The 288,358-nt window shown below is 36.1% G+C and overlaps 14 protein-coding genes across 30 annotated transcripts; 6 read left to right on the forward strand and 8 right to left on the reverse strand.

Annotated features, from left to right (window-relative positions):
- Positions 1–46,557: 46,557 nt before the first annotated feature.
- Positions 46,558–99,889, reverse strand: LOC140664102 (uncharacterized). The gene is made up of 6 exons (XM_072888858.1): positions 98,841–99,889; positions 88,068–88,458; positions 76,567–76,840; positions 65,286–65,453; positions 64,849–64,925; positions 46,558–47,950 (listed from the first exon to the last, which is right to left on the reverse strand). Exons 1-6 carry the CDS (start codon positions 99,019–99,021, stop codon positions 47,500–47,502), a joined length of 1,542 nt encoding a protein of 513 aa, XP_072744959.1. The 5' UTR covers positions 99,022–99,889; the 3' UTR covers positions 46,558–47,499.
- On the forward strand, positions 69,660–79,449 carry LOC140664104 (uncharacterized). The gene is made up of 2 exons (XM_072888867.1): positions 69,660–69,834; positions 78,357–79,449. Exon 2 carries the CDS (start codon positions 78,388–78,390, stop codon positions 79,126–79,128), a length of 741 nt encoding a protein of 246 aa, XP_072744968.1. The 5' UTR covers positions 69,660–69,834; positions 78,357–78,387; the 3' UTR covers positions 79,129–79,449.
- Positions 99,890–119,378: 19,489 nt separating the features above from the next.
- Positions 119,379–131,547, reverse strand: Tg (transglutaminase). Of its 2 annotated transcripts, XM_072888856.1 has the most exons (11): positions 131,016–131,547; positions 130,061–130,245; positions 122,992–123,341; positions 122,760–122,892; positions 122,257–122,486; positions 121,794–122,107; positions 121,348–121,617; positions 121,159–121,238; positions 120,798–120,942; positions 120,299–120,605; positions 119,380–120,170 (listed from the first exon to the last, which is right to left on the reverse strand). In XM_072888856.1, the coding sequence occupies exons 2-11, from the start codon at positions 130,173–130,175 to the stop codon at positions 119,862–119,864; spliced, it is 2,253 nt and encodes a 750-aa protein (XP_072744957.1). In that variant the 5' UTR covers positions 130,176–130,245; positions 131,016–131,547; the 3' UTR covers positions 119,380–119,861. The 2 variants fall into 2 exon arrangements, with proteins under 2 accessions (XP_072744956.1, XP_072744957.1); XM_072888855.1 differs by lacking the exons at positions 130,061–130,245; positions 131,016–131,547 and adding an exon at positions 123,771–123,971 and having other exon boundaries at positions 119,379–120,170.
- A 648-nt stretch (positions 131,548–132,195) lies between these two features.
- LOC140664105 (mitochondrial import inner membrane translocase subunit Tim21) lies at positions 132,196–134,246 on the reverse strand. Its single transcript, XM_072888868.1, has 5 exons — positions 134,090–134,246; positions 133,555–133,741; positions 133,246–133,480; positions 132,937–133,036; positions 132,196–132,854 (listed from the first exon to the last, which is right to left on the reverse strand). The coding sequence occupies exons 2-5, from the start codon at positions 133,736–133,738 to the stop codon at positions 132,759–132,761; spliced, it is 615 nt and encodes a 204-aa protein (XP_072744969.1). The 5' UTR covers positions 133,739–133,741; positions 134,090–134,246; the 3' UTR covers positions 132,196–132,758.
- A 470-nt stretch (positions 134,247–134,716) lies between these two features.
- E(y)2 (enhancer of yellow 2) lies at positions 134,717–135,580 on the forward strand. The gene is made up of 2 exons (XM_072888869.1): positions 134,717–134,904; positions 135,133–135,580. Exons 1-2 carry the CDS (start codon positions 134,855–134,857, stop codon positions 135,371–135,373), a joined length of 291 nt encoding a protein of 96 aa, XP_072744970.1. The 5' UTR covers positions 134,717–134,854; the 3' UTR covers positions 135,374–135,580.
- Positions 135,581–135,708: 128 nt separating this feature from the next.
- Positions 135,709–137,642, forward strand: Nedd8 (Nedd8 ubiquitin like modifier). The gene is made up of 4 exons (XM_072888870.1): positions 135,709–135,971; positions 136,043–136,060; positions 136,631–136,743; positions 137,286–137,642. Exons 1-4 carry the CDS (start codon positions 135,954–135,956, stop codon positions 137,386–137,388), a joined length of 252 nt encoding a protein of 83 aa, XP_072744971.1. The 5' UTR covers positions 135,709–135,953; the 3' UTR covers positions 137,389–137,642.
- A 728-nt stretch (positions 137,643–138,370) lies between these two features.
- LOC140664103 (uncharacterized) lies at positions 138,371–172,485 on the reverse strand. 8 transcript variants are annotated; one of them, XR_012046396.1, is made up of 7 exons: positions 171,900–172,480; positions 171,281–171,475; positions 170,999–171,196; positions 170,414–170,915; positions 170,260–170,319; positions 141,392–145,152; positions 139,670–141,009 (listed from the first exon to the last, which is right to left on the reverse strand). XR_012046396.1 is itself a non-coding variant. In XM_072888865.1 (6 exons), the coding sequence occupies exons 2-6, from the start codon at positions 171,464–171,466 to the stop codon at positions 138,525–138,527; spliced, it is 1,164 nt and encodes a 387-aa protein (XP_072744966.1). In that variant the 5' UTR covers positions 171,467–171,475; positions 171,900–172,477; the 3' UTR covers positions 138,371–138,524. The 8 variants fall into 8 exon arrangements, 6 of the variants coding, with proteins under 6 accessions (XP_072744966.1, XP_072744964.1, XP_072744960.1 ...); XR_012046397.1 differs by lacking the exons at positions 139,670–141,009; positions 141,392–145,152 and adding exons at positions 162,837–163,836; positions 163,912–164,955 and having other exon boundaries at positions 171,900–172,479; XM_072888865.1 differs by lacking the exons at positions 139,670–141,009; positions 141,392–145,152 and adding an exon at positions 138,371–138,742 and having other exon boundaries at positions 171,900–172,477.
- A 229-nt stretch (positions 172,486–172,714) lies between these two features.
- Positions 172,715–176,292, forward strand: Cog4 (conserved oligomeric Golgi complex subunit 4). The gene is made up of 10 exons (XM_072888857.1): positions 172,715–173,011; positions 173,236–173,433; positions 173,525–173,899; positions 174,003–174,211; positions 174,289–174,484; positions 174,581–174,828; positions 174,900–175,122; positions 175,234–175,500; positions 175,574–175,759; positions 175,928–176,292. The coding sequence occupies exons 1-10, from the start codon at positions 172,949–172,951 to the stop codon at positions 176,183–176,185; spliced, it is 2,223 nt and encodes a 740-aa protein (XP_072744958.1). The 5' UTR covers positions 172,715–172,948; the 3' UTR covers positions 176,186–176,292.
- A 768-nt stretch (positions 176,293–177,060) lies between these two features.
- On the forward strand, positions 177,061–183,164 carry Prp39 (pre-mRNA processing factor 39). 2 transcript variants are annotated; one of them, XM_072889274.1, is made up of 13 exons: positions 177,061–177,212; positions 177,393–177,520; positions 177,750–177,953; positions 178,139–178,612; positions 178,686–178,860; positions 178,951–179,198; positions 179,389–179,514; positions 180,325–180,473; positions 180,653–181,058; positions 181,409–181,573; positions 181,672–182,058; positions 182,171–182,457; positions 182,704–183,164. In XM_072889274.1, the coding sequence occupies exons 1-13, from the start codon at positions 177,164–177,166 to the stop codon at positions 182,993–182,995; spliced, it is 3,090 nt and encodes a 1,029-aa protein (XP_072745375.1). In that variant the 5' UTR covers positions 177,061–177,163; the 3' UTR covers positions 182,996–183,164. The 2 variants fall into 2 exon arrangements, with proteins under 2 accessions (XP_072745375.1, XP_072745376.1); XM_072889275.1 differs by having other exon boundaries at positions 177,072–177,296.
- A 1,313-nt stretch (positions 183,165–184,477) lies between these two features.
- On the reverse strand, positions 184,478–190,121 carry LOC140664277 (uncharacterized). Its single transcript, XM_072889276.1, has 3 exons — positions 189,720–190,121; positions 186,069–188,412; positions 184,478–185,560 (listed from the first exon to the last, which is right to left on the reverse strand). The coding sequence occupies exons 1-3, from the start codon at positions 189,930–189,932 to the stop codon at positions 185,412–185,414; spliced, it is 2,706 nt and encodes a 901-aa protein (XP_072745377.1). The 5' UTR covers positions 189,933–190,121; the 3' UTR covers positions 184,478–185,411.
- An 84-nt stretch (positions 190,122–190,205) lies between these two features.
- LOC140664280 (RRP15-like protein) lies at positions 190,206–192,296 on the forward strand. Of its 2 annotated transcripts, none has more exons than XM_072889281.1 (4): positions 190,206–190,427; positions 190,968–191,510; positions 191,600–191,807; positions 192,040–192,296. In XM_072889281.1, the coding sequence occupies exons 2-4, from the start codon at positions 191,074–191,076 to the stop codon at positions 192,160–192,162; spliced, it is 768 nt and encodes a 255-aa protein (XP_072745382.1). In that variant the 5' UTR covers positions 190,206–190,427; positions 190,968–191,073; the 3' UTR covers positions 192,163–192,296. The 2 variants fall into 2 exon arrangements, with proteins under 2 accessions (XP_072745382.1, XP_072745384.1); XM_072889283.1 differs by having other exon boundaries at positions 191,014–191,510.
- Positions 192,297–193,021: 725 nt separating this feature from the next.
- On the reverse strand, positions 193,022–200,064 carry LOC140664278 (uncharacterized). 4 transcript variants are annotated; one of them, XM_072889278.1, is made up of 6 exons: positions 199,908–200,064; positions 199,541–199,685; positions 198,466–199,473; positions 196,448–196,783; positions 195,885–196,119; positions 193,022–195,801 (listed from the first exon to the last, which is right to left on the reverse strand). In XM_072889278.1, the coding sequence occupies exons 3-6, from the start codon at positions 198,539–198,541 to the stop codon at positions 194,982–194,984; spliced, it is 1,467 nt and encodes a 488-aa protein (XP_072745379.1). In that variant the 5' UTR covers positions 198,542–199,473; positions 199,541–199,685; positions 199,908–200,064; the 3' UTR covers positions 193,022–194,981. The 4 variants fall into 4 exon arrangements, with proteins under 4 accessions (XP_072745379.1, XP_072745378.1, XP_072745381.1 ...); XM_072889277.1 differs by having other exon boundaries at positions 198,466–199,685; XM_072889280.1 differs by lacking the exons at positions 198,466–199,473; positions 199,541–199,685; positions 199,908–200,064 and adding an exon at positions 197,247–197,571.
- A 114-nt stretch (positions 200,065–200,178) lies between these two features.
- LOC140664281 (lysophospholipase-like protein 1) lies at positions 200,179–205,637 on the reverse strand. 3 transcript variants are annotated; one of them, XM_072889286.1, is made up of 6 exons: positions 205,411–205,637; positions 205,074–205,202; positions 204,791–204,915; positions 204,349–204,609; positions 203,886–204,111; positions 200,179–202,415 (listed from the first exon to the last, which is right to left on the reverse strand). In XM_072889286.1, the coding sequence occupies exons 2-5, from the start codon at positions 205,159–205,161 to the stop codon at positions 203,887–203,889; spliced, it is 699 nt and encodes a 232-aa protein (XP_072745387.1). In that variant the 5' UTR covers positions 205,162–205,202; positions 205,411–205,637; the 3' UTR covers positions 200,179–202,415; position 203,886. The 3 variants fall into 3 exon arrangements, with proteins under 3 accessions (XP_072745387.1, XP_072745385.1, XP_072745386.1); XM_072889284.1 differs by having other exon boundaries at positions 205,074–205,213; XM_072889285.1 differs by lacking the exon at positions 205,411–205,637 and having other exon boundaries at positions 205,074–205,314.
- A 16,494-nt stretch (positions 205,638–222,131) lies between these two features.
- LOC140663828 (uncharacterized) lies at positions 222,132–225,295 on the reverse strand. 2 transcript variants are annotated; one of them, XM_072888331.1, is made up of 4 exons: positions 225,140–225,295; positions 224,813–225,014; positions 224,636–224,725; positions 222,132–223,829 (listed from the first exon to the last, which is right to left on the reverse strand). In XM_072888331.1, the coding sequence occupies exons 1-4, from the start codon at positions 225,259–225,261 to the stop codon at positions 223,497–223,499; spliced, it is 747 nt and encodes a 248-aa protein (XP_072744432.1). In that variant the 5' UTR covers positions 225,262–225,295; the 3' UTR covers positions 222,132–223,496. The 2 variants fall into 2 exon arrangements, with proteins under 2 accessions (XP_072744432.1, XP_072744433.1); XM_072888332.1 differs by having other exon boundaries at positions 223,697–224,261.
- Positions 225,296–288,358: the final 63,063 nt, after the last annotated feature.

The raw sequence follows: 288,358 nt of genomic DNA on the forward strand, positions 1-288,358 counted from the left end.
GCTTAACCGACTCACGGCATCGCTCATCCAGCGTGTCTGTTAAATCGTTAATTACCCCCGCGAGAAGGTGAGATCAGAGAAACAACGAGTGGAAGGACAAGGGAGTAAGAAGAGCCAGACCTAAAAGAGTAAATGCAGAGAAAGAAAGAGCCAGTTGGTGAACGAAGGAAAGCAACGTCGAGGATCCAGGATGAAAAACCGCGACGATCGAGTCGTTCCGTCGTGCCCTTTTTTTCTCATCTCTCCCCCCCCCCCTCTCCCTCAACCCTCTTCTCCCCTTGCCCTCCGTACCTTCTGGAAGCTGCACCACGGTGAAACGCCCACTTCCTGGCTGATGCACGGCCACTTTATTCCGCGTTTGAGAGCGAAAGGGGCACAAAAAGGTAGGAAGGAAAGGAGAAAGAGAGTGGAAAAAGGGAGAAGGAATAAATAGTCGTTTTGCCTAATCTCTTTGGTAATGTCCCGCCGAGAATTAACGAGTCGAGACGAGAGACGAAGAGAAGAAGAGAGGAATAAGGAGAAGAATGAGGGAAGGGGGCGGAGAGAAGAGGGTTGCTAGCACCCAGGATCGGCATTAATTATGTTGGTTGCCGCAGGTGCCAACAACTTGATTATTAGATCTCGATCGAATCCAAATCATCCGTATGATTATGTCAGCTTCTCAAACGCGAATTGAGCAGCAACTATCTGGCTACCGATATGTGCGACAAAGCGTATTCTCTTGTAACAAAGCGGGTTTTCTTTTAGAAAGTGCAATTAAAAAAAAAATATACACACATAAATTTTCTGAACCAAGACTATCTTCTGGGATTTTTCCTTTTTGAAAATATGGTTACACAAGAATCGCATAAATATAAATTCTTTTCTAGAAGGAATATAAAAGTGTGCGCCCCGTAGTGTAAGAGAAAGCAGCCAATCGCTGTGAAATAAAATGGCGTCCCGCGATGCTACGAAGTATCGATTTGGTTCCCAACGGCACTCACATCGTCATACATGTACATGTGTACAGTCACCGTTCACCCCCGCAATCGCGTAGGTGCGAACCGCAGGGCACGAGGGCGCCGTTTCGCGTGCGCGCGGAAGAGAGGGGGAGAGGGGATGATGGCAGGCGAGATGGCACCCGATCGGCTGGTCGGCTATTAACCAACGCGTGTCGCGTCTCGCATTTGCGCGTTCCCTTAAGCACGTATTAATTGATCGAATTAATTCGCCGACACTCGCGACGCCGTCGAGAGACTCCCAAATTTGACAAGGCAGTTGTCGTCGACCGGAGGAATATCTCGCGAACGTCGCGAACGTCGCGTATCGCGTGGCATCCTCGTGAAAAATTATACACAATCACGCGTGTCGAATAAATCGATAGACGTGTCTGGCCCTTGTAAAATAAATGGAATAAAAAAATGATGGTAGCTTTAATCTATGGTTTTCGCATTAGCAATAGGATACAATGAGCATGATAACATTATCACTTTTGCTAAAAGCGTGTCACTCATGCGAGAACAATATGAGTTTACTACTTCATAATAGATTAGTTTAAATTAATAGACAGTACATTACGAATATATAGATCTTTTTTACATACATATATGATTTTACAATAATAATTTACAATAATAAGTTAAATGTAAATAAGTTATGTTAAAGCGATAGTTGATGTCGTTGATGTTGTAATTGTCATGTTATAATTTTGCTGCAATTAATTTTTGATATTTTATTTTTTATAATATTTCATTAAATGCCCACGCAAGTGTTAAAATTATTGTAAATAACACTAAAGAATTCATAGAGATTGTGCAGACGTCTGGCTAATTAAAACTTAAACTACTTATTAAATCGTACAGTTTAAAAACGTCGGTGTTGAAATACGTATCGGCAATTTCATGACGAAGGACAAAGTTTATTAATTAGACTTTCACTCTGAAAAACAGCGAATCGCGCGATTGTCTCTTTTTAATGAGGCCCGTTTCGGCGACCGAGAGTCTGGTCCTCGTTAGATTGGACTTAAGCGACATCCGAGCTAGGTAAGTTAAGAAGCGAGAACCGGGTAGTCTGGATGTACGACCACCGAGAGGTCAGGAGAGAGAGAGAGAGAGAGAGAGAGAGAGGAAAAGGACAGGAAAAAAAAGAGGTCCTCGAAGGGTGAAACTTGAGCTAACTCCCCCTTTTTTCCCTCTCGCTCGGATAGAGGCACTACTATTCATTCATTCGCTCGTTCTCGACCTACCGCGCGTCACCGCTAATCTCGATTTACAATTGAAAGAAAAATCGACCGTACTCGACATTTAATCGGGTATCGCAAATATTCGTCGATGGCTTTTTCTTCTTCGCTCTTAGGTAAAATTCGGAAAAGTTCCCGTTAATCTTTCTTAATATGTTGCATTATTCAAAGAAATTGGACAATAGACCTTTAAAATATCACAATTAATATATTCTATAGTTTGATCCTTTTTTTCTATAGTTAATCCTATATAATTTTCTATTTAAAATTCCAATTCTTAATTATAATTTTATATTTAATTTGTTAATATATATATATTTAATCTTATATAATTTTCAAATTAATTAAGATATAGAAATGAAGCAGTAGATTATTGTATCTTAAAAATAATGTTCTAATAAAATTAGAAAGTATTTAATAGTATATATATATCTTCTAAAAATTTTAATTATTTATTTTTTGATATTTAAAAAAATCAGCTTTAAAATTTTATTTACGTGAAAATATTATTTTTCTATATCCTTCTTGCCAGAAGGAAATTCTGTATGGCCGCCTATTTTGCGATCTAAAAGTACGTAATGTTCTTTTTTCATTGGTGCGCCATTTACCGGCACAAACGGCGCAGTCGTTAAAATTCGGTCGGCTTGGTGAATGATTTACATCTGTTTGACACGCGGAAAGTTTGCGATGGCGGTGGAGACTAAATAAACGCTCAGAAATCCGCGACGGATTCGACGCTTCGGCTCTTTCGCGCGCGCGCATAAGCGGCCTCTTGAAAAATTCAAACAGCCCTGACGGTGGATTTTGCGTCGGACAGGGAGCGCCATTAGGGTCGTAAATGTCGATAAGCGGAACACACGATAAATTAGGGACAACGGATCTGCGGATAAATAATAAATCTCGACTACTTGCGATTAAGCGGATCGCTTTTAGCTGCGGCGACTTACGGCGCGGAAAACGCGAGCTGGTATCCTTGTTAAATTCTATATTTTCACGGGCTAGTCGATTCATGTCCTGCGGGCTCGCTACCTGCTGAGATTATATCCTGTGATACATTCTTTTGAATAGAACGTAATCCGAATGTCGTGATGATCGATCATACTCTTGACTTGAAAAGGGAGTTAGTTATAACGATAGTCTATCATTGTACGTTTCAATACAACCACCAAAGTGGTTTCACACATTTTTATGAACACTGCATTTGCTTTATTATATTTAAGAAATTTTAATTTTTTTTAGCTAAAAAAATAGGAGAAAATAGACTTGGAATTAAAGTACATAGAAATTCAAGTCAAGGTAGCTTGAATTAATAAGTGCAACTTTGGGAAGCACTATGAAAATTTTTCATTTTAGAAATTATCAAATTTTATAGAATTTTATTTTATATACATTAAGATTTTATTTTATGTACATACTGATTCTCAAATTTTATATAAAAAAATACATTGGTTATAGAACAAAAGAAGTTTAAAAATGACAATTTATATTTTATTACATCATTTTTATAATCGTGGTTTTAAATTATATAGATTACGCTTTTTGTTAATTTTAATTTGTATACAATTTGTGAATTGTAAAAGTTTGATTGCATTGCAAGTTACGGCTGAGTTTTTTGTAAAACGAAATCAAAGATGCCACGTCACGCTCTTCAAGATAATCCCGGAATTGACAATAGCTTGGCGTGGCTGTGAAAATATTTCGAATCCTGTGACAGATTCTTGGATTGTGATTCAACCAATGTGACGTTCTTCGCCCTTTTCAGAAAGATTACGAGGCGACGGAAAGAAAAGCAACAACGAAGAATAAACGAAGTTCTTGTGGTCCTTGACTTGCCGCGTAATCCTGTGTTTGAATCTGTCACCGGGCGGCCTCATGATCGATCGAGCTCAGGGATACTCCTCTTGATTTTTGGGAATAATAATATCTCGTCGATCATGGACGATCGCGTTCGAGTTAAATTCGCCTGTCAAAATTAACCGACCTTTGCGAATTGACACAAAGACCGTGATACAGCAAACGGACAATAAGATATCCATCGAAATATACAGGAGAGAAAAAAATATATAAAATATTAATTTTAATCATAATCTTCAAGTTTTCGATATTTTCTTGACGGATTAGTGAAGAAAAAGAGTTGTCAAGTATTGAAAAATTTAAGGATCCAATGACTTACGGGATTACAAAGTCGCGAAGTCAGGATTATCGAACCGCTAAAAAAAGCTTCGAGAACAGATGGATTACGAAAAAAAATCTCCGGGTCGATCGACAATAGAGCTCGCCGACATCTTGTCCAAATATTTGGAATCACCTAACACGGACGGTTGACACTGTGGAAACGCACGACCAACCCGTGACGAACTACGGTTAACACGCTAAACTGCAGGTGGTCCACAGATGCTGGGGGATTATGGGGTTTATTCCCCAGCGGGATATTGATCCCATTGTGCCTCGACTATATGAAACGGGCGACACTCGTCCAATTGCTCTCGTTGCTCTCAGTTTCCTTCGAGATGGATCCGAAGACGGGTGAAGCTTGTTCATCTCTACGATGAATTCAGTATAATTTATGAATGTAATGGTAGCCTACATCTTTTATAAAGAAAACAACAAATTTATATTTATATTTATTATATATAATTTATTTAGCGTTTTTTCACATTTTAATTCATTTTTATGGCACGCAATTTGAGTATATTTTTCATTATATTAAAAATATAACGAATGGAATGTCGCGAGCTCGGAAAGTTATGTGTAACGAGCGAGACGTTAAATCTACGTCGCCCCATTACGCAGGCAACGCGATACTTTATTTATTCCGTAGAAAAAAACACGATACTTTATTTATGCATATGTATTAGATTACATCTTTCATTTCTGTGACGCTGCAACATTATTCACTAAAATAGTTTGTTGGCTACGTTCGGTTTTATGATTATCCATCAATTTCTATGCGACAGATTGGATCAAGGAAGAATATTCGTCAAAGCGATTGTCCATATTGCACGACAATCGACAATCTCCAAGGATCTTCGCCAATTTATTTACACAGCAATCCATGGAGATTGCAAGATTGCTATTTGAAATACCGCGCTCGTTGTTTAACAATGCAATAGACTCCAGTCGAGAGATTCCCGAGCGGCATGAATCGCGTGAGCTTGATTCGCCCGTAAATCGGAGCCGAGGAGATCCGTGATCGTGCGAGGTAATCGCTCGCGATTTCGATCTCTGGACGCTCGAGCGATTTCGATGGTGGCGAATCAAGCGTCGGCAGGAAGGAAGCTGCCAATTTGCACCGCGCACGCCACGTCAGGACACGGCTAACGGGGATGTCCTTCAGCTCCTCCTACTTCACGCTCCTTCGAGCAACGATGATTGGCCTGAACGCGCAGACTCCCTTCGCAAGTAAAAGAATTGCAACCGCAATCGTCGATGCGAATCCGAAGTCACACACAGACGATTCTCTGCATTTCTGGTTATCGCACTCCGCAGTCGCGGAAAAAAAAAGGCAAAGAGAAAAAAAATTTGTTGAAACAAGAGTTATATTTTCATTAATATTTTAGCGTATTCGATTGAAAATTATTACATTATTAATTCTAATTTTTTTTATAAGTTTAATGTAGTTAATGTTTATATATATTTTTTATTATTTAATTTACATTTAATGCACAAATTTGTGAACAATTTACATTTTAATTTCAGCAATCGTAGAATGTGGTTTTATTCAATCAAATGTGAAACAGGCGAATTTATATTTGTGAACAACATTGACGTAAAGTCATTCCGCTATGCAAATTTATTTGAAAGATTAACGCGAGAAGAATTGAGATAAACTGTGATTGTTTGATTATATTTGTGAAGCGTAATGATCCTATTAGGAATTGTTGGGGGGACTTTTAGAAAATAAGCTGTCACATATCGTCACTAAGCGCGAGGGGAGCGTAGAATAGAAATAAAGGGGAATCGTGGATTAGATTCTAGTTATTCTCTGCGTATCGAGATGTTATTTCCCCATGATATCCTTTGTATTACTGTGTCTACCGCGTGTATTTGGGGAAGTGGCATATATTTAGCATTCGCTCATTTTTCACGTCCTGTCTATATGTTGCTCTTCAATTTTTGTCATCTCTCATGTCTATTTACTTTTTTATTCACCGCTTCCCTAGCTTATGTAGTTACATTCGATTACACAATACATATTTAAGTATTGCTGCATATACAGCTTGAAATTTTAATTTTAATTGTTAATTTATTTATACATATATATCGCGCGATTCTGAGCGCGAAAACAAATTAAAATTAAAATTTAAATTCCTTGCATAAAACAAGAAAAATTATGTTAACTAATTAAACGTTTCGTGTATTGCTCTATTAAATTGTGACACTGACGGTAACATATTCCAAGATAAACGGTTCTTTTTTATCATAATACAAGACCGTCGACGTCTCATCGATTAGGCGAATTATGGGACTGCGAAATTATCGGGATTGCACAAGGATCGCAAGAGAAAATCTTGCGACGCAGGCACTCTTCGCGGAAGAGCGATGTCCAATCGTGGCGGACTTTCCGTCCGTTACACTTGGAAGGGCGCAAACTATATCAGGAAACGCGGCAATTGTCCTGTCGTGAGGAGAAGAGCTGTTCGGCCAAGGCGCGCAACACTCGACACGCAACTAACAGGAACCCGATAATTCGTGCGATCCGCCACGATCGGCTCGCGAAATCGCCCGGAATCACTTTTGCGCGAGGCCTCTCCTGCGAATTCAGTTCATCGGACGAAAACGATCAACCACCGATCGTTTCGTAGAAAGGAATATTGCAGATATCTAGAATATCCCCCCAAAAAAATCATTGAAAAAATTTTTGGAAACTTGGAAAATATTCATCTTTATGTCCGAATGTCGATATAGAAATTGGACATATTGGATTATTTCACATTATTATGTTAAAATGAAGTATAAAAATATAGATCTCAAGATGATAAATTTATCTATAGATTTAAAAAATTTTAAACTCTGACAATGAGTGACTTGGAATTTACATGTGTATTAATTTTTAAGATCAAATGACTATATGTTTAAATCTGATAAATGATTAAGACATTTGATTCATTGTTTTAAATTTAATGAACGATTATATCATCACATTTTAAGCTATTTAGGTAAAGATTTGTACGTGAAAAGATCTTTTTACATTTAAAGTATTCTCGGATATGTTTTTTCGAATCCTTCCGCGAAGTTGAATGACTTCCATCTGTCGCTTTTCGTGCTTGAAAATACTTATAAAGAAACCGCCTTAATTCGTAACAACTGGAGCGTGGATGCTCGTTGATTGTTTGTCGCGGGCGATACACGCGATGCGAAATCCTGTTATCCGGCCGGCTGATTTTCAGCCGGCGCGAGGAGCATCCTCGCGTCTCAGCAGCTACACGCGGAGTTTAATTAAGCGTTGTACCTGAAGTGAAATGCACGGCGTTGTAACAACAACGGCGGATATCTAAAGCCCGGCACGTAAATTACAGGTAAAGACGCAAGACGCCCTCGAGAGTGGTTCGAGTTCACGCCGACACGCTGCTAGTAATTAACTCGAAGGGACGCTATAGTTCCTTCCGCCAAACGCGTCCGTTTACTCGGAATTGTTTAACCGCCACTATACCCGCCCATGTTTCACCATATCGATCGTTGGCTTTGCATTGCAATTACATTTCTTTCATCTCGCCAATTTTTCGCGCTCAAAATTTGGAAACTCTCGAAACTGTAGAATTCCGATATTCTAGAAAAAGTCTGTGAAATTTTTTAAATAATTATTCGAATATGACATTCTTTTAATTTTTAATTTTCACAATTGGAATACCAAAACAACACATGAAAAATTGAGTAAGTAATAACAAATATAAATAATTATGTACGCAACGTGCTTCATTTAGGATCTTTTCAGTACGAAAACGAAAGACTGCTTTTATCAAAGCGTTATGCCAACTGGCTGTCAGCTGTCTCTCTACGACACATATACGCTTCTGTTGAGCGCATTGCCTGCAAAGTGACAAGCTGGGATCGCCGGAGGAGAAATTACCTGTCGAACAGGTGCGCGAAAATGCAAAAAAAGGAAGCGTGCAAGTGCAATTCCGCGGAAACAGGGTTCCTAATATCATTCGATCGACACGCGAAACGTGCTTAAATACAAATTTATTCAGTCATTTTCGAAGTATATTAATTCTAATCTTGCATCCAATTTTTTCTAAGAACTTTCAGTAAAATAGAATATTTATGTTTTTATTTTCTGATATAAAAAAATTTAGATATTAACAACACATGTGTGTGACACTATTTTCAGAAATATTAATGATTGAAAGAATTATTTGATAAAATAAACTAATGAAAATATATGATATTTCAGTTGCTTTTCTTTTCGACTAGAAATCAAATTAGAAGCAAATTCATTAAGAAAAACTTGATTGAGAACTATTCTTTTATCGTTTATTGATATTTAAATCTTTTTGTAATTAGAGTTTAAATATAAATAAATTATGTTAACATTTTTATGTTGAAATTAAACACTAGCATGCTTTGAAGCGCGTCGTATCCTAAGGATACGTTCTCGACATTGTGCGCGAACACGCGTTCACGGACAAGTGTCCCGCGGCTGTGTATTGTCGATCGAATATATACGTAACCGTTGTTCCGCTATCGAAGAGAATCAACGCGCATCACGCAACGCTAATTTGTCTTCGATTGCTCGAGCCTTCGTAGCGTGGGAGATTTTATTTGTCCCTCGCTCCCATCACGAATCTCGTTGTCATCTTCGGAAACAACGAGCATTCTTTTTCACAGATTATCTTGTAAATGTTCTAATTCCCTATAAAAAAAATCGAAAATGAAGCAATTTAGAAATTTAGAAATTACAAAACAGATTAAAAATGTTTCACCTTCTCCACAATTAATTTTATTTTATTTTTTTTTTTTATTTTAGCAGTTTTTTGTGTGGATGCAGTTAATATTAGAGATACCGGATGCATCGAGTTCATCCGAGTATCTTCCGACCAGAGGACCGGCGTTTCCTCATCTTTCGACCCCCTTCGAGGTTTCTCATTCCTTCCCGCCCCCTGCTCCCACTCGCGAGGAGAAAGCGCGAAGCCGGCGGGGCTCGATGCGAGCGGCACGATGTCGGCGTGGAATATCGTGGGTCATCACACCGGGGCCCGTTTCGCAATGATACCGCGCGTCATAAATAACGTTTGTTTCAATGTTAATCTGCGGCTCGGATCAAATCTAATAAGTACAGAGGCGACGCGCAGCAATGCCGATGGCGATTGGCTCGGCGGTATCGGAACGCAGAGGCGAACGTTGGAGAACGGCGTCAAGAGGAGAGGAGAGATAGGCCCTCGGGGATAGAGAAAAGGGAAGAAGGAGCGAGAAAGGAGAGAGATAGAGAGAGAGAGAGAGAGAGAGGAGAAAGAGAGGGAGAGAGAACGGGTGAGGAAGAGGTGGTGGAAGAAGACGAACAAGAAGGGCCGCTCGGCATTGTTCGCGGCCGCTCGCTCGTGACTCGTGACTCTTGCGACCCGGATGACCCCTAGCCTCAATTACCTCAGACACATCCGCCCGCTCGTTCTCTTCCCCTGCCTCATCTCCCGCGCCCTCATCCTCCCTCCGGCGAACCTTGCCTCCCCCCCTGCCCTTCGACGTCCATTCGCGGCCCATGACTTCGTATCGACACGGGCGTCGATATTGGACTCTTCTTCTCGAATCGATATAGCTCACCCGGTATATCGTATGATGAACTTACCCTCGTGATAAATTCAAACGATCACATTTACTTATGAACCGGTTTAGCGGACAGTTTTCTTTCTTCTTTCATTGAACATGTGATTTGAATTCATTATTGGATAGAGCGATGCTCTTTCGATGTTTATAAAGAATAAATAATTTTTTTTGAAGTTCTAAAGCAATCAAAGGAAAAGTTGACGAGAACAAAGTGCATATAATTATAACAAACTTGTTTCAGAGATTGCCAATAGAATGAGTGGATAAAATGAGAGGCGATAGCTCCGGAACACCCTATATGAAAATATCGAAATATCAGATATGCGCAATTACAAGGGAAACGCCGACAAGCGTGTCCAAATCTTCAATCAGTAAACGTTGAATCGATGCCGGATTCGCGAAATGTATGTATCAAGCATTCAGATGCGAGTGGCTCGTCTTCGCTCGCCTAAGGAAATTAAATGGCAACCGGTCAAAACTTGACTGTAGATTCTGTCGCGATAAAACTCGGGAGATTCGAACGTCTCAGTTAGCCGTTTCGGTGCTTAAGGGAATTGGTGGATACGTCCAGACCGTGTCAGCTGTTTCCCCGACTTCCGGTAGTCTCGATTCCGAAATTGGCCAGCCCTTTCGACAAAGCACGTATGCTTTCTTTCCGAAACATTAAAGAGAGAAATATAATATATAAAGAAAATAAATTTCATTAATTTTATCTTTCTCTTAAGCTTCTTTAAAAAAAAATTTAATTTAAATCCTCCCGCAAAATTGCGAAAAAAGTTCGTTGTATATAAAAAATTAAAATAAAAGATTAAACAAGTTTGAAATGCAATATATCGGAAATTATTTGGAAAAAAAGGTTTCTGATCGAACATTTCAGAAAATGAGAAACGAAAAGAAAAAGCGAGAGGCGCCGGTGTCGAAGGGAATTTAAAGGGCCAAATTGCCTAGATCGGCGCGCGCGTCGATTCCTATCGCGGAAGGATTTACAAACACATTTCAAAAGGTCCGTAGTTAATCTCTCTCAGAAAGAGACAAGGAGGAGATGTCCAGTAAACGGAGAAAAGGAAAGAGAAAGGGGATGATATTCTCGCGGCTAATAAATTGTTGCGCCTTCGTGTAAAAGTATCTCTACCGAAATTCCAACGCGCGTTCATCTCGACACCGTACCAGGCGACTTCCAGCCGATGTCTCGATAATTAGTTGGGTTATCGTCCGGGCTGACACTATCCCAGGTCGATCTACAAGTGTTCGGAATCCGAACGGTTCGTATACCGGTCGGTTCCGTCGTAAAAATTCGGCCCTCGCGCGCGTTGACTAATGAAATCGCGTACGCGTGTCCTTTATCACTCCTTTAGCCTCCCTTCTCTCCTTTTCTCTCCCGATAACGATCTCGAAGAGTCTGTACACGGATTCAGAGACGAACGTTGCGTTAAATAATCCGAGATATCGGCGCCGAAACGGTGCGAATTTACAAACCTGTGACCAGTCCGCGATCGTTAGCGGCGCCCAGGAATGTTAATCGCCACCGAAAAATGCGATCTTTAGACGACTGAATCCAGCTAAAATCAACGTAACCATTCCTGATTCTCTTATCAGTTAATTTATCGATAATTTAAAATTTGTAAATAAATAATTTACAAGAAATAATATTGTTGTTTGCGAACGATGTAACGTCTTATGTCTACTTTCAAGTTTGTAAATTTCATAAATATGGTTAGCAAATGTGTCATAAGATTAAAATGGAAAAGCAACTTAAGAATTGTAATATCAATTTGTAATTTTGCATATTGAAAATTGATAGCTTCACGAAATGAAAGAAAATTTCCGAGCGGCTCGGTTAATTTTAAATTATTTTTATCACTCAAAATTATGTCGACGCGATCTTTGCAGCGTCGAGTCTCTCGATAAAAGCGAGAAAGAGACGTAGACTCTCTTGATGATAATTATGGATAATGGTAACGGCGGGTCTATCATTGCACGCGATTGGAGCTCCGGTAAACTCAAAGACAAGATCGACAAAGAAGAAAAGAAGAGATCCGGACTGATCTCTCGACATCGCACGGACCCGCCCACAACAGAACCGAGGAATCAATGTGTCCAACGAGAAGGAGTTAGGGTAACAAGGCATCTCTGGAATCTCGAGGTCAGAAGGTAAAGATGCTCAAGTCTTGAGATCTCACTGAAATTAGTGTCTCGAGAATAATTATTTCGAGTAGTATAATTTCTATATTATAAGTATTAATTTCTACGCGTTATTTTGCAACCTGTTAAATCTTTAAACATTGAAACGTTTTTAGAAATGTGCTTTAAACTTTCTATTTCATATAGCCCTCTTTATTTAATTAATGTGATCATAAAAGATATTTAATTATTATTTATTATTTCTATGCATTGGGTGATTTTATGAGTTATTACAATTAAATTTTTGCAAAATTAATTAAAACCTATTAAACGCGCGTTTAAGTTTTTTCGGATGTAATGTGAAACCAGACAATGAAAAATTGATTTTACTTCCGGATCAACTAAATTGAGATTGAATTATATGATGAGTGCATTTAGAGAATACTGTCATAAATGTCGATTGTGCTTCCGTTTAACGGGATCGAGATACATGATGACGTTCCGATCGACATTACATGCCATGACAGGAATTTGTGTATTCGGCATTTATAAACCGTCACCACCACCGCCGTAGATCCTATCTGAATAATTATACGAGCCGATCACGAAGATTCGAGATCAAAGCGCGTTTTTACAAGCATCGTAATTGAGCCATGAAAGCGTGACGAAATCGCCTCGCAACTCGACTTCATCCAACATGAATTCAACGTCGCGTTCGCTCCGGCGACTCTCTTTGCAGCTCGTTTAAAAACTATAGCACATCACAGGATGGCGAGCACAATTCGCTCGCGGGCAGCGCACGCGACCGTCACGTTATAAAACGTAGGAGCGACGTTGATGGATTTCACGCGGACCGTGCGTTATGAAGACATTAGGGGGACGGAAAGGTGCATGAAATTGCGAACGTGAAAATGATCGTTAAATTGCGTCTCGACTACAACAACATGTTAACGACGACGATCAGTCCGGGCGTTTCCTCCGTGTCGAAAAGAGAGAAAGACAGAGGGGGACAGACTGATCGGTAGAGAGAGAGAAAGAGAGAAAGCAGAGAGCGGTTTGAACTTTCGACTGAGTCTCCAGAAGCCCTAATTCGTACTTCGTCCCCGTCGCGATCATCGACTCTGCGGATCACCCTAAGCGAAGTATAATTGGCCTCGTTAAGACCAGGAGGCATCCACGGTAATGGTAGAATTTGTGCGACGCCAGGCAGACAGGCAAGACAGGCAGATTGCACCTGCTCGCGCAGTCAACTCGGTCGACTTCTTAATCCGACAATGAGCTTTCATGATTTCATCGGATCGCGTCATAAATATTCGAATTAAATTCAGTTCTGTATGACGATGATAGTACTTTAAATTTCCTTTCGAGTCGGCCGCACGACGATAGAATCCGATCGTATAATTTCGCCATCGCTGAATCGCGACAAGTGACGCGGCGATTCATTCAAGCGACATGATAACAATGTCTTTTAAACTTTCTCGTTTTAGCGCACCTCGTATCATCTTTCGTTTGCCACGTGTGTATGACTGAGATTTTCTCAGCTTTATAATTGGACGAAATGATTGAAGATAAATTATTTTAGCCTCGTGTTTAGGACAGTTAATTTTAAACATTAAAAATAATTAAATTATTTTGAAAAGTGAATTAAACAATTAATTAATGATTTATGAAAATGTATTTCTAGGAGGTGATTCTTACCCAAGTTAAACGAGAAAAGTCTTTGAAAAATTATATCCCAATTATACTTCCAAAATAGCAAGAAGCTGGTTACAAGGTAGTAATTATAAAATTGATTTCAAACACGATCGAAAATTATGAGTGAATAAAAAATATACGATTTTATCTTCAGTCATTATGACGACACTAAGCTGATATTAAGCATCCTTCAAGATATATCTACTCGTCGAAGCTGGGTTTCTCTGGTGCAATTTAAGCAACAGTCGTGTCACATCAATCGGGTGTCCCCGCAGCGTTTGATTAATGCTCGTTATTTTATACATTATAAAAGATGTCTAGAAGGCGTATTTTCTTCTCCTAATAGATAATAAAATACTAGGAATATTATACACTACATAGATAATACTAGAAATCAAAGTACAAGAATACCTTATAATTGTAGCTCGAGACTGTTTAACTGTTTTCGGATCTGTAAGTGAGACTTTAAAACATTTTAAAATGAATAGAGCAATTAAAAAAACATTTTTGGTTAATATTAAATAAATACTTTGATCTAGAATTAGTTATCAAGATATTGATACTTAAAATAAAAAAGAAAAACATAAAGGGGGTAAATGTAATTTTAAACTTTCCGGGTCGAAGGGACAGCGACTCAATAGTTTTCAAAAAAAATCTCTCAAAGGAGAAGAGCGCACGACTTTTGCGACATCTTGTACACATTCTCCGGATTCAAACGCGTCACCGTGAGACGCGCTCGAGAAAAAAAAAATGTAACACCAAGAGTGATCGAATCACGGCACCTGCCTAAGCGGTCCACTGTGGAAGCGACGGCGGCGGCGGCGGCGGCCGCGGGCAATCTAAAAGCCGCGCGAATTACAGGGTCCGCCATCATTACTCGCGAAGAAAGGCAGCAGTTCCGACAAGAAAAAGAGAGAAAGAGAGAGCGAGAGAGAGAGAGAGAGAGAGAGAGAGAGAGAGAGAGATCGCCGTCCGGAGGGATAAAGAGATGGAAGGGGATGAGCGGAGGGGCCCTTATGAAATAATTGCGGATTTCGCTATCTGATCGCGACATAGATGGCCGTATAGAGAGCGCCAATAGAAGAAAGCTATCTACGTCACGTACGCTCTACGCGTTTGCGGGGAGAAGTACGTGACCCCGAAACTTTTGACCTGCGACCTTCGAAAGGTGCTCGGAAAAGGCGCCCGCGATGATAAAACGACGTGGTCCGAAAGATAATTTGCGATCCCCTTCTTGTTACCTTTTCCTTTTAATCGAGAAAACGGGGCCACGTCGCCGCAGTTATTTTCAGAGCGACGACTTATCGCGCAGAATCTTAATATATTGATATTTAATATGAAAAAGAAGAGAACATCGCGGATAAGTGAGAATGCTTTGCACGATAAATTTCTATCGTTATTCATTATAACTCGGAATAAAAAAACAAACTTGGTTATTTTTTATAAAATTTTTATTATTATAAAAAGTATAAAAATTTATACAGTATCCCTTAAAAAAGTAAGAGGAACAAAGACACATTTTGTAGATAAGTAAAATTGTGTACTTTCAAAACTACATAGTATATGTAATATTTTTATCCAGAGAAAGTTTTCACAATAATTAAATTAAATAAGTCATGAGAGATGTATAAATTTATCTTTTAAAAAAGAAATTTAAGCGGAAAGGTATAAAAATTTTTTCTTTTCTTTATCACCTGAAAAAAGGTATTTTTAATCTAATTGAACATTTTATGATTAGAAATGAGAAATTTTTATTAATGAAAAACTAATAAAATATTTCGAGATTGGAAATTTCTTTTATTTTTATTTATTCCTTTTATTTTTATTTCAATTTTTTTGCCTTAATGGATTTCGAGTCTTTATCATAAGCGTTAAGATTATTCAACAATAATCGATGTGGCGATGTAATCATATAATCGTGTATCCGTAAGATCCGCAATGAACCAACTACCCAACGACCACCCATGACGAAAGATATCCGCAGTAGCAGTACCCTATCATCGGCGTTGCGAATGCGTGTCGTGTGGCTCACGCAGGTTCGTTTTTTCCTCTACGGGGAACATTTTGGCATTTTCAGAAGAAAAGGTTGAACCATTCACGTTCCCGGTCACGTGCCGTGTCGTGTTGCCACGACGACGAAATTTACTGGTCGTTTTCTCGCTCCCTCTCGATATTACAGGAAAATACCTGCAAAGGGATCCGAAGATGAAGGTAAAAGCCTGCCGAGTGGACACAACAAAATACTCGAGTAAAAGAGAGACTCGTCATCGTTGATCAAGTCACGATCGAAATTTCGAATAGCTCGAAGTTCAGCACGAGTGAGAGGTATACAATACATGTAAAATGCGTTAAATGAAAAGGATTTAAATTTGTATAAATATATTTGATTGAAAGTTCGATGGATTAGTTAATTTTTTAATATTTTGCTAAATAAAAAATGAACTAACTTTTACATTTATGTTATTACGATAGAAGTTAACAAATATATGTATATATGTGTCTGTACATTTCCAAATTTGTCAAACAATTTGAAATTCTGTTTTAATAATAAGAGAGATATATATTATATATAAATTGGAATCAATTTATATCAATTATTTCGATCAATGTTAATCACTCTCTAGCCAACGGTTATTTAATTGGGTCTTAGGCCCCCAACACGTCGGCGCCAGCGCGGCGTCAGCTGGAAGCTAACGTCTACCCACGCATCTAATCACCTTTTGAAAAATGTGATTCATTAAGGAACTAATCAATGAATCAAAGCGAAGGAAAACTTTGAAAGATCTAACGCCTTCTTCGAGTCCGCGTGTTGCCATGGCGATGCAGTTGCTTGACGTTGCGTCGGGTTCTTGACGCCAGAGGAGGAGGCAGAGGGGGAGAGGGCGGCCGCAGACGCAGAGACAACGGGGGATGCAGGGCACGGATGAGAGATAAATGTAATGCGTTGTAACGAGGGGGGTGGCACTGGCAAAGCGATTGTAGGGATCCTGCCGAGTACCACTCCATTGTGTGGCGCGACTAACTGACTCGGCCCAAACAATTTGTCGGCGTGTGCAAGACGCGCGCTCTCTCGACACCCTCCCCTGGTCCTACGCACTATTCGCAACGAGCCATCTCTTTTACGGGGTTGTTTGCGAATCCGATAGGCGGATATATGTATATGTATGTACATGTCGGCGTGAAAGAAAAAGAGAGACAGTCACGTGTGCGCGTGTTATCTCTAATTTGTAAGAGGGGGAGAGGAGAGAGAGAGATATTTATAGGGGTTTATATCGAGGGAGATTCTTGTCGGCTTCTCTCAATACGTTTATAATTAAAAATTTTGCTTAGAATAATTCGATGTTACTTAGATCGAAAATTGATTTAATCGAAGAAATTTCTAAAAATAATTTATATTTTTTTTATTCAATAAAATAATATTTTATGTGTTCTCGTGTAATTTAAATATTCTACAAAATCCTCTCTCTCTCTCTCTCTCTCTCTCTTTGACGTTAAGCATGATGCTAAAAATTTAATGCTACGAATTTCAATTTCTTTTGATACGGCTTTAAATTTTTCTTGATGTAAACGATCTAGCTTGATGTAAAGCCCCTAGATTCGCTTAGACTTACTCTCTTTGCTGTTCTTATTTTTTGTTAAATTTATAGTGAAAGGCAACGAGAAGAGCAGGGAGAGAAATCAGACTCAACGTTAGGGAAGCCGTGCGTCTCGTGTCCTGGGATTAATGCTGTTACAGGAGCGTCGCGGTGCCACGCGTCGGATGGTGTCGAGCGCAGTTGCCCCGATCTAAATCGTCATGCTCCATTCTCATGGGACAAAGGAGACTGCTAGTCTCGAGAACGTGTATCATCCTTAGAGCGCGCCGTGGATATCGTGAAAATTTAATTAACGCGCGTGTTTTTCTAGAACGATACCCGTTGTTCAATTGCAAATTGCGAGCGTAAACGAAACTCGTTTCGTGTTGCGCGGAGAGACGTTGATAGATGCCGTCGCAATAAAATCGCCGAATCACTGACGTTGAATTGCGCCGTCGTTTTAAAATTCCGCTCACGAAAGAAATTTCAAGTTATTGGTATCAGCATAGGAGAATCCGGGTATATCAGTTTGGTAACTTTCGGGTCAAGATCGGACGCGGAGCATTCGCGGAGGGCAGACAGGACGAACAGATGCGAACTATTGGCAATCGGACATCGGGTTTGGTCCAATAATACTCGGAAGCCCCGTCCGTCCCTTTGTTTCTTTTTACATCACCGGTGTGCCGGGTGCTTGCCGTATCTTTCGGCTTCCAACAGCGTTTTACCGCGATTCCATGTAAAACTTTTACAAATACACGGTCAGGTATGAGTTCTGCGAAAAAAAATATGTCGCGCGTCGTGGGAATTTAAATCGCTCGTGTTTGATAAATGCCCAACCTTCCAAGAATTTCCTTCCGTCTCCTTGCGTGATAGAAATCTTTGATTCTCTCTCTCTCTCTCTCTCTCTCTCTCTCTCTCTCTCTCTCTCTTTCTCTCTGGGAGCTCCAAATTTCTGAATTCGCAAATTTTTAATTGTTGCGTGTTAAGTTTGAAGATTTTTTCCTACATTTGTCAAAAATTGTAAGACTATGATTCTACAGAATTTTGCAAATTTTAGATTCTTGTAAATCTTCTCAGAATTTGTAAAATTTTATTATTTTTTAAAAATATCCAGTTCTCTAAAATCTAGCTTAAATTGAGCAAATATTCTTGTTACTTTCCGATAAATCATTTGCAAACGATTGTTATAAATCGTGATTGCGAGAAAAACGGCGGAGTAGCCGCGGCGCATCGTGGAGCGGCCACGCTTGATTATCAGCGGAAATGGCATAATCGACGCTCCTCGTCCCGCGAGCCGAGGTGCGTGCACGCACGTAAAGAGGATGCGGAGAAAGATACGACGGCGCGGCACAAAACGGCATTGCAATACAATTAGCCTGATTGGAGGCAATGAAGCTTCGGCACGGCCGAATGGCGCACCATGTCCAAACGTTAATTAGTACGTAACGATTTTGTGCGTGTGGACAGTGAGACGCGCCGAGGCCTTCTCCTCGGCGTGTGATTATACACGCGGGATATAATGTCGGAGTGCCGCGGAAAAGGTGGGCAGGGGAGGAGGAGGGAAAGGGGAAGGGGGAGAGGTACGGATGACTATGCAACACGGGTTGTTATACGCCCTGGCCGCGCGACCATGACTCTGCTCTTCGCGCGTCCGGAGTCCGGACCCGTGCTCGAGCCACTCGGTGTGTGTAATACGAGATGTTTATGCGTCGTGAATGATTCCACTGCGATATCAATGGGCCGTGGCTCTCTTGAATGCGAGCGTTTAGGCAGCGGCTCCGCGGAGAGCAGACGCCACCCAGTGTGCAACTATATGTTTCAGAAATGCGTACGAAGGCGTTTTGTATGCGATCGTTGACCCTGTCATTTTTAGACCATCCAACAGTTTGTACTTTGACGTTTAAGGGTTCTGTCAAGATCAATTGTCGGAATACGAAGTAGGCTTCAACTCTTTATTTTATTATTAGTATTTAATTCTTACATTATTATTTTTCTCAGATACTTTAAAACTAAAATTTTCTTTAATGTTATTATTATTTAATATTTATTTAATATATTAAATTTTTTTAAAGATATATATGTATTTAACTTATAATTTACTTTATATAGTGCTGTTAAAAAATTCTTATATAAGAATTGAACTTTCAAGAACAGATATTTTCTTGCATAATTACAGACTGTCTTATGGGAAATTACTGAAATTAATCGTGTCATTTTTAAATACACGAAAAATAAAATAATAGAAGATATTTGACAGTTCCACACATTTATATATGGACTAAAGATAATCAGAGATATTTTTAATAAACGTTTATAAAAGGTGTAATGATATATTTTTGAACAACTCAAAATAAAATTGACCAGAGCTTGAGCCAAAGCTGTGAATAACATCTCAAAAGTTTCATGTAAAATTGTTTAGTTTCTGAAAAAAATTGGAGACTTCTGTTTTAATTTTTTATTAAAATTGCCGTTCTATCATTTTCTATAAACGTTTATAAATAATACAAATATTTTCGATTGTCTGCAGTCCATATATAAATAAAATTGTCAAATATCCTTTATTAGAAAATATTTCCTGCTTACTATATGCATTCATAAATGACAGCTGATTAGTGTCAGCGACTTTATGGGACATCCTGCAGTATTTTACATGATAAACACAGAATCTCCGTAAATTTAAAGACTAAAAGAAATTATGATGTGTGTTGGAAGATAAAATCAAATTGTATTCTTCGTCTTCGTCGAGGCGATTTGCGGTGACCGCGAAATAAGCGCCGATCATCTTCGGCCGGAAACGAACCGTTACGGATCGATCTCGCGGCTTCTCGCGTGCCGCATTGTCGCACAGCACACGCGTGTATGTACACACGCGTGTGCGCGGTTTACCGCTCTCCTCCCGCGAGTGCAAAATACCTATGCGGCTGTTGCAGCGTGGCGGGCGCTTATTATTTCGGCCGTTAAGAAAATAAACAGAAGGCAGGAAAAAACACGCGAGCGAGCGAGCGGCCAACGGCGGAAATTATAGGCGGCCCCGGCCAAATGGCTTGAAAAATGCTCGACCACAAATCAAGGTGCCTCTCTCGCTTCGGCGTGGGAGCCATCTGTCTGTTCGTCGCGGCTCTCCTCCGCCCTTTTAACACGACATACGCTCGTGTAGACACGTATACGTGCTCATTTTCCCGTATTTTCCAAGGGCGGAATTTTTCAAACCTTCCTTCCTCCCATTTGCCAACCAGAATGCCTACGATCATCTGTTATACTTGTACGATTGATGAGTGAGTTGTAAACTTTCGCACTTATCTGACGTAATCGAAATCTAGTTTCTTGAAGACCATTACGTTGATTAGAATAGCAAAATCTGATATTAGGATTTTTCAGCAATTCAATCCGATTTCTACATCATCGAATTAAAAAAAAACGATTACCTATTTTTATTCAATAATAATTACTGAAATAATGCAACACGCATAAGAAATAGAACTAGTACTTGCATGATATCAATAAACTCAGATTATTAATATTATGTTTGCAGTAATGCAATGGCAAATATAATTATTTGCTTGTGCAAAGCGAGTTTACGTAAGAGATGTCGAGGACGTATCGTCAAAGCAACATACATATGTACTGCGCGTAATCACGATTACGTTAACGAACACCCAGGGAACGCGACACGATGCAATTACACGATCGGACGCTCAGGTTGCATGCATCCTGATCGCGACACACGGTCGTGATAGAGAGAAGCTCCGCGTCAAATATTCCGCTTCGCGAGAGAGCTCTTGACTTCTGGCCGTACACGACCTCATTTTCGTGTCACGATAAATGTCAGTGAGCGAGACGCGCAACCCTCTCTTCCTGTCACGACAGTTGCAGCGCGCTCGGCGAGGCCGCGACCGCGTATAAGTGGATTTACGTGGGATATTCCTGTCCTCTGACAGGAAATCATCGCTTGCGAGTGTGTACAGAATCGACCGGGCACATCGACAGATGCGCATTTCGTAACGTTCGCTTCACTTTGCACGATGTACACTTTTCCACGCCTGTCTTCACGCGACCGCATCGTCGTCGTCGTCGCGATAAAGTATCAAAAATGTGGTATACATATTCGTTGAATTCTTCAGAAACTTGCTTCCACGCATTTATTGTTTAGAAAAAAATAGCTTTTTTTCCAAGTAGAATTTTAACTATTTTTAGTATTAAATGTTTTATAAGAGATAATGCAGGAATACCAGTTTATTATTATATTATGTCACAGCTAGAAATTTATTTTTCACTAGACTTTTCATTTAGCTTGAACTTTAAGGCATATAAGCAATAAAAATGTTATTGCTACATTATAAATATTAAAAAAATTTTAATTAATATAAAATTTAGCCATCATCACGTAAATTACACGGCTATTCTATAAAATAAAAATTACAGATGGAGCAGCTTAATTTTTATCGGTTGCATGAAACACCCTATGTAATCCGAGAACGGACTCACGTGACTCGAGTGCGGTTAATCACTTAGATCGGAGCATTTTCCGGGATACGATTCCGGCCAAGTGGAGTCAAATGTCAACGGATCTGCGTTGTCACCCTCGTTTCATTGGCCTGACTCGTGCCATTGACAATTGTCAATTTTCTGCCACGTGTGTTTCAATCCTAGATTACAAGTGTATAAGGTTGAAGTCATCGATCAGCAAAGTTTGATAATGGAAGCGAGAATTCATTATAGCAGAGAAATTATACATATAGTTGCTGTTGAATTTAGAAATATCAGTTTTAATTGTCTTTATTATGTCGATTGATAACTCTCAACACGATCCTAAATCCTTTACAAAACAACAATAAATTTTTTAATTTTATTTTATATATATTTTTTATGGTTTAAATTTAAATTTTTTTCCAAGCAGTTCGATGAATTCGAGAATTATTTACAATTCTCGATTATAATTTATATATTTATTTAGAATGTAATAGAATCTTTATTGTCTTAAGATGTAGTGTAAAAAGTTGAAAAGTAGGATGATTATAAACTTATAATGTAGAGTAGAGTAACAATGACAAAAGGTTGGACGCTAAAGTCGCTAAACACACGCTTACATATCGTCTGGGTGTTTCCAAAGCGACTTGTAGAGAAGTTACAAGCGGGACAATAAAAGATACATTTACTTTCAATACAATGTGCGCGTGCAAGTTTGCAAACGGTGTGAGAGCCATTTCCGCTGTCTCGCACGCGTTAAAGTTGTGACAAGTAAATGATCGCGGGGTTCAATTTTAGTTTCTCTTATAGTACACGGCGATCATCGTTTCAGGGCAAAGAGCCAGCAACTTATTGTCACCTTCGCCTCCTTTCCGCCCTTGTTCCCCTTTCCGTTGCCCCGTGACTGCCGTACATAAAGCCCGTGCTAAATTCGAATTAGTTGCGCGCCCGCGCGCGGACAAAAGCGGCGATCGATCCGCCTCTCGATGGCGACGATTACGCGCTCTGATCGCACCTGCCGTGGCTCGTGACGGCATGTAAAATCGTTATTTACGTGCCGCCGATTCAAAGAGGACATGGAGGATAGGCGATTATCGCCGATTTGCTCAGCGCCGAATTAAGATGCGGCACCAGACACTTTGCATTATCCTTTTGCGGATCGTTGCTGCGCCAAGTAATTAAAGACATTGAAGCGGAAACGGATAAATGCTTTAAATGCGGATGATCTTTATATAAACGATATGCTATGCAGCTTTTATAGATTCTGGAATGAATAAATACATTTATTTGTTAATATGATATTGATTTACTAATATATTATTTTAAGCGCAATACAAATAATTTAAGTATATTGAAGCTTACATTATACTAAATTATTATTTTACATTGTAAATGTATAATATTATGCATAGGTAAGCCATGCGTATATTATATGAATTGTAACTAAATATTAATATTTATATGCAATATATTTCAAAGAGGAAGAAAAAGAAAGTCTCTAGATATAATTGAAAATAAATTTATAATTAAAAAGTAAATTTATTATTAATTGTAAAACATGTAAATTTTGAAATAAGCATATTCAATTTACTAGAAGCATATTACTGATTAGAGAATTAGCTCACAATGATGACGACCATATATGCATTAAATTGGCATTAAAAATAAGTAACTAATTAGCAGATGGTAACGCAATTTATAATTTGTGTCGTATATTATTTATGGGTGGCTTATAGTCACTTATAGGCACTCGCACTCTCGCGCTCACAGCTAATAAATAATTTCTATCGTTGTCCTCCGTCCAGGAAAACCAAGGAGAACACATCACGTTCCATTGTGGACGTCACACTGACGTATCCGGTCAGTAATTCAGTTTGTGGGATTGCACATATTGCACCGTCACGTGTGGCGCGTTAGATTAATTTTTTATAAACCGACCGCTGTCACTCTTGAACTCAAAACATCGAATGAGAAAGATTATCTTTAAATGCATGTAAATATCTAAACTAACGCACCGATTTTCAATCGTTTTTTTTTCCATTAATAGTACGGTCATACAAATTACTATGTAATTTTAATAATTTGTAGAATAAACGTATTTTATATCTCTTGTAAGTAATTAATCTGGCAAACATTTAACATTGTGAAAAAAATCATTAATTAGAAAATTATTATCGTCATTACCTCGCATATTAATTTATCACAGAATCTGAATCTCAGCCGAAGATCTCGGGTTCTGGAACAATACAGATCACAAAGTGACATTTCCTTGATTCAACGGATTCCATGTGATACCCGAAATTTGACCAATATTCTCGAAGACGGGTAACTAATCGCGGTAACACGGCGTCGTTATCTACGGGTCATGATTGCTACAAACGCAGGGCGAGCATCGCCACCAATAAAAACGGTGTCATCTGGGACGGGACGCGATGCACGTGTCGATGTCGTCCGCGGAGTGAGAAACTCGGGGGCAAGTGTATCCCGACTGATATTTATTAGCCGTCTAGCTATACTCTGAGAGGGTGGAGCGGGTGGAAGTGGCGGGCCGAGGGATGAATGCGAATTTAACGAGGGGCACTAACAAATTTGATGGCACCCTAATTCGGAATTCGCCGTATCTGTCGATGGCGATAGGTTTGATACGCGAAAATATCCTACGCTATTGCTCACACACAAAACATGTGGTGGTATGTTAAAAGTATTAAAATCAAGTGATGCCTTCTAATCGTTTGATTAAGATTTTATCATCATTGTAACAAGTTCTTTGGTAAAGAGAGTAAATTTATACATGTGTAGTAAACATTTTAGAAAAAAATATCAAACTCTCTAATATAATTTTTAGGGAATTTTTCAAAGAAATATTAATGTAAAGTTATATGAATAAGGTTTTAAAGATTAGATAACCTTCTTTTGCATAATGTGATTTTATAAAAGACTGTTGAACTACACGGAAATTTTTTCATCAAGGCAGAAAGCCATCCTCAAAAAGTACCACGTCCCGAAAAATCTACCCCGATAATCGCATCGCGCGTGGCATACACACTATCGATTGCGCCATAACCGCAGCCGATCCAATATAACTGAAAGGTGGAAAAAGTGACGTACGTTCGATTGATGGCGACAGCGTACGAGAATCGACGTCGACGTCGACGAGTACGACGCGTCGAGGGGGTGGCTCGCCCCCACCCTTTCCGTTTCTGCCGTGCAATATATCTTGATTTCACGACCCTTCGCAGGGGTATCAGGTTCCACACAAATCGGGAAACTCGGTTCGATGCGGCTCAGGCGACGTAATCCAAAGCCATGGGAACGCAACACCGGTCGCGTCGAGTCGTCCCACCCTCGTATCCACCCTCTCCCCCTCAAGGGAGAGAAACCACCCCCCGGGATCAGGACCGGGCCGATAATCATTGTAAATTACCACGCATCTGTAGCTCGTTTCGGTCGTTAACGTAAACCGACTGGCTCGTTCCATCGACGAGCATTCTATATGACTATATTCCCTTTCATGAGAAGTTTCTTTGTCGATCGCGTCTCCAGATGCGTTCCTGATATAATATGAAGTGCTATGATTTTTTCCACCAGTAATGACTGATGATAAATTCATTAAGAAGTTCATTTATATTGGATCTTGACGGTTGTGAGAACAGCTTTGTTTTCACATTGTGTTATACAAAGTTTCTTCTCGTTTTTATATTCTTTAACTAATTTTCTTTAGTCGAGGAAGAACCATATCAATTTAAGAAACTAAATTGAGATTAATATATTCCATTAGATAATATTTATTTGTGTAACTAATTGCAATATTTGTCTAAATGTTATATCAAATTTTCCTTGCAAATTAACATTTTATTATAATTAATACAGACTTATTGTTAGTATATTTACAATAAAATTCTCCGTTATAAAAGTGCAAAGGTCTTAGTTAAATTAAGATTCTCTTAACTAAGATTTTTCATAGAAATTTCCAGGATCAGAGAACATTATGTGACGACAATGGAAACCCAATGCACGTCGAAAGTCTCCTTCATAGTGAAAAGCAGGAAGGAGAGGAAGGCGAAGCCTTCGAATGTGCCGTCAATCGCGTCAATTTTGGAGGTCTCATTTCTCCGCATGGTTCCTACGCGATTTAATTCTCGTTTCACGGTGAGAGCAGGAAACGGGACGGCCGAACGGAACCGACCGACAAACCGTTCGATGAGTTTAATACAGCCGTTTCTCTTAACGGCGGTACTTCATCCCCCGAAAGCGTGCACTTTTGACCTGGCGCTGGTCGAATGACAAGACGCGCACGGACACAATTCCGATCGGAGTTATCCAGGAGGCATGGCGGGCAAGGCCACACACACAGGCGTGGACACGCCTCGGTTTTCGAGAGCGTGCTGCTATTTAGCAGCCCTTAGCAGTGATTTACTGGCTGGCGCGCCTCGGGGTGAAGTTATGTTAGCAGGGCTTGTCGCAGACAAGCGTGTAGCAGCCCACACTTTGAAGGGTAGAAAAGAGACGGAGAGAGAGAGAGAGATGCGTGTGGGTGCGTGTGTGGCTGGGGCTGCATGTACCTATTTAGGCTCATCGTCGTGATACATGGCTCGAAAGGGGCCACCCGTGGCTAGTCGAGGGTAGACCACCCTTAGCCATACTAGCGCGCCTATCTGCAACCTCGCATTAATGATTATTTTATTCCCTGCTTTGACAGAGTACTATACGAGAGGACCCTCGATTGAGGATGCGTATGTTGTTCAAACTGGTTCAGAACGAGCTTTTGTGGCTACCATCCTTTGAGTTTTAAGAAATAACCGCAGGGCGCTTTGAGAAATCGGTCGGAGGGGGGGCTTGGAAAGGCCCCTTTGTCTTCATAGAAGACTTCGTAAGGTCACTGTAAGGTATTTAATGTCTTTCGTAACGTATATTTTGCATTACAATAAACGTGTTTGGTTATATATATATATATATATATATATATATATATATATATATAGTCGTTTATTAGACGAGTCGTTGTGTGAATTGATATTTTAAAAAGTGGTTTTCACGTGCACGCAAGGCGACAATAAAGATCATTATTTTCGACACGCTCAATTTCTGAACAAACTTCTGTGTAAGATTCGTCAAAAGAAATTTAGTTGCAATTAAAAAAAAATTATCGCGTATTATATTCTTTGAATAAATATTAACGTGCGCGCGACGAAATTGTCTAGGGAGCGACGTTAAGATGCGCAAGATGACTGCCAGTGTCTTTTAAGAGGCCCGAATGCGCGCAAGCCTTAAAGGGACGCCTCCTCACCTTTTGCCGCGCGGAAATCAATTTACGAGCGTAATACACGGGTACACGACTAATTCCATGGCGGGCCGTTCGAGTTCCGCATAAAAAGCGCGCGCGCGCGCGCCTCCCGCGAGTCTCGTGTGCGAATGGGCCCTACGGCACATACGCACGTACGCAGTCGCACGCACACACATCCGAATGTATGTATCGTACGTATACACAGCGGATCGTATATTATTATTATTACATTCGCTTGCGCACACACACATATATAAGTGTATATTTATATATATACATATATATATATATATATTTATCGCGCGCGCGATATGTGTGTGCGTGTACGTGTGTGTGTATACACGTGCATTTGTATGTGTATGCAGGAGTTCTTACCGGCCAGGCGGGTCTCGGGTATCGGTCAGAAGAGGATCTTGCCGACAAAGCCGAAGATTTCCCGGCTAATTACTAGGAGACTAATTGAATGCCGCTCCTTTCGCGCTCTCTCCGCTCCCTCTCCCTCTTCTCCCTTGCCCCCGATAACTTCTCTCTCTCTCTCTCTCTCTCTCTTTCTTCTTCCTCCCCGTTCTTCGCCGTCCCACCCCTCTGTCGCACAGTCTTTCTCTCGGATTCGCCCTCTCTGCCACCAGCAATGTTCTCTGTCGGGCTCATGTCAGTTGCGCTCTCATGCGAACGTCCTTCCGCCGCCTCCGCTCGCGGTCCTCTTTCTCCTCCGCCACCATCGTCCTTCTCAACCTCGCGTCCTCCTCCTCGTCTCATTCATATTCATGCAGTGGTAATAGTCTGCCGCCTGCCCGCCGGCGGACATTACTACACTTCTTGCGCGCGTTCTCGCCACCGCGAGGCAACGACGCCAGCAACGCTCCTGCTCCTTCCCCCTTTCTTTCCCCCACGCTTCTTCTCATCCTGCTGCTGCTGCTGCTGCTGCTGCTGCAGCATCGTCCTTTGGCTCCACGCCGCGCTTCTCAACAACGACACACACACACACACACACACAACTCCCGTGTCTTTTACTATCGCGTCGCTTAGAATAATTCGCGGACGTATCATGCAATTCTCCCGCAGGAGTTCTTTATCTGTTGCTTGAGCACGCAGAAGTTTGCAAATAATTGGGCGCAAACTTTTCTTCAAAATACCCCGCAAGGAGACGTAAGCGAGCGTCGAAGGATTGTAAAACCGGCTCGGGATAGTTGTCACCAAGTTCCATGGACGTTGTTGGATTTCTGTAAAGTTATGTGTGATGATAGTCGAATCAGCATTACTGTCGACGAGAATTTAAGTTCTAGCTCTAAAAATTTCAATTCATGGTGTTTTCTAGTAGGATATATTTGATGCAAAAAAGAAAATATACTAAAGAAAGAAAAAATAATGGATTAAAGATAATATATTAATACATATAATATATTACAGCTATATAGAAATAAACATAGGTTTTTGACACATTGGTTTTGGCCATCTTCAGTTCATCAAATCGTTACATTTCAGTTTTGAGGTAAAACAATAATAATTTGAACTATTGTTTAATATGTTACATAAATCGTTGTCATGAAAAGGAAAATGCGACACAAATTGTCAATTTATGTCGATTGAGTAAAAAATGTGAAGTATCCTTATTGTCTTTCGACTTTTAGACAAGATCTCTGATAAAATGTGCCTCATTTTTCTCAAGAATGGCAAAACTATAAATAACGTATTGGACTTAAATATAAATAAAAAAACATTAAAGTTCAAAGGGTAATTAAAAGATATTTGATAATATTGTTTATTATTATACAAGAAATATACACGAGATGTTATTATTATGTCAAAGCTCACAAGTCAAAAAATTAAGAATTTTACATCTTTGTATACGCATAGCAGCTACTTTTTTGGCTATGAAGAAAAATTATCATCGGCAAAATATCTTTCAACAAAGACGATAAGAATAACCACTGTTTGTGTTCTTTCGGAAAATGATATTCCAACGATAGAGCTGCTATAGACTCCTCTTCAAATCGATTTCTCAAATGGACGATCAAAGTTTTCACACCGACAAATTCGCAGTTTCCCCTTCACGAACGCGCGCTTATCTTCACGTACAGGGATCCTATCCTTTCGCAAAGTCCCGTTTCGCGAAATTGGCTAGCTTCGCCGAGACGAAACGGTGGATAAGCTTCGTCCCAAATTCACAGCGAAAGTTAGAGAGCCGTTCTATTACTCGCGTAGAGTTTTCTCACGATGTGCGTCTTTCTCAGATGGAATTTTATACATTTATAAATAAACGGAATCGAGATATATACTTATATAGGTGTACGCGATATGTGTGTTCCGGAAAATATACGCCCGACGTAGTTGTGGTACCGGCGAATACAAAAGAACGAGTTTCCTACGATCTACCCTTATGACGATTCCTCGAACGCGGGGAGATCTCCGCCCCCGCGCCTTTTCTTGAATCCTTGCTTGCACGAAATTGGACGGCTTTCGAAGGACGACAGGGTAATCTCGAATTCTCAACGGTAGCTCGCAACGCGCGGGCGTTATTTCCAGGCAAAATAAACTTTTCTCTCTATCTCTTCCTCTCTTTCTTTCTTCTTCTTCTCTCTCTCTCTCTCTCTCTTTCTCTCTTTCACTCTTTCTCTCTTTGCTTCGTTTTTATTCTATTCTATTAGAGTTACGTTTGTGGCAAATTTCTCGGTTCTTTGCCTGATATTAACAAATAATGTTGAAAACATTAAAGTAAGATATTCGAGTAAAATATAATAAAATAAAATTAATATACTATGAATAAAATTTAGATGCATATAATTTATTTATATACATTGTGAATGTTATAATATATATATATATATATATATATATAATATATATAATATATATAATTTATTCGAAATCTGAAAATTATGAAAACTAAGAATTAATTAACATTATTTTATAATTTAAAGATTAATAAAAAATATCGGAAAGACTTCTATAGAATAAAGTAATTAAGATAAAAATTAAGAACACATAAATGATAATAATTACCGACATACTAATATTATTAGGTTTCCTTGGTGTAACTTCTTTCAGAAATCTTTCAAGAAAGATTTTCTCATTCAGTACTCAGTACTCAAATTTCAAATGTTATGAATGACTATAGCCAGTTTTCACATTGTAGCTAGTATGAATTTAACTTGACACGCTATTTTAAAATTTTGAAAAGTTACTTAGCATACACTCAGCTTGATTATTAATATAATATGTTCCGTGAATTTTTTCCGCCTTTAAAAGACTAAAATATATCGTTTTTTCAAAGATTCTTTTGTTATTTTTCTAGTATTTTTTCAAAGTTTTTTGTTTCGAAGATAACACAATCTAGTCCAAAAAAGATTTAATATACATATATATAATATTCAATAATATTTTAAATTATAATTGTATTAACCTTGAATCTGCTAAACAATTTGTCATTAGCAAAAATTAGGATAAAATGTTATTTATAATTATTTAAAATTTATTTACAATATATATATAAATATATATGTGTGTGTATATGTGAAATATATATTAAATATCTGAAGAAATAAAATACGTTCACAAAATGCATATCAGGACATACATGTGTGTGTGTATTCTGATATACATTTTGTAAATGTAATTATTTCTTCCAATATTTTTTGTATTACACGATACATAAAATTATAAATAGAATTCCGCCCTGAATTTTGTCGCAAATCGTAACTTATCTAAAATGAGCGTAATAAAATTAATTATATTTATATTTGGAAAATTTTTTACAAAAGCTAATTTTTCAAAATTTAATTCATGAAGACAGAGAGAGAGAGAGAGAGAGAGAGAGAGAGAGAGAGAGAGAGAGAGAGAGAGAGAGAGAACAAATTTAATTAACGTTAGTTTTATTATATTTAATAGAATACATTATTAAGACTAATTTTTAAAAAATTTTATAACGTTTGTTGACAGAAGCTTTTGTTTATATAGCTACTATTCTCGCATATCTATTATAGATGTATTTTATGTTTTATATTTCCTGAATATTATATTCAGGAAGCACGAGGATAAAATCTCGATGCAATGATTTGAATGAAAGTTTGCAAAGTATCGATCACAAAGTTTCCAACCAGTTTATCGAAAAGAATCATCCGCTTGACATACAGCTTCATTCTTTTGGCTTTACAATGACGATTGAATTCGGAGTTGTGGGCCATGAATTTATAGAGTTGGTAGGTTATGCATTTATAGAGTTGGGACTTCCCTCGAGGGATAAAATCGCGAAAAGTCCAACCGTGCCTTTTGCATTGCCTAGATGTTATATTCTTCGTGCAACGAATGTCACAAAGGAAAGAAAAGAACCTTTCGAAAAATACATAGGAGTTCTCGACAGACTCATGCTCATGAATTTCTCCAATAATATTGCTCTTCGGGTAAAATTGCGCAAAATTTTGCAATTAAATTTTTCGAGAGACCTACTTAAGCCCAAACAGATTCTTTCTCATGTCATCCGTCACACTACTTATACACACATTTGCACAAAATATTATTTCTTAATAATTTACAATTCTGCCTATTTTACAGCTACACATCTGCGTATTTTATAACTATACAGAGTGTTTCAAAGTCATAGAATATTCTTTTAATTTTAAATATTGAATTAATTATTTAATAAATTACATTGATAAAATGTAATGTTATTAAATATCATTTAGTAATTAATTTTAATTCGATTTTGTTTGGTCAAAAGTTTAATTTAAGATTTTATTAATAAAATATTTTATGTAAATAAAATTCTTTAACAAATAACGGTCTCTTAATGAAAGTTTAAAATAAAAGGAAGTCGAACAAAAACCTTAGTCGAACGAATTTTCGAATATTCTCCATTTATAGGTTTAAATCAATTGTGCATGTATATCGAGAAAAGCAAAGAACAGTTTTTTCCGTTATAACAATGACAAGCAAACGAGGACCTGTGTTGTTGACGTAAAATATTTGCGAAGATAGGCATGACAAATTATTTTTAGTGTCTAGATCCTTGAATAAAGATTCCGCCATGCAACAACCATTAGATGCGACCCTTAACAAGATTGTTTATGGACAACAATTTTGCGCTTTAAATGTGAATAAAAAGGTGGCCTCCAAATCTAAAAATACTTGGTCAGGGACGTCAACACACCGCCAAAGTTTGAGCATTGTCACGTAAATTTACACTTACTATAACTATAGCCGCCGCAATGTCCTCCCATATATCAGACGGATTTCAAGAAGTTTTTGGATCTCATTCTATGAAACTTGATTTAAATTTCTTTCTTATTTTATGTTTACTTTTATAATTATTTTTATGGATATTTTTCTTACATAATATTATATGTAAATTATCCACAAATAAAGACGGAGAAAAATAATTATGTGTAGTAGATCAATATTGGCAACTTATATTTTAAAGTCAAATTACTTAATTTTTCATTTATATTTTATACATTTTTAGTTCTGTAATAATCACTTAACATATTAGTTAACCCTCAGTTCCTATAGGAATCTATAGATATATTCTATATGATATCATATATGATTTTATTTAATTATCATATTATCATATATAACTATATTTGGCAAGATATGCTCAGATATTGACAAAATCTATATATGGCCAATTTTATATTGACTTTTTATATATATATATATATATATATTATTTATTACAGAGTGAAACATTTTAATGAACAAAATAATCATTTCAAGCAATAGATACTTGCATTTTAATTTTCGGCACACTACACTTTTTGCAACGTTCTTCCTAGACTGGGTCCATGGGACCCGTAACTCTTTTTTCTATACACACTGCTCAACAGCTGGGGATGGACCGAGTCGGCTTGAGTCAGAGTGGTATAGGGTATGCCAAAGTTTTTTCCCCCCTTAGCCCCTACCCGCCCCCCATCCCTCTTAGTACAGAGTTACAGGTAGGAGAAAAAAGGCGCCGGATCTGTCAGATTCAGTCTAGGAACTGAAAGTTAATTAAATAAATATGACACCCACCCACTCACATATATATATATATATATATATATATATATATATATATATAAGTGATATTTATATATCAGTCACATATACAGTTTTTTTGAATAAGTAAACTTGATCGAGTAAAATTTGAAACGTACTACTGTTTATGCTTGGTGATATTACGACCGTTAGTGCTAAACTCGTACTGTTGACCAGCCTTATATTTTATGTACGCAGAGATGTGCAAAATAGGTGTCCAAATTTATTTGAAATAGAAAATGCAAAATAGTCGCAACATTTCCATTTAAAAATGCAAAATACAAAATTATTTTTAAACATTCATTTAAAGTAGGAAATGAAAAATAGACATTTTTAAAATGGTTTTTTAAAATAAAAATGACTTTTTTTAAATATTTATCATTTCGAATATATATATATATATATATATATATATATATAAGGCTCTTTAATGTTTATATACAAGTAACTATCAAGTTAGGTAATAAGAGCCATACGCGGATGTTAATGCGTAAATTTCTTTTTCAGAAATTAATTCTAAATTGAAACGTGCACAAGGCACATATTTTTACTTGGTGTACTTACCAAGAAATAGATTCTCATTTTTGAGAATTCTATAACCTCTCTTTACACCTCTAAAGAGATGTAGGCTAGAAAAAATATCGGGGCGAAGTCGCTGAATCGGGAATTGAACCCGAGTTTCGCTTGCCGGGCGACTGCTCTTATCACTGAGCTACATATTTATATTCTTATATTTATTTATATTTAAATTCTTATTCTTATTCTTATTCTTATTAACTATTTATTAGATTAGATCAGATCTTATACCACGTTCTTATTTTTTACGTGAAAATAGATCTGTATTCTAACATCACTGCATAATATACGATTGTATGAATGGGTGATAATAGCTTGATTATACACACAATGACTAAATTATTAAATATTTAATCTAGGATTTATTTTACAATAAACAAGAGCAATGCAATGTTACATAAATATCCATTTATTGATATTAAGAACTAATATTATTAATATCTCGATTAATTTTTTAATTTGCAAAACAAATTTATTTGAAATAGAAAATGGATAATGAAAACTATTGAAATGGAAATGTAAAATGGCTTTTGAAAACATATATTTTAAATGCAAAATACAAAATAGACATTTTACATTTTACATTTCCATTTTAAATGCATTTATTTCAAATAATACACACCTCTGTATGTACGTAAGTACTTTTCAAGAAAAATTAACTTTATTTTGCTTTTATTTTTATATAGCTTATATTTACTTATATTTTTATATATTTTTTTTATTTTCATATATCGCAGTTTCTAAAATCTGAAAGTTTAAGTTAAAGAAAATTTCGTGTAAAGATAAAATGCTTCGAATGTGCTTTAAAGTTTTAAGAAAAAAAGTCTTAGAGACTACAATAAGAGACTGAACCTCCGTTTCTCTAAAACTTTAAATATACGAGAAACATTCTAAACTTTAATGTGTAGTGCAATAAAATATCCAGAATTAAATCGAGAAATAGAAATTTTCCAATAGGTAAAAACGTTAGCATCGACATAAGACACCAACTCTGCCTTGTCATTGTTCTTTCAAGGATCCTTTATAAGAACGAACAATATAGCTCTTTTTTTTTTTAACTTTTATGTCAATCTTTTGTTTTCGCCTCTATAGTAGAGTATAATAATTGTGTATAGCACAGTAGCACAACAATAAATATTTTGAACATAAAACCTAACCACTGTACTACTTAAAAGTTAACACATCATTTATCAATTTGCCAAAAGAAACTATATTGCCATGTACCATCAAAGACATATAGGAGTTAAAATTTTAAACGTTTATTTCATTTTCTTTTGTTAGTATTTAGCTTCCAGCTTCCAGCTATGTATCGTCTGACCACTTAACCTTATTGTTCAAAATGTAAAATATTCTATTGATGCATGGAAGATTAATGATTGACAGACCTGAATGTAGAGTAAAAAAAAACGGAAAAAATATATCGCATGAGACTTTTGCCGCATATGTCTTTTGAAGTATGAGATAAGTTTTAAATGTTTTATTCTACATTCTTTTGACATGACAGTTATCATATATCATTCAAAAGTTTGGAAACAGTTGGGAATTGTTAAATATTAATTACAATTATTAGAAATATGATTTAAAAAATACTATTTTTTACAAAGTAGTCAAAATATATAATAAACTTTTATTATAGACGGTTCAATATATTTATTATTATTGAACATATTAATAAAAGACTTTTTGTTCAACTAAAAAATATGACTGCCTCCAAGTTTTTTTAGCGGTAAATATTCAGAAGCATTGTAAACAGTCATCATCACCATTTTAAAGATAAATGATTGACAAATGCGACAATAGAGTACGGTTTCAAATCATTTTTCTGACACTTGTCTTTTATGGGTTCTTTTAAATAGAGAATAGAAAGAGCATCGAGAACGAGATACAGAGAAAACAAAACGTGCTGCAATCGAGCGTCTGGTATCTATCTCGCTGATATCTATCTTTCCCACCGAATGACGGAAGAGAGCGCCGCGCGAAAGAGAGCCGCGAAAAGATACCGATCGTGAACGCGAATCTAAAACATCGATCTAAATTACGTTGCGCAACCTCCGCGATCCTGGCCGGAAATCGACGAGGCTTTTGCTTCGGTCCGTCGATCCGACTGAGATTAGGCGCAAAATCCCACGTAAAGGAGAATCGCTTCTTCCGGTTCGCCGAAGCGAGTTAATCGCAAATACTAACGATCGTCCCGAATTATTCGACCGCCATCGGGACGGTGGTTAAGTGTCACTGTTTGCTGGATCGTTCGCGAAGAGAGTGTGATTATCTTTGGAAAAAGAGATAGCCTTTGCTAATTCCTAATTAGCCACTTTCCAAATTGTAGGGCAAAATCGGCCAACAAATACTAATTCTCGGTTTGGCGTTTTTAATGAAAGAATAGAATCTTTTGTTTTCTTTATTCTTATCTGGTCTTATTTTAATGTGAAGCTAAAAAATTAAAAGATGTTGAATTTCATATCTCTCTTATATTTGAATATAACTTTATTCTCTTTATTACTATTGCAAGTTTAATTAACAACTGTATTTACAAATATAAAAAATTTGTAATTATCGCCATTTCAGCTAAAGGGCAATTATCTTCAAGTTTTCAACAGTCGCGTTACATTGTTTTGCAATTTCCGCTTTCCAGGGCGAGAAGAAGACATGTTAGAAACGGTAGTAGAAACAAAAGTTAAGAAACGAGATATATGGATATGGGGGGCAGGTTTAGGCAGGTAGAGAAGGTATAATGATTAGGATTTGCCGCTTGTTGGGGACGGATTAGGTCAAAGAGATTGTAAATAAAATCCAGAAACCAGCCTCAGATAAAAAGCGGGATTTATGGTGAAAATATTTGTGTGCGCGCGCGCGTGCATTCATGGCGTGGGTAAACCGGGCGTGTAGGTGGGAATGTGTATGGGTTTACATTGACGTTCCGCGTTGAAAGTTTCTGCCGTAAATCCTGTACACATTGTTGGACTTTCAAGAGGAACCCGCAATGCTTTTGTGACTCGCCACACGGACTGTTGTAAATAATAAACCCCTAACTTCCCTCGTCACATCCCTTTGCGCCTGCTCTGATCTACAAAACTAGTCGTTCCTTTCAACCAGTTATTTCTTTTCGTTTTTATACTCTTTAGACCGCTGTGTGTATTGTTACAAAGTCACGAATTTTTAGTATATGCGAATTCTCGTAGATTTCAATTTTTTAGTAAAATAAAAAAATATGAAACAACATGGACAAAAACCTAAGAAACTCTTTTAAAAAGTTTCCCGTTTTTTACATATATGTCTAACAGTATTTCGTATTTTTTGTAACTTACTGTCTATTTTTTAAAAATCCTTATTTTTACGCTTCGATTTCTTTTACGCTTCAATTTCTTTTATACAACAAAAAAAAACAGTTGGTAACCAGAGGGATAATTTCGATGTTCATGCAAAGATAATTTTTAAAAGACTCATGGTAATCTGTCAAGAACAGAACGTTACAGAGAAATTTTTTTTCGATATCTCGTGTCTTTTAATTTTCTAAAATATAATAGTGAATTTTATAAAGAAAAATCTTTTTTTAAGCAAATAATTTATTATTTGAATTTACGCGAAAGACATTACGCATTACATTAAGTTTACTTATTCTTTAATTTAAATGCAATTTTAAGTCAATTCATTTCCATCTTGAAATCAAGCGCTAGAATTATTATCGAGCAATGCGATAGCATCTTGACATCAAGTACATAAAAAGTGATTGACCATATAATTCAAGGCGTACTTAAAGCATTAAATATTTGGCAAATGTAAAATTTTTGCACGATAATATGATCTGGCGTTGTTTCTTCTCTGCATACACATGCTGTAGTATTGACGCGACGGATCTCAGCAGGTAAAAAGCAAGGTAATAGCAATCCGTTTTGTGTGCCATTTTTCGTGCGAAATATAATTATTTTTTACAAACATTTGTACGATTAATTAACTCTACAATTAAAAGATTTTATAAAAAATATATATAATATATATTTATAATTTATATTTTGTAATTAAAAGGTATAATTTGTATAGCGGTGAGACAATTTGGCGGGTATTTGTGCATTTTGGAGCATATTTGTATTTGTGTGCATCGTCGGATTTTCCGACGAAACCCTTTCAAGTACAGCTTAACATTGGTAGGAAAATTCAATAGCTGAAAGATTCCTTCTAAAAGGGAAGTTAAATATCCCAATAAGTTTGTAATTATTTATAAAGCTTTTGAAACTTTATCGATATTCCTTTTTGTTTTCTTATTGATTGTCGGACTTTCGTTTTAATTTTAATTTTGTCTTGTTAGTATGTTTTAATTTTTTTTTTAATTTTTATTTCGTATACATATATTTGACATGTTTTTTATCTTCTCTTAGAAAGTTAACGAAAATAATTTGTTATCTAAATATGCAATTATGCGTTTCCATACCAAGTATAAACGTGCGAATTTGCCGAGGAAGTATCGAACGGAAGTGGGATGCGCGAGCGCACTCAAAACCGCCCGGATCTGTTGAGTTTAAATCCCATAAGCGGCCATAAATCTGGTCCCGCTAAGCGCATTATTGTCACATAGTTGCATCATAGAAAATCTGCGTTTACGGCACGGTCTGCAGCAGCTCGTTGATCCTGACAGATGGTCGTCGAAGAGCGAAAGAAAAAGAGAGAGGGAGAGAGAGAGAGAGAGAGAGAGAGAGAGAGAGAGAGAGAGAGAGACACATTCTTATCGTTAACCATATAACTAATGCAAATCTAGATGGAGTATTCGTAATTGACCATTAGATATATTTTAGTGCGTCTACTTAGCACTCTGTTTTTCAGTGACTAGCGCGAACAGGTATTCACTCTTTACACTTATATATGAAAATTTCATCAAACTCCATGAAAAGAGAAATATTTTTCGTATTTATATATCTAAGAAAAAACTTATATACAATATATGTGTATACGATTATTTAATTAATTAAATAAATTTATTTAATTATTATATTTATTAGTAAATAAACAATAGAAAAAAAAACAAGATTATCTGTTTTGTAAAACTTAACAAAATATTTATTTTTCGCTTGCTTTCGAGTTTGTGTAATATTGCATATACGCATACATACTTTTGCGGATCGATTTTTCAAAATCTTATTAAAAATAGGCGTACGATCATCTATTGCTATTGACAAAAATTATTATAGCCATTGCTATAATATTCTTTTATTGAAAATTAATTTTTTACGATATATTGTGTCGCTCGGTAAATCTGTAAAATTGGATTTATAGTAAACATCAATTAAGATGCAATTATTTAACCAGAATAACACTTTATATTCGCTCTTGTGATCATAATCGGTTGACTTGGAGGATAGTTAATTCTTCTCCGTCTCGTATGAACAGGTGCGAAGAACGACCCAGCTGACGACGAGGTTAATCGTCGCTCTCGTTATTCTCTCGTCTACATCTTCCATCGGTCCTCCAAAGTTGCCCATCGGGTTCAACCTTTTAAGCAAGCTCGGATATAATTAATAATTCGCCAGCAAACTTTATCAAATCGCACGTACATTCTCTCCAAAATTTTGTCTCTTTAATAATTTTGTATGAAATTATTATGTTCCACTCCAAAGAGGTTTAAAATTGAATTATTTTCTATTACAAAAATCAAATTATATTCTGTCATATATGTCATAATGTTTTTGGCGATCTTACATAAATCTTACATAAATCAGGCACTCGAATTTATATCGATTTCGCGTAATCGCGATCGACGATCGCGATGAGTTTCTGCGGCTAGAGCATGACCAGCTTGTAATTGATCGTATTTCACGGTCACTTTTATAGTGTGAAAGAATGCATCGTAACCACCTGACGATGACGATGAGAATAAATCCGGTATCGTGGCTCGTAAAACGTATAATAATACAGAAGTAATAAAGTCTTTTTGAAACGTCGCTAGTTTATATTTATGATTGCGGCGTTGAATTCGCGCCTCCCCAATAACAATTCTTAAGCATTGCGTATTGCAAAAAATTGCAGAAAATTCTCTTTCTACGACGTAATTATGCTGTAAAAGAGAATCATTAGGAAAGATGGAACATTTTTATAATAAATAGAACACTTTTAGAAAGACATTTAACCAATCAAGACTCATAAAAACTAAAATAACACGAACTGTTATTTTATCATATCATTCCTTTATTACAAATTAAATTTTTATTGCGGATAGAATATACATAATGTACAATAATAGATAAAATATAGATTTAATAAAAATGTATGTATATGCATACTTTGCGTTGTATCACAATAATGTTCATCCGTGTTCGCCTCGTTCCTGTCGCAGCTGCATTTGGTTCGTATTTAAAAAAAAAAAATAAAAGAAACAAAAAAAAGTACAGAAATATCGAGGTGCAGGAGCGTCACCTACCGTAGTAACAGGATACGTTAAGAGAAACGTCGCCGACCGCCGAGCGAATGTGTGTGTGCATATGTGCGTGCATGCGTGCGTACGAAAGGAAGGAAGGGAAAAGAAATGAGAGATTTCACACAGCATCACAGCAGCCACCCACGGAGACTAAGGCGGTCCTTATCCTTGTGTCCTACCGTTCCGTTTTCGTGTTTCATCTCTGCTCTTGCGTGTTTTTTGTCATTCATTCCTTATCTTTATTTCACCAGTGGTCGACGGTTAGTCGAACTAAAGCGATTAAACGCAACAGTTGTCAAAGCTGCTTTCAATACGTCAAAAGTTTTATCCACTAACGTCTTTTTAATTGCTGGTTTATTACAGAGATATAACTTAATTTATTGCTTACTTAATTTGTTTGCAAGTGTCAAATTGGGTTAGACAAAGTTTTTTATCCGATTTATATTATAAAGATACAAACACAGGCGAACCCTCTTCAAATTTTAATCGCATGTCACTTGCTTTTCAACATTAAATATTTGTACGCCTTAAATTATGCCGGAAAGATTAATAATTGTTGTCTCTTAAGAATGCATTCAAGCGAGAAGGACAGGCGGTTGAAGTATAATTTTAGGAATTCCATTCCGAGTGTCTCCAACGCGAGATCTCGTGATCGACCGTAATCATTTTTTTCGACATTTCTCCTGTGATATTGTGCATACACCGGGTGAACCGCGGTTGGTGGCGGCATTAGCGATGCGCTGGTATCAGTGATACGTATGTGCATGCATCCATACAGAGGAACGTCGAGGACCCGATCCGGACGCGGTCCCGTGCGTCGCTACTTACTGATATTTATTGCGTCCAGAAATGTGTATGGACCGCCATAAATCTCCGCATTCACACGGAGTTTCTAATTTACATATTCTCCACCGAATGCTCCGCTCTCCCTTTCTTTCTCTCTCTTTACTGTCATTTTTCCTCTCTCTCTCTCTCTCTTTCTCTCTGCGAGTGCCATTCCTCCCGTCTTCTCCTCTCTCTCTCTCTCTCTCTCTCTCTCTCTCTCTACGTGCATCGTTTTCTTATGACTCTCTCCTTGAATTTTCTCCTTTTTCTGCCCACGCGACACAGCTACCGAGCTATTTCGCGTGAAATAAAGGACTGGTTTACAAGATAAAGAACGGGCTGAAATGTTGTCGAAGCTCGAGCGAATAAGACGGAGGAATATCTTATCTCGGAGTTTTCGTTATCTCGACTCTCTTCCTTTTCCTTGGCAATTTATCAAAATGCATTTGTCTAAATCTCAATTTCAATTAATTAGCGGAAGTGATGAATAGCAAGATTTACCGCAAAACAATCGAACGATTGTGTGAGAAAGAACTTGAAAGCACATTTGGAGGGATAGAAAACAATAATCATGGACACCGTCGTCTTTTGTAACGCGTTTCTTAATGGTACATTAACCTTTGCCAGCCCTCGAAATAGCTCATTCGATTGCAATTAAGGTATCGATCGTAAATTCGTCCGCCCCCAAAGTACAACTTGTAGCGACGTGAAACGAGCAAGAACTCGTAAGAACTCGCCCCCATCGCACTTTCTCCGTCTCGAAGCTGTCAGAAGCGGCGAGAGTCATTTTTACAAACCGCTAATTCGTTACCAACTTTTATCACTGCGCTTGTAATTGCACGTCGTTCCGTTGTACCTTCGTTACGACCCTGAACGCTTTCAATGTTCATCGATCAACCTCGTGGCTTGTAATCTTTTTCGCGTTAACGCATGCGCTTTTATTTTGCGTTGGGGTGTGATCCTAACTTTCATCAAACTAAAACTCATTTTTTCTTCTAATATCTACATAAAAGATTATTCTATTTCATATTTAATTTGATAAGAAATATATAAAATCTGAATAATATTTAGCGCTATAAATGCTTACAATGTTTAATACTTGTATATATATTTTTTTTAATTAATAAAACTTCTACTAGCGTAAATAAGAATCAAGGAATATTTCTATTAGCGGCTGTTAACTTTTGTCGGCTGCACCGACTTGATCGCGATTTTATCGCAGTTAATCACCGGCAATCTCGACGATTAACCCTTCCGTACTTGCATTGCGCGGGAGGATGAAAACGCATCTCTCCCGCGCAAAGTACATCCGAGACGGCGAGGTGGGCAAGGGTTAATACCTCACCACCATCGTTCCCGCCGAAATCATCGCGGAACGAGGCGTGAGAAAACGATTAGGCCCGGCAAGGCCGCTCTCTTGTCGAGGGCACCCGCCGATACATTATAATGCGTATTTATGCGTTCGATGCGCGCGCGCACGTATGCGTCGCACGCGTGTGCGGCTGGTGTGAAAAAAGAGAAAAAAAAAATACATGGAGCGAGAGGAACGGAGATACAGCCGAAAGGTAGGAGATATAGAGAGATAGAGATACATAGAGAGAGAAGGAGGAAGAGGTGCGGATGCAGGACAGACTGCAACCGCTCGAGGGTGGGGGTGGATGCAGCGTGGCGGGTGGAGGAACGTCTTCCCCGAGAGCCTCGTAAAATGGAAATCAATTACATCTACACTTAACCACTTAAACTGGTTTCGCCACGGTCCTAAAGCTCGATCCGCTGTATCTCTCTCTCTCTCTCTCTCTCTCTCTCTCTCTCTCTCTCTCTCTCTCTTTTTCTTTCTTTTTCTTTCTCTTCCTCTTGCTCATCGCGAGGAGATGAGCAATACGCACGGATGGATGCACGAAAAGAACGTATACGCGGGAGAGGACGGAAGAGGAGAGGACAAAACGAGGGGAGAAAAGTATCGATGAGGAAGAAAGGCAAAAGGAGAGAGAGAAGGAGAGAAAAGAAATGTGAGAAGCACGTATAGAGCAGCCGGTGAGCATCGCTAGAGGCTTCACTCTCTCCTCCTCCTCCTCCTTCTGCTCGTACTCTTCTTCTTCTTCTTCTCTTCCTCCTGTTGCTCTTCGTCGGTCTGCGGCGAGCCGCAGATCATTCGTATCAACATAATTACAAGCTCGGGAGCCGCCTCTCTGTTTCTCTCACCTCGCTCCACCCATCACGACGTAACACACGATCGCTTTCGCGCCCCGGTGAAACGGGCTTCTTCGTCGTCGTCGTCTTCTTCTTCTTCTTCTCCGTCGTCTTCTGCTTCTTTCGTGTTTCTTCTAACCGTGGATTCCTGGTCATCGCTGCCGCCGCGATCTTTGTCGCGGATTCAACAAGTTCTTAAACTCTCGAGTAATCGCTGAATGTCTTTAGTATAATCGATAAGCAAGATAACTTACAATTAGATATTTTGGAAAATAAAACAAAAATTATTCATTTAACAAATTCTAAGAAAAATATGTCGAAAATTATTCTTCATCTCAAATTTAAAAGGTTTGAGAAAAGTCTTTTTTGTGGATAATAAATTTATTAAACATGTTATTGATTTTATCTATTGTGATCAAATGTCATGCATTATGAAACATTCCGTACTTTCGTGTGTATTGGTTTGAAGCTTTATATCTCGTTTTACTCAAAGGACTAAAGGGCGTCGCGTGTTGTCGCGGTTGTTGCGCTCGATCGCGCGCAACAGTTGCAATGCAAGTGACCTGGTACAGTGAGTCTAACGATGCGAAGCAGCCATCGCGATGATGAAAAGGACCGGCAACAGAGCAGAGTATGGCAATAGCAACATGCTGCTCCTGTTGGATCAAAAGAGAAAGAAAAAAGAGAGAAAGAGAGAGCGAAAGTGTTAGTCATGGAATGAACCAAGGTTTTAAAGTGGCCGCATCTGAGAATAATTGCTCGCTGACAGGCCGTGAAATGAATTTATTTAATTTCAGATAGAGGTATAACAGAATTACACGGCAGTTGGAGGTGCGATGAAGCCTGGGTGGCGTGTATCGGGTTAAGAAAAGGGGTGATGAGAGTGGGCGCGCGATTGTTGGACTACGAAGAGTCGCCCGCGAAACAGATGTAAAAGGTACGGAACTCTTCAAACTTGCATTTTCGATCGCATAAAAGACGATACTGAGAATATTCGCGTGCCTTCTTCCGGTGATCGCCAAAAGGAAAAGTCTTGCTATTAATAATTTTTCAATTTCAACATGTTTGCTCTTCAAATAAACTTATAAAAAATCTTTCTCACATTACATTGGCATGCATTATTAAATTTTGCTTGTATTAATTTAAAAAAAAAAACTTCTATTAATTATGTTTATCTAATTACAATTATTTTCATTGATATTTATATCGATTATAGTCTGTAATTATTTAGATTCTGCATGCGTATAAAATTATAGTTTATTGCAGACATAGTCTATATATTATGTATACATTGATATAAATATTAATAAATTTAAACACACAAGTTGTATCATGATAAATATTCTTTATATCAATTTTTTTTATAATAATTCTTCAAAATAATATTCATTGGGGTTTACATCTAGAATTATACTCTCAATTAAACAATTCCTCGATAACGACAAATAATTTATTTATGAGATACAAAGAATATATAAATAATATGAAGTAGATTGCGGAAATGATAGGACGCGAAGATAGAAGAAACGCAGATGAGTGATCTCGGAGCCGTTTGAAAATTCATTTTTTTTTTTTCATCGTGCTACATCGAGAAATACGGCGTTCAACTACTCACTACCATTAAAAGGTTTCTTATATACATCGTCTTGGTAAAGACGTATTAATACTATCACGGTATATGATACAAATATGTCGAATCTTTCCACCACACTCTCATGCTCACATTTACAACATATACACATACATTCGGAATTGTCACGTCACGACACAGATTCTTGTTCGTTCTAATAGAATTATTATTTACAAATTGACCGAGATCGGAATAGAAAGATTCGCGTACTCGCAGTTCCTCTTTCCTTTGATACTCACAAACAATCTCTACGAATGATATTACGCGACCATACTGTATGGAACACACACATCCTGCCGCTAAACTATGTATTTACGGCGGGAGAACAAAATTTTTATAATATTGACAGCACGCGGATAAATCCCTTCTTCGCATCGTCGGCTACTCGAATTTTCACATTCTGTATTCTCTAGATCTTTGGATTATTCTACTTCAATTCTCGATATATTTACAATTTGCAAGAATCTTAAAATCTCTTGCAAATCTTACATACATAATTTTGAATGGCGTTTTACAGGTTTTCAAAATCTCTTATCGCCGAGATACACATACGTTCGCCCTGCACGTAATATTAATAAAACGACATGTGTGTACACAGAAAATTACATTTATATATATATATGTCATAAATATCCAATATGTTATACACGATCCTCTCTCCATTAATGCTGAGTGCTAGGGATAGTTCTTTGGTTGCGTCTGAATGTTAAGGGAAAATACGAACATTAAGGTAGAACGGATCAGCAAAGTTAATATATCTAATACATTTTAAGATTCATGAATTTGATATTGCATAAAAAGCTTTTAGTTTTTTAAAATATAAAATAAATAATTTAAGATAAAGTAAAGATTTGCCATGTAGAATACAATTTAACCTCAAAATCGTAAATATTATATGAAATTAACTTTTTCATAAGGACTATACCACGAAATTTTATGATTTTGTGATTATACATAAAAATTTTAATCTTAGGGAAAATCTTTAACTCGCAAATTAATTATTAATTTTATACTTTAAAAGACTAAAAATACTTTGCGCAATATCAAATTCATGAATTTCGAAATATATTAAATGTGATATTAAATATTAACTTTTGATATAGATAATGATCCGTATAATTCCTTTTTAAGAACGCTAGACACACTTTACTCACCGTCGCAAACACATTGCGACGCGTCACTCTCCTTTGCGCATATTTCGCGATATAGAACTAAATGACACTCATCACGAACTTAAAGATATAACAAATAAAATATTTCTGGCACTTTACAAAAATTTGATTTGTAAAAACATATACAACAGATTGGTTATCTTAAAATTAGCCTAAAATAAATAATAATTATCGATAAAACAAAATATTTAAATCATAGCAATTAGATTATGTATAATAAATAAAACGAATAGATGACATGTCTAAATATACATAAGAAGGATAGTTTGAAACGTAAAAATGCAAAATAAAAGGAATGAATAAAATTTGAAAAAATATGACAATAAACCGATTGCAATGTAAAGTAATATCTGTTGAAAAAAATCTGTTACAATTTTCTTCTACATTAAAAAACCTGTATGATTATAACAAAAAATTAGTTACATATATTAAATAATATTTTTATTCTACTATATAATATATATAATAGATTGTATACATAATATTATATATCAATATTATATATATAATCAATATTATATTATATATGTATATATATAATAGAATATACACATCTATATAAATGATTAATAATTATTAACAGAATGTATAAAAGGTATTTATATATTCCAAACATTGTACTTTAGAAATAGAGATTGTCTATATAATACGAGTGTATTAAAAAAGATATAAAAAATATAAGTATAAAAGATAAAATAATTTTCTCTTTAAGTTAACATAATTATTATATAACAAAATAATTAACATATAAATCAAAGGGAATCTGAAGCATTTGCTTCATTAACTTACCATCACTAGATCCAGCACCGGTCAAATTAAAGGATCATTTATATGTATGTTATATAATCATTAAGATTAAAAATCATGTCCTGGAGGAAATAAAATATAATATTTGAAAGATTTTTTTATGTGTAATTATTACTAAGCAACTAATAAGTTCAATTTATCTAATAAGGATGAAAGAAAAGAGAGAAGAATATTAAAATTATGTATTATAATTAATTCATAATACTTTATTTAATATTCGCTGCACAAAATTTAGTGTTATTTTTAATTGTGTTATATCTTACATATTATATTAAAATGACGATATCAATATTTTAAGAAGACTCTCGACTAAAAACTGTATATAATACAATTTTATAACAATTATATTGTGTTACTGTATATAATAAAATTATATAGTGTTGTTATATAACAAAATTATATTATGTTATTATATGTGCGTGACTTTTTAGCTGCGTGTGACTTGATACAAGACATACTATCGCGTTTCTCGATAACACAATTATATTGTGTTTTCAAGTTATCATATATAATTGTATTATATATAGTTTAATCGCGTTTAAAATATTGATGTCATCATTTTAATCCTCAACTTCCACTACTGGTATAAGCATCTAACACCTGTGTGTTAAAGAGGTGTCATTCAACAAAGTGTCACTTTACTTCCACATCGCGTTATCCGAATCGTTTACAACGATCAAACGCGCGCTCGATGAAATAGTTTCCGGTTCCACGATCACAGACAAATGGAGGAGGAACGATGCCGACGAGTCGGCGGGAATCGCTAATTGGGGGAGGTCCGCAGCGGCGGGGGTGTACTGGCCGTCGGATAGGGCGCGTACCTGATTGTTGCGTGAGCGGTGGGAGAGGATCGTCGTGAGATCATCGCGACTGGGGGTGGTTGCCAGGGCCACGGCAGCCCCGCCGGGTACGGGAAGCCGGCGGCGACGGCGGCGGTGGAATAGGGCGAGGGTGAGCCGGCGGCACCCCTGGCGCCGTATAAAAGCGCCGCCGACGGCGACAGCCAGGGCGATAACGCGTTCTCGTTTAATTGTTGCTGCTGTTGCTGCTGCTGCGCGGACGGCTGATGTTGCGACTGCTGCTGCTGTGGCTGTTGGACACCAAGCGCTGCGACCACCGCCGCCGGTGACGACGACATGGCCAGGTGCTCGTAGAGTCTCATCGGGGCTACACCGCATCTCACTAACTGCTGTTCCATCAGTTCCATAGGGTCTCTGGAATAGTCAAGAGAAAGGAGATCGTTATACTCGTGCAGATAGATTAAAGCGGATGAGAAATTTGTCTGTACAAATCTCCCTCAGTCTCAATTTTTATGACACGTACATAAATGCTAAGTATTTTATATATTGCAAGGGAAAGATTTGTTGCTTAAGTATACAGATGAGATTCACTGTATTTATGATATATACACTCTGCTTTCTCGCTTTCTCTATGAAAATATTTTTTCTTTTAAAAATGTATTATAAATTGCAGTACACTTATTTATTTAGAATCTGGGGAGGGGAAAGTACAAATCTTCTGAGAATCAGTGCTCGCTCGGCACGAGGATTAGACGAGGAATCGAACGAGCGTCACGCTATTGTGTCGAGAGGTCGCAATTCTACGCGAGATCGCACGGGGCGAGCAAATAAATCCTCTAAAGCCGCGGGAACAGCGAGACAGCGAGATAAAATCGTCCGTCCATCCTTAAGGCGAGAGAGGCGGCTCTCGCCGGTCGGCTGATTAATCGATCGACGTTATCGGCATTAATAGCACTTAAAAGGGAGTAAATCAATGAGATTCCTTTACGAACAGAGTCGCGATAGACAAAGAGAGAATGGCGGATAATTAAGACGGGCTTTTCTCTCATAGAGACGTACGAATAAAGCGGGAGGGAGGGAGGGGGGGGGGAGATGATGATCGCAAGAACCTTCTTCTTCTCTCCCTCTCCCTCTCCCTCTCTAACAACAAACGTGATGGATGATTTCGTGCGTTAGGCACGGGCTTAATTAGGGTTAATTACGGGCGATTGTGCGCGGACGCGCCTTCGTTGCTTCGTTACTATCGCGGCGGAGACGCTAACGAGCGGATTATTGGCCGATCGCGAATGAAAACGCGTCGCGAATGACGAGAGGATCATTCTGCGTTTATCTCCTTTTTCACGCCGATGATAATTAACGACGAAGTCTCATTGCGCGCGCAGATTCACGACGAGTCACTTCCTACTTTCGTGATTACGCGCGGGAGCGGCGTTTAAGGATACGCGAATTATCGGCCGGTCTATCTCAATTATTAAGACTTCATTACGATATCGCGAACCCGTGACGAGATAGAGACTTCTTAATTACTTTCGATTTCAAGCTTGCCGAGGTAAGGCCGATTGCGCAAAGCGAGACCGAACAAGCGAAACAGAATGCTTGATGGACTCTTGACCCGGCCTGAAGAGATCATTTTCCGCCATTTAAAGTCAACGAGAGTCAAATCATTTTAACGTTAGGAAGATCGAAGATTCTACATTTATGGGCATTATGGGAATTTCACATCTCAAAAGCATATATTTTGGTTGAGATAGCAGAAACAGAAATATTATATTTTGAAACCTGCACGGTTCAATAATCATAATTTTAATAGTCACATTAGAAATCAACTGACATCGTATTCCGTTGAACACTGGCATCATTACTCGCACGAAACCTGACTTGAGATTCAAGAGATTAAAGCAATGATATGCGCTTTGGTTTGAAATTAAGTTTTTTCAATCGATATATGCATGACAGTGCATTGTGCTGATATATTGCTTGTACATTATACGAGAGAAAATACCATTTTACTTTAAAACAATTTTTTTAATAAAAATTATATATGGTTCTATAAATATAAAAATATTATATAAAATAAAAGTATATATTAAAAGAAATGAAAGCAATCTTTAATGTTTGTAATAAAAAGATAATATTATAAATATAAAATATAATAAATATAATAAAATATTGAACAATGTGTGTGTATGTGTGATGAATAGAAAATAATTCAATAATACATCTTGATAACATACATATTTTATAAAAGAATCTAAACAAATTCTGTGAATGTAATAACTTAGAATAATTATGGTAATAATTTTAAAGCAATTTATAACAAAATCTTATATTATCTGACAAAATAGACGTTCAATTTATGAAAGATTTAGAAGATATAGAAAAACATATCGTTCTCTCGTCTATTTAAAATTAAAACTGTGCAGCAAAAAAAAATTTACGTACTTATCTTTAGGCATCGTTCCAGGTTTGAAAGTTTTTATGTATTGTAAGCCTCGTTGTCTGTTTCGTTTTAAATCTTAAGACGAAGGCAGCATCGATAGATGACTGCCAGTTCTTCGCGCTTCTCGGAAGCCAAGTGGTTGTGAGAGATAACTTGATACACTAGTATCCTAACCGGATAATTTGAGCATGGGCCGCCCACGAATGATACCTCCTATCGATCATCCAGTTCCGCGAACCAGCATCGTGATATCCGAAGACGCCTTTCGCAACCGCCGTTCAATAACTCAGCATTTCGTGCATGAAATAATTTAGGGGCGTACATAATAAAAAGATTCCGGATATATCTGTTCCCACCCACATTTCAGATCATGTCTTTCATTCGAAATAGATTCTTATACGAGTAATAAATGTTTAAAATTTTGTAATCTAATAATAATAATAAAAGGTTTATTCGATATACAGTTTAATTTATTAATAAATAAAAATGCTAAAACGAAGAATATTTAAAATGATCTTGTATAATATCGAACAACTTCTCATTAAGATATAAATCACTTGTACGCGATAAGAAAGTCGATGATAAACAAGTTATTTTACACTTTCGGTGTGACACCTAACAATTAAAAGTTGTGAAAAAAGAGTACCAATACATTTTATTTTAGTTTTTATTTGCGTATTCCGAATATAACCGAATTCGGGCAATGCTCGCTCGAACGTGCCTTTTTAGGAGTTAGAGATAAAATAAGGCAAGACGAATGCACACGAAGAAAGTCCAGAACGTTAATAAGACGCGAAATGTTTCGAGAGTCGATCAAAATTTTTCTATTGGCTCAAGAATCGAGTGACTACGGTTATCGAAATATCTCTCGATGACTCCGAGCATTAAGTCTGAAAATTCGAATGTCATCGATAGACCGTGAGACGTGTGACGCGGTGTAATGACCCTTTTAATGATTTTCTATTGAACTATAAGAATTGAACTATTATTGACTATCAATCAATGAATCCATTATTTAATTCAGAAAATTCGGAGAGCTGTCACAAAATAAATTATGAAACATTCACAATCTCCAATTTTTCGATTGAATCGCGAAAATAGAACAATTATGATTATTAATCATCGATTGATCTCTCCGCGCGGATTAATTATTATACATTAATATACATATATTAAGAATCTTTGCTTGCTGTCTCAATCGAATAATCAAAATTAGAGAATTCGAGAATAATCGCAACTTTGCGCATCATGTACGATTGACAAGTGACAGAACTGCTTTCATTCTCTAAGCGGACTGCATAATGTATCATACTCGTTAGCAATTAAACAGATTGTGTTCTTATATGTAATATCGATCATAACATTTATCATTTAATTAAATCGGTAAGATTGACGTTATGTTGCAATATTTATGATACTCGGCAAGGACTTTCGGATTGTGAATGCTTATATGTCTTTGCATGTATGTCTTCCACACAAAATTTTAGGGAGTATTTATTTTAAACATTAATGTATGTATATTATAATATATTTATCTTAAAAATTAATTAACTAAATCTGTGAAAACGTCACTGATTATAGCAGCAACATAGGATTTTATAAGAAAATTAGTGAATATTTCAGTGAAAATTCTCACACTTGTTTCTATTTTATGTTCCAGTAATTGTGACAGATTAATAAAAATCTGTCAAATTAGTAATAATCGTACATATTGAGAAGATGTGGTTTTGAAGTTTTTTCTATTTATTTTGCATTGTTATTTTTTGGGAAAAATCCTTATATATACACACATGAAGAAAGAAAGAAGAAAATATAGCTATTTAAATGCGAATTATTTCAAAATTTAGAATTATATAAATATTACACTTTTTTACTTTTAAGGTGTGATAAACTTACAAAAAAAGAACAAGACTCTTACAATTAGTCAGAAACTCAGATATTTCTTTAAAAAGTATTTGTTATAAATTTATCTTATATGTAAAAGATGTATTTGAAATTATTTCTAATTAAAACAACTATTATCACTAATTAAATTATTATTGCTATTAATACTTTCGGTAAGATTTTACTAATTTGTAGTGATATACTTATAATTAACTATCAGTGACTATTCAGTACTGCTTTTCAGTAATAATATACTGATTCTATTTAAGAGAATAGAAAATGATTAAAGTTAATTAGCTTGTATAGGGCAATCTTCGTTTATGGGACATTCAGCGCGAGAATAAAGCGCTTCATCATCTCGCGCGACCAATGTCATCGGGCCCGTACAATTCAATCTCGACCAGGCTCGTAATGATTCTGTCCCCGCGGACCGAAGTCGGGGGACTGACTCTCGCGGGTCTAGTTACCCTTGGGGTCACCGGGACAGGCGACACCAAGCCAAGGAGAGAAGGGTCAGCCTTTCGCTCGGTAGTTGCGAGCTGGCACGTCGACGACGAAAGCCCTGACTCGTAAAGTCGTAAAATCATGGTGCGAAGGGCGAGACAAAATCACCGTGACTGCGCACAAAAAATAAGAGAGCTGCGAGATCTGATTCACGAAAGATTTTCAATCGCGCTTGATTTCCAACAAAATCTTCGATTATCTTACACTGGGATTCTGAGATATATATAAGCAAAAAGTTATATAGGAAAATAAAATAAAATTTCAAACGGAATTTTTTGACGACATTAGATGTGATAACTAACAGAACTAATGCAAAAATGCTTCTATTTTAACGCCATAAAAACTTAATTTAAAATCGTCGTATTTTCTGTAAAATAGATACAAGGTATTCATATATGTTCGTATCTGATGTAACATTTTGTGATGTTACATATCGAGTGAGATATTGATACCCAATCGAATCGAAAGACGGTGAAGGCATATCGACTCGCATCGAGTGACTCACGATCAGTCGCGAATAAGTCCCAAGAAGCGGAGCGGGGGAGGATGAAAGAGAAGACGGTGGCTGTAGAAGCACGAGTGAGGGAGGCCCAGGAACAATGGGTCCGGTGTACAGTTTGCGCGTCTCGGTTACCGCTCGGCCGTACCGCTTAGCACGTAACACGACACCCGAGGAGGCGCACGAGCACCACGTACACACGTACGCAGGGTAACACGGATGTGTGAGAGAGCGAGCTTGAAGTGGGAAAGAGGAAGAGAGGCCGGGAAACAGGCCGGAGGGTGAAACCAGCGACGGGGAAGAAAGGGCGGGAGGGATTAGGGGGCCTGGGGCTAATCGCCGTCCACTTAGACGTGCTGGACCACACACCAGCGCGTCCGTCCGCGTTCATTTCTCTTCTCGTTCTCGTGAAATATCGCTGTCAAGGGCCCGAACTCTATTAGCCGAGTTGCGCGAATGCCCTGGTATCGATTCGTCCGCATCGATCGTGATTCGAGATCTCGCGGATAGGACGATCTCTCGTAGGAGAGGAAACGGGCAGAGCGAGTGAACCGGTGTTTTTAGGCGGATCTCCGACGTAAATCTTGATCGCGATTACACGAGCGCAATTTGAAAAGTGTAGAAAAGTTTGGAGCAGAGTCTATGAAACAATCTTTGCATTCTTGCTGTAATTTAAATATAATAATAAAATTATATTATTTTATATTATAATTTATATATAGTATTGTATTGTGTTATAATTTATTATATTTATATTATATTATATAATTATATTTAATTATTTTTTTTATACTTCCTAGTAAAATGCATAAGTTTATTCATTTCAGAGTTACATTCTGAGTATCCATTCATTGCTATGTAATATCGCACAATACCTGCGATAATAAAAAAAATTACACATATCTGCGTTTCATCAGAATAATGAAGCTAATTTGCGTTATTTCTCAAAAATCAATGAAGATAGGAATGTAAATACAAGATGCGGAAGATGTTACATTCGCGCTACCGTCTGCTGGTAGCGTGCTATCTCTCTCTCTCCCTCTCTCTCTCTCTCTCTCTTTCTCCTTCTCTCTGTCTCGAAAATAGCTTAATCACGTGGCTCACTGAAAAATCCAGAAATCAAATTACACACCGTTGGTTCGCCGAGGAGAACAGGTAGGCAGTTCCGTCGCACAGAGGGGATGGGCTCACGCTATCGTTATATATGTGCGTGTGTACGCGCAAAACGGAAATGACGCAGCGTGCCAGCGACGCAAGGATCTCCTGTGCATTAAGGCCCCGGCTGCAATTCACGGCGCGCGTAACCCTCCGCCGGCCTTGAATTATATCCTTAATGTTTTCATAAAGCTTCTTTATGTACAGACAATAAAAGCCCTAATTACAGTCATTCGCCGGGCGAGAGAGAGAGAGAGAGAGCAGCCGCCTCTCGGGGGCCGGTTGCCCTATTACTATTCGCGCTATGCCGTAGCTCGCCGTAATTGTTACACCGCGATAAATATTCCTCATCGATCTGACGAGTCTGCGTTTTCCACCGTAATGGCGCGGTTACGGTCGAAACGTTCTAATTAGAGACCACCGCCGTTACCCCATTAAAATGTCCATGACGCTCTCGCGGCTACACCTCTCGAGTACCGCCGTCCAGAAGAAAGAAAAGAGAGAGAGAGAGAAAGAGACTAGTCTATAAATAAGAAAGAAACAGCCGACGCACGGTCGATTCGAATTTTTGCCCAGTCCGTTAGCTCGGTTCGTGTTGGAACAAATTAAATCTATTAAAAGAGTGATCGCGCACGAGCTGCCGCGAGAGCTCGTCGACTCGCTCGAGAGGCGCCGTCAAGTCGATGACAGAACGAGCGTTAAACGAATCTCGAATTATTCCTTGGGAAACGCGCCGAGATAGATGTTCGTAATCGCTTGGCTTGAAAGACATAAAATTCTTATTCGTCGTAATAATTTAATAACTTTATACGACCACCTTCGCAGCTTGCTACCAAATAAATTCTGTTAGAGATGAGTTAGACACACATACACACACACACACACACACATATACATCCACATATACATACATTCTTAAATAACTTTACTTTGAAAAGTATAAAATTCTCCCTCTCGAATATGTAGACTTCAAATTATGTATTCATAAGTTAATATGTCTAATATATTTCCATTTTTAATTGACTCGTAAAGTCGCATTAAACGCGCTCGAAATAAAATAAGTCACCCGACACCTATCATCGAGAAAGAAAAAAAAACATATTTCCTGGACGTAGCGCCTCGCAGCAACAAGGAGCACTTTTTATGCGTGATCGCGCATACGTTGCATGCGCTTTTAGAGAAAAGGAAAGAATTGATCCGTGGAGGGTTAATTGGAGCAAAACTGACGGCATCGTGACGGCTTTTAGCGGTTAATGGCCGCGTCCCGTAATTTTCAAACGTATCTGTTCCTCGTTCCTCGAAGCCGCTCTGACAAGGAAATATGGTATTCTCGCATGGCTTAATGTCTCGTAATTTCTCGGGGGTTCTTTTCTCGGCACCGTCCGAGAGTGCCAGTCAGGTGCTATGTGTGCGGGGCCTTTTTCGGGAAACGAAATCCGCCGTTCTTTCTCACGCGAGCCTCCTTAGTCCCTAATCGTCGCGAAGGACGGCGTCTCTTGCGAAGACGAAGCCGCCCTTGCTCCCTTTCTCTCTTTTTGTCTTCAACTCGCTCTATCGCGTGATAGTCCCAACGTAATTTAATTAGTGATACAATTACACGCGGACCGCACCTCGACCGCGAGAATCATGCATATTTACGCGAATAATTCACACATAATGTCCGCACACCTGCACCGCGTAAGCGTACAAGTAATAAAATTACACCCGCTCGGTAAAGAATGCAATTACTTGTACACGCTAGCGTTCGCCGCCGAGCCGATGTTAATTGCCAGGAATTGCTACCGCTAATTATCGCACACAAAGATTATCCTCGGTTAGTTACGCAGGTGGAAGCTTCGGAGCTAAAACGTGATCTCGATTTTCAACGGATACTGACGGACATACTCGTGTGTATGTGAGTGCAATAAAATTTAATTCTTGATGCTGCCTATATAATAGATGCATTCTGTTTCGCACAGACAAGCTAAATCGATATATCTCATCGTCAAACGTTCGTCTTATCATAACGCAATAATATATTGTGGCAAATATATAAAGTATTAAAAACGTATACGAAAAATACGAAAATATGAATGTAATTGTCATATTGGACATCTGAGCTTAATTTAATGCAGCATAATAATTAACTTATACATGGTTTCGTATGTTTCCATATATCCTCTACATTTTCTCTTAATTAAACATTTTTTTGACACCTAATCGATAAACTTCTAAGAATCTTGCAACGCGATTGGGCGACGCAAGACAACTCGCGATATTAAAGCGCGAGGGAATTCCGTCGAATGGAGAGAGCCTGTTATTCTCTGCGTTTACCCTGGGGCTGACACAGGGCATTAGGTAAGTGGTAGATAATAATAGGTTACACTCTCCGCTGATGGCCCAAGGTAGTTCATCGAATGCTGCGGTTTTGCTCATCTCTCGATTCATCTTGCACGCATCCCACGGGAATTATCAAACTCTCGGGGAATGCCTTAGCGATACTATACTAATATGATTCTAAAAAACAACGAATCAAATAGATAACGTTCATTTTAATTTGACAATTGCGGAAATTTAATAATATTAGTGAAATCTGCTAAAAAAGGGAGTATTTTTTAAAAGCGCTATTCTCTCAACTTACAATTAATATAATAATGATTAAATTTATATTTTATAAGAGAATTTGAAAAAGTTAATTTAATTTTTAATTTCTCAATAATAAAATTAATTTAAGTATACGTATTTCTCTTAAAGAAAAAATGTGAAATCATCAAGATAAAGCCTATTAGGTATGATAAAGGAATTTTCAAAGATAATTTCCTACGTGTAAAAGATATATATACAGAAAAAATCGAATTAATCCAGAATAAAAGGAAACTACTTTAAAATCATTGAAAGATTTACGACTAACAACGGTACCTCCCTTTTCTCTTCAACAACGAGCGAGCTGTCGTCGCTCTACGAATCTCGAAATGAGATTTCGTGATGGTGGAACGAGAAAAGAGCAAGACAGAGAGAGAAAGAGGGAGAGAAAGTTTTGAAATTCACGAAGAAAAAAGAAAGACAGCTTCTGGGCACACCGACTGTCTTTCAAAGAGGTATATCGCGTGAAAATTTCAACACAAAAGGAACGACGCGACGGAAGAGAGAGAAAGAAATTCGAGGCTAAAAAGTTCCGCGGATTCTTCCTTCGACGTGGAATGCTGTTAAGGAAAGATATTAGACGATAGATGAAAAAGAGAGAAAGGAGCAAAAGTCGAGAGAAAAAGACGCTAAAAGGATAGAGAGAGGGATGGCGTGAATCGGGGCGAGCGGAAAAGAAAAGAATCGCAGAAAAGGAGAACGAGTAGGGGGTGGGGGGGGGGGGGAAGAGAGAAGAAGTTAAGCGAGAGAGATACAACGGTAGAGAGCGAGACGAAGGGTGATGAGGAGCGGCGAGGAAGGGCGCTGGCAGGGAAAGAGGGGGAGGAGCGAGAGAGGGGGGGGAGGACAGGGAGTGTAACAGCGAAGAAATTAATAGCCATAAAATATGAATAGAAATTAGCAGGTTCGGGGTGGCGTGACGCGTTTGCTCGCTCATTTCCTTTCGGCGCGTTGAAAAACAACAAGACAACACAAAATACGGTCGAGCCTGTAATTTACCCGGCTGCCGCCGAGCGGGCCGACCGACGCGCGATCGCCGCCGCTAGCTTCGGCTTAGTGTGTAATATACACGAACATACGCGTGTACACAACACATACGCATACGAGAGTGTGTACTCACACAAAGGCACGAGACGTTAACGCCGAGAAACGGAGCTCTAGATATAAGTAGAAGTGCGAGCGTATTATTATACACGCGCGAAATGCGTATGTGTGTGTGTGTGTGTGTGTGTGTATACGAAGAAAGAGAGAGCCTGTGATGCTTGCAAGTCGAGCCATCATCGTCGTCGCACGGTAGGTATGGTAGGTAATGATCCGGTAATGACCCTGACGCCTCGGATAGTCGACCGATACATAGAGAGATGTGTGTGCGTATACGTATGTGTGTATATGTGTCGGGGCCTTCTTCTCCCCGCTCTCACTCTGCTCTTTCTTCTTCCCGCGGGTATCCTCTCCGCGCGAACCCCCGGCCAGGCCTAAAAGTCCCGATGATGCACGGCGAGACCTTTGTTTTTGCGTTTTAAACGGCGGTTATTAGCTCCGTAGCAGCCACGGCCACTGATGCTGCCTCTCCACTTCTCGTGTCTCCTCCCCTCCAGCTCTTTTCTCTTCTTCTTCTTCTTCTTCTATGGAGTCTTCTTCATCCTTGTCCGTCGCCAAGCTTCATCTCCCTCTGGCACTTTGATAATGCGGCCCGCTAATGGACTGGCAAGAGGAGGACTGGCGGTATCGGTCGGAGGTGTCTGCGTTGATGCTGGTAGTTGTGTCGAGAAGAAGGGGAGAGAGAAAGAGAGAAGCAGACAGAAGGAGCATGCTGTGAAGAGAAGACTGAGCGAGATGGAATAGAGAGACTTTGCGAGGGATGGAGTAGAAGAGGAGGAGAAAGAGGGCCAGAGCGGCAGCGGTAATGACAGGCCGTCCGCTCTCGAAGCTAATATAGATGAATGCCCTGCCCTCCTTGCCCTCCGGAACCGGGGAACGTGGAATCGCTCTCTTTCTCCGCCGTTACCACCCGTTTCTTTCTGCGAGAAGTGCTTCCACGTGAGAGGCTCGAACGATCGCAGGCCGAAACCGAACGCGAATAGCGACGAGAATATGTAAGGAATGTAGATGTTTGCCTGTACATACATCTCTAAAATGCAGCGAGTAAGATGTAACAAGCAGTTGAACATTAAAGATATCACAGCTTGTCTACGTTTACATTAAGAATCGCTTTTCATACGTTTAATCTCAGAGATTCCACAATATTCCCCGTTCAATAAATCACGAATTTCGCAATAGAATATTTTGCAATATTTTATTCTTGATAGAATGAGATCTTGAGGAATTGAAAGTTGAAAAGAATCCTATTAATGTCCAATAACAGTTTAAATACGATTCGTGCGCAAGTATAACATGTACAACATCCCACAATTTCGCCATAGGTCTTAACGACTTCACCTAAACCATCAATCTGTACATCGCGAAACAGCGTGTACAATCCTCTCAGCCGCCATCGCGCCGGGTTTCGCGATTCTCTCATGCTGATGCCCGGTTGATGTTTTCGCGACGTTGACGGCGGTTCTCCTCGCGAACACGTACGCGAGGAGGGCCGTACCGAGAGAGAAGGAAAGAAAGGAAGAGAAAGAGGGCCGGAGGGGCATCTATCTATCAGCGCCGGCGTGAAGTGGGCGGGTGCATGCGCTGTATTGCTCCGTACGGCCGCTCTCTCATTAACTCCGGACGCCGCCGGAGCGGAGCATCCGTGCGCGGCCAACGTGGAGGCGACTGCCGGCGTTCCTCGTTCCTCGTCCGACCACGAGAGACGACGAGCTTATCGTCCTTTCGCGGCCGTACGTGCTTATCTAGAGCGAGCGCGGCAACGACCGGTGTCATCGGCTGATGGAGAACGTGCGTGCGCGAGATCCCCGGTTCAATTCAGCCAGACATCTTCCTACCTTTTTCTCTTCTTATGATATCGTCGGCTAGTTAAAATTATTTTCTATCAAATATATATGTTGTCTTGTAGATGATGAAGTTTAACAACAGATACGTAAAATGACAGCGAATAATCTGAGTTGCTAGATTCAAAGATGTATTGAGAAATGTAAACTTGAATTATTGATTGCTTTATATAAAATTGATACATCTGCTATATATATGTGTATATTTATAAACAATATTTCAATTAAATCATAGATTCTTAGATAGATAATTAATGTATACGCTGACTGCCCATAAATTTATAACTTGAATCTCAATTATTTTTTATCTAAAAATTGCTGAAACGATGCGTATAAAAATAATTGTTTTAACATAGTTGTTGGACATTTATCTAAAACAGTAATTGGCTAGATGGTTGCAAATTTCTGTATCTTCGTGAAAATGTGAATGTTTACCAACAAGCGTGGGCAAACACAACTGGATGCAGTGCGGGAAACTGATAAAGGACCGGTTCCAAATTAGTTCCACGATAACACGACTGCGTTTTGAAGTGATCTTCGTCTATCGATAATTTCTGATCAGAGCTATACGAGCATAGTTGAACTAACAAAGTTAGGATCCCAAGCGGGCACTCCCAAGCGCCAAGAGCGACAGCCTTATCGCCAAAGTGTTACTGACCCTGGGAGATTTTATCGACAGTCTCATGCGGTAGTCTATCTTGAACGAGCTTTACGGGGACGTTTTCACGTGTAGCAATTTCGGAAAACGAGGGGGGCGTTCTCGATGGGAAGGTATCGATAGTGATGAAGAAACTCCATAATGCGACGCGATGTTCTTTCTTTCTTTCTTTACACGACATCGGAATGCAAAGCCGAACCGATCGACTTTCCAAGAGCACGAGATAGCGGACGAGTCTTAGAATGACGTTGCGAGATTTTAGGCAGCCTGCCTGTTAGGCAGGTGCTGATTTGGGGAGGATCTTGGTGTGGCAGTGATTCCGGGGTGAGATCACGCTCGCGCAATCCGAAATGCAAAGTCATTAAAATGCACGCACACATATGCACACTTCGTGTTATCGTTTGACTAGCCATGAAATTGCTCTGTTGAAACAAAGCTAAATGCATGTGCAAACATGTCGATTGCGAATCATGACGAAATTGCGTAATTGTTGAAGAATTCGTGATCATATATATGGATGAAAGAAATTTCTTACCTAATTATTACTATTTTCTTAAATAATAAATTGTTGAATTTCGAATCCAAGAATAAATATTACAATAGCCACGAGTAGCCACAAATCTTACAATCCAAAAATTGAAGGATACCACATAAAAGAATACATATTCTTTCAGCTGGAAAGTTAAGATATACAGAGACGTTAAAATATGAGCATTAATATTCAAACGCTCAAGAGTCTTGAAAACAGATAAATTCATCGCATTCAGTATTTACATCCTACGATGCTCGGAGCCGCGTTTTCCGTCGCTAGATTACTTACGCACGTCTCCTTTTAATAGACAAGTAGCATAAATTCACTCTGATATATGTCCAGAGCGATAGCGCTCGTACATGAAAATATCGCGCGAGCGGCTCGATCCATCACAGAACTGCCTTCTTCTGCGCCATGCGCGATCGTTCGAGCGTATTCGCGAGTGGGAGAGGAGATGGCGCGCTTCGGCTATTAATAATCATAAACGAGAAGTTCGCGTGTTTTTGCCGCTCTCCCGAGATTTAATTTTTTAACAACTGGTCTTGCAAAGAAACTAAAAGAGGGAGGAAGGGAGAGTCGGAGAAACACGGGCGAGCAAAAAGGACGCGCGAATCCGAGGCGATAATCCGATATGCGCATACTTGACAATAAACGCGGCCACCGAGAGTCGCTTCAATAACATCGGCACCAGGACAAGGGCGCGGGCGCAGCGGGATTGCACTGGAAATCAGCCCGTAATTAAAAGCCGCCTTTATCGTCGTCTCTCGGCGACGATGGTTTTTCACGGCCGACGCCAGCCGGGTGCCGGGTCCAACTTCTCTCGTCGCCGCCGCCGGACTTGACTTCTCCTCGTCGAGGGACGAGACGGTTATCGCGCCGTTCTCGGCCTCATTTAATAAGTAAGAACGACACACCGGTAGCCAGGCGCGAGTACGCCCATTAAATTGTTAACGGCGACGACTCGCGGCGATCTCTCGGGATCGCGATTCAAGGTTTTATGCAAATCGATCCGTGTACACGCTGTGTTCGCGAATCGATAACGGGCACTCAATAAAGTCGTCGTCCCTCCCTAATGCCAACTCTTCATTCCTTGCCGCGTTTCACAGACCCCATCTTTATTCTTTTCCTCTTCTTTTCTGAGCTTTCTATTTTTTTTTTTTTTTTTCTTCATCTCTTTATTGCGCAACATTTTGGGGGAATTATTGCGCATTTGGAGTACGTTATTCATAACAAGAGATAAAAGTTTGGACCTGAAAGTTGCATAAATTCGAATTTCAATGTTTATAATTTACGATTCGGAATTAAGCGTTCAAGATTTAGTATTCAAGTTTTTCAGAGTACGCAGAGGAGAAATTAATTCTTGAGAATTAATAACTGAGAATTAAGATTTTATGTATGGACAAATTTTTCCATTCGAAATTATTCTATTTAAATCATCGATGTTATCTGAAATATATTGTGCGTGTTCTTCGAAGAATTAAGTTGTGGGTCTTAGGTGTTAATAAATTACATCTTTCTCCATCTCTTTTACCTTCTTTATCCTTCCTTTCTCGATTGCTTTCATTTTTTTTCTGTTTGCTCTTCTCGTCGCTTTAGCGTGGCCGATCGCGAGACCATCGGCGTACCTGTCGTGAGACACCTGCTTCGCGAGAAGTGCAATTAAATAATTTATCCGATCGTAATGAGGCAGTAATCGTGACACTTAAATGGGCCATTAAAGTATCGCGGTTAGCGATACCATAACCCGGTCGTGTCCGACGAATTTCGAGTCGCGGATTTTTCGGAATCCACATAAAAAAGAAAAAAAAAAACAGAAAAATACGCGTAGCTTTAATTGCGCGAGTTACGAGCGGCGATGTTCTGAAATATGAGCTAATTAATCGCGAACGATCCCGAGGGCGAGACGGAGGTATCGCTCCGCGACCGGGAGTTTTCGTGAAAGTGGCATCCACGCTGGCCCACAGCTGCGATCACGTGCAAATTGGAAGAGGCGTGACGAGAGTCCTGCCTCGCTTAACGCGCGCCCGTGTTCTTTTAATATATTTCTGAGGATCGGTGGGCGGTGCGAGAGCACCAGACGGTTTTTCGTAAAATATGGTACCGAATCTCCAAGACCCCCGCGCGCACAGACCGCAGTCTCTACCCTTCTCTTAGAGAGCGAGCTAATCAATTTTTAAACGTAAAGCTGCGGCTGGAAGTCGAACGTAAAACTTTCGATCTTGATATGGTGACGTAGTTTATAACAGTACGAGGAGATGTGTCTTATCTTTGTAGTATTCTTTGCAACTTGTCGAGTTGTTAACGTAAAATTAATCGAGTGTCCAATGTTAATTTTTATTATTATATTATTATATTTTTACATTTTTATATGTATTTCTATAATATATGTTTATATTTTAAAGTTTTTTTACCCTAAAAAAATTTTCTAAGATTTTCGCTCTGCTTTAAACGATTACAATTTATTAACTATTATATAGGCACTATTATACAACTATAATGGCTATAGTTTCAAAATTTTTTGCATTAAGTGTAAGACTCTAAGTTGATTATACTCTTCAAGAATTATAAATAATTTTCTACATCCGTTTAAAGAAAGATTCTAAGATTCAAAAGTCTGGATATTCTACTGGATATTATACCAACAAACGATACCAGGTGGAAAAAATGTACTTTTTTTATGCAAAGTAGCTCGATGACGAGAGACAAGCAAAGATAATCGATTAATCGCAGCCACCGGTTAATATCATGATATCGCCGGGCATTAACGTTGATCCCGGGATGACGGCAACATTGTGAACGAAAAGAATATATACGCATATATATACATAAATATATTTTTCTGTCACGCGTGCATCCGCCTCAACCATAAACGCGGAGAGAAAAGAGAGAAAGAGAGACTGAATGCATGACTAGGGCAGGTGCATCGTCATTCATGCAGATAGATGATCGAGGATAACTCGAAATCAGCCGCGTGCGCGCGGTCATTTTGACGTCAAATAAGCGCTCGATCTCCAACATTTGACGTTTAACATTATTGTAAATTTCCGCCCCAAACGAAAGAGATCTAAGCGATAATTCAGTCAGCGCGATTAAGGTGCCGACGTTCTAATGAGATGTAATAACCGTCCGTGACTCTAAAATTGAGAAGAGTCGCGTGTCGATAGGTCAAACTTTCGCAAGACGCGAGACAAAAAAGCGAGCTAGAAGGCCGAATAAAAACCTGTCACGCAAATGTCAAAATAACAGTCCAAATACGCTACGTATACATATCGATCGCTGTTGAAAGTGTTGTTTAATTATAAAGAAGAATTCACTGCGTATTTTTTACTAGTATTCTCTCTCTCTCTCTCTCTCTCTCTATATATATATATATATATATATATATATATATATATATATATATATGTAGTTTCAATAAGAAATATAAAAAGTGAGCTCTTCCTTATAATTAAACAGCAATTTGAACAGCGGTCAATAATTAGCCTTTATCGCGTGTCAGACCTTTTTCCGTTCAATCTCGCAATTTCGTTCAGTGTTTTCGAGAGCAATTAGAGATCTGGGATAATTCGCGCAAGGAAAAAATCGAGGAAATGGTCGGTCCGGATGACGTATGCGCTGACACTCTAATCGCGTTTTAATTAACCCCTTCCAGTAAGGACGTCGACGCCGTGCCGACACGGGAGTTATAGATATTTCATTCGAAAATATAGGTTTTAATTTAGCGGCCGCTCGATCAACGTCCGGGCGTTATAAATGGGCGCTATGATTGCTCGTTACACCACTATGCAGAAAAGCGTTTGCCAGGGATTGGACGGTTCGAAATACTTGTGAATGAAAGAGAAAAGGAGAACAGCGCAGACAGATTAGCTTACTAGCTGAAGAACATATTTTAATCAAGTTTTGTAAGTTATTATTCGATCGGCTACCGATACGGTGTCGACGCGAATAATTACGAGTCTCGAAGTCGGAAATACTTATAATCCAATTCCCTTTCAGCCGCGATTTAAATCTAGATATCCTAGAAAATATTGTCGTGTTTCTTAGAAAAATTGAGTATCGAGAGTATCTATACATACCGTTCAAAGTCGGTGAGTCTCGACGAATCCCTAAATCCCTTGGCGAACGGATTACTATCGATCTTCAGTCTCGTTATCTGCAAATTTAACAGACACATGTTAAAGTCATATAAAATCCAACATTCTTCTCAAATTCTTGTAATAATATAAACGCGGGTCTGCGTGAAAAGAATGAAATTAAAAAAGAAAAGAAAGTTAAATTAAAATAAAACTCGATGTTGCACAACGTTATTTTATGCTAAAATTAATTAAAAGATGAAAGATATTCATTCATTCAACCCGACGAATTGAAAATCTTTCTTTCGCGAGAGGAAATAAAAAATTCAAAGTTTTTCAAGACTTCTGAATCTTCAGGATATTATGGTTTCAATTCCGCAAGATTCGTTTACCGTCTTGAATTAACGTTATATATAAATCGACTATTATTCCGCACTCACCAGCTGATTCTGATACGCCGTGACGGCGGTGAAAATGGCCTCCGGGAAGATAAACGTCTTGTGCTCCTCCTTCTGGAGGTCGCTGATGTGCAGGCTGCTGTCGTCGGTGTGTCGACAGCGGACCAAGTGTATCCTCGGCTGATACCTGTGCATCGAGTTGAGCACGATCTGCAACAACGCGAGATTCACCGCTCGATTATTTCACGAGTGAGAAATTAAACGCGAAAAAGTGATTCCGCTCTGCCTAATGAATTCCGCGCATATGTATAGTCGCGCGCCTAATAATAATAAAGTATGATTATCGTCCCGATCGGCGACGATGTTTCGCGCGAAACGCGCGCCTTAAGTCGCCGATTATCGCAAGTTATCGCGCGATTATTTAGCGCATGTGTCTCTGTATCTAATTGCGAGTTAACATATTTCGTTTCCGAGATTGGATACTGGCTTCAGTTATTGCAGGCAGATTATCAACAAAGTAGCTCACTGCTACCTTATTTTCTTGACTTTTATGTTTTTACGAATGAGTCCACAATGGTCCACAGTGTATAATTTTTCGAGTATATGAGAGATAATAAATATAAAAGCCGAGTGAAATGCTATAACGATATAGCAATCTCTATCGAATCTTATCCTTGATAAAAATTTATTTTAAATCAGATTCTGATAGCACTGAAGAAAAGATCAGCTTAAAATTAAACGAAGAGAACTCAATTTCCTCGTGAAACTTCATTCGAAATTCCTCGATTTTTAGTATTAAAAAATTTGCAAATAAATTCCAGAGAGAGAGATTCAACATTTGTGACAGAAGCGAGATCGACCTCACGTTGCACAGGTTTTTCCAGGATACTATATATACCTATATATATATATATATATATATATATATATATATATATATAAAACTATGTATCGCTCGGAAGTCGCGTAGATGGGCGGGTTAAAGTTTCAAGCGGGAATCCCACTTTTGCAGAGAGAAGCCCTCTGTCGCAGGTAGATACTGCGGATAGCGCGGGGCGCGAGGGCCGGCAACCCCCCCCCCCCCTCTCGTCCCTCGACCGGGGCGAAGTCCCGCGTATCGATTTCCTGTCCGAAACAATGTGCCGCGACGAAACAAATTCCCCGCGACGGTATCATCATGTAACGCGCGAGCAGCCGCGCGCGCATCCCATGCCGGCTCCCATTCTCTCAACCTTGCCGTCTTCGGAGGCAATCTGCGCGACAAGACGTACAGGGTGATCAAGATCGGGAGATAGAATTTCGGATTAGAATTAATTCCGTAAGAGAGAATAATCGAGCATTGACGATAAAACGCAATACTCACGTCTCACGAAGAATATAATATCAAAATTAGATTATAAAATAAATCTACAATATCTACAAAAAAAAAAAAAATTGTATTCTCAAAATGTATACTTTATAAGCCTTCTCTTAATAGATATTCTTAATGAATATTTTTTTCTTTATGTGATATTTTTTGAAATATCTTATTATTTATAAATTAAATAAATAATCCTAAATATTAAATAATGTAATGATAAGAAAATATCTCATTCAGTACAACATACACGTATAACGTATTTACTTTACTTTTTAGAGGACTTGTTGCTTAAACCAAAAGGATCCTTTTAGCGCTTATTTTAGGGGAAGATATTATAAAGATAAGTGAAATATTCTTAAGATAAAAGTATAATTCATAAAAAATTAGAAAATGGTATTCTTTTATTTACACTCTTATGCACATGAAGCAGATGCATACTTAATGGACCATCAAAGATGATAAAGACTGGACTACTGATTACTGAAATCAGACAGAACGGTCGGACAGGCTCGTTAGCATACGCCGGGAATGATCCTAGAATGAAATGCGTGAAGCTTCGCGAAGAGACGACGCGAGAGCGAGAGAGAAATAAAGGGAATGTGACGCGGTAGCCGGACTTATATATTATCGCTAATATGAAATATAGAGGCGGCTGCGCGCGGCGCAACTGTTGAGACTTAACGGTTGCAGGTGGCCCGAGAGAGGAGAAGTCTTTGGGCATTTCGGGGCCCTTCTCCGTCAGAGACCTGACTTTTAAGTCCCGTTCCCGTGACTGGCTTTGCCGCTACACGCATATACGAATGTTTATACGATTGACTGCGTTTATATTCATACACATGTATACACACGCGTACAAATATATCTCCATGACACGACCGTCTGATAAATTTGTCATGCATACATCCGATTGGATAACTTAGTTCAATGAGCGGCCAACTTGAAAACACTCAATTATCTTGATTTTCCGGCGCGATATGCGTGCGAACGATGACTTTTCATATGAAATATCGTTATGTCAACGAGTAATGAAAAAAATGTTGATTTTATTTGCGATTTGTGATTTCCTGTTGTCGACGAATTATACTAAAAAGAAAGCCAACTGATTCCGTGTTTGACTTTATCATCCTTTTACACTTGCAATCTTATATAATCTACGATCGATTATTAAGTTTTATTATGTTTTTATTATAACACGTTGTGCCTTCCATGTATTTATTTCGTCCATCGTAGGAGAATGCGGGAAGAATGACGTCCCATGCGGGCACACATTTTATTCCAGTAAATTGTGTTCAAGGAGTTTATGGCACATTGTAGATTACGATCGTAAGGATCGTATATGTGCCTTGTTGATGGGGCATGTCCTCACCGCGATCATCCGCGCTCGAGATACAAATGCATAAACAGCCACGATTACATTGAACTGGCATCAAACACGGGAGATGATTTACGATGCGTAACCGATACACAGCTGGATAAAAGTGTCTTTCCACCGATTAAAGTTAATTTTCCCATAAAGAAGTGAGAAACACACCTGGAACGTATATAACGATAATTATGCTATATTTTAAAGTATTTTACGAGCTAAAGGACGGAATTTCGTTTCCGCAAAGCGACGTTTGAGCATCGAGGATGCAGAAATGCAATAGAATATAGTAAGCTTAAAAAAAAGTTAAGATTAGATTCCAAAATTAAAAATATATTCAAAATAGTGCGATTCACATTTTTCAAAAAATGTCGGTTTTGTTTAAAAAAATTCTAGACTAAATCTACAAATTCTGAAAGACTATATATTGTTAAAAAATAAAAAGATTAAAGAGATACACAAGATATTTATTTAATATTAAAAATATAAAAGATATAATGTGAATCTTAGATGTCTAACTGAACTTAATATAATATTCCATCAAGAAGGAATGTTACTCAACAAGGAAAGTTCTAGTTTTTCGCTTCACGAATTTTACATAAAAACGTTTCCCAGAAAAAAAAAGATATTGCTCTTTGCGTGCATCATACAACGTAAACACTTTTTTCCGTTCAATCGATTAGAGTCCATTTGTAATAATTAGCTGCGAAAGGCTACCGAGAAACCGATCTACTCTCGGACGTGATTTGCATGTGACGATTTATCAAACATTGCGTCATCCAAGTAATACATGTTGATAGCGGCATTACACGCACAATTTATTGGTATTTTTTTTGCTACGCTCAGTAGATAGCAATCAAAGTGGAATGCCAAGTCGAATATTAATCCGAGTCTCAATTAACACAAACATGTTTCTACTAGATATGGTATAGATATGATAGATAACGAAATATCTGACAGCGAGACTTTTGTAGCGAAAGTCGAAATTTAAATATTCTTACAGATAAAAAAGAAGAGATTACTCACAGCGGGGATTCGATGATTTAAAGAAAACTATAAATACCACAGGATATCTCCAATAAAAATCAAAGATAATGAAAAGTCCGAAGATCTGACAAATTGAGATTTTGACGATTCAAATATGTACGCGAAAAGCATCCAAAGACCAAGAGTATTTAAAATCCAAGTACTTGACATATAAATTTGTAAAGACACTCACTGGAAATTCTAGAAGCGTGGAATTTAATGTCAGAAATTCGATTTCGAAAATGATTCTACGATTACGGTTACACATATTTAATTATAATCCGGATTATCACGAAAAATTCAAAGCGCCGAAAAGTGTTACGGTTGGAGACGAAAATTTTCGATCATTTCGTACGGAATAAATGAGGGACGAAGTCCCACAAATGCGCGTTTTATATTTAATACGCTTGGAATCTCTTCCAAGAGTACTTACTTTATCGGTAATTTTGCATTTAATATCACAATCGTGCAAATCACCCAATCGCGGATACTCCGGTAGAGAGAAACAAACTCGCGCTCTTATATTTCTCTCTTTCTTTCTTTTTTTTCTCTCTCTTTCTCTCTTTCTGTCGCGAGTATTAAACCAGTTTCAAAAATATCGCCAGCAATCTCGCGGCCGAAAAACAAACGTCACATCGCGATATGTTTGGAAGGAATATCCACACACATTCATGTTCTGAATGTTCGCAAAAGCGAGTTCAGTTATGTCGGAAATCTTTTATTTTTCTTTTTCGTCTCTTTCTCTTTCTCTCTCTTTCTCGCGTTTTCTCGCCCGCTCCCTCGTCCTTTTTCGAACGCGACGAGCATCCGGAGCAGACCACGGATTATCCGGATCTACGCAGGTATTTACAATGTGAGCGTATATAATTACGCAAAGGCCGCGAATTATAGGCGTATTAATTAAACGACCCAGGGGCGTAATTGAGCGGAGCCTGAGAGGTGTCCGGTGCCACTTCATTGATTATAACGCACGTTAAATTCGCGCGATTTCGCAAATCGCAACCTATCGCGCGTTTCAGAATTCTCCATCGATGATTTTCTCTTTGCCATATGTATGTGCAACAATGTGCAACGCAATACTTCTTTTTTTATTTAAGATTTAAGCTAAAACATTAATTGTAAGAATATCACGCAAAGAGACATTTCCTCTTTGCATACATGTAAAATTTGAAAGAAGCTACATTAATTAAAACTTAAAAAAAAATCTAATCAGAGAGATCAACGGAAGAAACTCTCGGCAGTCTTTCCGGATGTTGTTAGATAAACGATGATAAGAAGAAAAAAAAGACGAACGAATAATGCGGGCGAGCGTAATGAAGCCTGAGAGAAACGACGTGTATCGTTCGCGAATATCGTTCGCATCGCAAGGCGTTGGATGGAATAATGTTTCCGGCGAATTAAGATCCGAATTTAATTCCACTACCGCGCGCGCGCACGCGTGCAACTGGCTTCCAGCGAGGATGCCGAGAAGTCGTTTCCAAGGTAGCAGCTTTATGGCGAGGCGAGGCGATCGCCTCGTTGTGGGATCCCCGGGTGTTCCTATTCGTTCTCTTTCGCGCGCTGCTGCGTATGCGGGACAACCCGCTGCAACCTGTCAGAACTACAATCCTCACTGCTCTCTCTCTCTGTTGCTATACAATGCACACATGTATATGTGTCACGCACGTATACGTATGCGTGGGCCGCGTGTGTAGACGCGTACGAGTAGCGAGACACATGTTAGAACGCGCGATGTGCATTCATATAACTTTTCGTTTAATTTATCAACCCCGCCGTTTGCTCAGGAATTCTGCCGCGGGAAGCCGAGACACGAAACCTAATACTTCGCCTTAAGCGAGAGGACATATTCGCGTCGCGAGATCGTGAGAACGTTTTCCTCGGGCTAGAATACCGACCAAGTCGATCACGTTTTTCTTCGAGTCGAGCAAGAAATCAATTGATGCATTTCTACTATGTTTTTTTTTACTTTATTGCTACATTAATAATGATTAGATTTCATCAGTTCTGTAACTCAGATAAGAGAAAAAAAATGTAAAACAATTATCTTATATTAACAAATTATACGATGTTCATTGAAAATTTTATATTGGCGATTATATTCGCAATAAATTAGTTCACTATATGGAGAATAAGTAACTGCATTTGTCATTCCATAAATAAATGCACTGAATTATAAAATTATAAATTATTCCATATATTGATCTATATACTTATCATTTATCAATCTATAAGACTAAACATATAGACGTTGCAAAAATATACAATTCTGCATATATTAAAATAATATAAAATGATATAAAATAATTATAATATAAAGATAAAAAAAAATTAATATAATTTAATATAAAATCTTAAAGTCGCGCGGAGTCATAAATATTTTAAATCTGATAAATATGTAGATATTGATTCATTGATTCGTCATTACCAAATCAATTTTCTCTGCAGTAGCCAACTATCCAAATATGTATAACATGATAAGTACATATCGTTGATACTTATTTATTGGTTGTTATTTATGTACTGCGGATTTAAATACGCGCGTATCATGCTCGCTCTCCACAGCTGGATCGTAAAAATTCCATCGCACGGAAATGACTTTCTCTCCGTGGCAAAACTTACGTACTGCAAAAAGGAGCGCGAAAAAAAGGCGGGAAAGGGGGGAAAAGAAGGGAAAAAAGAAGACAAAAGCAGAGAGATACCTAGTAACGCGAATGTGTGCGTGTGTCGAGAAACACACAAGTATAGGACAATCGTGCTGATACTTTTTCCCACCTGTCGATCAGCGTTGCACCTTATCCGCGTGTTTACCAAGCAACCGGTAATTATGGCAAATCCTTCTCGTCCGCGATATTTCAAGGAGATTAACTTTACATCTTTCCCGCGGTAACTTTTTTTTCCGTGCTCGAACAAGTACCGTTCACTTCAAAATTAAATAATCATTATCGATAAAACTTCCAACGCCTTTCACGTGTAATTAATAAGATTTATATATCTTGTTAATAGTATTGTCTTTTTTCGAAATCATTAAACATACGCACATACATATGATGCTCGTCATCGCGTCTTATCGCAATGTTGGTGCAAACACCAGGAAGAATTAGAATGCATCCTTTTTCACATTTTTTTACCTGAAAGCAATATTCTAATAAATATACTTTAAATTTTGTTTTTTTTTTTTTTTTCATATATAAGTAATATCAAAAAAGTATGCTATATAATAAAATATATTTATTTCTCTTTGTATATCTGTATAAAGAAATATACATTCTGATCTTTATTTATTTTTCCCGTTATAAAACATGCGTGTAATATTACGAACATCACGCGCGTAATCGAGAAGCAACGATGACCGGAGGCCGAGAATTAATATTCATATACTTACAAGATATACAAAAACACGTGTCAAAGTCACAGTCGTACAAATAAATTTCTAGATGAAAGAATATAATGGCAGTGATAAATAGTAGAGGTAATTCTAATAGAGTAAACGATGGAAAGTTGAAATATAACCAGTGGTAAGAAAAATATATTTCATAAGCAGACTTTATATGCGGGCTCGCCGATTACGAATTCCGACGTGGAGAAAAAGATCGGAAGGAACGCTCGGCGCGAGAGAACTCGCGCGCAGGTGGAGATGGCCGCTTTTGGACCACCGTGTAGTAGCCGGAGTCGCAGGCGGGGGTCTTATAATATCGCGTCATACGAAACGATGAAATAGTGGCCGTAGCGAAGGAATGTTCCCTACCACTCGAGTCGTCGAGTTAAGTTGACTGGCATTGCGTGGTTCGCCCGGCTCGACCGACCGCTTTCAACCGGTGTGTCTGTTCGCGCGCGTTCCTCGCCAGTGTTTCTCTCTGCGCGTGTACAGGGTGTTTGGCAATTGCCGGTACAGCCGGAAAGGAATAAGAGTTCCTCGTCACGAAACCCGACTCGATCCCCCAGGAGCAATCTTTTTTCCTTCCTTCTTCTTTTTTTTTTTTTCTCCCTCATCGAAACCGACTTATGAATTATTTCCGATCGCAGGTTAACACAAATCGACCGTGACGGGGAATCAAAAGTTATAAAAGGAAAAAGAATAATTTTGTTACGAAAGAAGGACCAGAGCTCAAACATTTTGAAGAACATCGGTCGTCGGAAGTGATACTCGTCGGTTTCTTAACGCTCGGATCTACTTGTTATTTTATGCTTATTAACAGTTTATATTTGCGTATCCGCCTACTCGAGGTATATAGAGAATTCATACACTGACACATGTATCATAACCACTTTTATGAGCAGTATCAATGGGCGAATATTGCAATAAACATCAGGAATACTGACAGGAATATTGCCATTAAAGATAATGCATGTGTAAAGTATTAAAATGAGATCGCAATATCCAGGCAAAAACTATTAATATTGTCGACTAAAAATTCACTGTCGTTAATAATTCGGACATTTTTCAACACTTCCGGCGAATAATATATGTTTCAAAAATTTTCATATGTTTATAAAGTATCCTTTTTTTGTAACATTTATTTCTTTCATAGGAAATAACTTGAATACCGTAATAAGAATATAATATTATAAAGATTATGTGTGCGTGAAGAACTATAAAGCTATAGCAGAGAAAATCTATTGAGAATGTTAAAACGTTTTTTTTTTTCTTTACATTTCTACATATATATTTATGAAAAGTACTAGATGTTTCAAAAACTTTTGCAAAGTTAATAAAAGATTACACAGCATCAAATACATTAGTACAAGTGCTCTCGCCAACACTTATTTCACGATAGTACTGAAGTACCGTGATCGAAACGATTACCATTCATCCAAGTCAATCGGCGTAAAAGGAGATAAACGAAAACATTTACAACGATGAGACGGGAACTCACCCATCACGATTATCATTTCTACGATTTATCCTCCTCTCGGATAAAGCCCCGAAAAGTATTCACGCATGCGTGCGTGCGTTTACACGCGTTCTCTCATCGTCGTCGTCGTCGCGGCGGTACGGCGGGAGAAACATGCTGAGGTGAGGTAGGAAGAGCGAGTCGTCTTAAGAGAGAGAGAAAGAGATTCAAAAGGTGCTCGACGGGATCCAGGCGCAGGCTACCCGTGATCATCATGACAAAAGCTCGGGGCAAACATCCGTTCAATTTATTAGCTTATAGGCAACGCCGTCTTCTCGCACTACCTACTATACACCACCTACGACACCGCTTACAGACCGCCTATAATGTCCGCAACATTATGAGCATGTTCCCAAGCTAGCAGCCCTCTTCCTCCCCCTCTCCCTCTTTCCAATGGATCCGCTCCACCCTTCCGAAGTGTTCGTTCTCCCCAATAGAGTCCCAATTTTTACGATTTCCCGTGATATTTTCTGGTCCCCGGGGGTGGGAGATCATCGCGATGTATTCAAGGATTAAACCCCTTAATACGATATATGTACTATATGTGTAGTATCCAAGGTAGTTTGACATATCTCGTTAAAAAAAGAATTCTTTTTTTAATAAAATTAAAATATTAAAGTAATTGTCAAGTTATAAGCGATTAAAAATGAATCAATTATCAAAGCACATATACCATATTGATACCGTCTAATGTATGCGCAAAAATAATTAAAAAATTTAAATTTTAATATATAAATAAGTTATACTTATATTTAACAAATTTTCCATCGACTCTTTAGTGACGGTCTTTAAATCATAAAAATTTACATGCCTATCTCTTAAATAATATTTTGTCATTTTATTAGCATTATATTCACCTTAAATATCTTTATTGTTTTCGAAAAAATCAACATCTTCTATAAGTAAGTTAAAATAATCTTTTAATTAATCCTTATTCATACCTTGCCATACGGGACGCGCGTGCTTCCAATTAAGGACTAAAAGAGATATTTCAGAGACCGAGAATTAACTTTTGTCGAGCGTTTACAACGGAATGTCAGAGATAGCGGAATATTAAGTTTCGCACGGTTTACTGCCAATCTCGCGATAAAGGTGAAACTTGCACCGTAAATTTACGCGATTATTCTCGGCGATTTTGACTTCTCACGTTAATAAGCAAGAAGATGCATCACTAAAATTAATTGTAAAGATAAAATTTTCTCAAACATTGCCGTCACCTTCGTGACGCGGGAGGGACATGTTTTCGCGGACGGCGAGAGACCGGTTTATCATCGATCGGCCAGCAACGACGGCGACGACGACGACGACAATGGCGAGAACGGAATATTACATTCCTGGCAACATGAACGCCCACGATTAACGACTCGCGCCGATGATAACCAGGCCCACGCTTCCACCCTGATGGGGTGATGTCCCGTCGCATTCGTTTTACGAGGCCATTTTCGGCGCGCGCGATCGCTCGAGAACTCGTCAACGATCACGCGAGCGAGAACGAGAGGAGACCGAAGGAATTGATATGAGGGCGTGAAAAACGACAATGTGAGCATCGCCAACGTCGTTGGCACTAGCCGTTCGTTAAACTGACCCGTGTATCGCTTATTCAGTGGTCGAATTTACAAAGTTTTCTTTTTCGAGAGTTTTTACATCAATAAATTTTTATTTTTTACTATATTATTTTAATATATTTCATGTATTATTTTTAATATATTAAAAATATTTATATACTATATATATATATATATATATATATATATATATATGTATAATATAAATATTATAAATTATATATACATAATTTTTATACATTATTAAAAATATTATAATTATTTTTTAATATTCTAAATATAAGACTTCTAATAATCCAAGGTATTTAAAACTGATCCAAAAATATTGAAAAAGTAGTATTTAATAATTTCTTTAAGCAAATATCGAATCTGGAATCTCCCTTCATTTTTGAAACCAGAAATTTCTGCAAAATCCGAATATAATCACCGAGAGAGAGTTATATCTACCACAGGGATTATATCTTCGGGGCATAATCGAACGCGAAGAGGGAAGAAGGTTCTCTCGCGCCACGTAATAGCGGTAGCATGTCCAACGGGCTCGACATTTCGCGTCCTGCGGCTATTGTGCGCTAAACTCCGAAATAAAGGGGGAGATACGCCGCACGGCCCAGGAATTACGCATCCGCTGAAAGGCAGGCGCAAATTACAGAACGACGTAATGGCCGGGGTGCATGGAGCGCCTTATCGTCGACAATTTCTGCGCGCGGGTCGCCCGAGGAGGAAAATCCTGTACGCGCGAAATTATCCTCCAGAACGGAGATTATACGGAGATCAGTGGTCGCGACTTACATGTTTCTCCCGCGACGCGTAAACGTTTAACCATTTTAATGCCGAATTAAACTCTCTAATTGCATGAGTGCGATAGAGAGATTTGAAAGTCAATCATTAAATAATCGTAGAATAAGATAACTAATTTTTTTAATACAGTTACATCGTAATGTGTTATTCCTTGATAAAATCTTAGTCCTGGCCTATGATACACATACACATTGCAGGAATGAATATAAATAAAAATCCGATTTTTTTGCAATTAATTTTTATCGAATTAAATCCCTCCAAGGATACCTATTAATTTTTACATTAAATTTTCTGCAAGCACATGTAACGGTTCTCTTACCTGACCATGTTTGTCCATGTCATTATTGGTAAGCTTCACTTTCTCGAAAGAAACGATCTGCTTCAGCAACTGATCGCCGGTGAAAGCAGAATCAGGATGAACATAAAGTCTCGCAGGCGCCGGCGGATCTGCTTTGCCAGCCTCTAGCCAGCAACTACGATGATAGGCGTATCGATATCTCTTATTGTCAACTGGCACGATATCCATCAACACTGCGTAACGACCTTCAGGTTTCAATCCACGGAAGGCTACTCGGCAAGTTGGAAACATTCGTCTGCGAAAAGACACATAATCAATATATTAATATATACAATAAACAATCAATAATCATGATATTACTTAAGTATGTGAATAACTGATGAAAATTATTTTCCAAAAAAAAAAAAAGAAACCAGAGTTATATATTTGCGAGATGAACATTTTTATAATTAATCTTTATAATTAATCTTAAACTCTAATTTGTTAAAAAAAATCTTAAATCACTAAAAATAAAAATTAAATAATTAAAAATTATTGTGCAATATACCTGTCGAGGACGGTCACATGAAATTGCAATTACTTAATTATATATATTATTTTGTCAAACAATTGCACGATCGCATTATAAACATGAAAATAGACAAAAACAAATTTCGATTTTTCTCGTAATGAAGTGAATGTAACCTCTTCTAGTAAATATAAAATGACTTAACAAAATAAAGGTAAATATTTGTACTTTCTGGCTTATATTCTACTTTTGCGATGATTATAATCGCAAACGATAGAATTTGTTAATTATAGAACAATATTTACAAGAATATTCTCTCAGCAACGTAAACATCTTAACATGTATATAATTCCTTATTGATAATCCAAAGTTTTTCAATTTTTAGATATATATATATATATATATATATATTACTAATATAAATTAAACGCACATATTTATATTATATTATATTATTTTCGGAGTATTGTAATCTTATTCCGTTTTTTCTAAATAATAATGTTCCCCCTACAGTTCTACAAGATCACTCATAAAAAATTAAAAGATTTTATATTTTTTGTCAGACTTGTCATTTTCATCATATATATATCTCTCTATTTTCGTTTCAATAAAATTTCAAATTCATTCATCTTGCTGAATTTATCAAATAGATTTGATCGAAAGAAACGCCCGTTCGATCCTCGGGTTTCGCTAAAAACCGGGACCTAGTCTTGAATCCCGGCCGTGTATGAGTCGACTTTTCAACACCTCGAGAGAAAATACGTCAGGGCGCACGCGCCGCCCGGACGCGCCTTCGTCGCGCGACAACGTCGATGCAAGAGCACCGCTGGATATATCCCGCTGGCGTAGCGACACGGAAAGCCTGACCTTCCTTCGTCCCCGGGTACCCGGTCGGGGAGAGCTTTTACCCGGCTCCCGCAATGTACGTTCTCGTGCGATCGCATGCGATAGACTCGCGCGCACGTGATTTACGCGCCGCGAGAAAGAACGTCGGGCGGAATTCTACGGTCAGATGGCAGATACGTCAATAGCGATTTTTTCACGGTGAAAAACTGGGTTCCAGTTAATTTATCGTGAAAAACGGCTGCGCGAGGGGACGGACGTAACAGGGAATACCTATTTTAAAACGCAATCGCGCCATTTCGCTCCGTAATATTTATTGCATAATTGCAAACTGTGTGAAATACAACGGATATATCTGATAAATAGAAAATTTGCTTATATATTAAAGAATACGTTACGTCAAAATTACATTTCTGAATATTTTCATGTAAGAGTTCTAATTTAATTATTTCTATTCCAGATGTTTAATAGATACAACAAAAAAATCGAAGATGACGGATTCACCGCGACATACCTGTCGAGGACGATCAATGGTATGCCCAGGATCATGCAATCCGCTAAGGGCTCATCAACACCACCATCATCATCATCATCGTCATCATCGTCAGAAGCACGACGTGACTAGCGTTATCACGTCAAGAAAAAATATGCCCTTTTTACCGGATGAGTTTACCCCGATACTATTAAAAGCTTTAAACCCGGATGCTCCCGTTACACGTGCAATCTCGACGGATGACGAAACGATTTCCAGAACATCATCTTTCGCCAGGATCGCTCTGATCAAAGTTTCGTCCGGCCCGAAAATTCCTCGGCCCAAAGAGACTGACATTCCCGCAATCGTGCAAAAAGTCTTGTCGCAGAGAAATGTAGAAATGTTCGAAGAACCGTCAACGAGCAAATCGCCGCCTTTGAAAAAAATCGATACGACAGTTCCGACGAGAACGATATCCCATCCGAAGGATTCGATTGTGAGAATAGCAGCGACCTATCAAGCACCGAGGAATCTGGGGGACGTGAAATGTATAGTTACGAAGAGACTAAACGGATTAACACAGAAAACAGTAGCCTCTGTTTTTACGTATCTGATGATTTTCATAATTTATGTAGGAATTCACGTGTTATTGGCCGTAACCACGTGGCAAACATCTGTTTATCAATTTTTCGCGTCCAGTCAAATTTGTGGGATTCTCGCGTTTCTTATGTGGAGAATAACCGGTACGATATTAATCTGACAAGAGCTACTTCGAATCGCGCACGAGAAGATATTATGAGATAATGCGTTGTAAAACGAATCTCGAAATTGTTTTATACTGATTTATCACAATTATATATATATAGAGACAACACCTTTACACCATGTTTGTTGAAGCGAGCATTGATTAATCGATGATCGCTACAAAATTTATGAGTCCTACAATTTAAAAAGAGTGATGAATATTAAAGATTCCAAAAATTATACAGACGCTAACACTTAAAAAACCGGAGATCAATTTTTAACTTGTCTCGATTTATAATGTTGGATGATCATTAATGATCTTTTACTACTAAAATAACCGCTACTAAAATAATGCTATTTTTATAATTTATTATTTAGTATCTACGTCCAAAAAGCTCGATGAGTGCTGGAATATACGCATAAATATGTATATGCAAATTTTTTTTTTAAATATGTATACATGTATACGTATATATTTTGAAAAATTAATATATCACTGTTTTTGAATGATGTAAAATAAATGTTTATATATTGAAATCTCAAGCATATATATATATATATATATATATATATATATATATATATCTTTATCAAAAAAAATTGCAATTGTGTTTATGTCCATTTTCATCTAAATATTTATTATTACTTTTATGCTAAAGAGTTGAGGGCACACACACACACACACACACACACACACACACACACACACATACAAATATATGCGCGCGTGCTTTTTTTCCTTCGGATCCTTGTTTCGCGCGAAAGCTTCCATCGTCCCTGTCACTTTTTTTCACAGGACCGCAAGGGTAATCGTCGCGGTTTTCTAGATCTATTTATCCGATGACAGGGATCCTTTTCCTTCGCGGGAGCGAAGCCCGAAGCCACAGGACTCGTTCACAAGGAGTTGAATGAAACAAGGCCGGGGAAGAGGAGAGGGTTTTAAACGAATGCAGATAAGAGAAGGGTGTCACGCGAGTGGCCTGCGAGTGCCGTCGTCTATTCGCAAAGCCCCCGAGAAGACGGAGCCCGCGAAGAGGATGGGGTCGGTCCCCCGCGACGCAAACCTCACCACCTCGGAGTGGTTTTGCGGTTTCGAGCTCCTCGAAAACGATCCTCCTTCTCCCTCGGCACGTACGCGTTCGGTTAGGTTCGTGCGGTTTTTAACAAGGGCATTGTCCAACCACGTTGAATAGTATCGTCGTTACGTCGCCCCGGGGCCCGGCGCGCCTTAACGACACGATTGTCGGTCCTCGAGCGAGGAGTTTTAACCGTACGGTGCATTCGAAATTCGCACGCGTATTTTGCAAGCACGAGACGCAACCGAGGTCTTTATTCGCGACTGCTCGCCGCGTTTTTCGCCAGGCTTGTAATTCGATTCCAGAAGCAGCGTCGTACTCGAGATTTGGATGCTCGTTTCGATTTCACGTCTCGACGGCAATATATTTGATAAACCTCTAAATTGTTATCGTTATTAATTGATAAGGTTCTCGTAAAGTTTAATTTCTTCATATATGAAATATTAATTCTATAACCATGTGAATTATTATAATTCTACAAATATTAATTCCTTAACTATATATATATATATATATATATATATATATATGCAATATTTAAAATTGTAATATGCGAATTACTAGAGAGTTAAAGATTATTAGAGTCAATTTTAGAGAATAACAAAATAAATGTCACTACCGCGTCAGATATTACATGTTTATATATTTCATATATATTTGAGGCTTTGTGTACTTCTGCATAAAATTATTATGAAATGTATAGTAATTACATGTTTGCTTCACACATGAATTTCTAATACGAATACTAATTTCATCGAAAAAAAATTACGCTAGTATCTCAAGTGTTTCGGATTGACATTCTATAAAATTATCAGGGTCGTTTACACCTCTTTTAGTCCACAGCACCCCGAGGCAGCTGCAGCTATACTCGCTTATCGCCCGAGGCTAGCCTTGACGTGGATGACGACGTTTCTTCCGAAGAACTTGGTGGTGCCCGACTTTCACCTGCTGTTATGCGCGTACATTATGCTAAGAATAAATTTCGCGTTCGCGCACGCGCGTTTTCATCGGTATTTTTAGCATTGTATATTAGACGGGCACACATACATACATAGGCGGGCGGGTGTCAACTTTCGTAAACATTAGGCGCGCGATGCGATAAATCATCCGGAAAATTACCACGGTGGGGTTCGATCGCCCTCCCGGATAAGCGCGCCGACTATTTAAGTATCGATGGCGAAGCTATCGACGCTCTCCCTCGAGATCCGCCACCCTTGCGATCTCTATCGCGCATTACACTTGTACCCTATGAATCCCGTGTTCAGTGACTCATGTTTTTACGAGGATCGCGCGGCGAACGAGTCAATTTGTGTGACGTGTGCCACTTTTGAACACGATACGCGTATCGCTATCAAAATTGTCGACTGTATCCGAGTAGCTTTATTTTCTTTCATATCTTCGCAAAACAAGGTTTTGTACAAGTAGCACATTTAGTCACGTTTACAAAATAATATTAAATTATGAAATATATTGAAATTATATTAAAATGTCTCAATGTGAACTTTATTCAGAATTGTGGTGCAATAAAGTTTTACAGATCGACCGGAATCTTAATTCATTCTCCCTGTCAATTTTTAATATATTCTCAAAATAATTTTTCCAAAATAACTTTACAATTAATTCACAATGTTTAATTTGGTGAAAATATATTCATTCTTTTCACAATTTGTTCTTCTACATAAATTCTTCCGACAATCAATTAACAAATGTCATCTTGTGTAGACTCTCTTTCTCCGTCTCCCTCTTAATTATTATTATAAAAAACTTGCATAATTAACAGAATAACTTCGCTTACCACATGACTCTATGTGACTTAATTGCTCCTAAAAAAGAATTATCGCGGCTAATCCCGACCCAAACGTTTTTCACCATCACCCTACGATCGCGATAACAAACTTCCTAATTTCACCTGCGGCTAATTTACCTCCAATTCCAATTCCAACGGATCGCTCCTAATTCGTCGCGTCCGACATTACGACGCGTTTCCCCGTCAAATTAGGCGGAAACAAACAAGCAGTCCTCGATGGCCCGTGGCTAACGAGGCCGTAATCGCAAAAATACCTCGACCCCCGAGTAACCCCGAGAATTGCCTTGAACCACTCGTATATCTTTCTCACTTCGCGAGGGGGACGTAACGGAGGGCCCGACTGCCCCCGAGGAAGGACCCGTCGCGCCGCGCACCGGTGGAGTTCGTACAAATGGATTACGGAAGCGGGCTGGATATTATACCACCGATCCGACCGCCTGAGTTAAGCCTAAAATGTTTGCCGAGCTAACGACTCCGCCAGGCTACGCCAGGTGGGAGAGATCGCCGCTATTGTAATTATACTGCGGCTGTCGCGCATTTCATGTCCCGGCGATTGTGACACCGTCCGGCAGGATATTTCTACCCCTGCGTGGAAAAAAATAATAAAGAGAAAGCGCGACGATATAATGCACTGTTTAAACAGCCAGTACAAGAGTGTCGAAACGTGTCTTTTTTCAGTTGGAGATAGTACAAGTAAAATATTATAATTTGCACATTTTATACATACAAAATTTTTATATATAGATACAAATTTTAAAAGTATCTAAAATATAGAATCGAAGGATGTTACTGAATTGATGATCTTTTGTTAATTCGCTCTCTTATACATACTCTTATATATCAATTTTCTACAATTATCTTAAATATAATTTTGACGCAAAATATAATTAATGTGCTTTAATAATAATATAATACTAACAATAAATCTGTAAAGATCGTGCTTATCAATTATGTTTCAATGAGCCATGTTAAATATATCATTCATCAACATTTTTCACCGTTACTTTGATAATGCGAGACGTAAAGTCCATCTTTAATCCGCAAGTTCCTCTTTATCTCTCATCTGTCTCGCATTACGTTTTACCTCGTATTTATTCATTAATATATTTAGTTCACTCGGAGGCCTTCTAAGACTATTACCCTGTGTATTTATTATGTGCAGTTCGTATAACCGCGCGAAAATGGGGTCTAAAATGAAGAGATGTCTATCTACCCCTACCCCTATCTCCACCTTCTTTCGATCTCTCTCTCTCTTTCTCTCTTTCTCTTTCTCTTACGTCCATTCTCTCTTTTCTCGACACGTTGTTCTCTGTGCATGTTCTCCGCGATGTAACGTGCACACGATCGTCCCAGGGTCGCGTGTGAGTGTATAATGTAGGTTGCTGGCACCTTGATGAAGGGTTCGCGTGACGAGTACCCTCTATCCGCCAGTATCCTGTCTCTCTCCTGACCTGCTCGTCCGCACCTCCTATTCCGTGCGAGGCTCGCAGTCCACGGTTACCCACTTAAACGCTGAAAAAAACGCACCAGCCGCAACGACAACGACGGCGACGGCGATAGCGTTCTTCTCGGAGAGCAAGCTCGGCGACCATTTTGCTTTCCATCGCGCAGTTCTCTGGAAGACTTACTGATAAATTCTTCGCAAAGGCTAACAAAAATGGTTCTAACAAACAAACGTTAAATATTAATTAAAAGCATTATCTCTCTGCCGAAATAAAATTAAATGTTTAAGAGACTATACTGTAAAAATGCATTGTTTATATTGTGTCTCAAATTTTTTCATAAATACGCTATTCGAATTTTCAGACAGAATTTTCAAAAGAATACATTTTTAGAAATTTTTCTAAATTAAGAAAAAATGACTCTGATGATTAAGATAGGAATTACTTTCTAATATCCGTGAAAAGTCAAAGAAAAATGTGTCCGAATTCTTAGACAATTTCTTACAATGTAGGCAGCAAAATTGTTGCTTTTATTTATATTTTTATTACATTTTACTTTATTATATTATATTATATTTTATTTATTTATATTTTATTATATTTTAATAGTACTTCAACTACACTTCAACCACATTCAACTAAAAATTCAACAATCTATAATCTAGTCCTTTTTTCCGTTCTCACCTGTGGTTGTTTAAATTTGTAATATCCGTTACAAGTATTTTCTTTGGTCAGAAGGTTTTTTCCTTTTTTTGTCAACGATCTCGCCATAATGTTTACCACAATAAGTAAAGTTTATACGGTTTTTAAAAATTTCCTTTCTTATCCGTGAATCACTGACACTATAAAGGAAACGACAAAGAAAGAAAAAATGAGAAAGAGAAAGAGAAAGAGAGAGAGAGAGAGAGAGAGAGAGAGAGAGAGAGAGAGAGAGAGATTTTGAAAAGTGGCGAGTGCCAACGTGGGAAAAGGAACTCCAGAACGTTCGAGGAGGAACCGGAGGAGTTTACGGTCTTGGCACCCCGTAGGGCCAGACAATTCCACCTGATTGGTCCGAATTCGTATTGTCACTCTGTAGACTGATGTTTAGAGCACGCTCAGCTGGGATTTCGTGCCAAGTTGTTGCTAACGACGCTATTCGTGCATCAGCGTCGTTTCCTTGATATATCGATCGTCGTTGCCCGACCGAGTAGCGATATACGCTGGGATTATTTCAAAATTTTTAAATGCACTTAGCAGCTCATTGTGCCACGCCAGGGACTCTTGGAGAAACACACCTCTCTCATTTAAAAGTAACGTTAATTAATTCAAGAATCTGATTTCTCTTACATCATCTCAATTCTGATTAAAAATCTTGTTCAGACGTATTGTCAGACATTCTTTCCTTATCAATTATAAAATATAATCGTATACTTTTAATTCTGTGCAACGTTGCGAATGGTTTGCAACTTTCATATCGCTTTCCGTTCATTCTCCGTGACGACGTCTCAAGGTTGCACGGATTGCGGCATGGATTATTCTCAGACGATCATCGGCTCTTCTGCCTACTCGTGGCTCTCTCGCGGCGTTTTGTAATTACGCGCCGTCCGTCTTATCCGAAATCGGTTCGTACGCACATGGCTTATCCAATTATCATCTGCTTTCCGCGTGGTGGCGTAAACACACATGTACGTTTCGCTATAGTGTAGCAGGACTGATCGCGTTCTTAAGCCTGCCTGCTGGAAGGTGGCCTCCGACACCTTACGTTCGTAGATAATTACTCAAGAGAGCCGCTAAGTATTCTGTAATTAGAGGCCCTACCGGCTTATCAGAAATCACGTTCTCGATTACGTGGCTTATCGATTATCATCTCTCTATATCTCACATCACGCGCGCAAAAGCCCTTAATTTTATTCCTTCTATTTCGTTCTGACTCAAATTGTGTGCTTCTCTTCCAAGGGGCAGGGGGGACACGTCATTCCAATCTATCCTATTCTAAGTTGTCATTCAAGAATCATTCGTTACTTCTCAACGGTGATAGGATTCAGAGATTCGTGAAAGGTTGAAATTTCTTACACGGATAACAAAACACATCGTAAATTGTTGGTACTCGCGCGAGTGTTTCTGGGCGCAGAACTATCGTCGAGATCACAATCTCCGAGCAAATGACGAAGTCAACCGAGTCAGCGCACGATTTATCTAACACGTGACTTTCTCCTCGTTCAGCGAACAAGATAGCAACGTAATAGCACCGCGTGTCATATGTCACACATTGTTGCACATATACGAGGAGGAATCGTGGGCGTTAATGGCCGAGTCGCGGAGCTTATCCGGAGTACATCTAATATCCAAGCGAGCTGGACAAACACATATGGCGTACCCGACATTGATCACCACGGTAACACTTCAAGGTTGCGCTTTATACTAACAGCTACATTTCCACCGACAAACAGCCCGAGGCCTGGCGAACCGCAGCCTGGCCGGAGGAGGAGCAAGAAAATACATACATCCAGAAAGAATTAACTCGTATAATACGTCAATCTCTGGGAGTCGCTTAAGTCTGTGAAAGCTTCGGGCTTTTAATTTTGTAATTTTTGTTGCTTGATTAATAATTCAAATAAATATGAACTTATAGAAAAAAATGAAAACGAATTTGACCTCATTGACAAAACTCCTTCTCAAATATGTATTTTGAGAAACACTGATCTATAATGTAACGTAAATAAGATTACACGTAGATGTCTAATTACAAACACTCAAATCGGAAATACCAAAATTTTCGAAGCGGGTTTCATTTAATTAAACCATGGCGTAGCTTATCCGTAATCACATTCACAATTACAATCGCGTGGCTTATCGGATTATCATCTACTTTCTGCACCACATAAAATATGCTAGCGCCGCGCTTACATCGTTTTACAAACGCGCTACGTGCGGGCAGAATGCTGACTGAGTAAAATAAAACCAGCAGAGCGAGTGATTAATACGCCTTTGATTGCAAATAAGGTGCACGGTTTAAGTGAATTACCTACGACGGAATGCTTTGTGAGAGAAATTAAATTACAGAAACATTGTAATTAGCGCAGAATTTTATCAGTAGTCTCAATTCATCTACAATTATATGTAATAACTATCCCGAGATTAAAACAAATAAAATTAGACATAGACAAAAATACTAGGAACATATAACATTAAAAATGTTATAATAAAAAATGATTTTAAAAAATTTATTTTATTTTGCAAAAGTAATTTTTTAAAATAAATTTGTTTACTAATTTAAAAATAATCTTTTCAACCTATTTAATTAATAAACGATGCTTCTCTACATAAAGTTATTACATTAATAATATATTTTGTCGTAACTGAAAATATGTTCTCAATTAATATTTAATCTCAATCCTTTGATTATACGTATAAGATTGATTTATCGTACTAGCATTAAACAAATTTCTGCTTTTTCTTGATATATCTCCAACTAATAATATCAAAACATATATCTGAATCGCAAGCACTTCACGGCCGACGAAAGATACATTCCGACTGTACTCGGTGCACGCGGTATTTCGCAATTAGCCTGGAAGCTTATCTCGATTGCAGCATCTCCGAGAATTCCCAGAGATGAAGTCCCGCCTTTCGCGGATCGCGATCGCGAACTTCAAGCGATAATGGGGCGCATCGATCATCGGAGGTAACGCTTCAAGGTTGTATACACGTACACGCGCATTTAAGATAACCGATGGTAGTTCTCGAGTAGCCCTATGCGTACACGAATATATCTCATAATTCTGACGTGGTCACGCATCTCGACTCGCAGCTGCGGGGCCGGCCAAACTTTATTAGCATACCTATAAAAATGCACGCGTTCGCGCGTAAACGCGCGCGATAAATTACGTCTAAAAGTCCCTTAAATATCTCGTAAAACGTCAGTCAATGAAATCCATTAGTTCAAGCCGACGTCGCTACCGATAACGTTTGCGTCAGGGGTTCTTTCCACCGGGGAGCTTTTCCGGCTATTTGTTCGTGAATTAAAGACACTCGTCTCGGTGTCGCACTCTCTTTACATACGACCGTTTAACGTGCGCGTGAACATGAATGCTCGCGCAGTCATATTACAATATCGTAAAGATAATTGCCAAGCACCTTGTCGGCGATGTTGAAAGAGGGAAACAAAATGTCATGTCTGCCGTTAAAAGAGCAGTCTCTCTCCAAGACTTATTGCGTTATTGTTAGAAGAAAAATTACATATTTTTATATTGCTGAGAGAATATCGCTATATATTTGCATAAATAAAATTAAGATTTGTTTACGTTTAAAAGAGTAGGAATTTTTATGGAGAATAAATTATATGTGGCTATATATACATTTCCGAGTTCCTGTGAAACATACTGCGAGTTAAAAAATGTTTATAGAATTTTAGAATGTTTTTAATTATAGAATTCTATTCGCGAAAAAATTAAGAAAATATTTTTAAAAATTATAATTTCCCTGAGAAATTTTTAGATATATTGTAAAGGATTTGTTACGCCTTTCCAACAAACAGTCATTGAATTTGCTCTGCGTGACTTAGCGCGTTCTTGGCATCGAGTGTTCCGCATATCGAAACCTTTCCCCGATATCCTCGCGTCTCTCCTGATCGACACGCGTCACTTACCGGCCGGTCTTCGTGATGATCATCTCTGTACCGAGGTCGTTGAACTTGTCCCAGAGCTCCTTGGTCTCGAGTCGACACTCGACTTCACGTAGCTCGTCAGAGTTGCAGCTGGTCCTCAGACGCTGCTGCTTCTTCTCGTCCGCGCCATCCGCGCTGTACTTTCGCGAAGATGTCTTTTTGATGCTCACAATATCGTCAGCTAGCACCCCATGGACTGGCTCGTCGTCGACGCTGCTGCACTCTTCCACGTCGACGTCCACCTCCTCATCCTCTTCGTTTCCGGACTTGGCGGACTCGCTTTCGCAATTCTCGGTCTCCTCGTCGTTGAGAAGAGTTTCATCCGTTACAACCGTCGCCGTCGCGACAATGTTTACCGGCGATGCTCCAACACCTGAGAAAATCAATTCTTCAGTTACTATATCTGACATATTTCCAATGCACATTTCGAACCTGATAACAAAAAAAATGTACATTTGACGATAAAATAAACGTTAATTTAAGAAAATTACTTAATCCATATCAAAGTATAATTATCATAAGTAGTTTCATGTTCCATCATAATTAATAATGAGCCCTCTATCTTCCCGGTTGAGATTTTTGTTTCACGGGTGATTTCAGCAAGATTATGACCCGTCGATCGGGCCACTTATTGGATCGAGATTTATCGCGAAACGACCGGCCATGGTAAAGATGCGGAAACGAAATCCCCGGCGCAAACGCACGATTATCGCGGACCGCGTCGATTTAAATGAGCGAGATGAGCCCGAACGATACCGGGGGCCGCCGCCTGTTAATTAATCGACCGGGCTCCGCATCTGCCACAAGGTGGTGGCCCGGGCGCCTAATTAAACCGTCAGATTTTCAAGAAAGCCGATCCGCGCCGCCGTGCCGGTGTGTACACAATGTTAATTGCGCCAGCTCCGCGATATCGATCTGTTAATTTGTACTATTCCGCGCGAACAATGCGTCTTCCGGTGCGCGTTTATCTCAAATTGGATCCGTGGCAGCGTTGCTCGCGAACTCACGCACGTGCGTAGTAGGTAGGTATACGCACGGGAAAATTTATCGACGTGTTGTCGTCGACAAGAAACGTATCGTCAAACTGCAGTTTTCTCCTTTCGAGCAAACTGCCCCTCTGCACGAAAAACACTGTTACCGGAGTTATTCTTTTTTTATTTCCATTTCGCTCTACAGGTATCACACTAGTACCGGATACGGTTATCTGCTACTAGAATTTATTCGCTTAATGTGAAAATTAATACATACAAATATCTGGTAAAAAGTTAAGAAGATCCAACAGTATTTATTACGCCAAACGTACGTCAAGACCACAAGTCTAGCAATAAGTTATTATTCATTTAGTATTGAGAAAGCATTCAGTGTGACGTAAAATATTTTTCAAAAATTGTAAGGACTAATTATTCCCCTTATACATAGTGTATGCATTATTTCGTAAAATATACTTCTAGAAGCATATTTCATATACTTCTAGATCTTCCGATAAAAAAGGCGAATCCTTTTCATTTCCGTGATAAACAATGTCGTGCGCTAACGACTTGATAAGTCACCGCGCACGCTTCTTTCCGCTTCGCTGAAACGGGATGCGAGTTTCTGACCGGGTGATCGAACACCTTCTGACCGGAGGAGGATACGAGACACGACTCGCCGAGCCAGAAAACTGGCGATCATCAGTCGCTACGACTATCCTTCATGGCGATCGTTCGTTGATCGCGGGAGAAGGAACTACATAATTTGATGTGTATGCTGCTTCCCGTTTTCTTTCTGGCTTCTGATTACTACATTGACTTCGTTGTTTCTCCCCCTTCTGCCTCGTCGCGCTACTCGGACACTACACGTGCTCAAACCGGTTTTTTTAAATTTTCTATGACGACGGGTAACGATAAGCGTAACACGATTACTTTCACCATTTCGTGTATGTCGCATTTAGCAATTTGCATTTCGTTTCAGCGAAATGAGAGGCCTTTTACAAGCGATTATGGGATTTTTAATCGCCTCGAAACGATATCTTTCTTTGTTACTTAAAATCCGTCAATCATATATTTTTTGATAAAAAAATATCTCTATATCAATTTAATTAAAAAATATTAGAGTTTAAAAAAGTCTGAATTAATTTTAGAACGACTTCTGAAAGTCAAATGAACGAATATATATATATTTTCAACTTGAAATAAACATAAACGAAAAATATTTCAATGTGCTTTAACTTAAGAAACGTTTAATAAAAGCAACAGTTAATCACATTTTAGAAAGTATTTTAAATAAGGTGTGTGTGTGTGCGTGTGCGTGTGCGTGCGTGTGTGTGTGTGTGTTTATTGTACTATAAAAAAATTTCCTCATCTTCGAAATATTTTTGTTCAAAATTTCAAGTAAAAGAAATATTTTAAAGATTGTTAGTGTAAATTTCTAAAATAAGTTTATTGTATGTGTTTTCTAGTATTTTTCATTCATACGAAGGAAAAAACATGGAGCTTCTTAAGTTTCAAGTGCTAGATTTCTAAAAAAACATACTGAAAAAAATTGAATAACTTTTATAAGATAAGCATTTTTCACTTGCATAAAATTTTTATTTTCTTTTATTATTAAAAATTACAATAAAGAATATATACTGCATATTCAATATTTTGTTAAGATTAAACATGTAAACAAACATGATATATATGTATATTTATAATATATTTTAAACACATTTACTTGGCTTGTCGATTGTTTATAATACAAGAGCAAAATTATCAAAGACTTTTTTTAAAAAATACTCTGAGCCGCAATAACATTCTACGAGAATTCTCTGATTTTTCTACAGGTACAAAAAAATTTCAGATTTCCAGGAAGTAGATAATCCGATTTAAAAACAGAGAAAAACAATTAAACAAACAGAATATCCGGTTTGCGAGTCGACACCAATTTTGCGAAAACAACAAGAACCGCTGGTACCACCAAAAGGTGCGCACCATAGTCGTGCGCATCGCGTGCTGCTCGCGCGTTGCGTGCGCGCACATCTGCGTGCACGCATCTCCACGCACACACGCGGCCGGCTAATAATAATACAGCGCGGAGGCCACGTCCGTAGTTCGCGTTGCGGCACGCGTGTCACGTCGCTCTCGCGAGTTACATGTGAAGAGGCGCGCGGCAATCTTTCATTTTATTTTTTCCCTTTCGCGAAGTTGCGAAATCGCTCGAATTTCCTTATTGAGCCATCGCGCGCCATTCGAGGACGAGGGTAAAAAGTACGCGCGCGAGAACAGCCGTATAGCTTCGATGAAAGCAAAAAAAAAAAAAAAAAAAAAAAAAACCAGCTCGGTGTGTTGTGTTAAAATTAACACCTCGACGCGCGCGTTTCTCGCGTGAGTCGCAAACGCGCCATCGTCATCATCGTCGTCCTCGTCGGTCTTCCGCGACGTCACGCACGGCAAAATTACACGGGCGTACATCGTGCCCTGGCATCGCTCGTTAATTTGCGAACAATCGACTTCCCGGCTGAAAATCTAACTCTTACATCGACGACGCGCTCTTCTGCGTTCCAAAGTGTGACTCTGTACGACTTAAAAAGTACGTGGAATCATATAACAACGCGGTTAGTGGTAATCAATTAAAACAAAGGCTATAAGAGAATGCAGTTTTTTTACCTAAGAAGATAATTTTTTCTATTGTTAAATTATTTAAAAATATGTTCTCTTTCTCTCCATATATGTATATATATATATATAAACAGTCTTGTGGTCGCATAATATGCGTCTCTAAATGTAGTTGAAATGATCTTTCTTGCTTCTTTTCTCATAATGACTTTGTCATTTCTTCAGCGTTAACAAGAATAAACGACAAATAATACTTCGGGCGCAATTTTCAAAGTCGCATGAGCTATAGAAAACGGGCACGGGTCTGGTGGTGACTTAAAGAGCCTAGATTTCGTATATAGGCACACGTGCCTATAAAGCAACACAACAGTGTAGGCTGAATGCTTCACCGGAAGCTTTCCGGGCACAGAAGGAGGTAGAAAGAAAAAAAGAGAGAGAGAGAGAGAGAGAGAGAGAGAGAGAGAGAGAGAGAGAGAGAGAGAGAGAGAGAGAGAGAGAGAGTGCGGTCCCAGAGTGTATACGTTCGCGCGCGCGGAGAAGGTGGTCCCGTGTTCCACGTGATCTTTTAAGGCCAGAAGAAATATGACCGAGAGCTACTGACGTCAGCTTCCTTTTGCTGCGACCGACGGCCGACCACCCAGAATCCTGTCACCACTCGGGCCCCGCTTTCGAAGGACGTCGCTCGAGAGGATCGACTCAGGCGCAATCCGAATAACGATCGCGTTACCGGAATCGCCGTTTTATCCTGTCGAAAAAAAAAAAAAAAAAGAAAAAGAAACGTGCGCCGTCGGCAGGTATAGAGTCTAATTCTAATTCCTCACAGGAGGAGGGATACCGGGATATCGTTTCATTCAAGATCGAATACCTCCCGCGAATCACAGGTGGATTTCATCACCGCTACTTTAGGCGAGCTACAATCTGCTCTAATTTTGATAGCTTTCAAATATATGGTGAATTTTATTACATAACTTTCTGAAAATTTGTATCTATGTAACTGGAGCAATAATCTAATTATCATAATTATTTATAGATTATCGCTATTTGAAGGAAAAATAATTTTCCAAGTGTGTGTACGTGTGATGCTATGATTATACTGTGGAAAGTATATAAAATTACTATGATAATTACAGTTTAATCGAGAGAGTGAGACAGATCGCAGTACGAACGTATCATTTTGCACTCGCGCGTTTAATGCCGATATGATCCGATGGCAAAGTATGATGGCTATTAATTAGGGTAGATACTTCGAGAGAAATAATCGACACGCGTCGACGACGGAAAGGCGTCACAAAAAATGCAGCGTGATATAAAATCGATGTTACCCCGTTTCTCAACATGACGCCATTACAATTATTCTCAACGGATTAGGAGCGCGTTAAGAATGAATCGCATTTCATTTTAGATCGCGTAACACACCGCTACTCGATCACGCAAACAGAATTCCGTCTCGCGGCTAATTACTTCACCGCATTGAGATGGAGTTTAGACCAAGTATGTGACACTCCTCTGTCAAGATTAGATTAGTTTAAGAGATTTCGCACGACGATTAAATTATGTGCGAGTTATTCTTGGGACTGACAATGAGTTATTTTCGCGTCACGTTATTTTCGCACAAACTTTATTCGATTTCCGACTAACTGAGAATGTATTTTACGCCAATCTAGATCTTATATAAAAAAACAGTTGCCGCATTTTAAAAAGTTTGAGAGGAACTAAGTTTCAATAATCCCCCTTCTTTTCTACTTCATAAATTCTGTAGATATTTAAACTTGTAAAACAAATACAAAAATTTGTAAAACAAATTTGTGAATTCTCTCCAGATAATTAAATATAAGCGTGATGAACAAAAAAAAAAAACTTGAATTTTTATCTGATCTACATACTATGCCTTCTGTCTTAAAATTATGACAGTATAGTTTGGTCTCTCGTATATATGAAAGGCGACGTTATATCGCGACACTTTGTTTAATTGGGTAATAAGCCAGTCTTATCGGAGATTCGTACGAATTTTTACATAATTCCTTAATCCGACACTCTTCTTCAAATACGTGGCCACACATACTTCCAAGGCGGGAGAGGGTTTAAACCGGTTTTGTAACGGATCCACTAATTTCGCGCATGCAAGAGACGCGAGAGAGACGTACGAGCGAATCCGATTTCGCTAGCTGGAAAATTAGATGAGGAAGCGCGCGAGAAGATATCGAGTATAACGCGAACCGGTTTTGCATCTCGCGCGCGCACGCAGGAAACGCGTACTCGATCTCGAAAATAACGCAAAAACAGCACGATCCACGAGGATGTCCGAGAAGCAGAGAACAAGAAAGAGGAGTAAGAAAAAAAAAAGGAGCAAGGAGCCTCGAAATCAATTTAAATCTGGGTTAAACCGACAATCAACGAATACTACGCGTCTTTTACTGTGTGTATATTCACCAAAGACAATGATCATGATCGTTCTCTCCATATTATACGGATCTCATAAATCTCTAATCGCGTGCAGCTAGTTATTTAATGCACCACCACTTCTCGAGAAATTACGAGAAAAAAGAGCTTCCGAGTGCGCAGCGAGCTTAAGAATCCTTCGGCGAACGTAATGGCATCATTAAATGCGCTAATGTTATTACTGACTGAAAGGCGAATGAATCTTTACCCGACGACAAAAACACATCGGGCAATTAAATTTATGCGAGCGCAGGTCACACGGAAAAATGCAGCTTGCATCTTTTTCATCTCTCTCTCTCTTTCTCTCTCTCTCTCTCTCTCTCTCTCTCTCTCTCTCTCTTTCCCTTTCTCTCTATGGTTCGCTTTCTTTATCATGCTTTTTAACGCTTTTTTCAGCGGTATTATACTTCTCCTGATGCGAGTAGGGCAAGAGATCTTATCGTAAGATCTTATCGACTTGTAGAGATGCTATTATCGAACACGCGGGCAACATAAAAAAAGAAACACGTTAAAAATAATTGAATACCAGCAAATTTCGTTAATAATAATATATATCTACATATCTTTGAATGCCTTCTTGAATATATAATATCTCTTTGCAGTTTTTTTGAAATGTGTTTGTATCAAATTAATATAAATCATATTTATGTAATTCTCTTAAGTGTTGCATAAGCTAAATTGTAAATGTTTTTTTACAAAAAAATCTTCACTGCAAAAACAAATTAAATGCATGTATACCAATTGTTGCGATCTTTATTCGAATACATTAACACGTGTTATCTCGCAATTTTGTAATTGCCTTATCGCGCGTAGTTTTATATAATTACACGACACACATACACACACGTTGATTGTACGCGTTACTACGACCACGATGGAATTTCACACGCGATAATAATTTTGCAATGCTAATATATATATATATATACATATAATAGCTACGGTGAAAAATATACGTATGCGACGACAGTCTCGGAATGGCGGATAGCACATGCTACGTCTGTCGGCAATTTCCATATTCGTGCGTGCGCGCGTCTTCCGATCGACGACCGATTATTTTCTACAGCTTATAATCGGTAATCCGGAGGTTTTTATAATTAAATGCACAGTTTTCATCAACCGTGATCTTTATGGCTTATGATCTTTAGAGCGTAAGTTTTCTAATGTATATACTTAATACATTTAATTAAGATTTCCGAATTTTAATGTTCACGAAGAAACAAAACAAATTAATTGCATATCTACAATGTATGACATATAACTATTCCTTTTTTCACATTTATTTAGTAACTACGTGGAATTGAATAAGCAACGCGCATAAAAGACTAATTGCTTTTTAATCTATTTGTGTATGTGTTTAAGCGGGAAGAAGGTATAATATTTACATTTATCGATATTTTATTGTAAAATAAACTTAAAAATTTTAAACTATTATATTTCTGTATTTACTTCTATTTATAATGATCTCCATTTTAAAATATCTTCTGGCTTTCTCCTCTCCCCTTTTTCCTATGTCCCTATGTTATATAAAAAACATATCTATTAATTATATAAAAAATAAATAATAATCACATTTTTTAACTCAAAACTCCAACATTTCCCTTTAGAAATAATAAATCCATTCTACAACTCCATTCTCCGACTCAACTCATTTGGAGATAAAATCTTCCATTGAATTCTGCCATTTTTATGTGTATTAGGAATAACAAAGCGTTGCTTACATAATTTTATAGTTCTGCATATGTACATTTCTTGGCTAATATCCAATTTGCACTGAGCTTTTTTCGTCACGGAAAAGTGCCATAAATTTGCGGATTCGCGCGAAGACTCGAGAATTTGATCTCTGTAGATCACCATCTACTTAGCGAGCGTCTAATACACGCTCGTTAATTTTGGTGCGAACAGGTAAAATTTACGTGCAATTTGTTGGCAGCGATTCGCCGGTAGCGGTGGCGGCCCGGCGTTCCTGCTGCATGAGTACGAATTGCTATTTCGGACGTTAATTATCGCTCGGTTTGCCAAGCGATGCATTTTTTCCGACGCGCTCGTTTGATAAATCGCACATTCCTAATTAACGCGACAGCGCGATCAGCACTCTGGTCCTAGACCGATATACCGGTATACCGGGATAAAATTGGGCTCTAACGTAGGATGAGAGTCTTATTGTTATACGAGTGAGGCTCGACAAGATCTCTACATCTCGCGAAAATTACGCTAAAGTTAATTTAACGATGTAATTTAAGTTAGAAAAAAAACTTGAAAAGTAAAAAGGGCTATGTATGTGTATGTAAAGAAGTAATTTCTATTTTGCATTTTAAACTATTGTAATATACGCTCTTATAAAAAAAATTTTCTAATTTTCATTTATAGCTCGTGCTGCTTATGTAGTTCTAACTGTTGTCCAACTGTTACTTGATTGAAGATAAGTTTAATTAATAATAATAATTAATAATGGATGCTTTTCGGAAAACGTTTAAAAGCATTTTTAGTAATTAAAAAAAAAACCTAATGAAAGCTTAAAGAATCAAAGATCCAAGATTTCGAAAATGCTAATATTTATTATACATTTTTATATTTAAATTTGTTTTATTCAAGATATCAATAATATAAAAAATTTAATATTAAAAATTTGAATTATATACACAAGTTGATGCTTCCAATAATATTTGCCTGGTTTTTTTAATTATCAGCAAAGATACTAAAAATATGTCGACTGCATTTTGAAAAACGTAAAGGCAGATACATTATTGGAGATGAACACAATTAAAGATTTGAATATATTTGCTCATTTAACTACAGTACACTAGAAACTACTAATATTTCAATATTTAGGTTAATAACTAAAACGTTGAAGTTAACAGATGCAAATAGCTAGTTCCTTCGGACGAACCACAAGCCGTCGGATAGAAAAGCGCGTCATGTGGACAGACCGAAGAAACACTCTTCAGCAACAAACTCTAAATAAGCTCGTTAAGTCGTAAACCGAGTTACCCCTAAGATGAACTCATAATTTAACCTTTTGCAACCCGAACAGGCTTTTATTACAGCGCTAACTACTGCTAGTAATTTGATTCACTAAATTAAATTTTCCGTGATGACATATAACGATATACGATACATGAGTCATTTCTCAAAATATCAAAAGTATAAAATAATGATTAGAACTAAAAAATTAGAATTAAGAGGCGTGTAGTAAGAATGTAATAAAAGCTTTTAGACAAATTCTTAAAAAGTAGAGTCAAGAAGAAAATTTTATAAATTTTTGGGTTTACATAAATAATTCGCACTGATTTATTTATTAGAAAACGTTTTAACTCAGATCAGTTGAATCTCAAGATAAGATAAACACTTCAATAATAAAAAGAAAATAATAGGTTTTTAACTGATTGTCATTATATCATTTACGCCAAAAAAAATAATATATTTGAAGAGAAAAATGTAAGCTGTATTATATAAAAGTTAACATATTGCACGCACATTGCATGATGAGAAGCTAATTTTCTATAGAGTAAAACTATTCGTCTCGGTAACATGAATGATAATGTTCTAATGCGAGCAAAAATTTATTTGCAAGTGTCAATAGCACAATTTTCTTTTATATATTTTTGTTATTCGAGAAAAAATCGAAAGCTTCAAATTTCAAAGCTTTGATTTTAACGATAATAAATATTTACACTTTCAAGCAAAAGATTTTTTTATAAAATTATTATTAATGTCTTTAAAATGTAATCTATTAAACACAGATGAGAGAGAATATTATCTCTTATTCTGAAGGAGACGGTAGTTAAAAGGTATTAGAGATTAAATTTTCTTGAACACGATCTTCGATTGCATGAAATTAAGACCGATTTCAGATACGATCAAATTGTTTTTATAATAATCTTGTAAAGCGTTTTTTATTGTTACGACCATCACTGTCAGTAGTGATACACAAAACAAGTTGTATCGCATTTATCTACTTAAATGTGTATTTGACATTTCTAGCTCAACTTTATTTCTTTTTGTATTCACATTATATTTACGATCTTTTTCGCTCTTTCCATTGTTGCGATACTTCCATTTGTCTCTCGCGTTAAATGTCAAAACATAAATATCGCTTTACGTCTCAAAGAAAAAAAGAAAACAATTGGTTTCAAAGTTTGGAAGCTATTGTCTTCTCTTATATTACGACTCCATTTTCGAGCTAAAAATCAAATTATAAAAATATATACGAGCCATGTTGATTAATGACAAAGGACCGCCTCAATTTCTGATGAAATGATATTTGAAACAATATATAATATCTTCAAAATGCCTTTAATACTAATACAATTAACGACTTTTTGTTTGTCAACTCTTTAAGATTGGAATATCAAAATATACTAATATTATTTAGGTAATTATTATCGATAAGCAAATGGAGAGTAACGCTACATGCAAAGTTGCTTCGAAATAATTATTACTTTTGTTTTTTAAAGATTATTTTTACCTGTCATAAACATTTATTTTATTGAAATAGTTTTATCTTTTCATGTGATATAAGATAAAAAACAATATGTGTCATGTGTCATATAATTCAATTAAAAATCATATCACATATGCCTAATTTTTCATGTATCTATAATCTGTTTTTGTTTCCATGAATGACACGTAAATATTACAGAAAGTATATTTGACATGTATAGTCGACGCCCATGTTAAACTAGAAAAGGACGATTTTCGAAAAAGGACGTTTCTTATTCATTCATACAAATGTACTTACGATGATCCAATGTCGAATCATCCACGAATCTCTTGTTTGGGCATTCCAGGCTGGTGTCAGCGGTGGCAGCAGCGTTGCCGAGGCCCTGCAGGTGGTAATGCCCGAAGGATGGACCCCCGGGCGCCATGATGGCCGCGATGCTGAAGTCCGTCGCTTTTCCCCTCTCCCCCTTCGTAGGCATCCCTTCTCGCGTGCCAGACAACACTCTTACTCGTTTTGTCTCTTCTCGTTCTCGACCTATTTACGGTCCTCGCCACCGTTTACCTCACCGTCAAGATTGTCCACCTTTTCTCTCCTCTTGAAAAAGTGGAGAAAATCAACACCTTCACTCGCGACAAGGCATATATCAGACTTCCGTCGGCACTCCTAGTCCCTTTCGCTTGTCCTCTTCTCACCACTTCGCCCTCTTTCTATCATCAGGCGTTCAGTCATGTCAACATAACGATTTGCTGCAACGAGAGAGGAGAGAGGAGGTGCCTTCACCTCCCGCCGGGATTTTTCGCAAGCAGTCGCGAACGCGCAATTACCTCTGTTATCGCGAGACTTTCCCACCGATTTCACTATCCACGCCACAGGTGACTGCGATCGCCAACGTCACCACGTTTGAAAGATTGTCGCCGTCGTAATTGTCTCTCTCGTCGCTAATTATTACTGTTATTAGATTACGAGAAACGGCGCAACGCACAACGCGTCTACGCTCCTCGACTACCCGGACTTCACTGGACCGTCATTCTTCCTCCCACGCGCACCGACTGCCCCACTACTGTACCACGCAGGCGCCTCGGTAGCATCGCGCAGCGTGAATGCAGCTTACAATAAGCGGTTGATGTTTGCGCGCGCAGTATCGACCGGCTGTCTAGGCGGGGCTTTTCGGTGCCGCTCGAACCGAGCTGCTTGGGCCTCTGTCTCTCTTTATGCCCCCGCCGAGACACCTGGGTCACGTGATGTGCGTGAGCGCACCACATCCATGCGGTGAAGGCGGCGCGTGCAGAAAGGACCCTCACTTCGCACGCCACACCCCGAGAACCAGCCACATCCGTCGCCGCCACACCACCATCGTAGACTGACACCGTCGCTTTCCCCACCACCGCCGGAGTCTATATCTCGACGGCGACGTGGGTATCGTGAAGTGGCGTGGCAGCGACACGGTGGCCGCGCAAACGACGAAAGAGAGATCGATCGACCTCTCGCGCCGGATGGCCGGCGTTCGTACGTATCTACGTATGTACCCTCGCAGTGGCGTAGGATGAAACTGCAAGCTGTAACCAAAATCATTATTATATCATTCATTATTGATTAATGCGAAAAGATAATATTCTTCTGTGCTCTCGGCTTATATACAGGGTGTCTGTCCCATGGGAAGTTGTTGAAACTAATCGGCTGTCATTTTTAGATGCACATTTTTAGGGAGCAAGAAAAATAAAATATTTCTTAATACAGGATAATTGTGTGACAGTTTTATTTACATATAAATTAAAGATGCTAAAAGATGTTATCGACAATCTTAATGATATAGATTTTTGAGCAGTCCAAAACAATAAGAGAAATAACCAGAGTTGTGAGAAAAATAATGAATGGCGTCATAAAAGAAATGTTATACATATAGTTTTTTATCATTTTCAAAAGAGATTTGATTTCTGTTTTCAATTTTGATAGTGCGCTTTAAATCAATATCATAAAAATTATTTTGGCATTTTCATAAACGTTTAATAAATGATGAAAATATCTCCGGTTATCTTTAATCTATATGTAAATAAAAATTATCTTACACACACACACAAATATCCTCTATTTATATATATTTTACTTTTCCGGCTCTCTAATACATGCATTTAAAAATGACAGTTGATTAGTTTCAGCAACTTCTCATCCCGTATATACATAAACATGCAAATATTTTCAAACAATTTATCTTATGTAAGAAAAACACCAAACAAATGTTTAAATTAATGATTATGCAATCAAGCATCCATTATTATCAATGCAAATTTAAGCGCTTCATCTAGTTATTCGATCGAACGTGAAAATTGAGAAATTGTGGAAAACTAATCGAGCTTTCAAACAACATTGTGTACACGATTATATTCTCTGACAAAGAAAGGTTGTACTCTACGCCACGTTGATTTTCCCGGAGAAGAGGCAACGATAGCACGTGGAGAATTTATTTAACAGACGTCTCGAGACGGTGGTGAGATGCACCGGCACGTAATACGTGGCTAAAAGCTCGCTTCCGCGAGCCGAAAACCGAAGAGACGAACGAGGGTCGCTTGTGCTGGGAATAATCATGAGAATTCGCTATCGATGACTGTTACAAGGTAACAATCGTCGACAGTTTATATAATCCGTTTATGCCAGTTGTACACTGCAATTTATACGCGAAAAAGATTGTATCTCCGGGAACAATGTTAAAGTTAGACTGTATGTATTATATATATCTCTCTTCCGTATAGAGTTTCCGTTTGACGCTGACTCACGTGCTCCGTCGTTACGCCAGGATTATGCCAACCTTTCCATCACTTGCGATATGATTGATAGTCCCCTCATCGCGATTTCCATCTTCTAGAAGTTATGACTTGTCTCTTTGCTTCCACAGTGTAAACCTACTCACTCTCTCCTCTATTTAACCCTTCTTACCGCAAGTGGTTATACTTGTCATACTGTATAATAAATTTCTACGATATATTGTTTACGAAATTATATATGCAAAGATGAAAATCTTTTTGTTCTCTAGGAAATAGATATGCATTCTAGAAATGTTTTAGACAAATTTATTTTATAGAAAATAGATATATCTTTCCATTTTCTTAAAACTTTCTTCGTTGCACCTGAGCTTTTATCTAAAATTCTATATATTCACCACAGTAGGATTTATATATTTCTTGTTACTAAAGATATGATTGATAGTCATATTACTAACTACATTGTCGACATTCTGCCGCGTCTCATCAACATTCCAGAAGTTCATGTCTCCGCTGCAGTAGGTAGGTACATATCTCGCAGTGAATTTTCATTCTGGACACGTATCGCGGATATTCGCCACGGTAAAACGGAAAGCGGTAAAACGCAATCGAATTCCGCGAGCATTATCGTCAAAAGCGAACGACGAGAGATATGCGGTATGGAAGAAGGAAAAGGTGAATAGACGTTACGGCGAGCGGCAATAAAATCACCAAAGAGAACATACAAAGACTCGCAACACGCGAGGACCGTTAGAAAGAGCGTCCGAGAGAAACGCATCTCGATCGATCAAATGCCACAAAGTGGATCTCGACGAGACAATTTCGATCTGAACGACGTGTGCGTGCGCGGATGTCTCGGTGACAGTACCGGGGGGCAAATAGGAGAAGCGAGAGAGAGAGAGAGAGAGAGAGAGAGGGGAGAAGATTTACGGCGTGTGTTTAGGCACTCAGGGGCGCTTTACCTCTCTCTAGCCCCCCTTTATTATACTAATTTCTCGGGCATGTCAAAATACCTATCGTATGTAACCCAGCCTTCCAAATTCTATTCGACACGCTGGGTGCTCCCGTAGTCGAGCGCATAAAAGGCTCCCTAAAACATAAAATATGAAGCCCGGACGGTCTTTCTCTCTCCGCGCCTTTCCTCCTTTCATCTCTCGAATCGCCTTCAGGTAGCTGGAAAGAGGAGCTAGCTCGCGCGCGAGTCGTCAAGTCGTTTCTCTCGTGAACCGCAGGAACGAGAGCCGGTTCCCCGGAACAATTCGCTCTCTCCTCTCCCTTCCAGTCTCGCGCCGACTACCCTTGGTGCTTTTTAAGACGGCTGCCGGGACGTGTCACCGTCGCCTTTCACAGTCGTTACTCGCTGTAAAGTTTGCCATTTAACGGACTACGACTGTATCCACTTAACTGCGTGCGCGCGGTCGCGTTTCAAAGTCGTCTGGGTCTACTTAAAACGCGCTGTTAAACGGATATTATGACTGTGTGGCCGCAATGTGGATTCGGGAGGATGCTTTCGTAGGGCGATCATCACGCGTGAACGAGTTTTGTCACGCGTGAATATCAATGTCCTGCACGTTAGTCAGAGAACTTGCGTGAATGCATCTTGAAATTCGAATGACATTACTATATTGTAATCTATCTGAAAGGGAGAGAGAGAGAGAGAAAGAGATGCTACTGCTCAAAGAAATAAATTAACTATTAATGCACAACGCATTTATAATAAATATCGATTTAAATCATTATAGCGAATTTACAATCGCAATAATGACTGTTTGTCGGCAAAATTTATGGCGAATATCGTAGTATTCCTTTTCTTGTGCTTGGTATAACAAAAGATCAATTCGTATCAATTGTTTGCAGCCTTGATCAAAATTAATAAAATTTTCTTCCCGCTGACAACAATTTTCCCTGGTGAGTCGCAGGCCTCTACGCCGATTGTTGCTCGCAGCAACCGGCTGGGACGGCGGCAACAGCAGCAGCAGCTCGGATGCAAATTGCATCTCGACGGTTCGCGGGTGGGAAAAATAAACGAGAAATAAAACGAGCGAGCTAGCGGAAGGAGAGGAAGAGCGAACACGTCGTGTTGCGAGGCTGCTCGATGACGAAGGAGGGGAGGGAAAGACCAGGGAAATGCGGGAGGGGAAGGAAATATCAAGGTGGAGTGGAGTGAAAAGAGGGGAGGAGAGAGGGCCGACGAATGCGTTGGTCGTAGGTAGACGCGGAGAGCCGGTAGGGCCACGACAGGGTGCGAACCATAAGAGAGGGGGGTACGCGAGGGTCATTCATCATCCGAGGAGAAGAGAGGCCTGCGCGAACACACCACCGTACCACGCCACCACACAGACCATGGTGGTGGAAGGGCACCGGCTTCAGAAGGAGGAGGTGGAAGGCCACCCACGCGGAACGATCGGGTTCGCCTTCGGTGGCGATTCTGAGGCCAAGTATACCGACACCAGTGAGACTGATTCTATCGCAGGTCTCTCTCTCTTTCTCTCTTTCTCTCTCTCTCTTTCTACGTACTGGCGCCGTGGCCAAGTGATTAGCATGTTACGCGACGCGTTAGGCTTCTGATGTATTATTTAATTTACATATATTATTTCAAAATATACTAAATATAATTTAAATGTAATTTAAGATGGATAACCATAACTCTATTAATTATGCCGCTGAAGTTGATGAGTGAGACTAATGTAAAAATGCTAATAAAGTGACAGGAAATCGATCGTATAATTAATATTGAAAATATACGCAATGAGAAAAAAAAATCAGGCAAGATTATTTTTTTCTGTATCTTAAAAATAATTTTACTATTAAAATTAAGATTGAAGTTTACTGTCTGTATACTAAGCAATAAAGAGACATTATTTTAACACTCGCTTTTGTGATTTAATTTACCTACATGCATTAAAACCTCTCCTTCGAAAAGGAAAGGACCGCTCGTTAGAAACCAGTCAAGCAGAGTTACAAACTCCGAGCTCTCATGGCACGAGCTTCTCGGCTGTTCTAGAGTGGTTTCTGGAGAGGGTAAACACACGGTTCCTTTCCACGGTCACCCCCGCTCAGCTTCGAGCAGGCCTAATAATAACGACGAAATTGCCGTTCGTGGCGGCGATAACGAGGAGACGATGTCGGGCAAAGACACCGAGTACTTTAGTTAGAAGAGAGAAAGAGACGAGGATGCGTGCGGGGAAGGTAGTAAAGGGACAACATCGACGACTCGTGGAAAGACACGGGCTTCCGACGACTCGAGGGCCGCCAAGAGATCGAGGACTCAATTCTGCTCAAGAGTGTCGCGGCGCCAGCCCTTTTCAGAGCCTACAGAAAGTAAAACATAACGCTGATGTAAAATGAGAACTCGTATACATATTTCTTGGGAAATGCGTCCCCCGTGAGAAAACCATGAGGTTCGAAATAAAACTTGAAATTTTAATCTTCAAAAAGTTTCTAAACAAATATTATTATAACAGGAACACAACAATATTTCTTTGGATCGAAAATAAAAAATTAAATTCTATTTTTATATAAATTCTAATTAAATCGCATCTTGAATTTATATTATTAAGGAAATTTTTATTGACGCATTGTTTATACAATATTTCTAAAGTTTGATTTAAAGTTTGAGTCAAAATATTTGATTTAAATCAAATCGAAAAAAATACTGCGTCAATTAAGTGGATTAAATTTTACAAAAGAATCTACTTGAATATATGTTTTTTTTTTATTAGCGATATTCTTATTTTTTATAGAGTATGCCTGTATATCGCGAGAAAGTGTTCTCTCACATCGAAAGAGTCGATAACTGCACATATAAAATACGTGCTTCTCGATTGCTCTTTCTTTGCAGATCGTACTGTGTGGGCGGAAAAATGGTTGTGCGTTTAAGAGAAGCGAGCAAGAAGAGAAGCAAAAGTACGAAGAAGGAGAAAGTAAACCATTTGGACAGTGGGACGGGAAAGGTAGAAAAGGACAAGAAGATAGAGAAGGACAGGACAGAAAGGCGTATGAGAACACATGTAGGAAGTACCGAGCTATATATCCCATGAATAACCCATGGCGGGGTTATGCAGCACGCTCGCTTTCGTATGTATAGCCGCAACCATAATCATATCGGAATGGTGGCACTGTGTGCATTTGCTCGCACTGACACCGATACAGATATAACCATACGGATGGGAACATCATCGGGGTGTACGCCCATAACTTAGCCTAGGTAGGTGAAAGGTTCGCCACGTGTGAAGACGGAATCGATCCCCAAGTATGAGCGAATTCCTTCCGACGTGTCGTGAATCAATAAAACTTCGAACGTTGAGATTCTATTGAAAATTTAAATAAAGAAATAGATTTTATGCAATTATATTTTAATATATTTTCAGACGTGTTATAATATTTCGAGCTGAATAAATGTTTTGCGACTTTATGACTTTTTCCCCTCCGTTTGGAATTCGGAAATGCAGCAGCTTTACGGAGTCACTGGACTTAAGGAGGGTTAAATAGCTGCTTAAATTTGCGGTGGACCGCGTCGTATACTATGACCTACCTGCTGTTGTGTTGCTGGTATACATAAACGCGACACACCGGTAGGTATATCGTTTTGGGCCCGCTCCGAATCATCTACCTGCCACTGTGATCGCTGTGGTACTAAATGTCGCGCGATGCTTATCTAATTGTAAGTCCGCACACGATGGACGCCGAATGACATTGCACGGGGTCACACTCGTACGAATCTACCACACAAACACACGCGCATGTAAATATATACGGATAAATATATACGAGTAATAGGATTTTTTTCGAAAAGATAGCGCAATTAATTGCTTCATTAATTCGATTGCCTTTTATCAGCTGATTGCATAATTCTGTTATCGATGGTTTGATATTACGTGCCTATAGTAAAATACACGCTAAAAAGATACAATACGTTAAATAGCATTAGCTTATTTTGCAAATTATATTACTCAATGCGTAATAATTAAACTAACAGAACGATAACGTTTAATCAATGTTCAATTGAGATACTATCTATAAGGTCCTTAATTATATGGAAAATATGTATTTTTATCCAAAGGATATTCTTATCACATTTCTAGCTAAAAACCGATCGCTGCAAAGAATACGCAATAAGAACGAGTTAAAGTTTTACGACAACGTCGGAAATGATACTGTAACTATCATATCATCTCCATCATTGTCGAATAGTTAGCAGCGAACCGGCAAAAATTGTATGACAATGATCTCAAAAATATCGCGACGTTGAATTTTGCACTCGGTGCGTATTTATGAGCGAGCCAAAAATAAAATCTCACATTGCGGCAGGCTGGTCCATTTTCACGGTATTTCTGCGACACCTGATGGGCGGACTAATGAGAATCGACGATGATGACGCGAAAGTCGATATATGGTCATCGAGCGAAGAAATAATATGTTGAAATAGTTATAAATGATGAAAAAAGACTACAATAAATTTTCTTCATGTTATAAAATCAATTTAATGAGACAGAGAGAGAGAGAGAGAGAGAGAGAGAGAGAGAGAGAGAGAGAAGATATACAATTATGATAATTAAGTATTTTATATGGAATATATATTGATGCTCTCTAATAACACTTTGTACGTAGAAATTTTAAAAATTGCAGATTAAAATACTAACTTACATGCATGAAATCTGAAAGAAGAAACGAATATTAAAACAGAATTTATTATTACATTCATCAGCTTGAAAACATTTAGAACTAAAAAAAAATAAATTATAAATGCGTTATAATTTTCAGAGAATGGTAGGAGCAAAGATAAATCCGTTTCTTTATTGAAAAGATAGAAAGAGGAGGAAAAAGCGAAACACGCGCTGAACGAATAGATATACCACCGAATCGAAGGAAATCTTTTCAATGGGCACAAAGCCCCATAGTCACGTGGGTGAGCCTCACGGGAGGATGGAATTCCAGGAGGATCGGCGTTGTACAACGTGTTTCACACTTCGGGTTTCACCCGCCCACGCCCAAACAAATATATAATGCGACATTAGAATAACAAATAGTGGCTGAAGCGTCTACGCCTGAGAACCGCGGGGTGCCGTAGGTGTGCACCTAACATAAATACTAATACTGACATAAATAAGTGCGTGCTTATAAAGCCTGAAGAAAATTCTGCGTAAAGTATTCTTAAGGGGAATGCAATATAAAGAAAACCATGGAGAAAAATTGTGAAATATTGTCTCGCGTTCAGAGGATTAAGTTCTTAAGTCAAAAATTTTTTCCTGAAAAAGAATTGAAGAGAAATAACTAGAAACGTGTAAACTTGGATACACGGATTAGGTTCTCTCCTGTGTATTATTTAACATCTAAATAACAATTCGAACCGTGAATAATCTTGGCCTCGATCATTCAATAATATGATTGTATATAACATTTTTTTATTTGATAAAAAAGTTTAAAAAATTTAACAATTTACTTTATAATTGATAATATATTCTAATAATTATGTTATTTTAAAAATAACATTAGTTTTACAAAAACTTCTATAATTAATTTTTGTTTCTTTATAGATATTTTGAGTTTTATACTTTTTTATACAAAAAAGAAAATATATATATATATATATTTTTTTTACATTAAAACAAAATTCTCCTGAAGGTGAATAAAATTCTATTGTCTTTATTTTTCATTTGAATAATACAGTAAAATATTCTCCAAGATGCCAAATTATGTCCCTACTGTCAGAATGCTACTAATGCGCGCTACCACAGTGAATGACATACAACGCAACAATGATGGATAGAAGTAGCGGCGTAAAAAAAATAGCACCGATTATTTTCCTCCCTTCGTCGCCCCGGGTATATCGCGCTCAGTGACTTTCATCCCTTCCAACCCTTCGCCTTTGCTATTCTGCGGGATGTAGTTACACGATGCCAAATGGCCGCCCGGGGACTCTAATCGAAATTAGTTTTTTAATTGAGGGGACTTATTTAGTCGTTAAGGTCTGAAGGGTGAGGCAAGGGAACGGAGGAGAGCGCAGGTCGACGCGAACGACTTTTCCTCCGGTCATTTTCCTTCAGCCGCTCAATCTGCTTTTTATAAGCGGCCGTTCTCTTTTTACGCGCGATACCTCGCTGCCCGCTACTCTACTGTAATTATTGTGGCATCGTTATGGTTGCTTATCGAGGCAAGGAACATATCCTGCGGTTGCGTAATTATCAAATTGAGTTTCTGAGTGAGACATATAAACTAGTAGAATATATAAATATATACACGCATGTACAGAATGTACAGAATATGAAAAATATAAGTGAATTGGAAAATAAAAATTGAAAACGCATCATCTTGCAAATATAAAAATTTTGAAATATTTTGAAATTTTTTTTCATTCGATTTATCACTTTCTATATTTGATTTATTTTTGAGAGCGACTAAAGTAATGTATTCAATATTTTATCAACAGATATATATATGTATATATATATATATATATATATATATATATATATATATATATATATATATAATATATTGAATTTATTTTATGGAAATAAAATATAATATTTTATTACTATTCAAAATGTTAATTTAATATATAACCTCTGAGAGAGAGAGAGAGAGAGAGAGAGATGGTAATACTTTATTTCAAATATTAATTACTCTTAAACTCAGATTTTCTAAAACTTCTCCATTAAAATATTATCTCAGTTAAGTATTTAATTATTTATTTCCAATGTGATTTGTTTACGACTTAAATTGCAAATCAATTAGCATAATTCGCCTGGTGGTAGCCAAAATAGCCTGTGAATTTCACGAATGTTACGGAACAAGGCTGGGCCATTAACCGGATAAGTTTCTTGATGCCACAACGACAAGGAGAGAAAGGTCACGAAGGATGAGGTCGGTCTTGAGGATGACAAGGAGAGAAGGACAAGGAAAGAAGGACAAGGAGAGAAATAATGAGGAGGATGAAGAGAATATCAAGCATAATTCGCGCTCAAATATCGCTCCAGAAGATGGAAAAGGAGAACGAGCGAGGAGCTCGGTAGTGCGGAACGTATTCTTGGGTAATTTCATAATTAGCAAGAGGCAAAAAGCATGCGGGACTCAGCGAATTCCATCAAGCGATCTCCAGCCTCGATTGGACTGGGGCTATTAAGACCGAAGAATCTCGAAAATTAATAATGCGATCGTTACGTGTGACATTTTGACTGGACGTGTAAAAATATCAGCAAAATGAGTTGAAAGACTACATTTTTTTCTTAAAAAAAAAGAGAACGGTTTCCCCTTTTTCATTTTTACTAATTTAACGACATCGAAAAAAATTATCTTATTATGCAATATAAAAGAAAATAAGAAATATTGAAGATATTGAAAAAAAAAAATAATGAAAAAGAATCATTCACTATCTAAAAAGAAATGCGATACACGAGGCGATTGCCTGAGAAAAACTTCTATAATGATAATTTTATTTATCGTCAATTTAAAAGCAGCTCCGTTCTCAATTTTATGTAAATATACGTTAAACGATGCACGCCACGTTTCAGAAGCGCTGTCGATTGTGCATTCTTTTACTCCCACTTTCCACTTCCTCCATAATAAACTTGTAAAATTCGCGCATCCCTCGATCCTTTTTGAATGCTACCGCTCTCAAACGAAGTTACTACGCCTTCGATTTCTCACTTTTCCCCGAGCTTTTTTCGAACCAACGAGAAAACAAGCGAAATTTACTTTACGAGTCCTCGCCAGCCCTCGTTTAGAATCACTCGTAAATCTGTGCCACGGCTCATTCGAGGGGAAAGAAGCGGCAACCAACTCCCTCAACCCTGCCTCCAATTTTCCCCGTAGATTTCTCCTCGAACGGGACAGTCCGGTCGATAAAACAATTGCCGGGGGGATAATCGGCATTATTTACGCCGGATTCGCTGTAGGATACACAACGGGGAAGCGGCCAGGGATGTTCCAGGGGAGAGGAGACACTTTGTGTGTGTGTGTGTGTGTGTATGTGTGTATAACCACCGAGGGTAGAGGCTCGCAGGAGATCTCCCTGGCGGTTATAAGCCTGGAGGGTGATCTCCCAGCGGTGGTGGATGGCTCACGGCTTATCCTACCCTACCCGCCCTCGCGGTTAAAGTGGCTCCAATTAGACACGTCGCTGGATCTCGATGTCAACCGAGTGTGCAAACCGTCCCTCTCTCCTGCTCCCCCTACCGCCGTTTTGATTCGTCCCCCGGAGACGAAACGACGCGCGGATGCGATCCTGAAAGCTGTCCTTTCCCCCGACTTCCAGCGCGCTTCTGAAAGCCTCGATCCTGAACTTCGCGAGGATTTAGCGGCCACGCGTGTCTATTACTGCCGCGCGTCGATCAATTCACCGCTAATGGGTCTCTCTGTAATCACGCGCGAAGGGGTTGTAATTAGCTCCGAGTGTCGTCTGAGTGCGTAGAAGAGAAATGACGAACGGAGAGATCATCGGCAGATCCTTTCGCGTTAATAATACGTATCTGGCGTACACTTCATTAATTTATAATTCTTCGTTTTTAGTAAAAGCGTTAGAATTTAAATATTTTAAATTAAAAATTTTTTAAAGATATTTCGTTGATTTGTTTAATTTTAATCAAATTAAAAATCTAACAAGTCTTCATTTTTCGCATTAATACAGAATACGTTGATAAATTAAAAATTTTAGTTAACACTAAGAATTGAAAGTTCATAAATTATAAAAATCCAGAATTCTTTGAAGATGTAAAGTATAAAAACCTTGAAGCTATACATATTACGAATTCAAGATTCAATCTCTGTGGTATTCCAATATATGTTATGTTGGCGTCGCGTCTTTAGCGCGGTTCGGAGTTTCGGAATGTTTTGTCGTCGACAAAGAAGGATTTTTCTAGTCATTGGGTATCATGAGAGACGGTCGACAGATGCCACGCAATCGCGTGTCGGTGTTTAGCAGGCAAGCCGATCTTCGTTTAAGGCGGCTAAACGGCCAGGTATGAAAGGCCACACGGCCGGTTATTCGCGGCCATTGTGTCAGCCATTTCTGTCGATCGGGGCCCTATTACGACCAGACCGAGCCGGTTAGGTTCGCGAACGCGAAATGACAGGTTTTGACAGCTTGCCAGCACATTCGGGCGACACGCAAAAAAATCCCCCGATTTCTTCTTTTCTATGCCCGGCGACAATGGCACTTTGCGGCTCGTTTGAAAATAGGAGGTATAATTGGCGTGACGTGATGGCTGCTTCCGTTATAGATCGCGTGTCCTAATCGCTTGTCGCCCAAATTACTGCCAATTTCGGATCGCGCACAGTGTGTCGCCATTATGCATCGTAATTGGACCGTAATTGTAGACATCTAGTCAGGAAGTAGTAAGCCTCTTTCGAAATTCAAACGCCGACGGAGAAACGTTTGGCGGTCCATCAGCTAACAATAAGTTGTGTTTAGGGCCTGTTAATTTTCTCGTCGACGCGCTTGCCAGACAATCTATTATTATTGTCGCATAATATTACAGTATCACTATTGCCATCTTAGACACTATTATAGTTGCTAACATACATACCTCTAATATACCCCACTATATCTTTATTTTTTTCTATCAATCTGTATCAGCCAATAATTTTAAATACTATAAAGTGTGCTAATATAAAACATCTAAGATTGAAAGAGAATTAATATTAATTTTATCGAAAAAAAAAAAAAAAAAAATAAAGAAAAATTTAACTTATGAAAAAAGATTCAAAAAAACCTGAAATAAAATTCAAGAATAATAATAGAAGTGCAGACATTCAATTTATAAGAATAGTAGATAGAAAAGACAAAAGTTTTATTGCGCGACTTGTTAAGCTGAAAAAAAGTCGCCTTAATTTCTATTCTCATGAAGTAAGAAAACGTCTCTTAACATGCGTAATTGGCGTTAAGAAAAAGCTGCGTTGCTTGTCCGCAACTTTTATTCTCGGGGTAGAAAAAGCGGTAGAGCAATTTCCGCGAGAATCTGCCGGAGCCGACAAAGAGCGAGTCTTCGATCGCGACACAACCCCGTACGCTCGCGCGAGGGATTGTCGAGAGGGTGCTCGCGCTCGCGCACACCGGGACCCCATTACCCAGGAGATTATGGTAAAGTGACTAGCTGCCAGGAGGGGGAAAGGGAGAGTTTGGCGCAATTAGGGCGTCAGGAGGGTAGAGATGGAAACTGTGAGGAAGGTTGTCGAGGGTTGAAGGAGAGACAGAAAGATAGAGAAGAGAGAGAAGAGAGGAGGCTGGTTTACACAGAGGGCGGATCGCGACGCGCCTTAATGCGGTTTCGTCAGAATTGTTGTGTACATACACACCCTATTCGTATTTTTGTGTATCAAGATTTATATATTCGTATATTGATTTTTATAGAGACTTTTATAATTTTTCGCTTGGATGTAATATAATTTCGACGATTTCATAAATGAAAGTTTCGTCTTCGTCTGAGATATTTTTTTGTATAAAGATAAAAATATTAAAAAATTTTAAACAATTAATGTATAACAATATTAAATATAATATGATAAAATATAATAAAAAATATTAAATCATTTAAATACCTTACAAAGAATACTCCAAGATTTTAGTAAGATTGAAGATCCTGAAATTCAAAAGTACAAAAATGTTAGAATTTGAAAAATGTATAAGAACAAAAAAATAAATATGAAAAGAGAAAAGAGTAAAAATTCAAAGGAAATTAATAGCTAAACTTTCATTATTCATTAACAAAAACATTTCAACACTATTCGTTAAATAAAGATGTAGAAAATATCTAATAAATAAGGCTAATAAATCTTTGCAAAGTAAATCTTCCAGATACCAAAGCATAACTTCATTTTAACAGCGCGATGTTTGATATACAAATAAAACGTACTTTTTAGCTTGTCCGACATTTCTGACAAATTTTACATATTTAAAACCTTTCTAACTTACGTATTCAATTATTATAAGGTATCTAGAACGCTGTCCGACGCCTCCACCGCCAGATTTTTTTCTCTTCGTACCAGGACCTTTTCCCTCAACGCAGCGTCGCGCGGGAATAAAAACCGACGACGCGACGTTCGCCACAAACTACACCGCGTGTACGATCACAAAACGTACACATGTATTGTATATGCAAAGCTCCACACACTCGACAAAATAGGCGTGTCTGCGCACGTGGACGTGCGTTCACGTGCACACCGTAAGCGTATGCGTGACGAGGAGGTAACGTCAGTCAGTCACTCGCTCACTCACTCACGTCCCTCCGCCGGGGTGCATGCGTAATGAGGCATCCGCGCCATTTCTCGCCCCCTTTTTATTCGTTTCCCTCCCTCCTCGCCACCATACCGTCGAGGACGACGGAGAAGATCCCTCCTACGACCCTTATCCAGACCCGCCGCTACCCTTCGTCGACGATATGGACGAGACGACGGAGTTGGTATCCAATTCGCCCTGCGGCTCGATTTGCCGCAGGGAAATCCTCGTGTAAATACGCTCGCAACTGCCGGCTTTACCTATGTAAACATCCTCCTTTTCCCCGGACGCGCCTATGGAAATTGGACCTCCGAATTCGATGCCGCGAATCTGCATATGAGAAATTATTTCCGTTTTGTGTTATGAATTTTTAATCCTTCACAGTCGGAACAGTTTCAAGAGTCGTAGAAAATATCAAAAAATCTCGGATAGTTGAATAACTGTTTAGTAAAATATACAATGTAGATTTATAAACTAATTTCTATTCTTGAAACCAAGAATCTTTATTATATTAAGTTTATCTCGCATTTCAAAGTCAAAGGATATTATTTTCTAATTCATCGAATTACTACGCCCTTCTTCATCATTATGCAGTCGATTCGCTGTCACCCTTTGTTTGAACAAGCCTGGCGGCAGGATGTCACCGTGCAAACGCAGAAGTGCAAATAATAAAGTGTCAGACGGCATTACAAGCTGATCGAGGTAGTGAAGGTAGATTGACGGGAAACGAACGTGAACTAGAATCAATCTCGCAAACCCATCATTTCAAATTGGTCAAAATACTCGGTACATGTTTATCTATTTAGATATAATTGTACACAAGATTGTACCTATAAATTATTTCATATTTATAGAAAAAGGAAATTTAAAAATATAAGAAATAAAACTTTTTGCTATGTAAAGTTACTGCTATATTAATTATTATGATTACTTAAAATATATTATAGATATCTAATTTTATTATACATATTACTCTTTCTATTTTATTATGGTCTATGTACAATTTTATTTCGATAAATATTTTATTTGTTAATTATATTATATTCTCTTTTCCTATTTAGATTAAAAATATTGTCAAGATTAAATAATTTTCATCAAATCGTTAATATCATTACATTTTTAATTTAATTTTCAATTGTTTTATCTCCTTTCTCTTTAAAATAAATATATTTCATTCATATTCCAATAAAGAAACATAATAAACATTGCAATTATTATGCAATCTAGAATAAATCTGTGCGTGGTAACAATCTAAATAAAGAAACGAAAGGAATGTAAATGTATGAAAGATTCTCCTTTCACTATTCATTTCAGTATTCATTTTATAAGAGTTTCATCATTGTAAAGGGTTTTTCTGACGACAAAAAAGAAAGTAGCAATCATATGTGGCATTTCGTGTGCGGTAATCATTTTGTCGCAAAATATATCGCATACAAAGTATATGCGTTTAATATTATAATTAATTTAAAAAATTAAAATAGATAAAATGCTTTTTTTTGATAGCGATCATCGTGTAGTAAATAGATTGAAAAAAAACGATGACAATCTCAGCTGACGCACGTATTACTTTTGTCCTGATTTTTGTTTAAAACTATCGTAGATGTACTTAATTTCAACGTTGCTTATTGAAACACATACTTTTCTACAATATCGATATATCACAAATTATATTACAGAAAAGAAAAATTTTTCTCACAAAAGTAACTTTAAAATTAGATAAAATATCTGCAAAATATGGTAGCAAAATAAAATAATTTTTTTTAATATGGTCTTTTGATATTAAATCAGAATCTTACGATATCTCGTTACGTTTTTATTACATCACACGTGTAATATATAATTTAAGTTAGTCTACTATAAATAAAAGATATCTTTACTTAATAGCCAGGTGAAAATTTTGTTACGCGGAAAAACTTTGCGATGCAAAATGTCTAATTGTCTAATAAATGATGGAAGAAGGATATATGACCAAGATATGCACTCAGATTGACATGTCAACCATAACGAGTGAGCTATTATGGATTATTGAGGTCACACGCGTTTGATGCCATCCTTGATTACTGTTATATATGATTGGCAATAAACTGTCAGCCGCTCTTGATACAGCCGAACCTCGTAGTTGATCGATCGAATCTGTTCGAACAATTTCAGACATTCTTTTCTTTCTCTCACAAGAGAGAAAACAAGAAAGAAAGAGTGTAAAATCCCAGTTATCTACTTTTAAAATGAAAATTGTCTTTATCTCAGATCACAAATTTCAGCCATCATACATTATAAATCAATATCAAAAAAGAAAGATATCGAATCTATTTTAATTTTTGAAAAATAGGTAAGTTTATATATACTAGACTTACTCGTAATATGATTGCAGCGTTAAGTTTGTATAGTAATTAATCAATTAGATAGATACTATTAAAACTAACTATCAAAATAAAGTTCTCAAATATCAGGTTGCAATCGTTACTGCAAGTATTACGTGCTGCCATCTAAGAACGATTCGCGGTACTAAAATACGTCAATGTCATGTGAGCATCTGTCACATGATATAAATACTGCACACACAAGTTTTTATTTTCATAAATCAATATATATCGCATATTAAAATTAATAAATGTCTGTATATTGTTTTATATTCGTGTCTTATTAAAAATTAATTGACACCATATCCTTGTAACTCATTTTATTATATGCCGTTTGCTCCCGGAATGGCATAAAGTTCTTTATCTCTACAAATTGAAATATGACTGAACGGGTTTCGTTCCGACGAATAACTCACCCGAGAAATTCCAGAGTCTTAATTTTCCCAAACCGCTTCTATCCCGCGGTAGGAGCTCGCAGGCTCTTCTTATTCGCCGAAGCAGTCGGATTATTTATATCGCAGCATGTGCTTTTCGACCAGGAGAATCAACGTCTTTCGTCGTTCGTTCATTGCGAGACGAGACGAAGACAGGTACAAATCTACAGGACGACGTTTCCCGAGCGTGCTTATCCCTCTGACCCCGCGGCATTAATAACATTTCACAAGAGATCTCCTCGAATTCCTCCCTTTCTTTCCCTCCCACCTTAGAGACCCCCCGTCGAAGAGATCGCGTCACTGACGTGCATCCTTCGCGCGGCGATCCTGATGGATACGCGGGATTCGATGGGAACAAAAGGATGTTGGTTTAGCGTGGAAGGCGTGTTTGTTGTTTTGATGAGGTATAATGGGATGGATCCTGGGTGTTGATGCATAGCGCGTAGCGGGGTGCCGCGGGTTCGGGGCCGCGCGCGAGGCCCCGGACCAGGCCCCCGGTCATCCAGACCCCCGTAGACAGGGGCCGCAACACGTCCATCACGTGTCACGGTTATATATTTAGACATATCTCACTATCATCCTGCGCATCTCTCCTTTTTCCCTCACTCCCTTTCTTTCTCTATATCCTACATCCTTAAGTTCTCCCCCACCATTCACTCTTCATATTTCGCTTGATTCTTCGTCATACAGTCTGTCGCATGTTAATCGAAATTGTAGTCTGCGTAGAAGAAAAAAATTTGTTAACACTTAAAGAATTGATTTTACCGGAAAGTAAATTTATTTTAAAACAAGAAAGTGTTTGAATATACAGAATTTTGAAATTATGTGATAATTTTAATTGCAAAAGTTTATTGTGCTTTTTTATATCTTTGATTCACTAAAAGAGGTTCCGCTGAAAATAAATAAAGCGATTATTGTGTAAAATAAAAAATATAAAAATGTAACCTGTATTTAAATTTGCTTTCTAATTACTCCTTTTTTATGTGTATCCTATATCCTTAAATTCTGCCTCATGATTTATCATTTTTCTTTTACACTCCGCTTGATTTTTTTCTTCTAAATTGTTCTGTCACATATTAATTGAGATTGTAAGATTCTGCAAAAGAAAAAAAATCTATTGACACTTAAAGGATTGATTTTGTCAGAAAATAAGTCCATTTTTTAAATAAGAAGCTTCTAAAAATGAACGATAGTTTCATAAATTACGACAAAAAGTTTACTATGTTTTTTTACGTCTTATTTGATTCAATAAAAGAGGCTCTGAAGAAAATAAATAAAGCAATTATGTAAAACACAAAAATTTAGTACACACATTTGTATTTGCTTTTCAATCCAATTCCTTTCAAGCTACTCCCTTTCATCACTCATCCCTTCAACTTACTGTCCAATTTGTTGCACCGATATTCTCGCCACTTTACTATTTCGACCGACGATTCATTAATCGATCCCGTAACAACCTTGTCTCCCGTGCAATTCTCTTCTTCGCCACTGCACATTTCCTCGTTGGTCCCTATCGGTCCCGCCTGGGCGCCGCGTATCGTTCATCCAGGACCATATTTCAACATTAATTTCCCGGATGGTGATACATCGTTCGCATCATCCTGGCCTCCTATCAGCCCGGAGCTCATCATCATCCGCGTCCTTTTTTTGCTCCCTCCCGCTGTCGCGCGCGCGTAAAGTCCTGCTCTTCCTCTTCTTCTTCTTCTTCAGGGGCGAATGGTGACTTTTCTGAAAGTCTAAAGTTAATAATTTTTTAAGGTTTCTCTGACAAAAGCATAATCAATATAATTAAAATAGAGTTGAATGGAACATTTCTCTTTGCATATTCTGTAAAATATATATAAAATGTTTTGCCTCTTTCAAGTCTTCAGATTAAGAGCCGTAAAATTTATTCGCGGCAAAAACAAAATATAGCATAATGAAAGATATCTTACGTTAGTTTTGTGTACAAAATATATTGCGTATAAAATTTAAACATTACAATGCAATTAATTTTTTTTTCCTTATTTCTTTTTTGTAAGCTCTTTTAGTAAGATGGAGAGTCTTGAAGCAAACTGCGTTGCATATTTCTGAATAAGATTATTCCTGGTGAACTCGAAATCGAAGTTTCATTAATTTAAGTCCATCCCTGTCCTTTTCCTTTTCATCCTCTTCTTTGAATAATCACGCACTCGCCACAGCGACCCTCTCGATTGCCGGTCGTTAATATCGACCGCCAGGTAGTCTCTGTCGATTGAATTTTTTACCGCGATACCCACCGCGGAAGCCGCGGCTCGAACCGGTACCCCATTCGTGCTGTTGCTCCTTGAGAGTAACTGACATTCACCTTAAACGTCCACCATTCGTCATCAGGTCCGCGATGCCGATACAAGTCGGTAGGAAATGGGACAGTATGGTCATGGTGAGATTTCCTTCTCTCCTTTTTTGTATTCGATTATTTTACTTTTAATTTTTTAGCTTCAATTTTTTTAAATTAAATTTTATGTATTTTGTATTATCTTTTCTTGATTAAATCTTTTGATTAAACTCTACAAGCTAAAATAAAGACACTTTCTTTATATAATATTCCTTACATAATTGAGACTCAAACTATTGATTATGTTTCTTAAGAATTTAATTGGCTCAGCTGTTACTAAAAGATTCAATTATCTAAAATTTAAGATAATTGCAACTGAGTAGCTTGCACAAAGATATAATATAATACAATTCGCCTCGCTGTTGTTGCGTATGAAACTACGGCGTTTATCTCGTCACTATTTCAATAATATCTTCATTCAGTAATTCGGGACTTTAATAAAGATAGATGCAGTAAACGATATCTGACATTGATCGTAGACATCAACTATTCTGAGAATTGGTAACACTATAACATAAATGTGATAAAATATATATCATAGATTATTTTATTAACATAAATATATAATACGTGTATATAAATGCATGTTATGTTTTCTTAAATACACTCCTATGAACACGTAGTATAAATAATAGCAATAAAACCATTTATGAGAAAAGATAATAAATTAAAAATAGTTTTGATTATGCATTTTAACTTATCTAATTTGATATCTTTATCTACAATTCTACAGTCGAGTTACAATCGATAAATGAACACACTTTATGTTTTTCTCAATTTGATTTTTTATGATTCGAGATAAATGTTTGACCTAAATAATATTATATTTGTTTAGTTAAGAGAAAAATTGTAAAACGGTATACTTTTAGTTTTACGATTTTTTTCTTTTTTTTAAATAAAATTCGAATATATATTTACACAATAAAAAGATCTAATTTTCACTTGCATTACTACTCTGCATAAGCTTATACATCACAACTTTGTATATTATTGCACTCGGTTATAATCTTTCTGGAGCAGTTCTTTTTCAAGCAGTTATGATTATAATTTTATAACAATTACTTTTTTCATTACATTCACTAAAATAATAATTATTGCACAATTAATACATATATGAATTATGTAAAAATATAAGAATATGCTAAATTATTATCCACAAAATAAAATATTCTTGAAAATATCGCGCGCGCGCGCGCGATTACTCAGAATTATTAATTGTTTTTGCCGATTTGACTATAAAATTGTACGAATGTCCATCAACATCCTCCAATTCCTTTGAATAAAATTTTGCCGCTATCCTGGCACGTCCTTCTAACTTGGGTATCATGGAGAAAGTACATTCTGCATCCGCATCTACGTCAACGGACTCTGATAATTTCAGCTTCAACTGCTCGTCCAAACCAGGCCCTTCGATAAGGAAGCTACCCTTCTTCAAAGGAATTGGTAGTGGATTACGAAACTTGGCCGAAGCGTGTAAAGTTTGACCGACGATTGCATCGTTATGCAACTATAAATAATAAAATTTATTTTTATATAAAGTAATATGTATACATGTCACTTGTCATATCCATTTTCTATCCTTACTTATATATTACTTATTGAGTTTTGATAATATATAGATAGTTTAATAGTTACCGTGATTTTAATGTCAGGTTTCCTAACGCGGAAGTCATCCTGTGCAAAGTACTCGAAGTTCGTGTCCTTAACGGTAGCGAGACAGGCGATGTTAAACGCACATTGATCTAACAATCTCGGACCGTATTCCTCCCAAGAAACATCCATGCGAATTTCCTCAAGCATTCCTGGTCGAACTAATCTGTCGACGTGCAATCTTTTCACCGGATCTCCCACTCGACCAGTATACAAGACAGTCTCCACTCTCAGAATTACGGTCACGCGATACTCCATTAGCGAATTCCGATTTTTAATTAACAGTACCACACTATCAGAAAATAAAACAATGATTCAGAATAGGTGTTATACTCAATAAAATAAAACGTTAAAAAAACGATAATCTTATAAAATAAATTGTGAAAAAAAGCGAAGTTTGAAGAATTTTACAATTCAATTTGTGCTATGTTATTTAGATAATATTGCGAATATAATAAAATAGTTTTATTAATAAATTAAATACCTAAAAGGCTGTCCAATTATGATATCATCACGCAGTTCAAAAGTGAACATGACGTCGTTGAACTCCTCATTGAGATAATAACGGCTAAATAAAGACTCGCTTTGACGCAGCGCCTTCAGCATGGCAGCACGTTCTTCATCAGATTCTATTATATGAGACATGATTCTTATGCAATTTATATTAGTAGTCAACTAGATGTCATATTAATATATTAATATTTTATAATTAGAAATCAATATATATATATATATATATATATTTAAAATCGATATATTTTTTGAATTGTAACATCATAAAAAAATTATTTCTTGATTAATAACACTCCTTTTAATTGCATAATTTTCTGTTAAGAATTTCTTACCCTCTGGATATTTGTAAGTGTGCGTGATGTCTTCCCTCGTCCATTTTCCAACCGCTTTCGTGCTAATCAATCGGCCGATGCTGTAACAAAATTACCATTGCCTGATTATTCAATTATTTTCAGTTTAGTTAACCAAAGACGAGTAACATACATTGAAAATTAAAAAAAATATATATATTCCGTACGTACCCGTACATATCTTTGCGAACTAGTTTCAAGGGCTGCGTAGGTCCATTGTAACGCCAGAAAACCTTGTCGGCATTCACCTCGGCAAAGAGGAATGCGTTATCGTAAGGACGTAGGACTTCACCCTTCTTCACGGCGACCACGGAAGCTGGCCCACAACGATACGCGCCTTCGCTTAATTCCTGAGGAGTAGCATCGATCGCTTGCCATCCTGAACAATCCGGCGATAAGTCCAATCGTTTCATCCACACCTCATTCCAGACGTGGAAATTCCTTTAACGATAAAAAGAAGAAATTTGGACTTCTAATAAATTTAATTCCTTAATTTCATTAAGTTTCTAAATTTTAAATTAATATCATCATAATCATTACACTGATAAATATTTAATGATAATATTTCACTCTTGTTTGTAATTAAAAGGTGATCGTCTTCTTTTTCTTTAAATTACCATATCGAATCGCTGTTAAGCTCTTCCATGATCTTGCCCTCAGCATTCACAAAATAGTCCACGGTCAGACTGCTCTGAGTATCATGCGCGCTCGAGTAGTTGGTTATCACTCGACAAGGTATACCCAGAGTGCGACAAACTGTCGCCAACACACCGGAGAAGACCCAACATTGTCCGTACTTGACCGGTTTTTTCGTTTTGTAATATTCCTGGAGTATTTTCTGCGAGCCCATCCATCTTGTAGGTGGTGTACCACCCTCGTAATCATCCGACCAATTTCCCATCACTGCCCCGTTGTCATCGGGGGAATTCACCTAGACCAACCAATGGCACTTACAAAAGACAATCTAAAAATTCTTCAAGTTTCACAATTTTGCTTGTATTTTCGAAAGAGAGAAAGTATTTAAAAAATTATACTTTAAAAATTATTTCAAAATACGGCTCAACAATAAAAATAACTTACCGCGGCGGATAAACAACGCGTTATGATGACGGGATCGTTTCTCCCGGAAACTCGAACTTTGCCGACTTGGATCATTAGGTGTAAGGCACTATCCAAAATGTCTCGCTCGAATTGCGCGTACTTCCACACTGTGGGTCGCAAACGATTATGACTTCCGCGCCAAATTAAACCATCCTCCGCCAGCACGTATTCCTGACGTTCAAGCTCATTTTCCAGATAAACCACGTCGTCTAAAAAAATTTTTTTTTGCAAAATTCGAGAACGTTAATATTTTGAAATTTTTTAAACCTGTAGCTTCTTGATATAGTCGAAACTTTTTTTCTTTTTTCGATAATCTCTAATTTTCTATAGAAGAGAATCTCTATTTCTTAAAAGAGATTCTTCATTATTGTTTATTATAAAGCAATAATATGATATAAAACTTTGAAAACTTGCGTGATGTGCACATGATGTTCAACATTCTGTTGAAAAAGAAAAGAGATTAAAATATTGCGAATATATACCTTCGCACCATGGATTACAAATTAAATAAAACGGATAATCCATCGTGTAACTGACAGCTCCTTCAGTTTCCTTGTTCTTGGTATCGATCTCTATTTTCCATTTGCCTATAATTGCATTTGCGGATGGTACAACCTAAAACCAATAATGAGATATAATGTTCAATCAAAATCTTAATAATAATAAAAAATCTGTCAAAATCTGCATATCAATATCGTAAGCCCTCGGACTTGCCTTTATCCTTAAGAAATTTTGTCCTCTAGCGTCAATGGTGGTCTGCCAAGCAGCTTCGGAAATCTCTCCAGGATTGAGCAGAGCGGTTGCCACCAGTGTCCCGTGTCCATATTGCGGCCTTTCGATGCCATCTAGAGTGAAGACGATAGAAATCCCGTCGATGGAAGAAATATAGTCTCGAGATAGGCTTAGATGCAGATAAAATTCCTGACCACGTCTGACAACGAGTCTCGCTCTGTCATCGTGACGGGTCATCAGCTCGTATCTAGATGTCCGATGATTCTCACCGTTCTCTTCAATACAAGGATCTACATTGTGAACCGTCAATACTGGAACGCCAAAATCTTCCCCTATGAACAACAGCATTTTTTAAAAAATTACGTAAAAGTTATAATACAATATGTAGGAAGAAAGAAGAATTCTACGGAAATAGTAATATTAAATAATAATTAAATAATAAATATTTGTAAAAATTTTGGAATAAAATTATGTCTTTAGTAAAAAAGCATCTTCAGTGATTAATCTTTTTACTTTTCACTTTTTTCGATTGATGTGATGACGATTTATGATACTGATGAATTTATTTATATATTTTAATTTAGATGTTGATAATTTATTTATTTAATACTTATTATGATGCTGATAATTTAATTCTTTTCTAAACTAAAAACAAATGTAGATACTAGATATATAACAAAACTGACGAATATGCTTTTTAATTTAGATGTCATTTTTCTTTACATAATTACATTGTTTCTAATTCTTCGCGCAGGACTCACAATAAAATCTAAACGGAAACGGTCGGATACGCCGATCGTTGAATATCCGGTAGCGATCGTAGAATCTATAAAACATCCCTCGACGGTCCGGAACCGCCGGCTGCACTGGTTGCACCGGTTGCACCGGTCGCGGATACGAACGAAAAGCTGGATACATGGTTGGAGAACGCACCGAACGCGAGTTCGCCGAATGACTGAAGAGCTTTGCCGACGACAAAGAGGAAGGAAAAATATGTAGCCTAGGCTGATGTGTTCTAGGAACGATTTCAAGGACTAATGTGCTGCAACACTGAGTGCAACCATACATGGCGTCATCGGTGACACCCGCGTCAATAAAAGAGTGAGTGAGAGATCGAAAGAAAGAGAGAGAGAGAGAGAGATAGAAAGAAAATTACCCATTTTTCATTCTTATAAATTAATCGGCAATATATAATTGTAGTTGAGATTATTCTAAATTTCGAAAGTCTCCTTTGAATTCTTTACTAAACTGATTAATATTTAGTTCAAAAATTTTTGAAAAGCTTCGAAAATCTAAATTGTTTCAACAAATTCAATTTTTATTGAACATTTTTGTATACTTTAATGAAATATTAAAATTGAGAATAACAGACACAAGCATTTTATATAACAAATTAAAAATTTTGAAATTATTGCAATCAGGTTTAGTGTAATCGAATTTTTGTAATCAAGAAAAAAGAAAATTGTTATCAAAATACAAGGCATTGCTATCGTATATCAAGTAACAAACAATTATTTAATAACAAATAATTATTTTACTTAAAACTGATATATTATTTCGTATGAAACTCGTAATATAATATAACTATACTTTAAGAATTGTAATAAATAGAATATTAATTCAACACTTTATTATTACAATGACAGTTGTCTCATAATGTATTTAAAAAATAATAATGCGTCATTCTTAACATTGTTCTTTCATTGTTCTCATAAGTAGTTCAGGGATACATATATTTGTAACTTGTGCAAATTGCAAATGCCAAAGTAATGATATCCTTTTATAATGTAACGATGCAACCATTAAATATAGCACTATATAACTTTAAATCTTAGATATAATAATTAACAATTCAATTTAAGTTTTCTCTTATTTTATAATTCAGAATTATAATATGATTTAAATTCTACAAATATTTATAATTATTTTATTTAAAATTTTTACAAATGTTTCCATGAATCAAAATTTTTAAAATGTCGACAAATAAGATTACGAAAATTAGTTACGCCTACATTAGAAACGTGAATAATGTTTTGTAATTTAATTTAAAAATTGCGCACCTACACGCGATCAATTTACTAACACAAGCCTATAATCATGCTTATTAAAAGAGTCATTGCAACCAATTAGAATTCAAAAAAGATTAACTACAAATCATAAATACTATTTACTATTGGGAAAGATCTGCACAATCTCCTATATTACAAATCAGAACGACATTAATGATCATAAAAAGATGGATTATTACCCTGTATTGCATGCAGATTTTTCAATAGTGACAAACCCGCTTCCTTTACCCCGCACTCTAATTGATTATTATGAAATGCAGTCGCGCAAGTTGATTTTGCATGCGCAATTAAATTGTTGCAATACATAAAATAGAAATTAAATCTTATACACATAATATCCTATAAATATATCATATATAAAATATAAAATATATAATAAAAAGTTATAAATATATTAAACATGAAAATATCTTAAAATTTAGCTAACATTAATATTAATCCAATAATGAAATATTACAAAAGATATAATATATAAGACTAAAATAATATTTAAATAATCCATAAACATAAGTTTTTTTATGTATATTTTATGTTAATAACTAAAGAATTTTTCGTAGCGCTGTTGTGACTAATTGTTCAAAAATATTATAAATCACTAAAATTGCACATTATTTTTCATATTTTTATCGATTTTTTTCATTTTAATCGATTCGTCTTTTAGTCAATTGATTTATTTTAATATAACGGGGTTTATTTTTATTATCGTTTTTATACCGGTTTATTTATTTAGGAACACATTTAAAAAGAAATCACTTATCGTGGACTTGTAATTACCATTTCTGGTTAATAAGATACAATTTAATACAGTGAAATCGACAGCCAATTGATCGGGATTTCAGGTCAGGAACATAGGTTGTACCATTTACGGAAAGACAAGGTGTGCTCTGTATTAGTCAGAAAGCAATCTGCGGCAATTACATACAATTTGAAGAAGTACTCTTCTCATTATGCATGCTTTCAATACATATCTATTATTTCTCGCGCCGACACATTGTCATTGTAAGCGATTAATCGGCGTCACTCACTTTTATTTGCATAAATTGATTTGTAAATGTGACTTAAGACATGAATTTACAATTATTATTTAAAGAAAAATGAGAGACTAATTAAACGATAAATGTAGTAAAATGCATTCTAATAAAGTTTATATAGTTAAAGATTATAAATTACATTTTTTATAAAATGTTATATCCTGAAAACTAAAATATGCGCTGCGTAGAGATTATAGTTTTTTATGAAACGATACATAATTAATCTAGAATAAATTAAGATAAGTAATTAAGATCGATTCGTATAAACTATTTCTTATGTTTGTTAAAATCAAAATGTTATCACTGCTCTGTAATTAATCATCGATTCACCGACAACAATTACCATGTTGTTACATGAAACTCTATTTACCGTACTTATTTAAGATGCGAAATAACAAGACAGATTATGCGAATTACTCGTCTTATTATTAAATTCGCATATAATAATACACTCCAATTGTCAATTGTAATTCGCTTATTTCATCAGTCTTAATACGAAAATGATGATATTCAAATGACTCAGTGGACTCAGATTCATATCACAGACGTATGCGTAAGTATTGTGTTTACGAACGAAAATAACGACGAGAACTCGGCCAAGTATAAAAGTGTTCTGCACTTACATCACTCGCGCTTGCTCGCCATCGATCGATCTTTTTATTGATCAATTTAAAATTGATAAAATTGATCTCTTTTCAGAAAAAAAATTAATAAGATCTTATTTCGTTTCATTTTCAATATCGTGTAGCTCTATTAACGTGAAATTCATTTAAAACTAAATGAAAAATATAAAGTTCTCTATATTTAAATTAACTACTACTTATATTTTTTCAACACAATATACGTAGAATGGTTTAATAATTAAGACTTAAGGAAACGCGTTTGATATAGTTTTTATAACGTATTTATCATTGTATGTCGATATACATATGTATGTCATTCAATTGATGCAATTATAATTCTTATTCACCTAAAGCATGCGCGAACGATCTTCGTCTACGAACAACTTGTTGATGCTCTCATAGATACATATCTAGATATCTTAATTATCTGGCATCAGAGAAGCGCCGCCTTCTCCTGGTATAATAAATCCGCGTCAAGAGCAAAAGTCCAGTAGCTTATATACACGTCGTGCTATTTATATAAAAGAGAATGAGTCAATGGAATAAGTTATCTGGAAGAAAATGATTTAATGAGGAGAATCCCCGATTGAAAGTCTCAAACGAAAGCACGAGCCTACGCAAAACTTTCTGTGACTAATCTGTCGTTTAGTTTGTGAGCCACGATAGAGCTTCTTAGATTTTTGTTAGAATAATATAAGTCATATTTACTGAAAAATTATTTTTAACTATTGATTGAAAAAGCAGATTCAGATTAATTTAAATATGTTGAGTAAAAGTGCTGATAGTAACATGACACTCCAACGAAATGACGTCACCATTTAGCAATTACGGCATCGCGCCGCTTGCGTAATTTCATTCATACGCGAGAAAATTTCATTAATATTAATTCAAGACTTTAAAAATCAAAGTGTCCGGAATTATAAAAAATTTCTCTCTCTTTAATAAAAGATGCGAAAACATTGTTTTTTTAATACGTCATTAATACATAAACACGCATCTTTTTTTAAAAAAGTAACATATTAATTCCGTAATACTCCGTATATATCTACGGTGAATAATAAATGATACTTGCAAGTTAAAACAACGGATACAATTGCATACACAAATGTAAGATATACCCAATAAATAATACGACTATTTCAAATAGGTATGCATAATCTGCAAGGTGATGCTGTTTAATGAAGGTCGACGTCTCGAGAGAGGCGGAAGCTGACTTCCCATTTGCTTGAGTATATATTTTCTTAACCAGAGAATGATAAATCGCGCGAGTGTACTTGAACGAGGAACAAATCGCGCATTACATCGATAGAATCTGCGTTTATTTATACAAATTATTCAGCCGCTTGTCAAAGTACAAGAACTCTCTGTCAAGAAAGTGAGAGAGAGAGAGAGAGAGAGAGAGAAGAAAGAATACAATCCTTCCAAGTGCTTCTTACGTTCTTTGCAAAATTTATATTATTGAATTGCTCACGTTTGCTATATATATATATATATATATATATCTAATTCAAACATAAACAAATAGTTGTACAAGCCTTAGACAATGAAAATATACACAATGTATATCTTCCTTTACTACATTTTATTTTGCACTGTTATATTTGACTAATTTAAAATCAGTATTACATAACAGAATGTCATCACTAAATTAACGATATTTGATTCGAGGCAACGAAATGACAGATAAAAATCTTCACGCCTACGCTTATGTTAATACTTATCTCAATCATTTACAATTTTTAATTTTATATCGCGATAGTAAAATCATCACCGACGTATCGAATTCAAAACGTGTTGCAATTTTTTCCAAATGATGATAATGACATCATATGAAATACATACAAAATATCAGATGTTACATTTTTCATCATACTAAAAATTGTTAATTAAATGCGTGTTTTCTTAGCATGTGTTATATCGCAAAACCTATGGAACGCAACATCTTTTCCTTGACCGATATTCTGAAAATAGGCTTTAAGTGTACCGGAAAAGCTTTGCTTCTTTGCTAACTGAATATTTAATGCTTTACATCGTATTCAAACAGTCAAATCTTGTTGATATAATTTATATTTATTTATAATTAACAGATAATCCTCTAATATCTAGCATATTTATTGTGCAGATATAAAACATAATTTCAAATCTCGTTTGAAAATCTGTTTGATAAAATATATATACATTAAACGTGCAAGATATATTAATAAATAATATCTTTGAATTTTTAAAATAAAATCACAGAAAAATTAAAATCGTGTTTGTGCGCCTTCTGATAATTTATCATATGATCATCCAATCTAGATGAGAAAACCAGAAGCTTTCACTAAATATTACTCGCTATATTATCTTGATAAGGCACGTGCCTCCGATTTACTTTTAGGCGCGCAATACGGGCCGCATTATTTTACGCGCTCGTGACTCATGCCGCGTAGACGTTTCCCTCTTATCTCCCCGTTTTATATTAATTGATTTTTGCCTCGCCTATACCCTCCGTCCTCAAAGGGGTCAATTGACTACGTGTCAGGGCAAATATGTCTTGGAATCTTGGTTCTTCTCTTTATCGAGATTCACTCAATCGGACTTTGAAATTGATATCGGGTCATGAAAACTCTTATCTTATTCGGTGATCTCTAATGATGTAACAATGATTACTTTTGTGTTTTAATAATTTTCACAAATTATGTGTACAATGAGAACATATATATATTAATGAGGTATAAATAAATATACTTAGCTTTTAATAATTACAAAAATTATACACACACATATGTAGTAAATATGTAATTATTTGTTTTTAATATCGGCGAATGTCTCAGTTTTGATAATGTGAGATGAAAGGTTGGAGAGAGATTGAAACTTTACAAAAATTTATTAACTCGTAGCAAGACGTAGAAATAAGCATGCAAGAACCATTTCAAACAGGCAAACAAAAGTAAGACAATATTCTTATCTCTCTTGCAATTTTTAATTCTTCTCTTAATGCAACCCAAACTTTTGGTAGATGTGCAGATAATCGTAATGTCGTAAGAATATTCAGCTGCGCTTGCCTCGGGAAAACATTAAGGGAACATAATCTATTCGAAAAGTTCTCCTCTTTCAAACTTTTAATCAACATTAATAATAGCGTTATAATTAGAATTTCTTCAATATGAATATAATGCAATAAGTGCAACAATATTATGCCGTTTGCTTTAACACAAAAATATTTATTATATCCTGTATACATATTGCATTATTAGTTTTTTAAATACTATATAATTTTTACATTTTTATTTAATTTTAAGTATATTAAATTAACAATTAGCAATCATTTAGCATAGGATTAACTTACCAGGGGCAGTGGTTGTAGGCGGTCGTGGTGTCTGTGGTCTGATATGTTGGGGCCTAAACACGGCCCTGAATCCAGAAAGACAGGTACATGGGCATGGGCAACACTTTTTTATCATTGTAACAAAATCAAGAGAAATGATAGACGTTGTCCATATAAGAGTTATGTATTTTGTGTCGTCCTTCGATCTATATGCATATATGAATCATAAAATGTATGTGTATTATCCCTTTCTAATTTTTCGACTTTTTTTGTCAAACTTAACAATTAATATAAAAGATAGTTAAATGTATCGCCTGAACAAGAATTACTATCAAAATTAATTAAACATTTCTAGACCGGAACAACCAAAGAAAGATATAATAAATCTCAATACAATAATTAATTCTATGTCTCAAAAATACAGTTATTCAAGAACAGTGAAAATTGTTTAAAATGAGATGAGTTTTCATAATTGGATCATGAATAAAGGATCCATTGATTAAAAAATCAATATAACGAAAATAATATTTTATAAAGAATCTACATTTAGTTAATCATGAAATTTTATCGTTTTAATAATGATATTTTCATCGAAAAAATTAAAATCAAAAGATATTTCTATACCTATTACATTATAATTTTATGTTAATAATTTTTAATAAGGAATTTTTAAACAGATTTTATTTGCATTAATGTAATAAAATATGTGATAAATAAGTGTGGTATATATTTTTAATTGATAGCTTACAATTTAATTGAAAATTTATATACATAAAATTTATAAAGATTATTCGCGCAATACTTTCAAATTTAAATATATCACTGATAATGTATATTCGCAACAAATAAATATATAAAATTTTCAATTATTGTTAAATTGCAAATATTAGATTTTAAATACTTTTATAGAATAAGTATAAATATAACTTTTCTATAATTACATAATATTTTTAAAATAAAATTGACAGCTGCATACCTGCAAAAACAACCTGAAAATCTGAAGTATTTTTCTTTCACAAACAACTTTGCACGTATCACGTCACTATGTACATCTCAAACATGTGTGAGCAAGATGATTGGAATAACGTGTCATAGTCTTCGTGCCGGTTGTCGGACGACTGTCAGTAAGAATCAACTGTAGTGAAGCAAACGATAGTGTATCTCCCGCCAACCTTCGGTTAACTTTTAGGAAAGACGGCTAATAGCATATGTAATGATATGCGAATACACTAACGTGGGCATTGTATAACACCTTGGTATGTATTTACCACATGCAATTTTCAGGACACGCCTCTCTGCAGTGGATGCTGCGCTCATTAATGACTTATCGATAGCTTTTACTTGACTTGATTGCTACATTTTTTATTTTTCGTGTTCTAATCGTTTATAAAGCATTACACATAAATATCTCCTTCCCAGAAGTGTAATACTCAAACAGACAAACTGAGGGAATTTTTTTGTAGAAAGTTTTATTTTTAATAAAAAATCAATATTATTATATCCTACAAAATAAAACAATTTAGATATATTGCTTATCATTGATATTAAAAATAATGATAAATGAAATCAAATAATCGCAGATTTCTTTTCTTTAGAGACATTTTCACGCGTGCATATGCAGTATTATATATGCGTAAGTAATGATTTAATTGTATAATAGTGAGGAAGGAATAAGTAGTATTATTATAAAATGTGTCATGCGTATTATCAATAATAATTATTGACGTCTGATAACACGCACATATACGTTGTTGCTATATGCACGTAGACTCGTGCAATAGCATAAGTAGATGATAGTAGAATAGAATAATGCATATTTTTAGCGTCCACGTAACACGCTACCCAAGAATTTGTTCTTCGAATTTCATAACTCTCAGTTCCGTTTCCGTAGCGCCGCGATATGCTTATGAGTTTTTTTTTCTCATCATCATCGAGTATAAGATTAGGGTGAAAATATAAAATGACGTAAACTCTAAAAATAAAGTTTTACACACACCAACGAAAAGAAAGTATATATAACACGTGTTATAACTATATAAGAATATAAAATTTTGAAAAAGGATCAATATTTAAAATATATCACACACAATTGCAGCTTTATTTATAAATGCAGCTTATTAAATAAAGTTAGTTAATTTTTATATTTTGAAAAACAATAATTAATCAATATTTAGCAATTTTCTATTATTTTGTCAACAAAATAAATTAAAATTAAAATTAAAAGTACAAAGTAAATAGATTGAGCAATTTAAGTAAAAAAGAATATTTATGTATTTAAGTTACACTTCTATAGAAAATTATATTATATGTAATTATATGTAATATTAAATGTAAAATATTATTTACATCTCACGATACATTATACAATTATCAATTATCTTTTTCTCGTGTATTAATAAATTGGTTAGGTTGCATTAGTACACACCGATACACAAAGATTATCGTACATAAATTTACATTGGCATAAGTAAAAAAAGATATTTAAAACTATTATTATTGTTCTATGCAAATAATGATAAAATTCATAATAAAAATTATAATATTATAATAAAATATATCATAATAAAAATTATATTATATTATTATAATTTTCTTAATATTTTATTTACTAATGTTTATATTGTAAGTATAACTTTTAAGGTGCACTAGTGTGTACTAGTACACCAATTGAATTCCTTCTATATCAATTAAAATCCAGTACAAAGTCTTAATCTTGTTGCTATATATCTACATTCTGTTCAGGTTCTAATACGATTATTCCAAAAACATTCACATTAACATATAAATATGAATATTCAAATTTATCAGATTCATTCTGTAATTAAAATTGAATATATATGTGAGTGCATAAATATATTTATTATTATTAATTATGCAAATGTTATTAGCAAACTTACTTTCTTCACTTCTAAAAATGCTGTTCCACGTCGTCTTGTTCCTTCTAAATAAAACTTCAGCCTCATATATTTGACACCATTCTTCCTGTAATACATATGACTGAAAAAAATAAATATAAAAAAATATATTATTCCAAATATTCCAAATATATTGTTTAGATTCTTAAAAAAAATAATTAAATTTTTATATGTATCTATAGAATGATAAATATTTATGAATAATCAAAATTCGTTTTTATACGAGAATTTACATACACAAAATAGTTACCGATATTTCATATATATTTTAGAAAAGTTACTTAAACATACTTGATATGTCTCCTGCGTCTACGATTTGTTTCATCTACATAAGCTTTTATAGGAGCTCCAAGCAAATCTATAAGTTTTGGATGTTCCATGCAACGTTTTCGAGCTTTACTATAAATGGCATCTGGACTTTCACTAGAGAATAATTCCAAAAATAAGGTATACAATATAAAAGCAGTCATTCCAATGCCACTTATTATAATTCCTAGATGTCCAGCAAATTTAAAATTTTCTTTGACTGAAAAAAAGAAAAAAAGTATATGCAATATATATAATAATGTAGATAAGATAGATTATATGAAATTTACTTACCTACTTCTGCTATACTAATCTGTTTCTTATTGTCAGTTTCACTGAGTTCAACATTAGTTGTAGATTTCTTCGTTGAATACCAAACATTGTATTTAGTATTAGGGATAACACTAAAACAATGTGATGTGCTGGGTATAATTAAATATCTTTTTTTGAGAATACGACTTAATATTGTTGATGCCATATCCTAAAATATTAATATATAAATTAATATTAATAATTAATACAAATTAAAATATGCAAATATATATATATATATATATACATTTATATATATCAATAATTACTGTACAGTAATTAGTTTGTATTCAGCTTAAAAAAGAATTTTAAACAATGTAAGCTTTTGAAAAAGTTAATCTAAATTTTATATATGTATATATACGCGAATGTATAAAATTTTAAAAGATTTATATTAAATTTTTCAGAAGCCTATATTATTTAATAAACTTTCTTTTTTACTGAATACAAACTAGTTAATGTATAGGAATTACTGATTACATTATATATTATATTATATAATATCTAATTGTATTACTTGTATTATCACTCTCAGGTAACACTTTTTTAATAAGATAAAATTTAGTATAATACGTACTATAATACACAAGAAATAATACTAAAAATAAAATCTAATAGCACTCGTGTTGTACAAATAGCGGACAATTCGTGTTGATATTTTTTTAATTATAACCTTTTAATAAAAACATCTTGAATATATTTATTTATCATTTATATACACACATGTAAAAAAAGATAATATTTACATTTTATCAGTCGGTACAAAGTAAAGGTTATCTAAGGTCAATTAGCATTTTGGTAAATTTTAAGAGTAAAATACTGGCTTAAGCCGCTTGTTTACTAATTTTCTAGAGAGGTTGCATTCAAAAATCCTACCCGTAGCGTTGACTAATCAGAACAGAGAACCAAATATTTCTCTGACCTGATTGGTCTATTAAAAGCTACTCTATTCAATAGGTAGGATTTCTGAACGCATCCAAATAATGGCATCGAAATAGTAAAGATAAAGGGTCATCTACAATGCAGTAGTAAACCTTAAGCCGTAAGAAATTAACCAATCATATTTGATTTTTCTTCTCACATTTAACTGTCATTGGTCAACTTTTAACGGCTTAAGGCTTCCTATCTTCATTGTAGAATGCCCTTAAAATGATGGAATAAAATTGTCCCTTAACAGATTGCTTGGAATTGTTGACTGTTGACTTGATAGGTTAATAAGAAATAAATAATTCACAGAATAAAGAAACGAAAATTGAGATTATATAATTAATTTCATATATTGATGAAGACTGCACTACATCAGAGATTAGTGATGGTTGGCGACCGCGATGGGTAGGTATAAGTTAATTGTTTATATTGTTTTTTCATTGATTACACAATTAAAGTTAGTTATTTAAGTAATTTTAGAAAAATAAGCCTTCTTTTAGCTGTATAAATTTTGTTTTATGATATACATAACTAAAGTTTTTATTTAAACAATTTCTGAACAGATTCAATTAAACAAATACAATCAAATTGTCTAACTTAATCTAATATTGTATGTTTAAATGTTATTTTTAGGCTAAAAGAATTATTAAGACGTAGATTGGTCGAATGTGGATGGCGAGATCAAGTAAAGTTAATCTCGAAGGAATTGATAAAGGAACATGGACACGATATTACTTATGACACACTGCTATCTGCAGTGACAACCAGAGCTCGCACACTTGTACCAGATTCTGTAAAGAAGGAACTGTTACAGAAAATAAAAAATCAGTTGATGGCTCAAGAGGAAAAACTCAAGATTGTGACAGATCGTTAAGAACTTATCCAATTCATTATTAAACTTAATGCAGTTGTTTATTATAATCACACTGTCGTGCAGTTGCAAGAGTTACGATAAATATCTTTTCACAAACTGCATAATTATAATTTCTTGACGAGAAACTCATAATACTTATTACATATAATATATTACATTAAGAGAGAGATAACTACAAAAAGCCCAAAAAATGTGATATGTATTTAAGAATTAATATTTAATTTATACTTTTAATGAAATATAAAAATAAAATAAAATAAGATTTTCTTCTACCAAAGTGTATATAAAAATAAACTTGCGATAAGTTAACATTAAGACATAGAATTATGAGCAAAGGAAATGTATAAACTTTAAAAATATATATACAAAATTTTATCAGTTAGTAACATTCGTTGCCAACAGACGGCGACACGCGCGACAACCGACAACTTAGAATTTGGTTAGGCCGGTTTGGATTATTCCTTCAGTAATCATTGCTTTGCTGTTCAATTTTACGCTGATCTTTCTGTAGTGTTGGCAAATTTCAGCCGGTGATAGCTGAAAATTGCGATAATTTAGCATAAACAGTGATAGCTGAAAAATGTTGATAAAAGTAAAGGTAATTATGCTGATTCGCTACGTCGTATAATTCACGCCGGTTTATCATATTAATTTTTAATTTTGTTTTAGACCCTCACTGGAAAAGAGGCAAGTATCTCAAAATCAAAGGATTTTATAAAATCAAGTGATCGCAGTTTCTGCACGATCGGGAGTTATAATTATATTAATCTTATTATTACAAGAGTCATTGATACTTTTTGTTGTGTTGATCGAAAGAAAATAATGTGATATCTAAGTTTATTTTTTGAAATTATTATATTTTGAGAAGATGAAACTTGAAAGTCATATTTTTAATGAGAAGACACCTTTCGTAAATTTGTATGTGCATAAATATACATATATATGAAATCTGAATCTTGTAAATTTTAAATCAAAACATTGATTTAATTACAATATCACTAGTATTACAAAATATAACAATGTTGTTTTATAAAAATAGATAATTTAAATATTTTATCATTGAGACAATACTGATCTATATTAACCGACAAGAAAATTACAGTTGCTATATTCAAATCATTGAGAGTTTCATCTTGTTTTAATTATTTTTTTCTAAATATAATTTTTAAGAGAAATATCTTATATGCAAATTTAATTTTAATAAATAATTATGCTAAATGAATATGTGTATAAATAATAATGACATTATTCTTTTAGATTGAAATAGATATAGAACCTACTGACAAAGTAGAGAGAATTAAAGAAAGAGTAGAAGAGAAGGAAGGAATACCACCACAGCAACAACGATTAATATTCTCTGGCAAACAAATGTATGTATAAATATTACAATTGTATATATATATATATATATATATATGTATACACACACACATAAAATTTTATATATAAGTTTTATTATACATGAAATTCCTGCAACTTGTAATGCATAGAAATTACAATGGATACAATAGTAACGTCACTTCTAAGTCCTTTGACATACACTTTACCTCTCTTCATAGCGTTGAGTTACTTACAATATGTCAAGAAGTAATATATCTTTCTATTTCCATTTTTTCTGTTCTTTTAACAATAATGTGTTACTGTTAATATACTGTAGATTTGCGCAGGATTTTTAAATGAAATATATATAATATATATATATATATATATATATATATATGTATATATATTTATATAGCATTTTCTTTTAAATAAAAAATATATAAAAAGACATATTATGTAAATTTTATACATTAAGCAAAATTTGATTTAAAATTTATTTATTATTTGACATATAAAATTCAGACATTAATCAATAAACACATGCAAATAGTATATCAAAAGATTAATGAATATTATATTTTTGTGTTAGGAACGATGAAAAGACGGCGCAAGATTATAAAGTTCAGGGCGGTTCGGTATTACATTTGGTACTTGCATTGAGAGGAGGCTACAAATATATTCCTCGTTTATAAACGAACATGAGAGGATATTAAATAAATGCGAGATCAATAGGAAGGAAAAATGGGAGAACAGCACGTTCGTTGCTGATTATGCGCATCTGCACGCAAAGAGGAATCTATATTATTCTATATAATGGAATAACATAGAATCTACATGATCTTTATAATCTAAATAAATATTTAATAAAATATAATTTAGTCGTAAAAATATGACAAGTGTTTCTATTATAAAAATTAATTTCATTTAACAAAAGATAATAATACACATATATGTGATCTTTGTTACTTTTTCTATTATTTTTTAAATTTCGCATTTTAATTATTTTATCATATTCGAAATATTGTGATTAAAAAAATGACAACTTTAAATAAAAGAAAGAAATTATTAGTAATTTTCAAACAGTATAATCTATTAGCAAATATGAAGAAAATAAGTATATGCAAAACATCAAGTATGTAAAATCTGCCTTATTTTTCTTGTGTGTTCGCCTACTTATAATTTCACAGAATACTATATACTAATAATTTTACAGAAAATGTAATTTTAATAAGAAAAAGATGTACAAAAGACTTAATTTGAATTCTATTTTAAAGACTGCTTTCTACGATTTTAATAAATATTCCATACATTAAATAAAAATTGATCATTACTATACTAGTAAATTACTTTTTCTTCAATCTTATATGCATCTAGTCTCTTTACAATTATATAATTTAAAAATCATATATATATCACTTTATAAAGAAATAATTTTAACAGTAGGATGCTCCATCAATATATATATATATATATATTTTTTTTTTCTTATATACATTTTATATACCAATAAAATATACGTTTTTTCTATACATTTTATTATTAAATTGATAAAAATAAACATTACAAAATTAATTTTTTTTTTCTCGAAAATAAACAATTACAATTTAAGTTAAAAAAAACTAAAAAAAAACGAACATTACTAGAATATCAACTTGATATTCTTTTTCAATAACAAGAATAACAAGATATTCTATAAGCAGAGATGGTGACATTGTTTATATATTGATGGAACCGCTATCAATTTACTGATAACTTTACTGGAGGAATAATATAACGATACGATGTAACATTACAGCCGTATTTCGTGCGGAAATCGATGATTCTCAGGTCAGTTTCTGTGGTATCTACTATTATGCGTTGCCCGGCTCCATTTGGTCTTGAAGACGCGCTGGCAGATGTTGCAGTAGACCGCGGAGTTAGGCGAGTCCTCGTGCTTGGACGTGATGTGTCGCAGAAGAGCGTGCTGCGTCGTAAACGTAACGCCACATTTGTCGCAATACGACGTCGGCGTATGAATACTCCTGGTCGGTGTCGTCTTCAACGATTCTAAAAATGCATTCCTCGGTTTACCTTAATGAGCATTGTGCTTACACGATACTCCAATTATTATCCTTAGGCGCAGTACATATCAGGAAATTTGCGATATCTCGAGGAATACATCTATGTATATCTATTTGTTATATATGTTGAATTACAATAATCGAAAAGTAGAGAGTTCTGATGATGATAATATATAAAATCTTGTTCCTTCGTCAATTTCAAGTGTGGGAATTTTTAATTGAAAGAAATTGTAGATAAAATGAAATTAAAAAACTTTTTCAATAATGTTAAAATATAAAAAAAAGATGAATATTAATATCAATTTATTTATCTTAACAAAGACATCAATGCTATGAATAGCGATATTAGTTTACACGAACACAAAATTATTTTTGCATTAAGAAAAAATGACTACATCATTTCTCATTATTATCACATAGGTAGTTAATTTCGCTTCGTTTTTAAATTATCTCTTTTCATCATTCGATTGTCATTCATTCCGAAACTTTATCGTACTTACAAGCGCAATAATAATTTTTGTTTGCTCTTAAAATAATAATGCAAAGTGTGAAATATATATAATGCAATTTCTACTACCTGCTTGTCATAATGAGATTCCATATAAGTCCTGGCTGATCATCACTATCTTGTGACTTGTGAATTCATGATGATGACTCTTTTGATGCCGTCAAAAATTAAAGGCAAACTGCCATAATTTTCGCCGAAAAATGACTAATTGTGTTTACTATAAATTTTAGTTATAATATAAAAAAAGATAATTTTTTTTATATTATTATATTTAAAATTAAACTAATAAAATGAACGTAAAGGAAAATTTATAAGAAAGAAATTTACTACAATCCTAAGAGCAATTAACTTGGAGACAAAATGCAATACAATTATAAAATACCAATTTCCGAATACACGAATATATCCATCAGAAATTCTTTTATTTACATTACTGCGATAACATCTGAAAGCGTATAGTCTTACACGATTTTTTTAATTAAGTTACAAGCTCACAATTACGATACCGAACGTAACACGTACCTGAATAAAGAACGTAATGTTTCGTGCTACCGATAATGGTGTCTCATGATATTTATAGTTAATTTCTAAACCCGCTGCGAATACACATATTTGCTGTCTTCTTTCTACAAAAGATTAACCCATTCGAGCCAAGAGATGATAACTAATTCATATTACTCTGAAACATTATTTTATGAGATCCTCGTTTAAACAGTATGGTAGATTCTTTCGAATAGGAATTTCAAAATGTGTAGTACCTTTAGGAAAATTACGTCTCGAAGGGTTAAACAGCTTTTTCGTAGGACAGCTTCCTCAATTTTTCGCAAAATACAGAATGTGAAAGCAGAGATTCTGCCAATAAATTTCTAGGCTCGATAAAGACAATTGGAAAATAATTTTCCTGAAAGTGTAAAACGCAAAATTTTTATTCAATCATTGAAATTTAATGATATATATCAATTTTTTAATAATTTACATAATCCATTAAAAATTATTTTAGATACTTTGCGAACTCTCGGATGATTCGACTTCGCGATGCAAAATTGATAATATTTAATAATTAATTTTCCTTGAATAATTCTTTGCCTCGTATGTCTTTATCACTCCTAGAATTTTACAGGTAAAATTTTGCATTCGCTGTTTAATAAGTTTATACACGTCTATATATTTTTTGTCAGTACTAAATTCTGTTACATCTTTCTTTCTAAGATACTAATTACCTGAATCTTTGCATCAAAACTTTAACGTCAAACACACGTCTAGCAGACAGAACCATGTTTCGCATATTTCTTATAAGAACGAAGATTTCCTCCTTCATTTCGCTGCAATTTGCAACTCGTCGTACCTCACGTTATGTGTCTCAGCAATTTTATTTTTATCTCCGCTTATCTTCGCTTCATCGTATAAGCGGACTTCAAGATTGACATTTTTCCGCTTGATTTTCTATCTTCGAAAGTCGTCTTGATTCTTTATGTATTTCATATCTTTCTCGTGTATCCAATTTCTTACTTTTGAAATACACATCGCGATTTATCTGTTGCAGAGATGCTTAAATTTTGTTGCGAAGTCTTTTCTAAAAAGATATGTTTGGAACGTATTTGTGTGTATTTTAATTTTTCTTTTATCCTATATATTTCTCTTTTACTGCTGTAAAGATAGAATATTGCTTTGTGACATGAAGCATAGCTTATAGAGAGCACAGCTCTTCTGCATATAAAAAATTAATATTTTCTTATATGATTTCTCTGCAAAGGAAACATAAAATTAAACCATTAGTGTAACATTTCTTAACTTAAGAATTAAGATTAATTTCGCAAAGTTTGAGAATCCCTGATACAGTTTCGCCGCGATAGCCACGTACGGCTAAAAATACTTGTACACTCTTTCACGGCGGTGACGTAGTATTAACCCATTAAGTGCCAACTATTATCGCAGATATTACAATATCATTTTATCTATATATTGTTTGATTTAGGGCTTTAAAAACGTAATTAACTGCATCCCGCAGTGCGATCCTTTAAATGGCATTTAATGAGTTAAAATGAGGCATTCGTTCTAGAAACGCGCGGTGACGCGCATTCTCGTGCTACGATCAACACTACGATAATTACGATCACTTATACCTACGAGTAAATAGTCAGGTGTGCAAAGTGCGATGTCACTCTTGAAAACGAAACGAAATGCGGACGTACGCACGTATGCGTCGTATACATACTCGCAATTATTGTACTACTTGTTGCATAACACTCTTGAATGCGCTCGCTAAAATAAGGTATCCCCGCTTGCGAAATCGCTCCCGTGTGTATGTGTAGATTACTTATTTAATAACAACAATAACGGTAACGGTGACGTATTATATTCAGATCTGTCTTTGGATACATATGACATAGTTCGCAATCAGCAATCGGTCGAAATCAGCGTTTCATCTAACATTAAATTATATATTAATCTCTTAGACATATTATTTTTTAGTGTTATATATTATAAAGTTGAAAAGTACAATCTCGGTCAATTAAAATTAAATAAATATTTCGCAATTTTTAATATCGTATACTTCTTACATGTTACGCTGAATAATTGAAATTTATATTATGGATTCTCGAGCATTTATATATTCATAAAAAACAATTTAAATTAAAAAATTTTGATTAAAAAATTATAAAAGATAATATATAGCAAACTTGATAAATATCCATTTTTAAATCCATATCTTACAACTTAATTTGTTTTTGTTTAACCACAAGATTAATATATAAGATATTGAGAAACGCTGTTTTCGCACTTTCATACAGAGACAATGTTTACACGAGGCCGGTAACAAAATTAACGGCTACTTTCCGGATGCTCTGCATCACTAGATATATTCTTGTCTATGGTAAATATCTGAAGAAGTCAATGCGTAAAATGTAAAACCAGGTATTTGTGTGTAAGGCACTGTCTATGCGCTGTCTCGACAGCTGAAGCTGAGGCTCGATGTACACTTAAAAGTTTCATTATCGAGCTATCTCGTTCAATGTTATCCTGTCGAAAAAATCTTGTCTTTATATAATTGTTTTTATTTTTAATTATAGAGAAAAGGTGGTCTCGCATAATTTTTTTTTTTACGTAAATGACGCTGGATTAGAATTAATATAATGACGAAATCAATCAGGATAATGAAAGATCGTGTTGTCGATCGAATAATTCTAAGCGTACACCGAACCCAAGAATCATTCGCAAAGAAATTCGGCACGTGGCGTAGATAAACGTGTAAACAGAGTCCGTGTAACGTGTCAGGGGTCGTGGCTACGGAGCGAGGGTTGAAACATTGCGAAGCGATGTCCTGCGAGGACATAGCGGCCGCAACAGAGAGAGAGAGAGAGAGAGAGAGAGAGAGAGAGAGAGAGAGAGAGAGAGAGAGAAAGAGAGAGAGAGAGAGAAAGAGAGAGCTCCCGTTTGTATCGAAGAGTATCAAAAAATAACTTCGATTTGTTATAGAATCCTGTGTGAACGAGCGATAGAGATCTGGATAGTCTAATGTCTCGTATAATAATGACTAGAATTCTTTAAGATCGCCGATTCATTAATCCGGAGGAGAGGCGACTCTATAGCTAGCCAGGCTCTATATGAAAATACGAGACTTTGCTGAATTGAAAAGATTCTTACAAACGCGAGAGATCTTTTTTTGCGCGAGAAATTTTTTCCTTTTATGCGGGATTTTTTTACCATAAAAATTCTCAGAGAAGCGTTTCTGATTCTCTTATACATCAGAATCTTCAATATATGAGGATGTGTATATCTTATGTTTTTGTACAGCAACATTATGCACATTACGTGATATTTCCATATACCATAAGGTACCTTTTTAGGTCGTCGCATTTTGCGCTCGAGGAAAGATCCTGTAAAATGTACGAGATCCTGATAGAGGCCTCGCGATAGAGTCACCTCCGTTCATCGGTGACGTATACAACACTCAGATCCTTAAACACATATCACTTAATTCTCGCATTTTAAAACGCCTAAAGCGTAATCCGCTAATATAACATAATCGCTAACTGCGTTAACTGCACACTTAGCGAAGATAAATACGCGTGTACGCAGCAAAGCTAGATACATCAATTTTCTTGCGGAAACGCATCTAAACGGACCAAGCGGACCGTGTGCTGATAATTATCGAGTCAAAAGAAAACGCGAAACTCCGTCCCGATCGTCTGTCTCGCAAAATTAAACGTCAAAGCGCGACTATTCGCTATCTCTCAGCAAATCAGTAATACAGAGTGTATCTGAAATATACAGCAATATATATTTTAGAACTGCGTTCTACAATAAAAAAAAAAAAAAGAGATTTCTCCATGTGAATATTGCTGCCTATGTCAAATACATTCTATTTAGTTACACTACGGTGGATGAACAGAATCGATGAACTTTAAATTAAATCGAATTATAAATATAAGAATCGCTAGCTAAATTATTTTTATTCGCACTTCGAACAGCTCTATCGCTTCTGCGGTTACCAAAAAGCATTTATCTTAATATCTCATTCTCGTGCCTATTTTAGGACATGAATTTTTAATTTTGATTCGATTCGCTCTCCGATTTCATTCACCCACCGCTTTTATACTCGTTAAATGTAACGAATCTGCGAATCGCCGACGATTTTACGGATCTCAATGTATTTAAATGCGTCAGCAACAAAGAGATGCATAATATATATTTTACGATTATATAAATATTTAATACTCCAGTAGAAATCTATCATATTAGCCAGACTTAGAGATCTTTGAATAAATTAAAATATGCATATTTAGATAATCAAATTATTACTCTTATTGAACCAGTCTGCTCTCGTGGCAACAATTGAGTTCCAATTAAGAACAATGTAAAATTACATACGTAAAAAAAATGCTTTATAAAATATTTTATTTGTTAGGAAGAAAAAGATGCAAGATCAATGTCTCGCATCATGTTTATTTCGTTGAGTCTGACAATAAACTTTCTTCTTTACTTTTTGAAAAATAACACGGTTTAACACAATAAAATTGTTTTAAATTAAAAAAAAAATTAACCATTCGATTAATGAAACTAGTTATTTCTTGGAGAGTTTAATATACACGGATCAATTATCATAGAGAAGAAACAAGTAAGAAAAGGAGCGTATAAGTTTTCACTCGCGAGAGCCTCGTCTTATAATCTTTCATTGAAAAATGGCAAATGGCTTAGACGATCGTCATCTTAACACTATTGTCAAATATCTAGAATCTATAATGCTCGTTTCGAAGGAATTGATTCGAAATATATCAGTTTAAAGTTGAAAAAATACAGATACTTATTCCTTTACTAATTTTTATACCGACAAATTAAGATCTTTAATTTCAAAATTAAAATGCCAATATATTTCCTATGAAGTAAAATTTAAATCCTTTAGATTCAAGTTATTCGCAAGATTATAAAAACATGGAAGAGAAATTCGAACGCGTAGTATTAAGGTGACGAGGGGCACCGCCGCGATCGACACAGCGAACTCTCGTACAAGCAAACGCAAATATCGCGGAGTCAATACGACGTTCAATAATCTCCACGACGATCGATATCTATTTTCTCGAAATAGTGTGCGATGCGCGTTATCTACGAGTCCAATTCGCTTTTCGGGCTGCGCTGCCTGTGGATCGTTTTTTGCCAGGGTATTTGGTGTTTCAGACGCATGTGACGCCGCAGGTCGGTTCTACGACTGAGAGTGGTGTGGCAGACGATGCAGGTAGTCTGGTTGCGATGCACTTCGAGGTGCTGGGTCAGCGAAGCAAGGTGCCTGTAAACGTTTCCGCAGAGCCGGCACGGAAAACGCCCCGGGCCTTGCATCACCACCTGACCAGTTGTATCGCCAACGTGCTTCCGATTGCGTCCCACCCCCCCTGCAACACATTAACACAGCCACGTGACCCGCCGGTTCCTCATCATCAATTATCAACGGAATCACAGTCAGGAAAGGTAGACTTACAGGTGTGGAGAACGGGAGAACAGGAAGGGGAAACGGAATTACGGAGGAGGGAGGAGGAGGGGGAACACGTTAACACAGGCCATTCATTGCGAGGGGATCGTCAGTCGATTACTGGTGAGACTCTGGTGACGAACTGTGTAAGATCTCGAAGCGCGAACTTCAACCCTTTATCTCGCAACTCTAAATGATAAATCTGATAAGCCACCACTATCATAAATTCATAGCACTGAATCGTTTCTAAAATTTAATTGTTACTCAAATTGCAGAATTATTGTAAAATTTTATTACTACATGAAAAGAGATCGCCAATCATGTTTAGCGATCGCGTAAGAGGGTTTCGAACTTATTTCGCTATCCCCGTCGTTAAATAGAGCCATGTAAAAGTATTTTTACTATGCTCTTTCCAATTTGCTGGCCTCGTGGGGAATCGGGTGAAATTATCCACGCAGGTAAAGGGTTAAGATCGCGCAATCTGCTCCAATGTGTCGAGGAACGCGCGTTTAATGATCCACATTTAATCCATATTCAGTGTAGGGTCAACGTGCACTGTATTGGCCGATGTGTTAGCAGGCGCCGAGTAGGACGCCCTCGAAAGAGCGCGCGATCGACTGATGATCCTCCTCGAAGTGTTTGTGTACGTGTAAATTGCTCTCTTCGATCGGCTCTCACTGAGCTTAATTAATACTGCCAATCAAATTAGCGACGGATTCAGTCACTATATACAGTACAACAGTTAGCACTGCCATGCATGATATCGCATCTCCCATCAACTTTTACGACTCTTAATCCTTGGAAGCAATTTTGGGCTAGATTATTTCTGTGATTATTTTCACGTAATTAATTATCTTAAATAAATTATAATTAAAGCAATTATGAAGTCAGTAATCATAAAATGATTTGAAAGATTATTCTCGAATAAAACTTACTAAACTTATCGAAATTAGATAAATTACTAAATTTCTACTGTATACATATAATACAATTAATCTAAATTTTTAAAATTTTTAATTTGTAAATTTTGTATCGAAGTATGACATACATGGTCTTTAATTAATAATTTTACATTATTTTTTTGATTTATTAATCATGATTACTCAATGTCATAATTACTAATCATTAATTTAATTACTCTATAATCACTAATAATTATGTACTTTCTGCCCAATTCTGCTTAAAACATACACGTCACAAGTGCATCAATATCGCCTAAAATATATTACAGTTAACATCATTATAATATCGCAGATATACATCGTAACAAAATACGATTATATAATTACATCGTAAAGACAATGAAATCGACATGATTGTTATGCCAATGTGTTATTTAACTAACTAAAGCACCGGCATAAATTAGCACATGTAAGTAATTGAATTCGCTTTAGTTGTTGCGAATTAGGTGAATTAGAAGGTATCGCGAAGTGCAAATGCTGCAATTTGTCTAATTAATTGTGTCACGTTCTTCGACACAAGTGTGTGTTGCGTGAATGAAAGCGCAAAGCGGTCCATTCTGTCATTATTTCGCGCAATCTGTGCAATTTGTGCTCGGAAAACACAAATAAATAAAATCAACAGGATGACTCAAGCGATGAACCGAATGTCGCAAGCCGGATAATATTATTCTCGAGAAGGAAAGAGGAGAGTCTTATTTTTGTGAATTGATATTTTTTTCCAACTTTATTCACACATATGTCCACTTACATTATTAGCCTGCATAAGCCAAACATAGGATTACGTAATGATATATTATATATATAATATATATATATTTTTTTTTTATACTTTATGTATACATATATATGTCTCATCTCTTTCTTCTTTTATAAATAATCAACTAAGGGAATATCAATTCATTTAGAGTAATATTAATTGGCGATCTTGTACTTATTTCGCATTCGTGGCTTTTGAGGAATGTGCACATTCGCTTTCCCTTTCGTAGTAAAATAAAGTTTCGTGTTCGTGTATGTGTATGTGTATGTGGAAATACGTCTAAACACCGTCATTCGATTAATTACACTTACGCGCGCATCATATGCGTATATCTGTATATAAGTATATGTAAATAAAACGCGGATAAATATAATTTATTAATTATTAATAATTTAGTAATAAAGAAATATATAAATATATATACGTGTATATATATATATATATATATATATATATAAATCTCTTATAGCTCCTCGAAAAAAAAATAAATGATATCGAAGGGTAACTTAAATAAAAGAAGATTTTTATGTAAAAAAACATAAATTAATAGCATCCCAACTTTGCTTCATGTATACTTCTTCTATCAAAGTTTAAATATTATAAAACAAATTATGCAATCAATGACAAATAATTTAATCAAATCATTGCAATTCACTATATATTGCAATAAATTATACATCTAAACATAGTATGTTTACATGGAAGTTGATTTCTTTTAAATTTTCTATCTTTTTTCTTTTTCTTATTTGTATTATATTTCGTGGCAATTAATTATAATAAAAAAAAATTTTTAAATGTTAAAAATTAAAATATACATTTTTTTTGATAAAATAATTGTTAAAGAAAAACACTTTTAAAAATTTATTTTCAAGATGTATGAAAAGTAATTCAATATCCATAAATATTCTATATAGCTCAAAGTAAAAGATTCTAAACTAGTTTGAACAGTTATAAAACATGAAGTCTAAAGTCCCGTTCATCTCATTGCACTAGATCGTAAAAAAAATGTTACAAAAAGAAAAAAGTGAATTCACACTCAATTGAACTAGATGTAATTGCACTAAGTTACTTCCTAGTTCGTAAACTAGCGTCGATTTGTACATTCTCACTTCATTTAGCGATATACATATACTCACGACTTTAATATGTCGACAAACATCATTCTCAAAAAAGAGATCATTATGCAGATGGGTATAATTATTTAAAAACAGAAAATAGCCTCTTTATGGAAAGATCACTTATCGATAGTCACTTTGCAGACGTATATATTGCACCATATTTCATTAAATTTCGTTTCTAGCGAATAGTGTAAAAGAATAGTGTAGTTATAATTTATATACCTGATATACTGTCCACAAGTTCATAAGTATTATTTATTATTTATTCATTTATTATTTAATAATTTATCATTAATTTATAATTTATTATTTATGTCATTAATTTAATAATTTATATAAATTTAATGTAATCCTCTCTTCTTATAAAAGTTGCGTATATATGTATTTTTTTATAAAAATAAAAAAAAATAGAAATGTGTTTTTTTTTTTTCAAATAAATTGTTTAATTTATTTACAAATTTATGGGCATTATTGTAATATGTTAGTAAATAAATTATTATGATTAAACATAATGACATATATTCTTTTATCGTAAATATTAATATATTAATTTAATATCAAAATTGCGAAAATACGTAAGTGTGACTATCGACGACTCTATGGCGAAGTGAAATGTACCCATTGCACCGTTCGTTGTATAATATCACGAAATCGGAGCTGATAAAAAAAAAATAGAACAAACAATAACGACAACAAAATAAACAAACGAAATATAGTATAATATTAATATTCGAGGAATAAAACTAAAATCAAATTATTGTACCATATATATAGTATATATATATATATATATATATATATATATATATATATATATATACATATACATATATACTATATATATTGTCTACTATATAATATATAATGAAATTAGTGTACTATATATTAGATATTAGATATATATTAGATATTTGGCAAGTTTCTGAGACCTTAAAAACTAACGCACGCGTGAGTATGCGTAATATCAATATCGTATAAAGATTTGCGATCCAGGACCGATGAAAGATCCCAAGAAACATTAAGACACGTCGACTTCAGTGAAATACTCAGCCAGTCGCCGAGATGTCATAAAACACGAATTTCGATACATTGACACGATTATTAAAAAAATAATGGCACAGAACGCTTAATCGAATGCTATCTCAACAGTTATTCACATCGATCATGGTAAAAATGCGCTTGCATATATTAATGTATATTTTTATTTAATATATGTAAGTAAAACTTGTACGTGTAATAAAAAGATATATGGAGAAAATATTATATAATTAAAAAAATATATTTAATTTACAAATATTTAATAATTAAAATCATATGTATGTATTACACAAAGCGATAATGTTAAAACTAATACGAGCTGTAGATATTATACTATCACATATACTATGCATTTTAGAAAGTGTTTACAATACATTCTTCATCATATTTAGTTTGCCTTCAATAATGAGTTGTTCTTGACAGTGATATTAGTTTCAATCTTTAAAGTTCTCTTCAGTCAAAGCTTTAATAATTAATTAAATAAAACTCATATCTTCTTATATAATATGATTCATTACTCGATTGATTTTGAATCATAAATAAATTATGCTCAGGATCAATTAATGCAAACAGCTGCAGAGATCTAAATATTATAAAAATTGTATTGTAAATATATACTTTATAGCATGTATACCAGCGTTTACAAGCTCGTATTGATTTTGATGTCCTTACTCAGTTCTTTTCTAGGAAAATAAAGAAAAATTCATTAATTGTATTTATTTCTCTTCTGTTCAATTTTATTGAAAGAAATTTTTTTCAGAGATAAAAGATTCGATAGAAAAATTTTACCATGATCGCGTAAGTAGGATCCTTGGCAATCGATCATTCAGATCGATTATCTGATAGAACTAATCGCTGAAATGTATCAATTGCACGAAAAAAATGCACATTCCTCCTTACGCTATTAAGTACTGAACTCAAATTTGACTAGATAAAATAAATCATTTCTGTTTTCCCTTCGTGTCTTTGGTTACTAAAATGTGTTTTCATATATACGTGTATATTATGTGTATGTGTATGTTTGTGTTTGTATGTAAATGTCGTATTTCTTTTCATGTGCATTATACACATATAGATACATATACATACACATATATGTATGTGTACAAATGACTAGGGTGTGAAATTTAAGACAGGCATAATATAGGTTCCTCGTCGACGACTAGAGTAGAATAGGCTCGTTGTTAACAATACATTAACGTCACAGCAAATAATCATGTGCTACAATTTTCATAAGTCTATCTTTCTTTGATGAAAAACACGATCGATTATACCACATAACAATTAAATCCGAGAAACGCGAAAAATATGGCACACAAATTGGACTATATCAAAAGAGAAAAAAAAAGAAAGAAAACTGCTCGTTAAAATTAATTTAGTAAATATAATATTCTACGTGTATATATTATGCGAGCAGATATTGTCTTATTACAATTGCAATTAGCACGATTGTAAATTATCCGCAAACACTTATCGGATTCGCTGCTTTAGAAACAGGAACGAAAACTTTAGCTTTTTATAAAAAATTGTTGTAAAAAAATCGGTTCTTTCGCGTAATATTGATTCCGACGCATATAAATTGCACCTATGTCTATTAAATATTAAATTGTAATAGAATTTCTATATTTTATTTACACAATCTATTTTTTTCCTGTCTTCTCCGGCTTCTCTTTGTCTCGTTGTCTGATCTATTCGCGAGAGTTTTACTGCGATAAATTATGTACTTGTCTTTCTTATTATTTCAGCCAATGATAATTATTTCACTTCAGTCTGATCGATTATAACTGCAGTTATTAATACACATAAAATTAAAGCGAATCTCAAACGCGTCATAAAAATTGACTTTATCAAAATATGATATTTTAACATATTAACATTAACATATTAATTATATAAATTATATCAAAATATACATTGTATATAAATTATATAATTACATAAATTAATATCTTTTGTTATTAAAGTAAATTTTAATAGTTTTATATGTCAAAAGAATTCATTACTTGAAATTAAAAATTTATTATGTATTTTCTTTCTCTTAATCTTTACTTTCAATAAATTAAAACGAATAATCGTCAATTGAATTTTCGTTCGTTTCCAAATCCAACGAATTACCGATTACTCTCTTCGAAAGAATGTTGACAATTGCAACAACTAATGAAATTAAACCAAAGGAAAATGTGGCACGTTCTAAAAATTATACACCATTGATTGACCGACAATAAAAAAGTCGGATAACGATAAGGATATCTATCCTCCCTTGCGTCGACGGGATTCTTTCTTTGGTAGATCATCTTCGCACTAAGGAATAGGACTAGAGGTGATTCTTTCCACGCTGCTCTCCCTAATGCGTATCGTGGTATAGGTCGCGTTCGCGTCGATGCTCGACGGACTGCCGGCGTTCTGCTGACCGATTGCCTGGGCAGTCGACGACACGGAGATCGGCGCCGGCGTCTCGACGCCGCCTGCCGAGGCCATCCCCGCGGCCGCGGTTGCCGTAGTCCCGTCGACCCAGCGGTGGCGGTTCTTCAAGTGGCGCTTCATGTGCGTGGTGCGGCTGAGCACTTTGTGGCACACCGGGCACTGGGTAGTACCCTTGTGCATATTCATGTGTTTATACATCGAGTCCCGATTCCAAAACGATTTACCGCAGAGTTTGCACGAGTGCGACGGATGTTCGATGACCACCGTGTGTGAATCTAAATCAGACACAAACGTTCATGCTACGTCGTGGCCGGGCACGCGCGAGCCCGGATACGCGCGAGTCGGACCCCCTCGCTTTTCGCTCTCTCGGGGTCCTATCTAGATTCTCTGCGACACGCTGTCGATTATTACTGATTTGTACTCGATTACTCTCACGATTCGCAAAACGTGACATTTTGTATTTAAATTCCATGCGACTAACAAAATTTTATGTTAAAAGGACCCTAATACTTATGAACAATAAGTGTTAAATGCAAATAATTTTCGTACATATTGTATAGATATATTTATGCTTTCCGAGATTAATTAAAATGGAAACGAATTTTTCTCGCAGCATTTTTACCAAATTTACACTTTTTTCCGTGTTTTACTTTATAAATTCACCGATTAAAAATTCAATTATGTCTCGTCGTGGATCACGACACGCGACACTGCGAGTACAAAAGTGTCTTCGATAATTAAAAAAAGAATAGAAAGAACATTAAAAAAATCGCATGTCAGTAGCAAATTTCGCGTCTCACTTTCGTTTCTCTACCTACTTTTTCACTCGCTCACTCGAATCTCTCGCAAGAGAATAACAGCAGTAGCAATGACAAAAAAAAAAGAAGAAAGGCAACGCACACGATGAGACTTACAAACAGGAGCAAGAGAGAGAAAGATAGATAAAGAGACAGCAATCACGAGAATGACAACATACGCAGTAATTATAATTATAATACTCTCGGAGCAGCCATGCTACTGTGAACTGTGAATATAACGGCATAATATGAACAACAGCGAAAGAAAACGGAAACAGAACAAATACAAATATACAAAATGTTCAATATTCATGCACAACACACATAGACATAATTCGGGCGAGATCTAATTTGTAAATCGTGATTGGAAGCCGAATATCGGGTCCAAAGTTTAGGGCACGAGATATACTGCTAATCGCATGTTTCTTGCAGTGAACCGACAATCATATGTATTCCTTTGAATTGCTATTAATCGAACGTGGGTCGCATACGCGACTATATTTTGGCACATGTAAGGCGACGTGTCATGCGGGAGGAATTGACAATTTGTATAATTGACAATTATGACATTCATATGTTTAAAGAAATGTATGTTTGCTAACTTTCTAATAGAAATTATGTATAAAAGTATATATTTAAATACATTCTATAATAAGATAAATATATTCTATGATAAGATATTTTCTATCGCTAGAAATTATGTTAAATTTCGTTATAATAAACATAAAAAAAAAATTAAGATTTTTATTATCTTTTTTTCAATATTCTAAAGTAAAATTTCCTTATTAACATTTTTCCTTTTTTACCCAATAAATTATATGTTAAATATAAAAAAATACTACAAAAATATATAATATATATAATTATTATAAGTATCATATATATATTTGGATGCTTGAGTGAATTAATTTCTTTCTTAATTAAATTTTTTATCGCAAAATAAGAATTTTATTATTATATCGAAATCTTAGTGCATTCGTAGATCGAAGATTTTCGGAAGATTCCGAAAAGCGTTGTTCCATGCAATGAGAAAATAATGCACTCCTCGCGGCCCAAAGGACACACGTACAGTTTTCGTCATCGCTTTATTTCCAGAATGCAAAGTACAAAAGAAATGTATAACCCGGCACTTCGCACGTCTTACATATTCTACAGCTACGTCATAATTTACATATAGTATGGTATTTTGACTACGGATAAATTTTTCATATTGTAAATTAATAAAATTCTCTAACGCTGTAAATCACTTTTAGAAAGACTTAAGTAAAATCCGAACGATGATCGAAAGTGGCTTTATTCGTTTTGGCAAAATTTTCAAAATTTGTCTTATGTATGGTGGTATTTAAAAAGAAGTATTTATCATATGTCAATCTTTACTAGAACACTAATTTCTGAATCGGAGTAAATTATTCCCCCAATAAAATATATAAGTCATAGTATGAGAAATAACAATAAAATGAATAATGAAAAAAAAAATAATAATTTGTTCGTAACGGGACATAACAGGTTTGTTAAAAATACGTCAATTGTACGTCAATCATTACTATCGCGTACAATGAGAGAAATTGCATGTCATATGATTGTCAAAGAGTACATGTTGCAAATTAAATTATGTACACACCGAGAATTTATTCCCTCTCTATATCGATGTTTTTACAAGTTATTATCAATAGATAAGTCACATCAATTAATACGACGATAAAATCATCGATCCAACTAGGATCGACAGTTATCTAATTGTAAGTTCCGCGCTGAGACAGAAATATGACAGCCACATAAATGACAGCTTTTATACATATGACGTCAACGTATGATAACTGTATCTCATAAATATTGTACATAAATTACATTTAATGCATAGATTTTGTATTATTTGGAAGGGTCAGAGGAAAACCATCTTCTAAATAAATTGTACACGAGTGAAAGACTAAGGAAGTTACATACAGACTGTTCATTGATAATGCATTTATGAATATTCTGATTTCGCCAAGTATAGCGACTATAATAGTATAGTAATCCCCCATTGTACAGTTAATCGAGATCGCTCGATAAAAAAACAATAATATGATTAGTTTCGATAAGATAGACTATAATATTTTTGTTATATTTAAGTACTACACGTATTTCAAGCTTCATTTACCGAAGAAAGAGAAGGACAGTCTTTAGTCTACCTTTATTCATACATATATATGTATTATATAAATCTTAAACTCTTCTCATCTTTGGAAGGATACAGATAAACTTATGCAAAAAGTGACCGAAACTTTATTTCTTTTTATTGAATAAGAGCCTTAGTACACGAATATTGATGTTAAAAGTTTACTAATGTTGATTCTTTTTGCAGGATATAATTCATAAAAAAAGAATTGAAACCACACTAATTTTTTGAACGTTTAAATAAAAATTTTTTTTATTAAAATAAATTTGAGTTTTTATTGTACCTTTACACCCTGCATTGGCTCCTATTGCCTTTCTCCGTGACATTATTAATTTTATTTAAGAGCTTTATAAATTCTTATTTTCGTAATCTTTTTTTGCTTAGAAAATTTAAAAATTAGACAAAAACTATCCTTTCTCTCTCTTTTAAAGTACTCTCATTTCACGATGCTTGCCTTTTTTCGTGTTTGAACTTCGTACATAAAAAAATATATAATTACTTATGAAAAAATTGAACACTTCGTACATTATACAACTATCAGTTAAGGATAAACGATGAGAAAATTCTTGTATTTAAAAAGCAATAAACTTGTAATCTTACACGCGATAACAAAAATAGTCAAAAAATTGAGTTTCTAAATCTTTTCAAAAATGTATGCAGTATAAAAATTGATTAAAATATAAAACCATCAAAATAATAGTCAATAATACTAGTCAATGATAATAAACAGTTGTGTATAAAATCATTATGTACATCATTATTTATGGAATGAAGAATGTGCTTGAATCCATTCGATTGATATTAAAACGCATCGAATGAAAAATAAAACAACGAAAAATCGCTCGCGAGAAAAGATTTGGACATAATGTCAATATGTAAAAAGAAAAAAACCCATTGATACACATATTTGGAAATCAAGATATAACTTTCATAAATCCTAGAAATATCAAGAATCTCAAGATACAACACTTCACAATTATTTTGTATAACATTCCAATTATTTAAGAACTCAAATCTTTATCCTCCAGACAAATGTAATTTAACTATCATCCGCGAACAACCAGATTAGCATTTCGTCAAAAATCGAAATAAATACATTATGTTTTTACCAACGTAATTATCATTCGTACACGATATAACTTATGGTATATGTTCATATGTGTGTAGAAGAAAAATATTTTCCTCTCTACATCTCTATATCTATGCAATAACACGAACACCTATAGAAGATACATCTTAAATTCCTCGATCTAGTTTCTCGCGGATGACATATGCTGAAACATCTGTCCAAGTCTACACGACGAAGACCCTGATTCATCCTTCACCGAGTTTCTCTACCAAATACTCGAATACGCAACGTTCACGGCCGTTTGAACGGTTACTTGACTCCGTGCACGTTCACCATGTGGCAGCGCATAGTGTACTTTCGCGTGAAGACGACTTGACAGATCGGACAGATCGTGTCGCCCCTGTGTATACTGCGATGGTGGGCAAGGGAATCGCCACGATTGTAGGTTCGCCCGCAGACGTCGCACACCCAGCGACCGCTTTCCACCATGTAGTGCAGCTTAGACCTGCGCCTGACCCCGTCGAGAACGAGGCTCGCGTGCTGTTGTTGCAGTTGTTGTTGCGGTTGCGGTTGATGCTTCCCGTAATTGTGCTCTGATTCTGCGCACACAATCCAAAGTGTTTCCCATACACACACGGTCTCATACTTTTATGTAATAGTTTCGTCGTGCGCGCGGGGACATGTTTTTTTTCCCTATATTTTCTTGTCTTTTTTCGTGCTTCGTAAATTCGCGATTCCCGTTGTTTTTGTGTGTTGGTTATTATTTCTTTCAGCGCGCGATATATACGATAGTGAGACAACCCCGATAAGCACACACCAGCATCGATAAATTTCGTCTTATAGGATTACGTGAGGATTATATAATAATTTATATATATATATATGTGTGTGTGTGTGTGTGTGTGTGTGTGTGTGTGTGTGTGTGTGAAATTAAAGTACTAAAGTATTAGCTGCATATTGGACTGGAAATAATAACATACTATGTGAATCAAATTAAATAATAAACAATTAAAATACATAACATAATATGTGAATCAAATATTGCATCAACCAAAATGTCAAAGATAAGTCTTTTTAAAATTTTAGAGAGAAAATGGTAATGATAAAATGATATTTAAATGATTAAAATGATATTTAAAGCAATAAAATTATTGAAAAAGACGAAAAGAATAGATATTATTCCAGTAATAATACATAATATATAATACATAAATCATCATTTATCAAAATTTGGTTAGATACAATATAACATTACTCTGAAAAACATAATATATATGTATAATAAGAAACTAAAATTTAAAATTTAAAACATTTAGAGATTTTGCAATCTAAAATTTTTTTTAGATATATAAAGATTATCCAAAAGTCAAAGATGCTGAAGTTTATTTGAATGAAATAGATATAACATACGGGTGTGTGTTTATAAGAACACAGCTGAATATAGATATGAATCAACTTTAGAAGTTGAATATATTGTATGCACTAAAACGTGATTTACTCGTAGCAAGGTGAAAGTTTGGTCTCAGGCCGTCAGGGGCATTTTCGAAAAAATAGGAGGGACGACCCATCTTTCATAAAAATTTACATGTAATATTACAAAAGAGATATCCATTGAGAATGTGTAAATATATCTTGCAACAAATTAATTTACCGTATTTAAATTGTCGAATTATACAATAATAATTATAAATAAATTCATACCGATCTTTGTAAAAAAAATTGTTTCTAAAAAAAATTTCAAGAAAAACCTACTGATTATAATTAATAGTTTACTATAGAACTGTGATTCGCTCATAATATTCTTGAATTTATAAAAAATGATGAGAATTAAATTAAAATATGTCTGAAAAATTTATTTCTATTTATCATATTGGATTATATTAACGGGTCGCCCCTTTATGTTATACTCGCCAACGCATTCTGTGTCGAGTATGTGTACCGTTTCATTGATATAATCGGGATATTCTGTGTTAAAAATTCATAACTAATGTATGTAAGTAGATATAGTCCCCATAAGCAATGAAGCTTCCAGCCAGAAACGAAAAGGAGAATTTTTTGGGAGTGCCAAAATGTCAAAAAGCTTGCGGATATTTGAGATTCATGCGAAGTTCTATTTCTGTTGTAACCTAATATAAAGGGACATATATGTATATTCTTCCGTACAAAATTGTAACATTGGAATTCTAATGGCAAATTGTTTTGAGCAATCTGCAGATTTTTCCTTAATTTGTCGCTCGTTGTATATTATTATTCCAATTAGTGTTATTAATATAATATCGTCATTATGACAGATTTACAATAGTTTGCTTATCGCTCTGACACAAGAGGCATGACAAATGTTTTTTTTTTGTAGTATTTTTATTAGAAACTCGCAATGTTACTCGATCATATCGAGTATTGATCGAAAATCGAAAATGCGATAACGCGCAAATATGTCGTATTACAAAATTCATGAAACATGTAAGTAATGCTAATTAAACATACAAATAAAACCTCAGAACGCGCGACGCACAATCATTATAGATGCACGTGGGATAACAGCAACACTTCGACAAACATACGTACACAATGCATTCATTCCAAGCAATTGTAATGTAAGATCTATTAATAATATCTGTGAATATTCGCGCCTTTGCTTTGTGAAAATATATGTTTGTATAATATAGAGTTGTAAAATATAATTCTTATTCTCTCATTACACATCTAGAACTAAATAGAACAAATATATTACATATTTATATTAAATGCAATATTCATACAAATTAAATTCCAAAAACAGTCACAACAATTTAGGACTAAATGTGCAGCGAGAAAAGAGATTAGTATATATATAATGTCAATCAAAATTTATGATAAAAAAATCGATAATGACAGACAACAAAATATTTCGCATTTTACAGGTATTAATTACGTATTACGTATTTAACAGTCTTGCAGTTTTAAATGTCACAAGGGGCTCTTTATATATAAAAGCAACTATCTAAAAACCTAAACTAATAAAATTCGATATATCCTTAACGTCTCTAATTCATGGCACGTCATTAATACAAATTTTTCCAATCGTAAAAAGTGTCCCATAAGTATAATAATTTAATTTTATTTATATTAAACTTATTTGGCAAGATCTTTCAAGCTCTTATATAACGTAAAAATAAAATAAAACTTTTAATAATTCAAAAATTATAGAAAAATGGCTTAAAGGAGCTTGAATAAAAGATTCCTATAATGACGCCAATTTTGCGATAAACGAGATGTAATTAAATCAAACATAGTAATTGTATAACATTGTCAGAATAATATAATAAAGGAAATTAATAAATGAAGACATGTGATCAAAACAATTTAAAACAATTTAAATAGAATAAAATAACGTCGGACGTTTCGACTCGATTCTATTCGGGTTTTCTTCAGCGCAAAAATTACTTAAAATATACATGGATATGTTAGAAAAAACGAACATTAAACATAGATTAGAAGTTTAGCGTAATATGTTGGAAAAAAGCGGAGTCGCAATGAACGCACGCAGTCGGGAATATAAAAATAGACAACATTTTCCAAATAATACATTGGCTCTCTCTAATTCGATTGTTAGGAGGACCAATATGTCTCATATAATTGTCATATTTTTGAAAATTCTAATAACGCTAAACTTCTAATCTATGTTTAATGTTCGTTTTTTTTAACATATCCATGTATGTTTTAAGTAATTTTTGCGCTGAAGAAAACCTGAATAATCGAGTCGAAACGTCCGCCGTTATTTTATTCTATTTAAATTGTTTTGATCACATGTCTTCATTTATTAATTTCCTTTATTATATTATTCTGACAATGTTATACAATTACTATGTTTGATTTAATTATATCTCGTTTATCGCAAAATTGGCGTCATTATAGAAATCTTTTATTCAAGCTCCTTTAAGCCATTTTTCTATAATTTTTAAATTGTATGAAGTAATCGATTATATTTTAATAATTCATTTTCATAAATGATAACATAAACAATATTTTCGAAATTGTTAGAATTTTTTGCAATACTTATGTAACACTACGTATTAATTTTCAATTTCACCCAATACCGAATCTATTTTTATCTTTCTTGTATGCAAAATGAGTAATTAAGATTTAATTACTAGATTTTTCGAGTAATCTAAAATAAATTTTTCTTTGCCACAAAATCAATGGAACTATTATTCAACGAAACATCTTTTTGATATTAACATGTTCACTGCTGTGGTGTATAATCATACGCATATGATTCGATACAAAATATAATAAAAATATGCATAAATATGCATATATTTACATTCATAAAATCGATTTATTATAAAAAATAAAAAATATTTCATAAATATTTGAACGATCTCCTAAAAAGATTTCCTGAAATATATGCGCCAGCGAATCATGGAATATTTGCTTTCTTTGTAAAAAAAATTGTGTAATGAAAGTTTTTAATCATCGGACGTAATTCGATGTATTGTATTGAAGCAACGCAGACATAAGTGAGGTTTACCGACGCAATCATTACAAAATGTTGTAACAAAGGGTTTTTTAAATACTGACGTATTCTCGTAACATTCCTGACAGGGTCGCCTTACTTGTTTAGCTGGACCCTTCTTTTTTTTAATCTTATGATGTGATATATTCCATGTTACACTGTAACTCGGAGATCTATCATAATCCTCATCTTCCAGATAATTAGTATCTCCTAGGTATTTAGTAGTCAGTGGACATCTCGTTAGGTAGAATACCAAATCTTTTAATGACTCTACAACAGACATATATTTCACACCATTACACTGCGTATATGTTCATGGATGCTCTGTATATTTAATTCGAGAATAGTTTTTGCACGATTTTATTGAAATACTGATTTGGTCTGATATGTTAATACTGTTATGACTCATAAGAATTTTTGGCTAAACAAGTAAATCTATTTATCTTGTTTCTTTCTTAACTATAATTTTAATCTCTTTGTTTTAATTAATAAAAGTACATCTCTCGCTTGTCCTTTCATTCTCAATTACTAATGTTATATATTTAATATATTTTAATTTTGTATAATATCCTCGGTCGAAGTATGTTTGACAACAAACACATATCAGATTAAAAATTAAGCTCTTGTTAAATTCCATTTGAAACTATCTAATATATCCTTGTATATTGTATTATTTGCGCTATGTTGAAACTTAATTATACCTTGTTTAACTTTCATTTCGTCAAATACTCTTAGAATACATCTGCTAATTTTGGCTAAGTACCACAAGAAATCTGTCATTACAATATTTTCTCCTGACAATGAGATATTTCACACATAAAACTGTCGTGAAGGAACGATCGAACAGACTGGAAAAGAAGCCCAGGGGGGTGGAGGAAAGAGGGAAAAGAGAGTCATCATCACTTTCGAAAATTCGATTTTGCATCGAACACACTGAACGTGTGTTGACGCTTGTGGATGCGCAGCAAGTGTGCCTTCATGTCGTAACTTCGACTGAAGATGCGCTGGCAAATCGGACACCTCGTCTGGCCTGTGTGCAAATCCTTGTGCAGTGTCAACGACATCGGGTGCTTGAAACCCTTCCAACAAATTCTACAGCGAAACAAGAGGCCGGCGTCCGCCGCAGCGCCGGACTGACCGTAATCGTCGTCCGGGACGAGCTCGGCGACGCCGCTAGCAGAAACGGCGTCGGCGTCGTCGTCGCCACCCGCGACGGCGTCTCCCGCGGCTCGCTCTACAAAGAAAACAACAAACACACAACGTCACCACGCATTGTTAGCCACGAATGCCGGCGCGCACGCGCGAATTCGTCTAGAACCAAATCGAAGGCTAATTGATAGCGCGTCTCGTGTCCTTCATCGACAACCACCGCATTTTCTTCGAGAAAGCTAGGCTAATAACTATCCCGTGAAAAATTGCCAGGCTGATTGTCGAAGAGAAAAATTCCACCGCCATCGCGACTGTCTCAAAGACTTGAAAGCACTTGGCAAAATCCATGTCTGATAAAGAAATATCGAGCTAATATAAATACGTAGAGACCGGATGTTAATCTTTTAAAATTTGTCATTTAAAAATAATGATTCGTTATCTTTTATTGTATAAAAAAAAAACTAATTTGTAGATTTTTCGGTTAATAAAATCTAAATTTGTTTTTATTTAAGATTAGGATCTATTTTTTGAAAATAATACTTCTTTATTTTATATATGTCAAAAATATATATCCCATTATTATATAATCAATTTTTAAACACAAAAATATTTAATTAATACTGAGGCAATTTTTTGTTTATAAATAAAATTATAATTTAACTCAAATACAAATGTATATATTATATTTACATTACATCATTATAATATATATGTATATTTAATACTTACATAAAAATATTTTATTGCAGTATATAATTAATATAATTTTTTAACAAAGTAGAAAGTGCTTTCAAATATCTGTAAAACGGCGATATTATATCTCATCTCTCCTCGTCAATCCTACACGCCCTTTTCCTACAAAGTGCGTAATAAGCGCAAGCTAGTAGAGCAAGCCTAATCAGATCAGACAGAGGAAATAGAAGACACACGACACCATTGAAGAAAGATCAGAAGCTCGTTAAACCCCCAGGCGATCGAAAATATCAGAGTAGAATTCATTCCTCACGATTTTAATTCAATGACATGAATCTTAAACATAGATTTCTTGATACATAGCTTTATAGCTTGATATATAGTTATATAACTTTAATAAATATGTTTACTTCGTTTGTTTATTTCATAAGTTGCGTGAATAATTATTTTGATTATTTTATTGTAAAAGTTGCCTCGAGAAAAGCTGCCTCATTTTTTTTCCTTGCGCATTTTTAGGACGTGACATACACAAACTTTGAAATTAAATATTTTCAAAACTTAATCTTTAAAAAAAAATTCCAAAAACTGTTTCTTCCTCCTGTATAAAATTAAAAAATATTATTTTATTGTCTATGATAAGAGAGTATTATAATGGAGTTATTTCTTACTTAAAATAAATATCCGCTTCGAATATTTTTCATAACTACAATAGATTAGAATTTTAAAGAGCCATAAAAAAATAATGAAAACGTTCAATTCACTCACTCTTTAAACTTTATGCATAATAAATGATGAAAATATAATAAATGTGCTATAATATAAAAATATCAGTCTATATAGTAATTTGTAGTGCAAATAATGTATATACTGTAAAGTATGTGATTTATCTTATATTAAATAATGTTAATATGAAATTCCAGACCTATCCTAGTAAGAGATCTATGGAATTGTGTGCAAAAAACTTTAATGCACGAAATTAATTTGGGAGATATTACATATGTTACATATTGTACAAGCTTGGAGCACTACAAATGTAACAAATCAAATCGTGATAGCTGCCTTAATCTTTCTTAGCGGATAGAAAATTACTCTATTCTTTGTACTTAATGTTTTCTTAATAAATCGATTACAAATCCTTACAGAAACGTTAATCTATACGAGATCCTGAATAAATAACGGATATCCGCACGGTGCACGTGACTAATAAAACTGACGAATAGTCAATATTTGTATTAATAAGGCTAAATATAACAGTCTTACGGAAAGAGTCGAAATTAAATTGATTTTATTTCGTTATAAGTTGTCACTTATAATTTGTCGCATTTCTCCAAATTCGTAATGTTTCAGTATTGACGAATGATACATATAATAGTGACAATTATGGTCAAATTATCGCAAAATAAAATGCAGAAAGAAAGAGAAAGGCAAAAAGAGATTTATTGATATTCTCTCATAACAATATAAATATAAAAAGTACAAATGTATCAAAAATATAAAATTAATAATCTTTTAATAATTTACATTTTATTTTTCATTATTACATTATTATTTTACCAGTTTTTAATAACTTACATATGATTTTATTTGACCGAAATTGCTACCGTTTTATTGTATAATTATGTTTTTCTTACATAATTAATTTTTTTTTCACGTAAATATTAAATGAATATCACATTACATTTTATGAAAATTTCAGATATTAGAATAATATCAAATTAATTTCGACTGTACTCTCAAGCTAGTGAAACAGTAATCTCATGTATCTCATATAACTTAAAACGCAGTGTCATGTTAAATATAATATGGTTCGTTCAAAGTTGTGTCATATATCAATGCGATTATTATCGCAATCAATATGTTCATAGTTTTTAGTAATATAAATAGCAAGAGTGTATATACAGGGTGTTTTAAGGTTAAATGTTCTATCTTAAAATATGAATTTAGAATCTCGAAAAAGGAGAATTCTCCAGAAAAAATTGTTTTCTTGTTTCGAGATCCTAAATTCATATTTTAAGTTAGAACATTTAATCCTGGAACACTCTGTATATCGTGCTAACGTGTATGTGGAATGTTTATAAATTATAATTAACAAAATAATTAATAAGTACGCAACGATTTATCTTCATTATATATATTAGGGGACTAACTCTAATATTATTACATTTACAATCGCATCGCAAGTTAAATATAGGTAGTTCGGGAATTAATAAACACCTTGTTTATAGAATAATATATCTAACATGGAAGATGAGATGCAAAAAGCTAAATTGAAAGAAAAATCTGTAGGAATAAATTATTAATAAATATAACTTAAAAGTCTGAAAATTATATCCTCTGATGTTTACAAAATGTTGGTAAAAATGCAATTTAATTATCGTGAGTTACAAATTTCTATTTTCAAAAAAATTGTCGCGTTCAAAAAAGCTTAAAAAAAAGAATATTTTTAATGTAATTAACGTAACACAGATTCGTTGCAATGTAAATAATCTCACTGTAAAGTTCTAATTGAAATAAAAGTTCAGACAAAATTTTGGTAAATATTCGAAACTAAATCGTCCCCTTCTAAATATGCCAACCCAGCGGCTCAATTTTATACGATATATGGAGTTACATCCCACCTGCATAAAAAAAAAAAGCCAAAGACTCACGTGCATCGCGTGAACATACAAAGCTAATCAAAGCTCTTTTTTTTCTCCCTCTCTCTTTCTTTCTCTCTCGATGAAATGAAGCTATATCGAGGATGTCTCTTTTATACCGATTTTCACCGCGCTTGGCCCGATCGCGGGGCGGACGGGGAACGTTAGTCCTTTTTCGCTGCCGGCGAGGCACTACGACGGGGTTGGTGCTAGGGGGGCGGAATATGCGGGATCGAGCGCATTTTGTGATAATCGACGAAGCATGGCCAGCGGCACAAACAGGCATTGCAGGGCCAACATTTGAAGCGGGTTTGCCTGAGCTTGCCGCGTGATGTTACCATACCGCGCTGCTTGCAGTGCACGCACACTTTCCCGTGGCCGTTTGCTTTGCTGAGGCTATGCGGTTGACCAGATACGTACGTAAACCCTCCTGGAGAGAAACACAGTGTTGTGGCCAACAACAAACACAATGCACTGTCGGACTGTGTCGGGTTAGTCAGTTTTTTTAAAAGGTAGTAGGCGCGGTAGGGGCATGCAGAGGCAACCATTGGTTAAATATAGTTATACAACAACAAAAAAAGACCTGTCTGTGTACATTATTCCCCCCCGATAACAACAACAAACCGCGATAGCAACAGCAACAGCACCGACCCCCAGTACCAACCACAATAATCCCACAATCACAGCAGCAGTAGCAGATGCTAGAAAGCTGTGTCTACAGCGTGTGTCATCGGTGACTTGATATATCACCGGCCTCATTTCTCACCGCGGTCGTTGTTTTTTTACATCGCGCGTGTGACGTGTGATAACATGTGCTAGTTTCAATGTCCAGGCTTTTGCATCGTTCTGATGATTCTTCTCTTCGTAAGAAAATTCACGTAATCCTTTCTTTTCTTTTTATACTCTCTTGCATATTGATCTATTCGGCTGTTTTATATATGCTCGGATTTATTACGGAATCACAGGGTTTATTATAGAGCACAACAGCAATTTTCCTTTTTAATACGAGGATATATGAAGAAACGAATTCATACGTAGACACACGTGGATTGTAATACAATAGTACTTCCGAGTCGTTCCAGGTTTCGTTCTTTTAACGAATCTTTCGATCGTTTCATCTAATCTTTTCATAGAGATTATTTCTCTAAAGAAATCAGAATCAATCAGAAATAAAAATAATTTACATTTTTTTTTGTTAATTACAGTCTTCGAAAGTTTCATTGTTCATTGCAGGAGCTTCCGAAGAAGATTGCCTTTTCTCCCCATCATTAATTGCTATCAATAAAAAAAATCTTCGAGAGAGAGGATTTTCTTTTGTGCGGTCGATGACACTGGAATGAGGACGCTGATTACTTATAATTGATTGGAAGGATGCTCGCCAACTCGCGTGTCCAGCCTCTCGTGTTTTTCGACGATGAACGTCTTCGTCGACCTCCTGCTGCGCGATTCGCGAAAAATCAATACCTCAACGAATTTGCTTCTATTGTAGGTAGGAAAGCCGTACGTCGATCATCTTTATAATATTCATCATTGATATTATTATTCGTTTTTCAATAAAACGAATTGGTTCACTCTTATAAGTGCGAAACGCAAACTCTCTCATTCACAAGCACTCATCATTGGTCTGTTTGATTTTTCATCGACTTCTTCACTAACGATGCGTTGTAAATCTCGCGACGTCACAGGACTATTGATCACATCAATAAAACGAATCTCAAACATAATGAGTACTTAATCTCAGAAATAGAAAAGCGAATAACAATAAAGGCTTAGAAGTAGAGAAATCGGAAATAATGTCGTCTATGACTTACAACTATTATACAAAGGAGATAACATTAGAAAATAAAGAGTATTAAATCATTCTATCAAATTACTGTAATCAATATCGAATTTTTGACATAATTTGATGGCGATTAAGAATAGATGGTATTAAACATAATTTCTCTAATTCCAAGCCGTATAATATGCTTCTGATTGCTCTAAATCCGAAGTATTCAATGAATGCAATCCGCAGTTCAGCCTGTGTTTATAAATTTATTTACAATTGTGATTTTTAGCGAATTAAAACATTCGCGTTTGTGTGAATCGAAGCGAAACACAATTCTGATCACGCGTTATCGAACAATAATAACATTAGCACTTGAACAATGAAGGAACAAGCTTTTTGATGTCTTCGTGACTCTCTACTAGCTAATTCATGCTTCTGCTTTATAGCAATCGTTGTTGAGATTGCTTGGATTACCTACCTGCCGAAACATTCATTTCTCTCTTTTCTTTTTTGTCTTTTCTTTCTTTCTCGGCGGCTATACACATATTGGCAACCAAAGAATTTCAAGTCTGGTCAAGAAATATTCCCCCACAATTCTCAGACACGTGAAAGTTTCAAGGAAAATGTCATATCAGACATCAACAGTCTTCCGATATCCGTTATTGATTTCGATTTCTTATACATTTCTATTAAATTTTTCTCAATCATGGCTACAACTATTATCATGCAAATTATTATATTTCAATCCGAATATACCTGTATGATTAATTAATAATGAACAAAAATGTTCTACTAAATTAAAGAAGCATAAAATTCCTCAATCTATTACATTTCTTAATTTATTAATGAAATTTATAAAAAATAAGAAAAATTTAAATTGTTTTTAAATAATAATTTAAAAATATAAATCAATCTCAAACTCTTTCTTTTAACATTTTACAGTTTCATAAGATTTATTCTTTATAAAGAAATTTACTTTTTTCGTGAATGTACATAAATTAGATAAACGCAAAAAAATCATTAATGCAAATTTAGATAATGTTAAAAAAAATAAAATGTTAACTTTGATATGTGCAACGTTGCTGACGTAATCTTATTTTGCGATATCTTTGAATTTAAATTTCTCGTGTAATCATGCGAAAACATGTCAATATCAATCTTTCTAAAGTAAACAATAATGCCAGAAAATAACGGATTTCGGAGGAGTATCGATTCAATCTGATCGTACTTCCCACTCGCACCCATGTTTACCATATAGAGTTTGTTGCATCATATAAGGAGGAAAATAATTGGTTTCAAGTTACCAAATATTAAGAAAAGATTGCACGCATGCCACTGTCACCAGAGTACCACCACCATCTGACTATTTCAAAATTATTAGTTCATATTTGACGAGATTACGCGAAAGTATATCTCGCGATAAAATAACAATTGTAAGTTACATTTTGTAAGTTTTACGCAACATTATTTGATTCTTATATTTATAGAGATGCTGAGATCGCAGAAAAATCCCGATTTGAAAAGTACATAAAACGATATTCACAATTATTCGAAATCGAATAATTTTAATAACAAATACTATTGGCCAACTTATACTGTACAATTGTATTAAAATTATTTTAAAACATCTTCTAAAAAAATATAGTTTCACCTTCGATAAAAGTTTATATAATGCTATTAATTAAATGTAATTGAATTTTGTAAACAAAATCTTTGACACAAAACTATTTTAGTCAAACCATAACATTTTAATTTAAAAATATTTATTTGTCAGAAAAGAATTGTATTTAAAATATTTGGAGCATAGTTATTTTTTTATTTAAAAAAATAAGTTATAAATAAATATTGTTTAAGTAAATAGTTTCTTTTATTTATATAGAATAATGTAATATATATATATATATATATATATTACATTATTCTATATATATATTTATATAAGAGAGATTTTTCATATATCGATTTCTTGCAGCACGTACTAATTGCATAAATGTGACTTACAGCGTTTTGTTTTAATGTTCGAAAATCAATATTCATATTTAAGATTAACGTTACATGCAAATAAATCGTGTGTATGTGTGTGTGTGTTTGTGTGTGTGCATGTATGTGTGTATGTAAAGAGATTCGCGCTATACACACAAAAATTGAATAGTTTTCTGAAGAAATTTCCTTGAACCAGCATCAAAAGGTATTTTTTTCTTTTTTAGTATATACACAGAAATATGCTTATAGTTAGTGCGCATGAGGAATATAGTGGTGGCTTTGATCAAGTTATTAAAAAAAAAGGAATGTTGATGATTGTCGGCACACATACAGCACTTGGCAATGCTTACTAGTATCTACAGTTCAACCTACACCCGAGTGCCTGTACCATACATTTACATCCAAAACACCATGCACTCTGTACACTAAAGATGTAAATCTCGATATATGATCTTGGAAAGAAAATGTAATCTTTCCACAACAGGAAATGTATCACATAAGTATTTATCAAATCGTTAATGCTTAGAAATTCGCTTATATTATTATGATAAGGTTGCGGATTCAATTTCATTAAATTCAGTGCAAGGAGTAATCATGTGAAAAATTAAATAGCATCGACAGTTATATACTGAGCATAGTAAAATCTCATCAATTTTTGATAAGTATATTACACATTACACGATAAAACATGATGCTACTTTCATAAAATTTTGTAAGAAGTATTATTAAAATTCTTTGCTATTTTTAAATATTTTGTTATATTAAAAAAAGGATAAAATCTAAAGATAAAAGAGAAATTATGATTAAGCCTTCAAATATTTTTATCGTTTTGTAAGGCAATAGTAAATATTATATCACTAAAAATTTTATAATTTTCTTCAGATTTAACCTAATCCGTTTCTCTAATTTTCATTGTGCGCATATAAGTGATGCAAAGCTGCACAGACTACCAAACCATCGCACAGTTTGATGTGAAACTCAATCAACTAACTACCCCTCAAACTTGATAGATCATAATATCACAATAAGAAGAAATCCCGTCTTCCTTCTTATCATTATTGAGAAATTGCCATAGAACCTTAATCCATGAAACTAAATAACATGTGTATAATACTAAAGCTTCATGTATCAAGGTGCTTATACTATTCTGGTTTTGTACCCACAATACATGCAATTAATCCATCACCATAAAAGTTAGAATGTAGTGTAAATAGTATATAATTGCGATTAATTGTGTCAGATTTTTTATTTGTAATTTATAATATCCAATATTAAATTTAGATGTATATAGATGTGTTTCTCTAAATAATAAAGAAAAATTGTAATTTCTTTATACATATAGACCATGTGTGGATACAAAACTTTGATGTGTGTTGCACTGCCATTATTGTCTACTATCTACATTGTTATGTATATTACTCATTTTATATAATAATTGCTTCTTTATATAGTAATTAAAACAATAAAAACAGTAAAATATTAAAGTTAGATAAATATCTTTTTTGGTAATTTTAGAATAACGGAGCCAGCTCCGATTGCGTTGACCTCGACATATGTTGTCAAGATCACTGTCCTGAGTAATGTTCAAAAGCAACGAGCGACGGCTAAAACCTTTTGAACGTTACGCAGGATAGTGACCTTGACAACATATGTCAAGGTTAACGCGATCGGAACTGGCTTCGTTATTCTAAATATTTACCTCTTTTTTTATTACAATTTGTATTTTTTTATTTAATAACTTATATTTTAAACTTTATATTTATAACTTAAATTATAATAAAATTTTCAAAAATTTAATATAAAAATAATCTATGATAAATATTAATTTGTCAAATCTACAACAATTTCATTGTACTCACATATGTGTATATACAAATACATATATTGTGTGTATATATATATATAGTGTATTTTATTATAATGGCAAAACAACAAACTACATCATATAATTCATATTATAAGAAAATATGAACAATCACTCACCCTGTACTGCTTCCTGCGTCACTCTTTCTCCTGAGGTACTTGGTTTAGAGAGCAGGTGTCCTAATAAACAAGAAAACATTGATATTGAAAATTTATCAAGATACTTGCAAAAATATTAAAAATTCTAAGAAATTATTATGCATAAGATACCTACCAACATCTGATTGATGTTTGCCATCCAAACCATCTGATGTCGATTGACTCGAGTAAAACGTCTGACTGATGTCGGGCTTCTGTTCGTGATCAGGCGTGTTCGATGATGTGTCGTCTATTGTAATTTTATTTAGTGTGTTTTCGCCTATACTCTGATCCTCGTAACTACAGCTGCTACCATCTTGCTCCAGATATTCGGGCATTTCCAGTTTTAAACTCGGCATAAGGGGGATTATTTCAACCGGATCGGAGCCCGGGCCAGTCTGATTTTCCAACGATTTCCCATCGGGATCTTTTGCATTACTCCCCGAATTCTTTTCTGTATTTGCGTTCGTACTGTCTCGAATTTTTCTTCTTTTGTTTGGCGGCACTTCGGGCTGCAATTCGATGGCATGATACGGCATTGGAGAAGATGGTGACTTGTTCCTGTTACTATCCCCTGTAGATTTGCCAGAAGTATTCTGCAGTTGAACTTCAGGTTCATTGGGAATTTCTATGTCATCCTGAAAATAATAATATAATACATAAGTAATATCTATCAAATATCTATATTTTATCTAAGATTTTAGATCATTTTACATCTTACCTCTACTAAACTATCGTTATCCTTTCCTGTGCCATCTGTAAGGCCCTGTACTGCCAAAAGTTCTGCTGTTGTGAGAAAGCTTGCTAATTGTTCCTGAACAACATTTACTTCACCTTGATACATGAAATCCACCAAAGCAGCCAAATCATCAAATTTTACATTACGGAATATTATGACAGGATGCTGGCATGGATTTTCCTATAATATAATAAACAATCATTGTAAAAAATATATTTGCATTTAAATGCAATAAACGCTAAATCATAACTAGAATTGCCTCACCTTAAATAAATCTCTAAAGTATGTACTACATGCCGACAATAACATTTTATGCGCCCTAATCCTTTTGCCTTCGCAGCTCAGAGTAACATCTACGAGATCTTCATCTGTCCTTAACGTGTCAAAAGCACAAGTAATATGTTTTAAATAATTATTCCATCTAAGAGAGAATTGTTGACTGGAACCCATGCTGCTTTTCTGAAAGTAAAAAATCAATTTTTTTTAGACTATATAAGTTGTAATATGCAAATTTTTATTGCAATAAACCAAATTTTAATTAAAATATATATAAATTAAGATTAAAATAAAAATAATCATAATAGTACGTATATTTTCTCTTTTGTTATAAGCAATTATTATATTTTCATTTTGCACAATATTGATACAATAATTTACTTTAATTTAGCAAAATGATTTCATTTATGCGTAAACAAATTTAATGTCTGCTAATATCGTATATATACTAACAAATTGTAAAACGCTGTTGCTCCAAACAACATAAGACAGAGAACAGATATCACCTTGATGCAAGAAATTAAATGAACATTTCAACACAAACGAAGTAATAATATTCGTAAGATTATTCACAAAAGAAATTTCGTATCAACAAATAAAATCCTACCTTGACTGTCCTCGGGTTGTAGAATGTAAATTAAGATGAATTCTGAGGGAGTCTCGTATCGCGATGGCACAAGTGAACAGTATTAGAACGCGGCCGCCAGACCGATTCGCGCGGCTAGCAAATCAAGGAGGAAGAGACGAAGGAGGAGGAGGTGGAGGAGGAAGATCAGCCGCAACGTCGAGCCGCGTAGATCTAAACTAGTCACGGCGTTCTTGGCGTAAAATAAAAACTGTAAACAGCCGAACTGGCCGCACTTTCATGGCACACAATCGTCGAAGCGATATCGTGGAGGACCGCTAGCGCGTCGTACACTTCTATTCTCGTTTCCCCGCTCTTCCCAATCCGCTCTCTTGCTCTATCTCTCTCTCTTTTCCTCAGTCAAGCGATCGCGTTCGACTTCAGCCACCGAGCCGCGCGTCGTTACGTAATTGCATCGCGCTCTCGCGGCGTCCTGCGCGCCTGGGGAACCGTCCTGCGCCAAATTCGCGTCGTCTTCCTTCACAACAAGCTACACTTCGTAGGCGAATGACAGCTGGCGGCCATTTTCAGTACAGGAATACGCGTATAAGTTGCGCGGGCGCGGGAAGGGGGAGAGACCCAACCACCCTTCTCCCACCACTACCTCACTTTTTTCGCCACTGCTGGCGGCTTGCGGTCTGCGCCTGCGTCGCACGTTCATTGGCCGAAGCGCGTTTTAGTTCTTTCTAGAGACTCTAATTATCGACAATTTTAGCGGTTGAAAATGAATTCTATTGGATATCGGATAGTAGACAGTTTACTTGTCCAAAGAGTGGCAGCTTTTCGAAACGTACTGAAAGCCGTTTAAATGAATACACTGAATTGTGTCTTGTGTCGATCTGTAACTGTAACACGTAAAATATGGAAAGCACTCAAAAGCTGTCAAAAATTAATAAATAATTAATAAATGATTAACGATAAATGATTGAAATGATGTGTAACCTGTAAAAAATGTCAATCAAAATACAATTCTAGTATATACTGTAAAATAAAATTATTGAATTACTAATTAAAGCAAAAACATTTATAAAATGGATTTACCAGTAAATGAAGAAAATCTACAACAAATATTGAATAAATTGTCTGAAGATGAGGTTTGAATTCGTTATACATCAACTTTTAATTAATATATGTAAATTTCTATACAAAATATAAATACAAATTATATTTTGTTATTCTATTATTTATTGTACATTGTAATTAAAAGTTATATTTATTACTATTGAATACATAATTATCCATATATATATTACAATTTTTTCTATATATATATATATTGCTAATTTATCATATATTTAATAAAAAATAAATATGACAGGTTTCTATTAAGGAAAATCTGGATACAATTCTTGCTCGACAATGCCATGTAGAAGCAAAGCTACAAAACATTGGTAAAGTATTGCCAAATGTGATAGTAATATATACAGAAGGAGAAAAGTTTCGTGATATGATTACTCGTACCAATGAATTAGCAGAGAATGTTAGTGCCAAAGTAAGACAATTGGATTTAGCAAGAGTAAGTTATTGTGATCAAAATCTTATTTAAATAGAAATTTATAATCTCTAATTTTTTATGAGTTTACAAATATTATAATTTCGTTTAACAGAGCAGAGTATGTGAATGCCAAAGTAGAGTAAATGATATACTAGATTTGCAATTGTGCAGTGAAGGAGTAGCAACTGCACTGCGCAATGAAGATTATGAACAAGGTGCCGCTCATGTTCATCGTTATTTAGCAATGGATCAACAATTGTTGGAAAGAACAGCTGAGGATGTATCAGGAGATCATATTAGTATTAGTAGTTCTCTGATTACCCTGCAACAAGCTGCAATGGAATTGAGAGCTGTTGTTACACATAAGTTTGATGAAGCTGTAAAATCAGAAGACTTGGCATCTGTTGAAAGATTTTTCAAGATATTTCCATTATTAGGGATGCATTTAGAAGGACTAAAGAAATTTTGCAATTACTTGTGCACCAAAGTATGATATATTAGATATATATTATATACACATTTAAGATTATATACATATTTGTCAAATAATAAAGTTATAAATAATAACAAAGTTTTATTTTCAATAATAGCTACAGGAAACTTCACAGAAGAATCTACAAGCAGCACTAGAAATTAAAAGTAATGATAAGAGAGCAGATATTATTTTTGCTGACACTATGACTCTTTTATTTGAAGGAATTGCACGTATTGTAGAAGTGCATCAACCAATTATTGAAACTTATTATGGTCCAGGTAGACTTTCAATGACTATCTCAATTTTACAAAAAGAATGTGATAGGTAAGCTTGTTTGGCCGATTCTATATCAAGAATTTATATATTTTTTAAATCATTATTAATTTATATTTTACATTTAGACAGGTCAAGAAGATTATTACAGTATTTACAAAACACAGATGTATATCTAAGAATGTACAAATGGTAAATGAATATTTACGAAAACCGAGTCCTGAAAGATTTGACCCCAAAGAGCTTGATATCCGTTTAGGAGAAATTACTATAATGCATTCAAGAGCAGAACTTTATATACGTTTCTTAAAAAGAAGAGTTAAGGTATATGTGGAGAGTTACTAATTATTCAATATGATTCAACATTATTTTTTAATATATATTATAATTATATAACAATTTATGTACATAAATTTACAGAATGATATAGAGATTAGTACCACAGACGAAACACAACGTACAGAGTTGTTGAATGATTTTGAAACAGCTATGAACAATTCTGAATTGGCGCATGGAATGCAGGAACTGCTCGGCGCTTATCTCGCATTAGAGAGATATTTCCTCGAGGAAAGTGTGAATAAGGCCTTGGGAATGGATACACTAGATCCAGATCAGCAAACTTCCAGTATGGTTGATGATGTTTTCTTCATCGTACAGAAATGCATACGGTATATATGGCTAGGCTTGTACATACAATATATATTTATTTTAATAGAAAAAAATAATACAATTTCTGCAGACGTGCTATGTCGAGTTGGAGTATAGACGGCGTCTGCGCCGTCGTCAACATGGCTTGTGGTATCTTGGAAGGTGAATTTGCAAGCAAGTTGAGAAACAGACTACGCCAAGGTTATCCAGCAGGTTATCTAGATCTGGCGCAAGCATACAGTGCTCTCCAGACGAGTATACAGCATGGTCGTTTGCAAACGTCGGATACCGAATATGCTCGTCTCATATTCTTGGTAAAGCAAAATCTACAATTTAGTTGTATACGATAATATAATGGTCACATTTATTAAATTGTATCTTTGCGGATCTTTATTATATATTTGTAATTATTATTTATGGTTTAGGCTTATTTAAATAATACTGATGTGAGCACAGAGTATGTAGAGACATTGTGCAAAAGTCTCAGTGCAGAGATAGACGCAACATTCCCCAATATGCAAAAAAAAGATAGAGGCAAAATCGACAGTTGTTTAACCAGTTTAAAAGCAATTATATTGATTTTACGAGGCATTATCGATTGTGGTCTGGAACAGTTACGTGTTAGCGCTGTGAAACCTAGAGTTACTCCATGGGTTGATGCATTTTTATCTATAGATCATCACATTAACGAAGTATGTGTTCTGCTATAAGAAGTATAAATAAATTTTTTTTTCTATCTTTAAATCCAATGATTGGTATACACAGGATGAATTGTTGAGATACGAAACAGATGAGCCTTTTGTACAGACATTAATTATGAATCTAGAAGGTCTACTTCAAGGATTTAAAGGCAGTTTAACACTCTCCAATTATGATGCGCTTATTGGACTTCTAACTGCAGAAGTTACAGCTCGTTTAGAGAAAGTGGTCTTAAAATCGACTTTTAATCGAGTATGTATTCTAATTTTAAGATATTATTTCATAATCTTTTAATAATTTTTTAAAAATATTTTTAAATAATAAATAGTTATAAATAGCCATGCTTATATTTTTAATGTATATATATTTTTAAATTTCTTAAACAGCATAATGTTGATAAAATAAATTTGTACATTTTAGGCAGGAGGTCTGATATTAGATAAAGAAATAAGATCATTAGCCAGCTATTTGGCAGCTGCTACATCATGGTCGGTGAGAGACAAGTTTGCGCGTTTAACGCAGATTGCTACTATTCTGAGCATAGAGAAAGTGGAGGAGCTCGCTGATTATTGTGGCGCGGATGCGATAGCATGGCGATTAACACCATTGGAAGTTCGACGTATCGCTTCTTTAAGGATAGATTTTCGGCCAGAAGATATTAAGAGATTAAAGTTGTAATTTTTTTCTATTGTCTTTTGTTAACTTCTTCTATCAAACACAAATGTTTTGCAATTAAGTAAAAAATTTGTCATATTTCATACATATGTACTTTTAGAGAATAAAATATTATATATATATACAAAATATACAATTAATATATTTAAAATATAAATATAAAATTTATATATATATATATATGTATATAAATATATATAAATAATAATATTCTATTTTTCATCATTTTAATACATAAGTATTTTATATTTGTATAATATAGTCCTTTTTGTGTATCTATTTTTTGGCTACCAAAGTTCATATTTACATAAAGATCTTAAATTTCTTTTGTTAAAAATTTACAATCACATATGCAGGGTGTCCAATAATTGGTGGAGTCGATTTTTCCTCAGCGAAAATATCGAGAAATATTTTTTACAAGTTTCTAATTTTTATCATTATATATAAATAAAAATTAAAATTAAATTAAATTTAAAAAAATTAGGGTAAAGTCTATTTGAAATTAACTGAAGAATGGAGTTTCGGTAATTTTTTAGCTTCAAAAAGTTTTTAGTTTGCGAGAGGCACTTTTTTTTCAATTGCTTATACCTCGGAAATTATTGGTGCCTCGACATTTTCGCTGAGGAAAAATCATCTCCAAATAATTTCAAGAAGCTGCCATTAGCAAGTTTTTCACCAATTACCGGACACCCTGTATATGTTTAGGAAACTATATGCACACGCCTAATATTTTCCTTTCGCTTCTATTACCAACAACTGTCAGTAATGAATGGACGACCATTGGTAAAGTAAATCACTGAATAAACGACCAAATATTTTGAAAAAGGACAAAACAACCACGCTTGTAATTGCGTTGATTTTGCCGAAACTGCGCGTTTGTTGGCGAGCCTGTTTTGGCGAAACTATCGCGCCGCCATTTTCTATTACAATTATCTACAGTTCTACGCTTACATTCCGGAGGCTGCATCGAAAACACGAGACATGTCCTCTGCAAGCGGTGATGAAGCTGAGCTCGCGCCGGTTGAGCCAAGTAAGAAAGGAATTTCGTCCGAATCGTCGATCAATTCGATCGATTTGCAGGCCGTTGCCGAGGCAATCGTTCGTCCGCCAAGACGTGCGTTCGGCGTGATTGTCCAGCCCACGAGACCGCCATTTCGAAGTGGCGTCTTGTGTGTATAGAGCGATACAAATATTTCATTTACCTTTTCAGTGAGACGCACCAGGTCGGGAGGTCGAGCCCGGAAAACGCCAGTGGTGGCTAAAAAATCACCAGTGAAGAAACTTCTCGCCAGAGCGACGCGCTCTCCCAGAAAGATTCACGAGATCGAAGAGCCTGAGGTATTAGCCTCACAAACTTTTGCAACCGGTTGCACTAGCATTCGTAGCATTATTGTTAGTTAATTCGAACTCTTATCTATTCACTGAACTAAACTCAACTAATGCAGCATGCTAGTTTCTGACTTTGTTTTTTTTCATATTAATATAAGAGTTATAATCTGAAGAAAGCCATCTGTAAATCAGATTAGTCAGAAGAGTTTGATATATCTTAATCTGTATGTAATTGTAGGAAGAAGTATCTACTTTAGAAGAAAGCATAATGGAAAATATGCCTGAGAATGGAGTTCAACGGCTATCAGACATTATTGTTGAACAACGTAGTGAAGAAGATACACCCATGTTACACTTGGAATTAGAGGATTCTGAAGATACTAATATACATGAGATAAGCATGGGTCAAAGTGAAGAAATGGAGCAAGATGTAGAAGACATGGTATATAATATATAAGATATTCCTTGTTCAATTGCAAAATTGAGATTTAATTTTTCTTTTTGTTAATTTTTTAATTGAAGAATGAACATCTTGATAATTTATCATTATATCAGTTGATAGCATAATATAAAAATTAAATAGTAAGTAAATAGTAAGTAAATATTAAAACTTGATTTGTTACACAGAGTCATGCTAACATAAGATCAGAAGGCATAATTATAGAGGAGAGTAGTAGCATGGACAAAGTGGAAATGCTAACCGAAGACATTGAGATGGAGGGTCAAGACATTGGTAATAATGATTCAAATCAACAACGTGTACTGTTTGATTTTCAAAAAGTTATTAATGAAGTTAAAGAAGCCATTAATGGCAATACAATGACAGTCTTAGAGACAGAAGAGGTAGATTCGGAAATATCGACGGATGCATCCAGAATTCAAATTATGGAAGTTGAAGATTCAAAACAAGAAATATCAGAAGATGTAGATACAGTTATGAGTAAAGTAGAACCTGATATGGAAATATCGCAAAGTGATTCTCTACCACGTATAGAGATAACTGAAGCTGTTGAGTACGACGTGGATGATGATGTGAAGAAAACGGAACCTGATACGGAAGCAGTGTCAGAGGATGAACTACCGAATGAATCCACAGCAAAGGTAAGATTTATATTACATTTCATGGATATATGTAATTAACATTCTTTCTACATTTTGTCTAATAATTGCACAGGAGCCTGAAACTGAAGCAGTTTCTGATGAGGAATTACCAGTTGCTGCTCCAGCAGACTTAGGCGAAACAGAATCTGTATCTGAAGACGAACTACCACCTGACAGCGATAAAAAGAAAAAAGGAGGGACAAAATTGAATAAAGCACTCGAAAAAAAAACCAAAACAGAAAGTGGAAGTGAGTATTATTTCTATGACATTTCATAAATTTTTATAGTTTGAAACTGATTACACATTTAATGAGATTATACATTTCTTGTACTCTTAGCCAAACGTAAATTGAATGTGGAAGGAGAATATGATCCAAGTTCTCCAACATCTGAGAACAATGATGAGGCACCTGCAAAGAAGGTCGCTTTATCGAGTGAAGCAGATGTAGCAGATAAGCAAGAAACCAAGCCAGCATCACCGAAAAAGAAAACACTGCCTGAACTAGAAAAGTATTGGAAAGCTGTTAACGAAGATCCATCTGACTTCACAGGATGGACATATCTTTTACAATATGTTGATCAAGAAGTAAGTAAAATTCACATGGAAATTTTACTTAAAATTCAGTTTTTGTGTGTCACTCATTCTTAATTATTTTAAATATTTAATTTCAAGATTAAAACATAATACAAGTGTGATTATAAAAATAAAGAATAATATACAAATTTATTAGATGATTAGAATTATTATTTAAGCAAGTCTGGTTTTTTTATCACAGAATGATGCTGAAGCTGCACGCGAAGCTTATACCAAATTCTTGGAGCGTTATCCATATTGCTATGGTTACTGGAGAAAGTTCGCCGATTACGAGAAGAAGAAGGGCAACCCCGAAAATGTCCAAATGGTGAGTACAATTATATATTACGTTCATTAGGCTATCTCTCACACATATGATATCATTATAATATTAATCTATAATGAAAATAGCTCGAGTTAGGAAGACGCGTGGGCAGTGTGCACGCACATAAATATGGTTTTCCCTTCCAACAGCATAGCACGTCTTGCAGCACCTATTCGACTCTCTTCGTTTATCATATAGTTATTTATTTACTTATTATTCTGCGATACTTACAAAAAAATGCTATATTACATATTTTACTGTCTTATCAATATATATCAATTATGATACGTATGTCGAGCGAGACGATGAGCTAGTTGTTTCCAATTTATTTTGCGAAGCGCCTTGTCTTGATTAGAAAAAAGAAAAACTGTGTTATATTTACTGTAAGCATTTGTACACATAGCTTACTACAGAAAGTATTGTAAAACTTAAGCATAAGATATATGCGCTATTCTTACTTTATGTAAGTAAGATATGTTGGGTTGGGGGTTAAGTCAAAGTCAGAGACAAAGACTTAGGACACGTGCACGTGCCAGAGAGGGAACAAGAGAATGTGGCGGAAGACACAGTGGCGTCCAGATTGGAACACCCCCTGATTTTTAAGGTGAATGCACAATGCTCTGAAATCTCTGTGTTAATTAAATCTTTTTATTTACAGTACGCGTACGATATGTGAGTACACGTTGCTAAAAAGAAAAAAAACCATAATGCTTAACGAAAGCTAAAAGCAAAATAGGTATAAGATTTACCCGCCGATAAGTCCAACCCAGTTGTAAGCTGTTCTAAAATACGATTTGAAATCCGTTACCACAGGTGTTCGATCAAGGTCTGAAAGCTATTTCGCTAAGTGTCGACCTATGGCTTCATTACATCAACCATTGTAAAACCGTCTATGAAAAGGATGAAGAAAAGCTCCGGGAGCAGTATGAGAGAGCTATACAAGCTTGTGGACTTGAATTCAGGTAATAAGTTTAAAACTTTTTTCTAAATTTGCATTCAGAAATATAAATATTTCCATTATTCAATATGATTTCACAAATAGTCAAATTGTCACTCTAGTATTTTAGTTGCAAACCCAATCTAATTTTAATAAACGATTAGCAAGGAATAACTGAGTAATGTAATATTTTCATTAAAACAGATCGGATCGTCTCTGGGAAAGCTATATAAAGTGGGAATTGGAGGGGAAACGTTTGAGCAGAGTGACTGCGCTGTATGATCGCTTATTGTCGACGCCTACCCTTGGCTACATCTCCCACTTCGAGGCATTCCAGGAATTCGTATCGTCCAATTTGCCGAATCGCATTTTAAGTGTTGATGATTTCCTTGCGTTGCGTGCAGAAGTGAAGGCCCTTCTCAAATCTGACGATACCACTGCGACATCCGCTGCCGATGATGCGCCACCCGGTGAGGAACCGCCACCCCACGAAGTACCGCCTACCGATGAAGAGACACGTGCCATCCGTGAGAAGATCATAAGCAGTCGACGTAAAATGCACAAAGCGAACGTGAATGCAGTTGCAGCGAGATGGTCCTATGAGGAAGGGGTGTGTATCACATTCAGAATTGCAATTATATATACTCATAAAAACATATATAGATATTAAATAAAATTAGATTTTTCAATTTGATTGCACTGAAACGTTTCACTGCTGTAAATGAATAAAACTCATTTCAATCCCTCTCACTGAAGTTCTAGAATTACCTATTCACGCAGTAAATGTGGATCCATTGTAATACAAAAGTCAATCTTTTACAATGTTTTGCATAGTAAGTAAAAAAAAAATATATTCCAAATTAAAAGATCTCAAACGAATTGATATCACATTGAACAAATAAAGTTTAAATTAATTTATAAAAGCTATATGATTAATTGTATGGCTTGTATGATTAACAGATAAAGAGACCATATTTCCATGTAAAACCATTAGAACGGTGTCAGTTGAAAAACTGGAAGGAATATCTCGATTTCGAGATTGAACAAAAGGATCAAAACCGAATAGTTATCTTATTTGAGAGATGTCTTATAGCTTGTGCACTTTACGACGAATTTTGGATGAGAGTAAGTAAATACTAGTATATATACATATATCGGTGTTATATATCACTAATATTATAAGCAAAATATATGTATATGTTTGCGTTTTTTCTTTTGTACAGTTTGTGCGCTACTTGGAATCATTGAAGGGTGATAATACAGAGAAAATCCGAGACGTATATTCGAGAGCTTGTATGGTGCATCATCCCAAAAAACCAAATTTGCATTTGCAGTGGGCGATCTTCGAAGAGGGTCAGGATAACTTCGAGAAAGCCGCCGCTATATTAGAGAATATTGATAATGCATTACCAAATATGTTACAAGTGGCATACCGACGAATAAACTTGGAACGTCGTCGCGGAGATTTGGAGAAAGCTTGTACATTATATGAAAATTACATTAGCAATAGCAAAAATCGGACAATCGCTAATAATATCGCCGTGAAGTACGCGCGGTTCCTATGTAAAGTTAAGAATGATGTTGACAAGGCGATTAAGGTATTGATGAAGGTATGTTTAAATATAAAATTACTTTTTTCTTATCTCTATATATATGTGCCTTCTCCCCTCTCTAACAGACTTATTTAACAAGATTAATATATTATTGTTACATTACTTACAGGCCACAGATAAAGATAAAGATAATCCTAGATTGTATCTACAATTAATAGACTTGGCTATGCAACGAACGCCAGTTGACACCTTAGAAATAGTAGGCTACATGGACATGTTTATAGAAAGAGAACATGCAGATCTCGAACAGAGAGTGCTTTTCGCACAACGTAAAGTAGAATTCTTGGAGGATTTTAGTCCTGACATTCGGCAAGTGTTGAAGGCTCACGAACAATTCCAAAAATGCATCAAACAAGCGAAAGAAAGGAAGAAGACGAAGGGCGACGACAATAAAACGTAAGTGTATTTACAGGGAATCTAAAATAAAGACATTAGCTAATTTTATCAAATAATTTTAGGCAATCAAATACTATAACCTTAACAAATCCGCAACTTAATATTATAAATATAACTAATATATCATTCTTGTTATTGAAATTGATTATAAAATAATAATATATTATATATATTTTTACATTTACAGAATTTATAAAGATATTAAAATTACAATTTTAATAAAGAATTATGTTGATAATGTTACAGCGATTCTTCGCCTCCAAAGAAAGTGAAAACAGATCAGTCAAATGTGCCACCTCCTCCGTCCGTGGGTTCACAATCTTCATACCAGTATAGCAGTCCGAGCGGACCCTATCAGTCGCAACAACAATTTCAGGGAGGACAGTACAGTGGTCAAGGTGGCTACCAACAAGGTTATCAGCAGTATCCACCTCCATCGGATCCCAATTATGCCAATTATCAAAACTGGCAGTATGGTCAAGGTGGGCCACAAGCTTATGGACCTTACAATCAGTGGGGATCTTACAATTATTATTAATATGGATCGTATAATCGCCCATAAGGCTTCTGAAACTGATTGTTAACTATATGTGTCTGTACATTCTTTAGTGTTTTATTTTTGCGATATTTAGAAATCATCGGACAAAAAAATTATTAATTACATTTAAGAGTATCTTGGTATCTCGACATAATGAAAAGTTGTATATCAATCTCTGTATCAATATTTGACGTCTTGCATGAATATCTATCATGTATATCAAATAAACTGTACACCTGTTAGCAGAATTTTACTCATAATGTTATTTGTATCTTTTATGCATCATTCAAAGAAAATTGATTACCAAGAATTAATAAAGGGCCGTCTACAATAAGTGTAACCCGTAAGCCATAAGAAATTAACCAATGGTATTCGATATTCTTCTTTAAGGTCAACTGTGGTTAATTTCTTGCGGCCTATGACTTACAACACCTATTGTAGACGGCCCTTTACTGTTTTAATATAATTTTTACATTAATCAAAAATTATGTAGAAGCAATACTTTATATTAAAAAAAAATATGATTTAATAAAAAAAATGTCTCAAATATAAAAGAATGGAATTTTGATGGAAACAAATAGAGTAGAACTGCTATTGGTATGTACAGATTTTAGGATAGATATGTATGTTCACTTTAGAGCATTACGAGTACAATTCGTATAATTTCACAATGCTGACTGCTGAGTGTGAAGATGAATTAAATGGATTGTATATCTACGATTCTTAATAAATTATAATAACTGTTGCATAACATACATAAAGTTTAATAATTTGTATCTTACAATGTATTGCAACATTTATTATTGGTTGCTTTACATACAATATCGAATCAAATTTTCACAAAACATTGTTGATTTTGTTACTTTTTGCGAAAAAACTGTAATCACAGATCTTAAACTTTTTTATTTTTCCATGCAAAATTTGCTATTACTCTGCTATTCATTACCACTATCGAAGTTTTGTTAATGCAGGATATTGAAAGTAATCTTCTATGAAAAATATATGTTCTTCATATCATTTTGAGATTCTTTAACAAATAAAATTTCCCAGAGATATATATATATATTTGTGATATATATATAATTTGTGAAAATAAATATAAAAATATATATATATATATAAAGTATCAATTATATTTCAATAACATTTGGTAATTATTATCGCAATGTGCTTATTTATTTTCACAAATAGATGAGTTTCTATACTGATTATATACTGACATAATTTTACAATTTTAAAATTTCGCGATTGTTCAGATGTATTTTGATCTCTTATTCAGTCATGCATATTTATGTACTCATTATTAACATTGGAAATTCAATAATTTGTTTTTCACATAAATTTTATGCTTTAATATAAATAAAAAAAACCCTCTTGTACAAAAAAAAAAAACATATAAATTAATTTCCAATTTATATTCAACATTTTTACACACACACACACACACACACACACATATCATTGAAGGTTTAATAACACCAATTTTGGTTTTGAATATATTTACTCGAATATGTTAAACATTTCAGATATATTAAATTGACATAGTTTCATACAGTTGCCTTTTTATATTGCGTTCAATAAAGATCCACTATTTACTTGTTTCATTGATACTTTCTTATAATGATTTCTTCTCTACTTTATTCTTTGATTGTGAGTTAACAAATCGTATATAAAACTATTCTCCAGGATTATACAAAGCTGGAATTTTGATATAAAACCTCTAAAAAAATGTTGGCTGCCTCTAACAAACTTAATTGCAAAATACATAAGTGTCTCGCTTTCTAAAAGTTTTACGCTTTATCTTAATTTTTATCTTTTAAAATGTACTTAGCAAAATTCTATTTAACATTTAATATCTTTAATTGTTCTAACTTTATAACATTGTTGCATGATAACATACTTTAATTATTCATATATCATCTGTTTTATTTTGCAAAAGATTTGCAGAATATCAGCGAATTACTATATAATCTCGAACTTTTCAACAAACAAATACGATTGTCGTCAACGACTCTATCGTTTCCATTTCATTGTCAGTATAAATATGCAAAAAATTAAATTCTGGTTTGATTAAACTCTTGTCCACATATACTTAAATCCAGATGATTCATACACTTGCCAAATACTCAAAAAAATTAAATCAATCATATTTAGTATACTATAATACATGCGTGGATTGTGAAAATAAAATGAAGTCGCACTTATCAAATATTTGGCAAGAGAATGGATCCAAAATCGACATTCAAAGTTAGTAAAAAAAGATGTGTGTATATATATATATATACGTACACGTCAAATATATAACTTCGTTTTGAACGAATGTATATATATATATATATATATATATATATATATATATAAAGTTAATATAAAGTTAATTGTCATAAGAAACTTATTCATGTAATCAATTTCAATATTAAACAACCACGGCGCTTGTGGCCATTGTATTAAGCCCACAGGTACCATCTCCACGATAAACTCTGTAGTATCCTTGTTCGCCCCAACGTTTTCCCCAGCTGTTTTTGATAATCCAATATGGTAGCTTTTTGTGGAAAAGTGGATAGTCTGAAAGAATATTAGATTTAGTATTGTGTTCGATGATCTTAACATTATTTTAGTGAATCTTTGACAATTAAGTTGGAAATATATTTAATAAGATATATTTTTAGTAGAATTTTTGATTATTGGATTGTGTACTTATATAGACAGAATAGAAACATAAAAACAAAATTCTATTAAGTTATCATAATCGTAGAACAGGCATGGCCACGGGGGCGCCCACGGAATACGCGAGGAGAATGTACACCTTCTTCGCACGGCTGCCTCTTCCCGTCTTTTATTTCTTGAGGGCCTAGGGCCAGAAAAGGAAAGACGGAAAGAGACAGCCGTGCGAAAAAGGGATACATTCTCTTTCTCGTGTACTCCGTGGGCGCCCCCGTGGCCATGTCTGTTGTAGCATATTAATTAAGAATATTAATTTATATTTTTCTAGACTTTTTTATAAGAAAGAAAATATTTGAAAACTTCAACTTCTCAATAGTTTGTTAAAAACTATTGAGGAAAGAATACGTACCACTTATACCATATCCTACGATGAGTACGCCATGATCCAAGTTTTTGGGATTGCAGAGGAATTTAAAGGGATGCGACACACCGCCGATGTAAAACTGCATGGCATTGGCGTTGATGCCGATAGAGATTGGACCATTCTGCACCAACCACTGTGCCATTTGTGTCTCGTTCGACGTGATGTTGACAGCGGAAGCCAGTTGTACCTTGGCCAAATTTTTCTTAAAGTGACACTTCTCGTTTTCTGCCTCATACGGATAATCCGTCTCCAACTCGAGACCGCCCAGTTTCTCGATGGCCCTGTATGCGTTATCCGGTAGACCGCCGCTGCAGCCATCATCTAAATCGTCGCAGTCAACGAGTTCTTGTTCAGACAGAGACAGCAGCTTGCCGTGCTGGATTGCGTACTGGCCTTCGACGTTGCCCGTAACCGAGAAGGCCCAGCAGGAGCCACACATGCCTTGATCCTTCACCGGAGTCACAGCGTCTTTTTTTCGCCAGTCGAAGTCAGGTGGGAGCTCAATATCCGGGATATCGGCTTTACGCAAAGGAATATCGTTCTCTGATCGCAGGTCCGGTCGCAAACCAAGATAACGCGACCGAAACTCTTCGCGTGACATATCGGCGAACATGTTGATGCCATAGCTAGCGGTTCCTTGCTCAGTTTTACGCAGCAGTTTTATAATACCAAGATTCTCGCGGAATATTGCGAGACGTAGACTTCTCTCCTCCAGTGTGGAGTATGTTCGATTGTAAGTTTCCACGAAGTTGTTGAACTGCTGCTCGGTCCTCACATCTTCAGCGAGCTGTAGCATCTTCTGGCTGTAATTAACGCCACGCAGAGACCGCTTCCTTCTGCTTGTCGACGGTGGTGGACATTTGACTGTTATTTCGGGTGAGCCTTGATCGAGCCAAGGTCGCGACCACACCTGTATCAGACACTCTTTCACTTCGCTTCCAGCCTGCAACTGGCAGTTGTTTTTAGTGCCTTTCGGGCAATCACTAGTGCCCAGTTTAACTTTGATCTTATAAAGTGTACCGGCGACTACCTGAACAGTTGCCTCAGTGATTTCCACCATAAATGGTTCATTCGGATTATCTGATTCCTCTGAAATTTTTCGCAGCGCTTTGTTGGCGTAAAGTTGAATTTCAGAATCATTTACAGATGTCATTGTAGGTGCACCGACCAATTCTCTTTTCATCATCGATCGTTTTCTTCTATTAACGATATCCGTTTTTTCATTCTTTTCGCCTTTTAAAACCTTTTTTTGTAGAATATCCTCTATTACTGGTTTACGCGTATCAGGTACAGCATCTTCCGCTTTAACGGGTAAATCAAAATGTTCTAAAAATTCCTCGAATTCTTTTGCCTTGTCTGTAAAACCTACAATTTTCTCGTCGTCTTGGCTTCTGTTCAGTACTACCTTTACGTTCATAGATTCCGTCACAATAGCTTCCTCGGATTGCTTCGGGGGCATCGAAGATGCGTGGGTGTAATTGTCGAGCATATCTCTTAAGCCTTCGTAGGCGTCAGCTACCTCAGTATGGGATGATTGTCCTTCATTATATTTGACCGTAACTAGGGACTGGCTCTCCAAGTCCGGTTGTTGAGACTGATTACTAGTGTTGGCGCGAGAATCTTCCACGTCTGTGCAATTATTTTTGATGATTTTAAGAGATGTCGATTGCCACGGTCGTTGTTCAAACGTAACTAGGCACCGTTTAATCGAATCGGTCGTTCGCAACGCACATTCTTGCTCCTGTTCCAGAGCATTCTTCAGACACTCCGATTCGCCTATCAATAGTAGCAGTTGATATTGTACTACATTGGACGAAACTGGTACCGAGCGGGTGACTTTTATGATGCTCATCATCTTATGTTTGTAATCATTCGCGGTCTGCTCATCTATCGATCTTAATGCTTGCTCGGCAAAGACTAGAAGACTCGGCAGATTCGGATTCAACTCGTATGGACAACCTGGACAATAGTTGCTGCTGGAAGCGGGCATAGCAATAAACGGTCTGATGTTGTCGTCTCCAGTCTCTTGAATCTCATGATCCAATTCGACGCTTCGATTGTTGTTCACCTGTTCAGTCACGCTCTCCTGAGTGATTTGAGAGTCTTCCTGATCCTGATAGCTCTGCTGTTCCTGCGATGTATCATTTTGCGCTTCGGCCGTGTAGAAGTACATACACTGAATGGAATCATTCAGTGCTTCTATATCGTCGTCCTCTATATCACCCTTTTGTTTCATATCGATTGTACAGGCTTCCCTGGGACAAGGTTCCGTTCCACATATTGGGTTCATATAAAATGTGAACTTGTATAGTTTGTAAGGCGGTTCCTCCTACAATGAATAATAATAGAATTATATGCTAATTATAAGTAAAATGCAAACTGTAATAATAAAAACAAATTTTAACCCAGATATGGTCATTATTATGATTAGAATAATCAATGCTATTTATTATGCTGGCTATTGCAGCAATTATAACATGAAATAGAAATATTATTTTGTAAAATCAGTAGTCTGCTGCGTAGTAACATTCTTTCCATATTTCTTAACTGAGTAGTACAAGTTGACTTGATAACCCAGAATATCATTATCTATAGTTTATCATTGCCTCAAAAACATACATTAACATAGATTAATGTACCAGATATATAGAGGAAAACATCTATACGTTAGTGTATTGGTTGTAAAAAATGAAATAAAATGTTATCTTATCGAAGTCCATTAGGAGATTTGTTCAAAATCATTCATCGTTCAAGGAAATGTAACAGTTTGTAAGAGCTTATAACAAAGTTACATATTTTAGTTTCAAATAAAACAAAATTTCTTTTTGTTTATTGTCTGACTTTTGTTTCTTCATAATATAGGAAAATGCTATGTATTAATTTAATGATTGTACATCAATTTTTATCATATATATGGAACATTGTGTTTAAATATAATAATTCTATAAATAAAGTGCTAGTAGTTTTCTGAGAATTTGATACAAAATTAGAAATAATATTGTTTTAGTTTTTAAATTTTAGAAACAATATCTTGATTCTCATTGTCAGGGAAAATATTCAATTATCACAAATTATCTTTCAGGAAACAAAACCAGTATAATTATGCAATTAGATACTTGACACCATTAGTTTCTTATATATATTTATACAAGAAATCCTTCAGGAGGGAATTATACGAAATATTATCTAATAATTATTTTCAAGAAAAAAAAACATGTAATTATAAACATTCTTTTATGCAGAGAATACTATCATCTGTTTATATATTTTATATTAAGTATGTACAAGATTATTTACAATATTATAAATTACATTTAAACTTGCACAAATCAATATGCGCAATATATATAAATAATCTTTTATCACACTGATGTCATATATTGCAGCTTAGCTGTTATAACGCAGTTATATTTTCAAACAAAGTCCTTTCTTCCACTGATGGTCACCAAACAAAGAAGGATTAGATCATCATTTATATTTATATGTGTAAGCTTTCCTATGACATATGAACATTTTCAGAGATGAAAAATGAGATAAAATCGTAGCTCTATTGCGCTTCATATGTCCGTGCGACAAGTCCAATACGACGTAAAATTTTTCGCGAAAATCTCACGAAATCCTATGGGCGTAACTCACCAATTCCTGCACACTTATCATCTGGCCATTGCTGTACCTGTGATGCGTCGGCGAATTTTTTTCCAGGGCCCTCAACGCTTTCACCCACAACGTTCCTGGCACCCCATGCACGAGATAATCGTTATAATTGATTAACGAATTCGTTCGCATCGCTTGCGTAAGGAAACATGTCAGAAAAAGGAGCGCGAAACCCGCGCGACTTTGTCCTGCCATTTTACGGGACGCGCGTCCTTGCGCGTTCTAGCTCCTTCGATTATTTACGATAGACTGGATAGACCAAGCTTGTGCGTTGACGATACGAGATACGATGTACGACATACGACTACGACTGATTGTATTACAATCACTACAAACACACACTCGATACTCGATTACAGTGACCGACCCTATCCGTGTGTCTCGATAACGGACTGACGGACGGCGGACTCACGCAACCGTCGATTCTGCGGAGGTCTGTTCCTGTTCCTTCTAGGTTGCACGTTGCACTATGTGCAGTTATTGCAGGCGGTAAAGCAAAGTGACAACGTATGTATGTACCTAATAATAACTCGCGCTGAATCGTGAATACCACTTGCATGTCGCATGAACGGGAATTGTGTATTTAAGTCAATTAAATTGAATCCAGCGAAATCAAATAATTGACTATGCTGAATGTGAGGAAAAATTAATTGCGCACGATGAAATCAGATTTAATTATATCTCGCACACGTAAGTTGAAGTTTTTCCGCATTCCATCACTAAGCAAGTAAAAAATAATCTGAAAGAGAATATAAAGAGAATGTATATTTTTGTATTAAATAAAGAATTTAATACAACTTTAAATCGCAACAGTATTAAATACAAATTTAATACTGTCGCGATTGGTCATTTATGCTAAATTTTATGAACCTTTTATTACCTCAACATTATTTTATAACAAAAGCTTATCTAAAAATCTTTCAGCTATATATTGTAATTTTACAATTGTACGTATTTCACTCTAAATACATACTATTATGACATTTATGATAGAAAATTTTATATGTATTATATAGGCATGTATCACATGTGCGCATAATTTTCAATATGACGCGTTCAGAAATGTTATTATTCGTGTGATAAAATAGCATGTAATTGGCCAATTGGGACAAAAAGAGCAAAGATTTTTTTTGTCCTGATTGGTCAATTAAATATTCCCCTCTTTCACAAATCTCGGACTCTTGTCACGTGACCAATTTTAATTCGATTTAAATCCGAGTCTTCGAACAGATGGCGCTGAAACTAATTCACACGTGGTTCTCACTTATTTGCAAAGGAGAATTTTTTTGTGTATCCTGCCTGTGTGATGTCCTGATCTTGCTATCGTGTTTCTAAAATGATAATTATGCATCCTGACGAAAGTAAAGAAGTAAACGAGGATAATAGTGACTATCAGGAAAATGAATCTGATGATTTGGAAACGGAGAACAATATAGATCAGTCATTACAAGATGTTAAATCTACTTCAAATGCAGGATGGGCAGATGTTATGCAAAAGATTTTAAGAACAAATAAGCCAAAGAGGAAAAAGACAATAGTACTAGCTAAGGCAAAGAAATTGTGCGATGTAAAAATAAAAGAAAAACCAGAAGATATTTCTTTTGACATTGATAGTATTGAAAATGAGACTGAAATAGAAGAAGCTAATGTCAAGAACGCAGAACACATTGTACATAGTAAGCTGAGGATAAAAGAGAAAAGTCTTGGCATTCGAATAAAACCATCCATTGCAGATAGGGAACGTGAAAAAATGTTGCAAAAAATAGCCACAAGGTAATTTATATTACATTTGCTAACTTTTTCTTACTGTTTTTCATGTTTGTTAATAAATTATTAATAATTTCCTGTACTATATTTTACAGAGGGGTTGTCCAACTATTTAATGCGGTAAAACAGCAACAAATAGATATAAATAAAAAATTATCACAAGCAGGACCATTAGAAAGAAAACGCGAGCAGGTATTCAAAAGCATTGATAAAAATGCCTTTCTAGATATTCTTATGGGTGGCAGCAAAAGCATACCAGTTGATAATACTGTCAAATCTGAAGAACAAACAAATAATAAAAAAGTAAGTAAAGTTTTTTATGTACTACTTTATATATCATGTAATATTATATATATAAAATATCTTTATAGTATATCTATATAGTATATTATTGATTTATCTTTTAACATGCATTAAACTCGTAAACTGTTTATCAAGGCCATATATAATTTGTATTTATTGATATTGGTACATATTTTTACATTTAATATACAATTGTGCATAAAGGTGAAAATATACATTCGTCTTTTTTAAGGATGACAAAATATGGAGTGTCCTTCGAGATGATTTTGTTATGGGAGCCAAGTTGAAAGATTGGGACAAGAAGGATGAAGAAGAAGAGGATTCATCAGCCCCCGAAGCCAGTGATGTGGATTGAAAAGATATTTTTTTCATATGATTTTCTTTCCAAGTAATTATAGTTTTAAAAAATCTTCATTATTATTTGTGTACATAATGAACTCAACTCGAAATATTGATATTTTCTGAATAAATATGTCAATACATATTGAATTTTTTAAAATTACAGTTTATCCATTTATTAATTTATGTATACATATACTATAACTGGCCTTGCCTTCCTTTTTGTGATCCTTTTTTGTGATTTAGCAAATGTTTGTTTAGGTATAACAATATATGTAAACTTTAGATATTTCTCATTATGAGAAATAATTTACTGATAGTTCTTATTAATTTATTGATATTGGTTGGACTTGAAGATATTTTTTCCATAGATTAAGATTCTTATAAAGCAATATTTTTCTTTATTGTTTTATTAATATGATTAGACTCAAAAGAAAGGAAAAAGAACTTGGTAGTAATCAATCAATATGAAATGAAAATCCCGTTGTCTACATATATTTTCCATTTAGCATTCTAAAAACTAGGAAGGCACATAGTATTATATATGCTTCACACAGGATTTTATTCTTTCAATATCTCTCGGTCGGTAATTTTTATCCTTACGAGATAGGACAACAATGATGTGGTATAACTTATATAATTCTCTCTAATTATCTTATTATATATAACGTGTACATAAGAAATGTATTTAAAATCAACTGTTATTATATCATTTACTTTCTGGAACATGCATGGTTCAATTCAACATTTTGATACTTTGCTGTATCTGATTATATATTCAATTTCTTCTTTATTTTTTTCTATTAATCCATGATTTTCTTTTCTTTTAATGCAAATTTTTGTTTTTCTTTTATCATAGTTTTATTTTTGCTTTATTATTTTTCACAAATAATTAAAATTTGACGCATCTCATGTAAATGATATTACTAAAAGTGTTATTCTATAAATAATACAAGAAGCAAACATAACAATTATTTCATAATCATAGCATCTACTTATGCATAAAATATTAAAGAAAAGGAAAAGATTAATCAAATTGCTGTTAATGGTGCTTGTAAGACTTAAAAAATTTGTTAAAGCCTGGACGGATTAAGCTAATTTTACTGTGATTTATTTGTTTAAACTTAAATAATTTTTGGCGTATAAAATTGTCTTTATATTGTGAATCGCCCAATGTTCATTTCAGTTTTTGCAGTTATAAGTTCTTTTATTAAGAAAGGCTTCAACTATTGTTATGTAGTTTATCGCACGATATTCAAAATCTTTCCTATGTTTTGTAAGAGAATAATAACTGTTTGGTATTCTTGATATTTGTTGTTTAAGATATTTCAATAGTACTAAAGAATATCTTCATGTTCTTTTCGATTCTCTCTCTCTTTTTCTCTATCTCGCAAAAACTTTCTTTCAAAAAAAGTCGTTGTTCAGTTTCATACAGTATAATCGTTTACCAGAAATATTCTGAGTGTGTATATGTACGTGTATGTGTGTGACGGATTTTACTAGTGTCACATACAATTATTATATTGTCACATATATATGTATATTTAATTTCATATTAACATGGTATAATATTTTCCGCACAATGCGATATTCATAACTATAACTTTTCATGATTCAATTTTCAATTTTTAATTCTGCATTTCAAAATAAAAAAGACAAAACAGCATATTCGAACTAACGTAAATCTAGACGCATGTACTTTATTATAATTATTAATGAAATCAATACATATCGTGGATGTTTCGGCCCTTTCTTTTTGGGTCATCTTCAGCATGCAATAAATAAATTAAAATTAAAATTAAAAATTAAAAGTTAAACCCCGATCAAGAACATAAACAAAGAAATCATAATGTCAATACAAAAGAATATTATTTGGAACGATGTCCGCCTGTGTAATGTATATATAAATATATATAATAAAATATATATAAATGTATAACATAAATATATAAATACTTAGAGATCGATGTTACGCTGGTCATTGCACGACTCGCATAGATGGAAATTAATGAGGTTCTTTCATTTCTCCAGCTGACCAGGAAATGATTTCGTCTTTATGTAACACTTCTCCGTGTATGCACCGAAAGTGTTCTCCAAATTTTTATGCAATATACATTAAGCCGACATCGTTACAAACGATATTCTTTCGTATTGACATTATGGTTTCTTTATATCCTTCATTTTAACTTTTAATTTTAATTTATTTATTGTATGTTGAAGATGGCCCAAAAAAAGGTTCGAAACATCCATGATATATTAATTTGATTAATAATTATATAAGAGTACATGTGTCTAGATCTGCATTGGCTTGTGAATTGTTGATAAAGATTGTTTTGTCTGTCTTTTTTATTTTGATTTCAAATAAGTTCTTGTACGTTTTCTATTATTTTCTGAATTTCAATTTGTTTATGTAAACAAGATTGAAACAATATGCTAATAACTTCTACCTATCAAAGAAATTCATCACAACAACTTTCATTCATCATCTGATTCTCATACACAATCTTATTTCTAGTGTGAAACATTGTATAACATTTATCAAATTTAAATTCATATAAAGGACGTGAGTTAAGAGTCTTTACGTAAAATTAAAAAAAAATATCAGTACTAATTGCGAATTAAAATGTCTTTTTACTCACAAAGAAAGTTCTTAAGAAACAAAATTAATATTAGTACAGATATTTCTTTAGACGTTTAAATTAGAATTTTTTAAAATAATTAGAAATTTTCTATTTATGTACTTTTGAAAATTTCATTTTAAATTCGAGAAAATCAGACCTTAAACTTTTCTTATCAATCACTCGAAAAAGAATTACGCACAATTATAAAGTTAAATTACACCCTGCTCTCACGAATATCGGCGAGTGCGCCAAAATTACCAGCTTCTTCATCGGGAAATTGAACTCCTTCAGCTTCATCCCGACTTCCGTCTTCATTTTCCAATCGTCTATTTCTCGCAAAGTACCTAGGATCATCGTCAACTATATTGCGGTTGGCTTCGTCCTGCAGTTGTGAATGGTCCAAGCACGAATTCCTGGCGCTTTGATCTTCGCGATACACCCGAGAAGATCGCTGATCTTCATCGACGCATCTATCTCGCGTAGCAGTTTCGATCTCTTCGGGATCGGGCAATCTGACGAAGACCTGATTTTGGTCTCCGTCTCGGTTCAGCGAACTCCTGCGGCTGTCTTGGCTTAGCCTGGAGGCGCTGCGGGCTCGGTTTCTCGTGTTCATCAGCTCGTTGCCGGCCACTTGATAATTATTGCGACCGGTGTGCCGATGGTTTTCGTTTTCGTCGAGTGGAACGCGGAACGACACTTCGTCATGGGATGCGCGGAATGTCTCGAGGTTCGCATCATTACTAGAGACACGCGGCATCGTTTCTCGACTGAGTCGATAAAGACCAAGCTCGTTATCCACATAGAAATTGTCCAGAGGATTGCTGATGATGGACGGATTGCGTGAAACATTCCGTCGTGGATAGCTTTGTAAGCTGGACAGACTCGTCACCGTAGCGTAAGGATGATACCCAGGTACCGAGTTCAACGGGTTACCGATGATATGTGGGCAGCTGTCCAAGCTCTGCATTTCGATCTCTTCCTTGCTGTCTCGACAGTAACCGCGCATGTCGATCTCATGCGGCAGATTAGCGAATCTGAGAATTGAATTAAATTTAGCACAGTAATAATCAATAGTTTTCTAATTCACACACATATATTATTATCAATAATTATGTACCTGTGCAAAAGAATATCAGAATAAGAAGGAGGCATATCGGTTTCCTCTTTGCCGTAAATACTCTCATAAGTAGGTGGCGGAAAACATCCTACAGAGCCTAAGCTATCCTTACTGGGTGTCTCGGCGTCCATTTCGAGGATGCTACCCTGACTACTTTGTAATTGGTGACGATTCACGCTTCGTGGATTTCTCTGAGCACGTAATACACTATCGCCCAATTCCATTAAATCTAAACCTATCAAAAACATTAAACTCACATCTCTTATCCATTCTAAAAAATTTATCAAAATTTTACAATATAAATGAATTATATCTATTCTTTCCATAATGTTTAATCAGTCAGATTCTTTTTAAAAAACAATCTAATTTTTCTCTGATATGCTTTGTTCATAATAAAAGATTACAGAATATAACTTTTTCTTAAAAAAAAAATTCTTTAAAGAGAGAGAGAGATAAAAATAAAAATGGGTTTCTTAATTTTTCTTGATTGTTTTCTGACCAATTTCATGACTTGAATTAATTTTATTCATCTAGCTGGAAACGTGAAATTTTCTTAATTTTACCAGTGGGATCCGCCTGGAATTGTGTGAAGATTGTACCGTCGACGACAAGCATTCTGCCATGTGGCAGGAGAATAATCGTCGGCGTTGCAACCATTGCTTGATCGCTGCTGCTGAACCGCGGATCCGGTTCGGGGTCCTCCAAACGACAACAACAATGTCGTCTACACAGAGACCGGCAGAAGGGCGCGCCCCAGCAGCAGTAAGCAAAAATGAAGCAGAGAACGGCGAGCATCACCAGGAGGGCAGCTACCCCTTGACCCTGTTGAGCGGCTGCGAGGGTCGGACCGCCGGCGACGCCTACACCGACGCCGAATCCACCGGTGTTGCTCATTTCGCCTGCAATTAAATTAACAGTTGTCCTTTCTTCATTTGATCCATATATTGTTATGTTGAACAATTATATACAAGACATTCTTATATACAGAGATTTAATTATTTTCATAGATTTTTTAGATTATCTGGAATTAAATTTTTCTTAACTAAACTTTGTTACAAGATTTTAGTTTTCTTATAAATTTTCTAATTTTCAATATAGAATAACTTGATAATAAAATTAAAATAAAAACTGGAAATTTTTAAATTCATTTTTATTTATAATAATATATATAGTTAGAGTGTCTGTGTGTGTGCGGTTGTATTTATGTAAATTACATTAAAATTTTATGTATATATATATATAACTTTAACATATTAAAATAACACATTAAAATTTCAAAGTCGCAGAGCAGTCAACTTACTTCCTTATCGTATATCTTTTGAATAATGATGAATGTTATATAAACGCGGACAAAACTGTTACCTATAGGCTCTCTCTTATGCTAATAGGTCGAATTTCATAGTTTTCACCCTGGACGATGGACACGAGGTGAAAGTGAAGCTTTTACGCGGTGATCGTAATATATTACATAGGCACCGAGAGAGTAGGGCAAGCATTGGACACAGTCGATCAATTGCGCACGTTCGCGTGTAAAGAAGTTTTATAATAATCGTCTAATCTACATGACCAGCATGCGACGCGGTTCTGAGATTAAAGATATCGTAAAAAAAATAAACACAACCTGATAAGAAATTGACTGGTCTTAAAGCTTGAGAAAATGATGATACAAAGTAACTTGTATCATCTTCGAATTATTTATACGTTATTTATAGTTATATATTGTGAGAAATTAAAATTTGTTATCTCTATTATTATTATTATTTATAACGGATTATTTTGAATAATATATATTATTATTATTGAAATATTGTGCATTTTGACAAATCATTTAATATGAAGCTTATTATTCAAATTTAAAATTATTTTTACTTTATAGCATTTATTAAATTATATAGAATAATTTATACATAATTTATTATTATTATTATTAAAAGTGATGCAAGTTGTAAAAAACTTGGGATATTGATCATTAATCAGCAGAGCAATGCGAATCGCGATCTATATTTAATCTATACAATATATCTCTCGTTCGTTATTAGTATTCTCTTGCCATTAGTATTCTATACCGTTGTTAGAGATAGGGCGAAATAATAATATTGGATTGCATAGGCAATCTCTAAAAGAATCATACTAATTAGGAAAATGATCGTTTTGTTTATCATTTTAGCATTTTATTTGTTATATTTTATATATTCTAAAAAATAATTTACTCGTTTCTTATATATTATAAATTTCACAAGATCAATAAATATATGTCAAAAATTTTTCATTCCATTAAGTGTATGAAAGATACGAAAAATATAAATAAATCAAATTAATTATTATTTCATACTCAATTTACGTGACATTTATTCTAGAAATTGCATTTTTATATAGTGATTTAATGAATTCCGTGACTCGTTAGAAATGTATATTTGTGTTTTATTTTATTATAAAAACGAGATCGTTAAAACACTTATACGACATACGCAAAGTGCGAATAGCTTGCATCAACAAATTTACTATAGAAAACAAGTGATTATACAAGTATTACACAAGTGATGCTTAATAATACAAATAAAATTGGACAAAAATAATTTACCTTGAGCGGTAATATTATGAAGCCAAGCAATTCCCGTGGTGACTGATTCCGTGACTCTGCGCGATCCGTAGACCATGAAAATGATTGAGAATTTGACAAATCTTTCGGCGAGAGAGAAGGGAATTATGTCTCTCCAAGAAAAGCGGTGACAACGATAATGGTGGCGACGAGATTAAATTGATAATCCATGGTCTTCAACATGTGAATCGACTCCGACTGGATGCATTTTTGCCGTGATAAACGAAGTATTTCTTGTCGTCATACTTGTGTATCTGCGTTGTAATTCTCGTTGTATTTTTAAAGAATTCACATTTCGTTAAATCGCAAAGATACGCTAGCTCTCTAGTATTGACATCATTGCACTTTCTTCAAAATTCCTCAATCTGGAAACTAACATCCAGAATAGTTTACGAATCTTTGAACAAATCGTAAAATCATGAGAAAGTGAAGATTTGATCCGCAGCACTCCGAATTAACAATCAAATCACCTCGCGTAGATTCTTAATTTAGAAATCTTAAAAAAAATCAATTTTTATTACGTTAATTAAAAAAATAGTCAATTAAAAAAAAATCATAAAACCGAATTTAATTTATAACAATTAGACGGAGATTGTTACAGTTTTATTAAAACAATCCGCACACTTCGATTATATTACTTCGCTTATATTACATTAACGGCACAATTTGTATTCGCAGTTTCTATAAGAGAGAAAATCTGTCTTTTTTTTTTTTTGCTTGAATCTAATCTATTTGCAATCGATAGCACTCGATATAATGTACTCGCACCGATTTCTCACGCAGTTTATTCGACGCAGGGCATATTAAGTGGAAACCGAGAACACTGCCATCGTCATTCTTCAGAAACACTCTTGACCCATTTCTATAACGTCCCCACTTGTGTGTATCAACCTGCTGCGCTGCTTCTCCGACGATATCTCTATTTCTCAATCGGGAGGAACGCCACTCGTTGCGACCCCGCTCTTGGCTTTCTTATCCCTTTCGCCAATCCTGCACAAGATACACAGTAACCCCTTGGATCGTTGCGCCAATCTCTTTGAGATTTATCTTGCTTTACCCTTTCAGAACGTTTCTTAGACATCCACCCTAGCTTTCGAGATAGTTTAAAGTCTTTCAGGGGAAAAATCGATACAATCTTGATTTTCTTCTCTCTTCAGAAAAATTTGCATTTGTTACTTACGAGAGGAATTTTGAAGACTTTTCTGGAAATTAAAAAGAAAAAAGCATGAAGATTTTCTTAGGGAAAATACATATTACTCGCATTACAGGTTTTTTATCTTCAAGAAATGACTTGTTAATAGTGTTTCTTAACATTTTTTTCTTACATTATTATAATGTTTATGTAGGAAATGCTTATAAAAAGTATGTTTCGTACATAGAGAAGAAATCTTGAAAAATTTATAGAGATGAGAGAAAAGACTTACTTCAACCTTGTTGAAATAACGAACGATGAATCATTCCTTTCACTTCAAAAAAGATTTCTTCAAAAGATCTAGTCATTCAAAAAATCATTAGAAAGCTTTATGAAAATGTTTTAATAAAATGGGGAGAACGTTCCTCACGTTTCTCTTATTATTTCTGTAACACAATATTGATTTTTCTTTTTTTCCTTCGGGAAATTTACTATGTCCTTTGGGAAATTTCGTTGTATCCACTTTCGTTGCCCAGCCTCTTTACATCGAGCCATCGACATACCTCTCAGACCTTGACGTCATCAACTGCGGACCAGCGCGCCATATTATTTATCATCGAACGTTCACCGGTACGTCTTTGGACGCACTTAGAAAATAATAAGGAAGATATTGCTTCCTCGATGAATATAATCACATTGTTTAAACTTTTATTACATTAATATCACCAGCAATTATCTCGTGCCATTTATCTCGTACAATATATCCTAATTAAATTGTATAATGTGGTAATTAATATTATGTCTAATTTAATTATTATTAATAAATTTTATTAATTATTATGTATCTTTCTCATCATTGCATACGTTGTATATTATTCTCCGGATATTTCTTATATGGAATTAAATTTTCTATATTGTTCATCCAATTTTCTATGATGTTTATCGATGAAAAACACTTTTCTAACGACGCAAATCCATCTTCAGCATTCAACACTCAATTGTATCCATGCTAATCATTCAAACTTCCATTCTTGTTGTTTTCGTGATAAAATCTTATTTCATTCCGTCGAGAGATCCATTCTTGATGACCCAGATCTAATCTCAATGTCCAGGCTACATCTACTTTAATCACTTTATTTGCGCGTCAATGAGTGTCCACTCTGCTCTTCCTTTTTCTCCTTACAATTTTATTATGTTCACTTCGCGGAAACTGCTCATCACAAATATCGCCATCATTGTGTATATTGGTTTTACAAGTTTTCCACCCCGTATGTATATTAATATGTATACATATTTTATGTGTATGGTGTGTGTATTTTCTCTTCTTCCTTTTTAAAGATTTTCCCCTATAGAAATATTCTTAGCTCAACACGCACTAACCCTAACGTTCCCCTTCACGTTTACCCTCTTCGCAAATTCCTCGTTGTTAAACATCGATCCTACATCGGGGTATTTTATATCGCAACTAATAACTGATAACGTATGCTTTATATCTTTCTCATAAAAGTCGATACTGCGACGAAAAATAAACGTCCGTGTCATGACGCGACGTCGGTAGCGAGAACGAGAACGCCAGGCCAGTGGGGCCATCCACTACCCACCCCATCCGGAGTCACCCGAAGGGCGCAGCAATCCCGTCGCAGTTCACCTTCTTCGTTTCACTGCGCACTCGTTGCCGATGGACTCGTCGACGCGATTTCTCCCCTTCTTCACTCTCGTCGCATGCGTATATATATGCTCACTGAAGGGGATAGTAAAGAAATGCTAAAAGAGGGAGAATCGTGATTCTAAATCTCTGATGTATGGAAATACGGCAATTTAAAAATTTTAATACGAAAATTGCATCTCATTTACAATATCAGATAATAACTTGCAATTAATCGACTGGTTTTTAAGTACAAAATTTATGCAAGTATAATAAAAATCAATATATATGCGACAATTGAATGAATTGTCAGTATTCTCGATATATTTTATAACCGCGCGCGATGACTGAAAATATATTTTACTTCAAAAGCACAATTTTTTATGAATGTCTAATAATCTATATAATTTAAAAGGATAATGAAAAATATATTCAGAAATAATTAATAATTTCTTCTCTTATAAAAAATTAAATTTTATCAGCATTAAAACTTCAATCATACATAATAAAATATGTTCTTATATATATCAATTTAAAGGCAATTAAATATGATTTTATATTTAGAGATATTTTACAAAAACTGTAACTTGAAAACAATTTTTAATTCAAAAACAAAAAGCGATGTTGCGAGTGCCAAATTCTAAGATATAGAACAGCAGAAAGAGAGAGAGGAAGTGAAAAGGTCAGAGTAACTGCAACCATACACCCTGCGTCGTTATGCAGACCTACTTTTTTTCCATGATATCGAAGGCCAAGCGATCCAAGGACTAAGATTTTAAGAATCTCGAAACTATTAATTTACGATATCACAGTAGACTTACAATCAGCAGATTTGCTTGATATCTGTCACCAATTTGCCATAATGTTATATTTAATAGAAATATTATATCTCTCTTTAATGCAATTTATGCTAATTCACTGCAATATAGTGATAAAATCTATTACTAAACTGCTCGTATGTCGCTTGCATTTTGCTTGTTGAATAACTGAGTCTAAATATATATATATTTCAACGATTAACGTTCAGACATTTAGGAGCATCTCATTGAACATTTAAAAATCCAAGGAAGAGTCCAAGAATCCAAACAATATCTGTTCACACCAAATGAATTGCAAGCATATTTCGTGGATTTGACAATCACGTCAATTAATATTCTGAAAAATAATAATACAATAGTTGAAAAACAGATTGATTTAGTGTTAAAAAATTATTTATGGAAAAAGTATAATGTAATAGTAATAATTATGAGTAATAACACGAGCACGCTTGTTCGTTTCACATAAAAAGCGGGTCAAGCGGATAACATATCGATTTTATTCAAATTTTCTGTGTTATTAAATAACAGAAATATTTATAGAGCCAAGAGAAAAAAAAACTTTTTCACAGTTTTTGTGCAATTATACATAATTATGCTAAATGGCGACCTTTTTATCAACTTTTTTGTCATCAAATAATTTTTTAAATCTATCAAATCATAATTAAAATCTATAAATCTAGTACGGTATATAAATACTGTTAATTTTTAATTCATTAAAGTATTTTTTATATTTGTAAATTTTAAACTTTTTTTCTAAAGCTAATTTATTATGTTTATACAAAAGAAATAAATTTTCTCATTCAAGAAATAATGAAATAATAAGATACAAAACGATTTAATATTTTGAAGGTCGGGGTCAATTTATCGATCTCATAATTAGACATTATTCATGATACATTCAGTATACATGTATTATAATTGTTTAATCATAACATAGTAGCATGTTCTATCGTAGGGGGTTAGAAGAGTTTTCACAATTTATTGTTCCTTTTAGGAATCTTTCAATGTAACATGATTTATAATATAAAACCAAATTTTAATATATATCTGGGAGATTATAGATATACATTTCTATAAATCATAAAGTTGAAAAATAATGCGTTATTTGTAATATGTATAATGCTTACAATTACCTTTTTTACCGATAACGGTATTAATATATCTATTTATAACAGAAAAAGTAACTTGCCAATACTGTTACCAAACAAAACTGAATAATTTTATCGTCTCTTCTTTGTATGTTTAAATGCAACAGATTTATTGATATTTATTTTAACATTGCTTTAGATATCTTATTTTATATATAAAAAATAAATAAGATTCCAAATTATTCGAATTATTATATACTTGTGTGTGTACTAATATTGACATTGTTATTGATTTCAATAGCAATAGTGAAATTGTATCGATTTCATTATATATATATTTTAATCTAAAAAAAACATTTAAAAATATATTTTATAAGTTAAGAATTAATTTATAAATTTTATGTATATGTGTAATTTACTTTATATTAAAAACAGGTATATTAAAAAAAGAAGAAACAAAAATTGTAATAACATCTTGAAATTAGTAATAAATAATGTAACGAGTTACTTTTTAGAAAAAAATGCTAATATAGTTACGAGTTACTTTTATAAAGTAATTCCAATCTTGACCAACCCTGCTCCATAATTGATAAAATTATAGATAAGTACGCATATTTTTTAAAAACATATGTAGTTATATTCAATATGCATTTTTATATTTTTTATAATATTTTTAAAAATATTTTTAATAATAATATTAATATTTAAAATTAACATACATTATTTATCCGATAAGATATTGAGGAGCCAATCTTTCCAACTTTGAATCTCAGGACGACTCAATTCATGATCAATATTTTGCAATGGTATAAATTTCACATTCACACCAAGTTCCTTTAAATTCTTAGCACTCTCCTCACCCCATTCAAAAGGAACCAAAGCATCTATTGTACCATGATACTGAATAAGTGGTACCTTATTATGTTCTGGCTTTGCTTTTAAATGCTAAAATTGTTAATAAATAAATAAAATAATATAGTTTTATCAACAAAATAAATATTTTTAGGATTTAATCATAGCATATAAAATTTTATATTATGAAAACTTTTTAAATCAAATCTTTTCATAATTATCTTTTATCGATAATCAAGTGTTATATATCATATTATAATATGAATTTTCTTTACAAATATATGTTTCAGTTTTTTGTAAAATATTTACAATTTTATTGTATAAATGTACCTCATAGATTGCAGATCCTTTGTTCAGAAAAGAAGACATAACAAAGCAACCGGCTAAGGATGTTTTGTATCTATATGCTAAATGCAATGCAAGGCAGCCACCCATTGAAAAACCACCCACAATTATTCTGTTAAGTGGAATTCCATTGGTTACTTCTTTATCAATCAATTCTGATATATTTTGACACATAGAATCAATTGACTCTTTCTGTTCTGGTACTTGATTAGATATTGCCATGCGATCAAACCACACATTTTGCATCTATAATAAAATTGTAGCAAAACTTAAAAAAAAACTTGTTATAAAAGTTTAAGAGTTTAATCCTGGAACTAGAGAATTGCTAGTCCTGACATTTAAAAAGTCTTAAATAGACGTTTTGTACATATCAATATTAATTAAAAATTATCTATTATAAGTGTTTCAGAATTAATCGTAATTGTACCATTCCGCCATTTGGTGTATAAGGTTGACTGGGTGCGCTAGGATAAATTAACTTTATATGTGGAAACTGCAACTTTTCTCTATTAAGAATTTTAATCCATTCTTTGATATCTTCTCCTGTACTACCTATAAATAATATAAAACATAATTAACAATTAAAACAATATCATATAGAATTTATTCACTTTAATTTAAGAAAAAAAATAGAATTTTACTTTAAAAATTTAATTGTATTTTTTGCTTATTTTATATCATGATCAAATAGACTGCTTATGTTATTTTACCAGAACCATGGAAGAGAAATACAGTAGCTGTATGTTTTCTTGTAGCTTGCACGATATTTGCTTGTGAGAGTCTTGCAAATGTTGTCATTTTCTTGAAACTGCTGATTTATTATTGTTCGTCTCAGTTTTCTAAAATTACTCTATCAATGTATAAAAATAAAAGCTGCACTATATATTTTACTACATATATCATGACATGTTAGAATAGAAATGTCACTAACTAAAATGTTAAATAGTATGTAAGAAATGGCGTCAATTATGTCAAATTTCAGTACACACTTTATGTAGTATTACATTAGCTACATTATTATTATTATATTTTATATTGCTTAATTACCTAATTCACCGTTTTGATCGTTTCAATATTTCGAATGTTACGCGCAATACATCTCGATAATTTTTAGACCAGGGTTAGTCTTGAAGCACATTGCGATGTACATTCATTATCCTATAAATAACTGTATTAATTATATCATTTCTAAATCATTACTGCAATTATTTCGAATGTTAGCTCTGTTCTCATTTAGTTGCATTTTCTTTCGGCCCGGTTTTACGTAATCCCTGAAAGCGATACGCCCTCTGTGGACATAAAAACGTGGACATTGAACTACATAGCCAATATCCACGAATGTTCTCAATGGATAACGCATAATGTGCACAGTTTTGGTTGCGATCCGTGCTATGTCCACAAAATTTATTAACACATTTTGCTTATTCATTTTCACCTAAAAATAATTTGTTATTTCTCCACATTGGCAATAATTTACTTTTAATATCAAATAACCAAGTAAATATTGTCAATATTCTAATTCTGCCAATAATATCTTGATTTCTTGTAATTCTTTTTCTTTTATTAAACGCTATTTTTACATTCTACATTTTACAAATTAAAACTTATTTTATATGAAAAAAAATTTCTTTTAACAATTTAATAATTTAGAGTATTATATTGTTCTACAAATACAATAATACAATACTAAACTTTTAGATATCGATAGATTCAATTAAATGAAATAAAGATCAGATATACATATATATATATATACATATATATGTAAACATACAAAATTTTTTTAATTAGAGAAAAATGTTAATTTTTTACTTATTTAAGTAAAAATTGCCCGAATTATATCGTGTTTGCAGTCATAATCATAAAAATTTCATTAATTTTACTTACATATTATTTTAAAAAAGATAAAATAAAAAATAAAAGTTTTAATTTTTACTTGACAAGCATTTTAATTTATATAGCTAAAGCATTAGAGCTAAAAGAAGGTCCCCGCTAAATATTTAATCGTATAAATTCTTGTATTACTAATAAAAAACTTGATGCGAGACACTTCCTGTAACAACTAATCGTGATTTGAAAAAAAAAAAGAAAATTACTTATCAAAATTAATTAACCCAGATCATTGTTGCAAGAGACTCTTATGTAACTACATATATATGTATATATATATATATATATATATATATATATATATATATATATATATATATATGATATATAAATACATATTTATAATATAATTTTATTTTATTTAATTCTGTAATTCTATTCATCAGTTGATTCATTTAATTCATCTATTTGTCGCTTTGAATTTACAATCTTAAGAGCAGGACGTTTGATATATTAATTTCGGGAAAAGAAACTTTATTAATTAATGTTAATTAATGCCGATTATGCAATTGGCATACTTGTACGCGATTAGTAATATTTAATTCTAAACTTTGTAATATTTTACTTTAGAATATACTCATATTTTTGTGCGATCGATATCAATTATCAATCGGCGAATGTCGCGGGGTTGTGCGCGCTTCGGTGGGCGGAACTCCCCGACCGATCGATCTATGCCGGCGCGTATCGATTCGGATATAGATCCGCGGGTGGATCGTCGTTGGCGGTTTCTCACGGGGCGCGGTTTCGTCGGCTCGTTCGGGTGGCCGACAAGATGGCCGGGAGCGGAAAAGACCGTTTTGCTCGAGGCGCGTAGAGCGCTTGGATATGATTAAAAAATGGGCGCTCTGCGCCTCTGCCCATTGTCTGGCTGGTTAGGTGTTCGCCGGACGGCAGCTTCCGGCCGGGTAACGAGGGCGCGGGGTGATTTCGTTACGCGCATTATGGCCAGTATTTGACCACGTACGTTTCTAGCCAGTTGGACCTACCTTTGTTGTTCCTGGCCATATTCATTCTGACTCGCTTTTTAGTCAGAGATCAAAGAAGAAAAATAATTCATTCCTATTGCCAACCGGCAATTAACCAATTATTATCGTCGGCAAATAAGACGATCTATATTTGTTTAAAATCGTACGATATTATAATCGTTTTCTAGACGCCTTGTACGTCATTCAGTCGTTTAAAGTCAGAAAAGATAATATAATCATGTATATACCGAAAAAATTATATTCTCGAAATATATACTTTTATAAACTCTTCTTATAGATATAATCTTAATAATCGAGAATATTTTCTTCTTTATATAATACTTTTTTTGACATATCTTATATATATATATATAACTTGTCAAAGTTTTAATAAATAGCCAATGTCAACAATTTATAAAATTGTTTTTTTGTAATTATTGAAATTAATGATCTCAAATATTAAATAATGTAATGGTAAAGAAATATCCATTTTAGTATACATTCTTACATGTCAAGAATATCTAAAATTACTCTACTCTTTAGAAGATTTCTCCCTTAAACTAATATTAAGAAGATTCTTTTGATATCTATTTTAATAGAAGACATTATAAGTAAAATACTCTTAAGATGAGAATATAATTTTTTCGATGCATATAAAATATATTAGCATGTATGCTAACCCCTCCGTTGGCAGGTTATTAACATCTGTATCTTTAAAATTGTTTTATAAAACTCATATATACATATATATAATTGAAATAAATAATTTATGTATATTTCATCCATCATATACATTTTACATACGTGTCTTGTATAAAATTGGAATAAATATTACATATTCTTATTCCTAAAATAAAATTTTTCCTTTTCTTTCAATTTATATGTATAACTTTTCTATTTTAACAAAATTTTCTATTAAAAAAAATGAATAAAAAATATAAAATTTTATCTTACATATAATAAAGATACAAAAGAAATTTTTCTAGATTTAAAATTGACTCAGAATTCATTAGAATACGTTAGCCTGCCGTCCGAGGGTTAAAGCAACGGATTTATCTACAATCTACATCTCTATCTACCAGAATCTCTACATAAATTCGTTGCTTTAAAATATAATAAAAGCTTTTTGTCACTCACCGACACTGATGCGCAACAGCGGAGTTGTCGATATTGAAGCTATATGTTATCTGTAACATACAAATATAAAGTCCAAATTATAGCAGCGATTTTAAATAATTAATATTAAAGAATTTCTTATCGTACTCATTAAATTTATATTCGATGCGTACAAAAATAACCAGATATCTAAATATTAAATAATTTTGTAAATTAAAAAAACTTTTCTTTTTAAATAGAAACTTTTATAAGATTTATACAAAAATCTTTATCTCTGAATTTCTTTTGATTAAATGATTCAACTAAAATAATCGAATTATTTCTTATAAGGCATTTATTAATTAATATATACAAATAATATTTACCCTGAGGTTGCTCCGCCGATGCAGGATGCCTCTCCTAGGCCTCCTCCTCCTCTCAGATTGTAAGGGACGTCAGGAACTATTGTTTTATACGCGCGATATATTTCTTTTAATTTGTTGAAACCGCACAAAAATAAAATCGCGCAATATTTTAAACCGTACAAAAGTTAAAACGCGCGATAGTTTGACGGCACTCCCGCACTTTTATGCGCGATATTTTGACGGCACTCCCGAATTTCGAAACGATCGAAAATCCCATTTCATCACGCACGAGAATCATACTTGAAGTCGACAAGTCGGGCGCGATCAAACTCCGAGCAAGAGTTAAGTCCGAATCGGAAGAGGACGGAAGATCGAGGGAATCGATCGCGAATGGGGTACGCTCGATTCTCGTTCGTGCAGCTCCGCATCTCAGACCGACTCAAACTCATTAGGCACGATTTCGGATGAGCATATGTGTCTATCATACAGACAGTCCACATGATACGTCATAGGGCTGATAGACGGATCAAGAGGAACACCCATTTCATGAATGTTCAACAATCTGAACATTTATCAACTGGATCGGACCTCTTTACTGAGCGTAAATCATGACCTAAATCCTCCAGTCGAGGTTCTCAATGCGATACGTCGTATTGCCGGTACAAGAAAAGGGGCCCATCAACGATTTATTCCAACAATCGACCGACCTCTAATCGACTAGGACCGAAACCCGTTGCCGAAGCAGAGACCGTGCTCTCAACAACCGATTATCGAGCGTTAGCTCAATATTAACCGCGCGTTCATGTATCTCTCTATACTGAACAAACGTCTTACGCGGCCGGCATTCGCCTCAGCCGCGATACTGAGGCGTGTAAACGTTGTTGCCCGGTAAGAAATGACGATTGAAAAAATGCAAATTAAACGCCGATAATCAACATCCATTTGGCAACATCTTCCTCAATCAATCATTTTTCACTGGAAAGCAACGCTGAGAGAATCCCAGTTAGTCGGTATCAAATACGATTTCCGACAACATAATTTCGTGATCGAAATCAGAAAATATGAACGAAAACACGACCGCGATCGCGATGAAGCCGAGAACCGAGAGCCGAGAGCCGAGACGAATGTCAAAAACAATAGCGCGCTATATGTCACCAAGGTCGAATGTTATTATTTTATTTCGAAATCATTTTAGACGTATTTTAACACGTTAAGATTTATCGTAATATTATTGCCTATTATTTGTATTATTATTACGTATTATCGTATTATATATTTTACGTATTATATATTTGTTATTATCGTCGCGAGAAACGTGTACGGTGCGCTCGACCTCGAGGTGACCGAACGCGAGGCGCACGTGCCGGCGCCGGCGCCGACATCGGAGTAAAAACACGTGCGCACACTACGCTCGCCGGAGTAAGAATGAATGACTCATGGCTGTCACTAGTCGCGTACGCCGTACGCGCCGGGCTCCCCTCTCTTACTATGGAATGCGTGACGTTAAAGACAAGGTCGAGTATGCTCATTCTCTCTCTCTCTCTCTTTCTCCTCGCGCCAGACGATAACAAATAAGCACTATACTACGTGATATAATTTAACGCGTTGAAATATGTACAATCAAATGATTCTAAAATACATATAAAATTCCTTAACTAAAATGATATTATTATTCGATTTAATGTGATATATTTAAAATACATGAAACGCGATTACGAAATGTGTAAAATACTTCAACGAAAGCAATCTTATGACTTACTGTATGACTATTATAATTGCACGATTTATTTATTATATTCGTAAAAAATTATATCAATGATGTGTGTGTGTGTGAACAATTATTTGTAAAAGCGATAGAAATTTATATTATAGATATACACATATATTTATAGACCTATAATAATTAAATATGAATTAATAATGAAAAATATGTACAAATTTACTGCCTGTACTTATTACATTTACTATATATGTATAACTCTATGTAATTATAGAAATTTGTCATATTATATTAAGTAAATATTCTCTCTTTCATCGTAACTATTTAATTATTCTTATATATTACGTGTGTTTGTTTTAATCCATCAGAGAAAGTAAAAGAGAGAACGAGAAAAAAACCAGAGATATTCTATCACTTTATTCTATCACTGAAAATTAATTTATTAAATACAATTTATTAATATTTTAATATTTATTTATTATAAAAAGTTTTTTTATTAGATGTGTGCGCCTGTTTTTATTATAGCTTATTCTATTTAATTTATTCGATTAAAATATGAATTTTTATTAATGAAATATTTTACATAAATATCGGCAATGTACTTCACGAGCAGTAATACATCTTAAAACGCTCGAAAATTTGCTTCTGAAGATATCGCTCTTGCCGCCGACCTTGCCTGTAGCGATACCTTCTTTGCGAAACATGTTTTCCTAATCATTCAGAAGCGAATTTTCGAGCGTTTTAAGATGTATTACTGCTCGTGAAGTACATTGCCGATATTTATATAAAATATTTCATTAATAAAAATTCATATTTTAATCGAATAAATTAAATAGAATAAGCTATAATAAAAACAGGCGCACACATCTAATAAAAAAACTTTTTATAATAAATAAATATTAAAATATTAATAAATTGTATTTAATAAATTAATTTTCAGTGATAGAATAAAGTGATAGAATATCTCTGGTTTTTTTCTCGTTCTCTCTTTTACTTTCTCTGATGGATTAAAACAAACACACGTAATATATAGGAATAATTAAATAGTTACGATGAAAGAGAGAATATTTACTTAATATAATATGACAAATTTCTAAAATTACATAGAGTTATACATATTTAGTAAATGTAATAAGTGTAGGCAGTAAATTTGTACATATTTTTCATTATTAATTCATATTTAATTATTATAGGTCTATAAATATATGTGTATATCTATAATATAAATTTCTATCGCTTTTACAAATAATTGTTCACATCATTAATATAATTTTCAACGAATATAATAAAGAAATCGTTAAACAGTTATATGGCAAATGTTATAAGATTGCTTTCGTTAATGTATTTTACACATTTCGTAATCGCGTTTTATGTATTTTAAATATATCGCATTAAATCGAATAATAATATCATTTTAGTTAAGGAATTTTACATGTATTTTAGAATCATTTGATTGTACATACATATTTCATCGCGTTAAATTGTATCACATAGTATAGCGCGTATTTGTTATTGTCTGGAGGCGAAGAGAAAGAGAGAGAGAGAATGAGCATACTCGACCTTGTCTTTGACGTCACGCATTCCATAGTAAGAGAGGGGAGCCTGGCGCGTACGGCGTACGTGACTAGTGACAGCCATGAGTCATTCATTCTTACTCTGGCGGGCGTAGTGTGCGCACGTGTTTTTACTCCGATGTCGGCGCCGGCGCCGACACGTGCGCCTCGCGTTCGGTCACCTCGAGGTCGAGCGCGCCGTACACGTTTCTCGCGACGATAATATACGTAATAATAATACGAATAATATACAATAATATTACGATAAATTTTAACATGTTAAAATACGTCTAAAATGATTTCGAAATAAAATAATAACATTCGACCTTGGTGACATATAGCGCGCTATTGTTTTTGACATTCGTCTCAACTTCGTTGCGATCGCGGTCGTGTTTTCGTATAATATTTTGATTTCGATCACGAAATTGTTATCGGGGATCGTATTTAATGCCGACTAAATGGGATTCTCTCGATCTTTCGTCTTCTTCCACTTCGGACTTAACTCTTGCTTAGAGTTTGATCGTGCCTGACCTGTCGACTTCAAGTATGATTCTCGCGCTTGATAAAATTGGATTTTTGATTGTTTCGAAATTCGGGAGTGCCGTCAATGTATCGCGCGTAAAAGTGCGGGAGTGCCGTCAAACTATCGCGCGTTTTTACTTTCGTATGGTTTAAAATATGCGATTTTACTTTTGTACGGTTTAAACAAATTAAAAAAAGTATATCGCGCGTATAAAACAATAGATCCTGGCTTCCCTGACATCTGAGAGGAGGAGGAGGCCTAGGAGAGGCATCCTGCATCGGCGGAGCAACCTCAGGGTAAATATTATTTGTATATATTAATTAATAAATGCCTTATAAGAAATAATTCGATTATTTTAGTTGAATCATTTAATCAAAAGAAATTCAGAGATAAAGATTTTTGTATAAATCTTATAAAAGTTTCTATTTAAAAAGAAAAGTTTTTTTAATTTACAAAATTATTTAATATTTAGATATCTGGTTATTTTTGTACGCATCGAATATAAATTTAATGAGTACGATAAGAAATTCTTTAATATTAATTATTTAAAATCGCTGCTATAATTTGGACTTTATATTTGTATGTTACAGATAACATATAGCTTCAATATCGACAACTTCGCTGTTGCGCATCAGTGTCGGTGAGTGACAAAAAGCTTTTATTATATTTTAAAGCAACGAATTTATGTAGAGATTCTGGTAGATAGAGATGTAGATTGTAGATAAATCCGTTGCTTTAACCCTCGGACGGCAGGCTAACGTATTCTAATGAATTCTGAGTCAATTTTAAATCTAGAAAAATTTCTTTTGTATCTTTATTATATGTAAGATAAAATTTTATATTTTTTATTCATTTTTTTAAATAGAAAATTTTGTTAAAATAGAAAAGTTATACATATAAATTGAAAGAAAAGGAAAAATTTTATTTTAGGAATAAGAATATGTAATATTTATTCCAATTTTATACAAGACACGTATGTAAAATGTATATGATGGATGAAATATACATAAATTATTTATTTCAATTATATATATGTATATATGAGTTTTATAAAACAATTTTAAAGATACAGATGTTAATAACCTGCCAACGAAGGGGTTAGCATACATGCTAATATATTTTATATGCATCGAAAAAATTATATTCTCATTTTAAGAGTATTTTACTTATAATGTCTTCTATTAAAATAGATATCAAAAGAATCTTCTTAATATTAGTTTAAGGGAGAAATCTTCTAAAGAGTAGAGTAATTTTAGATATTCTTGACATGTAAGAATGTATACTAAAATGGATATTTCTTTACCATTACATTATTTAATATTTGAGATCATTAATTTCAATAATTACAAAAAAACAATTTTATAAATTGTTGACATTGGCTATTTATTAAAACTTTGACAAGTTAAATATTTATATATAAGATATGTCAAAAAAGTATTATATAAAGAAGAAAATATTCTCGATTATTAAGATTATATCTATAAGAAGAGTTTATAAAAGTATATATTTCGAGAATATAATTTTTTCGGTATATACATAATTATATTATCTTTTCTGACTTTAAACGACTGAATGACGTACAAGTCGTCTAGAAAACGATTATAATATCGTACGATTTTAAACAAATATAGATCGTCTTATTTGCCGACGATAATAATTGGTTAATTGCCGGTTGGCAATAGGAATGAATTATTTTTCTTCTTTGATCTCTGACTAAAAAGCGAGTCAGAATGAATATGGCCAGGAACAACAAAGGTAGGTCCAACTGGCTAGAAACGTACGTGGTCAAATACTGGCCATAATGCGCGTAACGAAACCACCCCGCGCCCTCGTTACCCGGCCGGAAGCTGCCGTCCGGCGAACACCTAACCAGCCAGACAATGGGCAGAGGCGCAGAGCGCCCATTTTTTAATCATATCCAAGCGCTCTACGCGCCTCGAGCAAAACGGTCTTTTCCGCTCCCGGCCATCTTGTCGGCCACCCGAACGAGCCGACGAAACCGCGCCCCGTGAGAAACCGCCAACGACGATCCACCCGCGGATCTATATCCGAATCGATACGCGCCGGCATAGATCGATCGGTCGGGGAGTTCCGCTCACCGAAGCGCGTACAACCTCGTGACATTCGCCGATTGATAATTGATATCGATCGCACAAAAATATGAGTATATTCTAAAGTAAAATATTACAAAGTTTAGAATTAAATATTACTAATCGCGTACAAGTATGCCAATTGCATAATCGGCATTAATTAACATTAATTAATAAAGTTTCTTTTCCCGAAATTAATATATCAAACGTCCTGCTCTTAAGATTGTAAATTCAAAGCGACAAATAGATGAATTAAATGAATCAACTGATGAATAGAATTACAGTAATTAAATAAAATAAAAATTATATTATAAATATGTATTTATATATTATAAATATAGTTATATATAAGAGTTTCTTGCAACAATGATCTCGGTTAATTAATTTTGATAAGTAATTTTCCTTTTCTTTTCGAATCACGATTAGTTGTTACAGAAAGTGTCTGGCATCAAATTTTTTTATTAATAATACAAGAATTTATAAGATTAAATATTATAAAATAAATTGTTTGTTTTTGAAAAAAGAAAGAGAGAGAGAGAGAGAGAGAGAGAGAGGGAAAGAGAGAATATAATTCATCGTTGTGTTTTCTCAATTTTTAATGTTATATATAATTGTTAATGCGAAATATGTATATAAGAAACATATCTCTACATTTGTTTAAATATGAAACATATAATCCAACATATTATATTCTTCTATATTATTCTTCTATAGTAACCTTATATATGTATATAAATACATATTAATAATTTTATTTAATTATTATAATATTATTCATTAGTTTAACACGTTTAATTCACCTATTTGGTTTGTTACAATTTTAACAACAGAATATGTTTGATACACTAATTTCGGGAAAAGAAACTTTATTAATTACTGATAATTAATGCCGATTATGCCCTGAATTGACATATTCGTACGCGATTAGCAATATGTGTCTTCTAATATCGTCAAAAGTTCAATTTTTATTATTAAAATATTTTACATAAATATCGGCAATGTATTTCACGAGCAATAATGTATCTTAAAACGCTCGAAAATTTGCTTCTGAATGATTAGGAAAACATTTTCGCAAAGGTATCGCTACAATCGGCGGGAAGAGCGATACCAAAACTGTGCACATTATGCGTTATCTATTGAGAACATTCGTGGACATTGGCTATGTAGTTCAATGTCCACGTTTTTATGTTCACAGAGGGCGTATGCTTTGAGAGATTACGTAAAACCGGTCCGTGGCGTCTCTCAGGTTTCTCTCTGATATATAAAAGTGTAATAAGTGCAATTAAATAGAACAGAGTCAATTGCTGCGATGTGATTGGCTCGGCATTTCGATATATCGATAATCGCACGAGGCAAATATTGCGATTCTCGAAGTATCTTAAGAAACCAATGCCGATGTCAAATCGGTAGAGTCGCCCGCGAATCGCTTCGTATTTTTCGCGATTATTATTGTCTAGAAGTGAATCTTGCAAATAAACAGTCATCACGAGTGTATCGTAAGTGCCGAATATTCGTCGCGATGTTGGACACCGTGCATAATCGTTATTACATACGCGAATATTTGTATCGACGATTCGTGAGTGACCGGAACCGGTCGAAACCGCCGTCGCCGTCGTGTGTCTAAATCATCGTACTTTCATTAATTGGCTCGATTATGTTTTTTTGTAATATTTAATCTAATCGTATAAGATTGCACTTGCTGTTACGATTGTTTCAAATTGCTCGATTGACCGAGCATAAAAAGAACAAAAATTCTTTTGATCAACCGTTTGTTCAATTAATCGAAGGACTTGTAATTTAAAAGTCGAGTGTATTCTTTGTTAGGTAGCAAAAGTTGTGTAGTTTAAAAAATAAGAAGCATCAAGTTTGAACGAGCACAATAATGAATGGATGGTAAATGGTAAAAAATGGAGTTACTTTATGCGAGTATCGGGATTATAGTAATCTGTAAAAAAATAGAGTGAGTAAAAAGAAACATTGATCGGGCGAGTGCAGTAGTATACGTAGTATAGGTATTCGGCGTTGGAGTTTGGTTCGCGGCCACGAGATGGCAGCGCGATGGCCGATTGCATCGTGGCGTACTATCGTCGTGTATAACATTGCCGTAGTGCTAAAATGGCCGCGACGGTTTCCGAGAATTCGAGTGCAGTGTTGTGAGTGCGCGTGCATTTCGACAAGTGGACCATCGCCTGGCAAGGACGCCGCTGACGCCGAAAGCTACCTTGAAGCATGACCGACAATCCTGCGCCGCTGGTGAGTCATGACATTTCTCACGAGATGAAATCGGATGGTGCGAAAGATCGCGGACCACGGCGAGGTTACTGCCTGTCGTCGGCGCTTTCGCGGATTTGCGCCGCCGGTGCTGCGACACGCGATTATTAACAGCTTTTTAAGAATCGTTTTTCGATGATAATTTTATGCGTATAAATTTCGCTGCCGTCTGTGCAAATGTCACGTATGTGCATCTCGCATCCGACAAATGCGCAATCTGCGCAAACGCGCCGGTCGAGGTTCGATGTCCGCTCTGCTTTTTGACGTCACTTGCTGACAGCAGCTATCACCTGTTCCTGATGACGTCACTGACAACGATGACGTCAACGGTCTCTAGTCTCTCGTACTGTTCCTTACTTAGAATCATATTGTTCCTTTCTTTCATCTCGATCTTTTTAACACCCATCCATGACGCAGCTCTTATCAAGGGATTTTGTACTTATTTAGTATTATTAACACGCTATATTTGTTAAATTTGTGACATTACTTATTAATTTAGAGCAAAAAGGTGGAATAAGGATATGTATAATCAATAAACATATAGTATTTCTTTTAAATACAATAGAAATTAGTTATTTGTTAAAAATTAAGGAATTGCTCATTTGTGTGTTGAAAATTAAATATCTCGTGTACATTTATATGCATAATTAGAAGTTGTCTGTTCTGATATGACATCATATTTGCGGTATGACGTAGGCGGGACCTATAATATAGATGATGCTGGTATTACGCGGTGCTCGCTTACGTCAGATGGCAATCCACATGATTGCATCATAATGTTGCAAAGGAACATTCTTGCTAAGGGCTGTTACATGCAAATGTTGAACTAAGTAATTTACCGTATACTCCAGAAAATCGACACTATAAAGATCGTACACTATAAAGATATGCTACAAGGAACTTATTTTTAGTTAGAGGAAAATTCTTGTTTTAAATATATTTTGAAAGTTTAAAGGTTTATAAACAATTTTCAAATTAAAATTATAAAAATATCTAATATATCCAGATTTTTTACTGTCATTTTACTACGTAAGATCGAAAATTTAATACATTGAAAAAAATAATGTTGAATTAACAACATCATATTGTAGTTAATTTATTTTGTTAATTTAATAACATTATTATAATCAAATCAATATGCCATGTACTGATTTGATTAAATCAACACGAATTAAATTTTTTTATATGAAAATAAAATTAAATGTTAAATTTTAATAATAATTTGTTATATGTACTATTTCTTAAAATTAATCAAGTTTCGCGTAATTTGTTAAGTATAGTGCAGACATTTTTTTCTCGATAGAATTGTAATAATGTTAAAGCATTCTTTATTATGAGTTTTAATTACATACAGAGAATTGAAGTGTAAAATTACAAATGATTTCTCATTATACATATATTATGGACATCAGAAATTTATTCTGTACCATGGTTGCAGTAACATTCTAATTCATAGTCTAGATAAGCTATTAAACTTAATTTGAATCTGTGTGTGGCCTGCGAGTATCGAAAAAAAATATATAATTGTATTTTTTGTTTTTTTTTCCTCGATTACTGGAGCATATCGCAAATTACCAATTATTATACAATGTCAGTATTTCAACAATTTATTTTTCTATCTTTGTATACATTTAATCCTTTGTATTTGATTCTTTGTACTTCTGTATATGTTTATTTTTATGGCTTTGCTGCGCGACTTTTCTTAAAACACAATATTGAAGACGAATCAGAGTTAAACCATTTTAATCCGTGAATTCAATTTATTAGTTTCTGAGAACCGTTTAGAAGCACTTTTTCTTTTCTTTTAAGCTTTTCCTTATCCAAGGAATATCGTGATTAAATTCCTTCATAGTTTCTTCGGAGACGCTGTAGCATTTGGCATATATTTACTACCATAGGATTGCAATGCGTTTATATAGCTTGGAGGAAAATCGGTGAGGAGTGATTTATCGTAGTCGATTTAAAACATCGGTTCGTATAGCTGGATTAGAAATTGCAGTTAGTTTACTTCAGCGAAATGTACGAGATTTCCGGGTTGCCATTAAGAGACAAATTGCGTGACCACGTTAGACAAATGTCTGTAAGCTATCCCGCAAGATTTCCGGTTTATCCCAGCCTCTGCTCGCGAGACCAGTTCGATTTGCGGTTCAAATAGAGCCGCGAATATTTTTAGCGAAAATTCGCGACACGAGATCTCGCAAAGTCGCTCGCAGATGTCGCCACGACCATCGAATTCTTAACTTTTTGCAATATTATCATTCATGATTCAATATGACGTAACAGAAATTCCAATCAATAAAATCTAAAATATTTATTTACATATTGTATCACGATGTTTTGATACGAAATAAAATTTTAAAGTTGAGAAAAAAATTAATTAATGCGTTTCAAAGAACGAAAATATATTTATAATTTGTTGTAAAAACTAAAAAAAAACAAAAACAAAAAAAAAAACAGATTATTCTTATCATATAATATAATTTATTTCAAAACGCGAGCAATTTTTTATGTTCCATTTTCCAGTCCATAAACGTACATTACTAAAATATGTATGGGTACAATAATCGTTGGAAGAAAGAATTGTTGTAGGATTTAGGTAAAGGTCGGAGAAAATAGTCGCGTCCAGGTCGCGCTGAAATTGCGTGAGATTGGTGATCAGCGTTTCCCGACGAGATATAAATGCACATTCGCACACGATCATCGTCATTGCCTGCGTGGCGATACTGTTTCACCATTATTATATTTACGAGCATTATACACGAGTGTCATTCCGCGAAGAATATTTTCTTTAAGAGAAAAAATGTCTCTTCTCGGCTGTGACATTATTTCAATAAATAGTTTATTTTTTTTTTATTTAACGATATGTCGCTGTAAATCTCATCATGGTTTTTGATTTATGTATATGCAGCATTTCATATGCAAATTTCATTTCAAATCTTATACGATCGTTAACGGACTCATTCATGATTTTCACAAATAAATAATGCCTTTTAATCGTATTTATACTTTATACTCTGCTCCAATTTTTACATTCTTGCGTTGATTTTTATCTCGACAATTTACTCAGATTGTTATATGAGAAGAAATTGCGCTTAAGAAAAGTAGATATACATTTTGCGGTGTTAAAAGAATGAGGTAAAAATGCACCGGAAGTGATACGTTATTTCAAGCAGTCACGCTAAGTTATGAGAGATTACATCGCGATTATGTATGAATATAGATTACAGAATATACATCGCAGAAGATTGCGTTCTTGGAATTTATCCAACTCGTACGAATTGAGAAGCTTCTCGATTAACAGCCAACAATCTTTTATTTTATTATTACATCGATATTTCAGTTATCTTTCGCGATGAAATCTTAAATTATACTTTAATGCTTTCCGATATGTGCGATTAATTAAATTTATTCTGCGAAATTATAACTTGAATTATATATATTGTGTTAAAAAAAAAAGTAATTTAGATTGGACATATTAAATTTATTTCAAGTATATGTATGTATCATTTTTCTTTTCAAAAATCGTTTATATCTGAAAATCGTTAATGTACGAAACCAACAAATGCTAGATCTAATTCGCGTCTTTCTCAACCTTTTTTAGCATCCGAACCGTAGAAACTTGAAATTCTTGGACTCTTTGGGTAACGTATTTGCATCTTTGCGTTGCGTGCATCCAAAGAGGACGAAACTTTCTCGGATTAAGATTTTCGCTCGATACCTTTTCTCGTTACCGTATTAGAAAGGACGCGTACGAATTAGAGCAGATGGAAATGTGATGAATCGTCGTGATTTCACACACATGAGATCTCGATGACGTGGCTCGTGCTCTCCTCTCTCTCTGTCTATGTCTTGATCTATCTATATCGAGATGTTGTTTATACGTTGTACATACGCCGACGCCTTCGCATCGGTTGATGATGCCGCCGCTTGCGCAATCACCGTTTGCGTTTCACATGATTCACCCGCGTGAAACGTCGGCGGCGTCATCGATGTCGATTTCTCGAAAATGAGGTCGTACGGTGATTGTCACTGGACGGATCTGTCGATGATTCTCTGCTGCTGATGCATTCCTAGTGATGATCGGTTAGAAATAGTAATGGTACACAGGGTGTTCGTAATCGCGAGCTGACCTACTTGAAATTCGAAAGTGGATATTGGTTCAAGAGCTATCTCTGTTTGAAAGGAAATGCTATTGGGGGGCTTCTGAAGTTTCTCGAAATATTCTCGAAAGTCATAGGTTAACTTCATCATTTATTAAAGTGATTAGTGTATATTGTATCGCAAGCGCGCGCATACTTGCGAGAGATTTCCTCGAAATTTCAGAAAGGGGATTATATAAATAGTAGATTGAATACGCCTTGATGTTCTTCCGTTTAATTCTCAATTGTATTTGCGTCTGAAAGCGAAATTCGCTAAGCTCACGAGTGCTATTGAATTAATCTCGCGATGAATATTCCTCGATATTTCTCTTGTATTCTTAATTGATATACGAGTGTCATTTGTATGCATTGAGCTTTGTCAAGAGAAAGAGCTCGGAACTCATCGGCATTAATATCTGGCTGTATTCTTTGAAGAAAAAAAAAATACTAATTGTGTATTTAATATTTCAAGTAGAAAATTCCAACTAACAACATGCATAAATTTTAATTTTCAGTCTTCTCAGCATTGTTTACTTCAAAATTAAAATACATATTACATGTTGCGTGTAATCAATCGAATCGCATTTCTGACATTTCAAATTTTTTAAATAAATACTCATGTCTTTATTAGCTATCAAAATCTTTCATTAACTATCAATAATCGACTTTTCTGATTGATAACGGCAATTATCAATCAGAAAAGTATGACGTTGTGGTAAAGGCGAGTGTATGGAAAGGACAGCGACGTCAAGAATGATCAGGACTCCTCTCACTCCGCCGTCCCCATCTCGATTCCACGTATTGCATCTGCATGTTAAGTTAGATTGACTCTGAGAGAACTGAACCGTGAGCCACTCGAATATATACGCGCTCAGTCTTCACCCTGTCTCCCACTCTCTCTCTCTCTCTCTCTCTCTCTCTCTCTCTCTCTTTCTTTCTATCTCTCTCTCTCTTTCCCTTTTAGGTTTTCTCTCGTCTCCTCTTCTTTCTTTCTTCGTGATATACACTGGTCCGAGAATGTATACACTCTCTCACATTGCACGCAAATGCGTACGCCAATTGTATTTGCATATTTCAAATTATTTCGAGGAAGAGGCTAAGTGGAGCATCGCGCAATGGAGCGATTCCGCCTCTCAGTTTATCTACGAGTGATGCCATTTCTTTTTTTTTTTTTTTCTTCTTTTTTTTTATTTCCTCTCTCTCTTGTCCACGTATTAAGTACGCGAATGCGCATCCATCGTGTAATCGATACCACAAATGGAGCCCTCCACGAGAAATTGACCGCGTCGTTCGCCCACACGTGCGAGCAGATTTCGAAGAAAGGAGCATTCTCGCACGCCTACGTAATGGACGACTCACAAAATCGTACTAGCGTGTCATTTAAATATTTGCTCGCCACGGCTTTACGCTGCGAATTTTATTTTGCGAAATATTAAAGCTCACCGAGAGAAGTTTTTACGGGCGAGTTCTCACACGTCTAAATGTCGAGGAAATTTTGCTCGACTAGCGAGCTCGCGTCTTTCCGTGTTTATTTGCGTTTTTCGCATCCGCCGCGCGTTCCAACGAAAATAAATAAAAATTACCGTGACGGTGGCCCCCCCCCCCCCCGATGGTGCATCCCCAGTCGGGTTTATATTTGCGAATTTTCACGCTCGACGATCGAATTCGTTAGATGAAGTTGTTTACACGCCGAGTTCTCGTCAAGTTTCAGCCGGCACTTATCTATCGACACAGTCTTGAGAAAACGGTGAAGCGAATCTTGAGACGACGATGAGGGAACGACAAGATGAGAGACAGGCGGGATTACGCGGTATCGGTTCCTTTTCGGGATTCGGCGGATTGCGTGTCTGCGAAAAAGTTATGTAGAAAATACTCGCGGCGTGATCTTTGAGATGGAAACTTGCTCGCTCGTGTGTGCGCGGATATAAAAGAAACTTTCTTTTCGCGAAAAAATAATATGCATCGCGCGCGATGCCTTTTATGTGCGCGCATCTCTCTTATCTGCACATTTCGTATAACGTTCTCTTTTATTGTCATACGAATATGTGTAGACTATTTCTGCAAAAAAATTCCTGCTTCTTTCAAACGATGATGCACACTGCGAACTTAGATGACTCGGATTCTCCATTGCTATTAACATCTTGCTCGTGTCATTTAACCGATATGACATTATCGGACAAAATGCCTTGGAATTATCGCACTCTTTTATACTTTTGTACATTCTCGTTTTTTCTCTCGGTAAAAAGACAGATTCTCGAGAAAGATATCGCTCGGGGAAACAATGCGGATGCGTTATTCTCTTGGCACGTGCCGTGTAACTCTGCCGAGCGTCCGTATTAATAGTCGCGAAACCAAGAGGTAAAAATGATCGAAATGTTGGCGCCAACGGATACAAATCTTTATTGCGAGCAACGGCAATACGGTAATCTCATTCTGCAACGGTCGTTTGGTAAAACGATCCCGCGCGTCATTTAACATTCAAGATACCGCCGCCTCTTGGCGCGATAATATCTATTTGTAAATTAACACACGACACTGGGCCAAGTCGCTTGTTGGACGTTTCTGTACTTCGTGCATACGTCGACGCTGCCGTGACGGAACGGCAGCTGCACGATGTTGATATCGTAGTCGGTATTGACAAGGATGGCGTTCATCGAGGGTAGGTGTAACTTGTTGACGATGTCACCATCCTGAACCTCGCCGGTCACCGGGTTCATGAAGGAGCAACGGGTCTTCGACAGCACGCAGGCGGTGGTGTTGACGAACAATTGCGCGAGCTGCACGTTCGTGTAGTTCGTGTAGCTGCTGTTGAAGTTAGGTAACATTCTTGCGGCCTCATCGACGCACTCCCTAAGCTACGAAAAGCATTCGTCAGCTCGCAGGAATTTTGAATTTCCCTCGTGAATCTCCAATTAGTTTTTACAGTGCAATAGAGATCCATAAAGTTACTATTACTGTACACGATAGAAGAAACTGTACAATATTGTATAATACAGGATGATTACAGAGCTCGAGAATTACGCGCGAGATATCTGTGTGATCTCACGCGGAGACGTCGTCAGTTGCATTCCCAACGAGGTAGAAAATCATGACCTCAAGAATGTGGAAATTGCTCGACCTCGCGGATCTATAGTTCCGGGAGTAGTTACATTAGTCTCTCTAATTATGCAGACACTATTTATATTTCGTTTTTTTTGTGCTAGAAGTTTCAAGAATATAAAAGGACTTTGTTGGTTGATTTGTACTACTCCTCGAAACGTTGGTCTGGGTCCCCTGACGTCTATGACCTAAATAATTAATTTACAATAGATTTCTTATTATCTATTTACATATTTACAATTAAAAAATGTTCATGCATTAAAAATAGATAAATAAAAAATAATAATCGATTAGTAGAAGCGTGTTTTTTTTTTTTAATTTTAAAATATTAACAAAGTTTTATTAGTGCTAAATACTCGAACATTTTTTTATAATAACTTGTGATTATCAGTAGCAAAAAAATATAAATATTTATAAATGTGATTGTAACGAATAATGTAAGCAGAGCTATAAGATGATAGCATTCATTGAGGACGCGTTAACAGCAGTAAAGTAAAATAGAGACATTAATGTTCTGAGTAACATCTAACTATTAAGCTATTAGTTCAGAATTTAACCTTACCAAACTATTCTTATTGACTTGACGAATGCATTCTAGGAACGAGCAATATATTAACGTAGGACTTCTCGTATTAGGCATACTGGTTGCATTCTAGAATTGAAACGTGAAATTTATAAGTAAAAATTTATGAAATACATTAAGGGGTGAAAATAAACGGACGGTTTTTCGTTCACATACTCGCAAATAAGCCTGACAGTGACCGTAACTGGTGTTGTTGAGATAATCGTCGGCGCACGTGGACATGGCTGCTAGCATAGAGAAACCCTGCGGTAAGATGCTTGCGCGATAGAAGCAACCGTAACAAGCATCACGTCGCATAGTCGCGTTAGAACCTTGCGACTGGTTGCACAACTGATTCAGCAATTCAGGTATTTTCACTCTGGAAAGCAAAGGCACGTCGTTATACACAATGCGCGGAATAGGCATGCGTGCGCGCGCGCAACGAAAATATTTTTCTTTTTCTTTTCGCACAAGGGGAGAACAATATAAACAATCGGAATGTACTGTTTAACCGTGGTAAAGGTCCCCAGAAATCTTCCAAAGTTGTCCTGTATCACGGAATCGACGAAATTCACACTAGAAATCGAGAACAGTAGTAAAATCGCAACTAACGCCGCTCTCGTCATCGTTGCACGAGACCGTTTGGCAACTTCCTTCCGAATCCCAGCAAACCGGTACTTTTATACTGATGTATGAATCTGATAAAACTTTGTCAGGGATGTATTTGCGTTCGGTTTTTTCATTTGGAAAAAAGTAGATTTTAATTCGTATAATTATAGTCGTGCTAAAAATATATATTTTGCATTAAATCTTTCTTATTATCCATATTTAAATATTACGAACTGTCTACAGATATTAATTAACCTTCAATTCAGATTATAATTTCGCAACAAATTTGTTAATTCTGCACTTGATAATTGAAAAAAAATGTATCAACTATACAACCTTAGAACGTTTAATTTTAATCATAACGTTTAACTTAAATCAACCTTACTTCACCTGTTTTTTTTGTTTAAAGTTAAACATGAAACAAGTCTACAGTCCGACTGTTTTTCTATTGGATTTTTTTACTGTACTGGCTTACGGTCCTGGCGGGGCTGAAGTTGCAGCTAAAGCGTAACGATTCCCATTATCTGCGACCTCGCGCACGAGGTCGTGACACGTGGTTGATCGTCGTTGTCTCGTGAAAATGGACCGTGAATAGAAGATCTGGGACAGCTAGTGGAATCCCACGATTCCGGCTATAACCGACGTGAATCGTATGTCGAGCAAAATGTGTCGCATTATCGCTAAAAGTGCGGGATGCATTCAACGTCGCCCAGTCATCGTTGCACATTCGCAACAACACGCGATATAGCGTGCGCTGCTACTTTATTTATTTTCCGGTCGAAGAGAGTCTCTCGCGTCCAAAAATTCCCTTTTGCCAATGATTATTTCCCGCCGGAAGTGGGAAGCCCGAGCCACAGTTAAAAATACGTGACTCCGGATAATATTGTTGTAGTCTTCGTGTCACGTTGCGCAATAAACGGTAATTTTACGTAATTAAGTAATTGATTCGTTTTACCTGTTTCGAAAGGTTGAACAACCATAACCATAAACCGGAAATGTTTTATCCTCATATTCTCTCTCACAATCAGAAATACGTATATTCGCGATCCAAGTAAACTCTTTCGAAAGCGGTGTGTAATACGTGTATCATTCTATAAAGCGCACACGAGATCGAAATATCCCATGTGTGTTTCGTCGACCATGGAACAAAAGTTCCTCCATATTCCGTCGCTATTTAACAGAAAGTTTTAATCAGGCATCGCTATTTAGGAGGGACATCGGAAAATCAGCGCGCTTAAATGCGCGTTGGTCGCGACGAAAATGAAAAGGCAAACGGTGTCGGTCGGGTGCTCTCTCTAATTTCGGGATCCACGTGGAAAAGTGGGCCATGTGTGCGCGAGAAACGACACACGCGTCGCAGCTATTTGTGCGCCAGACAGACGCGGAGGGACGACGGGACCGAAGGCTGAATGTACGCAAACAGGGAGAGGAGGTTAAGAGCGAGAGATGGATAGAGAAGCAGAGAGAAAAGAGAAAGAGACGGACGCGTGGACAGCGGTGCAACCCCGCCGGCCAGAATTAGAATGACTCACGGGATTATTTGGGTTTATGTAATCCGAGAAATTTTCGGCGACCGCCGTCGCGACGTCGGTGACGTACTCTCGCTGCGTCACATCAGTGTTCACATTGTCGACGAGTACGCGCGCGCGCTTCGAGATTCGCGATATCATATTGCATCTTTGGTACTTTCCTTACGGGCATCATCGTGATTACACGAAATAAATTTGCCGATAGATTGGCCGCAGGATAAAAAAAAAAAACTGCTATTGTTGAAGAAAGTCGATAGGAAGCGTATTTATTTTACGTCACTAATTTTTAGCGGATTGTAAAGATCGTATCGAGTGATATGCATACGAACGTTTAAAATCGTATTTCATTGCTGATCGGATATGGAGCGGTCGGTACTTATGTTAGCAAAATACAAAGAGCGATGAAAGCATTGCTGTCAAAATATGATGTAAAAATATCTCAGTCATAATCCGAAGCTTTACATTTAATGTCTTCGCGCGTAAACGCGTCCCAAAGTGTCGCAAGACGTACAGAAGACACAGTGTCTTCCGTGTTCTCATATTCCTCCTCCCTTCTCATCCGATTCCCTGTCGACTCTCGATCAAAGCGAGACTTAAGGATTCAGGTTGCAGCGCATGTACAGCGCGACATCGACGACGTCTTCCGTAATTGCTCTTTCTGGACCCACCGAAGGAATCTAATTACGACGGTGTCTCAAAGAAATGCACGCGTCGTGTAACGCGTCCGTCCGACAGCTGCATTCTCCTACCAATTTCTTCGCGCCGTCGCTGTCTCTTTGAGCTCTTTACTAAAAACCAATTAAACGGCCGTAGTGTCTCTGAGATTTCGCCGCGATGACAGGAGCGTCAGTCAATCAAATGTTCCGTCGTTATGGTTGTCTAATTTGGTAAGCGGACAGTTCGATCCTTCCACGAGTTCCACGAGCGCTTTATTTCAACTTTCGCGCGAAACACTACTTACGTTTGCGAGATGTAAGTAAAAAAGAAAGTTGGACCGAAGTTTATAAACGCGTTTGAAAGATTATGTAATTCTGGCTAAAATTGTGCGAGAACGAGAAAGAGCGTCACCGGGAGAGTCGTCTCTACTGGATACTTTCCAATTACCAGTTCGCAACTCGGTTGATTCGTCAGTAATCTCCGTTGGGCGTTCCTCATCGTCGAATTAGGAGAGATGCGTGCGCTTTTGATTATAAAAGGTTAAAATTCGTTTTGCTTTACCGCGGCGCGCGCGTCTTCCTTGCAACAGCGCTACTTTCTCCAGCCGCGATGAGAGAGGGACGTCTCAATTATTTTTCCTCCCCACGGGCTCTCTCTCGGGATCCTTTCTGGCTGTCTGATAAGTGCATTAGTTGAACCCGGAAATTGGTCGACCCCCCGTGGCGTGTGCGCGCATTAACCCCACCATTTGGTTCCCGTCGCTTCAAAGGCGCGAGAAGTCGACGTAAAGAAAGAAAAAAAAAAAAAAAAAAAAAAAAACAGAAATATACGCGAGAAATAGAAAGAGAAAGGACACATTATGTGAAGGAAAAGGTGATCCCACGTGTGAGCTGTACATCAACAGATTTTAACCTACATACACTGGCGCTTTCCTTCGCGCGCGTTTTGCCCTCGTGGAATGCTTTTAGCTGCAGGAGCGTACAATACCAAGTGTTTTTGTGTCGAATCTCTGAAAGAAACAGCTCCGACGGACTTTATCGTCGGAATCGCGATTTCCTTCTTTTCCATCTTCGCGATTAAATTGTCTTTGAATCGATATTTATGGCTCGTTTCTTTCTTATTGTTAGTCGAGGATTTTAACATCTGAAATTATGTTCTCGAAACTTATTCTTGGAATTACAAACGTATATTTTTCTAATTTTGCAATATATTTTGTTTCCTAATATAAGTATTAAATATTATATCCACTATATATTTTGTTTTTTGTCTTTTCTCTGTTAATTTTTTTACAATGTATTTTTTTTCCTCAAGGATCTTAATTTTAACGGATTATTTCAGAGACAATCGCCGAACATTTGCCGCTATATAATTTTCCTGGTCTTTTTTTTAAACTCTAAATATAAGCCGTTCAGGTATTCTCGGAACCGAATGTCGAATCAACGGCCCGAATTCGTGGGTGGGGAACACGAATAAATGCGAGCATGTAATGTGACGATAAAGGCGGACCTTTTCCCGTAATACGATCGTATTCGTCACCGCGTGACCTGACATATCTACCGCCGCACATGCACATACATTTTCCTCGGCCCTGTGCACCCTAATTCGCAGAGATCCCGGCAACGGATCTCGTTTTACGTGCACGGGTCGTTAGGTTTTCAAGAGTGCGGCCCAACCCCGTCTATAAGAAATTGACGCGGTACACGACGATAAAAATCAGTTGGCCACGCAAAGGGTACACGCATTTTGGTCCCGAGAGCGTAATTCAGAAACGCGATTCATGTTGTTATTTTCGATAGATAGTGTAACCTTGTAATAGTGTATTTTAAGTTATGACAAGTTTAAATAAAACTCATGTTTGTGTATAATAATTATAAATTTAATAAATTATAATTTTCCTCTGCTATATTTAATTTGTGTTATGTACGACTCAACGCGCGACTTTATTATCGTTTGCCGTGTTCAGAACTGCGACAAAGCTCTATTTCTGTTAATATTGTAGGCACATTACGCATAATGAGAAAACGCCCTTGTATAATGCTTATAAATTTTTAACAAATAATGCAAATTATACCGCTTTCTATGCGTTATACATCACCTGCATGCGTCAGTCGAAAAAATATGACCAACCGCATTCACGAATGCAAATTGCATCTCAAAGTGATTGTGTGCGGATTTACTATTAAAACTTGATGCGATACTTTATAATCCATTAGTGTGTTTTTTTATTTATTACATAAATCAACGACAAATACTCTCAAGACGTTTCGCGAAAAATAAACATTTTATTGCAGGAAACGCGTTACACATCGCTATATCTGGCATGACGCATATCTGGATGTTGCATCGAATTAGCAATTACAGTGACGATGCACATCCAGTGTTTTGATGTTACGGTATTTGCGTGTCTATCTATACTTGCATATAAACTCGCATGTCACGACACGTGTAAAATTATTGTACATATTTATCTTTAAGAGCATCGATTAACAGTCTCGACGCCACTTTTGCCGTCTTGCTTAATGTGCTCCGTGAAAATGACTTACGAATCGCCGTTTGATTTTACAAGAAGCATGTGACAGCATTTCGAGAGTCGCTGGTACATGCTCGTTAATTTTAACGATCCTATCGAAGCGGTAGCGTTCTCATCGCAGTCATTTTTGCACTCACATTTCATTCCGTTTTATTCACATCGCATTTCGCTGTGTTATAATTTCATATGTGAAAGCAGTAAAAGATTTGAAATGTTATCGCAGCTACGAATCTTACAATTAACGCAATTTTTTTTTATTTTGTCGTTCTGTTTATTTGTTTACTTGTAAGGAATATTTTATCATTTAAAATTTGAAGTCTTAAAATGATATCTTTTCAATGCGTAGTTTCTGCACGACAAAAAACGGCTGCACACTCTTGTGTGTGTGTGTGTGTGTGTGTGTGTGTGAAGCTGGCATTTCACTTTACGGAACTTTATCAATTGTTGAGAACTCTGGTTTTATTTTTAATAATTTTAAAATTCCTAATAGATTAAACAAATACTTCTAACCATTAAACCAAAAAAATAACTCAGAAAAACTGAGATGTCAAGTTCACGCTGCGTCCCACTTTGTTTCCCGATAACTTTTTTTATTAGATTTTTAAAGCTTGAGAGATTTTCAATAATTCTATAAAGAGTTTTTAAATGAAAAAAATCATTAGAAATTTTTTAAAATAATTATTTTTCTCAAAAAACTTATATTTTCACGTATAGAGGTGAAACGCTGACGTATATGAAGTTAGCCCCTCATTACCAAAAATTTAAAAAAATGATTAGAGTTCTGATTGCCCTCAAAGAATTCTAACAATTATTCTTAATAACTAAAGCTCTAAAGTTAATAACAAAAAAATTAAAACGTTGTCAATTTTACACACGTTCTTGTTCAAGCTGTCACAGATTCTATCCGTCAATTTTCATTTCCTGTCGCTCTTCAACGTGGCCGGTCGACGTTTCGCACGTGACCTTCGTTTGAAAGAAAAAGGCATTGGCTGATCGAAACGAGAGTGTTGTTTTCGCGACGCTCCTACATCAGCTGCCGCCTGATCCACGATAGGGTCAGACCCCAAAAATTCGCTTTAAAAGTTTACAGGGTGCCGCAGGAATTTATCGAGGTGCCTCACACGAATGCTCTTAACGAAATTAAAACTGTTCCAAAAAAAAACCCGTAGGTACGACAAAGGGGACATATATTACGAAAACGTTCGCGAAACTTTCCGACAATTCGTACGTTATGGCTCTCGACGATAGAGCCGTCCGTTTCGCGATATGTATATGTGCACACGCTCTAAATTATCTCGCACAACTGCTGTTCCTATTACGAGAGAATTGCGAATAACTTTGTGATAACGAATCTGTAACAATCAATTGCGCACGGGACTCGACGAGCTTTTGGCTTTATTCTGACATTAAGGATCTCGCCAAATAATATTAGCCATTACCCTACACCACACGCCTCACGGACGTGTAGTTGTTTCTCTGACGATGAGCCTTTTCTACCATCCTTATACGCGCGAAAAAACGATACCCGAAATCGCGGGCTCCCTCTAGGTTCCATTGTTATGGTTACTGTTATAGCTTCGCCGATCTATCTACCAGGGATGAAGTGCTATTCCACTTCATTCTACTTCGTGCCACACTGTCCGCTTTCGCACGAGTCATCGGAAATATTTCATCTAAGGGACGAAAGCATTTTTCCCCTTGGTGTCTTCCTCCTCCGTTCCTTTCTCATTCCGTATGACAAATAATGTGACGCGATTCTCTACACGAGAAATTATCAATTGTTACGTGGAAAAATCCAGACAAATGCAAGACAAATAAAACATATGATTTATTTACAATAAATTTGTATTAATTGCAGAACATTAATGATTAATAATATCACTTACATTTTGATTGTTTTCGTGCATCACTCTTATATTGTTTTTTTGAACAAATAATATCAACTTAAATTATTGTTTAACAAAATTGCTATATATTTGCGTTTTCAAAAAACATAAAAAACAAACATAATAATTCACAGTCTCGTAGCAACGTTCATAGGACATCTTTATAACTCTTTCGTGTCGTGATTGTTCTGTCTAGTGATTGTTATGCAAAATTCGTTGAATATATGTCTTCGCAAAATACGTATCAGTTTCCCAGTTTTCAATCCACCTATGACCTCGTCTTTCACCCTTCTCTTTTCGTCCCCATTAATATGGTGGCGGGTCAGCTCGTATCCGATCCAGGTATTAATAACGCACGAGGGATACAATGCGCCGTAATGTAATACAATAAATAATAACACGGCGTATTGTAAAGAGCGTCGGTGTACCAGGGACGCCCTAGGCCGGGATGCATCACAGCTTTGTGCGCAGGTACTTTTGAATAATGCACTCACCGATGCGATAGCGGCCGGCATCACATTATCGCGATCAAGAAACATTGTAATATGCGTTGCAAGAATATGTAACAGTATAATTCTCTTTGTGTATAAGCTAGAAATGATATTTTTAATATCACGGAACTTTTCTATTAGTTAATTCGACATTATAAAATATAATGATCTATGTTCAATATTTTAATAGTAATATAATAAATTTAATTAGATTATTTAAAACTTATACGTTGATAGATTTTGATTTTTCCATATATAAATAAACGAAATTCATTGGTTAAACTCGTATGCACGTGATACGGCATTTGCGCAAACGCACCGAGCACTCCTGCGTCGCGTGACATGAAGACACTTAAATCGCGGTAATTGGGAACGAGAGAAAAAAAGGATATGATATAGAAGAGGAGGAAATCAAGCGAAACCGCGTCATCACGACATTGCGACACGTGCCGCATATAGTTCACGTGCCATTCTACACACATATAGAACGCATTTACAATCTAATAAGGGCAAACTACATACACATATACATATGAATTGGACGATTACTAATGGGTTCTGTAACGGAAAGAATAGTTTGTAGAGCGATTTATTTCATAAGTTGCTGTGGCGATTTATAACTTACTACTGTCAGTGATAGCTAAATTATCATCTGTTAATGAAATATCTATCAACGTTTACTTATTCGTGTCATAATTTTTTGACGACTAGCATCTCATGTATTGGAAAAAAAATTTGAAAGAAAAAACATCTCTTTCGAAATTTTTCTATTTGAACAAGAAAACGTTAATTATTCTATATTTGTTAATTTTATATTATATTAAGAATAAACTAAATATTATTTTTTTCTTATTTGAATATTAGAAATACATTAAATTTATTTTCTCTCTCTCTCTCTCTCTCTCTCTCTCTCTCTCTCTCTTTTAAGAAATAGTTTTATAAAGATTCTATTATACATATAGAGCAAACTCTATTACAGAGAGCAAGTATTCGATTGTAGATCATTAGTTACTTCATGTATACAACTTTCTTACATTTTATTTCTGTTACAAGTAAACTACGTATTTACCATTTATCATCGAGGTTCGATTCGGTTTAAATGATAAAAAGCGCGAAGATTCGTGCACCACGTCTTAATTGTTTTCTCTCGGAAGCCGCTGGACGTAATGGAATATCGACGATCTGAGAGACGGATAATGAGCAAAACAAACGAAGCGAGGAGAAACAAAAGACCCAGCCCTTTCCTTGCGTCGGAGAAGGGTTCGTGTCGGTGTTGCTGTCCTGCGAGAAAAATGGAGGGCGAATTTTCCCGCGCTCGGCCCCTCGTCGAGCCGAGTCACTCCTCTCCTCTTCTCCCTTTCTCTCCTTGCTCCCTCACGGCTGCACTCGTGTCTGTCCCTCTTTCTCTCGTATACCAGAAAGGGCGGGAAAGGGCGACGAAGGGTGGTAAAGTGCGGAGAGAAACTACGGCGGGAAGGTACGACGACGACGACGACGGACACGGCGGGGGTAGTTGCGAGTGGGGGCGAAGCGGATCAATACTTTTGCACTCGAGCTCCCTCGAGTTCAGGGCCGTGGCATCGTGGTAGTCTCGCCTTTCTCGTATTTCCGATCTTTTTTATCTCTTATCTCTCCGTTATTGTTAGGACTTATATATTCATCTAATAAATAAATTCACGAGAGCGTCCTTGAAAACGCGGCAATTTATCAAAGGAAACTTCAGTCAGAGATGATCTCTCTCTCTCTCTCTCTCTCTCTCTCTCTCTCTCTCTCTCTCTCTCGCATAATTTGACCGAAAAATGTTGTTATTTACATACATGAATTTTATTTAAAATCTTACGCATTATTGGAAAAAAGATTTTGTATTTTTACATGTTCCACATAAAGTTTACGCGGAAGTGAAAACTTACGAGAGTGAATATAATTGTTCCTCTAAATTAGATTCTTGCTGGAACGTACGCTCTATATCACTTGTGGCGTCTCGATTAGGGCACACGGCTGTGCAGTTATTAAAGCGAACATACATCTCACTTTACTGAAACATATTGTATCCACATCTAAGAGTTTCCGTTTTATGCGCGTATGCTCTATTGTTATATACTATGCACTACGACGAAGAATGTCAAACGTAACGATGCACATACCTATCGTACGACGCATCACTCTTCGCTCGCGTTTACTATCCTTAGAAATGGCTATCAAAAGGAACTGCAAATTTTCATGACGCGATAAAGCGACGCTACCACGTCGACTATTTCAAGATAGTGTTAATGTATCTGATTTTGTATACCTGTTGTATAAGAGGGTGGGATTAGCCGAGCTCTCTCGTCGCGTGAGGTTAAAAATTGATGTTTGTCAAATCAGGTGAATAATCGGGTTTATAGTGAGAATGCCGTGAGCCCGCAATAAAAGCGCGGTAGCCGTCACTCGGTTTAAAATCCTAAATCCCCACCCATCTCGTTCGGCCCCATTGCAGAAACTCGCTACGGCACTGCGTCAACCACCACCAGCACCATCGCCGACGGCGAAGCAGCGTATACGTGACGTAGTTTAGTGGGGATGAATGACGTCAGTGGTCGATACACGCGATTCTCCTCCTCGAGTACTACGCCACTCCCGGCCTGGCGGGGTTGAAGGGGTCGGTCGCTCGGTCGGTCGGTCGGTTGGTTAGGTTCGCTCTCTCCTAACACGGGTGCTTTCGAGCCATCTATTCCACGCCGCAATACGAGTCTATGAATGGCCCGAGTTACTTGCATTCCGTACTTTTTCGCGACGAGCGAGCTCGGCCTTCATTATTACACCTCGAATTGCGAACGGGAAGAAACACTTTTACGTATTCCGCTCTAGAGAATTGCATTGCCCGCCGAGTTTACCAAGTTCTCTCTCTCTCTCTTTCTTCTTTTTTTGCACGCGAAAAAAAAATTCGCTGGCTTCATAGACGGGAAAGATAATCCGATACGAAAGATAATTTTCGGATTTTATTTAGAAATTTTTACGTGCTACGATTTTTATTCTTTTTAAGAGAATATATATTTTATAATATATATATATATATTATAGATATAATATACTCAAACGATAAAAGTTAATGGGAATCATGTTTAATCTAGGATTATCCCAAATGTACGCACGATCCTCGGCACCCCATGATCCAATGGATCATAAACGTGCTGGATGTAGGAGCATAAAATCATCGCGTAAAAGCATCATGCATTTCGTCTACTTTCTATGTGTAGAATGGATAAAAACGTCACTGCCAGGCACAATTGGCGAATCGCGAACCCCGACACCGAGATGTTCGTAAAATCTAAATTGGGATTTTTAGGGCCCACTAAACCCTCGATGATCCATATACATCCCGCTGTGGTAGACTGAATCATATTTGCCGCCGCTTCCCGGTCCAGAGTCACCGCCGAACATCCTCATAATTGGACATAAAATCTGTTTTCCATGATTGACTAGATGTTATTGCCGCGGCCGTGGTCGGCCCACGAAGGCGATAAAGACCGGTAATCGAGCTTTTAAGGTTTCGTCGAGTCGCTTAATGAACGATCAACCCCCTTCTAAGTTCTTCTTCTCCGGGGCCGTTTCACTTTTCCTCCCTTTTTCTTTCTCCCTTACGCCGAGAGAGAATCGCCGTTATCTAGAAACGCGCGCAGAAGGTCGACGGCTAGAGGACACTTTTAACGAGATTTCGCGTACCACGACATCGCTATCCTCCTACTCTCTGCACCTCCCCGCCCATCACCTTTCCTGCCGCCCGTATCTCGCTGTAGTGACTTTTTTTCGCTTGCTTCGCACCCACATACCGGCAGACGATTTCGTTGCGCTCGAGTCCGGTAATTTAATGGTAACGACGGTAATCAACGGTAACGACCGCGCGATCTCTCGAATCTTCTGAAGAATTGGGTGACTCGACTCTGATCGCGTACATTGCCGGCGATGAAATGCGAGGATTCGGGACATTATTGTTTTCGAAACCTAAGGGATTCTGTTTTTACATTAAATGTGTCACGTCTCTATTCATCACATTTTTTTCTAAATTAATCTAGATGTACGCTAGTAATTTATCAAGTAAAAAGTATCGTCCAAGAGTTTGATATTTTTAGTGAATAAAAATTTAATTAAAACTTGATAAAAATAATTTACCTTACTATTTCAATTTTTAACACTATATGATAATTAAAAATTCTCGTAGAATCACGCTCTCATTTTTATATGTGAGAAAAAAGAAAAATATAAATGTTATATCAACGATAGATAGATACACTAGCGCAAATATAATTATAGCTACATATAATTATCTTTTTTTAGTTAATATAAAAAAAATCCTTTTAAGTAATGCTTAAGCAATTTAAACGGAATCACAGTCATTTTTATTATTTATGGTTATGAAAGCATTCGCTCTAATGTATGGTTTCGAAACCACATTTTTGGGAACACCTCTTCACGATCGAGTAAGTGAATTCGTCATTATAGACGGAAGGGCCTGTTAGGGATAATACCAAGTTTTTGCTTGTGGCCAAGGGTCATTAGTCCTCTCTCTTCCCTTCTCTCTCGCGAGTGTCGTTCCCTTCGTGATCGTTTCTCGTAGGGTCACGAAGATGGATACCCTGCTGAGATTTCAGTATCGTTCACCGCTGATTTTCTCGTCGATGTCGTCAGCCTCAAGAATAATGACAAGTATTAAGCGCGACATTCTAACAATACACGTTTCGTTTCTCAGGCTTTGATGAATACGTATCTTTCGACTAGGCGGAGATTGAGCGAAACGTTAGCTAGAGCGTTAACGTTGTTGAAGATACGAACGAAAACGTCACGATAAATTCGATGGACGTAAAGTGTATCATTATCCGGAAGCGACCGTTGAGATATCGAATCGTCATAGGGTTTACTCGGTTATTATAGCCTCGGATTCCCGACAATTCTAGGTTGGCCAAAGGGGATCGTTAGGGGAGGATTGTGGCCGCGGCGATACCATAAGTGACGGAAAATGATACCGCGATGATGATAATGCTTCGCGGAAGATGAAATGCCGGGTGCGCGAGTGAAACGAGATCTATTGTGTTCTAGGCTCAATTATACGTTCTTCGTTCGTGTGTGTGTGCACTGTTATACAGATTTACAGACTCATATGCGAGCGACGGCGTAGCAGTTTTGGACTTGGTGTTAATTCGCCGGGTCACCCACGAAATAGCGGATGATCTATGACAGAAATATTTACGGCCGGCAGAGAGCAAAACACGCGAGGTGCAATTCTATTAAAGGTTAAGTCTGTTCTCGAGACGCGTACTAAAATTTATCTCTCTCTTTCTCGGAATAATCGCGAGAGACACGCGGTATAAACCCGTGTAATCTTTGTCCCGCAAATCTCGCGAAATTATTATCGTCGAATATTATTATTAACGCGATGTACTTCAAAGGAGAGACAGCGAGTACACGTCGTAGACGCGGAGAGGGATATTTACGATGGCTAAGTATGAGTGTCGTATATTCTTAGAAGTGACACGTGGCACACGTCCGGCACTTGTATCTCGCGTGCTATTCAAAAGGGCGGCTCACGTGGGGATGTGCGCGGAATTGTAATTTGGATTTAAACCAGAATTTTTTCTTTCCTTTCTCCCCTCTCTCTTTTCCGGGATAAACGTAAACCCCGTGCCGTGTAGGTTTTTTATCGACACGACAATCTTCAGTATTCAAATGTAGCGTATGCTGGGTATGCGGTCACGTGTGTACTTTAGAAAAATAAGCGACAGGGTTCCCTACCGTAGGGTCTCGCGTCCTCGACAGATTGATTATTATATGTGTATTTGCGGGATCGTCCCCTTTCGATCACCTCGTTGCGGTTCGCCTTTCACGGGCAATCTCGGCTACCTTTCTCCAATGTTAAATGTACGATCGGTGAATGTAATAAGAGATCGGTTAAAATTGATCGGCTAAAATAAATTATCTCTACATCGCGCGTATAAATACGTATCGCACAATCTCTTCCGGAATATCAAGTTTTATTGTTTTCCGCTTGTCGATCTTTTCATGAATATCGGGCTTTCGGAGTAGCGTCCATCCACCCGTGACTCAATCACAATGACACGACTGGGCGGATTTGACAATGCCATGGTCTAAATCAGGGGGGCATTAGTCCTAATCGCTGCCATTCATAAGCAAATTTGATTTCCTTCCTAGTTGCCGGGCGTTTGTAATGTTTTCGACCAACTCCCCTTTTCACGCCTCATTTTCTCAATGTTCGTCCAATTTTGCTCAACGGTTTCTCTTAGAATTCCATTTTATGTTCGAGCTTCATTCTTTGGTCATTGAGTCAAAAAATAAGTATCCACAAACTATCGTGTAATTTATAGTCGAATAAAATCAAAGTATTACAATAAATATATATGCCACAATTAAATTTGCAAATGTATTTTCTTTCGATTAATTTGACAGCGTAATAAATATGTAATTAATCTCTTTTTGTATACATATATGTCTTTTAGATATGTATAATATTTTAAACAGAGATCTACATAGAAATATATAAAGTCTTAAATTAATATTAAGAACATACGGAATTTAATTTAACTTAAAGTAAATCATACATCTTTCTTCTAATCGTGTAATGTCAATTTTACTGTGTTACTAAGAACGAATGTTGATTTTGTCGCGATTATTTCTCGCGCCGGTTTTGCACGCCGAGCGCCGGATCGGAGATATCCCACGATATTGGATAAAGTGCGTGCGCTGCCAGATAAGGAAAGCGAGAGAGCCACGTGGCAGAGGATAAGCCGGAGACGAATGGACCAGTCACGAAATTTCGCATCAAATGGTGTCCCCTCTTTTCTCCTTACCGTTGTTTTCTCTTCTCTAAGTCCTTTCTCCGGCCATTCCAATCACCGCTTTACCGGGCATTTCTTACCCTCGCCGTCCAGCACTGCACCTGGCACTATTCCGCTCCAAAAGCATCCGCTTCCGCGGAGCTCCTGCTGAAGGATTACGCTGTAACTCATGTCCTGGCCGGGACGCCTCTCGCAGCGGGAAAACGCGCTATATTATCGTGTTCCCAGCAGCCAGTTAACAATTAAATAGATCGTCCGGACTTCCCTCCACGGAATTACAGACTGCGCGTGTTAATTAAACCCGGTAGCAGGTAATAGGTAATATCGGGTAGTTTGGCCTCGTTCGGTCTGCGGACCAAAACGATAACCAATTCTTACGTTTCGACTAACACACATTACAAGTATGTACATGTGAAATTTTTCAGAAAAAAAAATATGTATTTATTTCTATAAAAAAAAAAAAAAAAAAAAAAAAAAAATCTGCGCATAAGATTGGCAAATCATCGTTAATGTAGAATGTGCCAAAGAGATGTGTAAATTCTACGTATATTCTGTGAGAGAAAATTGAAATGTCGTGCTTGCCAAAAATCACGGACGATTTTAAAGACGCGACATACTGTTCGTCGATGTAAAAATCTCGAGAAACGCGAGCATTCGAGAATTCGAGAGCGGTTTCGTGAACGGGCAAGAGGCTCTTCATCTTCGCGGCGGAAGCGGAGGGGAGACATTTTACACGGTTGTTGCTACGTTTGACCCGGTTCTCGCTCACTTATGACATCCGCATCCTCCGTGGAAAACGGAGGACCTGCCACGTTCTGTAAGATAGACGGTGGCACGGGGGATGAGATTTCCTCGGGGTGTTCCTTAGAGTAAGAAAGGAGAAATAGAGAGAGAGAGAGAGAGAAAGAGAAACGGAGAGAGACTACTCAGAACTGGAATAATATGTATAGTTCGCCCGGTAAGGACACGTAAATTCAGGGCGCGTATTTTCCGACGGGTAGGACACACATCTACACACATACATATATACATATATAGTTATACAGTTATACACACATGCTAACTTTCTTTATGTTGAGAGAGAGAAAGGACTATGTGTATACGTATGTACAGGAGCACCAAACGCATATGCATGAATTTCAATCGTAAAAGTGGCACTGCCTGCATTCTCATCTTGGAGAAATGTCGGAACGAGAAATCGATGCCCTCCGATATTGTTAGAATTTTATTGCAACATGACTCGCGACGCGACTCGCACGACGGGGGTAACCGCAAGGGATGGTATATAGTTACGGCTCGGGGACTCGTGTTTACGAGACCAAACTGCCCGGTAAATTGATACACGGCCAAGGCGGGGCATTTCGTACGGTTTAACCCTTCCGCAATCAGAAATCCGTAAGAAAAATATCACACCGCGCGCTGCGATTTTTATAGGTGAAAGTGTGTTTTAACTTCTCTATCGATGAAGTTGTTGAAAGTCGAGAAACGAACGACAATTGATATTTCAAACACAAGAAATACTAAAGTTCCGTTTTGTCAGTGCTCTCAATTATTACATTAGTCGCTTTCTCGTATATTGTAAGCGTTTGTCGAGTTTTGTATTTATATCTGAAATAGTACTCCTAAAACTCAAGCAGAAAATCTATTTCAAATCGCAGAAAAAAAAAAAAAAAAAAAAAACAGTCAATTTCTTGGCCAGTTAAATAAAATTGACACTAATTGAAATAATGCTCGATTGAAATATTTAGATACATTTGCTTTTTTCGGTAAATGGACGATTTACTATTTAATTCTCCCATTGATCGCCACCGGCAGGCCGGGCACGCTCGTCGTGCACGCGTATGCATTATTTGAATTATCCACTTTTCAGTTCCCGACAAAGAGCGACTATCCGATACTGCGGAAGTAGCGCTTCCACTGACCCAGATAATTATTACACGTTCGGCTCTCTCTCTCTCTCTCTCTCTCTCTCTCGCGCGCGCGCGCGCGGCAGTATTATTAAATGAATGCGTGTGAGTTCTCTTTTATTTTCTGCCGTAGTGCTTTTGATCCCGCTCGTTGTGCGCGCTCACAACGAATTCACGAAGTGGTAGGCGCTCGGGAAAATGCATCAACGCATCCGCATCAACGCGAGCGACTGGCCGCGCACGCGAGCCTTTCGGACATTAGTAGGATCGATAGCACGATTGCGCCGATACGTTATTGCTAAACGGCAGTTGTCCCTTATCTCGATTATGTCACCCGGTATTGCCGTCGATCACGACAGTTATTATGTCTCGAGGTCATCGGTGTGACACAATCGTCCCGGAAAGACACCGCACTTTTCCCGCGATTCTACGCCAACACGCACGTCCTGTACAGCGCCCTGACCTCGCACCTCGCCTTCGTCGATGCTACACGCGCTTGCACATATATGTGCGTGCGTGCGTACGTCGCTGCGTGACATCTCTGCCACGCGCGTTACACGCCTGTGGGAATGCGGATGCCCGTAGTTTCCCGCTGGCTTTCATAGAGCCATTGTGAAATTGCGTCGCGCATAGTACAGCTGTCCAAAACAAATTCACATCGCGGCGCCGGTGAAATCTCAATCGACTCCGCGTCTTCCGTTTATTATAATGTAATCATGATTAATTTCCAGAAATCGCAATGTCGGGTTTGCCAGAACCGATGGAGAAGCATGTCGTCTCTCTCTCTCTCTCTCTCTCTCTCTCTCTCTCTCTCTCTCTCTCTCTCTCTCTCTCTCTCTCTCTCTCTCTCTCTCTCTCTCTCTCTCTCTCTCTCTCTCTCTCTCTCTTTTTCTCTTTCTTCTCCCTTTTCTTTTTTTATAATGTTCTCTATAATAAAATATTATATTTGGGCATTTTGATAATGAATAAAGATACGTTATAAAAAATACGTTTATAAAGAATTCGCAATTATATTTGCAAAGTACTATTCTCGGCAACAGTATATATTAGCATTGATAATGATTATTATAAAATAGAGAATAAGTCATCAGAAATAGAAAATAAATGTTCATCTCTCCTGTGTGTGTATGAATTTCTGAATGAAAAGATGTGTAAATATAATTTATAGAAGAAAGAGGGAGATGAAATTGACGATCATGATTTTTCTTTTCATTTTTTCAGATTTAATAAAATTGTTTATAAAATTGTATTAATAATTTTTTAATAGAATCAGATGCTTTTATTATTTTTGCTAACATCAACTACATGTTATATATAATAAACTACACGTTATATTATTATAAATGACCTAAAAATCCGAAAAATATAGGTAATAAAACAAAATACTTAAGAAAGATATATAAAACACTTTTATTTAATATAGGAATATTAGAGTGTGTCAGAAAAATTTAGAACAGATTTAGAATTCAGAAATTGTATTTTATATATTGTATATTTTTTGTTTAAAAGAAATATTTAATTATGTTGTTTTTATTGTTTTAATTTGTATATTATATAAATGCTAACTCAACCGAAAAATATAGGTAATAAAACAAAATTTTTAAGAAAGATATATAAAACACTTTTATTTAATATAGGAATATTAGAGTGTGTTAGAAAAATTTAGAACAGATTTAGAATTCAAAAATTGCATTTTATATATATTTTTTGTTTAAAAGAAATATTTAATTATGTTGTTTTTATTGTTTTAACTTGTATATTATATAAATGCTAACTCAACCGCAAAACTAATTATATCGAGGCGTTAATGGTACGTTGACAAATTTCTTATGATATTTTATGTGCTATAATTTAATTGCGCGAGGGATGATTTGTTGGTTCATTTCCGCCAAAACTTTTCACCATTGATCTTGATCGCGGTAATCTCATAAGCTTGGAAGGACGATGTTTTATGAAAAAAAAAACGGTAGATCGAGGGTGCGGAAGATGGCAGCACGCAGGGGAATCAAGAAACGCGGCCTCTGTCTTTCGTGAAGATTTGCATAAACGCTCCGAAATTAGGACAACCTTAGGCAACCCAAATTGTATTAAATCGACCCCTATTCGTGCGTAAGCCGGAGAGTAGGGGAGCAAGTGTCCAATTACGAATGTCTGCGATACCCTATGCGAGCCACGGGATTTTGAAACGGGTCGCCGACCCGGGGAACGAGGGGATGGCGCTGTCGCGTCGGTCCTTTGGGGCATTTTCAGCCTCTAATACGATTTATGTCGATGGCACGTTAAAATGCCTCGCAATCTCTGGATGTCTCCTATTTTTCACTCGTTCGAAATATTATTGTTATATCTATGATCGCTGTTTAAATCGTTGATCTACCCAGACAATTTTCTGAAGACGATGGAAAAGCGCTTTCGGTAGAACAAGATGTAGGCGTTATATTAGAGTCAGTAGGTCGGTTGAAAAATCCACGGAATTTAGCGGTCGTATAAAAAGAGCGAACACAAGATGTAGTTTTATCATAATAGCCTCGTTTCCCGTCATGAACAACGTGTTACGACTTTTCCGACAAGACTCTCATAAGAACCTTATATTGTAGTATGTTAATCATTCAACTTAGATGAATTTTTATAAATCGTGTTGCGAATGATGAGTTTATCTTTAAAGTTATCAGAATTTGAGAGCCCATGTTTGAAAGAATTTTGTTTGCATTTTGTATTGCAAAAAGGACACGCGAGCTTTCGATTTCGGATCGAATTTGAAATTGTTAGTTGCTTGATTGTTTTGAATATAAAATATAGCATTTAATTACAATACGATATTCTCTCATGTAAATAATCATATCGATAATCTTCAATTTAACTTAATATTTGCCGCAAACAAATGACTCATCATTCTTGAGAAGTCTTATAGTAGATGTTGTGGAATATTGATGAGACTAGCCTTTCTATTACGAGCGTCATGTAAGTCGTAAGAAAATAATAATCATCGTTAATATGCACCCATCTCAATATAGATCATCGTCCACTGTATCAATTTGCGTGGCAAATACAGGCATGAGTCATAGCGAACTTCGTTCTCGACGCACATTACGAATGCCATATATGTTAGATAACAGCTAAATAAATGGCGTAACGAGACCCGGAAGTGGTCCCTCAATTAATTATTTACCGAGCGGATAAGACTCACGCTTTCCGCTCGAGTCCGTGTTGACAATTGGCAAACGGTAGCGATTTCTTTACTTTATACCGACAAGAATAAATTGTGTATCCGCGAACCCGATTCCGAGAAATGCAAGTCCGTGTAGCAGATACACGTATGCAGGTGCAGCCACGCTCGTGGCGTCGATCTCGCAAGGGTTTCTGGGCAGGTCGGATCGTTGACTGAGCGTAAAAGGAAGGGATTCCGCCACAAAGTCGCCATCCTGTCTGGGTCATCGCGTGCCTTCCGCGATCGCCGTCGCTGTTGCAGGTTGTACGTCGCGACGTGGAAATAATGCGGCGCATTATTGTCGTCTCGCATTAAGTTCCGCAGGCTTCTCGACGCCTGCGATAACCGGATCGAACGACGTACTGGGATGTCCAAAATTTCGTGACGCGCCGACCTGATATACCTCGCGTTTCGACGATCACGTCAGCCGAATGTCCGCTTGTCGCGACAAACTTGCCTAATGGCACCTTGCCTCTGACGTGGCTCATTTATTTCGCCGAGTTAAATGATATCGATAAAGCGTCCTATATCATGCAAGTCGACACATGTCACCGCGATAAAAATAGGTTTCAGTAGTCGATGTCGCTTTATTATTTTCACCATCGTCATACGTTCTTTCCTTCGTCAAATTCACGTTTCTCTTTGATTGCGTATTTTCGTGAATCATTCTCTATATATATATATATATATATGAATATTTTCTTGAACGTTGATGTAATTCGACGAGACAAAACATTGTAAATATCATAAACATACGATGCTGCTTTTAACATTTTTTTTTTTTTTTTTTTTGCTAGCAACTGCAAGGGTTTGCTCTTATCGAAGAAAACGAATTTCTTCGATAATTGAAAACAGCTGAGGACAACGAATGACGTAGAGGAAGAGTGCATCGGACCAGAAAGTTCACGGGTCAGTGAAAAAGGTGTTACGTGAGCGCGATGGAAGTTCAGAGTTCATGGAAACGACGGAGTCGCGACGAGCGTTATAACACGTACGGTATATCGATCATTGTGTGCGACTGAATTTTCTCAAAGATTTTCTTCCCAAAATCTTTCCGGTGCACAAAAGTTGCAACGTTTCCTTTTAAGCTTCGTTTTTAAGCATCGGGAATGTTTACATTTCACGTGCATTCGCTGCATCTCTCACATCGAATGCATCGAATGCTGGTCTTTTAATCTCACCGTGGGCGGTCGGCAATGCTTCTTTACATCAAAGTAGCTGTAAGCTATGGGAAATTATTACGATGAGGTTTTCAAGTCAGAATGGCTCCTACGTAATTTGAAGGATTTAACAGTTGAAATTTTTGTATATTTTCAATTAATGTATATTATTATTACCGTTTGTATTGTTGGAATTATTACTATAATTGTCAAAGAATCATAAATTGTTTCATTCTGATATGTTAACTGTAATGTAGATTGCGACAAACAGAATTATCTTTATTCAAATTTAAATATTCTATTCATCTGTAAAATACATAATATAAAAAGAAAATATAGAAAAAAATATTTATAATATAAACAGTAAAAATTTCTTTATTTATATACTTATTATAAAATTTATTTTATTATAAAAATATAGAATAAATCGTATGCAATTTTAATTTTAATATATTAAGTAATATATTTAATTATTAATTTAGCAATGCGTGTATATGTGCAAATTCTAATTTCTCACATTCAATTTCTTACATCTTATCAAAACAATATATTTTTATCCTATCTATTTCTGTTTAATCCGATTTAATATACATATATTAATGAACGCTAAGATGTTTTATTGAAATCGCGAGAATCCTTCCAAAGATTTTCCGTTCGGATAAACACGTGCGAAACATGTCAATTTTGTACACCCACGGAATGTTCTGATTACAACGAAGTGTTCCAGACACGTTATTCCGCATTCCTGATTAAAGACGTCCTTTCTCAGCTGCATAATATAGTATTAACACCCACATTATTGCAGAAGGTCATCAGCTCTGCACGCCTCCACGGCGTCACGCCCACGTCCGCAACGTGTGCAACACCCTCTAGATGTAACGCGGGGGTTGCAGGATACGAAAGAAACCCCTCCGATACCCGGCAGTATTTCTTCCCTTTGCGTGGGCCGGATCAATTTTGCGAAGGAAATTGCATAGGCTATTGCAATGTTGCCTCAAACGGGAGAATGTCATGCCTCTCCGGATGGAATTGTCTCCCTAATAACCTTACGCGAGATACTTTCATTACGAAGAAAAGTGTAATGCCATGCACAAAGACGCAATCACGGCAAACTTTATTGCCGCGCCGATCCCGGTTTAAAATGTAAGGAACGTTCGCTATTTTCGCCCGCGCATTTGCAATGATAATCTTCGTTCGCTGTTTGACGTCTCCCTGTTTGCTTAGCAGAAGTGCTATTTGCTCTCAAGGGATCCAGATATATTTAGTCATTAAACATTTTTTTGCGGCTAAGAAAGGATTTTATTGTTTTAAAATTTGAATAAATTGAGATTCTTCTTCAACTTGCTATATTCGTGTCAATTTGTGTCTCTAATTTTTGATAGAACTTTTATATAAAAATTACAATCGTCAAATCACATTTCGTAATGTCGTAAATCGCATTCATAAAACTGTGACGAAAAATCTGAAGAACATAAAAAAGTATATGGGCGAAATATGGGTGATAAAATCTCCAGAATAGACTTTTTCACAAAGTTTGTCATTTTTTTTATTTAGTCGATTCTGTTGCTCGAATTAATTTTTGATTTCTGTGACGCAGACTCCTTATTTTTTTATTTACGTCCATGCGGATCGCATCTTATTCACGTTCCGACACATCAAATGGATTACTTATCCTTCATGCTGAAAGTTTTTAGGTATAAATGCAAATTTGTTTACACTTTTACGCGCCGGATCCATCGTCGGGACATAAAATGCGCAACGGATAACTCTCTAATATCGCGCTCTCGCATTCGTCGTAATGTTGGAATAGCTCGTCTTTATGTCACGGGCGAAGCGTATAACATTTGTGTCGCGAACAAGAAATTCCTATCGTTGGACACATTTTACATCCTCGGCCCCATCTGTTTGCCATTTAAAGGTAAGAACGTCTGATGTACTCGTCGCGAGACGTCGTCGAACGTTGATGGCCGGTCCGATCGTTATATGTATATTGTATATGACGGATGCTTATTTAATGTTCACATAACTACTCGAGACTCACAGGCTTATTATTTCGAGAGTGCTTGTCATGTATACGTGTACACGTATACATATAGATACTTGTGTGTATATATATATATATATATATATATATATATATATATATATATATATATATATATGGTTTTTCCTTCCCCTCGGTCTCTGTTCGCTCGCTCGCCCTGTAAATCATGGGAACACAAACGAATCGTGCCGCCGCTGTTAGCGGATTAAAATCGTATCTTCGCATATGCTGTTGGCGACTGGCGGCAACAACGGCCGCGTAGACTTTACGCGAAACGTAAGAAACGTACAAAACGCCCAGAGTTACGTTCACGATCCCCGGATTCTCATAAAGCTGCCTACCCTGTTTTCTCCCCTTTACCTCCAAACAACCGACCTCTTACCCATCCCCCTTGTGCGCGACGCATAAAACGGCGACGTCCAATTGGATTTCCCGGATTTTCTACCGGGAACGTAGAAATGAGAAGGAAAGAGAACCGGGCTAAGGCTAAGAAATGTATATTTCGATAAGCAGCCGCGCGCACGCAATCATCGTAAAAAAAGCGCCGCGTGGCTCGGTTTCGGGCTCGCTCAGTTATTAAAACCGAGAAAGAAGGATAGTATCGCACGAGTTAACGTACGTCCGAAAAAAGGGGTGGCTCGGTTATACGTACAATATCTTCCGCTTACCCCACATAACGAGATACATTACGGAGCAAACATTCTAATCCGCGATGGCACGGCGCGTATCATGAATATAAAGTGGCATTGGGGTTACAGTCACGTTGCTGACCAAACGGGAATTCTTTCGCCCAGTGATACGCAGATAAAAAAATATGCGAGATTACTTTTACGCGTGTCTAAGCATGAAGATATTTGCTGGACTAATCTTAATTCAGAATCCATATATATGGCATATTATGGCTTAATATTTCTTTTTTAATTCTTTGGTAAATTTGCGATTGGTTGATGTTTCTTTCAGGAAGATATAATTTTTGCAATTCAAACACACATCAAAGTAAAAGCTCTCCATTTAAAATTAACAAAAATCTCAAGAACTACTCTATCTATATCCTTTAGATTTCAAATTCTGAAATCTGTATATAAAAATCTGTATTAAAGTAACTATCATTCTTTGCAATATTTCTAAAGGTGCAAAAACTAGGGAGGAGCAACTCTGTTACAAGATATACAAGACGTAAATGATGGTCGCGAGGTAGCTTTCTTATTGTTGGGGTCAATATAAGAGATGAAAGATGTTGGGAAAGAGATAGAAGGCGCGACGGCGAGGTAAAGGCACGTTACGGAGATGCGTCCGACATAAATCACCGTAGATTAACAATAAAAAATATATTACCCCTCGCTGGACTGACTCACTTTCTCATCGATGTCGTGGCGACCACGGCGTCTACTCCTATAGTGTATCTAAAATAGTAAACGCCGACGTATATTTTCGCCTACGTGTTGGCGTATAGGTTTTACGCCAAGGACCGGCGAGCACGTACGACTCGTAAAGGGGACCGTAACGAGGGCCGTGAACCTACAGCAAGGGGTCGTGCGACCGCGTTTTCTACGCGACTGCGAATTCTCAGCGACAAAACGGCCGACGACGAACGCCTAAATCTCGTTTCCGATCGATCGATATGTATGTCTCGTCCTTTCAACATATAAGTTCGTTCTACTGTCGTGGATTATCTGGATGTGTCGCGTAGTTGGCAGCTTCGGACACGCGTTTCGACACGCTTTAATTGCTGCGTATTAAATTTTAATTATTACCCAATCCTCTACTTAGCTTCACTTAACTGTTCAGCGTATCGTGCCAATTTCCAGGATACGCCGGCTCGGTGTTGATACGAAATTATTCATGCCTGTCGAAGAGAGGTGGAAAGCGACGACACTGTAATGTCGTGAATAGACGCTATCTCTTTCCGCACTCATGGGATCAGAAATTTATACCGCCACGAAGATCCATAATGTCGCATCGATTGCGTTCCTCGGGGCTGAGTTGAGAGACTCTTTTTTTTTTTTCCTCTCTCTCTCTGCCGTTGCTTTTCTTCGCGCGCACGCGATAACTGGAGAGACTCGAGAGATAATGGCACAGTAACTGTAACAATGTTATGTTGTTGCGCGGGAAGATGGCCTTGTCCCATCACGGATCTTTCGCAAAAGCACCGGGCTGAACGAGCCGTCGTCCACTTGCAGATCTCACAGTGGACCACGACTCCCGCGAGAGAACGCGTGTGTGTCGTTACTTAGAAAAAAACGTGGCGTTAAAACACTTTCGGGGATAATATCTGCTATCACGCGCAAAATATACGTATATAAAAAATTATGAGCAGCAAAAAAAGAGCAAGATTGAAGAGTATAATGAAAATGCTTGGCACAACATAGCACGATATTACCTAGTGAGAAAATTATATATAAATTATTACGGGATAATTGAAAAATTGTCATTATATTATAATTTTGTATCATTGAAAAATTATTGAAGAATTATCTCATTTATTTAGTCTTTTTTTATTAAATATTTTTATTGAATTATCTATTTTATTTAGTTTTTTTTTTTCTTATACTTTATATTTTAAAGTTGATATTTTTAACGTAATTTGAAATTCAACAGACCGACAAGCATGATCGTTTTAATGATCGTTTCCATCTCTCGAATGCAAAGCGAAACTTCATCTATTAGTTTCGTGGAACGAGCGACGAGTACCATATTCGAGAGACATCCTTACAAGATATTCGGAATATGAGCTCTGATAGTGTTGTTCGTTAAAATTGATTGGTCCAAATGTCGCACGCGTGCACAACTTCGGCAAATTGTTGCGACGATCGGCAACGACAAACAGTGTCCTTTGAAATATCACATTCGGCACATAGATTCTATTTCCGGCGGTGCGACTTAAAGCGCGACGGCGTAATCCTGGATTGGCGCGGTAATAGACTGGAACTTACGCAGAGTTTAAAGGCGCCGGTACCAACGAAGCAATGTTACGAAATGGGACAGTTTTACAGGCAGTAAAATGTTGATTGGAATCCAGTCGATCGTTCTCCTCTCGCTCCTGCCACCGAGTCCGTTCACCACTCTCGCTCTAACCCGTTACAACCGACCTCAGCCGCTGCCGCCGCCGCCGCTACCGCTTCTCCTCCCCGTCGCCCCCTTACACCCTCGTCTTCTCGCGCCCCCTCGTAACAATGCGCCCGTTGCACTGGGTTTCCAATGCATACCAAGCGTGCATATACCGCGTATCTACGTGATATGTAATACGCAACACCGTGGGTACCCGAGTAACGTTATAGAGAACTCGGATCCCGTTCCTCGTGTATTCCAGAATATCAAGACAAGAACGTATCCTCAGTCCGGTCCTACATGGCCGCAAGTTCATGAAGGCGGATCACTTGGCTTTTCGTGAAGATATTAAATTTCACATTATACACCACGTACATCGATCTCTCTTTTCGCTGAAAGGATAATTACAGATTATTTATGGGATTTTTTCGAAGAATATTTCGCATTGATTAATTTCAGCATTCTTATAAACTTATATTCTTTTGATAATTCATACAATAATATCTTTGAATGTTTCAACAATTTGATAAAATTATGTTTGCACATTTAGTTTACGCAGAAAAAGGCCATTTGGCCAAATGGAATTAATAAAACAGAATAAATAAATATAACTTAAAAAGAGAGAGAGAGAGACAGGGAGGGAGGGAGGAAGGAAGATTAATAGCTCACGTAAAGAGACTTAGAGAACGGGAAACTCAAATGTTCTTGAGCAAGATTCAGCCTTACAACCAACATTTCAAGAACGCGGTTTAACGCGACACGGCACGATATCTGCCCACTTCCGGCGCACGTGTACGAAACCTCGCATTACTGTATACTCGCGCTGTGCACGCCCATCGCCGCTCATTGTCTTGGATATGCTCGGGCGTTTTGTTGTCATCTCTCTTCGTAACGCCCGTGGGGGATACGGGAGGGGTGGATTACGTGAGCATTGACGCGAAAACGTGAGCGCAGAGAAAACGCGAAAATCGGGACGTGGAAACGGGATGTTTCTCTGATGGGAGGTTTAGGGCTCGGTTATCGCATCTCTCTTTTTCTCTCTCTCTCGTCGCTTCCTTCCACCACTTTGCTCGACTTGAGCGTCATGCGTTCGAGTATCCCGGTACGCGTTATTACGCCCAGTTATTACCGTGGTTATTACCGCGACGCTGAGTTTTACGATCTGATCGTTGGGGCTGCGGCGGACCCGCGGTAGAACTCAGAAAGGCTCTACATTCGCGTGACAAAAAAAAAAAAAAAAAAATTTTTAAAGGTGATGGAAGATTCTCTTTGTACCGCTACTGTCCCCTATTTCGCGCGTTCATCTCTTCGTCCCGTCTCAATTTCGAGCGCACACGACTTTTTATATATAGATATACGCGCACTAAAAATTTTATAGAAGGGTATTTCGTCCTGTGGCGCAACGACGTCGATCGTGAAGGTGAAACGTCATGTATACGTCGGGTATATCAGATATCGCGCGCGATTTCCCTTAGGCACAGATATTAGAAGCCAAGCTGAAAGAAACTGTCGACAGAGATCGATAGCTCTTGAGCGGGGCGAGCGATTGAAAGTTACAGGGTTTATGGAAATAACTTTCCGACTCTTTTTCTCTCTCTCTCTCTCTCTCTCTCTCTCTCTCTCTCTCTTTCTATCATATTAACTTTAAGAGAATCTGAAAATTTGTAGCGGTTTAGTTACTCCAAGATATTTAAAAACTTGCGCCCAATCGCGACTTCCCAATCAAACTTTCGTCAAAGTATCTGTATATAAGAGAAAGTTTTCTTTTCTAACATCTCCTCTAACCCCTCTGTACACAATTATCACAAGTATTGCTATATAATATGTGTTTCTGTGATAAGAGAGAGAGAGAACATTATTAAGACAATCTATACTTCTCACAGAAAAATATTATAATGTATCTATATGTACCTTGATCAAAATTATTTGATCAAATTTACTTTTCGCGTACAAAATAATTCGTGTTCTTGATTATTATCGTTCTACGTCGTGAGACACTTGGTGCGTGTCGCCGGTGGAAACCGACCGATGACGTTAGAGATCGTTAATCGAAAGTCCTCTCGCGCGGTATCTACTTTCACACAAATTTACGGTACCTTCGTCCCTACAAATGCCCGAGCGAGGACACAACGCGGTACAAGTGAGTGCGCGTATGAAAAACGACGACGGCCATTACTCTCGCATCGGAGAAGCCGTCTGGCGTCTACCGAACGGCGCGGCGTGGGGGCCATTAACAAAGTAGGGCTCTGGCGTAAAAAGGGTGGAAAGACAAAACAGGTGAAACGCTAAAAAATGGGTCACCCCGCGCACGGTCGCCCTCCTCTGCGCCTACACACATACACATATATACAACGTCCTGCGCGCGCGCACTCGCACATACACAGGCCGGCTCTCGTCTCGAGCATGAGAACATACGTCTCTGCGTGCAATCCCCCGTTATAAAGCCACGAACGCGCACACACATCCTCGCAATCTTCGCTTGTATGTGTGCATGTGCATATGTGCGCATGTATGCATGTGTATATTCATGTGTGGTATCCATGGGATGCGTAGGAGTGGTAAAAGCGGTCTCGCGATGGTGAAACGGAGAGAACAGTACCGAAGGAGAGACAGATAGATGGAAAGGGTGGGAGGGTGCGGGAGGGGATGAGTTTGGAGTTGAGTTGTCGGCGAATGAGGGCACTGAGGCTGGCGGCAGAGGGTGAGGCCAGACAGAGGCTATTGATCCACCAGGATCCACCTACCAACTCACGTTAGTGGGATAGGCTCGGTCTGAAACGTCGATCTGCACTGTAGGGGAGACGTGGAAAATGTTTCGGGCGAGCAACCCTTCGCGAAGAGTATGCCACGTTGCTTGCGACAACTCGACGACGACGACGACGACGACGAGAGAGAGAGAGAGAAAGAGAGAAATCGTAAGGAGTACGCCTGTCGCAAATATTTTTATCGCGAGAAATATTTTATACTAACGCGAGAGATATATGTATGGAGAGAGACGCATCTGCGTAATATCGTCGCCGCGTTTCCGCTACCTTGTCTCCTAGGGATGGAAATAATTTGCGCAGCGGTATCTAGCCGCGGCAGGCCCCCGGAGGCTTCGCCATCAAGTCGCCAAGATGTCGTCGGCGAGATCGTTCCCGCATTTTTCTTCTTCGCTTCTTCACTTTTTTTTTTTCGGAGGCACTTAAGGTGCTAAAATGAAATTTGCATGCCGAACGCGGCGTGGTTTTATACTCATTGTCAGTACTTGAACGAAAAAATAACAGTTGCCGGCGGTTTAACTGTGCGCTCGCGCCTCCACGTACACAAATATATATATATATATATACATATACACTATACGGCTACATATATTTTCTCTATTACGATAGCCGGTAACGAACGCCCTGCGGGATACAGGCCTCGTCGTAGTGTATCACGTAAAGAGCGGGTGTTTTGCATAAATAACTGTCCCGAGAACGGATTCAATTTTCTCTAGACGCTTTTAAGCGGTCAGGCGATACTTAAAATACGAGGGCAACGGGTTACGAGTTGCCGGCTATTCAAAAAGATATTTTTCAAATACTTCCTCAACTATTTCAAGGTGATAACATTCTATGCACTTTAAGAATTTTGTAATAATTCCTTTTTTTTATAATTTTCTTATTATGTATACAACTTTTTCAAGATATCGTTTTATTCCTTGAATTACATTGCATAAATATTATAAAAGCATTATTTTTTAAACTTTTTTTTTTCGTAATGAATAAGATAAAAGTTTGAAAACGTATTAAAGGGTTAATTCAACTGAATTCTAGTGTATTTAGATTAGTCGATCATTATTCCATCTTTCATTAAAAATCATTTTGAATAAGGTAATTACCATCGACTATATATGAGATAAAAATGCTAGATCGATGGCAAAAGTTCTTAGCATATCGTGCCCTTCCCCTTTTGCGGAGCAGGGTTTCTATGATGCCATTTGAGCTCTCCCTTTCTATATCAGTTCGGTTCCCCCTTTAATTGGCCCGGTATGCGATTTATATTCGCGAGGCCGTCTTGCCGAGTCTTAATATCCTCGTTATCGCCGGTACAATATTTCTTCCGTGCTCGGGTAGAGCCGGCGTTTCCTTCAGACTGACAACCCTTCACTCGAGAGCTAAACAAATTCGAAGAGGTCTTTCGCTGTCCCCGGACCCTGCGGGAAAGAAAAAGACGGACAGAGAAAGAGAGAGAGAGAACGTGCAGAGATAAATAAATTGCGGGGGCGAGCACTCTTGTGACAAGGGGAAAAGGAGGGCAAATTGCGCGCCGGAGACAAAGGAAGCGAGACTCGCGACGGAAAGGCAGAGAGATATAACGTTATGAATTTATTTATGCAATACAACTTGGCCCATTCGAATTACAATAGCGCGAAATTTAATTGGATCGTTTACTCGCAGCGCTCAAGGTACGATCGGAGTAAACGCGTTGCATGTCCTTACTTCGCTCCTTTTTCACCCATCTTTGCCTAGCTCGTTGAGGAACAAAAGAGGCTTCATCGAGTTTCTTCGGATTTCGGGAACGTGTTTTAAGGTGGGTGTACAGGAGCGAACGAGCAACGAAAAATATTCGCTGTTAAAATTTGAAAGATGTATACGTTGTAACGATTGTCGTTCGGATCGATTTACTTTTTATAAGACGGTACATCAAAGGATTCATTTATATTGAACATATGGACACGTGAATATTCGATGTAGCGCGAAATTAGCAAACATGAATGCAAATGTCCTAAAATTCATATTCTCTTTTTACTCGTTTAATGTATACATATATATATATATATATATATATATATATATATATATATATATAGATTTTTTAACTTGGCTAAGAGATTTAACAATCTTATGATTAATGGCAAACTTATGATTTAACGTGTACAATATATCAGATTAGAATTGCCTCGCTTAAATGTGTAAAATGACCTTTTTTCTTTTATTCTTCATTTTCCTTAATAAATAATATATTCAAATAATGATACATCTCGATTATTTTAAACATTGTATACGATAAGTTGTACTTTGACGAAAACGCGATTTTTTTGAGACCATTAAAAAAAAAGCGATTCTAGCCTCTCTCGGAGACTCATCCTTTGTCTACGTTTTCACGAATATTATTTACGATACAGCTCTATTCCATTCGGCTTCGCCCTGTTTCCAACCGTTTTTCATACACAGTTGTACAATTTTCCCTATCCTTCTCGCTATCTCTTCGCTCTGGTTTCCCTTTGGCAACCGCGACGGCGGCGGCAGTGTGGTCTACTCCACCCGTTCTCGTTTCATTAATTTTATTTGCACGTTTTACGAGCAGCATCCGGAGCTCGAAACAAATTAATTGCGCCACGCCACTCGAATTAATTGGCGAGCTCGTGATTCTCGACGGAAACTTTCGGCACAAGTTTACCGCGGTCTTTCTCTGATTCCCCGCAGATTGTGCATTGAGACTACTTGTTGTACAATGGCGCGAACAATTCCTCCTTGAGTAATTTATAACGTGTTAAGAAACGGCACGTATATTTGCGATTTAAATGATAAGATAATACAACGTAATATCTCTCTACTTTACGTTTTGCTTGCGGAACGTGCATCTACGCATAGATTATGATGAGAATCTCGAAATGAAAATTTTTCCATTAACTTTTATAGCTGCGACGCAGCGTTAGCTCTAAACTCTGTACATTAATACAAATAAGCGCGCTACAAGTATATACATATATATATTTTTTTGTTTTTTTCTTGCTAGCGACATATCACTTTTTATATTCACATTTCTTCCTCAAAATTGGAAGCAATGTTTATACATATGATATTATATATTTCTCTGGATATATAAATAATTTTTAAATATTTTTTTTATATGAACTGATTGCTTGAATTAATCCATATATAGAAGATTAAGAATATATAAGAATTTTTTATCAATTTTTTTTATTGAGGTCAAAATGAAATCGTCCCTTATTAATTGTTCAACAAATTTTTATTAATCCTTATGTCGTAATATTAAGAAAATTATTCAAAAATTTACTCGATTCAAGCGCGAGAAAGCCTGTGAATGAATTTTTTGCAATTAAGAATTTAAATTGAAATGGACATAATGCGGAAGCTCGAATCGTCCATGTTTCGTAACGAAAGTATATTTTTGGCCCAAGTAAAGCCCGGACAGTTAATCACCGTTATTAGAGTCGCTTAGACGGCAACGAGGTTCTAAAAACGTACTCTGAATAGCAATACTGGTGGATAGGAGGTGAGGCGGTAGGATTGCCGAGGCAATAACTGGGTATGACCCCCGGTTTACATCCGGATTTACATGTAAACGTACGCGGATCGTTGAAACTGCTTTCGCAACTAGTCTCGGGTCGAGTAAATTGGTAACTAAGTGCCGGAGTAATATCGGTAACAGTTTGCTACGAAAGCTTGTTGCTGCTGTTAGAGCGCATGTAAGTATCAACACACGTCGCGTTCGAATGTTTCGAAGAAAGTGGGAGGAAAAGCGGTAATTAACTAACGATCGCATTATGAGACTTTGCGTTTACATTAGAAACGATTCATAATCGCGATTGTAATACTTATTTTGCAATGGACGACGCGTCGCACACCGATAGACGTAATGCATCCCTGTGAAGCAGGCCCTTTATTATTAAAAATTTGAAAAATTTATTAAAGAATTCTAGAATTCTCAATCGGTTTTAAAAATAGTTCCGTCAACGATAATAGCATTTGAAGATAGGAGGGGGGCTATCAAACCTCTCAACAGAATTGCCGATATCTGAAAAAATTTTTTACCCCTATGATCGATTTCTAGATTCTAACGATTTTTCTTAATAATCGAAGCGCTAAATTGATAATAAAAAAATTATGCTGTCTTAAAATTGTAAAAAAAAGTGAAGTTGGCCCCTCGTATCTTCAAATGCTATTTTCGTTGTTCTAAACGAGATTATTTCTAAAACCGATAGAGAATTCTAGAATCCTTTAATAAGTTTTTCAAATTTTTAATAATTATAGGCCTGCTTTACAGGTGTCATTCTTGCCACGTGCATAAGTAACGATTACACGTGTCAGTTTTTTGTATATCTTTTTACTCGGCGACAATCGGGAGTTGTGTATTGTTATTTCGCGATATAGCGTTTAATCATTTGGATAATCAAGTCGTGTCATCATCGCATTTAAAGTGTGCTTGCATGCGTAAAGAAAAAGTAGATTTCGGCTGCAAAATAAAGCAATTTGTCTTGCTATATTTTCGTGGTGTGGCAAATGTATACGTCGACTTTCGCGATATTTTCGCGACCCGGCTTGGCAGATATGTTCAGCAGATATTACCCGGGTTATGAATATTTCCGTTGCTACACAATGAAATCGCTGCACACAATGAGATCGCTCTGCTTTTCCGACAGAACGGTATCTGATTGCGGCGACGTTTCAGTACTTTGAAGAGGTACCTTTCTCGATTTACAACCGCATGAAAGAGCTCATTAATGAATGGCACGCATGCATCACACAAAGAACAGAAATAACGGAAGAGAAATAATGAAAGACGACAATACGCAATTATATGTCGAACGAGAGTATGCGCTTACTTGTAATAGATATCCGAAATTTCGTTATATATTCTGCTTTTATCATGTATTATTATTATTACTTCGTTGTTATAATAATATGAAGTCATACATAAATACTTTGCAGTAACACGTTTATATACAGCGACTATAAATAATAGTTATAAAATATCTTGAATCAAAAAGAGTGCAAAAATTAATCTGTATATTTCACTGCATATTAAACGTAAATTTATTTGACATGAAACGTGGGTGCGTCTCTGTTACTGAAAGTACAAAGTTCAAGCGTTTAATGTTAAATGCCTCGTGATTTCAATCTTTGTGCATTCAAACGTGAAAATTATCTTATTAAAACAATCAAAGTCCAAGTTACATGTTCATTTACTTCTGTAAATGAGAAAATACGAGCCTAAATATTTAATATACGTTGCGTTTACCGATGAAGCGATAGCGCGCGAGGCAATAACACATGCCAAGAAAACTTGCTTGTCCGACTTAGTGCGTGGTAGCGGCTGCATTCGGCGCATACAAATTTTCACATAACCGGCCACATTCGATGCTCCTCTCGACCCCTCTCTCTCTCTCTCTCTCTCTCTCTCTATCTATCTACCTATCTATCTATCTATCTTTCTCTCTCTTTCGCCGTATCTTCTCTCGTTCTCGCGGTGTGATACCCGAGAACGACGAACCATACTTTTATATGCTCGTCGTTTTCCCTCCCCGCCGCCTTTCAACCCCTTCCACATTCCCCCGCCGAGGACCGCAACAGGATATCGCCAAGTAACTTCCCGCTCGTTCGTGCGGAGTCTCAATCCAATAACCATTTAAGAGCCTTACACTCGTACCTTACACGCCGGGGGAGCCGCTTTTACACGCCGCCCCGCCGCCGCTTTTTCTCCGTTCGTCTCGTTCGTTTCTTCCCCTAACATGCCCGCGGATGGTGATGCCGTTAGGTAGCATGTAAACGTATATAAGTGCGTCGTTGCACGAGCGGTAACAACGTTTGTAAGATTAAAAGGCATTTGTTTCGATATTGAAGGTGCATGGTGATTAGTCCGGTAAAGGAGTTCGCGTCAATATGCCATTCAGATTTTTTCTACTTTGAATATATTTAATTTTTTGCACATTAAATTTTTCTGCAATTCTTAATTTGTAATATGCAACATATAATCACACATTTTAGAAAAAAAATTAATTTTATCATTTAAAAGTTCTGTCGTGTTTATGATATTGTGCATATATGTTTACACATAGAATTCTTAGATGACAAAATTAATTTTTTTTCTAAAATGTGACTATATCACATTACGTATTGCAAATTAGAAATTAAAGAAAGATTTAGTATATTTAATAGAAAAAAGTTCTGTATATGTAATAAAAATATATAACAAATCGTGTAGAAAATAATTTAATGATAATTAAGTAATCATTAAATAAATAGATGCTTAATATACAAAAATATTTAACTTTTAACATTTGGAGATACTTTAGGAATGGAAGAGGAAGGGAGAAGGAGTTTAGTATGATATTTTAAAGAGACATTTATTTAAACTTACATCGGTGCAGCGAATTAGCCGGCTACTTATGTAAAATTTATGTAAGGAAAGAATTTAATCTCGCGCTCTCATATCCTCCAGTTCATTCCTTGTTCTCCATTCAGTTACTAATTGTAAGCGTTCAACAGTAGTACACGATGGTACTATACTCTTTGGCATATTTTTAAAAATATTTTAACATTTTTATACAATATATATAAATATTAACGCTAGCATCTTTGATACTTTGATCTGAAAATTTCCTTTTTCAATTAATAACCGGTGGTCAATATTTAAATCGTAATTAAATAAAATATTTCTAACTCGATATATTTTTAATCTTTTCGTTGAAATATATAAAAAAAAGTTTATTGGGAAATTTCTTTTTCTCTTGAAACAAAAAAACTCACAAAGTAATTCTTCATAAGTTTCTTTCGTTATTTACGTTAAAAGAATGATGATCAGTATGTTCCAAAGCAATGAGTTATCGATCACAATCTATATGATAATGTTGGTGGAATCAGAAAAAGTCATTTCGGTGCCTCCTCCCTTTTGTTTGTCCAGTATTCACCATGTATGACAAGTGCGTCCGTTTGCGGAATCGAAAAGAAAGGAGGAGGGAAGGGATCGTCTGTTATACAGATCGCTCCTTTCTCTTGCCGTGTTCAAACTTTTCTATCCTTCCCTCCTCTTTTGCTCTCTTTGCTTTGGTCCGTAACGCGTGACGATGTCTTTTGATTTCACGAGCAAATCCTGCATCCAATTTCGACGGACCGGCGAACGGGCCGTCCCTTTCCTGTCCAAGAACGATTGGGGATTTCTGCCAGAAGTCAAACAAATCTTGTCCATCGCTAACCGTGAAACGAATTTCTGGCCCTTCTAAGGAGATCAATCTGTAGTCCTCGACGTCTGTGCTCGATCAATTCGATGGTTGCTCCGTTTTGCGTCGACAGCAGCTGATAGAAATTAATTGAAGGGTGGGAATGCCTGAAGGTGATAAAGGCGCAGGATATAGAACTGCTAAACTCTTTTCTTAGATTTTCTGGTGAAGAGAATTGTAACTTTATTTGTAACAGATAGAAAATTAACCATAAAAATACTCGTATAATAAAAAAATGTTAAAAAGAGAAAAAACGATTTATATATATATATATATATAAATGAAGAATTTTCTTCATAATTATTATATCTTTCAAACTTCCTTTAAAAAGAATTGAGATGATGAAATGTACCCGGTCGCGCATTTGCTAGTGAAATATTTTTGCCTTATAGTTGGTTTATTCAGAAGCAAAGACAAGCTAACGACTCGAGCTGACCTCATCGTTCACATTTTGCTCGAACTTTGAAAACCCTAATCAAGCTCTCGAGACTCATGCTTCTGATCTCCGTGTTCTAGTATTTCGCCCTCTCCACGTCAAAATCTCCTTTCTAATTAGGGAGCAGCGAGCAGCATTCAGCAGGAGTCGTCGCCTCGCGAAATATGATTTTCATTTCAGCTAGCGAATATGTGTGTGACACGCTTGACGGAAAATTTCGTCGCGAAAATGTTCGTCTTTTTCACGGAAGCTAATTTCTTTAAGCACGGATTCGTCTCGCTGCATTCTCTGCACCGGGAAACAGTATCTTAAAGTACGTTAGCTTGACTTTATTGGACGACTTTCGGACGAACAGAGCGCAAAAGTTTTCATGGTTACGAGAGGGGAAGTCCCAGTCGTAAAAATAAGTGTACTATGAGGTGGTTTAACAGTGTCTTAAGCAGCGAAGCAACGTCGCGTTAAAATTCCTCGACAACATTACAAACTGCCCGCGGGAATCTCGCCGTAAAAAATAGGACATCGTTTTCGTCGTGCTCGAATTCTCTTTGTCAAATTATGTCGGATTGCATTCTTCTCTTTTATGACACTAGAAAAGGACAAATTCTTTCGATCGCATACAAAATATTTACTAATGTATATACATATATATTTAACATTGTCATTCGCGCAATTCGCATTCGTAGCTTTTTCCCGACATATATACATATTTTTTGTGTGTATATACCTATGCGTGCCTCCGGGCTTGTTTCTTCGCGAGTTTTCGAATAAACGATTTTCCAGGAGGAAGGAATCGACCAGTGACGCGGAAGGGCCTGGAAGCGCTGCCATTAAAGTTGCTCGCATCCTCGCGGCGCAGGAGGCATCGCTAGCCTGATATCCATATGCAGCAGCCCGAGGAAATAAGCTCGCTCGTAAATAAGAAAAGTTCTTACCACCACTTGGACACCATTTCTCTTTTTCTCTCCCTCTTCGAGGGGTTTGCTCTCGAAGCCAGTGTGGAGCGCGCGCGTGGCTTCTAAGATATCGGATGATTTGTTGCAAGTCGTCCTCTTTTTTCGCTCCGGTCCGCGTCGCTTCCGATGGCTATGAATATACCGACGCGTGCGCGCACGCCGACGTCATTTCCCGGCACTTTAACGCTATAATGGTCGGAACGGTCACTTAACTCGCGTTGCCGCTTTTTGTTCCGCGGACATTATTATTGGAACGGGAACCACGCCGTTTCGTTGCGTCTTGTTGTGAATTACGAGCAACGTTTCTTTGACATTTACCGAAGGACATGGCGAAAAAAGAAATAGAAATGTCGCAATTTCACTGTTTTATAAGCCTTTCGCAACCTATCAATATTTTTATAAAATTATCAATGGCTCATAAAGTTTGTAGAACCAAGTAAGCGTTCTTTCATATATATACGTACGTATATCTAGATTAAACCAATTATGTGGAAGTTAAAGATCTAGTTTAATACCTCGTTTCTCGTTTCGAACAATGCGATCACATTGGAAGATTATAAAATGGAACGGAATCGAGTTAGGAATTGAGAATTCCCATCGCTAATCTATTTTCGACAAATAGAGTCAGCATTTTCCTCTCCCCGGAGGAGAATAACTGTCCTCGCGAAAGGTTAACGGTACACGCACGGCCGCATGTTACATTATGGAACTGGCGAGATTGATTTACGAGTCGCAATATTTCATTCGAGTTTCTATCGCGTCCTTCTGCATCGAGAAAGCTCGCGGTCTTACGACAACACGGCGATGACACTCGCGTCTGTCCAGTGAGCGTGTGTCTCTTTTACAAGATTTATAATCGGCATGAGGTATCGTAAAAGTCGGTGAACGATAATCAGATACAACCAGGACAATGAAATAGTTGGATTAACGCGGCACGTGCGCGCCTTGACCGGCAAAAATCCATCAAACGCGGTTCGCCGACGAGACACATTGTGTGCATCCTCGTTAAATTTCAACGAGGACATCGCGGCTCGCTTATTTTTACACGTTATTTATACTCCCCGATTGCCGGTCGAGGCTATACGCCAAAGATAGAAATAAAACGAAAGAAATCTCGTCGACGAGAGACGGGATACGCCTCGCACGCTTCTTATCTCGCGGAATCTCATGAGCGATCGCCGGTGATTTACCGGAATCCACCGTCGCGCCGGTATCTCTCAAATCTCAGGACTTATAGCACTGCCGTAGCATACTCATCCCTTCGCGAAAAATCGGCCGGCCATAAAATCTGCAAGTTCCGCGGAACTCGCGTGAAGAAAACGCGCAAAGAACATGCGTACAGTCGCTATTAGCGTTTAACATTTAATGTGATTCCGTGATTTTTATATTGCATATATATATATATATATAAAACATACAATTTTATGTAAAAAAATATATATATGTATAAAATTAATTTTGCAAAGTTAAGAATTTAAGTTAAGAAGCGTCATTGTAAAGAAGTAGTTCTTTATGTAACTTATGACGTTGTGGAAACGAAAAATGTTACTTTGCACTCCTTTTTTGTGACATGTCCACTGACACAGAGATGGACAGTATGATGAGGGTTAATAAACGAGTCCCATTTTCCCGACACGAAACGCGGCTCGCAGAGTCAGGAGTTGGCGAAATTTTTTTTTTCCCTCGGCAAAACCGCGGATAGATCGAGGAAACTTCGACGTATCGGTGGATGGTTTCATCGGTGGACGAGAGTCTCGAGAGCGACGATGGTGATCAGAAAGGTCCGTGGTGTGTGCGCTGTGGAGAGAAAGAGAGACGAGAAAGAGGGGTCTTCTGGATATATAAAATAATCCTCAGAAATGGAGGGAATAAATCACTCGTGTCGTGAGAGGCCTGCCTGATCAGATGGAGGGGTTGAAAACGGGATAAAAACGTTTCGCCTCCCTTTCGGTTCGCAAGGAACTTTACTCCTGGCCGACCAACATACCCTTCAACACGCGTCGCCCGCATCTTTCTCCCCGTTTCTCTATTTCTCTCTCTTTCTCTCCCTCTCTCTCATTTTTAAGCCACCTCTCCTTCGCCGCCCTTTATAACCCATCGGCAGCGTACTCCATTATTCGATCACGTCAATTACACAGCCTCTGCGCCTAACGACTAAAGAATTCGATGTGCCGGGGAACCCTTACGTTCCTCTCGCGCTGGCGGACGAGTGCATCGACTCGATGAGAGAGGAGTGTGAGAATTGATGGACGAAAAGGGAAGGGTTCTCGCACGCTTTTCCACGCGACGACTAACGAAACGATCCTATTCGATCGATTTTGTTGCTTTTCTATCGAATGCGGCGAGCACGAGCGTTAATTTGTTTCCTGGTTATTTGTCGTTCGGTTTCGCCGCCCTTTCTCGGCTGAATACGTGCAAATATTTGTCCGAGTCAATCGTCGGGAATTATTTGGAATAAACATTCACGGCGCGTAATAAACTCGCCCGACGTTTCTCCGTTTCGCTACCAATTTTATAGGATTCACGACGACTCGAGATATATATATATTCTTTCGCCGCGAGTGCGCGCGAATCCCGTGACAGACCCCATTTTAAACGCGGGATTAACGGCAACGAAGTTAGGTACCCCGACGACGACGTTAGCGCGCGACGCGAAATTTCTTAATACGTGTCGCGAAGACTTATGGGGATGCCCCGCCGAGCGAGCGCCCGGCAGATCATTCCAGCGTTTTTCATTTTGCACGCTCGCGCGCAATTTGTTTAATCTCGGCGTCTAATGAAGCTTATCTGCGTGGGATCGTTCGATCCTAATCCACGCGAAATTGCGTCGTTCGATTTTCCTTCGAATTAAATAGCACCACGCCCTTTCCTTCTGGCGTTTATCCTCGCACCCCGTCGTCGTCCCCACGTTGTCTTCCTCTTCCCCTCCCGGACCCCGTTGACCTGTTCCTTTCCTGCCTGTGTTGCATCGTCGACCTACTTATTTCCCTTCAGCGAGGGTGGAAAAAGTAGCGGTAAAGGACTGCGTTAAACAAAGACACTGGATCAATTTTTCAAAAGGAATCGTTTCTAGCAAGCTAAAGACGCGGGGGAAATTGCGCGAGAGGATGGTTGGTTTGAAAAATAATTGATTAAGAGCTACGAGGGTGAAGAAGGGGCACGAGACTACCCTCATTATTTCGTTCGCGCGCTCCCTCAATTTTTCGTTTCGCTTGTTCTTCATTCCCCTGCTCGATCTACCTGTTTTTTATCCTATTTTTATGTTGCTGCTGCACTGTATCTTTATGTACGTAGTTTGACACTTTACTCATTTTCATATTACCTATCAAATTAATAAAAGTCGTAATTTAAAATTTAATATATTCCGTTTAATATTTTATCATTTTTATCATACATATAGCGAGGTAATTATATTTAACAGTTTGCACACAATTTCTCTTTTTTAATTTACATCATATCCTTTTTGCTATTTTTTTCTTTTTCAATTTTTTACATATAATATAATCGTATCGAGTGCCTTATAATTAGTTGAATTTAAAAACGAAATCCGTAAATTTTCACGCAGATGTTTGCGACCACGTCTCTATTTGCCGATGGATTATTAGGTAAGGATCCTGAACTAACATTCGATCCGCGCGACATTTCTGGCGCGCGAAAAAAACCTTATACCGCCACCCATTATGGCGCGCAAGCTGGCGAGGGATACTGCCACTCCATATGTCGCTATCCAATATCGGTCGAACATCGATCATTTCCGAGTAGTTCCCGTCGGTGGACAGTCGAGGCGATTTAGGGCACTCTGTGGAACGCGCGATGCATACTCGGCCAATCGAGCTGGTCCGTGTCCCCCTTCGACTTTTATTTCACACGATGAGAAAAAGAGAGAGAGAGAAAGAGAGAAAGAACCGACGAAAGGACGCGTCATTGGAGGACTTGATGGATTATTTGTCCGGAGAACGCGTTGATTGCTACCTTGTGAAGAGTTTCGGACCTTGCTCATTATGATTACATCGATCTTATATTTACAACGCGGAAGGTCCCTCGTCATGTCTGGAATTCTAATCGCTCAACCCTCTGCCCGTGACCATGTACCATATATGCGTATGTACGCACGTTCGCATACGCATATTTGATTTATACGTTTTACCGTTGGAATTTATAGGTTCGCGATGAGCGAAGTTGAGGAACGGAAGGGAAAGGAAAAGAAAAGAGAGCGTATGCGAGGAAAAGATAGAAAGACTGAGGGGGACGTCTCCGAGGAAAAGTCCGAAAGTCGTAAACGAGGCGAAGGTCACTCGACCTTCTCGCGACAAACTTGACTCGGTTGATCCTAAGATCGCTCGGATCCTTAAATTTTCCTTCGACTTACCGCAATTTGCAACTTTTTGTCCCGCTCGGTTCGGCGAAGATACGATCGTTTGTTTTCGTTACTCGTGACTGTAATCGTTGGTCTTCTCGCTTCTTTATTCAACGCGCGTAACGCACTTTTGCACGGCAAGGATCTCGTCTAAACAAAGTCCATGCGAGGACGCGACTGCTCTGCAGAGGGAGAATTCATGAGAATTGGATAAAGTCATAAGGTAGAATAAAGATAGAACTGGAGTCCCCTAATGTAGGATCTTCCACCCTTAAAGGCGCGGAAAGGACTTTAAGCTGTTTTCTTCCGTGCTATGTGTTACATTACGCACAAATATACGGCATTCATGTACACATACTCTTTCATTTATACATAGGATATAGAAGGCTACTGTGCCTATAGTATACTAAAATTCATATTGCGCAGACAAAAGTATCGAAGAGCGGGGCAAATGGAAAAAGATCATTATTCTATTTTATTCGATGTGCAATGGAGAGAAAATATGGAGAGAATATAAATTTTACTATATTAACTTGTTTTACATAAAACTTTAAAATGTGCATAAGTCATATCTTTGATAGCGTCATAAAAAATTTTTAATACACAATTTATTTTTTCATATATTATATATATAAATTTCTATCTTAATTTATATCATGAATTTTATACCATCGTCAAGATGATTATACATAAGCAATTTTTAATAATTTTGAAATTTCAAAGCTTTTTATCTCGATCTAATTTAATTGTCTTTAATATTATTCGCCGCGAGGAAAGAATCAATTTGAAACCAATATATAGAGTGCTATTTCGATCGTTTGTATTGTAAGAGAAATTTGACCTGTGCGCGCGAGACTAGATTTGTCGGATATTCGATCGTACAAGTGCCTCCTCTCTCCGTCCTTTCATTCTGTCGATGTGGTTCTGCTTTCTTTTCTTAACCTTTTGAACAAGCTTTTGTAAGAAGTTTGGCAATTTGTAAGCTGACATCGTCTCCGCGAAGAGAGAAAGAGAGAGAAATCAGGAATACATACACGTGTGCTGTATAGTTACACGCGCTTTCAACATATATGCATGTATATACATAATATATCATATATGTATTGTATATACACATAAGTGGCTGCCTACAGAAGGAAGGATCACTCTCGGCTGTCGTTCAAGAAGTCTCTCGAAAGTGTCTATCAAATTTTTGTCTCGCGGTTATATCTCCGTAATACGATACGGAAACTCGAGCCGTTCGTAATTATTTCGTTACCAAAATTCGAGACACGTATACTCGTATACGTGAATTTTTTCCGCATCAAGTAGCAGTAATACGAGCTCTAAAATCTTGATATGTTACATTTATGTCGCGACTACCGAATCGACGGTAGCATGGTAGCGCAGAGAAAGCAATTTGCGATTGATTCGACTGGTATTGTCAAAGGGTAACCGTACGAATCCGCGTGCCGATGCGCTTTTATCGTGCTCGAAAGCAGATAAACGAAAAACAAATAAAGCAAAACGATCTTGTGTTAATCGACGCTGTCCAATTCGCAGATTTGCGCGGCTGCTATTTTCATGCTGGTCTCTCTACCATATTCACTCAAGCGTACATATGGTATATCCTACATTTTTAACGGCGCGTTCTCTAAAATTCCATTCCTCTGTATCCTCTCTCATATCGATACAAAGTGTTGATTGCTAACATTATTATATAGAGCATTCCAGGTATTTCGCTTTTCTGTCATTTTTCTCAATTTGAAATTTTTTTTATTAAAAATAATATTGTCATATTCTGTAAACATTATTTTAAATATATATATATATATATATATATATATATATATAGGTTTTTTAATTATATATTATATATGATAAATGTATTTATAAATGATTTTATTAATTTTAACAAAATCAAAAACTTTAATAATGCAATTTTTTTGCAGTATTAAACAAGTTCATCTGTGTACATAAATATATATAATATGTACAAGGAACTATAATATATATATATATATATATATATATATATATATATATATATATATCTTTATATTGGGACAATAATAATGTCGGTATAACTGGGTTTTGCTTTTATTAGACAAATATTGTACGTTTTCAGTCTACGTAAGAGCAGTTTCGCCAATACGAGTAGATGCGAAGTTCCGTAAAGCATGTGTCAGTATCGTGCCATTCACGTACGCCACGACTAGTATATGTGCATACACACTATACTTTTTACGACCATCAAGCGCGAAGTGTTGCGATTTCATTCACATAGACACATATACGCGCGTTTCCATTCTCTTTTCTTCGTTTGTAATAATACCAGAGATGAACATTGCTGGCACTTCCGCCGTGAAATCTTCAACATTGACGACACGCATTGAAAAGCATACAGTAGTAGATTAAAGACAGGAGGATGCGCGATTCTCAAAATAATATAGTGTCTATAGTAGCCTTTTACGTTTTCACTATTAATTTGCAAATATACAGAAACGTGTATGCTTAATCCATATCGTGGATGATTAATCTATATCGCGGATCAAAAAAGAAACTTTCATGCGAAGTACATATTTCAGTGTCAACAGAATTTTCATTGGAGACTTTAATTGTTAAATTATCTTTTGTTACAAATTAAAGTTTTGCTACAGAAAGTTGTGATTTAAAATTTATTAATTTATAAATAATTTTCTAAAAAAATTTTATATAATCATTATCAGACATGATTGAAAGACAATTGAAAAAAATGTAAAAATTACTTGCTACAATCATATCATTATTTATACTCAAAATTGTTGACAGCAATTTTATAATAAAGTTAGATCCTATACTTATGAATAAAATTATGAAAAGGGCGTGATTCTAGTTTGCAGCTGACGAATTTAAAAAGAACTATCGTTGGATATGAGCCGCTGTACACCTTGAAGTATTCAAGAATGTTACGTGGCGAGCATTTTGCTCGTCCGTCTGTGCATAACACCGTCAACTTTAGTCATAAAGCCTGCTTGCCTGCTCACGAAGTTAAATGCTTCGTCTTTGAACGCGAATTCTCCCACCCGATTCTCTTGACACACATGCATCTACCCATGACCGCGCATCGATGTTGCTGTCCCTCTGGCCAAACCTATCCTTCGACCTTTTCTAGATTGAATCGGGGATGCCGGCGACGCGGAACGTGAATTGCATATATGATGAAAAAAAAGGAAGGAAAAACGTGTTTATATAGTTTGTTCGAGTTTCCTCTCGAACTTTGACGAGGCGTACGCACATTATATTTAAAATGATGATTGCATCTGTTTCATTACTCAGCATTATATTATAATGACGTAATGCGTCGTATGTATAGGGATTGATTAACTGAAAAATGATTATCATTCAGGAACATATGTATAGAATTCATTAGAATGTCATTTTCTAATTTCTAACACATTGAAATCTCGAATTGAGTTTTTTATTTCGAAATTACAGCCTTCAAAGTAATAGCAAAAGATGCTGCGAATTAATTGAAATGGATATTCTGTTTCGATAGAGATGAATAGTTATAGGCGAATAATCGATATATAACAAGGCCTCTGTGTAATAATAGTTCAAAGATTTCGCGTTTATACACGATGACTCGACAGATTTACGATACTTGGCGGATGCTATATTGTTGCACAAATTTGCGCATAATGAATCGCGAGGGCGTAGCCACGATATGCACATAATTCTATTTCCAGTGCGTCGATTGCAACCTCCGCGTCTGCAATAAACTGTGCATTCTTGATGAGTCAGAGCTCATACGCGTTGCGGCGCAAAACTGTTATTACACGGAGGCTATTTCTGGACGCATCACATCTGCCACGTCGTTGGAACGTTGTATTTAACTGGCTTAAAAAAGTATATTCCGCCCGTCCGCGTCCGTCCGTCCGTCCGTCCGTCCGTCTTAGCGCGCGCTGTTGGTGGATCTACGGAGGATTGACCGGCCTGCCGTTGAGGAGCCTATATGCCACGGCGAAACACGCAATTACGAACGTGTAACGCTAAATTAGCCACATGCTTTTGGCGTGGCTGCGGTTGCGTGGCTGCAACGAGCAACGATTTCGCTCGAATCGCGCGTCGTTGAACGATGACGAATTCGATTTCAGTCGCCATGATTTTCCGACAAAGTTGATATGCGCGCTTAATCGCCAAGCCGATTGCTTTCTTAATGCGCTTGCATTCATCGCGAACCACTGTGTATATACATGTTTATTCCGATGGTTAATGCGCGTTATGTCGCGCTCATCGCGGGTATTATTAAACGGCATTGTCCTTCTCGCGTTGTCGTTTTTATCGCGCGTACAAAAGCATAATTTTAATGTCGCGTAATAATACGGAAGACGGACGTAATTCATCGGCGTAATAAATCCTCGGGACTGAAATTAGAATATTCTTTATGCCCGCGCGTAAAAATACCCGCTCGTATTCCTGTAAACTTACCGGCCGTCGTTTCCTGAAGAGCTTTGCATCGGCGGGCGTGCTTGCATTTTTATGCCTCTTACGGTTATGCAAGCATATCATTTATCGCGCGTGGTACGCGAGCATCGATGTTCTAGACCCTTTGCATACGCGCGCATACATCGGCGTGCACACACGTGTATGCTGCAGGTACATACGGGCAACCTGTTGCGGCGCAATTTTTACGGAAGTTTCCGCCTCGTCTACCAAAACTGACACCTACTGTAAATCACTCCCTCAGGAAGGTCCATGCATCTCCGAATCGATCCCCGATTTATGACGCGAAACGCACGGTTATTTCCATCTTTACGGTGTTTTTGAAATATTCGCGCGCTAACCATAATTTTAATCGCCAAAAAAGTTTCTACTCGTAAAAATGACGAATGAAGAATATTAGAAATAGTTCTTTTTTTTTAGAAAAAATGTGTTACATATGTGTTAATAATGAACGCCAAGCGAGATTTGTAGAAATCACGAATGTATATTCGGCGAAGAAAGACGGGCAATATATCTCGAATGGATCGTGTGATAACTCACTTAAGTGAAATAATGGATTTGGTACCCTTCTGCAAGGCAGGTCGCTCCTTTAATTCAACGGTAATACGAAGGAAGGGTTTCCTCCTCTCTTCTCTTGGCGAAAGCTGGATTTAAGGTCCTGAATAAGAACGAACGAATTAACACTCTCGAAGGCTTTTAATTATGGACGTGAAGCCAGAATTGGCGCGCGAAAGCTAATCCTTTCTCTTTCTCACTCTCTTCTTCTCGCGGGAGGAGCACCGAATGGCGCAGATTCCAACATTTCAGCACTCCTTGCCATATTTGACGCGGATAGGTTTTTGAAACGGCGCCATTCGAATATACATATATCCGTAAGACGAGAGATCATCAAAGTCGTAACCGCGAAGAATAGCGACGGCCAGTGTCTTAATAATAGGAAATAGGTCGCGTGCTCCACGTGCCGCGTTTCCACCGGCGGGAGAAAAGCCAGGAAGTGTCACTCAAGCGTGCCGTTGGGTCGCGTCACTCTAGAATTCTCGATGTGACAGACTTGCGCGAGATGCTCCTGCAGGAAATGCATCTCTCTTTCTTTCTCTCTCTTTCTCTTTCTTTTTTTTTCTCAACTGCGCGCGTGGATCCATTACGCGGATGAACAGATCTTTTTCCAGTGTCGATATTCTTAGGTTACTCGGCGCAAGCGGAGGGTCAGAGCGGCGATCGATCTTGTCTTCTCGGGTGTCACGATAAAGCACCTAATGTCACGCTGCGTTTCGGAACGTTTCGACGGAGTATCGGGTATCGATTCCGGCTTCGAGAGTAGCGCAAACGGTTCGCGATCGCGCCGAAGAAGGGAGAGAAAATTATGGTAACGCCATATAATTTGTTCTTGCACGCTATTAGAAACTCTCGTATCGGAAGGTAAAAACGACGAGACGAGAGGAATGGTTTCGCGGAGCCTTTCTAACGTTTAGCCGTAAAATTGGGATCCAGCTGCGAGTACGACGATGCGAGGCGTTTTATACTCATGCTCGCGATATATATTACTGGCGTAGTAAAGGCATAAAGAGACGCGGCATATACAGTCATCGGCAAATGGCGCATTGCCTCGATCGGTCGGCCGATCGACCATGTATACTTTTGCTAGCGCACGTTTCGTGCGTATACGTATCACGCATGCGAGTATATGCGGAGTAAATGGTGGATACGTACGTAGGATACGCGTGTATTTCTCCCGACCGCCGCGGGATAAAATCCTCAAGTGTCACGTTTTACTGCTGCGTCGCCTTTATGCCGGCTACCCTTTATACCTCGTGGGACGGAAGGAAGAAAGAAGGATACTATTTCACGAATATTACGATCCACCAAGGCATCAGCGTCTACGAATGACCACCCTGTTGTTCCTCTCTTCTTTCTCTTACTTCTCATTTTGCCTCCTCCCGTTTCTTTCTTCTTCGTCTCATATACACCCCCATAACAACCCCGAGAGCGTTTCGCTTTGGTTCCTCCTTCCCGAGACACAAGTTTGAAATTCTCGCATCGCCACGTATAGTGCAGTCGAGAGATCGCTGCCTCTTCTCTTCATCCGCTTTGCGTTGATATTTTATGGTTATCAGGCCGGATGATTCTCGCCGTAACTCATTTATCACATGTTCGCGGACGCAGGAACGAAAGATAGATATAGATAGAGAGAGACGAATTGTTATTGATTACTATTATCGATGTCCGCGGTAGCCAAACATGTACGAAAATATGCATGTTATAGCCGATCGCTGATCGACATTTTTCTGCGTCAGCGTAAATCCCTTCAGCACGAGGAAGGGGCGACTTCGGGTAAATCCCAGGCATAATCTCCGGCCGAGAATCTCGAGATCAACGCGATCGATCAACCCGGCAACCAGTTCCAAGCGGCAGCGTTTGGTTACCTTGTTGCGGGCATATTCCGCTTAATTAGTCCGTCTCGCGAGATGAAGAGCCCCGATTAAAACCTGCCAAGCCGATTTGTTGCTCTTGCCTTGCTCGCGCACGGGCCCTTTTTCTAAATACATCCTGCCACCAACTGGCTGGCCCCGATGCAGGACGCGCGCTCTTCGCGTGACGCGCGATCTAACTTTAGATGCGCCACGTCTTGTTGCAGTTTACTCTCTTTCTCCATCTCTATCTATATCTCTCTCTCTCCTTCTTTCTCAAACTCCGCCCGGGCGTTAAGCTGCGTGTTATGACTGCGAATATTTTCGCGATAAAAATTTCTGCGGCGCATCCTGGGGCGGACCGGTCATGGGACTCGACTGTCAGGAAACCCTCGGACGAGCCAAAGGGTCGTTGGGTCAGTGTGATCTGAATATTGTACAGGTCGCAAATATACTTTATCCGTTGATGCCATTTGACCTTTGTACTATCGTGAAAGAAATACGATTATTCAAAGTAGTCTCACACGACCTCTTTGCCCGTTTCTCTCTCTCTCTCTTTCTCTTTCTCTCGTTAAGAATTCAGACGAAATATCTCGTACAAATTTTTTATGCTGACAATTTCTTCGCCGGTTCGCCACTGTTTGCATCTCGACTTGATACTTGTTTCGGACTAGTGTTCCCCGCATAGGTTTTCTTCTTTTTTTACTTGAGGCGCCGAACTTCTTCGGCGCAGGATTAGCACAACTTGGATGCTGTTGCACTGTGAAGATGCATCTTCCTCTTTCTCTCTCTCTCTCTCTCTCTCTCTTTCTCTCTGCGAGACGCGTAATTATCTCACTCGTAATTCACGGCCGTTACGGAGGGCGCCTCGAGTTTACCATCCGAGAGATTTCTCGACTACCTCGCCGGGACACGAGCGAGTGGAGATGAGAATGTTGCTTAACGAGATGCGGTTTTAATTACGACGCAATTGTTTCATTGCTCGGGCTTATCGCGGGGACTGTTTTGATAACATCGCGAGGATTTAGCATTTCTCACGTAATGTAAGGTATAGTTGTGATTTTAGAGTTAAGTACGCACGCATCTTATATATATATGATAATTTCACTTATTGCTAATCTTCATACAGACATCCTGTCATCTTTTCATGTCTTATGTTAGAAGAAGTTCTCATCTTTATCCCTGCACTTTTATATATTTTGAAAGCCAGATCATATAGAAAATAATATTACATACAAATGCAAATTGATTCCCGTATTTACAAATTGCTAAAGAGAGACAAGTCTTTAGTAATTTTTACTAACTTCGTAATGCATTAATGTTTACAGTCTTGTGTCTCATTTCAAAAGTTGAAGTTTGAGTGTGTTTGAGATAGAAGCATAAAGCTTTTCTCCTTCTTTAGTCTAGCGTATCGATGTTGGCTTCCCGTCATTTAAAGCTCGTGGCGGGACGCTCTTGCTTTATTTATCCTCGCTTAGTCCACGTTAACGGTGAAGGAGAAGAGCTTCTTAAACGCCGCGGCTGAATTGCATCGGGTTCATGACCCTGCACGTCTAGACCCACTGATTCACGCAGACGCATCCCTGTAGTTCCTTTTGTCAAGCGTGCCACGCGTTTCGAGAGGCCAGACGATGATTTCACGTGGTGCTCCCCTCTTTTTTGCTGTCACGAGTAGAGAATATCGTCGACGAAGTGAACGGCGAAGACAAGTCCTGTCGCGTCGCGTCTTCGACGCGACGGCTACGTGCGATGAACGCGAATTATATTTAAATGTTGGCGCTTTTGAAATTTTTTATAAACGGCGATCTCCAAATTTTTGTTTGGCTCGACCATCGAACGCGAGTCCGATAGTTATTTTCTTTCGCCCGCGATTATATTAATACTTTGAAAAATATCCTGCATTCACCGTGACGTCATCGTTATGAGAACGATACGCGATCTGTCATTAGAGAAGTTTGAAATTTTAGGATCTCGTGTCGCAGGAAACGAATCGCCGGCGCCGGTGGAATGGCCCGATTGCTAATTCCTTCCGAGTTGAGGAACCTCTTTCCATCCAATTCATTCAATCGCTCTACCTCATCCTTCTTCTCCCGCACCTTTTCCACCTCTCCCCCCCATTCTAGTCGTCTTTTTCGTCTCACCTTTTCCAACTATATATCTCCCGAGACCCGCGTCGATATTCAAAGACCTCATAACAGACTCCTCACTCATTCTATCTTCCTTTCTTATCCTCTCTCGCTCATCCGCCAGGCTTATCCTCTCTCTCTTTCTCTCTCTTCCACGGTTACGCCTTGGCCGCATCTTCCATCGGTGCAGGAATGCGGTTCTTCTCTTTCCACGGAAGAGAAACGAGACTGAGGAAGAAAGGAGGTGTAAAAGTAGGAGGTGAAAGCACGAGAGAGGATGAGAGAGTAGAGATGGAGAAGCAACGACGGCGACGGTGGATAACGAGAGAAGTAGGAAGGCACGTGGACGACAAAGAGGCCGACACAATGACTGGCCTTTTCTCGGCAAGGTTTGAATATATCGGCAGCCTATAGAGGGGCATGAATTGGTAATAGAGGAAGTCGAGATCTCTCACCTCCCTGCCCCTCGTCTATCTCATCTCCCGCCCCCTCGCTTTGCCCTTTCTCTGTCGTTCTCTTATTTTCTGAGAGGTCGACCTGACTCCTATCTCTAGACAATTTGTGCCTTCTCCCCCATCCTTAGCGCCTCCGCCATCCCCGACGACCGTTTTCTCACGATCTTAAAGGGAGAAGCTCGTGTGAATTGTACCTGTCCGTTTTCCCGCTTAATCGATGCGCGAATAACTTTGCCCAGATTTATGATAATGAAACGTGATAACGAGAAAGAGAATTGCGAACTACTCCAATTGTTTTACACGCACTTGAGATAAATGACAGTATGCCTTTTTTCATTTCATTAAAGTTTGGAGTATAGTTTTTAAATAAATTTTTTTTTAAGTGTAACATTTTGAACGACAATTAAATTTTGTTTTTTGAATATTTTACATTGAGTAATATAAAATTAACTTATGTATATATTTTATATATAATACATATATACCTATATTATGATTATAAAATATAAAATGATTCAGCACTCACTGATATGATGCATATGACCGAATTAACATCTATGATGTTGCAATATAAAGCATGAATATATTCAAATAAAACAATGTCCAAAATAATTAATATTTCAACAACTTAATTGTGCACAATTAAACTTTTTAGTTTAAGAGTAGGTACTTAATAAAGAAAATTATTGTAAAAATAATTATTTAAAAAAGTTTTTCAAAAGTAAACTTTGATATATATATATATATATATATAAATTTAATTATTACAACTATTAATTAAAATAATTGTAAATTTTAATATTGAAATGTTTTATTTCCATTTCTCTATAGAAAAATTATTTACATAAATATAATTCTGTTTATTAAATATTTTATATAAATATATTTTTTTAGTATAAACTCTACAATATTTTTTATTTATGCATTATATGATAATATAAAATTACATTATACAACAAAATAAAACGGATTGCAATCACAAACATGAATGAAAAATTAATTTTACAAATATGAAGAATTAAAAAAGTTACAAACTGTTTGTCCCACTGTTGCTCCATTGTCTCTTTTTTCTCATTCATCATTTACTGCTTCTACATAGCATTCACATGACACTCACAAAATATTATTAATTATGATCACGCGCGCACTAATTAGTACAATACGATTCCGCGACATGATTGCACTTCTGACGTTAATCGCATGACACGCACTTTATTATATCACTTATAACTGGAAAAAATTATATAATGCGAAAAATATAATTCTTAATTCTTTTAAATCTTTGATCCTTTCGAAAATCGTGCTGTCGAATATACTATTTGCATGACAATACTATGTCTAGTATTAATAAATAGTATACAGTATATTATATTTTGTAATAATTTTACATTATATATATATTATAATGTGTATAAAAATGAATAAATATTTTGATTAAAATTAAATATTAATATATCTTCAAAATATATAAATATTTATAATTATGTCATAGCTTTGTTAACTGTTCTCTTAATAGATTTTGAGAAAATAAAAGTCACGTAAAATACGCGTTTTAACACCATTATTGATGTACAATTGCCAAATCTTTATTAAATCTGTTTATTTTGTATTTATTACGGTTTCTATATTTATTCGGTTTTTAAACCAAAAAAATCAAACAAGAGATATCAGCAATTTATATAATTCTACAATTATTACGATTACGATTAATCCACTTGTGCGATTAATTAATTTATTCTCGCGGCTATCACGTTTTAATTCGACTCGCATAATTGTGCAATATTAGAATAAAATTGCTGATAACTCTTATTTAACTTTTTTTGTTTATAAATATGTAAAAATTCAATGAATAGATTTAGTAAAGATTTGCTGGTTATGCATCAGTAATATATTAAAATGCGTATTTTACGTGATAGTTACTTTATCGAAATATAGAGCAGTCAGCAAAGCTACGACTTAATTATAGATATTACATTTTACGCATATAATAATCTTTAATATTAATCTTAATATTTAATATCTAAATATTAAACTATATATTTAATATTAATCTAAATATTTATTTACTTACACATTATAATGCGAGATATATATATATATATATATATATATATATATATATTATTTGTTAACAATAAAAGTAACATTATCGCGGTGATGCGTGAATTAGACTACATAATGTTCGAGAGAGTTCTAAGCAAATTGTGATTTACCGTACTCTTCTTTTGCGTAGATTTTTTCATTATAATATAATAAAATGTATGTTAATGGGGTTGCCGTTCAAAATGCGTGATCATTATATTGTGCTAATTAATATATTAGTAATTAATCATGTTTGCGTGAATGCCGTGATTGTTACGAAGAAGCAACAAATGATGAGTAAGAGAGCAGGAAGAGATCAGGAAAAACAATAAAGATAATGGCAGAGCAACCGTGAGGTAAACAATTTTTAATTTATTTTATGATTTTATTTTGACATTGCTTTTATATTTGAATATATTCATATTTACAGATCAACATTGTATATATTAATTCTACCATTGCACATTGCATAGTAAAAGTGCCCTATTTTATATTTTATACATATCATTTCTTAAATATATAAGTTAATTTTGTATCATTCACGAAACAAAGTGAAATAACCGTAATGTCCAGTAAGAAAATTTTTAAATTTTTCTTTGAAACATAAATGATATTTATTTTATCTTCACAACATTATCATTCTTCGTTTGATCTAATTGTTTTTTTGCACCCATTATTCAAAAATTAGAACATAATTTTAGTAAATATAAATATTTCTTTTGGCTTGGGTATATTTATAGCAATTGAACATAATCGAAGCAATGATTCTTAATGTAAATCGAGATTAGATAACTCGCGGTACCATTTTCCAAGACACACTTAAAGTCTGTACCTGGATGAGAATCTCATTTTTACTTTTAAGAGGGTGCCGTCTATATACTCCATCAGGTAGCGAGAAGCGGAGACTTCGCCAAAGAAGCTGCTCATTATCATAACACAGATCGCGCATTCGACCTGCCCCTTTTATCTGAGAATTTTAAGGGTATGGAAATAAAAATTTATGCGCGTCGAATTCTTATCCATCCGTATGGATCGCCCTTCGTCTTGTCGACGAAGTCAGTGAAAGGAATTCTCGCATGTATTATATATAACATATATATGTAAAATTCAATAAATGTGTGATGATCTTTGAATCGTAAAAGGATATACTTTTTGAGTTATGGGAGAGAGGACGGAAAATAGTAATTGTAAGATATATATAGTGTTGTAATACTTTCTAGCATTTAAATAATTCTTTTTTTTTGTAAAAGATCAGTTTTCTCTCTCTAAAATACTTTAAAAAATATTTAATTTTAAAAAATTTGTTTTATAAAGTAGTCTATATAAATTAGTTTTATTCAAAAATTATAACTTTAAAGATTACATTTTTAATCCTTTTCCATATGTGAATAGTACATGATAACAAAACATATAATGAGTTTAATAATTTTGTTAATTACTAATAACTTTAATAGTAAGGTTATTCGACAATGTTCTCTAAGAGAATGTAAAATTATACACGTATATATAGGATAGAAAGGAAATTTTATCGATATTCAAGAGTCGATCAATCGGAAGTAACTCGAGTTTAGTTCCACTAACTAGTTGTTATTGGAACTAAAACTACTTGGGAAAGTAAAACATGACGGAAGGACTTTGGATTTGAAAGGTAAAAATTAAGAAGAGACAAAGCTTCATTTATGGTTCTCTTTTTGCAGAAAATTATTGAATTCCTGATTTTATGATAGAATAATTGACGCGTCAAACTTTTAACATATTTATCTAGTTTATATAATTTCCTATAAAAATTTTAATAAATAGCAAATAGTGCGTGTCTCATATTTTGTGATCGGACTTGCTATAGATAAAGAATGTTCCTTCCTAAAGAAGATAATTCAAATAGCCTAGAAAAATTCAAAGATAAAGCGAGTGCAGTCCTTAAACTATCCACTTTTTTCGCAGTTTCTTTTCTCGTCTTCCCGCACCCCGTATAATAAAATTTTGTAGACTGGCATACGCATGGAGAGAATAAAATTTCTTTTCTTAATTATCGTCGCTTCGTTAATTCCTATGCCGGGGGGGTCATACCGTGGTCTCCGACCAGAGTTAGTCCGCAAAAAAAGGATGACAGAGTGGATGGGGAAAGGACGAGAGATGGGGAAGAAACCGGAGAGTGAGGACGCGACGTTAGGAAGTAAACGGCCACGCTTTCCGGAATTAAGGTTTGAGGAACGTAAACTTGGGACTCACTCGGCTATACGAGTAATAAACCTACGCTCTTCTTGGAAACGTCCTTTTATGAGACGTACGGAATCGCCGGAGAAAGTATCTCGTTGCGATATCGTTTTCCCCTTCCCTATGCAAAGCACTTAGAAAAATCGAAAGTTTATTTCGCGATGGATATTTGTCGGGGATATCGTCTCGTTGTGTAATCGAATCGCGCTGACTTCGGTTTGACAAAGGCGAACAAGCGCACGCGTATTCACCGAGGAAATTTAATCAGCGCTGAGCATCCGCTCGAAAACAATCGACGATGCGTTCGATTTACGATCGACGCGATTGGGCTGAATACGTTATTATGGCTATGCTAGTAGTAAAAGAAGATGGGATCAAGTGGGTAATTGAGACCATCGGATAAAGAGCATAACCACAATTTGTCCAATGATGAGATTGAATTATAAAATCGGCAAAAAAATTATATTTATTATATATTTATTTAATAGAGCCATTAAAAAAATCTCGAGAGGTATAATAATTACTAATTTTATCATAAGAAAATTATCGTTCGTTATTATTTCATTTACCTAAAGATTGCGATTACGCCACTTTGTGAATTCTAGCCAATAGTGAACATATGTTCACTATTCTAAATAGCGAGTTTTGGATGCTGTCCAATTTGAAATAGAATCCTTTCGTAGGAATAACAGGCCGGAACTTGATGCTTTGTATAATGAAGATAATATACATATTTAATCAAATTATTGTAAGTCTTTACCGAGAATCGGGGCAGAGGATAAAGTTCCCGAAGAACTCGTGTGCCGAAAAAACCGCTAAGCTCGGTGTAGAAAGAACGGAATGAAGAATGTGTTCGGAAAGGGATGAAGTCAGACGAGGTTTCACGTTGCTTTGCGGAATTAAGGGCAGAACCCTGTAAAACCGACACACATATTCTCTCTATCTCTCTCTTTCTTTCTGCACTTTCTCTTTTTTTATAGTTCGCTTTCGATTTTTTTTTTTGTTATTCTCCGAATCAAAAAATGCTTTACGATTTTACTTTCCGCGTAGCGATTAAATATAGAATTTTATTTTAATTTTTCCGGGCAAATGTCTCAACAAATATGGAAAATATGGAAAATGTTTTGGAAAAGTTTGTTTAACTCGAAGGAGAACATAAGTTGGTGCCATTAGTATAATCTTGAATAGTTGTTTAAAGGTTACATAAAGGTCGCCTTTAATTTTTTAAATGGAAATTTAATGCATTTTCTTGTTACTTACCTTGAGAGCATTTCAAAACATTATAATAAAATATTTTTATCGTTAAGTACTTTCCGAGTTACGAGGTTTGAAAGTTACAACACCGTCGGTATTAACATTACCCAAGGTATACCATATGGAAGTTGCACGATCGAATTTACACTTCTATTGTATTTGTGCACACATATACGTATACGAAAACACAACAGAAATGTAAATTCGACCGTGCAATGGCGTAATATACTTTGGGTAATGTTAAGCCGGCGGTATTATAACTTTCAACCCTTATAACTCGAAAAGTACTTAATGAAAAAATATTTTATTATAGTATTTTGAAAATTTCTCGAGATAAGCCCCAAAAAAGTACAATGAAAAATGAGGTCTTCGTTTAAGAAATTAAAGGTGGCCTTTACGTAATCTTTAAACGACTATCCAAGGTCAAATTAATAGCATGAGCTTATGTCTCCCTTGAGCCAAACAATTTTTGTCTGAAACATTTTTCCACATCTTCTATATTTTTCGAGATATTTACCTGGAAAAATTAAAATAAAACCCTCTGTATACCGTTGTACTCACAATCAGATGTAACTCCATCGCCTCCAACGCGAACGCACAAGTGACAGCGAGTATTTTAACGGGAATCGTTATTTCGACATAGCAAGGTGAAAATACATACTATGTTTCATCCGCTTGGAAAACGTACATGCGGATGCATCTCACGGCGGATAATCCGGCGAGTGTGTTTGTGTGTTTGCGCTCCCGCTGTGCAGACGGCGCAAAATAAAAAAGGAAAAAAAAAAAGAAAACGCGGATGCGTGGCGGACCCTCGTAGGGATAATCTTTCTCATAAAACAGGAGTTGATATTAATACTTCGTTCACAATCGATAAAATTACATTTCAGGAGAAGAATGCAACCCGCGTAATACGATAATCCGATTAACGACCTGTTACACGAATACACTTGAGAAGCATATCGTTTTTCGCGTGTATGAAACTGTAATACTGTTGTACACGTATTCCATCTCACTTGCAAAAACGATCATACGGAAAATTATTTTTACAATCCGTTTAAAGCCACTTTAAAATATTGAGTCAAACTGATTACTTAATAAAATTAGTGTTATATAAAAAAAAAATTTGCTAAATATACATACATTTAATTTAAATTATTTATATTCAATATAAATGATAATCAATGTAAAAAAGGTTTTTTTTTTATATTTGGTATCGAATCTGCAATAATGATAAATATATATGTATGCGTATTTTCATGTATTTTTGTTGCATAGCTATATGTACATTATATTATAATGAGATAATTAATTAAAAGCATTACACGATCAAATTCGATTTGATGTGTAATGATAGATAAATACATATACATATATTAGAGTTTTAATTTTTACACGTCTCGAAAAGCAGACGTGTACTAATCTCGTTCGTGTCATCTAATTGTAAGATACACTATGGCCGAGTATCCTAGACGCGACATCGCATCCCATCAGTATTGTCTCGCGATATAGACGTCAGATCTCTTCTCGATATCAGTGAAACCGCGCCTAATAACGAAGTGAGCGAGACGAAATAAAGTTCGGGCTAATTGATGAAATTACATTTCTCCTGGAAGGCTAGAAAAAGCTTACATCACCAGGGGTAGTCGGATAATCCGATTACCCAGCAGCCACCGGCGAATATACTTGAGACTGAATTCTCATCTCCAGACAGGGGACGACGCCCGCGCGTCCGTCCACCACCTCGTGGATGTGTACCCGACACCCGTCGCCCGCGCATCTACGAACGAAAAGCAGCGGGGGAAAGAGGGATGCGTAGGACGACGACGACGACGACGACGATGACGACGAGGAAGAGTCGCGACGGTGCGTGTATGCGTGGAGAGATGAGTTTTCCCGCGCGCGGCAACCTACGCCTTATCGCCATTGGCGGATCGAAGTTAGCGCGGGAGGCCATCGGTACTCGTCGTGCTACGCCGACGAAGAGGGGTCGACGAGAGAGGACGAAGTTGTGCGCGGGTACAGCGGGAGGACGCGAGAGGGGAAAGTGCGCAGTCGACGGCGGTGGCGGCGGCAGTGGAAGAGAGGAAGAGAGGAAGAGAGAGGGACCCCTGGTGCAAAGGGGGGACCAGGGAGACGCGCGGGACGGACGAACGACCGCCCGGTATAATAGCGACGGGCGTAGTACGTAGCGGCGGGCATAGTATTACTACGCAGTGGCGGGCTTACTACGTAGTATCCGAGAGAGTGTAGTGCCCCGCGGGGTTGCGTCCATTGATCCCCAGGACTCCCCCCTCTCTTCTCTTTCCCGCCGTCCGCATCTCGGGCTTGCTCACTGCCGCCGCCGCCGTCGCGTTACTACCCCACCACACGTCGCGTTCTTCCCCGCCGCTCTTCTTCCCCGTTCCCCCCTCTTTTCCGTGCCGTCCCCTTCCCCGTGTACCCCGCCGGCGCCCCGGCCATCCTTCCTGGTTTACTTCCCTTTTTACCATCTCGCTCGCACTTTCCCGCGTCTCTCGCACACACCATACCGGCTCCCACACCATCGCCGACTTCTCTCTTCCGGCGATGCGTACCCCACCATCATCACCCCGCCGCCACCATCCCGACGGCGGCGCGGATGTTACTTCGTCGTTCGATAGAGGCCGATGCCTTGAGCTCGAATCACGCCGAGTCAGACAGATCCGACGAACTTTTGCGGATCCCGGGGCTAGATCCCTCGGCAACCCTTCGAATGGAGATCAAAGCCATGCCGCTGGAAACGAGAGAGACGCTACTCACGGATGGGACTTTAGCTTCTTCTCAGAAGATTGCGTTAAATTTTTGCGGCGACCCGATTTCAATCTCGCGTTCATTTAAATTAAATATATCGGAAAATATACGTTAGGATCTTATTATATTTCCTTGTTTTTCGCATCGTTATATTCAGATAGAAATGCTGTTTATTTCCTTGGGTAACTTTTATGATCGTCGCCTTTTTGTGCAAAATATTAATTATAAATATTAATTATTATATGTGCATAAATTTATATGCGAACTGTACATACAGGGTATCACACAACTCTGACAATTTTTTAATAATATTTTTTAGACATAAAATGAAACTAAAAATAATACGATAATATTGAGGCTACAATCATTTTTTAATTATAAGCGATTAAAGCTTGCCTGTAATGTTGCTTGCCTAGAATTCGCATGTTCAAGTTCGTAACTACACTTATACGCACACTGATTTGTCATCTATTATTGATTTTCACAAGTTAGGTGATGTTGATTGATTTTTATTACATAGCGCTGATTTTATTTTGTTGTTTTTTATATGTGAATAATTAAATAGGCGGATTATTTTTCAAATAGAATTATTAAACCTGGAATTATTAATCCTGTTTTCACATATTTAAAAAACAAGATGTATTTTTGTTTTCATTTAAATAAGTACAAAATTTAATTTATTATTATTTTTTTCTAGTTTATGAAAGAGACATTATATGATTTTAATGAATCAAAGAAATGAAATTAAATCGTTTATAATTTGCGAACAATTTGATTTAATTTTTTAATTTTTAATTTGAATCATTACGGATTAATTAATTTAATCTCTTTTTTTCATAAAAATTTGATAACTTGATCGTGTCTTATTGTTAGAAGTAATTATTAAGTCTAACATTAAATTAAAAAAATATTTATTTTTGTTTTAAAAATGAAAAAATATATGTGAAGATAATAATTAATTTATTATTATTATACTTTTTCAAATTTTTGCATTTTATGAAAGGAGTGAAATTATATTAATAAAAAAAACATGAGATGTAATTTAATTAAAAATTAAAAATATAGATATCAAATTGCTGCAAAACAATTTAATATTATTTTCTTGAGTAAAACTTAATTTACTCTCTCAGGACATAAACAAACTGAAGAAATAATAATAAATTAATTTTCATAAATATTTCTTTAACCAAAATAAAAATAAATCTTGTTTTTCAAATGTGAAAAACATTAGGTTTAATGATTTTATTTAAGTATAATAATGATTATAAAATGAATATAAAATATAATAATCTTATTTAAATTATAAGGTATCAAAATAAGCTCTTATAATAAAAATAAAAATTAATCACTCAAATACAATATTTAATTAACATTTTAAATACTTAAAAAAATTATATTTAAAGAAAAATTAAATATTTAGCATATAATAATTTTGTTAATAATAGTTAACCACTTTAATGCCTACATAATACAAAATCAAATCAGCTGTACAGTAAATATCATTTGACTTGTGAAAATCAATAACAGATGATAGAATGGTGTGCGTATAAATGTAATACGGATCTGAATGTATGAATTCTACGCGATATCATTATTAAACTTTAGTCGCTTATTACAGACAAACTATTGTGACCTCAATATTTTTGAATTAGAATTTTCGACTCTACCTTGGCTCTAGAACATGTTATTAAAATATACAAAAGTTGTGCGAGAGACATATGTACATATACATATAATTTAATATCATGTGTCTGTTGAAAATTATCGCATAACTTTCTTCATAATTTAATAAAGACACAAATATAATTTTTTTGACATATTTGCCTTAAATTTGCACGTTGGCGATATTCTTCCGAGAGTCTAAAATCAACCGATAGAATGGAACGTATCGATGCTGCCAGCGCGAATGGTTGTAACGAGACGAAATTATCTACGTCCGGTGGCAACCATCGATCGTTTCACGTTAGGCTCAATTTTTCTGCCGATAGCGTTACCGCGAACATTTGCAAAATCGATTGTCAACGAACGATAACTCTTCTACGACACCGTATCTACGTCAAAACCTTTTGTTTTTGCGCGGTTCAAGGCGTCGCGTCGTGCACTCGTCATAAAGTTCAAGGCAAGTTCAGGGATTAAAGGCGTACACATGCATGAAGATTGGCTTTATGCAAAAGTTTAGCGAACGGACAGGCCTTGTGTGAAAACTTAAGTCAATATTTCAACGCGTCAACGCTTGCGTAATAAGCGTACACGTAACCATGTCGCTTTAATCGCCTTGTTTATGCATCTAGACGCGTTATGCACATGGATATTTGACCTATCGGATAATTACGTCAATCGATTACGTTGCATGGCACTTGTACATGATAGTAGTTTTTACATTAAATTAAAGCCGCATGTAACCTGTTATTATTCCTAACGCAGAGGGAGAAAAATAGAAAGAGGACAATCATTTTCGTTGAAAACCTTAAGTACAAGAATTTTAATAGCTGATATTGAAATATAATCTCGCCATGATATATTTTATTATCGCATAGAAAAGAGAATCGTCGTAATTGCGCAATTACGGTGTAATGGGCTGGCTTTTAAGTTTGCATAATACAGTCGAAATCTTGATACATTAGCGACTTGGAGGGAAGCGCGCGGACAAAAGATACCAAGTTTTTGTCTTAAATTGCAATGAGTTGTCGCTGTTAAAGCGAAGTATAAATTACAGGATTGTCGACACCTTTCGGCGAGTTGTTGTCGCCGAGTCGTCGTGTTATCGGTTGCCTCGACAATCTAAGTAAAGCAGCCATTCAAATTAGCGAAACTTTTTGATTGCTGTTTTCGCTCATAATTATAGTTACATTTTCCTAATAGCTTCGTAATTATATAAGAATGCGAAGTAAAAGTGCATAAAATATGAATTTGTCGGGATAAGTTTTGTATAAACCTTCGATTTTACGTCTAAAAAAAATTGATTCTACAAATTTTCATCCAGCACAGAGTAGTCTATAGCCTCTGACATGTACAGTACACGTGCGCGCGTCATATATTGAAAGTCATATGCGCGCTGGCTGCGGCGGCGGCCATCGCCGTTGAAATGGAGCTGCATTCGAAAGTAGCACGGCTGTGTTTACAAACAGCAAAGAGGCCGGACGAGGGTGAAAGGGTGAGGGAGGGATGAAACAGGACGCAAAAGCCCGCCAGGTCTATGGCCTACGCAGCCGTTTATTGTCCCTTCCTTTGGTGGAACGTTACACCGATGGAGAGGTCTCTTCCTCTACCTACCTACCTACCTACCTACGTACCTACCTATCCTACCACGTTTTGCCATCATAATAGTTATTCGAGACAGTTTTGGATATATTTTAAACAGAATTTTATTGTAATAATGAGACTATCTGATTTTTAACAATATTTTTTTATAGGATTTGTATCTGTTTTATATTACTCATGAAACACAAAAGTTTTCTACATATAATTAAAATATATTCGGAATATTATTAAAAATTTAATTTTTTTGTAAATTTTAAGAAATCCTTTCTCTCAAGAACTCAGAGTGAATGTGAATGATTATGACTTTCTAAACAAAATTTTCTTAAAAGAATTCCTAGGAAAGTTCGAAAAAGAAGTTTTTAAATTAAAATTAAAATTGTATTTATTTGACATATGTTAATTGCAGTTTTATTTTTTAAATATTTAATTATAATAATTTAAATACTATTACTGATATTATTAGTATGATAGTTTCTCATCATCTCTCTTTTATTATTATGCTGATGAAATACACGTATATACGTATTTAAAAACTTTTTGTTACATGTTTTAAAGTAATTTATTCTAGAATATTGATGAATTGTATTCTATTCTTCCGTCTTTTTCTTTCTTTTTTTTATTTGTTCTGAAAATTTTATACAGTAATTAGCATACATTTTACGATCTCCTTGTAGTTAATTCGTAAGGATCACAGATTGCCTATAAAATTTGTCATTGCGGTTGTGCATAAATGCGGGATTCCACGAGCATAAACGTCCGCCGAACGGTGCATTTAAAATATTAAAGGGACTTACGATCTTGCTTCGTTTGGATTAGATGCACATAGAAAACCAGTTTGCTCGCTGCCGAGCTAATCGCGCGATTTATAGCCGGCATTCGCGATGCACCTGTGCTTTAGATTGCCTATCGCTGGCAATCCAAGGGATAGAAACGCAATGGAATGAAAGATAAAGCGATCTCTTAGTGTATTTTGCGGTGGACAGTATTTAAACAGGATGTACACATGCGATATGCGAAATTTCATAAACGCCGGTTTCTCAATCTCATACGTTTACATTCCGTT

This window comes from Anoplolepis gracilipes, chromosome 3 (genome assembly GCF_047496725.1).
Source record: "Anoplolepis gracilipes chromosome 3, ASM4749672v1, whole genome shotgun sequence".
Taxonomy (NCBI): Eukaryota; Metazoa; Arthropoda; class Insecta; order Hymenoptera; family Formicidae; genus Anoplolepis; species Anoplolepis gracilipes.

Coding starts and splice junctions, on each gene's coding strand:
- LOC140664104 (XM_072888867.1), top strand. CDS start 78,388: ATGACGGATTCACCGCGACATACCTGTCGAGGACGATCAATGGTATGC.
- Prp39 (XM_072889275.1), top strand. CDS start 177,164: ATGTCCTCTGCAAGCGGTGATGAAGCTGAGCTCGCGCCGGTTGAGCCA. Junction 177,297..177,392: donor AATCGTTCGTCCGCCAAGAC/GTGCGTTCGGCG, acceptor TTACCTTTTCAG/TGAGACGCACCAGGTCGGGA. Junction 178,861..178,950: donor AACCAAAACAGAAAGTGGAA/GTGAGTATTATT, acceptor TTGTACTCTTAG/CCAAACGTAAATTGAATGTG.
- Tg (XM_072888855.1), bottom strand. CDS start 123,927: ATGTATCCAGCTTTTCGTTCGTATCCGCGACCGGTGCAACCGGTGCAA. Junction 120,943..121,158: donor CACTTACAAATATCCAGAGG/GTAAGAAATTCT, acceptor CTCATATAATAG/AATCTGATGAAGAACGTGCT. Junction 120,606..120,797: donor ATAATTGGACAGCCTTTTAG/GTATTTAATTTA, acceptor ATTTTCTGATAG/TGTGGTACTGTTAATTAAAA.
- Cog4 (XM_072888857.1), top strand. CDS start 172,949: ATGGATTTACCAGTAAATGAAGAAAATCTACAACAAATATTGAATAAA. Junction 173,434..173,524: donor GACAATTGGATTTAGCAAGA/GTAAGTTATTGT, acceptor TTCGTTTAACAG/AGCAGAGTATGTGAATGCCA. Junction 173,900..174,002: donor GCAATTACTTGTGCACCAAA/GTATGATATATT, acceptor TTTCAATAATAG/CTACAGGAAACTTCACAGAA.
- LOC140664102 (XM_072888858.1), bottom strand. CDS start 99,021: ATGCCTACGAAGGGGGAGAGGGGAAAAGCGACGGACTTCAGCATCGCG. Junction 76,841..88,067: donor ATCATCACGAAGACCGGCCG/GTAAGTGACGCG, acceptor GTCTTTTCGCAG/ACGAATGTTTCCAACTTGCC. Junction 65,454..76,566: donor ACATGGACAAACATGGTCAG/GTAAGAGAACCG, acceptor GCGTTGTTGCAG/ATCGTGCTCAACTCGATGCA.
- LOC140664105 (XM_072888868.1), bottom strand. CDS start 133,738: ATGGCATCAACAATATTAAGTCGTATTCTCAAAAAAAGATATTTAATT. Junction 133,481..133,554: donor GATTAGTATAGCAGAAGTAG/GTAAGTAAATTT, acceptor TCTTTTTTTCAG/TCAAAGAAAATTTTAAATTT. Junction 133,037..133,245: donor AGACGCAGGAGACATATCAA/GTATGTTTAAGT, acceptor TATTTTTTTCAG/TCATATGTATTACAGGAAGA.
- LOC140664280 (XM_072889281.1), top strand. CDS start 191,074: ATGATAATTATGCATCCTGACGAAAGTAAAGAAGTAAACGAGGATAAT. Junction 191,511..191,599: donor TTGCAAAAAATAGCCACAAG/GTAATTTATATT, acceptor TATATTTTACAG/AGGGGTTGTCCAACTATTTA. Junction 191,808..192,039: donor AACAAACAAATAATAAAAAA/GTAAGTAAAGTT, acceptor GTCTTTTTTAAG/GATGACAAAATATGGAGTGT.
- LOC140664277 (XM_072889276.1), bottom strand. CDS start 189,932: ATGGCAGGACAAAGTCGCGCGGGTTTCGCGCTCCTTTTTCTGACATGT. Junction 188,413..189,719: donor TGATAAGTGTGCAGGAATTG/GTGAGTTACGCC, acceptor TATTCATTGTAG/GAGGAACCGCCTTACAAACT. Junction 185,561..186,068: donor CGTAGGATATGGTATAAGTG/GTACGTATTCTT, acceptor ATATTCTTTCAG/ACTATCCACTTTTCCACAAA.
- LOC140663828 (XM_072888331.1), bottom strand. CDS start 225,261: ATGACGAGAGCGGCGTTAGTTGCGATTTTACTACTGTTCTCGATTTCT. Junction 225,015..225,139: donor ACCTTTACCACGGTTAAACA/GTACATTCCGAT, acceptor TTTGCTTTCCAG/AGTGAAAATACCTGAATTGC. Junction 224,726..224,812: donor ACTGTCAGGCTTATTTGCGA/GTATGTGAACGA, acceptor TTTCAATTCTAG/AATGCAACCAGTATGCCTAA.
- Nedd8 (XM_072888870.1), top strand. Junction 136,744..137,285: donor ATATTCTCTGGCAAACAAAT/GTATGTATAAAT, acceptor TTTTTGTGTTAG/GAACGATGAAAAGACGGCGC.
- LOC140664278 (XM_072889278.1), bottom strand. CDS start 198,541: ATGGTCTACGGATCGCGCAGAGTCACGGAATCAGTCACCACGGGAATT. Junction 196,784..198,465: donor TCATAATATTACCGCTCAAG/GTAAATTATTTT, acceptor ATTTAATTGCAG/GCGAAATGAGCAACACCGGT. Junction 195,802..195,884: donor TCTGATATTCTTTTGCACAG/GTACATAATTAT, acceptor TTCAATTCTCAG/ATTCGCTAATCTGCCGCATG.
- LOC140664103 (XM_072888859.1), bottom strand. CDS start 171,466: ATGGGTTCCAGTCAACAATTCTCTCTTAGATGGAATAATTATTTAAAA. Junction 170,320..170,413: donor CAAACATCAATCAGATGTTG/GTAGGTATCTTA, acceptor CTTGTTTATTAG/GACACCTGCTCTCTAAACCA. Junction 151,804..170,259: donor GACGCAGGAAGCAGTACAGG/GTGAGTGATTGT, acceptor TGTCTGATTTAG/ATTCACACACGGTGGTCATC.
- LOC140664281 (XM_072889286.1), bottom strand. CDS start 205,161: ATGACAACATTTGCAAGACTCTCACAAGCAAATATCGTGCAAGCTACA. Junction 204,916..205,073: donor ATTTCTCTTCCATGGTTCTG/GTAAAATAACAT, acceptor TATTATTTATAG/GTAGTACAGGAGAAGATATC. Junction 204,610..204,790: donor ATACACCAAATGGCGGAATG/GTACAATTACGA, acceptor ATTTTATTATAG/ATGCAAAATGTGTGGTTTGA.